Below are 243793 nucleotides of genomic sequence, written 5' to 3'. Positions count from 1 at the left end.
GATTTTGGGTGAGTGAGACTCCCTGTATATTTTTTTGAAAATTTGATCTAAATCGGTGTAATATTAAACTTTCGTAAAGAATTTGACTTGAGTGTCATTATTTTTGAGTCGCTTTTGACATCCGTTCAAGCCAAACGTCAAAACTCCGCAGCCGCCTCGATGTTAATTCCGTTTGCCATAAATCAGCTTTGCAAATCCAGTCTGGCGGATTATCTCGACTAATTTGACCATCAGCGCGTCAGGAAGATTAATTCACGTCATAATTCATCGCCGCCGTCGATGAATAATTCTTCGATGGCAAATTCCGAGAAAAATCAGAAAAATCAGAAAAAAAAGTCGGCTCGTTTCGGCAACAGTAATTGGACGTTTAAACGGAGTTTAATCGAGGTCGGGGCACGCCACTGGCGCGCGTTTACGAGTTAATCCAATGGGCGTAGTGCAACGAAGGCGAGTCGTAATTATCGGCGAGACAATAAATAATTGCAGTTAGCATCTGATCGTGACGAGTCGCCCTTTGGCCGTTAAGGCGGGCGCGGACGGTCGAGCAGCGTCGAGCATGGTGGATCGGGTGAGAATAAAAGGCGGGAAATATGATAAACTATGTAGTTTATTTTGACTTTCATATACACTCACAAATTGAGAGCGGCTTAAGCCGTAGGATACAAACATTTACCTAGTAATTATTATTATTAATATTCATCATCAGTTTTGTCTGAAAAAATAACGGAATCTTTGCTTATTGTGGGTCATGTGATCGATCGAGACATGGAAATGAGATTTATAAAAGAGGAAACAATCCACATTATTTTGTCAGCTCACAATATGAAACTGTATAAAAAATCAGAGCATTCACAACAATCGAACAAATGGTTTTCTTCGTTTTTCTTCTCTTGAAATAAAAGAATATTTAGTCGGTAGCAGCATAGCGACGAAGCGGCGAGCGCTTCGCGAGCGAGCACTCTCTCACACATACGCAGTCGCAAAAATGTTCGAAATGAGAAAAACTTAAATAAAAAAAATATATATACATCACAAAGTGGGAGAAAAATAAATTAGTTATCTATGCAGAGTTATGTAAAACTTAACCTAAAATCACTGTTTGTCAAGTCTTACGCGGCGAACGTAAATAAAAACATCGTCTAAAATAAAAGCTAACCTTAAAAAATAATTTATACAGCGTCAACACTTACAAACCTACGTCGTCAGCACGGGTAGTATTTACAAAGATGCAACGGATATGTCCTTATGATACATACTGGCTATACAAAAACGTCGGTCGAACACATAGGCGCCGACTGCGGGGGGGCTGGGGCGAGATGTCTGCACGCAGGTGAAAACAATAAACAACAAAATAAAAATAATCGAGGGTCCGGGCAATACATACACATATGTACACACAAAAACAAACAAAACGTGGGACCAGTAAAACAAATTCGTAACGGTGATGGCGGTGGTGGGCGGAGCATGCGTGTTAGTGGGATCTAGGTTAGGATGCATCTTTGTAAACCAGGCGTCATGTATGAGAGCGAGTATCGTAGAGCTCCAGAAGGAAAGAAAAAAAAATGTATAAAAAGTCAACATCTGCTTCACGATATGAAATAGATTAGGAACCACGTTGCGGACCGAGTCCAGCAGTACTCAAACAAATTCAATAAATACACACTGACTGCTCTATACATAGCAATAATAATAATAATAATATAATATGAATAGTAATAATAATCGTGTAATACGTCAGGGTGGGCGGGCCCACGTGTCACATTCACTTAGCATTGCTAGTTGCGGAGCGCGGGCGGCGGCGCGCCCGGCGGGATCGGGGGCGGGGGTCGGAGTTAGTGGGGCAGGCCGGGCGCGGGCCGGCCGAACTTCGCGCTATATCAACAATCACACTTAGTTCCAAAGAAACTCACTATATGCGAGGCAGGTCATACCGAAGTATTTCCCAGTTTTGAGTTATTTTGGATACGTAACCTAGAATATATTTAAAATTTTAAATATATATCTACTACTATATATACGTACAATGCCGGTGAAAACCAACTTCTTTTAAAACATAATAACTATTATTACTTAAACACCGTATCGATTATTAGTAATTAGTAGGAACCAATTTCACTGCTGGCACGAGGGTGGATTTTGGGTGAGACCATGAAAGCGGGCGTCCGTGTTCTCTTACCAGCTGATATAGTTACATATACATATATATGATAAATACAGCATTTGCCTTATCAACTTCTTTTTTTAATAATTAGTGTCAATAATAATAAAAGTTTTTTTTTTGTAATAATTTATCGTTTTAATAATAATAATGAATAAAAAAGCGGCCAGGTCCGTTGCGAGTCGTTTTGAGGAACTGTCGGACCGTGGCCGATAGGAACTTGTTTTACTGGGCTCCAGGAGCCCGTGGACCCTCCTGGGCGCCGCATGCAGTTATCTACATCTCGATAGGAACATTGTATGTCGCAGTTTGATATACACAGAAAGTGAGGAACTCTGGCCCCGCTGAGGCCGCGTCTGGCGAGGCCTCGAAACCTAACCTCAAAGCGTCAGACACGTGACCGCAGCTGGGATCGCGCGCACAACTCATAGTAACTATACGTTGCAATAGGAATCATCGGACCTACTCGACTATACAACATATACACAACTACACTGACACATCTACGATAACATAACATATCCAGATAACGTTCAAAAATATAGAATCAGCTGTAAATATATCAGATCTCGAAAATTGCTTATTACGTTAGGTTGTAGTTGGAGTTCTGGTTTCATTGTCGAGTTCCTGTTAGTGGCCGGCGCTGGTGAGGGGCTGCGCGACGTCCGGGGGCGGCAGGAACCTCCCCTTGCGCTCGGCGAAGGTGTTGGAGTTGGAGTCGAGGCCGCGGTCCGGCGCCGCCTCCTGCGCCGCCCGCGCCGCCAGCAGCGTGATCTGGTTCACCACGTCCTCCATCTCGTGGCTGAGCGGCGACTCGGCCGGCGGCGGCAGCTTGGCGCTCCCGGCGTGCCCGTCGCAGTGGCGGCGCAGCTCCGGCAGGCTCTTGAAACGGTCGCCGGTGTTGCACGACTTGCACTCGTACCCGGTCTGGACGATGCGGAACGCCCCCCGGTTCTCCTGGTTGCCCCCGTAGCACTGCCGCTGGTGGACGAGGAGCGGCGACTCGCCCGGGAACGCTAAGCGGCACTTTTTACACACGAAGCAGACCTCCACGTCCGTCTCGCGGATCGACGGGTCCGACGGCTTCTGGTGCGAGTCGGGCAGTTTCAGTGAGGTCACGCCGGGCTCGGAGTTGCCCGCCGCCACCTGCTCCAGCACCGGGGCCGGCAGCGGCAGGAAGGACGGACCCGAGCCCGTGTCTAGAAGCAGTCCTCCGGCTCCCCCTGCAACAAACAAAATACATCACTCCAACAAACGTCTCCATCGCCGACAACCAAAAACGTACGAATCAATCTACGCGTCTAAATTACTCATTCACCGGTTGAAAAAAAGAAAGCGTGGCGCAATCACCGACTCGCCTTTTGTCCGGCGAGTAATATCTTTCAACACTGCACAAAAAATTAATTAAAAATTGCGCCTGCACGTGCTGACTAATCTAGGCTCGGCTACCAAGTCTAGTTGGCAGTCCAGATAATGTATTGGCTATCTCTGGACTTTCTTAATTAATCGCGCATGGTTTGATTATTTATGGCGATTTTAACATTCGCCTCACGGTCTTAAACTCCAATTAAATAATAACATAATTTCTAATTGAAAAAGCAACAGGGAGTTCCCCGACATTGACGACGCGCGTTAATTAAAACCCCACCGTATCGATTATCGTCGGCCGGTCCTAGCAGCGACTTGACTTTGGGCGAACCCCTTGTCGCTCTAATTCGCGCGTCGAGACTGTGAGGCTGCGGTGTCGTACCGCGTTGTCGGAGGTTCCGGCCCGCCGGTCGACGCGCAGTCTGACCCGTCGCGACCAGTTTATCAGCGCAACCTGATTAGGCCGTATTTAAAATCCATAAAGTCCTAACGGCCCCCCATTAAAAATGCTCCACACGTTCCGAAATAAATAAAGAACGCCATTAGAATCGTATACAGGAGATAACACACTTGTCAATACATTAAACTGAACATTCAAAGCGGTCGCTCAGCGGAGTCGAGACCGGGGGGACTCCCGGCGGCACACCGGCCACTCCTCTGGACGAGTGGAATTGAGGCAAGCCCAATGTAACGTGGTCTTGTATAAATTTGTATCACAGTTGTGTCTTAGATTGAGTCTGATTAAAATGTAGTTAAGACTCGGCCCACTCAATCACAACAACATTTATTTTCAGACGAGGACTCGGATCAATGACTGCGAACGGAGCACTACTCGCATAAATTACGGGGCTAATTGCTTATCGCGGGATGGGACAGGAAGCGGGACCCGGACCGTGAAGGGTGCCCAGGGGGCGGCCATCACCCAAAAAAAAAATTGAAACCGGGAGGAATGAATGAATTTTATTTGGGTTGGGTATTGAGGTGAGATCTGGAAAGTGTTAAAATGTTCTAAACTGGTATCCTCCCACGCACTAGATTACAGTTCCAACAGTAATTGAGAAGATCCACCAACTTGAAAAACGAAGTAATTCCAAAAATAATTAATTCATTTGAAACAACATTAATGTGTGCAATGAGACGATTTGTTGCCAAAACTGAAATTATATCCTCCTCCACTGACATTACTTTCAATGTAATTTATTGGAAACTAAATACCATTCAACTAACAAATTGTTGTTGGATTAAGAAAATTCTCGCTTGCTTAATTTAATTTTTAGAACAGAAATAAATCTAGGTAGTTACAAATGTAATAATAATAATTAAAAAAAAATGAAACCGGGAGGAATGAATGATTTATTTATTTGTCATTACAGATAGTTCCATTAATTTATTTTAATACGCCCACATTTTACCACACCGGAGAGTGTTCACACGACGTTACCGATTACAAGACAAGACTCAAATAATGAAGTTGTGAAGTAGTGAAGTTGCAGCTGAACGCGGTTTACCTCCTGTCACCCGGCGAAGTACCGACTGCGACCCAGGCTGCTTAACTTCCTTCATCTAATGACAATAGTGCTTTGATACTAGTCATCCAGTGACTTATTCTATTACTGCTGTATGATTATTTTGTTATTATTATTGTCACATTGTTGTTGACACTGGAGAATCGGGGTGAAATTAATTTTGAAGCTTGAAAAATCAAAAATATTTTGTATGAATCAATCTACGCATTCACTTAAGTTTTACGAACTCGTGGTTCACAATTCCTTGTACATCTTAATAGGAAATCATTCAAATATGTCTTTTAAAAAATCAAGGGGACGCAAAGCAAAGTACAGTCGTAGATTAATTCGCACAGCTGTGAGTGTTGAATGACATCAAACGAATCAATTCCAGACAACGTTTTTTTCTAGTTTTATAATTGTGTCTGCTGCAGATCTCCAGGTTTTGTATTTTTCGCCACAGTGTCTAAATATTCTTGTCGTAGATTATTTCATACAGACATTATTGACAAACAGAGCAAAACAATTTCAAAACGTGAAAAAATGAACAAAACAAATTTGTCTTAACTAGGTCAAAACAATATTCAGTTGTTAGTGAAAACATGCATGAATCAATCTAAGAACTGAAATTGGTTTCTCAGAGGTCGGTGCATTCTTCTTTTATTACTTAAGAAATGAATGTTTTAGGCCCCAAGCTAGGAAAATTCTTCAGATAGTTATTGAAGTTATTTTAAATCACCAAAACGAGACAAAAGTACAATCGTAGATTAATTCACACAGCTGTGTCGAAAAATATCAAACAAATCTATTTTATAATCATGCCTGTTGCGTATCTCGAAGTTTCACATTTTTCGTCAGAGACTGTCTAAATATTGTCGTAAATTAATTCGTAGGGACATTATTGAGAACGTGAAAAACAGAAACACAGTAATACAATTTCAAAACATGGAAAAACTTAATTTCTCTTAAGTAGTTTAAAACAATGAATTAATGAAAACCTGCATGAATCAATCTACGAATCGAAATTGGTTTTTCAAAGATCGGTGAGTCAAGAAATTAATGTTTTAGGCCTCAACTAGAAGTTTTAATTGAAAATTCTTGAGATAACTATTGAAGTGAAATCACCAAAACGAGACAAAAGTACTGTCGTGGATTAATTCCCACGAATAATACACATTACATAACCAGGGTGATAGTAAAATGTGAAAACGTAAAAAAACTTGTTTGATAAATAGAAATGCACGAAAACCGGTATGAAACAATCTACGAACCGGAATTCGTTTTTCACAAATCAGTGAGTCATAACTGCAGCGTTTTTGTCGGAAGATTCTTCAAATAAGTTACAAAAACCTACGAGAATTTAAATTACCAAAGCCAGGTGAAAGTAGAGTCGCAGATTAATTCACACCGAGATTGTCAATAACTGTCATAACATCAATCCCAAACAACTTTCTTTGATTCTTGGAGTTCTCTATCTTATAAATCTATCACAGCCTGTATGAATCAATCTACGGATATAAATTGGTTTTTCACGGTCCAGTGAGTCACAACTGTATCATCGGAATATCTTTAACACAATTCTACATTAGTAGAAAAATAAAACTGTCAAAAACCGACCCTCCAGAATCGTACAATTTATTTTTTATTTTTTGAAAATATCAGTTTTGAAATACAAATAAAATACAATTAATTTGAATTGGAATTAAAATTTGCGCTGGAAAATTAGAGCAACGCATCACTAATTTGACAAAACCAAGATTTCCAGAGCAATTTCGTTCAAACAATTTTAAACGGTTTTATTTTGACAGTTGTGTAGCACGGCCAGTACGAACCAATCTACGCGTCGAGATTAGTTTTTCATGGACCATTGACTCAGTATTGTGTCAGTGAAGTGTTTTCTAATGTAGTTTTGCACCAATAGAGGACCCTCAGAGTGAATTTATTCATAACGGCATAAATTTGAATTTTTGAAAATAACAACTAAAAGAAAGATTTTGTCAATTGCGTGAACACTCTGTAGAGCTGTAACGGTTGATGAAAGTTGTCGGTGCTTCTTCCGTGGAGCTTTATGATTATTAGGAGGTCGATCCGGATTATTCCCGAATAAATTAGTTATCGATCGCGATCCGGTCCCCGTATTTTTTATGGGGACCATAAACAATAGTGAGCATCGTGGAAATTGCGTTCGAGCCACTTTTTAATTATATCGCGGTTTTGATTAAAAAATCCCGGAGTCACATAAAAAATAAATTGCCTATTTAATTGCACCCGTCCAAGTCGGTTCCGGCCCCCGGTCGATTGAAATCGCCCCCAGTGCGCACTTGGTCGACTGTAAAGCGAGGGCGAGGGTTTCTTAAAATTTACTTTTTCGCTCCGCGAGTTATAATAGCGAAGGGAGGGTTGCCTTGGGGTGAGATATGGATTTTTGCTTCCGACGCGCAGTTTTTCTGAATTATAAAATATCTCCGTTCGCTCTGCTACATCGTTATATTGAAAATTTCCAAGTTTTTTTCGGGGGGGCGCGTCGAGCAGGAAGACCGGGCGGACGTGACGTCGCGACTAATTATAGTGTGAACCGCTCTTAACAAATTGTAATTAGTACCTTAATAGGGATACAGTAGTTAAACTAATTACCTAAACAATTTACACCATAATTGTGACGGAGCGGAGGCGGACCGATCTGTCACGCGTTATATAAACAAACTACGAAGCGTCAATATTAATTGTGAACGGGGCCTAAGACATTCGGAATTAAACCGATGACAGTGACAGATAACCAATTTACGAAGATTACACTGCACAAATGTTTGTGTTGTCGATCGAATTGCTTTCCTGCGAGATGATCATGCTCGGATTAAAAAATAATACGGTCGCGGCCAAAGTCACGTCTTTGCTAGATTCGGTCGCGGCGCGCTTTTAATTGCCTGAAAATTCCACGTCCGGACGTAAAGCTCGCCCACGTATTGAATTTCCTCGGGGTTGAATATGTGAAAACGAAATTAGCGAAGCGTCCCTTGCTTATCGGAAATTGGTAAGTTTGTCGGGTGGATGTGATCCCGCGCCAGATCAATAATTTAAAAGTCGTGACTCATTTTTTCTCCGGCGAGGGTGAAAGCGCCCTTAATATCGTCACATAAAAAATCGGAACGACCCTCGCGCGATAATCTCCCCCGGATCGTGTCCTTGACGAATTAAGGCGAGCTTAATTGAGGGTTTTAATTAGGTGGCGGGGAATTAACGTGGCACCCTTTAGCGGCCACTTGTTGCGCGGCAAGGGTTCGCGTAATTAGCGATCGTTCGCGGGACGGGCTGGTGGTGGTGGTGTGGGGGTGGTGGGTGAAGACTTGTTATAAATATTTCGGGGGGTGAATCGCTCAGTGCACAGTGAGGTTTATATTTATAACAAGCGTGACCCTGCGTGCTTAAAGTTGTAAGAAGTTCACTACTGACCTTTGCCATTGAGGCCAGTATCGGTCCATAGTCGCATTGAGATGCATCGTACGCTGAAATATTGAAAAAAACAACCATAAGAAACAAAAAAAAATCGACACTGAAATAATATGATTTCGTTTTAAGCACGTCAGGGTCGCTATATAACCTCAGACTACTTAGTGGGTGACGAAAAAAGGCACAACAACCAACAACATGCTTAAAAATCGGGGGGTGGGTGAAGCGTGGCATGCGACTCTCCCCCCGTCGAGGGCCGCACTCGATCTGGTATCGGGGTGGCCGCGCTCGGGGGTGGTTTATTTAAAACACGTACCACCGCGTACGGGGCATTTTATATTTAAATGTTGCATGATTAGCCGGTATTAAATAAACGTAAGGTACTCTCAAAGGTTCGGTTATAATTTATTTTTTATTGTCTATTGTCTACGAACATCTCACGCCATTACAAACCCGATTTCTTCGATTATCATAAATCTCGCCAGCCACGCCACCGCCGGGACCAGACATTTTTCCACGACGTGTGTATTCGCGATGATAACGATTTATCAAAGGGCCCATTCTAATTCAGGACCGGTGCAGGGGGCCGGATGTCGCTGTTTGTTCAGGACGCGCCTAATTTCCAACACCGACAGGTAGAAACTCGCCGCCCCCGAACCGATCATTTCAATCCATAAAAAGCCGTATCATTGTTCTGCGCCCATAAATTCCAACTTTTCACATTAAATCCTTCTCTTCGCTTGGTCTTTTTGTGGGGCCCAGATTCTACATTTTAAACGGCTGCATTTCTTTATATTCAAATGAGAGACCCGGCTGGCCACTTAAACAATCGGGAAGGCCGGCGATTATCATTAATTCGCTTAATCCGACTCGCGAGGGGAAGCCTCTCCGACGGCGAGGCGCTAAATAGCGCGCGGGACGCTCCGCGGGCGCAATTAGCCGACACTGTCGACATCTCTGGTCAACGCGCGAAGCGTGCCGCGCAACTACGCCCTTGTTACAAATGTTTCTCGCATCGCAGATGGCTGGGATTTATCATATACTCTTCAATTTTTCAATCGAACTGTTCTGAGTCAGTCGAGGAAGCAAAAGAACTGTTTCAAGAATGTCTCGTACAAGACATTAGTTGCTCTACTAAGTACAAACATTTTATCGAAACATCAACACTTTCGAACAACTACAATGAAAATGGTTTATTCCCCAAAATGGAATCCATTTGTGGTAATGTCTTATTATGGAAATGCTCAACAACAAGTGGACTTAATTTCTCAATGTTCCAAACCAGGAACTGTAAATAAAAGAAAATCCAGGATTTGTGAAAGTTGTCAAAAAATTTGCATAGTCTAAATAAAAAAGTTTTTAATGACAGTTTAAAAACTAGAGGAAGAAACTAGACGTTACTGCCGCCATATTGGTATTTTTTTTGTTTTTGTCATGTTTCAATAAAATTTCAGTCGAGTGATTTGATGATTTGATTTAGATAATTTGTCAGTTGTAATCTTCAAACCCCTTGTTCTTAGGCAACCATTTCCGGTGTAAATTTGCCAGCCAACTAGGATGTAAGTAATATTTATAATAATGTTAGAGTAGGCGAGGCACACGTGCGTCGCCAACCTTCGGGACAATATTGAATTCCGTGGCCAGGTAAGTGGACAAAAGGCGGATTTGGCGGCTTTGTTGCCGGGTGCATTGTGGGTGCCCAGGTAGCGACGGTGGAATGCCACGTTGCAACAGAAATTATGACGTGACGATTCATCAATCGGGGCCCGATACGCTTTTGTCGCTCATCTGTGCGTCTTTGTGCGAAAAAATAGTTTCCATGCAAAATCCCCTAACTACGCATTGTACCCCCGAATGATTAATGGCGCAGAAGCGTGGTTTATTTGGTATTAAAACGCGTCCCCTCGGGCACCCTCCGCGTTTCTGATATTGTGGCAAGAAAAACTATATCGGGCTTTTTTTAAAATGGAGATTTATCGGTGACATTAATTTTAAAATTGTCGATGGTGCAGGGGTTGTTCTGGGGTGGCTTTCCAGCAACCACCCCAAATCGCTCCGAAACATTTACCCTTGGAACGGTCGCAACAACAATGGTTTATTGGTATTGTTTGTGCCCCGGTCTAATCCTGCGCGTCTTGGATTTGTAAATAACGAAATTTCGGCGGTACCTTTGATACTTTGCCCATTTTTACGGGCCCGGGAGAGAGCGGACACGTTTATTGTGGGGCAATTGGCAGTAAACGACGGTCACAACGCACGAAAAACCGAAAACCGGCAACGTTACAAATTGGGGAACAGTTATGTAGCGGAGACGTAGCGCCGCGCGATGTTACATCTGGGTAACAGCGAGAGAACAAGGCCAGATTTCAGGTATTTAGAAATGTTTGGGTGCCTTTCGGGGCCACCTGTGCGAGCGGGTGTCGCCGCCCCCGATTGCGGCATGTCCAGCAAGCCGTGTAACGCGCATTCTCGACATCTCCGGCAATAAAGTCCCAAGAATGCCAAATATCCCCGGAATCACCATCGAGCATACCCAAACAGAATTATGACTTGTTATATGGCCCCTCGATCATCCGGGAGTCGTTACGACACCATTTAGCCGAATAACGACCGCTCGTAATTAAAGGATTCTTCCGGGAGTCCGGGCGCGTCCGGGCGAATGGGAATATTCAAAATGGGCGTCGGTGTCCGGAATTTAAGCGTTGCATGTGTGATCCGGGCTCCGGCAACTCCTGCGTTAATCAATCAATATCTCCAATAACATCGCATGCCCACGGCTGCTGCCTAACTAACCGGATGATTTAATCAGCATCGGGGCGGAAATTCTGTCTTAACAATTTGGCTACCGGATTAAAAAAACATCGTCTGGCGGCGGCTAATTGGGCCGCTCCGGCGGCAATACCGCGGATATTAAAATTTTAACATCCCCTCGGAGCGCTTCTCGTATGTCAATGCGGCGGGATCAGGGTGGCACCGGAGCGGAGCTCGCGCCGCCGACGGGTTAGACGCCGCCACCCGACGAAATCCCGCACAGGATAAAAAGAAGCCGAAATTCATTACATGCTTGGCTTCATAGGGAGATTGTATTTTTTTCGTTTTCGGGACGCCCTAGGGTGGCTGTGCTTAGATTACGGAAAGCGGAGAAATTCAGACGGCTATATAGAGCGCAAACACCGCGGAATTTCAAATAAGCCACCGTTTAATTTCGGAGAGGAATTGACAGCAACTCGCGTTTCGATATTTCATTTCGGGGGGCGGGGGTTGCGACCCGACGAGGCGAACGTCACGACTCGGGGATGCTCCAACGGTCGGTCAATTCCGGATGAACTAAAGTAGATTAGCCAGACGTAATCCTGAATTAATGTTTTTTTCTTTTTGTTAGAAGCTACATAAATCTCATCGACTACGCGATCAAGACAAACTCGTTTTATGAAATTCTGTCGAAACAATCTGCTAGACAAAACTTTGGCTTTGGCGACTGAAGACTTCGACAAACACCTTTTCCAACCCTTCCTGACAAGACGAGCATAAAAGTATGCCGGAACAATGGCGCTATTGAACCCGAGGGCTTGAATACAATTTGGGTGAAAGCTCAAAACGAACACTTTATTTGTCGAGCTTGAAGAACAATTTTTAACCTAATTTTGAAACTCGAACAATCCAAATTACTCTTTTCAAACAATACTGGACATTTAAAGTCACAACGGGAATCGCTATCTACGTGAAGAAACTGAAGAAAATCAAATGAAACACTGAAAACATTAAACTGAAATATTTTCTCCTATCTTTGCATTAAGTCTTCTTCTTTCCAGTAAAATATTCTTCAAAATTGTGCTTTCAAAAATTCTTCTCTTAGCAAATTTGCATCTCTGTGTGATGAAGAATGCTCGACTGGAACCAAAATCTTCAGTTTCTGCATCTCAAGACCAAAACTATGTCTTGAAGTCTTGATATCCTAATAAATATCTATTATTTGCCCAATTTACTTTCACTGTCTCTTGAATTATCTTCAGAATCTTCATTTTGCAAGTAAGAGTCAATTTTTTCTAGTTTTTAGCAATTTTATCTTTGTCAAGAATTGTTCAATCTTTCTTTATCAAATTAGTGTCTTGGCGTTGTTTACGACAAAAAGGCAAGATTTATCTTGAAGAAAAGTAAGAAGTAGAATCAGTAGAATGAAGATTAACAGGTTTACTGCAAGATTCGAACCTGCTAAATTAGCATTTTGGGAATCTGTCAAGAGAAATAATAATCTAGATCTTCATAAAAATTGTTTTCCTAGTAAGTTGCTTCAATTTTTTTAGTATTGTGCAATTCCAAAAAAGAATCTGTATCTTCTCTGGATAATGGACAAACCATTTGGGAATAATTTCAGCCACTTTCATTCAAAATCTTCATTCTCAAGCAAAAACTCAGTAGCAAGTTTTCCAACTAGAACATATTTGTAGTCTTGTTTCTTCTTGTTTTTCACTTTTAAAAATCACCAAGATCTTCGTTTGCAAAGAAGAACCAAACTTCAGCAGCAAATATTTCATCTTTTTCTTCACCAATTTATGTTAAAAAAAACTAATTTCTTCGTTAATTAAAGTTGTAGATTTTGTGTTCTACTTTCGTAGATAATCACAGTCGTAGTTATTTTCTTGGGTATTTCTTCAACAATTGAATCAGATCTTTTGAATCGTCATTTCTTCAAAAAGCGATCTACACAGACTAGATCTTCTAGTTTCTTTGTTGGAAACAATCTCAAATCTTCAAAATCTTAATTTTTTACATTTGCTTGTCATATAGAAGATCTCAGTCAAAACTGAAGAAGACCACTTGTCAAATCTTTTCCAAAGTTTGTAAAGAATTTTCAGAATAAAATCTGCATTCACAGTTTTAGTTTCAGATTTCTGGTTGTTTGGTGAATATCTTCAACAGTGCTTTCTTCAAGTGGTAATTCTTCTCCGTCTTCGTTTTATCATCAATGATGCTTGTTCTAGCACCCTGAATACCTCTTTTATCTCTGCGGAGTATTTTTTGTTTGATGCAGCATCTGTTGCCCATTTTGTAATAGATCTTCGCGAATTCCTTTTCTCATAAAAACTGATTGAAGATCAGGTTTATCTTTATTACAAGTTAAGAAAACACAGTGAAGAAGAGCAGTTATCACACAATGAACATCTGTTAGCGTCGACGTGACCTTTGCCGAGAGAAAGGTCAAACTTTCATTCTCTATTTCTCCCTTTGTTGCGGACTCTGTTAAAATTTTTCGGAAAGAGCGTCCGAGCCGGCGTTTCACTTTCGTCCGACCTTGTCTCCGGCCTAGCCGGCGAAAATGCGCGTTCGAGTGATACGGTCGCGATCATTTCGGCGGTACCATATTGTCCGATAGCGCGGCGGGGAACCTTGAGCCGCCGTCTAGATTGTTATTTCGTGTTGTTTACAAATGTTTTAATTAGAAACCGGTGACGCCAACGGCCACGTCAAATTCGCGAACCGTACCTCGCCGGAAAAAACCCAAAGCAGTCCGGGCGATATTTTTAATTAGTCTCGGCGTATGTCTAATGTCCGAGATGTGTCGAATTTTCCGGGTCGCAATCCGTGAAGGTTAAACGACAGAACGTATTCCGAAAGGCTGATGAGGTTTTAATGGTGGCCAAGGTCCCCGCAACAATTAACTAATCAAGCTGGATTATGTAATTAAATCCAGCGGCGGTATCCGAGCGCGGTGGGCGGCGGATTGTTGCTAAATAAGTGATCGCAAGGGGCAGATGGGTTCGCGGTCCGGGGTTGGTTTGTATGGCGCAGGCCTTAATCGACGCCGCCTCCGATGTACACGTAGAACATCCGCCAATTAGCCGCCGTCGGAGCCGACTGGATTGGAGCAACGCGTCTCTGCCCGGAACAAGGATAATTAGGAACCACCTCGGATCGGCTCCGGACTAGTCCGGGCAACGCCTGCGGGATCTTCGTTATTTACGAGCGGTTTCGCGTGCATCACGTCTCCGTAAACGATATGAATTGTTAATGGGGGCCGAGGAACGCAGCAATCGACAGAATCCGTCACACGGGGGAAAACGACCAGACGGGATAATAAAAGACGGATGCATCTCGCAATCGATAACCGCCGATATTTACGCGATACGACACAAAATGGCCGACACGGCGAAATCGACGGCGACATCGACGAACAACGATTCTTGCACTTTCTTGCGAAGGCGTCGCGAACTGGTCGTGCCGACTCACTAGGTCGATACTTTATGGACAGACTCTTCACGCCCAGCTTATCGTGATAAGAACTGCACTCCCGTTATCTTAATGCGGTTGCGGACGTACAAGTTTACCAACTGTCGAGGCAAATTAAAGGTGAAGTGCGGATTTCAAATTTATTTATCTGGGACATTTACGAAAAATTTGTTTGTTTGAAAGACGTTAGCAGTGATTAATTATTGAATCTGACTAACACATTTTGATAACGGAGCTTTGGCAAAGACTTGGACTGCATGAAAAAAACAATCAGAAAGTTGGGAAGTGAGAGGATCAATAAAAAAGTTGATTCCTTTGCAAGAGTCGGAGGAACGATGAAAAACTGTTTGCTTTCGATTTTCGTCGGTCCAAATTTGACACAAGTGTCAAAAAGGAAACTGTAAAAAGCTCTGAATAATAAATCAGAACAGTCAAAAACGAAACAAAGATCTTCCTTTGGGAGAGCTTTCTGGCTCTTTGACCAAGTCTGTGGTGTTCAATAAACATTTTTTTTTAATTATTAAAAGTAACAAAAAATCTGCTCTATGAAAGGAACACAAAATATCTGCATTCTTGGTACAATTTTTTTTTAAGAAGTCATGAATCTTAATGAAAAAAAGTAATCAACGCGTGAGAAGCTAAATTATGCATTTTTTTTCCATTCTACACAAACACATAGAAATCGAAGTACCTACTAAATATGTATCATTAAATTCCTCACAGAAGAATCACGACGTTCTTACGATAGAAAGAGTAGATTTCTCTTAAAGAGAAGAAAGAAGAAGGACGAACAGAGGCGGCACAAATAAATGAAAACTGTCTCAAAATTGAGTCTTGCAATTTTCTTCTAGATTTTTGAAAAAGGGGAAAAAATAAAACAAAAATGGGAGTATTGCTTCGTGGGAATAAAGGAAGAATACAAAGAAAACACATTTTTATAAATTTTGTGGAATTCAGATACCTACGAGTATATTCAAAATCTTCCTTTTTCGCCAGTAGAATATATTTGTAGCATTTATGAATCTTCACCAAATCTTCCGCAACAGGCGCATGTTTTTTATTCTCTTCTGTTCTGCTCACTTTCTTCATTTTAATTTCAAATTCTAATCACCACCAAAACTGCAACAACAAGCATTTCAAGGATTTCTTCAATCAATTCTTTGCTGAAGAGGTCTTCTTGTCGAGAAGAATCATTCATTTTGAAGCAATTTTATTTGATTTCGTAATTTCGAAGAATTGTATAATTTTCGTTGTTTGTTCTTTGCAGTCGTCAGTTGTAGTTCTTCTTAGTATTTGTACTTTACTTCCAAAATGAAGAAACTTTCGGTTTCTTTGATTTTTCAAAATGTGATCTGCTTTCTAGATTTTCTATTTGCTTTAGTGAAGACAATCTGAGGTAACTCACAATGTGTCAAATGAGGTACTAAAAGTAGATGATAACCTGTTTCAACATTTTGTCCCTTCCAAAAAATCTTCTTTTTTTTTACTACATCCAAAGCTGTCATTTACGTTTTGCGATGTATCCAAAAATGTATCTCTTCTGCAACAGGTTGTTAGATAAAGATCTTCGAGTGGATATCAACATTCTCTTCCTCAAAATGTATTTCCAAGTATTCCAACATCTTCAAAAACTGTTTTCATTTTCAACAGTTATTTTTTATTTTCTCTGATAACATCTGCATCCTAGTTAAATTCAAAACTGAAGAATATCCGTTAAATTTAATTTTTTTTCTTCAACAATCATTCATTCATTTCTGTAGCTCTTGTTGTCAAGATAATTAAGTTGTTTCGAAACAATTTTGTCTTGTTTCTTAATTCTTGCGTTTTGGATGTCACCCCAGAGTTACTCCTCAAGGTTTTGCTTTATATTCCAATTTTTTTCGAAATTTTTAATTTCACAGTGTCAGGGGGAAATTTTTCAAAATCAAAATATCCAACTGTGAAAATTTCTCGGTGGATTTTCAGCTGTGTCGGCGCCTCCAGCTCGCTGACAAATGTGAACTTCCAAGCAAAAATATTTCCTCGACGGTGCCGGACCATTTGTCACCGGGACACACTAATTTTTATCGTATCGTGAAAAGTCAAAAACTGAAAAATAACCGTACGTGTTGCCGAAATCCGATCCGTCCCTGTAACGGTACAAATCGTCGATGATCTCCGTGGACAGTCGCATTAATCCCGCGGAGAAAGTCGTCGTCGCCTTGGGCAGCATCGCCGAGACAAAGCCCGCGCACCGGGTCGTAACTAATCCCCGAATGCAAAATCATCCGATCGGCCTCATTGTCTCTGCCATTGTTCCACCAGGTCCCTTTTCCGAACCCGTCCAATGGGAGATGTGTGCGGCGACAAAACGATGACTCCGACTCGTCAATTTGAATATTTAAATGTGTCAAGCCGGCCTTTTGTCCGCTTCCAGCCATAAGCAAATGAATAACCTTAGAATTGCTAATTATCCAAGATGGCCGACCGCATTCGGAAAAAATCCCGGCGCTCGTTAATTTCGTCGTGGAGGAGTCAGTTTTGAGGACGGCGGCGGAGGGGTCCCGGAGCGAACCGCGCGGGGGCCGATCAATATTTTCTTCCGTTCGATGGTTATTGATGGCTGACAGGTCGCATCGAGATAGACGTCTTCTCTTGACGACTCTAAATCTTCGCCTTTTGGCAGGGATGGCTTTTTTGGGCGGCGGCGAGTGGCGGGGCCCGTCAGCTCGGCATTCCGCGTTTTTGCCGGGGGCCGGCCCAAAGGCCACAGACAACTCTTGCCAATTAGGATCCCGAGGTCTTGCAAAAAATTACCCATTTCAAAAAATTCACAAAATCAGACTTAACTCTGAATACTCGCAATGTGTTGAAAAAATGGATCATTTTGAATGACGAGTTGCAAAAAAAAAATAGAAGAAAGAAAGAAAAGAAGTAAAAAACAACGAACTTCAAAATGAGAAAGAAGAAATCGACAAAGAAACTTGTCTAGGAGAATAAAGATTTCGTCTGATGGAAAGTCAAAATCAACGAAGGAAAAATAACTAGGAAAGTGTCAAAGAAATTTGATAACAATAATAATAATAATTGTGTTTTCAAAAGGATTACTAGGTGGAAATAACCGTAGTAATAAATAAATCCGGTCACGATGCTGTGCCCACTTTTTTTAACAATATACAGGGTGTAACAAAAACAAGTGCATTTATTTTAACTGGTAATAGTACTCATCAATTGCAACAACTTTTCTAAATAAAATTTCTTTGAATTTGCAAAAATGTATTGCCATTTGTCCATTTTTTATTTTGACGTGCAATTTTATAAATCTGAACATTTTCTTAAACAGGAATCGCAAAAACTGAATGTTTTTTATTCCCTTCGTGTTATTTGATGAATAAAAAGGTCTCACTTTCGTTTGTTTTTTGTTACCACCTTGTTTTATTTCTTTATTAAATGTAGCTATTTAGATTAAAATAGGCTGGAAAGCAGTGTTTTAATAAATTTAAATAAATTTTGAAAACCCTTTAAAATTTGTTTTCAAAAAAAATTATTTAGAAAAGTTGTTGTAATTGATGAGTACTATTACCAGTTAAAATTAATGCACTTATTTTTGTTACACCCTGTATATATTTTTTTTACTAAAATCACAATTACAAGAAAACCAAACTGCTGTTTTTCTGTTTTTGTCAAAATGTAGAAACAAAAGTAACAAAATTCCATATCTGTGCAGGCTTTTAGAAACAAAAAACAAATTTTTTGTAATCCCTGAATTCCAAGAAAATCAGATCCAAAATTTAAAAAATATAAATATTTTGGAACAAAAAGGAAACACAAGGGATGAATCGAAATGAAGATTATTGAAGTTAAAGTCTTAATTATGAGCAAGGTTCTAGAATCAGAATTAGACAGATTACACAATCAACATTTTGACAGAGATCTTTATTAGAAGAGAAATTGAAATAGATTGTTTAGAATCTTTAAAATAGATTGTTTCAATGAATCAAAATAAAAAATGACCTTGCCCCAGCATGCTTATTGTGTAACTATTTGTTTTGTAAAGTAAATCAAAGTGTCCACTGCTTATCGTTTTCTTGTAGTTTTTGCGAAAAATCACAAAGAAGTTTCTCCTGGTTTTTTTGTTGTAAAAGTCCGAGCAAATTGAGTTTATTACAAATGATTTGAACGTTTTGTGTCCAGTCTTGTAACAGAGCTGCATCCTATTACTTTCTTTTGGTCTTTTCGCAAAAAATAAAAATTATACAAAAACAATTAGTATTTTAATAATTCGTGTAAATCTACCAAGTCATAAAAATTGTGCAGACAAATTTGACGCAGATCTGTGTCCCATTGCTTTCTCCTGGTCATTTGATAAAAACCGTTTTGATATGTACTTGTTAAACAAATTTCTAGAGCTCTGCTTGTATGTTTTACGTTTTTCAAAATTTCTCTCCGCGTTTGTACCCGATTTGAGTCCCATTGCTTTTTCGTAGTGTTTCCGTGAATTCGCGCGTCAGAATCTGGACCACCTCGCGTAATCTCTCAGCTCCCGAAGATTTTCACTCGACTTTCCTGTCCTGCGGCCCTCGACCCCATCGTGATTTACGGCCCCGATTGATTGTTATTTATCGTCGAAAAACTCTCCGAGTGGGCTGACCTGGATCGCGACAGTTTGCAGAAAAATTTCTTGAGCACACCGAAACAATCGTCCTCGCGTGGGCGTCCTCCGTCTCTCTCACCTCACCTCTTTGTTTAAACAAATCGAAATGAATAGTTGTAATATAGTTGCGTTCTCCAGCCATTAACCGGTATTAAAGCGACGACTTTAGAGTTATTATTATTTATATTAACATCTCGAGTAACGCGTTGGTTTTAAGTATTATAAGTTCTTGCGGTCGGACAGCGGGTTCGCGCGCGCGGTCCGCGCCGAAGGACGAAGAGGACCGTCCAAGAATTGCCTGGACCGCTCCGACCGAGATCCTCGGTAAATAACTATACTATAATTTATAGTCCGGTTTGAGTTTAATTCACGCCGTCGTCCTCTTCTAGCCCGGCCAGATGGTCTAACTGCGTCCTGTTCTAGGCCTCGGGGTCGTAAATTACCGGCTGATCGCGGATGGTTCGGTATCGGCAGGACTTGGCCAAACAGATGGTCTAGATGCTCCGAAAATTACGGCCGCGAAAAAAACAAACCCGCGCTAAATCCGCGAAACGGACCAGATCTGACGCCGGTCGAAAATTGGGCACAATCGAGGTAAAAATGTCAATAGTGACCAGCTTGCCGTCCCGATTGAGCATATCTGGAACCAATTAGACCGACGAATTACAAAAGTGTTGTTCCAGGTAAACGCGAGCAGATGCGGAAGATGTTTTCGAGTGATTCTTGGGATTTTTTCTTTGTGTTAATTCGTCGTTTAAGTGTGATGTTTTTGTGGTGGTGGGTTAAGCAACCCCTGCTTCGCCCCTTGAAAACAAACAAACCCTCGGTAAAACGTGTCCCAAATAAAACAAAGCCATTTCGGATAGTGTCGCCGGTCCAGGTACCTCGGTGCCGTGTTGGCGTAAGCCGGCACACCTGGCGGCCCTCGGGGCGTCAAACAAAGGCGTCCTACCTGATCCGGCCCTGTTTGCCTAATGAAAATGATACTCTCACACGGCCGCTCATGACGGACCTTAATCGACCGCCGCACCGAGACCAAGACAAGAATCCGGCCAATGGAGGAGCGTAATGTGGTAGCTATAGAAACGGACCTACTTGTTTGTCTTATTGTAAAAGTAGAATGAATCTTTAAACCCCGCCCATAATCCGCACGTCTCCCACCTCCGGCTCCGGGCAATTAGCCGCCCGAATCCGGGGCCCGCGACGACGGCCCCGGCGCCCAGACGTGCGTCATGCATTATTGACGGGGCGCGTACGGGGCCACCCCGCCCGCATTACGAATTCATATGAGAAACACAAGGGGGACGTGAAATATTTATATCCATTTCTCATTTCCGAGACGGACGGTTCATACGCCCGAAAACACACGAATTCAATAATGCACGTCAGAGAGGAGCACCGCAAGGCTCCGCTCGCGGACCGTTCCTTCACCGGTATATTAAATATTCTAGCGCTCGATCAAGTAGTCACGTCTTTACCCGCATTCGAGACCATAATTAAATCCCCGGCCATTATATATTCGAGAATCTCAGATTCCATCGCCGTCATAAATCAGATATGAGACGAAATAAATCAGCGGGAAGAAAAAATTTATTGGGAAAAATTTCGAGCCAGGAAACAACCTCCGACTAATTAAGACATCAGCAGAGACACCGCGGAGGAAGTGTCGAGAGCAAACACTGGTGGCGCCCCTCGCGCGTCATAATAAGAAGTGTCCACAAAGTGACCAGTTATGTAAAACGCTCGTTACTCTTGTACTACTCGACAAATAGATGATAAACGTGGTGAATATCGTGTGATGAAGAGTGTTGTGCTTTCTCTTTAGCTCGCGGTGGCTAATTGGAGTCGCGGCGGGAAAAATTTGGATGGACCCAGCATGCAAGCGGCAAATCAAACGCAAACTCCACACCTACTACAGCGAGTACTCACCGTTGGCGCCGAACATCGAGTGGTGCACGTACTGGTTCTGGACCCCGTAGTTGGCGTTGTTGCCGAGGGCGTAGAGCTGCTGGAACAGCGTCTCCGAGTTCTCCTCCTGGTCCCCCTTGGTCGGGGCCGGCATCCCGGCCATCTGCAGCAGCTGGAGGTGCGTGTTGTTGTTGAGGTTCTGCGGCGGGTTGGTGGTGGAGTCGGCGGTGACCGAGGAGGCCCCCGGGAGCGGCGGCACCGTGAACTCGCTCTCGCCCGCCTCCTTGCTGGCGTTCTCTAGGTGCATGCGCACGTTGGCGATGTGGCTCTTGGTGAAGATGTGGTCTTGGATGGAGTACTTGTGCGAGTATTTGAAATTGCAGAACTTGCAGTCTTCGGGCAGGACCGGAGTGTCGGATTCCGGGGCGCCCAGCACCTTCTGCAGCGCGATCTTGCTCTTCTTCTCTTTGGCCCGCGCGTTCTGGAACCACACTTGCACCACGCGTTTCGGCAGGCCGATCTCGCGGCCCAGCATCTCGCACTCGGCCATCGTGGGGGTCTTGTAGTCGCCGAAGAGCGACTTCATCACTTTCACTTGTACGGAGGACATTTGGGTGCGAAATCGCTTGGTGCCGCTGGAGCTGCCGGTGTTGGACAGGCGGTGGGTGTTGCTTTGGGTGCTGCTGGCTGGAGACGTCGGGTTGCTCTCGTCGTCGAAGATCTCGGTGGTTTCCGACATGGAGTCGCTGCGCTCGTCGCACAGCGACCTCTCGCTCAGGTCCGTCAAGGGGCCGGGGTCGCAGATGGTGCGCTCGTGGTCCATGGACACTTTCATGGGTCTGGATAGGTCGACGGGTTTCGACAAATCGAGCGGGATCTCGCCTTCTTCCTTGCCTGATTTGATCTCGCTCTTGTCGCCGTTGGAGGAGGACGCGTGCGCTTGCAACTCACTAATATATCTCTTCATGCTCTCTTCGTAGTACTTTTTTATCGAGTTCTCCATTTCTGGATGCAGCGTCGGAAATAAAGGAGGCATCATATTCGGGTTCTGCTGGAACTTGTTGTCCCCTCCAGAACTCAAACTAGGAGAAGATTCCAAACTGACTTCTTCGTCTGGGAGCGCGTCGATATTGACCTCACCCCTGGCAGCATGCTTCGTCGTCAGATGAGACTCCAGCGCAGATTTCACTTTGAAAAGAGCCGGACAAAAGGGACACCTCTTGTTGATCACTTGCGCGTGGGCTCTGAACTGCCCTTTGCGCTCCCTAGCCCTCGTGTTCTGAAACCACACCTGCACCACTCGTTTCTTCAACCCCACTTCTCTCGCGATGTTCTCCAACATCTTCCTAGAAGGGTTGCTCTCGATCTGGTACTTCTGGTACAGATAGTCCAACTGTTCGGGCAAGATCGTGGTCCTCAACCTTTTGTCTTTGGGTTGATCGGAGGTGTCGCTCTCCACCTCGAACTCCTCCAGTTTCCTCTTTTGCCCCCCCACGTTGTTCAACATGTTGACCAAAGGGTGTTGTATGTTTTGCGAGTTGGTCTTGGTGATGTCCCCCAGATTCGCGTTCAGCTGTTGGAGCTGCGCGTGCTGTTGCAAAATCCCGAAGGGCGAGTCTGGGGGGTAGGTTGGAAACAAATTGGGGTTCATGATGTGGACCAGCTGGTGCTCCCGCCACAGATCGAATCTGGGAAAAACTAGGTTGCATTTGTCGCACTGAAACGTCCCTTCTTTATTATCACCAGCGGACGGCGACGGCGGGTAGTTGCCGCTGGTGGGGGTGGGCGTCGTCGGCGGGTTCGGCTGGATGGGGCTCTGCGCCGCGTTCTGCAGCTGCGGACTGTGCTGGATGCTGTTCTGGGGCTGTTGCTGTTGCTGCTGCGACTGCTCCACGGTGGTACTAGAGTTCGAGTCTTCGGAGCTCAACACCGCCGCGATCTGCGCGGCTGCCGCCTGCGCCTGAGCGCTCCTCTTGGCATCCTCCTCTTTGAAGCAATGCGTCTTCTGGTGGCGGATCAACTCGTAGTATCTTTGAAAAACCAGGAGGCATTTCTTGCACTGGTAGTTGAGCCCCGGGGTCCTCTGAAACCTGTTGGCCCCGCTCTCGTCGCCTATCCCAGGCGCTGGTTCCACTGCTGGTTGGTTCTCGTACACTTTCCTGGCCTTTTGCCGCGCGTTTTGAAACCAAACCACGATCACTCGTGGACTGAGATTCAACAGTTTGGAGAGATACTCGAGATCGTCGTCTTTGGGGTAGGCGTTGTTCTCGAAAAACTCCTGCAGGACTTTGATCTGGTAGTCGGTGAAGCGGGTGCGGTTCGCTCGTTTCCCCGTGGAGCCGCAGGAGCTTTGACTGCTGGGGTTGCTGTACTCTCGACTAGGACTGAGGCAGCGGTTTGGGGTCAGGGGCAGCATGGCTTGGAGGTTGTTGGGGTTGGGAAAATTCTGTTGGTTGAGCTTGGGGGGCGGCAGCATGGGGCTGGCGAGTCCGTGGTGGGAGGACGACGTGGACATGTTGAGAGCTGGAGTGCTGGTGGTGAGGGTGTCGCCGAGTTGCGAGGCGATGATGGAGGTGAGGGTGAGGTTGTTGGGGGTGGTGGGGGCGGAGGCTTGCGACATGTTGATGTTGTCCGAGCTGGCGACTGAAGTGGCGGGACTTTGCGGGGGTTGCAGGTTTGGGGGCAGGTTAAAAAGGTTGGGTTTCTCGTCGATGGGTTCTTGCATCTTCTCGTCGAATTTGTGTTCGTCAACTGGTTCCTCTTTCATCTCGGTCTTGATCTCGGGCTGGATCGGGGGCGGCGTGCCCTTCTTCACGTCTTCGGTGCTGCTGCCCGAGCTGTTGAGCGGCATCACCTTGGCCTCGCCCGTCTTCTCGTACTCCTCCAAATTGAGCGTCGTCGAGGGTGGGTTGTTGAAATTATAAGGACTGTCTTTGTTTCGTTGTCTTTCTTTGAACAGCGTGTTCCTGAACCAATGCTTTATGACTTTGGGCGGAAGGCCGCTTTGCGATGCCATCTCGTGGATCTGCTCCTCCGACGGTGAGTTGTTTATGTCGAAGTGGGCTCGCAGGATCTTCAGTTGGTCGTCGGTGATGCGAGTTCTTGCGCGCTTCTGGTTCGCAGCAGCGTTAACGGCCTGCGGGACAGAGACGAAAGACGACAATGCATAAGCTCGCATTATTCCACTGTCGATATTATACAGATTTATACGTTCTCAATACCCGATCGGTAAATACGCGAGCCTTAATAAATTGTAACAAATTGGCAATAAATCAATTACGATAATTATCACAATGCAAGGCTACATCGTACAAACAGCAATTAAAATAATCAACAGTCGGATCGAAACAGACGCTAATAATTGTCAGATCTCGAAATCTATAATTATTGTACTCTATGCGTGTAATTTAAAATGCCAAACAAAAAACCACCGATGTACTAAAACGTGGACGGTGCAACCACTCGTTAACGGAATTCTAATCGGTTTTCCGAACGCTCGGTAGGTTTAATTAGTAGGACGGAGGTCGGACGGTTAATTAAGAAAATTTTTCAGGTACAGAGCGGCCCAACACAACTGTTTTACACGGAGATTCAAGATGGCCGGTTGACATTAAACGCCGCCATAAAGTGTAATTAATGGGGCAAAAAACTAAAAAAAATCCTGTTTGACACAACGCAATAAAATTAATAATGGCGATAACTAGAAGGATTTTACCACCGTACATATACAGGGTGTAATCGAAATACTCGGAAAAAATATTTAAAAAATTCTGTCAAAAAATAAATTGACATTTAATTTTTGAGGTACAATTTTTTATTGTTGCTTTTAGTCTTCTACGTTGTCCCACAACCTCGTAGGTAAAATTTCACCACATTTTTAAAATACACCCTGTATATTTTATAAAATGTACACCAATGCGGTTTCCTTGTTTTAGAGCATATTTCCTAGAGGTGTATTTTAAAAATGTGTTGTGGGACAATGTAGAAGACTAAAAGCAACTATAAAAAATTGTACCTCAAAAATTAAATGTCAAATTTTTTTTGACATAGAATTTTTAAAATATTTTTTCCGAGTTCTACATGAAGCCAGTACCTCGTGGTTAAAATTATTCCGTGCATTTCGATTACACCCTGTATTACAGCGGAAAAAATCCATATGGATTTTTAACGTACCAGGAGGAAGGAAAACAATCAAGATCTAAAGTTCAAAAATTTCCAAAAAAGTGGCTTTTGGATTCATTTCTTCAATTAAGAAAATAGTTGGGCCAAAATCTTCAAATTAAATCTTTTGCACTTAATTGTATTTCTAATTAGCAGTACTTTTCTCTGTAAAAAAAAATATTTGATTTCCATTGGTACTAGTTCTGGGGAGTTCTTGATCTTTTGATTTCACTTTTAGAACTCAGGTAGCTCTTTACCAAGTACTGTCAGGTAAAATTTTAAATCTTCTATTATTATAACTGTACTGTATTGTTCTTAAGTACTATGAGGTACCGTTTGGTGCGTAATTCGTAATAAAAGGGTTTAGAAAAAAATCGGATTTTTATGAAATTGTTAACTACTTCTAAATTTACCCGAAGTAGATTTATTTGTATTTAACACACGTCATAAGTATACATAATTCATATTTCTGTGTAGTACTAATTGGTACTGACAACACTTCCAGAAAATTTTCTATCACAACTACTTTTTTACCATCTTAAACACGTATAACAATAATAATTGCTACTAAACTATATTTCCGTTAAAAAAATAAATTATCGTCACGGTACTTCTTTATGAGCTACCACAAACATTTTCTCCCAAATTGTGAAAAAACAACGTGTTTATTTAATTTATGCCGCATTTGTAACGAGATCAATTTCTATATACGCGGTGGGTACTAATTGGTACTAAGAATGTTTCTTGAAAATTTTCCTCCCCATTTATTTTTTGCATTAATTACTTAAATTAAAACTGCGCAGAAAATACGTGTCTAAATATTTCTCTGCGTACTGAATATTCAAAGATCAATTGGTACCATCTAACAGGTACGGTATTTTCTTCTTAAAACTTTCAGATCCATCTCATTTGATATTTAATAATCGACCAAGCAAGTACTTTAAACTTTGACATTTATTAACATTTAGACCTTTACTTTCAATCACGATGATTTCGTACAAGTACTGATCAGTACTGCAATATTTTCATGATTCCAAAATTGAAATCGAAAATAGTTTGACTGACTAAAATTGAACTCAATAATTTTCATACAAATTCAACATGTGCAGTGGTACCAAATCGGTACTAAAGTACTTTCAATTTTTTTTATTTCAAAAAAACAAAATCTTAAGTATCCCGTGTCCATATTTGATTTCTAATTTTTAATTTTACTTTGAGATTTTTGTTTGCAAGACCTATTTCTAGTGGTACTACTAAGAATGCAATTTCTTTTTGAATACCTGCACAGGTAAATGGCTTATCACTTACATTTATCAATTCATTAGGTGTAATTCTGCTATCATTTAATTATTCCAAGTATCTAATTTCCAGGTATAATTAGTGTTAAGTGATAACAAATGAAAATGATACGTTTGGTGGAAAAACTGTAGAATATAACAGACAATTTGTTTTCTTAATAAAATTTTTGACAATTAATTTCTTCACAATTGTTAATTTCTCAAGGATTATTTTTATTTGTTCCGTGATTGTTTCGATGCCAATCGCCAACAATAAACGTATCCTTCGATAAATGCCTTGCGATAATTAAACGTGAAAGGCAATAATCCAACAAATTGAGATGTTTTCTAATTAAACGAACAGCGAAAATTGGAAATTAATTAACGGTTTCCGACTAATTCCTGCAGGAAAATTTGTAGATAATTTTGGGCAATAACGGACCCAGCGTGTGGTGAATTGCGGCTAATGAGGATTTATCAAACGGCAACCGCCATCACCGGACCAGCTGGTGGTATAATCACCGGATCCGTGTTAATTAATTAAATTATAATAATCCACAAATAAAGTGAAATGCGTTGGGGAGTACAAAAATAGCCCAAGAGAATTGGGTAAAATAGTGAAGGGGTATTCTAGCGTAGACATTTGAATAAAAAGAATTTTTTTGTGATAGTTTAGTCTTTAACAGTGGTATTTTGAAAATGTGTTTTTTCGCGGCCACCACATTATCTCAAGGTCTGTTTAATCTCAAAGGATAAAATACCCAATTCCTCATTAGAATTGGAGTTTTTTCGTTTGCGAAAATTTGCAGTGACTGGGACGCTCTGTACGGAGGAAGAACAAGAAAAAGTGGAAAGTGAAAAATGAATGGGGTACTCACCGCTTGTTGCTGCATCATGGCTTGTTGTTTGGCCATCATGGCCTGCTGGTCTTGGGGGCCGAATTGCGAGATGGGGTCGTATGGAGGCGGCGGCATCATGAGCGGCACCAGAGGCGGCTGTAAGTTCATCGCTGCCAGAGCGTTTAGCCCGAGGGGCAGGCCCATGCCCATCATTTGCATCATGGGATTGAAGTTGAGCTGTTGCAATTGCATGACATTGAACGCGGCCTGCATTTCTGACATTTGTTGCGCCAAGGCCATCGGGTTCTGCGCCATGCTCTGCGCAATCATCGCCTGGATGTTGGCTGGCAGCGAGTCGGTGCTGCTCGCGGGCGTCGTCGACGACGTCGGCGTCGACGGCGCCGTGGACGCGGCCTCCGGCGGCGTCTGCAGGTTAAGTTGGTTAAGTTTGGCGTGCAACGCGTCTTTGGACTCGTCCTCTTTTTCCGGCGTGGCGTCGGCGCCCGGACTCGACGACGTCGTCGTGGTGGGCGCCCCGGGCGTCGCTACCCGTGGATGGCTGTTAACGGTGGAGGACGTCGCCGCCGTCACGACCACCGATTTCTTTTCGTATTCGTTCTTGAACTGTTGAGCATACTTTTCTAAGAATTCTAGTGGCACTAAATCTTTATGTACTTCTTCACAGTGAGACTTTAACACCCACACGCTAGAGAACTCTTTATTGCAATGTTGGCACGTGGATCTACTTACTTCTGGTAAGGTGCTTTCTGCGTCGTCCTCGGCCTTCGCCTCGGGCTGCTCTGGCGGCGGGGGCGGCGTCCTCGCCTTCTCCTCGGCCTGGCGCTGGCGCCGCTGGTGGCTCTCATTATATTGCATCACCAGGTCGAAGCCGAAGCTCTCCAGCAGGTGTTTGTACATGTGCGAGCCCGTCTTCTTGGGCATTGACAGTCGGACGACGGCGTCGTCGTCGGGGGGCGGACTCTTCGCCTGGCCGGGCTCTTGCGCCGCTTGGAAGATGGCCATCGGCGCCGCGAACATGCAGTACAGCTGCTGGTGTGCGCTCAACTGATCTTGCGAACCGAAAAGGGCGCCGCATTTGGGACAGCTCGTCATCCCCTGGCTACCTGTGCCGAGGCCGGGCGACGGAGGGGTGGGAGACGTCTTCTCCCCACCGCCCGGCAAGGGGCTGCTCTGTTTCGGAGACTGCAACGACTCCGGTTGCTCTATCAGCGGCTTCGACAGGTCTATCTGCCCGGTCATCGCCAAGTCCTGCAGCTTGCTGGCCCGCGTCTGGTGCAGCACGCTGCGCATATGAATATCCAAAGTGCTGCCCTGCGTGTACGCCACCTTGCAGATGTTGCACCGGTACCGCTTCTTGTCGTCCTCTTCGCTGGAGGTGCTCTTCGGCGTCAGCGTCAAGTTCTGCGCTTGGCTCCCGATCACCGGCGACACCGCCGGATTGTTGTTGTTGTTCTGCTGTTGTTCTTGCATGGCGCGCTTCAACTTGTGCAGGTGACTGACCGAGTTGTAGTGGACTAGGAGGATGTTTTTTTGGGTGAAGCTCTCTTTGCACACGTCGCATTTGTAAGGCCTATTTGGGTCCAGGTACTTTTCCATTGGGTAGCTCAGCTTCTCGCCTTTTCGATGCAAAAGAGTTTTGTTGTGAGCCGTCAAGTAGCTCTGTCTGGTGAAGGCGACTTTGCACCGGTGACACTTGTACTTCCTGTTGGGATCGTTGTAGCTGTCCTCCGCGATCGCTTGACTGTTCAGGTAATCTTCTAGGAACTGTTGGTCTTTGTAGATGATGCTGTCGTCCGAGTTCTCTCCGTCGTTTTGATTGCTGTCGTCGTGACTGGTGTTGATCTCTTTGCTGTCGTCGCACTCTGTCGCCTCTTCCTCCCCGGCCAGAGACTCCTTCTTTAAAATATCGTTGGTGGAACTGTCCAGCACTTGTCCTTGCAGCCCCGCCAGAAGCAGGGGATTGCTCATCAAGCTCTGCTTGTACACCGTCAGTTCTTCGTCTGTCAAGTCCGAGTGGACGCTCTCCACGTGCTTGTGCAGCGCCACCAGCGACCGGAAACTCCTCCCGCACAGTACGCACTTGGTGGCGTCCCTGATCATGTGGTACTGCGAGTGCAGTTGCAGCTTCTCCAGCGTCTTGAACGCCAGCGAGCACTGATTGCACCTGTACTTGTAGACGTGCTTTTCCGAGACCGACATGTTGCTGATGGAGTTCTTGGCGTGGACGTCCTTGAAGTGCATCTGGAGGGAGTGCGCCGTCGGAAAAAACTGATTGCACCCCTTCTTCCAGCACACGTACCCCGGCCCGCTCGGCGTCTGTTTGATCTCCAGGTGCCCCGTTTCGTTCTGGTGGAAACACAGCTCGTCGATGTTCTTGAAGGTCTTGAAGCAGGTCCCGCAGCGCTCCGCTTCCAGCTCGTTATTGTCCTCGCTGGCGGGCGACATCATCTCGACATCCTCGCCCTTCTCCTGCTTGGCCGAGTCCTTGGAAGACACGGAGGTGGGCGACACGATCTGGCTGGGGGCGGCGGCCGAGTTGTTGGGCGTGGGGGTGCGCGACGCCCGGTTCAGCCAGTGGCTCTGGTCCACCAGCATCAGCAGCCGCTGCAGACCCTCGCTGTTCACCGAGTGGATCTGCATCACGTGCCGCTCCAGGCTGGAGCGCTCCTTGAACGAGTCCTGGCAGAGGGGGCACTGGAACACCGGCCCGTCGGTGGAAGCGCTGCTGGTGCCGTGCTGGGCGAGGACGTGCGCCTGGATGCGCATCTCGCTCTCGCTGCTGTACTCGCAGTAGGGGCACACGTGCTGGGGGCCGCTCTCGGGGTTGGCGCCGTCTTCGTTGTCTTCGCGGGGTTCCGTTTTCACGGGGTCGCGGCTCGACTCCAGCTGGCTCAGCTCGGAGTTGACGCTGTCCCGCCGCTCTGGGGGCAGACACACAATTATCAGCCGCCGACAGACCGACCGAAACCGAACGATTCCTACTTTTGACATAACTTCTGTTCTGGCCGCGCTTCTTGAGCCATTGTTTCACGGGGGCCTCTACCTGCACCGATTTGCATATCCAGTTCGGGCGGACTGACATCAAATTTATTTTTACAATTGCGACCGTCATAAAGCCAAAATGGTAATGTCGCCATATTGTCCGTGGGGCACGTTCGATCAATTTTTTAATGGTGGGCACACCAACGCTGCCTTTATTTGCTTCAAACAAAATAAAATAAAAGCACTGTAATTGCTGTTTCCTTTATTGGCCAATGAGTCCACAGCACAGGCGTCATCATAAAAATTTATTTTACCACCAGGTAGATCAAGGGAGAATTCTACTCTAGAAAGCTGAAAATATCACTCTCTTTGCTTTTTCTTAGAGAAAAATGTTCTCGAAAAACTGGATCTGGAGTTTCTAAGATTTGTGACGTTTAAAAAAATAGACACAAAAAAATTTAAACGCGTTTTTCTCGCAACTAGGCTTTTCAAAATGGCTTCTTGATCTAGTTTTATAATTTTTTGGCCCGACTGTAAAACATATTATACCAAAAATCTCCAAAAAGGATAAAACAACCAATTTTAGACAAGAATGTCTCCTCAAGGAGGTAATTCCACCCACCGCACCCTCTAGGGGGTGGAAAAATCAAGAGAAAAATTTTAACCAAATAACACCGATTTGTGTCAATCCTACGTGAAAATTACACTAATATTTTTTGTAAATTATTAAATTTTGAACAAATTTGGTCACGTGGAAAATTCCTGTAGAACTAATACTTTTCACGATAATGCCGTTCGAGCGGCGTGATAAGCGAGTAAAGGATTCAAGCGTCGCTGCAGATTTGAAGCTTCCTATTGCTGAGCTGATGATTAGATTTTCAATTTCTAACCTACGGCCCTGTAGTGAATGAAATTGTCTTTAAAATGATGGGAGAAAATTTGGAATTGCTCGATAAGTAAAAAAGTTATAGACGTTGAAAATTGATGCAATATATCATGTCTGCTGAAATTACGTCTACAAAGTTTTTGACTCGCAATTTTTTGTTATCGGTACAAATTTAACAAAACTTGATGCAATTTATTGAGAATCGAATTGTTAGTAAAACGATGCCTAGATGAGTGTGATACAAAATTACAGTAAAATAATATTGATGGAAATGACAATGCTAATCCATCGAACGTATCAAAATGCAGAAAAATTCCTCGCATCCACAATATTGAAAGTAAATATGTAAAATCAATTGTGTGATTTCAATTTTCATTAATAAAAGTCGTGTAATACTTAATAGTTTCAAACTTGCCTGCAATAATTTTTAAAAGATTTTTTTTACAGCACTGATTTAAAAATTTTTTCTGACTTTGAAAGCTCATAACTTGCGCAACGTTCCAGATAATTTAATTATTGAGATATCGTTTAAACTAGAATTTAGCTCGTAATAGATTCCACAGGGTCCTTTAGAGTTTGTAGTAATAATAAAGAATTTTTGCGCAAAAACCTCGCAGGAGTAATTTCGACAGACGTGTCACAAGTACAAACTTTGAACATCCATAACTTTCGCAATTATTGACAGATTCCAATTTTTCTGCCACCATTTTGAAGCCAATTTTATTCGCTACAAAACCACGTAAGAAAATTAAAAATCTAACGATCAGGTGAGCAACAGGGAGTTTGAGCTGAGCGGCGAGATTTGCATCGCTCGGGTCTCGCGAGCAAACTTTCTAACGGAATTATCTCGAAAACTGTTAGTCGCAGCGAAATTTTGAATACGAGTGAATTTGTTGAGAATTTGATAACGTACAAAAAAGATTCGGGTCATTTTCCCGTAGGACTGACAGATCCGGTGTTGATGGGGTTTTTGGCATTCCGACTCTTGGAAAGATCTCTACGTCTTCGAACTGGTAATTTTTTTTGAGGGGGCCATATTTTGTGAAAATGTTTGTGTCCGTAACGAGTGCCCCGGAGCAGCGTTTCGGAGAAAGCGTCGAAGGCGGAATCCGGCGTGCATTGTTCCGGTAATGACGGGGATTAACGGCGTAAGATGTAACTAAAACACCGGGCCCCAGTGACAATAAGAACAATCGGTTTAGAGGGTCCATTGTGTGCGACGGCTCGGGGGCCGGCCCCGCCTCGCACCGCTCGCAACAGATCAAAAATATTCCTAATTACAGACGGTCCGATATATTTTATTAAAAATCCCCACAATTACGGCAACACCAGGCACACGGGTGGGGCCCGTCGGGGACGCCAGGGGTGCCAACGCATGCACGAACAGGATAATTAAACTGATCCTTAAATGTACAATGTGATATTTCATCACGATACGCGGCTAACTGTTAAGGCATTGTTCGGAAAACACAACGTTGCGACGGGCCGACGTCGACAAACGTCCAATTATTTACACGAAAATTCCGTTAAAATTATCCCATTCTGTTAAAGTCACAAATTACACGCCGAAAATTACATCGTAACGTAATTTGATTTGGATTTTGGTGAAATGTGCTACGACCAGCTAAGTAGACGTTATTAATGGCAATTTTCTCGGCCGACACGCGGGTCGGGGGCTGCGCCGCCCCCCACAAAAATCCACCACCTTATCTCCACTCTACATACACGGTGATCCACTCGGATTATCTCGAGCATCTCGCAAAACAAACTCGAGTGGCTCTCCACGCCATGTACACAGTGATCCAGTTTATCTCGAGTGCCGCGACATCCACTCCAATTCGACAACGCTCAAATCATAAATTCTCGCCACGATTGGATTTCTTCAGGTAAATGCCATCGCGGCCTTGAAAGACGATTGTCCTGTCGCAGTTCTTGGTTTGTTTCGCAGCAGAAAAATTTCGACAGAGACGCTTCAATTAAAAAAACTACAAAAAGTCTCCGAGACTTGCGATGGCGTAAGCGAATGAAAAATTTCGAATTTATACGGATTCGTTTTGGTAGTGACAGTTATTAAATTTAATCCTGAAAAATTGGTCGCGTCTGAGTTATGTAAATGTTTTATAAATGGTCTACTCTGTATATAAAGACAATGCGAGATTTATCGAGCGACACCAACACAACATTCAAATTTGTGAGTTTCGTAACGTAATGCCACCACAATCTACATCTAAATTGCCCCAATGTCCTATAAATTTGTTCACATCGACACCAGATGGATTTTAGTTTTGGTGCTTAGTTAATTTAATATTTTGGTTCGGCCATAACAGAAGTCACGTCAAAAAGTAGCTCGTAATGAAATACATAAGTTTGATGCGACGCTGAAGACAATTAATAATTAATGGATTTGATTTGTTTCGATAGTGATTGGGCGCGTGCGGAGTATTCGAAGGAATGACAATTAAAGAAATGAAATAAATAAATAAAGCCAACGTAATATTAATAATAGTAGAATTTATTGGATGACAAACCATGTAGTACGTAAAAAACCAGAACAATAGAAATAATGTAATCGGTGCGCAATTTCATTTACTATTCATTCCGGTCGGTAATCATTCACGTTTGCAGTACCTGGCGTTGTCCGATCAAACAGGTCGAAACGTCGCGATTCACTTACAAAATTTTGCATGTAGATCGAGTCGAGCCGAGAGTGCGTGCAATAATTCGTGTCACAATTCGTCATAGCGGCCGCGACACGCATGACTGCGTGCGAAATCGACTCGCTCGGATGGTGCACAAGCGTAAAGGAAAAAGTCAAAATTGCGATTGAAGTGAACGCGAAAAAACACAAAAATAATACACGCGAGGGGAAATAATAAATGCCGACTGGAATGACAAATGATCAGTGGGGAAATGCACGGTGGTAAAAAATGCTCCGGCGGGGAATAAATGTCCGGGCAGCGTGATAAATGCCCACTAAAATAATTGCAATTGCTATGGAAAATAATAATCGTTGGATGAAACGGTGACAAACGCCAATTGTATTCCCCGAGACGGTATTTGAGATTTTATTTTAATTATGTTTTACAAAAAAGCCCCTGGTTTTTAGGCAACCAAGCAATCACGTCAATTTACATTTAGTGCGGTGCAGTGGGTGGTAAATTTCACAGCGAGCTACGATGTAAGAAACATTTATAATAATAACCGTGTACAATAAAATAGTGTGGGAATTTTTTACTTGTAGCAAATGCAATATCTTACTGATCATTTGGCATTTTCCGTGAATAAAATAGAATCAGCAGTAGATTTTTGTTGCTCACCGGGCGTCTGCTGCTGGTCCACGGGTCCTGGTACGACGTGGAACACTTCGGTGACGTCGGTGGTAGTATCTTTGCCTTCTGCCCGCCTCTGGAGGTGGTGTAGTTGCTCCATGTGTAGGTGCTTGAGAGATCGCACGTGCTGCAGTAGAGGCAGCCTGTTGGTCGCCGAGAACCCGCACAAGGAACAGTGGAACACTCGTGGTTGGTCCTGTCTGAGCGCGGAGCACCGCTCCACCAGGTGCTTCAGCAGGAGGACGCCGGCGTCGTGACGGCCCGTGGCCGCGTGCAATTGGAGCTTGTGCGCCGAATTCGTGTAGTAGTCGCACGCGTTACACCGGATCTGCACGCCACCGGGAGCCGACGCGTACTTCAGCTTCCACTCGTTCCGCGGCCCTCCCTCCTTGACGTGGTTGACGTGTTGCAGTCTCTGCAGGTGCTTGTCAGTCTTGCAGTGTAGTTGGAAGTTGGCCTTCAGGTTGGTCTTGTAGGTGCACAGCTTGCAGACGTAGTGGCCGGCGACGACGGCGAGGATCTCCTGTTCGCGGAGCCGCGTCCGGTCCTGGCCCAGGTGGCGGATCAGCTCCTCGAGGCTGTCGCTGGAGAAGACGTTGCAGACGCAGCACTGGTAGTTGCGGTCGGGGTCGGGGTCGGCGGGCTCGGGCGGCGGCTCCATCGTGTCGGGGTTGAGGCCCATGTCGGAGTGGGCGGACATGTCGGGGCCGGGGAGCTGGCCCCCGGTCATCATCTGGATCAGGAGGGCCTGGTTGTAGGCCATGTCGGCGAGGGCGGCCTCGGGCTTGTCGCCGAGGCCGGGGTACATGCCGTAGAGGCTCTCCATGTGCTGCTGGGGCGGGTGCTGGTGGTGGAGCGCCGAGAGGGTCTGCATGTGCTTGACGTTCTGCTGGAGGACGAGCATGTTGTGGGTGTGCTTCTCGGAGGTCATGTGGATGCGGAGGTTTCTCGCCACGTTTGTTTCGTAGTTGCAGACGTCGCATCGAAAGCTGGGTTTCGGTTTGTGGCCGCTGCTGACGGGGGAGTGGTGGAGCGGGGGCGCCTTGGGGGAGGACTGGCGAGATTCGGTGTTGGGGGCGCCCCCGTTCTGGAGTTCTTGCATGTTGTTGAGGTGTTTGTCGGACTGCATGTGTATGCTGAGGTTTCCTTTGGTCGTGGTCGAGTAGTTGCACACTTCGCATCTGTAGGGTTTGTAGCCGCAGGTGTAGGTCTCCCCCCGCGCTAACCGGGGGTGGGGTTGGCCGGCTATGCAGTAGATGCAGCTGGTCTCCGCCTCCGGGTGCTTCTCCTTCATGTGTATCTCGAGGGTCTCTTGGTACTTGTAGTGCCAGTTGCATTTGGGACACTTGAGGGTCTTGCAGGAGTTCCTGCTGTGGACGTTGGCCAGGCCGGCCGGTCCCAGTCTTCCGGAGGCGAGGATCATCTCGCACCTGGCGCACTCGACCCCCGAGGGCCTCCCCTGGAGGTGCTCCGGACAGACGCCTATCGTGGTGCCCGTCATGAAGGCCGGCGGCGGCGCGAAGGGCGGCGAGGGCGACTTCCCGGGGGTGTTCCGCGAGGACGAGCACGGCGGCGTGTCCGAGTGCGGCGAGGGCCCGTCCTGTCTGACGTGCGACGCCGGCATCGGCGTCGGCTGCGCCCCGTGGCCGTCCGGGGGCGGCCCCAGCGGCTCCAGCAGCGACACCACGGGCCTCTTGTCGGCCCCCACGCACTGCAAGATGGCGGAACAGTCTGCGGCTAGCACTTCCCTCTCGTTCTCCTTGAGGGCGACCCCGTGCTCCGCTTGGGCATGATTGGCGAAGGAGCGCGCGAAGCCGAAGCTCAGCTTGCAGACGAAGCACATCAGGATGGGCTTGACGGGCACGGAGGCGGGCCGCGGGGGGCGGGCGTCCCGCAGCGCCACCACGCGGTAGCTGTGGACGGCGGGCAGCTCGGCGGGTCTGGCGGCCTGCCGCAGCAGCCGCGACACGTACACCGCCTGCAGGGGCGGCACGATCTCCGGCACCGACGCGTTGGCGGCTTCGCCGTCGCTCTCCGAGTCCTCGATGATGTACGCGGACCCGTCCGGGTTGTACACGATCTTCCCCGAGAACTGCTCCACGTCCGACGTCTCCTGGTGCGACATCGCGGGCGACGGCAGGCGGGTCGGGGGCGGCGGAGGCGGCGACGCTCCCGGCGCTGCTGGCGGCGGGCTGGCCTCCTGCTCCGGGCTCATGGCTTCTTCGTGCTGTTTCTGCCGCGAAGTGCGGCCGCCGGGACTCAGCTCAGTCGCCGCGGACACTGTGGGCATCGCGGCGCATCACATGTTCGCCGACCGGACGCCCTGCAACAAAACATCCCCAAATCAACCCTCCGTTCATCCCTAACCTCAATTCCGACTCTCACCGCTCCACAAACACAAGAACAACGGATGCGTACGATGCGGACCGGTGAGCGCCTACCTTAACAAACTACAGCCCTACGATTACCGCGCCGAGTCTCTCGTACAATTTTCCGCCCTACTACACTAAACTAATTTCTGAGCCAGCGTTTACTCTGAGTCAATAACTAAAAATATTTCCCCTCTAAGAAATGAATGCAAGTCTTATCATTGGTCGATTGATACCGACGACTGTGTTTTTTCAGAGTCGTGAGAATTTAAATAATGAGATATTCGCACGTTATCGCGAATTAAATAGATAATAAGAAAATAAATACGAAGAGATAGGATTAAGGAAAGAGCGCTCCTTCGAACAAATCAAATCGATAAACAAGTCGGTGAGACGTCGAAAAACTAACTAAAATTAAATCGCTCGCTCGAAAAGGTTAAAGAGAATTGTTAATTAGAACCGTCGAAAATAAAGAACTTTGGAATAATTAATCGAGTTGAAAAGCAGACTTAAAACAAACCGGGATTGTTTGAAAACTCTTTGACTATTTTCACCGAAACTGAAATATTCATGACGAAAATAATATCTGGAAAGCTCGGTGGCTTGTTAGAGAGTGCAACCGGTGTGGAGTGCAAAAACAAACTGAAGAATTTCATCGGAGAACACATGTACAAGGACATTATATGCCAATTGGCTTTGATTCAATTCATTTACGTTGTTTGATTCGACGTTGATGCGGTAAGTGGTGGTGGTGGTTCGGCTGGAATTGGATCGAGGTGGTACCGCAGGTGGTGCCCCCTCCGGAAAAGCGAGTTTTCCGGCGATGCCGGGTCGCACGTCTCTTCGGAAAAGCGAATTTTCCGATGGCGCCGGTCCGATGTCGTGTCTGAATCGTGAGAAAGCGAGAAAAATCTAGCGAGGCGAATAAAAAGTGGTAATTATTGGCGTGATCAGAGTCTGGTGTGGGAATCGGTAATTACAAGAGTTGCACTCGTCCAGAAGACTCATCCTTGGGTCGTTCCCGATGGTATCTCGAGTGGCGCGCTGGCCCATCCGGCCGACCCATCTCGTCGGCTTTTAATCAAAATTACACATAATTTCTAGATTTTCAGCGGAATGCTCCGAATAATTGGTACTTGTTGGTTTTCGAGGGGGAGCCTTTTTGCGCCCGATCGGGCACTAATCTCCGCATTCCTTTGTTCAGTCCGAACGAGAGCATTAAATATTCCGTTTTTAGTCGAGAATAACGATCTATATAATTGATATCTCCGGGCAATGCAATCAGGAACGATCTAGCGGTTAAATATTCAAGCTGTTGCTCGTACAACACGACCAACTTTTCCGTACAATATTGGGAGATGAATATTAAAGGCCGAAATTACACCGAACGCGCACGCAAATAATCTGGAATTAATCCGCGACGGTTCTCCACGTCTAGAGAACTCCCCGGGCCAATCCGCACCGATAACTATCGACAATTTGTGCCCATTAAATTTTTTTCCGTGCCGTCATTTATTTGCCGTAAAGCTATTATGGACGGCGTGGAGGTAAAACGGTGCTGGGTCCAAGGAAAATTCACCACCCGAGGCTCGGGCCAGATATTGTTATTAACTTGTCAATTAGGACGTGTTTTATTGCGCGCATTTGTTGAAATTAATTACCGTCTCACTTCGGACAATCCACCGACAAGAATTCGAACAAGCGCTCCAAAAGACAACTGCCGAGGAATAAACTAAACTTTTATCAGCACAAGAGTCCAACATAACTAGTGGCATAGATATTTTACAAAAAAAAACCAGTAATGAAAACGGTAATTTTACGTACACAAAAGCGGACGAAAAGTAACTCGGACGTACTTTTTCGGACGCTGACCATGGCGCCATCTGTTTAGTAAGTTAGCAACGAAAGCGACAAAACCGATATTGTCTCACCATAAATTACGTAAATAAGTAATTTTATTGCAAGTAGTAAATTTCTAGTTTTGTTGGGAAGCTGATAACAAATATCTACTATAAAAAAATATTAATAAAAACATGTTAACAAAATAAATTTGTAATTTTTCCAATGCAGGCTTTTGCTTAATGTGCCAAAAAGAGCATTTTGTCCTCGCCTGTACAGCCTCGGCTGCGCCTCGGCTTATAATATTTTTGTCAACAACAAAACACACAACATAAAATATGCCAAATTGTTGGAAAAACGTGGAAATAGAATGCAAAAATATTTTGCTAAAAAGAACACTTTTCTTTGAGGAAAAATGTGAAAATTTGTGTGAATTGGTTTCAAGAATAATGTTAAGAAAGAGTTTCCAGGAGAGATAAGAAGCAAAAGATGACAAAATTACTGATGATGATAATACAACATAATTAAATACAGAGTAGCATCGGTATGAGAAGAAAGAAGAAACAGAAAAGTGGAAGAGATAGTAAATGGAAAGAAGCAACTAAGAGATATTGAAAGAAAAGGGTAAAAAAAGTGGAAGAAAAAATACTAAAGTAAAAAAATTGTTTAGGTAGATGTTAAAAACAAAAAAAGTGAAAGAATGACGAGAAAATAAAAACGAACACTAATTATTAAAAATAAAAAAAAAAGGGTTGCTGGATGAAAATATTGTAAAAAAAGTAGGAAAAACAAATGCAACGAGGGAGACAATACAACCACTGTATCAAAAGGAGATAAAGAATATAACAAATATAAAACAGAGATTATGAAAATATAGTAGAAACACATAAAACAGTAAATAAAAAAATTAAAATATACGAGGACAGGCTCAGAGCAAGAAGAATTAAAAAAAAAAAGAAAAATGAAAAATGAATATAATTATGGATATGTATAATAAAAAGAATGTAAAACACGAAGAAGAGTTTTTATGGAATATTACAAAAAATAAAGAAACAAAGAAGAGCAGCATAGAAAGAAAAAGCAAATGAAATGAAAAAAAAATAGATGAATGCTGAAAGTAGACAAAAAAGAAAATATTATATGCAGAAAAAATTAAAATTTGGATGTGACGAGAATAAAAAAAAAGAAGATTGGTGATGATGGGATGGAAGGAGAGAAATAAAAAAGGAATACATTTTACAGCAAGAACAGGAAGATACAACAATATAGAAACAAAAAACGCAAAAACCAGAACCCGTGGATAGAAAGAACGAGAAAAAAAATTGATTTATACAGCATAGAAAAGAAAAAGAAGCAGAAAATGAAAAACAAACAGGAATTGCAAATGTTCTGGCAAATGTACAAAAGAAGAAAATTCTAATCCAAAATAAGAAGACAGAAAAACAAAAGGATTTATTAAAGTAAACATAATTAATAGAAAAAATATAAGAACTGTGGAAGAAAAAAGTATAAAGATAAAAAAGAAAAGGAATAAAATTAATTGCAGCAACAATTAATTCTACAGAAAGAGTAAAATATAGCAAGAATGTTGAAAAATGCAAAAAATAGTAGAGACAACTGAGAGAAACGCTGAAAAACAGGAGTAGGTGAAAAAAGTGTAGAAAAGATAAAAATGCTGCAAGACCAATGCAAAGGAAATCGCAAATGATTTGGTAAACGTACCTACCAAAGGAAAATGCATAAATTAATTAATTAAATATTTGATTTAAAATGAAAACAGAACGTTGAGAATAAGTAAGGAATTGGAAGAAGAGGAGTGAAGAGATGCACAAAAAAGAAGAAAAAGAAAAAGAAATGGATGATATTCAGATGAAAAAGTAACAAAGTGAAAGAGTTGTTGATTTAATAATAATAAAAAAAAGAAAATAACTTTCAAAGAGGAGATGAAAATAAATTAATAAATTAAACAAATAAGCTATAATCAATAAAATAATAACAATCTTACAAAAGATCAAGGAGAGGTCGAGTTTAACAACTAAAAAATTTACAGCGAGCATTTATTGTTTCTATTAGAAATTAATTATTATAATTAATTGTGAAATTTGATTCGTAGAATATTTCTGTGATGAAACGAGGGGTATTAAAATAATTAAAAATCATAATCGAGATAATCGGAATGCGCAATTAAAAAGTTCTATATTTGTACAAAAAACAATGTTATCTAACAATAAATTAATTATTTAGCGTTAGTTGAAAATCCAATTTGAAGAAATGAAAAAGTCGTAGGAAATAGAAATACACGAAAGGGCCTTGCAAGCCTCGCCCCAATTAAATTCCAGAACCCATCTCGCTCCCCCTCCCCACCCTCTCGCCCCGTCGGCATATGAGAAAATACCCGGTTTGGAATTTTTTATCAGCATCTAAATAAAAGAATGAAGGATCCGTAAGACAATATCCGTTATAACTCGGCCCGGCTGTATTATGATGAAACACGAAAGCGCGCTGCTGGGGTGGATCTAACTTCATTTGAAGCCCATATGTGAGTCCCATGCATAACTTATGTGCACCCGCTACAATGTATATACGTCTTCGTGCGCCGCCACCCCAGCCGAACCCTGCACGGCCCCCTCGTCTCGCTACGCGACGCCTCCGCTGGCCGACTGGAGGCCCGCTTTAATATGTTTTTCTCATAAAGTGAAATTTTCGCTGCGAACACGCCAACCGGCCCTTTAAAAAGGGCGAGAGTGCGCCGGGCGGCGAGGGCGGCATGAATGGACGCTGCTCAATGGGGTTGTAAACCGCACGGTCAGTCGAGGGCGAGACCTAAAACAACACCGGACAGGTGCCCTCCGACGGACGGCAGGCCCCGAGGGGCGGCGAGGGTGGCCCTGTTTCGAAAGCGGTGGCACCTGACGGGCTCAAGGACGCCCGAGAACTGGGCTTTATGATTCCAGGGGACCTTCCGAGAAAACACCTAAACGCCTAAGGGTAAAAATTGCTAAAATGGCCTTCAAAATTTGCCGCTTGCAATACGCAGCGTAACGGTACTATACTAAAGGTACATTTATGTGATTATTTGGTTGCCTAAAAATAAGGGGCTTGGTAGAAAAAATGTCTGCGTTGAAGTGTCATCAGTCGGAGAAGGTTCAATTCCGTCGCCGCCTTTGTCTGCGTCGGGTCAAGGCCCCGCCAAATCCGAAATGGCATCCATCCGAATCGGTGCATCGCTGCACTTTCGCGGCCCTGCCCCGTCCTTGACCCTCGCCCCGGCCCTGCGAGCGTCCGGCGTCACATTGGAAAGTAGATCCGCGTGCCGTCACTTGTGCAAGAGCAGCGCGAATAGTTTCGGGGGGCGGCGCGCCGGCCCCCGTGCTCCGTTGCACAACGCTGTCGAAAGTCTTATGTGTCCGCGGATTGTGTAACAATGCAAATTGAAATTAGTTTCATGACGTGATGAATTATCAAAATTATATCGTTGTTATTTTAATTAATTTTAATGGGCTAAATGCGTCGTTAAATTAATTGATCCCCATTCTTTCCTCTGCATCCGCCCGTTCCGTGGATAATTATTTAAATCGAAATTGTCACGAAAAAACGTAGGGGGAGAGTGTGCATACATAAATTATGGAGAATCGACCACCGGAACACGACAGAAATTACTACTGACATCCGACTTGTAACTAATGTATTATTTTAACTTCCATATTGATGAAAAAGTTTCTTTGAGGACGACACACGTTTGACGGCCCTTCGACGGAATCTTCGACGTAATTACGACGCCGCACGCTACTTCGACGTGGCAATAATGAATATTGGACGACGGGGGCCAGGTCGGGGCGGCGCGCCGGCCGCACCAGGACGAGCTACTCGATTTTTAATCGGGTGGAAGCGACTGACCGAAACCGAACTAATTGTGTTTTTTTAATTGAACTGTGCCCACCTATACGCTGTTCTATTGTTAATTAAATCTATTGTCGATCGGACTTATTACTGATTGTTCGAAATGTTGTTCGGATGACGAATGGCGGAAGGAGGCGACAATTCGGACGAAGCGACCCGAGACGTTTACGAATACTTCGAATAACACGAGAGACAAAAATTTAGACGATTCTGGTGACGACGATTATTTATATGCCACGAGATTGATAACGACAACAGCTACACAAAAATTCGAAATTCCTGACGACGCATAAAATCGAAACTTTTTTCACATTTCTTCCGTCGCATTCCTCATTTTATATGTTTTTGTTGTTATATTCGGACTCGTGTTAATTCATTTGTCACGCAGGAAGCAAATCATTTCATTTGTCCCAACTTGGTAATACGTAATGATTATAAACATGATGGTGTAAACCGCCACATGCATTTCCATATTTTAGTCCCATCGAGTTTACATGGCACACACTCCTATGTTGTTTTCCTTGTGTGTTTCTATTACGCTCAGATACAGTTTTGCATTCTTTATTCAAAATGTTGTTTTTTGCGCGTGAGCGCATTATTTGAGACACGAGCGACGAAAGAGCGAGTGCTTCATTTGCGCGAATGTGCACCGAAATTCGTACAATATTTTTTGAAACGAACATTATGTCTGATTTTTCGTATACCCTTTGTGAATAGGATGGCGCTTGACCATGCGCTTGCCAAAGTGTCAATCGAATTGCGAGTAATAAGGATTTATTTTCGCTCTTTCGAAATTTTCATTTTAGTGCTTCAAATTGTGTATTTTTTCGATCGTTCAAACTTGGAATAAAAGTGGTGGTAAAAGCCGTCAAACTACCCAGATTTAAACCTTGTTGAAACTGCCTATGATACACTAAAAGACATCTTAATTTTTATATGCACTCTGTCAGTCGATAACAAAATTTGGAAAATCTTTTGTTAATTTTGAAGACGTAGGTACTACACTGGTTAATTTTCTGGTTGGTGTGAGATTTTTTTTATCACTAAAATAAATTAATAAAAATGATTTCACAGTAAGTCAGTGTTGTTATCATTTTCACCCACATAAAAGTATTTCCTTGGCTCGTTTCGAGCTCATCACTGCATAGAATAATTATAAGCCATCAGATTTCACAGATCTTAATCTACTTGAACTTGTAGAGATGCTACCGAAATAAAGATAAGAACTTTTATCAAGATGCAACTGATAAATTGTAGAAAACTGCTGAAAAACAAAACTTTATTAGAAAACATTTCGTAAAATGCTAAAATACTTAGAAAATTTTATTTTCTATTTTGTTACAATTGTTTTGTTATACTGCAAAAAAATAAAAGCCGCCAAACTTTCCGGATTTTAGCTCACTGGAAATTGAGTGGAAATATGTTTAAAAAAATTCACCACATTCGCCACATTCTAGCTTCACATGGAAATAAAAAATATATTTTCTAATCTGTGAGAAATTATAGAAAGCTGAAAAAAGAATCTTTATAAAAAATGGTAAATTTTGAAGATTTCTGCACCAAGCGAGTATTGATTATTTCATAAATCTGTGAAATTTTTGTCATCTTGTAATAAATTTGACAAGAAACAAATAAAAACCGGGAAACTTCCCAGATCTTAATCCACATGAAGTTCCATGGACATACTGTAGAGACGTTATAGTTTTAATTTTTTCATTAAAAACCACACAAAAGTGTGCTTTTTAAACTACAGTCGGGGCGGCGACCCAATCAGTATTAAAATGGCGTAATCTTCACGTGTAAATCAGGCTTTTCATGACGTCGCTACAAACTATCATGTGAAAACCTCGTGACTACTCCACTGGTTCGCCGCGCCAACTATAGATGCTGTTGTAGATTAAAATCAAAGTAAAATCTATGTGATCAGTACCAATGCATCCCGGGAGTACCTGTGGTACCGAATAGCAAAGATCACCACAGAAATGTGAAAATTTCACATTTGATACCAAACGATCGAAATGTCTCTTTTTGTAAATATACAGTAGAGTTTAAGGAGTACCAGTACTTTCCGAAAGTACCAAACGTTTAGTTGGAAAATTAGAATAGTTTCTTCTGATCCCGTAGATGGTGGAATAACAGGAATCAAGTGGAACACTTCAAAAATATTCTTGATTGTGTAAATAAGTAAATTGAAACGTGTTTTGAAAATGTTTTTCAAAAAATCGTCACCGACTGAAAACGTGTCACGTTTGAAGAATGTCTAGACCATTTTTGCTCGTTAATGTGTCTAGTTGAATTTTTTGTAAGCCTGCGTTCAGATTTGATTTTCGCTCCTTGTCCAGCACCAGCCCTAGACCTAGTTCACACCGTCGTCAAAACCCGTCCAAACACCAATTTCGCTCAATTTCCACGCCGCTCAACTCGAACCTAACCGCCTCACTTCGCCCCCATTTCGAAAAAAAGCGCGTTCGTTTTACGATCGTGTCGCTTCTGTCTGCGCCGGCCTTAACGTGGCGTTGCGTCGTAATTTTAACGCGAACAGTCGTAAAGCGAGTGCACAGACGATTTGCAGTAATTAACGATTTACTTGTTTACACTCGGCTCCTGTTCCGACCGCGCTACCATTTCGCAAATGGCTTTCCAGGACTGCATTATGTCATTATTGCACAAAAGTGCACTCCGCTCGCTAATTGCCGCGGCTCAAACAGGTGTCGGCGGGATGGGGGCCGAGTCGTTGACTCCGGCCAAATTTTCCGTTTGAATCTGGCGGGTCCAGCGCGCCTCGACTGGACTCAGCTCCGGCGGAAATCGGGGCGACCGCGACAAGGGAGCGGTTGGAGCGTGATAGATGGCCGTACAGGTGGCCGGCGATTATTTTTTAAGCTGTGAAAATAGTGTCGGGTTACAGCAAGATGGAGCACCTGCCCAAACGCGGCTGTCGATCGTATTTTAATGTGCCGATCGGTCACTAGATGATCTTCTGGGCAATTTGTTTAATCCAATTATGTAAACGCATTTTTTTTGGGGCCACCGAATGCTTGTCGACAATGAATTTTAATCGTTTACTGAAGCGGGAGAAAATTTGTTGGAAGAAAGTTATTAAAGAAATTAGATTGTGGTTGATTATGTTGGAGAGAACCACAAAATCAACAAAACAGAAACCGGTACATTTTAATTAGATTACGAACTAATAAATGGAAAGAAAAAAAATCATTATCGAAAATTGGTTCGCTCGAAATGAAGGATAACTTGCAAGTTGTGCGAAAAAAAGAGAAAGTGGAGAAATTCTAAGAGGAAAATAAAAAGGGGTACAGGTGTCATAAAAGAACCAAATTGTTGTACAATAAAAATTTAAATGATATTAGTGTGGTCATAATTAACGGATTTACAACGACAAACATATTTTCCAAACTGGATGAATCGTTAGTTTTGTTATTTTTTGTCACAAATATCAAATTACAAATTAGATTTTGATGTTAAACCTCCCACAAAGTAGAAAGCTACGTTTTCTTATCAAGATAAATTATTAAAATGACGTCTTTGTAACGTGTCACGTCTTTTTCAAGTGGGTTAAGGTCTGGGAAGTTTGATGGATCCTACAATTTTTTAAGGTTATTAAGTTTACAACCGTTTAAAGTCAAGCATTCAAATCTTCACAAATCATATTTTGGCATTTCCAAAATTGTACTAAATAAATGAAGACAGTTAGAATCTTAGTTTGCATAAAATCTTCTATTTCTTATTTTTCATACAAAAGATACAAAATACAAATATGAAGCGAATAAAAATGTATGTGTGTTGGTAAATGTTATTTTAAAAAGGAGCTTACCAGAAGGAAAACCTTCCAAGTATTGTTTTTACAAATGATATATTTAGCACAATAAAAAAGGCGATATTTGCGCCACTTAACACTAAACATTAAATCTGAACCAAGACATTTTTACGTTTATATATTGATTTTTGCTATTCAGTACCGTAGGTACGCATTGCTACTGAATACAGAGATTTAATTTCGGAAAAGATGAGGCTTCGACACACTTGACACTAAATGACAAAGCCGAACCGAGACAGTTTCACATTTTTGTATTGATTCTTGATATTCGATACAGCAAGTACTCTCCGAGCATATTGGTACTGATTAAATAGATTTGATTTTGGGAAAGGCGTCATTTAGATCACTTGACACTAATCATTAAATTTGAACAGAACCATTTTTGTATTAATTTTTGCTATTCAGTACCGTAGGTACTTTGGGAACGCATTGACATTGAATACAGAGATCGATTTTGGAAAAATCATCATATCGATCACTGGACACTAAATATTAAATCTGAAGCGAGACAGTTTTTCATTTTTGTATTGCCATTTGCCATTCAGTACCTCAGGTACTTTGAGAACACATTGATACTGATTAAAGATATTGAATTTTGGAAAAGGTGACGACAAATCTGAACCGAGACAGTTTCACATTTTTGTATAGGTTCTTGATATTCGGTACAGCAGGTACTCTCGGAACATACTGGTACTAATTAAATAGATTTGATGTTGGGAAAGGCGTCATTTCGATCACTTGACACTAAACATTAACATTTTTATATTTTTATATTGATATTTGCTATTATTCAGTACCGTAGGTACTTTGGGGATTTAATTTTGGAAAATATGACGGTTAGACACACTTGACACTAAATGGCAAACCTGAACCTCGACAGTTTCACATTTTGTATTGATTCTTGATATTCCGTAGAGCAGGTACTCTCGGAACATGTTGGTACTGATTAAATATATTTAATTTTGAAAAATGTGATGCTTAAACCACTTGAGACTAAACACGAAGTCTGAACCGAGTCAGTTTCTCATTTTTGTATTGACATATGCTATTCAGTACTTTAGGTACTTTTTTTAATTTTGGAAAAGGTGGCTACGCCACACTTTACACTAACTGGGAAATCTGAACCGAGACGGTTTCACATTTTTGAACTGATTCTTGATATATGGTACCGCAGGTGCTCTCGGAACATATTGGTACTGATTAAATAGATTTGCTTTTGCAAAAGGCGTCACATCGATCACTTGACACTAAACATCAACTCTGAACCGAGATATTTTTACATTTTCGTATTGTTTTTGCTATTCAGTACTGCAGGTACTTTGGGAACGCATTGATACTGAACAAACGACACTAAACGACAAATTTGAAGCGAGACATTTTCACATTTTCACATTTTTTATTTACTCATGATATTCGGTCTTCAGGTACTCTCGGAACATATTGGTACTAATTAAATAGATTTAATCTTGAAAACGGTGATGCTTAGACCACTTGACACTACAAGGCAAAGCTGAACCGAGACAGTTTCACATTTCTGCATTGATTCTTGATACATATTCGGTACAGCAGGTACTCTCAGAACATATTGGTACTGATTAAATAGATTTCATTTTGGGAAAGGCGTCATTTAGATCACTTGTAAATCTGAACCTAGATGTTTTACCTTTCTATATTGATTTTTGCTATTCAGTACCGTAGGTACTTTGGGAACGCATTGTTACTGAATACAGAGATTTAATTTTGGAAAATATGACCTTTCAACACACTTGACACTAAAGGGCAAATCTGAACCGAGACAGTTTCACAGGTACTCTTGGTACCTACTGATTAAATATATTTAATTTTGATAAATGTGATACTTAAACCACTTGAGACTAACCACGAAGTCTGAATCCAGACAGTTCTGATTTTTGTATTGCCATTTGCTATTCAGTACCTTCGGTACTTTGGGAACTTATTGATCCTGATTAAAGAGATTTAATTTTGGAAATGGTGGCTTCGACACACTTTACACTAAATGAGAAATCTGAGCCGAGACAGTTTCACATTTTTGTATTATTTTTGCTATTCAGTACTGCAGGTACTTTGGAAATGCATTGATACTGAACAAACGACACTAAACGACAAATCTGAAGCGAGACAGTTTCACATTTTTGTATTTACTGTTGATATTTGGTCCGGCAGGTACTCTCGGAACATATTGGTACTAATTACATAGATTTAATCTTGAGAAAGATGATGCTTGGACCACTTGAAACTAAACGCGAAGTCTGAACCGAAACAGTTTCACATTTTTGTATTGTTTTTTGCTATTCAGTACCGCAGGTACTGTGGGATACTGTTTAAATAGATTTAATTTAGAAAAAGTTGACGCTTCAACACACTTGACATTAAACGCCAACTCTGAACGGAGATATTTTCCCATTTTTGCGTTGCTTTTTGCCGTTCAGTACCGTGGGTACTTTGGCAACGCTTGATGCTCGTTAAAATATTTTGTCGGCACTTGCACCATCGGCACTGACCGTCACTTCGCCGCAAAACACTGTGAAATTTTAGCGTCGACCTTGACACGCGGTACCACCCGCGGCAGTTGCAACCCCGACCGGAACCGCTCAGTCCGCCGCCGCTTTAATGAAATTCGGAGTGGTCAAGCTTCCTTGTACGCCTCCTCGAGATAATCTCGGCGGCGAAATCTCCGTCTGTGCACGCCGGAGGAGAGAACACCTGCTTGATGCACGCCAAATCGGCGTTAATAAATCAGCACCGCCAGAGCAAACACACTCACAGTCTCGCAACAAGAACAAGAGAGAGTGTAAAAAGGCGAACCATCAGGTAGAGGAATTCGTGCGGGGGCCAACGGACAATTTTGACGGCCACTGAGCCGTGCCAGAATTCGAGACGGAGCCGTAGCCACAACAGCCGCTCGCCAGACACGCTGACACGCTTTACGAAATTTGGGAGAGGGCGGCGTTGCCGAATCGGGCGGATTCTCCCCGGATCCGGCGCTTTCGCGGTCTTGGTGTTAATTTAGTGGCGTGGAGGTGATCGGATGCTGATATCTCGAGTTCGTGCTCGGCACTCGTGTCGGTTCACACGAGTGCAACAGCCGCCTTCCACACACACGTCGATAAGATCTAGATGGTTTTCGAGATTGGTTTGTTTTGTGAGTGCAAATGAAATCAATGTTTTGTCTTGTCCGGCGAGGATAATTCGGGGCCTTCGGTTATCTGATCGGGCACGATATTCCTTCATTTCGGGGCATTAGTCTAAGTGAAGTTCTGCAATTACGCGCGGCTTTTTAATGACGGGGGATGCCCAGGGAAATCCCCCAGCACAACCGTTATTTTTTTATACGAAATTCCAGCGCCTTGTACTAATAAAAAATTCCAGAAAATGTTCGACAATTTTATAGAATTATGATAATCCGGTGCTTCTTTGTGGCATCTCGAGGCTGAAATGTCGCTTGAGTGTCTCCTTTTCTGTAAAACACTTGTACCACACTGGATATGCTAATTCGACGAATATTTTTCCGGTGACAATGTCTGGTGAAAAAGTTTCAATGAGCGCTCAGGAATTTTTATGGAAAATGAACCCGATCTCGATGGAAAAATCGATTTGAAGCGATGCAGTTTCACGGTAGTTGTGCCAATAGGTTCAATATCCACACTTGTTAAAAGCTCGTTTCTACATCGATCCATAAAGCGACATGCAACATGAGAAGACTAATATCGACAACATCTGTTCGAAGCGAGTGACACCAACTTGTTTATCGAAATTTTAAAAATCACGGAAATAATTGGCCCACGCTAGCGTGCAATAACTCTTCTCATTTATTCCGTTACGGTGAAAATTCATTTTGCCTACAAGGTACAGAGATCGCAAATTTCCGTTTTAAGGAAATTTCGAAAATGTATTTATTGCAGATACTCAATTTATTTTCATGACAAGAAAATAGTGTGTTATGTTATTAGGAGCAAAAGTGCTGAGGCCTAACAAAGTGAGGCAGACACACCAGCCAAAGCACATAAAACCATTTTTGCTCCGAATAACACATTTCTACTATTTTTTCTCCAAAACATTCATAACAAATTACTTAAGAGATGTTAAGAAACCAGGAATTATTTTAAGAAGATTGGGTAGACTGTCGCTCGTTTTGCAAAGCATTACTATGACTCTAGTAGGGACAACGCTGTTTACTTTATCTCCCGCTCGTCAGGGGAGATAACAACTTTATCTGCCGCTCGTCAGATCTCATGGCAATGAAGTGACACTTTAGTATTATCAATCTAGGCAGTATAATGTCATATTTTACCGACGTGTCAAGAAAAATAAAATTATCTACGGGAAATACAAAGCATTTATTTTTTTATCAAATTTAAAACACTAGATATTTAAACAATTTTTAAATTTTGATATAAAACACTTCTTGGTTGTCATAATTGGAGATTTTTAATGATCAGAGATTGTTATTTTACTGAAGGTTTTTTGAAGAAATTTCGCAAAGCACAATAAGCATTGATTTTTTGCTAAAACAAATCTCCGCTTTATCAACATTGTACAAAGCTCTTGATTTTTTTTTATCCCGTTAAAGCACCCTGTATAGTAGACATCTTCAAATGAAAACTGACAAAACTGAGGACACTAATTTCTTAAAAAAAAAAAATTGAAAATGAAGAGTCAAAAAACGTTATAAAATTAGTGTCACGCTAGCGTGTGACAAAAATAGCGCACCCTCTTCGGTAACTGTCAGAGAGCTTTCATTTACGTGATTATTTTGAAGGTATGAAATGGTGTAGAGAAATTAGAAAACTAGTCGTCATTTTGCTACAATTTTGATTTATTTTTCCAAATTTTTATTTCGCTTACAACCCTGTATACAGGAGACATACTTAAATATTTTTACATTCATACTTTAAACAAGTAATAGTGATTTACATAAATTGTTTAAAAATAAAAAATAGCAGTCTTAATTTTTACATCTGTTATTAAATTTTGAAAACGTTTATTACGTCTAATGTCACGGGAACACTCTGTATGTTTTTATATTGACATATTTGAAAAATTGTGAATTTAAACTAACCAGAACAATTGACAGAAAAAACATTTATCAAAAGTAATAAAACTGGTTTCACGCTAGCGTGTGATAGTTGCAACGCCACCTACCAGATATCTTAGCAAACTATTTTCACTATTTTTAATTTTTATTTAGCACCCTAGAAATGATGTACATACAAAGTTTACAAACATAATTCTTCGTCTTAAGAAAAATTTTGAAAAATGTCCCTATTTTCAGTTTCCTTCTGTATATTTACACATTTAGACATTTTTAAAAATTCTTAAAGATGTCTAAATTTCACAAATATTCTATTTTAATTGTTTAACATTTTCCACCTAAAATATAACGTCTAAAGAGGGCGCATAGAATGATAATAACAACAATAATAATCGTATTATAGTAATAATAACAAAACAAAACTTATGATTGGTGTTTCATCATACATAAAATGCATCCGCCTTGTTTTGTTTTGGTAATAAAGCTGTCTGTTGAATTGGGTTATGTTTTTCTAAATTTGAGGTTATCAATAGCGCCAATGTCTAGCGCATTGTTGTCAGTTTTCCTAGTTTGTAATAGAAGAATACTCAGACATGGCGGGAAATTCGGCAACATGTTATGTTCGTTTTGATAGGTCAGGCACTTTGTGACGGAAATCAAACAGTGTTTCCAACGTTAAAAAAATAAAACATGGCTTCCCATTATTCCAAAACAACGTAAACGGTGTTTATTTATATTTTTATGTGGAAAGAAACAAATTTAAGTATATTTCTAAGTACACTTCAAATTTTCTGTTTGTTGGTGCTAATTTGAAGAAATCATTTCCGTTTTCACCAAAAATCGAAAATTTTGGAATGCTTCTAGAAGAAGAATTACTCACAAAGAATTGTGGCATTAAATGAAAAACAAAAATAAATGCATAAGCTTCAGAATAATTTATTTCATAACTTGTAACAACAATTCCATTTTTGTTTTGATTTTGCACCGATGGTACTGTGCAGAACCACGCCAATTACATCAGCAGGTTCAACAGCCCCAGTAAACATTTCGGATGAGTAATTTTGGCGAACCTTTGTTCAATCTGGCCCGCTAGCGTGAAAACACCGATCTCGCATCAATTTGGGAAATGTCATCCCCTCGACACCGTTGCCGGCTCGTTCTTGGAAAAAATAGTTTGGGTCGGAGGCGTTGGCCGAAATGTCGCCGGTCCTGTTACGGCTGACGTCACACCTTAACATAACAAATTGGCGCAATAAAAATGGGAACGACACCTCGTCAAGCCATTAAACATCAAAAATCAGACGTTTACAGACTGGCCCATAAATCGTCGTCCACTTAAACGCCGGATCAATCCTTGCTAATCGGCGGATTTTTCGATAACAATCGCGCCACTCCAGTCCCGCGGAATTCCCGCGACGCGGCAACACCGCAACGACTGTCAAGCGTAATTGGCCCCGCGCACGCAACCAGCCGGTCCTGATATTGTGATTTATCGCGATTACGGCCCTTACGCGTGTTTCGGACACCTCGGACAGGTGGCGGCCGGCTCGCCGTGCTCGCAACTGTACCCTGCGAAAATTTTCGGGCCCGAATCTCGTTTCGGGTCAACGGTTTTTCGAACTCGTGAAAGTTTCGTGTTTTATTGACGCGGATAAAGTAACTGTAGTGTGGACATTTATAAATTGCGTCGTAAATTAGCCGCCTTCGATTTTTATAAGCGAATAATTTAAACGGAGCCACTTAGAGGTGGTCCGCGGAGAAATTCGTTGGGGTCACTTCCGCCGGACCCACAGCCGACGGTGGAAACCGCCGGTTTTTTACCGAAAAAACCAATCTCTTTGTTTACTCGCTCGGAATGCGATTATTACTAACAAGAAAAGTGTGGACGTAATGTGTCGACTTTTTAAAAGTGTTTCGAAATATTCGTATGTTTCTTTGTCGCAGCTGGTGCATATCAGAAATGTTAATTGTTCGGAACTACTGTCCGGGTATGATATAACGCGGCCATTGTTGCACGTTGCGCAACAAAACTTTGCCCCAAAGCTCCCCAAATTGCCATCGCAGACTTTTAATTGTTACAGCTTACGGTTCACGCATTCCGAAGCTCCAATAAAACTAAATTTAATTTCACAAGTGCTCGAGCAAGTTCATTTCTACTCTCGATAAATCCATTACAAAGAGATTTAACGCGGGACATTACAATCGAAAAAATTCATTAACCTCCATAAAACGACTAACGGGTCCTTTCCAAAAATTCCAACAGGATTATTCAGATTTTAGAAGAGTGGAGCGGATTCTTTCACAACAAAACGGGGCTCAATTGGGCTAAAAAAATTTGAATTTTTAGCAATTTACAAAGCGACTAGATGAAGATCAAAATGCGTCAGAGAGGGAAGAAAAGAAGGTTTGCGCAGCCTTCACACTCTCCTGATTTGAACCCGATAGAGAACAAGTGGTTTAATTAATAACTAGAATTACGACAATTGAGATCAACTGTGAGGAAAGTGCTGTCAATATTTTTCCCACACCAAATGGACCACAAGAAGCGCGTTTTAATTGTTGAAATGTCCAAAATATATTAAAACACTAATTTTACACTTTCTTCGCTTTGAAAAAATACCCATTTTGTTAGTTAAAATTTGGTACAATTAATAAGGTGCGAAATTGACGTTGCTAATCTAACGTGACCGCTAAACTCTCCAAATCTTGGCCTAATTGAGCAGTAGTGGATAAAAATGTGAGGAATCTTGTTCCGCGTAATACAAATTTTGTGACATGAATTTTGTATTCGCGGAATTAAAAAATGTATGATTAGGGAAGTCGCAGAAAACTGGGGTTTTCTGTACAAAGAAATTGGTCAATTCAGAAGGAACTTGGTCAGCAACAAGTCTGAATTATTGCAGAGGTTTAAGGTTGACTAAAAATAGAAAGAAGAGAAGTTTTGCCTTCACAGTTTCCTGATTTAAGCTCTACAGAAAACATGTGGTTTGGTTAAAATCTATAATTATGACAGCACTTAGAGTGTTAGTGATTTTTATTTTACGCGTTGTGAAGTAAAAAAGAGAAGAATCTTTGTTTTATTTATCAATCAAGAAAATGCAATTTAAACACTGACATAAATAATGCCAGATTCTTGTGCTCTCAAAAAATATTTACTTTGTTGGGTAAAATTCCTGAATAACGTATCAAGTGAAATTGATATTGCTAGCTCGTTGCGACCTCTAAACTCTCCAAATCTTGGCCCAATTGAACAGCAATGGACAAAAACGTATCGAGTCTTGTGACGAGAATTTTATCTTTCTCGGAAGCGAAAAATAATTCACGTTAACGATTTTTTACAAGACAATAACAAAACCGAAGGTACTCTAGATTCTTTACTAAGAGGAAGAAGAGAAGTTATGGTTAGCCTTCACAGTTTCCTGATTTAAACGCGATTGAACTCAATTAAAGACTAGAATTATGACAATTATTATGAGAGTGTTGTCGATTTTTTCCTTGTGTATTCTTGAGTGAACGAAGCAGCTACTAGAGAGAGGTTGTTGTTTTTCTTTCTAGACCGTGGGAAGCTTCAAATTGCAATTCCAGAATTTTAAAAAATATTTTTTATTTTGTGACCGCTAAGCTCTCCAAAACTTGAATCGTTTGAACAAGAATGGACAAAAATGCATCGAATTTATTAGTCAGAAACAAGAACACAAGGTGTTGATTCTTAATTCACCAATGGAAAAACGCAAAGAGCTCTTGTCAGCAAGTCTGCTTCATTTCTAATTACAAAGAGACGAGGGAGAGAAGAGTTTGGCCGTCACAGCGCCCTGATTTAAACCCGATAGAAAACAAGTGGTTGAATGAAAGACTAGAATTACACCGAGATCGACTCTTTAAAGTGAAGAATGCTTAATGAATATTTGAAGAAGTAGCTCGAAGGCTTGTTTAACAAATACTAACAACATAAACATTCATAAATTTGTTGCTACTTTTTTATTCTTGCTCTTATCGTCGATGTTTTCTCTCTCTTGTACTGTCGATCCAAAATAAACTTTACACAACTGATACAGCAACATCACAACAAACACGGTGCCAGATTTTGGCGCTTTAAAAAATCTTCCTTCCTCTTTTGAAATGTTTTCGCCTCGCAGCAAAATACAAATGAACGCGTAATGATTTATTTTGATTCGGCTGAATTAATTTAACCGTTAAGTCCTGGAAAATCTTAAATTGAATCGTCAGTCGCCAGGCCCCAACAGAATACCGTCCCGTCGCGTTTTTATTTATTATTTCAGTTAGCAATAAATATTTTTAAAGCGCAATTTTTATCAGGCGTTCAACAACCGAACCTATTAAGATTACATAACTGCAAACTGCTAGAATTCCTTGGATTTCGTTCGCTTTTCGAATTCCGCTTGATTATCAACAATTACCGAACTATGCGACAAAATCGTATTTTTCAACCTACAAACAATTCACGCGAGCGGAGTTTTTGTAACGCTAACCTCGATCCAACAATGAGAAGAAGACGAAGAAGAAGAAAGAAAAGTTGCCCTGTGACCCGGCCCGCTTAAATTTTATGGTGTTTGATTACAATTTACGACAATGGCTTCATGTGTTAATAATTACCAATATATTGTTGTGTTTATTAAAATAAATTGGCGGTCGAAAGTGTCTTCTTATCGGGTTTCACACATCCGACGTTCCGGGCCACACTCGCGTTTTTTGCCACCAGCTCCAATTTGTTTAATTTTATGCAACAACACACGCCGATCAATTACACTAACAAATCGGTTTTTTCGCGTTCCGTTATTATTGTCGAGGCATCGATCACAGAACGAGTTTGTGATAGCGATCTCGCGCGCCGCGAATTTGTGAGTTATCGCGAAGATGCAGATTTGGTCGGGGCGGGAAGAGACGCCGGAAAATCTGGACACGTGCAGGAATTAATCGATTCCCGGTCGGGTAAAAAAGCTGCGGGGAATCCACGTCCGCGACATAAAATCCAGCGCCGTCGTAAAAGCCCTGAAAGCTCCATTATTTAAGATTTCATCCCCGTTCCGATGAAATTTTCACGAAGCTCGTCGCTTATTCGAGCGTTGCTCTCACCGGCTTGTATCAGTGAATCACCGCTTAGCTAATGAATGGGTGAAGCACCCCAGTTTTGCCCCCGCGCCAGAAACAATAGGGTTGCGATTTAGACGCAACAAGGGGCCCGGCAGCGAGGTCGGGGGCGGCGGTTCGCGGCCGTCGCTGGATCGCGATCGATAATCCGGTAATTAGCGGATCGGGGGCGTCGGGGGCGGCACGTGCCGCAGCGTACCTGTGAGCATTCCTGTACGTTAATATCCTCAACACCTGAGTCACTACAAAAGCAGAAACGAACCACACGCTCACAGACACTTGAACAGAACGAGTCAACACAACAACACATGAAAATCCATCGGCGGCGGCTGTGGACAACACAAACAACCGAACTCCGGCGCAAAACAATGGGTGTTCATAAATAATAATAATGGTAATTGTGTAACGTGCGATCGGGCCACGCGGACAACATGACCGCTCGGGGTTTGAGCTTCAACTGTTTTGTGCATAATGTTGACAGCCAATGAGGGGCGGGCCTTAGAGGGGATAACACCCCCACCCCGAGACACCTGAACGAGTGGGGATGGGAGTGGGGACGGCGCGCGGTTGAACGATCGCGAAATAAGTTTCGAGTTGCTTTTGCTTTTGAACAATTTCATTTTTTGCCGGACCGATTGAAGGAACTTGAGCGGCGAAAGTTTTTTCATTTTGCGAATATGGCGACCGGGATTTTCGCACTAATTGCGCCGCCGCCGCCGCCGCCGCACAGGTGGATCCATTTTTATTCATAAGGATCGAGATAAAAACGCTTTACGACGGACGCTGGGGCTGCACCTATTAAAAACGAAAATATTGCCCAATAAAATAAACTATAAAATTAGGCGATCGCTATCTTAGAATTTACATCACTCTCTACATGCACATTCCCGGTTTACACGCGCTCGCTGTTGTGACACAAACGCGCCACATCACTAATTACCGGGCGCGTTTGTGACACTTTCCAACCATTTTCTTTTTCTACACTGGAAAAATTAGCTGATAACGCGCGACCGACACTTGTTTACCATGATTTCGTGCTACCCGACAAATTGTAACACTGTACACAACTCGCGCCGTATTAATTATTTAGTGACATTTGAGTGATGTTTGTGACGCATCTGTTGTCAGAATAATAACAGAACCCACAAAAACGACAGAGAAAAGGCGGAATCGCGCTGAAAAAATTGTGACTTGCACTTTACAAAGATAATTATTGTTACACCGTATTTAAAGATAACTAATTAGCGTTAAATTTTGCATAAATGTAACCAAGTTATTAACTACTGTCACAATTATTAATTAGGTGTAATCATAATTTAGTTGAAGGTTTTTCTGACGATTACATCCACAACACTGATCCAAAGTTTACATTTGTTCGACAAAAAGTACATTATTTGCTAACGAACAGTTAGTTAACGTTAAATTTTACATTAACCGGACTGTGTTGTTTTTCTTTTACTGTTACCACACTTGAAACGATTATTTTCAGATTATGAAATTCTTGAAAATCAGAGTTTCAGGAACAAATTTAAAGTGCCAGAAATACTTTGAAACTCTTACGAAGTTCCAAAAGGCTTCAATTTTCAAGCAAAGCAAAAAGGTTCAGAAATGAAACTTGACCTGCATTTATACATGATTTATTTTAATTCTTGTTGTCTTTTTGACATTTTTGACAAGCAAATGCAACACTTTGTTTACGTAATTATTATCTGTAATAGAATCAGGTTTACTAGACTAACACTTCCATAAAAGACCTGAAAAAAAAAATTATTTAGAAGAGATTTTAGCTAATTTCCGTTGTATTTATTATAAATAGTGTGCAGGCAAATATACAGCGTGCGAAATTTTTTTTTTAAGTTTATAAAATCTGAAATAACATTTTTATGAGAAAATGATCCAGAAAAGTATTCCCCTTTTTACATCCTTAAATACAGGATGTTTAAATATGAGTAACAATTTATACCTTCGAATTTTTTAGATTTTGTAGTTTTCGTTCCAAAACAATTACGAATTTAATCCAAGACTATTTTTAGAAGTAAATTAATTTACTAAAAAATTAATAAAAAAGCGAAAGACATCAAGTGGAAATTATTACAGGTGGGGCATTTCTGGCGATCCATCGATCGGCTGGTTCTCCAGATCTAACACCTCTTACATTTGTTTGGACAAAATAAATCATTTATGTATATCTGCGGCTTGCTTCAAATCCATCAACTTAGATCCTTTATTCGGACTTCTTCAGGCGAAAAAAAATGCAAGTTACTGATTGAAAACAAAAATATTTTTTAAGGCTTCAATTTTCAAGCAAAGCAAAGAGGTTCAGAAATGAAACTTGACCTGCATTTATTTATGATTTATTCTAATTCTTGTCTTTTTGACAGTTTTGACAAGCAAATGCAACACTTTTTTTTATTTCATTGTTATCTTTAACAGAATCAGCTTTACTAGACTAACACTTCCATAGAAGGCCTGAAAAAAAATATTTAGAAGAGATTTTAGCTAATTTCCGTTGCATTTATTATAAATAATGTCCAGGCAAATATACAGAGTGCGAAAAAAAATTTTTTAAAGTTTATAAAATCTGAAATAACATTTTTATGAGAAAATGATCCAGAAAAAGTATTGCTCTTTTTACATCCTTAAATACAGGATGTTCAAATGTCAGTAACAATTTAAACCTTCGAATTTTTTAGATTTTGTAGTTTTCGTTCCAAAACAATTAGGAATTTAATCCAAGATTCTTTTTAGAAGTAAATTAATTTACAAAAAAATTAATAAAAAAGCGAAAGACATCAAGTGGAAGTTATTACAGGTGGGGCATTTCCGGCGATTCATTGATCGGCTAGTTCTCCAGATCTAACACCTCTTACGTTTGTTTGGATAAAATAACTCATCTATATCTGCGGCTTGCTTCAAATCAATCAACTTCGATCCTTTCGGACTTCTTCAGCCGATAAAAAAATGTAAGTTACCGATTGAAAAATTCAAATTGGTTGACATGTCGGAGAAACGGAAAAAAATATTTTTTAAGGCTTCAATTTTAAAGCAAAGCAAAGAGGTTCAGAAATGAAACTTGACCTGCATTTATTTATTATTTATTCTAATTCTTGTTGTCTTTTTGACAGTTTTGACAAGCAAATGCAACACTTTATTAATTTAAGTCTTATCTGTAACAGAATATGGTTTACTAGACCAACACTTCCAAAGACCTGAAGAAATATTTATTTAGAAGAGATTTTAGCTAATTTCCGTTGCATTAATTATAAATAGTGTCCAGGCAAATATACAGCGTGCGAAATTTTTTTTTTTTTTAATTTATAAAATCTGAAATAACATTTTTATGAGAACATGATCCAGAAAAACTATTCCTCTTTTTACATCCTTAAATACAGGATGTTTAAATGTCAGTAACAATTTAAACCTTCAAATTTTTTAGACTTGGTGGTTTTCGTTCCAAAACAATTAGGAATTTAATCCAAGACTATTTTTAGAAGTAAATTAATTCACTAAGAAATGAATAAAAAAGCGAAAGACATCAAGTGGAAATTATTACAGGTGGGGCATTTCCGGCGATTCATCGATCGGCTAGTTCTCCAGATCTAACACCTCTTACATTTGTTTGGATAAAATAACTCATTTATATCTGCGACTTCTCTTCAAATCAATCAACTTCAGCCGAAAAAAAAAATGTAAGTTACTGATTGAAAAATTCAAACTGGTTGACATGTCAGAGACACGAAAACAAAAATATTTTTTCACGCATTATTACTTCATCAAAACATTACACAACATGCAAACATTTTCTTCGTGTTTATTTGCCCAATTACTTAGATTACAGATAGAAACTCATCTCTACACGTTTCGTCATTGCACACTTCCTACTTTTATCTCAAACCAGAATCTCTCCTTTTTTAACAGAATTGCAAATGAAATTTAATTTTTATAGTCACAGATTTTGAATTTAAATTGCCTAAAATTACCTAACAGGTGGGTCTGAAGCAATGGGCATTTTACATTTTAATAAAACATTATCTCACTAAAAGACGCCAGAAAAACTTTTTCTATTTTTTTTTCTATTAATTTTGCTGGAATATTTCCCTCAAAGTATTTTTCCAATAATTCTCATTACTTAAATAATTTCCCCTCATAATCGCAGTTCGTGTATCTCGAGCGCTATATTATTGAGAACATATCCTTCAGAACCAGAATGGTGTTGTTAATAAATTGTCACTTGGACAAAAACAACTGTCTGGCACTGCGTGTAGCTATGAATTTCTTGCACTTTTCGAGCTGTCGTGTACAACAGATAATAATAGATCATAATTATTAAATTATACAAGAAAGTAACGTTCTGAGTGACATTCAAATTGACACATAATGTAGCAGGAATAAATTACAATACAATATCTATTCCGAACAAGAGCGACCGCAGATTCCTTCCAAACAATGTAAATTTGTGCGCTTTCTCCGCGCCAAAAAAATCTTCCAACACATTTGAAAAAAATTTGTCAGAGAACAGCTCTTGTCCGAACACCAGCCACCAAGTCCTGAAACAAGCTCGGCAGCGTAGCGGAATTCAAAGCGAGCAAGCTGTATATCTTTACGAGTGTATGGAAAATGCAAAGAATTCTGTATTCCGTAAATAATAGCATTGTGGACTCGTGTACTGGCGGAGTGGCAATAACTAACAGCCCAGATACCCGATGGTAAAATATTTATATGGCCGTGGATGAGTTACATATCCGAGATTCGTTCGATATGGCCGTGCACGCGGACGCCCATTAAAAACCTTAATAATTATTTAATCAGGCCTGCGCTGACTACGACACTGTGAACTTTGCGGGCTCATTTGCGGCGCCCCCATGTGGAAAAGTCCGCTAGGTAATCCGGGTAATCCGCGACCGCTGCAGCTAATGCCCCGCAAATGTCAGCTGGGGCAGTATTTTCCGGTTTTTCGGAACAAGATGGGACCCCGAGCGGCCCCCTGCGGCACTCAGGCTTCGACTTCAAGATTTTGGATGGCACGGCATCCAGGCCGGATTGATTGTTGTGCAGGTGCAGGACGCAGATATTAGTATTTTTGTGAATTAATGTAATCAAATCAGCAGCAGGAAAATAAATTTGTACCGGCATCGCAGGAAATGGCTTCATTATCCAGGTGCGATAATGGTACCACTAGGTCGGCGATTAATCAAAAATGGTAAATAAAAATCGCGTGGATCGTCGACCACGTGCGTGGACACACGTGGCCGGCAAAAAATCCTGCTGCGAGCGACGCCGCTAGGAGGTGACGCCGCGCGACGGAGACGTCTCGAACTATGGCTTGTGTTTTTTTCCAGCTGGACATCTAGTGTGTAGTAGTGGAGGTAGTTTGCGAGTGTGGATGTAAGGAGGGCGTCGCGACGCCGATCCCTTCGCCTCGGCGATGTTGTTCCCTGCTCGGCGAGCGCCAAAACTGACCGACCGAACCTTACGTAAATAATTGCTTTCCTAACGATCAATTGTGTTCCTGTAATTTATTATAGATTAAAAATCATAAAACGACGAGCGTAATTTGCCTTCGTGTGTGTGCGGAACATTGATTAATGTCGGTGAGTGTGTGTGTGTCGAGCTGATTTCTATTTGCCTACAATCAAATCGCCCGTTTAGTGGGAAATCGATCGGGTAGGCTTCGACAAACAACCGAACGCCGAGTTGATTCGACTAATTACGCTTAATTAAGGAGAGGGGGGCGAAAGCTCGACCCACCTCACCAGACGTCGCGGACTAATTACTAATCTACACCTTCAATTCCAACAGAATTGACACGAATTTGCTAATTATTACTAATTACGAGGAATTGCAAGCGATTGCGATAATTACACTTGATTATGGTGTCGACTTTCTGCTACATTTAACTAATTACGCCTAATTAAAAACGACCAGGTCTCAGGAAGGAATAAAAACGTGACTAATCGAAATATAATTAGTAGAAAGGCTACGACAGAATTTCAAGAAATTAGTACAATTGCTTGAATTAATTAAATTATCATCCGCCACCCCGTGAAATGATTAATCACTCCTAGAAGTAATTAGAATTGGAATTAGAGGTACTAATTAATTGCAATTTTCTAATTTGGAAAGAGCTGCTGTTTGAAGTTGAATTATTTGAATTAATCGTAAATTGTGACTAATCAGGGTCGAGTACGGTTCGTCGTTAATTAATTTAGGCGGCGGCGCACCCTCGCGGTAATTAGCCCCCGCCGCCCCATTAGAGGACCTCGCCCACGCCGCCATCCATCTTGTCTTTTTAAAAATGAACAAAGTGAGCCGGAGAGGAGGCGGCGAGAGACCAACGAATGTAAATTACCGGTGTAATTGCCGGAACAAGTATTAATTAATTAAACAAAGAACTGTAAACACGCTGTGAAATTATGACAAAACACCGGCATTAAGTCTAATCCAATTAGAATTGTTTGGTCGAGGCGTCGTCATCAGCTTTTTAATTCTGTGTGGATGTGGTATCTGATTCGAAACGGCGACGGACCGTGCCATCTTTACACACCCAAGGTGTTCATTACAGATTTATTTATTTATGGTAATGAGGAGGTAATTAGCCGTGCTGGTACAAAAGCGACGATTTGTTCCGCCGCCTGGAACTTCCTCACACGAATTAATTCCGGATGCAAGATTTCGACTAACAAAATGGAGCAGACGAGAGAACTGGGGACTTTCGCAGCGTTGGCGGCACTGGAGAGCTGTCACAAATCGAGGAAACGCAGGTGCGCTGAAAGACACTGGAGATTTTTGGGCCGGACTTGACACCAGGTTGGCAACACTTGACAGATGAAAACTAGAAGAGATTTTTCATTAATCATAGATAGCTTTGATTATTCTTGTAATTGATCGGGATGCACCGAATTAGCTTCTCCTCTGGTGCCAACTGATTAGCATAAACTCCCCAACAATATTTTCCAGTGCATGATTTATCACTGACAGGTTAATCTATTCAAAGTTTCAACTTGGCGCAAATCCACCCCGCTGGAATTTTTCTAATCGCGTTTTTGACCTCAAGTCCAGAAATAATTTGCCAATCTAATTCTTCCCAACATATCTCCCCGAGATCCTCGAGCGTTTTCGGGGTTGAACAGCGTAGACATATGGAGTGCTCTTGCCCCTTCCGGTGCGGCCGGAACTGCAAGTTCATCGACCTAAACGTCCCCAAACAAACGAGCTTTCCCCCGCCGACAAAAATTTGACTTTTCGACACCTCCACTGTCACACTTGTACTGGGAGGCGGGAGTGTCTCCCTCGAAATTGTTTAAACAGCGGTGCGCTTTTAATTAAAAGCTCCGAAAGCGTCTAATCACCCGCCGCCCCCGAAGCTCGCTTTTAATCAAATCCGAGGTAACCCGACGCTTAAGCCGCGTGTCCACCGGAGGCGACGACGGTCGCACCTTCCACCGACTGTCAAAGCTTCTCGGGGAAGAGCTTTCGAGCGACAGTTGACAGAGAAGCTAATAATAATGATGATGATGACGATGTGGCAAAAGCTTGACAGTAAAGCTCTTGTGAATTTGCGTTTGTGTCCGATCGCCGTTGTGGAGGCGGTTTTGGGCGGCGGGGCGGGAGAAATGCGAAAAGGAGGCCACGGGCGCGTTCTTAAAATTCATCTTAACAACAAAGCGCGCCCGTATGCAAATCAAGGCGGCGGCGGCTATGTAAAAAATCTATCACCGAATACTTCCGACCGGGTGTTCCCCACACACCGAATCCCACCGAACTGCACACTTACAGACAAGAAATGGAATACTTATTGATTTTGAATTCTACTTAGCAAGTCTTAGGTGGTGACACTTTCCGATGCCATCTACGACGGAACGAGGGAACAACGGGGGCACTGTTTTACATCGTCGAGACGTGTGTGCGTTGCCATGGCGATTGCATTAATCCAGCGCGGCCTCCTGCGACACGAGTCGTGTGTGCTGCCTAGGCGCTGATCGCCTAGGTTTAATTAGGCGCGGCCGCCTAATTCCGACGGCCTAATTAGCGGGTCGGCGAAATTCGGCCAATGGAAGGGGGGCGAGGCGAGGCGAGCCAGTCCAGGGCGTGTCAGGTGGCCGGAGAGGGATGCTGTAATTTCCCAGTTTGCATGTTAAGAGCTTAATTTGCATGTAAAGCTCGCCTCAAACAATGTCTCCATTAATTCGGTAATGAGACGCCTCTCGGTGCTTCCCCCGCTAATTGGGACTTAAGTGAAATGAAGACCTTGGGAGGGGGCGATCGATCAGCGGGGTGCAATATTCTAAGCAGGGGAGTGCACGACGGAGACGGTTTATGGCCGCACACTCGACCTTTACGATTTTTCTTAATTTCTCTCCGTCTGAAAGCTGGGTCCCCCCTTTTCAAAAAAATACAATAATCTACCAAATCAATTTATATTTGTTTTGAAAGCTGACCAAGACAATTTTAACCGTATTACAAAGCTGCAAATATCTGACAGGGTGCTGAATTAAAAAACATAGAGCTTTGCAAAGAAATTTTCATTTTTTCAAAATTGCAAAAGAATCTCATTTTATTTTAGATTATTGCCGAGCCATTTAAAAACTGTTGACTCTAGGTTTTTTTTTTGCATTTGTTAATTCTCCCCCGCCTCAAGAAACCAACCCCGCTGATCGATCGCCGCCCCCCAAAACCCGAACTTTAATTCGTCCGTGGTGAAAAGACAATAGCACCATTTTGTTTGTCTTTCGTTCTTTATTATGATGTAATTGATAAATAATACATCAAGTGGATGGCCTGGCCGGCCATCCGTGACACAGCGATGCGAAAAACTGCTTTTTTCCCCGGCCTGCTATTTTGTTATTCGCCATTGTTGAGAGACGCTGTATGAAATATTGCTCTTACGCGCTCGCTTTTTCCATAACCGGTATTTAACTCGCCGACACGCTGTATACGCATATACAGTGCGGACGCACTTTCGATTTTTCATAAACATTTATATCTTCATTGTTGCGGCGATTCGCAGGTTAAAAACAGTCGAAGAGAAATCAGATAAGTCATAAAGTGATGGTTTATAGATGTTGTGCCGGTTTCGGTTGACGAAAATTTCCTCCCCCTTCACGCCCTCGGTGTTGCCGAAGATGAAATTAAGTGTTGGGCCGTAAATTCGTCGAGGAGGACAGGTGGAATTTATGACAGTTGAGAAAGAAGGGTAAAACTTGTGGAGCGTGTATACAGGGGGTCGAAAAGTGTGTGGTGGTTCTGGACGAGGGACTGCATCCGTGTTGTTGGGAGTCTTATTTAAAGTTTAAAGGATGATACTGTCTAATCTAGAATAACATTGATAAGGGGACCTTGGGGGAAGTGTCAATGGCACAGCGAGGACACCCAATATATTTTTTATTTAGTTATTGATTAAAAACTGTCAAATCAATTACTTACTCCTGTATTTATTTAATTTTGTTTAGTCTTAGGTACAGTGAATTCAGTGTTGGTTAGTTTTGAAAAAAACACCTCAAAATTAGTGCCTTTGCGAGAAAATGTCGTTTGGGGTTCTTGAAGCTTGTAAAAATTAGAATAGATAAATTCTGTCGAAATATTTGTATTTCGACGTAGTAAAAATTTTACTACCTCATGTAAGTTTTTGTAAATAATAATTGCAAATATTTTATCTAAGCAAATGGTTGAAGAAAATCGAGAAATGAATGACCTTTACAAAGTGTGTTTAGAGCTACTTAAATCAACAAGAATATATGTATTTGAAAATTGTTGATTAGCATTTGCTACTTGAAAAAAATTTGTTTGATGATAAATCTGACACGGTGAGTGATTTGTGTTTAGAAAAGTATGGAGATGCATTTGCAGGTAATAAAATTTCCGTTTTGCTTGAATTTTGTGTCCTGAAACATTTGGAAAGCTCAAGAAATATCTATGTATATAAAACTGAATGTCTGTTTGTATATTTTGTATGCAAATCTACAGTTTTACTCCGATCTTGATGAAATTTTGTACACTTGATCTTCAAAACAAGAAGAGAATTACTGTCTACTTTAATTTTACAAAAACCAACCCCTACTACCATTTTCAACCCTCTTAAGCAAAAAAGACAGTTTTTTCGAGTTGGAAATACGTTAATTTTGCGACACCCTGTATCATTAAGAGTAGAAGTGAGTCTTTTTGTGGGAAAACCGAGACGCAGTTGAGGTCGCCACTGTGCGAATCATGACCTAGCTACAATTCGTATTTGTTGCAGATTAAACAAGAAGATTTCATTTAAATTAAAATAATTTGGATGAAAGATTATTTTTCCAAATATGAATTGCCACGGCCAAAACTGTTTAGACGTGACAAATATTCTTTCGTGTTCTCAAGATCTCAACCTGATCCAAACGCAAATTTTGACCTTCCATCTTGAAACTAGTTGGTGCGTCAAGATTCGAGATAAACAACCGAATCTGTTGAAACTCTTTCACACACCGCTCCCCTTTTTGTCTTTCCAGCTAGTCCAGATCGATCTAAATCTTCGTCTTTTTAATCGTCGCGTTTCTGCAGAACGGTCGATACCATAAATTGGTAAGTAGAGTCGGTACATCGATATTGTTAAATTGGGTCGTCTGATAAGTGTAATACCTTATATGGCAACGTACGTATGTATTCTTCGTCGAGTGACAATCCGACTCCGTGCCAGCTTCAACACAACAACACATTCTCCTACCTGGAACAAAGAAACGAATTAAAAATGGAAGAAGTCGTCGCTCTCAGCTCCTAATTTATTATTTATTATAATTCGATAATTAGCGCTGACAATTTCCTTTCAGATAAACACGGTGTAGCTTATTCAAATGAGGCCGATTAGACAATGCCTCGAAATAAATTAATTACCATTTTAACGGTTGTTGAAAGTGTAATTGATGAATGAGCCAATAAATTAATGAATAAATAATTTTATCAATACGGAGACGGCGTAGATAGAGCACGGTGGCCGTCGACACGTCCCGGGCCTAATTAGTAACACTGTTTAAAAAATGAAAAACCACCCCCGACGTCAGTGTAGTCAATTACAATTAAATCTGTGTCGCCACCAACCCCTTTCAATTAATCAGAGAGTTTAAGCGTCGCCGCTTTAAAATTCTCCAAGAAAACACCCCCGAGCGCATAAAAAGCCAACAGGGCCGTGATTATCTCGTCGAACGTTTTAAATCTTTCATTAACACCCCTTTTCGTAATAAACGTCAATTAGAGCTGAGTAATTATATATTTAACGGGGCTTCTCGCGAGGGTCGGACCCAGTTTGCATAATGGACCAGCGAAAGGGGTAATTAAGGGGATGCTCGCTATTAATTAACGACGACCTGTTGCGTCGAATGCCTCCGGTTGTTTTAGCGGGGTGTCATAAACCGCGAGGGGGCCCGCCGCCGCCAACGGGACGGTTTAATTAATGAAGCGAGGGCGGTTCGCAGCCGCTGGAAATTGGCGGGTTTTAAGCGGAATCTGGCATCTGGAGGGTGGGAGGATATTATGGTAATTAGGGGAGACGGGACGGACAAGCGAACAGGTGTTTGACGAGAAAATTAACTAATTTTGGAAATATTTTGACGGGGGAAAAATATTAAGGAAAAAAAAAGGGATGATTGAAAGAAAATGGTGAGAAATTGCACAAAAATTTGATAAAAAAGATGTGTGGATCAGTGAAAAAAAGAGAAAAGGAGAAGATGAAAAAGAAGTTAAAAAATATTTTCAGAACAAAAAATAAAAGGAAAAATAGACATTTGGGACAACGAAAGAAGGCAAGAAAGGAAAATTGTAGAAAAAATATTCAGGTGAAAGTTGACAATAAATTATGTAACTTTTGAATTTGGAGAAAAATCAGAATAAAAATATTTAAAAAGGTAAAGAAAACAAAATACATAAATAAATTTGAAGAACAAACTTGATAAAAATGAAGAGCAAAAAAAAATTGAGTATAATTCTAAGAGAGAAATGTTAAATATGAAGTAAAAATAAAGGGAAAAAAGTCATTATAGAAATGAACAAAAAAATTTAAAAATATTACTTAATAAAAAAAAATAAATTATAAAAGAAAAAAAAAAATTTAGGAAAAAAAGTCCAATGAAGGCCTAATTGATTGGAAGTGAAGAATTCTGAAGGAAAGAAAAATAATAATAAAATAAATGGAAATGAAAGGAAAACAACAGCAAACAAATTTGCTTATTTGTAATATTTATGACGAAGAGTGGAAAAGCGTTATTAGGAAAAATATTAAAGCAACGGAAAAAATATATCGTTGGACAAAATATCAAAAAGATGAAAAGTTATCAGGATGCTTTTTTGCAGAAATGACAAAGAATAAAATGGAATAAGAGAGAAAGGAAAGTTGAAAAGAAGTTGAAATGTAAGAAAAAATTGAGAAAATATGTAAATTAAAGTATGTAAATCCATCTGTAGATATTTAAAAATTGATTAGAATAGAAGAAAAGAGTTGGTGGAACAGAAAACATTCAAAATAATAATGCAAAAAAGATGAGAAAAAAAAGAACTTGCAAAAGGAGCAATAATAATTTGGAGTGAATTATGAAATGGAAGAATCAAAAAGCTACTACGAAAATATGGGATTTTGAAAATAAAGAACTGAATAAGAAAACTGAAAAAATGAAAAAAACTCGAGAAAAATAAAAACGAACATTAAGAGAATAAGATAAAAAAGTTTATCGACGCAAAAGCAGGAAAAAAGAAGCATCAAGCAGAGAATAGAGAAATCATTTAGAAGATAATCGACCAATGAAGACTAACTATAAAAATTTTTGAAAGAAAAAAAATTGAAGAATCTTGAGAAATGTTACAAATGCGCTGTGGAGGTATTGTATTTTCTCATGGGCTATGAGTCATATCATAATATGAGTCATTTTCATTTACTAATTTTTCATTGCCTTCGCGCAGATATTTCGAAGGTCACAGCCCATGAGAGAATCCAACACCTCTACCTATGCTAAAGAAGCAAAACTGGAAATGGATACCAAAAAGTATGTAAAAAAATATTAAACGTTAATAGGAAAATCTCTTCAATAGGAGTAAATGAAAGCAGAATGGAAAATGACTATTCGAAAATTTTTAAAAATGCTGAAAATTTTCAAAAAAGCACGAAAACAATCGAGAAGTGGAACAAAAAGTGTCGAGAGAGAGAAAATGGGAATGAATGACAACTAACAAGTAGATTGAGAAATAAAAACAAAAAAGAAAAGAAAAGAAACTTTGAGGGATCTGCAATATTGAAAGAAGGAGCAAAAAGGAAGTAAACACCGAAATAGATAAAAACAGAATCAAATAACAAACAGGACAAGCAGATGGTAATGTAAAATACACTGTAAAATAAGGAAGTTTGATAACAAATGTGCCGCTAAATTATGTAAATAAGAGGGGAAGAGAAAAATACAAAACCAAGAAAAGTATGGAAAAAAGACTATTGAGATGTAAAAGACGAACAAAGGAAAGGAGGATGATCAAAAAGGAGAGGCCGAAAATGATGGAGCAGATCGAAGAGAAAAGTGTAAGGAATAAATAAACAGATGAAGGAATAAATCTGCGAATTTGGTATAATTTCCGAATCCCTTGCGCATGTCATTTCCACATTTCAGGCGAAACCTTCCTAGTAAAAATTCCTGGAGCCCTTACCTCATCCGCCCCCCGGTCCCATCAGCGTTTAATTAATTCCCTTCCAATTTTCCGATCGGATTAATTCCGGGCGTATGTGTGTAATGTTTTTCCGTGAGCGAATCGCCGGTGTAAAACGGGCATTTAGACGAGCACAATACCCGGAGTGCTGATAACGCCTTAGGTTGACCGCTCTTTCGCCGTACAAGGATCAATTTCAGTCGCTTCGCTCCACTAAAACTGAGCCTTTTAATTCGTCGCTTAACTTAATCACACATTCAATCCGCACTTTCTCTCGAAATTTCGTCATTGTCACGGGGAATGGCCCATATTTTACCGGAAGGAGGCGGCGAACCCGGAGCGCGAGGATATCCACGCCGCCGACGATGCCGTCATTTGCATGCGGCGTTCCGCGAACGCGCTAATTAACAGCGACGACCAGATGCATTAATGCAAACGACGTGCTGACGATCCAAATCACGATGTGTCATAATGACTTTCGAATTAATGACACATGCTTGCGAGCGAGCTTTTTATTAAAAAAAATTACGGTTACAGACTAAAGTTATTTTTGTCGGTGCGCTCACAGATAATAATAATGGGCGACAGTGCAGTTTGCAGGTTTTACACCGATTTTCACTTCGTCGCCTCGAACTATTAATAATTGTCAGATTTACAACAGTTTTTCAAAACCTGTCACTCTGTTTTGACGTGTTTGATGCTAATGTGGCGATGACAGTGTGTTGTTTCACATGTGTTACACTTAATGATTTTTTTTTCAACTAAACATCGGTCTCCTTGTTTTGGTATAATGGGAGGCCATGATTTATTTTTTTAACGTTGCACACACTGTTTGATTTCCGTCACTAAAACTAATAAAACTGAAAACAATGTACTAGACATTGACGCTATTTATAACCTCAAACTTAGAAAAATAACCTAGTTCAGCTTTACTACCAAATTAAATGCAAAATTTCCATGGCCTCCCATTAAGCCAAAACATCGTGAATGCGTTTTAGGCAATACTTTCTTCCTTTAACTGTTAAAGAGGAATTGTAAAAACGTCAGGTTCACTCTGACTCATTTTTAATAAGATTTAGAACATTATTGAAACTGATTCGAGATATGTATTTTCCTTCTCGATTTTGTTTGAAAAGTAAACCAAAACAACAATTTGTGAGGAAATAAATTGTTTTTGAACTCGCTCCCTTCAAAATGACATTTCGCGACTGCAACAGTCAACCGCGAACATAGTTTTCGCGCACTAGTGCTTGAAAATCATTCAAAAAGCATTCGCCTTTTTGAGCATTCCGAAAATAATTTGACTTAATAATAATAAAATCTGGTTTACAAAACGCAAATTTCTCCAATTTGGATGTTGAAAATTTCGAAAGAGTGAAAATAATTCGATTGACAGTTTGACACTTCGATGCGAGAAGACGTATTTGGCACATTCGCTTAGATGAAGCACTCGCTCCTTCGTCGCTCGTGCCTCAAATAATGCGCTCATGTGCGAAAAATGTCTTCCCGCACTCGTTTCGTAAATAACTATTATACAGCGCAACCTGAGAATGGCTTGGTGTTTTCAAACAGTTTAATAATGTTAAGGGATTTGTATAAAATTAAAAAGGAACTCGGAAATTATGTACCTGTAGAGTAAAGTGTCAGTTCCTCTCTTGTTATGTAAATCATTATTTTTGTAAATATGTATATTAATTTCGGTATTGGGAAATACAGTAATAATTCAGGCGTTTAATAATTTTAAACATATTAGGTATAAGAGTTTTATGACTGAGGATTTATCGAGTCGTGTGGGGAAACTAATATCTTGTTGAAATATACCAACTGTGGAGAAAAAGTCAAAAATGAATTATCATTCAATAATTGACTTGGAAGTGAATATTTTAACTTGAAGAATATTTTATAACTTCATTTCGAGATTTTTAGAGCTTTCATATTTAGAAGTTCCTTTTGGCAAAATCTATAATCTTCCAAATTCTCTTATTTTCTTCTGGTTCATTTTTTTACCAGAAATCAAGTCAAGAGAAAAATCTAGTTTACCTTTTTTTAATTTCTCGTTGAAAAACATTCTGTGGAGATGCTATTCTTGATTTTTCATAAGATTCCAATCTAGGAATATTTTGTTGGCAAACAGTTCTCAGACATCACACTCCAATTAGTAACTTATTTATGTTTTAATCTTTGACGGAAATCATTCAAAATTCTTTTGTTGTCTATTAATCCATTCTTCAATCCTGTTTGCCAAATATTAAATAATAACAACTCTTCTGGAACAAATTGCTCAACAAGATGTTATCTACTCTTGATCATCTTCCAGATTTGCACATTGCAATTCTTTCCCTTTCCTGAAGAAATCTTTGTTGTTTATTTTCTACATTTTATATATTTTATACATTCTGATATATTAAACAGTTCTTTGATGTAGGATTTAAAATTTGAAACATTTCTGCCCAAATAAAAATGTTGTGATTTTGTGATTAACTCTTGGATTTTTTACAGAATCTAGTCAATTTTTTCTGGAGAAAACATAATGAAAAATTAGACTCGACCTTTTATTAAAAATCCTGAAATAGTCAAGCTTTTATACTCTAACATAATCAATATAATATTTCTATTCTTCTTAGTTCTTTCTTTTCGAAATCTTTCTTGCTTAGTATTTTCCTTCTGCATCCAGTAAAAAATCCTTGAAAAGGGGCATTTTTAAATTCATCATCGTTACAGGTTTTGCTCTTTATTATGATTTATTCCAATTCCAAAAAAAAAATAATAACATTTTCCCCCCTTTCTTTTTCTATTCTGTCCCTCTTTTTCCACATCTCTTTCATCCATCCTATCTCCCTTCCGTCCTCATTCAGTTTTTCTCCCCGTTCCTTTCTCTCCCTCTCTCTCATTTCGCTACATTCATTCCACACGTGCTCTATTGTCTCTCTGTCCTCATAGCACATTCTGCACTTCTTTCTCTCTCCTCGTTTTTGATTCTCTCCCTTCTTTCTTTCTTGTCTGTGTTTTTGTCCCTCGAAATCTTTCTTACTGAGTATTTTCCTTCTGCATCCAGTAAAAAATCCTTGAAAAGGGGCATTTTTTAAATTCATCATCGTTACAGGTTTTGCTCTTTATTATGATTTATTCCAATTCCAAAAAAAAAAAATAACATTTTCCCCCCTTTCTTTTTCTATTCTGTCCCTCTTTTTCCACATCTCTTTCATCCATCCTACCTCCCTTCCGTCTTCATTCAGTTTTTCTCCCCGTTCCTTCCTCTCCCTCTCTCTCATTTCGCTACATCCATTCCACATGTGCTCTATTGTCTCTCTCTCCTCATAGCACATTCTGCATTTCTTTCTCTCTCCTCGTTTTTGATTCTTTCCCTTCTTTCTTTTTTGTCTGTGTTTTTGTCGCTTTCACTCATGCATCTTCCTTTTGTTCTTAATCTTTCCATTTTTTCACTGGCATATCCTTTTCTCTGGTAGTTTTTTTTCTCTCTCCTTCTTCTCCATGTTCTTTTTCTTTTCTCTCCAGCATTTCGCTAGTATCCTGCACTCTTTCTTCCCTTCCATCCATTTTGTCTTCAAACTTTGCTCCTCTCCTTCCCGCTTTCACTCTAAGCCTATTCCTCTTACACTCTTCCGTCTTTTACATCATTGTACTCTTTATCATTCCTCTATCTGGTTCTGCTCTTAATTTAATTTATTAATTAATTTATTTTAATTCACCCAGTTTCATTTTCATTCAGTAAAGTAAAATATTCTGATTACACAAGCAAAAAAGTGAAATTCGCAAAATTTCTTAAAAAAAAAAATTCTTTGGTGTTTTCCCGATTTTTGTCTTAATACTTTGTCAACTAATTTTTGACACTTTATTTAGAATTAGCAAAATTTTTAATAAAACGCGTCGGTCAGCATCTTCAGAAATTCTAATGTGTTTTTGTAGGCAAGGTGTGCCAGTTCTGGAGATACAGCTGGTCACATTCTGGGTCCACTTAAGGAGAACCTTCACACCTAAATATTTTTCATTAGCACCATCTTGTTTATGAGCTATTGTCGATTCTATCATTTTTATTCTCGAGAGACGAAAATTTCTCTTAATAAAAAAAAATCAAAATGACCTGACCCGACTTTAAAAAAAGTCAAATAATTTAACTACGCTTTTTGCATCCAATGGAGAGATCTTTAGGACCTTGATCTCTTTAATACTCCATCGAAATAAAAATTTTACTCATCTGAAGCCGCCATTTTGCTATTTAAATCTTGACAGGCAACTTTTCAAAAAAATTCCTACTTCATTTCTGCACTTTCCACTTTCCCCAAAAACTATTTTGTCACCTTTCCACCTCCACTCCCCTTTCCATTTTCTTCAAAAATGTCCCCCCAGCCCGTCTCCATCAATCTGTCCACTCCCCTCGCCCCGCGCCTCGCAATTAAACGAAATAATCGTTTAATTGCTTTGTTTACATCTCCTGGAGCATCCGTCGTCCATGTCAGATGCAAATGCTATAATTAACGAAATACCAGCACCATCACGCCCAGATGCGAGGCTAGATTAGATCCCACGTCGTCCCTGCTTGCGCTTTATTAATTCCGATCGTCTGTCTCGAATTAATTGTTAATCGAGTTGTGCGAGTCTCCGGTGCTTATCGTCGATTCTTTTTGGCGATTTGGAAGTACGTGCTGTGGTGATCAAGCAGCGAAATTTGGCGCCAAAACGCGCCTCACTCCCAACATTTTTCCTTTTGCCGCGTCCGTCAAGAGCGTTTCCTTTGCGCAACGATTTTAAATAATTGATTGATTACGGCGTAATCGCTTTATAATGAATCTCATCGCGGAGGACGTCCGTGCGGCGCAATTAATTATTCATCGATTTTGAAAGACGACAAATTTCAATATTTAATCGTAGTCGGGGACGGTATGCCGGTGTGCCGCACCGATCGATCGCGACCGGCACTAGCAATCAGCGTAATGAATGATCGGGGCTTAATTAATGAATCTGTCTTGCTAATCTCTTAGATGGAACAGTCGTGCAGACCGGATTGGCCCACGAAACGTTCAGATTGATAATGTGATTAATTTTTATATGGGAGGAAGTGTATGGGATTTCGATTTTTTAATAAATTGGATTGTTATGAGGTTTCGTAACGACATCGAGGTATTATTATTGGCCGGGTTTATGTAAGTGTAATCCGTGTGATGTGTAATTAGTGCTTCGGCTATTTGTCATTGGTTTATATTTATCTCACTAATTAGCTTAGCGCGTAATAATTAGACGCTCGAGGAAAAGATGCGGTCATATTTTTTTAAATAGTTGTGAATTCGCTCAGAGATTTATGAGAGGACGCTCGAGGTGCGCTTAATTAGTGACAAAAAAAATTTCGGAGTATTTTTGGACCGGCTATATAAAGCAAAAAGGAAAAGAAACACCAACCGGCATGACACGCTCGCGTAAACAGCCAAAAAGGCTCCTCTGAGGCCTATTTTGTAAAATATTTTTTGAAAACTCTTCAAGAACTCTTCCACAACAAATTGCCAAAGTGTTCGAGAAATGAAAACGAATCAGATCTGGTGGCGCGTTCTATAAATGCGTCACAAGATCCAGCGTCCACAACGTAGAATTAAATTTAAATCTAACGCTAAAATTAATGTAATTAAGTTTAAGTGTGTTTGCATAAGAACGCAATAAAACCGAGTTAAATATAGTTCTGGTCTTGGGCAAAAAATATGCGAAAATATTGAGTGGTTAGTCATCGCGCGAGCGAGCGAGATCTGGTCTCATTGTTAACAATGTTGGAATGAAGTAGGAAAATCGATGGCGCCAGCTCCAGTGCCTAGCAGTGAGAAACGAGCGCAAGAAAGGTGGAATGAAGTGAAGACGTTGATGACTTGAGCGAGTCGTCGCGAATCAAGTCATTATAACGGGCGATGTGTTTTTTGGGTCGCTTTGTGTGAGTCTAGTGATTTTTTGTTGTCTGACTTCAGGGTCTAAATGTTTTCGCGCAGACGATAGCACGCTCTGGTGGTTGGCAAGTCTTGCAGTGCACGTGTAATTAGTGGAAATTAATCGTAATTAAATATTAAATACACTTGGACTCTGCTCGGTCCGTAATAATCGTTTTCCTCTTCAAATTACATTGTTTATTTTTTCAAAAGTTTGTATTACAGTTAGGCAAGTACGTTGACAGGAGGAGCTCGACTCGCCGTCCATATTATTAAAAAGTAATTTCAGTACTTTCATGTTTTATTAAATTTCTTGTTGAATAATCGCCGTTCCGTTTCTTTCTCCGTCCCGGACAATAAACCGCGGCGTAATGCGCGCCCATTGTGCCCCACACATTAACTGTCGTTAATATAATTTATTAAACAATCCGATGTGTCGTGTGGGCGCTGCACTCCATCGTGGAGATCTTGGGGCGCGATAGAGGGCGCCTCGCCCGACGGATAACCAGATCAATCTGTGCCGCTGCTTTGTATAAGTGTCACCGAAATTGAAAAACCATTAATTCTTTACATTCGTGACTAAATTCGGCGCAGGCGTAAACCACCCTTTTGTGTCGGGGCTAAAAAACCCAATCGATACCCTAATGATTACTTCACGTTGGCATACGTAATGAGGCGTGACGTCATTCTTAAATTAGTGTGCCGATCAGAGACGGCCGGGAGCGGCAACGCGCGCCACCACCGCATTGTGGCACCGACTAGACGCCGCAAAAATGTCACGGCACTGACCTGCCGCACAGCTCCATATCGACATGACAAACTTTCCACGATTTTTCACACCTCGCCGCCTCCAACATCAAAAATGTTACGGGGGTGGCGCACAACCGCCGACGACCGACCAGATTTGTTTATGTTTACCTATCTACACTTATCGATTTTTTTTCTAACGCGACGCACCAATATTTCCACGAATGCTAAGTAGGCTATCGAAAGCGTAACGTAACAAAGTGACAGTTTACTTGTGCTGACCAGGTTCATTAACTCGACTTTGCTCCACAATCCACGTACTTAACGCAACGGAAACATCTACAAACAGATGGGCACGGCAACGTCACGAGAAACGTCAAGTTGGTGGCACTTCCGCATAAACTACCGAGAAAGATAACATAACATGATTGTATATCAGAAGATACCGAGAACAGTGGAGTGAGGCTCTAAAAATACATTTTTCCGAATTCAGAAAGATATCGTTGAAACTGAGAAAGATATCATTTTTACTAATTGAACAAATCCGTTACAGTGAGTCTGTTTCTCTTTTTTCAATTACTTCTCACTCGAAGATCATCTAGAAAGTATTACAATAAATATACTACAGCATCTTGCTCAAGGACGGAGTAGAAAGATACCATTTGATTTACTAAAACAAATCTGTCACATTTCTTATCCTTTTAATGACTTCCAAATGAGATTAGGAGTACTTCTGTGCAAGAAAATAACTGAGAAAGATATGCTTCCTAAGCGTACAAGCAAGATACTTGTCAATCAACATTATTCTCGTGGATCAAATAGAAAGAATTACGACAAATATATAGGTATACTCTGTATCTTGCAAGAGAATGGAGGAGAAAGATAAAAACCTCTATATTGAGGAATTGTCAGTAGATACTGAGAATAGTTGAATAAATCTCTAAAAATGCATTTTTCCAGAGTAATTCTGTGGAAAGAGAATAACTGAGAAAGATATTTTTTTATTAAATTATTGTTTTTTTTTGTGTTGTGTGAGTGTTGGGATCGGCCGAAGCGTCAATATCTTGGGAGCATCTTTTCCGTCGAAATTCGATGCACTTCCCCACCCCCAGCCGCCTTGATCAATTAAAATGCGACGCGTTGTTGCCGCACTTGGTGTTTTCCCCCGCTTCGGGCCGGTGTACCGAGGAAAAAATGATGGATTAAGACTCGTCCTCTCCTTAAAGGGGATGTGATCCAGGTCCGTATTAATGGGGGAGACCGTTTAATTGTCCGCGGGCTGTCTGTGCGGCTTTATGTTTTAAAAACACGAGAACGTCGCTTATCGATCGGCGGCGGCGGTGAAAAAAGCGAGCGTCGCGGTGCTAAGTGCGAGTGTGGCATGCACGCCATCTTAGCAAACCGCAATTAAAACCGTCCCCGCCGCCCCCACCGCCTGGCGGCTCACCGCACACTCCGAAGACTGCGGCAAATGCACACAACCGGCGGCGGCGATGCACCGGGCACGGGGGCGACGTCGATTGCCGGACTGTTGTCTAAATAAATTGTAATCTATTTCGCGTTAAAAACTTCGAGGAGGGAGACGGACGGCGGCGATCAATGGGGCAGAAAAGGAAAGTGGCGGTTTGGCAGTCTTCTCGCAGGTTCGACTGCACAAACGGTACAACGGAACTTCACAGGTTTTACATAAGGTGGAGAACAGTTGCCCGTGGGAATTAATTGCGATTTATTTCAAATTACAAGTGGAACGGGAGGAAGATACGGTGAGAAAGAGAGAGATGGAGATGTTGTGACTCGACGCTGACACAGGCTTCGGCAAATAAGAAAGTTATATAAACAGGTCCATGAATGAGAAGGAAGAGAGTGATGGAGTTTGTCTTTCTCAGTTTTGTGACATGCATGACGTAATATGACAAATATTGATTACGTTCTATGTCTCAGGTCCATGAAGCTGAAAAGTACAGAACACAGAATGTCAGCTCTAATCTGCATAAACACACAAATCTTTCTCACTTATACTACCGGTAATGTTTCAAGTAAAGAATATTTAATTTTATCTTCGTTATTAAGACAACTGAAGATAGTTCGGGTCAAGATGAGGAAAATATAGATAGAGTTGTTGTCTCGACGCAGATGCAAGCTTGACCAAATAAGAACGGCATGCAGGGGTCCATGAATGAGAAATAAGAATGATGGAATTTTTATATCTTTCTCAGTTTTTTCCCCAAAAAAGAAATATTACAATTTTAATTATATTATGCATTTCAGATGTGAGAAGATGAGAAGTAAATAAAGTATCAAGGGAATACAGATAGATCTTTCTCACATTTATATTCGATACAGGGATAATGAAAGATACGTGCAAAAAAAAAAAGAAAAAGGCAGATGTTGGACTCGACCGTGACATAAAGAAACAAATAAAAAGTGAGATAAAATTAGGAGTTTATCTTTCTCACATGGACAGTGTGATGTGACAAATATCGATTGCGCTGTCTCACATCTGTCAAACTGAGAGAGAGTAAATAGATAAAACGAACGTATTCATTTGTCTACGAGAAGAGAAAGATCTTTCCCAGTTATCAAATAATTTAATTGTGTTTTAAAATGTTTCTGGTTTTACAAAATTATGTTGTGCAAGATACTCCTAGAAAGATATTTGTGACTTAATTATCGTTGATTTTCCCAATTTTATAACATCATTAAGAGTTTCAAGCAGATAAAGCATTTCTTAAGAAAGATTCAAATCATGTTTTATATCTTTCTCAAGTCTATAGTATAAAAATCTTATGTGCTTCTTCTCAGTTTCTTTAGAGAATTACGATTCTATGTAAAGTAATATTTTGTAAAAGAAGCTGTTCCTTAGCTGTTCTATGGTAAGATATCATGTCAGAGCTAGAGGATATCTATTTTATTTCTCACTTTCCTCTTCTATTTCTAAATCGTCACGATTGCTTATTATTAAAATTAAACTGAAATAACTGAATGAAATGAAAGAGTACAAGAAAAAAAGACAAAACGAAGCCAATGGAAAAATTGCGCTTCATTGATTTATTCATTCATAGGAGTTTCCATCAATCTGGTGCTCATGCATGAAAATAAAGTTAAAAGGTTAACGACAAGCTCTACATTTATTAGTTGGGAACCACTTTGATTGTTTTAACCGCGAATATAGACATTTGCTTTTAGATCGAATCTTAACAATTCCCAACACGAAAGGTCCCCATCCTGAGAGTGTGTACACATAAAAACCCACCAAAGCTCGCTCCCAGCAGGAAAATTCCTGGTCGGCGAGGGTCGAAAGCGGTTAAGTCGCGTTTCGTCGATTCGGCGCTTTGCATAAGAATTAATCGGAAAGCTCCCCCATTCGGTGGAAGTCTTTCCTTGTCTCAACCGGCACTATTGACATTTCGTTGTACGATCTAATCTGAGCCGTTCCGCTCACGAAAGCTCCGAGCTTCGAACGCACCTTTCGAAAATCGGTCGACGAATCGATCCGGATCGCGGCAGGAATCGTCTCCGGTTTGCTTTCACTAACCGAGTTAATGGTCGAGCTTGACCACGTGCCGAAGCTCGCCGTCGATTGTCTTGTTTTCAAACACCGTCCTCTCATTACACGGTCGGACTTCCGGTCAGATTTCCAATGTTTTATGCCCGGAGAGCCATCAGACCGGCACCGGAAACGAGAACGGTTCCCGTTTTGTCGCACACGTGAACTTTTCATCGGCGCTGATTTTTTTCCGGGCGATCCTTCTCAAATCGCTCCGGAGCTGTTATTAGAAGGCTTATGCGGCCATTAGCGGTCACGAACCCTAATTAAACTGTCTTATCTATTTTTAAATGAATGGACGATTGCAAATTAGAGGTTTGTTTAAACATTCCCGCTCCGTTTCTATTGATGAACTTTCATTATGAATGCTTATCCGGCGTTGCAGCGTCGCAATTATTATTTCTAATTATACACGGCACAGTTTACAGCGTGCCCGATAATTATAAAGCTATTTGCTTACCCACGACAATCGAGCTGCGGCGAATTACCTCCACAAAAACATCCAACTCCTCAAACACGGAAAAATCACACCGAAACGACACACACAACCTATTTATTTACACACGTCAATTACAACAAAGTACGCTCCACGCGAACTCGACTGGACACAAATCGGCCGCACCAGGGGGACGTAAAAGACATACACAACACAGACACCCGGGATAGTCGTCGTGTCTGCTTTGCAAGGAAGAATCAAAGAAAGAGAAAGCGTCAAAAATCAAAAATTATTTTTTAATTAATATGAAGAAAGAAATTCCGGTAGTTAATTCAGTTAAAGTTCGTTAAATTGTCAATATGTGACAGATCTTGAGATAAACAACTTTAAACTATTTGTCTACAGATATGGCAAGAAATAAGAAGTGTTTGTTAAAAAAAAGGAAAGATCTTTTAGAACAATTTTTGAAATCTGTAGGAGTTGGGGTTTAAAAATCAATAATCAAATATTTAAAAGCGTTGAAAACCAAACAGATACAATTGTGATGAGCAATTTCAGCCAAAACAAGATACCGAGTTGGGGAATTTGAAAAGGAAGTGATTAGGGGGGAGACTGATACGCAACGGTTGACTCCAAATGCAATACATTTTTTTTATTTATTTAATTCAGATTAAATGAGATGGAAGAGGAGAAAACAGGAAGCAAAAGAATAAAAAAAAAGATTTCAAAAGATTATAATTACTAAAAGGACTAAATAGTTATTTGTACAACTAGTTATGAAAGTCATACTTTTTTCACAAATTTGCACATTGATTAACGAGGGCGTAGCCCGAGTTAATCAAGCAAATAAGTGAAAAAAAGATACTTTCATAACATGTTGTACACAGTATTTTTTTGCATATCGAAAAAAGTTGAGAAATTCTAAAAGGATTTATGAAAAATTACAAAAAAAAGATATGCTTTGACAATCATCTCCAAGGATATGGCATAAAATGATGCAAAAAAGTACTACTTTCACTACGATTTTTCGTGTGCAAAAGTGCTACTTTCACTATAATTTTGCGTGTAAAAAAGTGCCACTTTCATTACGATATGCAAAAAAGAGATTTTTTAGGCGACCTCAATGGAAACGGTAATTTTCCGTTCTCAAAAGCGGACGAAAAGTAATTCTTTTTCGGACGCACTTTTTCGGACGCACTTTTTCGTATGCACTTGGTATGTATAGTACAGAATTTTTTTTTATTTGTTGCCAGTTGGTGACATGATGACGTTACGATCGGACCAGTTTGTTGATTTAGTTCTTTAATTAATTGAGAAAGGGAAAAGGGAAAGGGATCAAACATTAATTAGGCACTTGCGCCTTTGAAAAACTGTAAACTGGAGTCCACCGAGTAAAAAGTGTTTATTAATGGTCCCGACAAAAAATTATCAATCTCCCCTCGCTTGCCACGTCTCCGCCTCAGAAAAACAGTTTTGTGAATAGGTTCCGGAGCGGCCCACCCTGGTTCGCGCCCCCCAAATGTCGGCGCGCCGCTGAAAATATCGATGAATAAATTAGAAGCGTCTCATTAAACCCATATCGATTATCCATTAGAAGAATTACTTTTGTCACTTCGGGGCGATTCGAATAAATCATCGTTAATTGTCCCCCATCGATCGCGGCGGTGAAAAAGACGCGGCCGCGGAAACGTCACGTCCGAAATAAAGAACTCATTGAGGCCGGGAATATTATTATCTGTCAACAAATAGTCAAAATCTTAGACACATTAAGGCTGATTGTGGTTTGTTGCCTAAACCAATATTTGACATCAATATCGTGGCAGACGTGAGATCCAACAGCTGCAACAGGATTTGAATATAAGGAATTAATAATAAACACAGGTAATCTCGGAATCGTTAGTAAGTAAACTAATAACGGACGGAGATAAGGCCAAAGGATCAATAAATAAAACGTTCTTGTAATGTGCAACGAATTTCTTATCAACAAACAAAGACGCCATTGAGATCGATCAAATCTGACGGTTTGAAGACCGAGGAGGACGAGGAGGAGGTCCTGGGGGCAGCGTCTTCCAGGGCGCCGCAAAGAACCAGATTGTCCAGAAACGTCGAGAAAAATTGGAGCATCTTGCAACCTCGCACATTTCCGAAAAGACGCCAAAAGCTGAGTCATCGACATCACAAATATTTGGGGATCTATCTCCCACAATAAAATAAGTGTTTACAGATGGAAAAGTGACAGTCACTTGGTAAATGTTGACCGACGCCTAATTTCCCGCCAAAAATTTTTTAAGTGAATTCGACAAATTTTCAACGATAAAGATTGATGGGCGAAAAGATTTGTCTAAATTTTCATTAACTAATTTTCCCGCCAAAAATAATTAATTTTGGGTGTTGTTTAAAGCGGATAAGAGGAGGTAGGGGCCTTCAATAAAAAATAAAAAAATGTAAAAAAACAATCAAAGTGAATGATTATTTTCCAGCCAAAAATTATCACTCGTGGTTAATTTCCTGTCGAGGTTGAGGAAACTTGTTTGGGAGTTTCCTTGACGTATCAGTGTTAAGTAATAAATTGAAGAAATGAAAGAGGCGATGTAAATGAAAAATATGAAAGCACAAGAATAATGAAAAGATTTAAAAAATTCAGTTGAAATATGAAACGCGTAATAATGTTTATTTGATAAGAAATTAATCTAGAGCGACCGTTAAAGTATCAACGCGTGATAAAACATTTTTAAAATTTAAAGTCGAGATAATCATGATTTCAAATAAAATCCTAAGTGAGTGTTGGATTCGTAACGGTTGGTTTTACAAACTTCTTTCAATTTTGTAAAAGGCTTTAAAGTATGAATGTGTGATCGATTTTGGAGATATCCATACAAAGGTGAACTATTTGTCCAACATCAATAGAAATGTTCGTACACAAATAAATCTAGATGTGTACGCAGTGGTTGTGAAAAAATATTTTTGCAAATTTTGAAAATGCGTCGCACGCTAAACTAGACAATCAATCAAATATTTGGAAATGACACCGTTGGAAAGTAAACAGATTAGAGTTGTGCATATTTAAAGAAGAATTGGATGAAAAGAAGAGAAAGAAAGAGACAGAGAAAGAGATGTATTACTGGCCTAATTGATAAAGCAATTTTTAAAATGGTGAAATCCTGGGCTGGGAAGGCGCTGGAAACAGTTGTTGTGCTTTTTTAAAGCGTAGATTAACTGGAGCATGTTGACAGCTAACCTAAAATTTAGAGCCAAAAAATTTTTTCCTTTTTTCTTTCTTGCAATGTTTTACATTAAAAATAGAATAATTTAACGATTCCTATTCTCCAAGTAAGTATCTAAGGGCTGAAAACAAACATGTTCAATTATGTCCTGATTAAACATAAACAAATGTCATTTGTGTCAAACGGCGGGAAATTCAAACTTTACACTGTTCTAAACGGTTTAATTTTTTCAACGCCTACTCAGCCCAGGATTTCATTTGAACCCGCGATAGTTCCGTTCTAAATGAAGAAGACGTCAAAGTGAAGAAACAGAGTTTAAAATGAGAAATAGAAAATAGTAAAATGAAGACTATTCAAAGAAAGAGAAAACAGTAAAACAAGAGTCTTGCGCGCAACGGTTGGTTTCAGAAATGTAATACAATTTTGAAAAATAATTCTGAACTCCAATGTATGAATTGTTATATTATTTTTCTGATTGAATTAAAAAATAAAAAAAAAATGCAATAAAGAAGCTTAAAGAAAAATAATTAAAAAATAAAAATATAATGCTGCCGAAAGATTACTAAGAATATTTTCATTAATTGCGGTTGAAAAGGTTCTGTTATAGCGCCTTTGCTAAGTGATATTAGTTACTCTTGTTAAATTATAGGTATTGTCTTGTAATAGTGTTTCAATGAGGAGCTTTAAAAAATGTGAGCACGGCATCTAGGCCAGATGTCTTTATCATTATGAATATTTCTTTGAAGTAATAATAATTCTTTTGGAAGCAGTATTTTGTATATAACAAGCGTTCAATTGAAAAGTTCATCGAATTGTCTTTGACTGTATTTTTTAAGAGACAACAACATCGTAAATTAAATTGGCTAGACAAAGATAGCGACAAAAATTAAAGCCAATTCGACGAACTTTTCAACTGAACACATCTTACATATTGTCATTTATGTATTTTATCTATGATTATTATTATTAATCAATAAGATGTTTTTTTTAACTCTCGAAAGCTTCTGGAATTTAATAAAACAAATTTTTATCTCAAAAAATATTATTATTTTTATTTTAAGTATTCACGTTGCCGCAATGCACCCTCTCATCAAAACAAAAATTCTTTCCTTCTTGAATTACTCCAGAAACACGTCTTTCTATATTTTAAATGGATTGATCGAGATTTGAAGGCAATAATTTTAATCCAAAGATTTCCAAAAGTCATCGCATAAAACCGTTCAAGGATTAAAACGTCTCATCACCCGAACACGATCCTCAAAGGTACTTTCGTAATGTTTTCTTCATAGACACTTCGTTGCCTTTGTTAAATCATGGCGCACCCAACTACAACAAATTTTCCAAGTAATCATGGATATGGTTAATGGCACTCACTTCAGTACCCAAGGTACTACTTATAATTCTATAGGTGAGTCGTTATCACCTCTTATCATTCTTTGAACAGCGGATGTGTTGTCTTCGGTAACAACAGTGATCTTCATTGACGCAAATCTTCGTTAAATGACAAAAATAAATTCACAGTACTAGTCGTAAACAGAAGGTACTTCATTGCCAACAGAATGGAGCCCTTTGATGCGTCAGCTCATAAATAGTTATTTTCATATGAGTAGTGCTGTCAGATTACTTTTCAGGTATGAGGCCGAAATTTGAAGCACGAGGCGTGAGCCGAGTGATGAAACAGGCCGGCAATTTTTTTTTTTTTACATTTTTAGTTGGTCAACAGGATGTCCCCTACTAAGCCCAGAACTCGGAATACGATAATTTTAAAACACCCTGTATATCTCAAAAAACGAATATGAAAACAACAATTTTGAATTTTTTTTCGTTTCCAGATGAGTCAGTGGCTCCAGAAACATAATTTTTTCAGTCATCCCTGTATCTGGAGAATTTTTGTGGTATTTCTGAAGAATTTGAAAGGCCACGTCTCGAGACTTTTAAAACCGGAAACGCGATCACCTCCGATTTGTGAATCCGACAAACTCCATTGTCCGACCACCCCATTGAGTGGGAAAATTTGTTCATGGATCGTCTTGAGCGTTGTCACGTTTGGAATCGAAGCGTCCCGCTTCAGCTTTCAGCCCCATTGTCTTGGCCTCCAAAAACCGGTAGCGCTGCTTAACCTCGAAACATTATTACGAATTTTTTCCTTTCAGACCAATACCCGAACGTCGGCCTCCCAAAGCCTTATACCTGGCTAGAATAATAGCGGCTTTATTTTACCCTACACCCACTAAATAGCATCGCCGTAACCTTGACAAACACCTGGCTAATTGTCACCAGTCCAACGGCCGCGCCGAATAATTAACGAAAAAATCCCAAATGAATTCGATCGCGTCGCACCCCTCGGGACGTCTTGACTGCCAACTTTATGTGTACATTGTTTGGGTACACCCCATGATTCTGTCATTAGAAAAGAGGGCCCCGATACAGTCCCCCAGCTGAGTCGCTACCCCCCGAACAAGGCCCCGCCGGTCCTTATCGGCCACGCAGCAGGGCCAAAACGCATTTCGCAAATCGGAATGACAACGTATCGAATTTTTGTATCGGCCGAAGGGGTTGTTTTAATCGGTTTCTCTGCTCCGGGGGGTGACGGGATCGCTCCCTTTTTTTCTTGTGTGCGACCGATGTCGTTAAGGGGTCGCGGAGACGCCCACCGCAACAAATAAGTCCATGCAAATTGCAGAAACGTTGCTTTTCGGCGGTTCGACCGCAAAGTGCGGACGCTAATTGCGGGACGCGGAACAGGTACGTAAATACGGGGTTGGAGAAACGGCACAATTGGTACGTTTTTTTTAAGGGAAAATGAAAGGTGCGGTGTAGAGGTTTGTCATTAGATGGTCGTTTGGTTTACACATTTTTTGCTAGGAATTTTTCAAACCTTTTACATTTCATAAAATGCCACCATATTGTCCAGAACTGAGGCTTCGCATCACGCAGAGCACTCGACATTGAAGCTTTCTGATTGCTCTCTCTTTTTTATTGATTTAAGAAGAACCACATCAAGTACCAAAAACCTTTTTCATTTCCTCAAAAGCACAATAAAGTATCTGGATATAACAAAAATGACGAAACTTCACTGAAATCTTCCAGAATGTGTCCATTCACTTGAGATTTCTTCACTTTTTTCTTCTCCCCTCAGTTTTATTGTTTTCGATGCATTTTACGATATAGCTCTTAATGAAGATTATAAACCAAATTTTTCCAATACAAGTTTTTAATTATATTTAATTTTGATATTTTTTATTTTGTTATATAATTTGAGATTTGAAAGACGACAGTTCGTTCTACAAAACGGGTTTCTGACACACTTAAAATTGTTCCTACGCTAAAAACTGTTCAGACCAATCTTGTAGCTTACTAAATTTTGGACAAAATCTCTTCTGCAAAATTTTTTGTACGACTAACAGTTTTTGATTTACGGCCGTTAATATGTTGGTCTGTTTACGACATCTGGCGTAACTCGCCTTTTGTCACAGTGTCCGTTCAATTCACACTACCACTACATTTATTAATTAATTTTGAAGGAAATGTAGATTTCCGCATCTAAATCGAATGCTCTTTATGGTGGTACTTGTAAAATTGCAATCACTTAAAAACTGCAAAAATTGTGACCGTTTGAATTTAACCGACAAACTGAATTTCAGTAAAATTCACATTTTTTTGGGCAATTTGTTCTAAAATTCTTCTAATTGAAATCAAACAAATTCCGTCGAGGAATTTGTAGAGTATGATGCGTCATCGACAAATTTCTTTGAAATTCTTTTTTATCTCAATTTCTTTCCGGATTCTAAAGAACCAAAGATAAAACTGTCAAATACACAAATACACAATAAATTATCTCCGGATGTTGATAATGAGAAGAATAATTTAGTTATTCATTTTCCCCCAAATTTAAAATATGTGGACTTTAAAAATAAAATTGAATTTTCTTAAGGAAAACAAAAAGCTTTTTTTACATTTTTTCTTATTTTCCTTTCAAATCCATTTATTGTGCACTAAAGGAACGTATATTTACTTTTCTGTTCTCAAAACTTATTTCCACACTAACAACGAAGTTGTCTCAATTCAGAATTCACTCTTCTTTTTGTTATTCGTGACATCTTCAACAATAGTATCACTCTCGAAGTCTTCATCTTTCCAAGAAATAATATTTTCCAAGCTCGCAATTCAATTTTCGTCTTATTTCTTCCTCGCTTGACACGAAGATTAAATTGACGTTTCCTTATTTGTTTTTTTTTTTTTGAAAAAACTAGGGCCGTTTTGAACATTTTCAATGTCAAGAACCCTCAACCTAAACTAGTTTTATGTCATATATTTTTTTCGGGAAAATTTATTGATTATTTTGGGCACAATTTTTGACAAAAATCATCAAACCTAAAGCAAATAATTTGACGTTTCCCTTTTTTTTGGAAAAACTAAGGCCGTTTTAAGTATTTTCAATGTCAAGAACCCTCAATCTAAACTGGTTTTATGGCATATATTTTTTTCAGAAAAATGTATTGATTATTTTGGGCACAATTTGTTGCAAAAATTACCAAACCTAAAGCAAATTAATTGACGTTTCCCTTTTTTTTTTTGAAAAACTAAGGCCGTTTTGAATATTCTCAATGTCAAGAACCCTTAATCGAAACTAGTTTTATGGCATATATTTTTTTCGGGAAAATTGATTGATTATTTTGGGCACAATTTGTTGACAAAAATCACCAAACCTAAAGCAAATTATTTGACGTTTCCCTTTTTTTTTGGAAAAACTAAGGCCGTTTTGAACATTTTCAATGTCAAGAACCCTCAATCTAAACTGGTTTTATGGCAAATTTTTTTTTCGGGAAAATTTATTTATTATTTTGGGCACAATTTATCGATAAAAATCGCCTAAAACCGCCTGAATTTGGCTCTCGTCGCTGACGTATTTTTCCTCTTAATAGAACCTTTTGTTATTAACAATTGAGCGACTAACATGATGCTATTTGTTAAATTGTGACATCGTTTGACATCATAGATACATTTTTCATCCTTATTTTTCGAAAATTAATCATCCAGGAATATTTAATTTTGTAGAGAACTTTTTTCGAAAATTCTTTTTCGATCTTTCTTTTATCATCTTTTATTCTTTATAAATTTTGCTATGGGTTCCTTAACGGATTTTTCTCTACAAGTCACACTTTGTAACGACTGAACCAATAAATAAAAAAGTGCAAATAAAATTATTGAAATTTGAGCAATTTGATTCTCTTGGTTGTTAGGTTTTGTTCACTTTTTACCAATAGATATCGCATTACTATTTTTTAATAGATTCGCGTCATCACAACACCTGTACCTATCATCACTCATCGATAACAGTAAATAATGTTTATTAGAATTTTTGTGCTCATCCACATGGACGAGTGTTAATATTTTAATTACGCCGCATAATTAATAAATTGCTTATAAATAAATTCCTGAGGAGAATAAATGGGTGAAAAAAATGGTAAACGACGTGGGCGATAAATCTTGTCCGAAAAGCACATAAAAACATCGTAATTTATTAATTCAGTGTTAATTCAAAAATAAAAACGGTCGATTTTGTGCAATTTTGAGTCGCTTATTGCCCACGGGCTGTAATAAATCGCGTTCGTTTCATAATTAAAGCGGGTCCAGTTATTTATGCCTGCGTACACTTGTCTCACCACGATCTGTGTCACTTGAAAAATGCCATTTAATTAATTAGGAGGCGGCAAAATCTCGACCTTGAACGAACCGGTCAGAAATAATCCGAGCGAAGCCCACCCGTGCCCGCTTTTTCCCGTGGAACACAATAGCGCCGGTTGGTTACTCTTCATTATAAAGACACCGAGTTTGGAAGAGTCTCGCAAGAGCGCCTCCGAATGCGCGATTACTTCCAGGGGTGGGCACCCCGGCGCTGTTTTACCAAATATTCCGAAACGAGGGCACAAATGGCCCGCATCGGGCAAAAATCGCGCCGGCTCCCAATTACGACGGTTGAGAATCCTGCCCGAAATAGGTCACACATCCCTCATTTAATTCCGACAACGACGACACAACCCTTAATTTAAAACTGATTCCGATGATATTTTCTCACCGGGGCTGCGACCGTAACTCGACACCCCGGCGGTGCAAGGGTTGCGGGGCGAGCCGACCGGGCCACGTGAGTGCGTGAATGAAATGCACCCCCGAGTGCAGCGTGTCCGGCTTGACCAGGGCCGCTCAACAAGTAGACCACTGGCCCAGTCGATATATCGATTGCAACCGACTTGTGGAAAAATGCACAAACAACCCCCGCCGGAGAGGGTTGCGCTCGGACACGCTTCGGACACGTGCGGACGCCCAGGTGGAGGCGCCGAACCACCACACCATTATCATTGAAATCGCGGCCCGTGCAAAAACACCCCGGATATGCAAATCGCCGGGGCGCGAAGGATGCGATCCAACCGACGTTTGCAGAGATCTTTCCAAAAAAAAAAAATTCTTAGCTCGTCGGAGAAGGAGCAGAATGACGGAAGGAAAAGTAAAAGCATAACAATATCAAAAATGAAACTCTTCAGAATGTCCTGTTGGGAAGAAGATAATAATAATAATAAGAATGATAGTAATGAGATTGTGAATAAGAAAGTAATTGAGGGACAGCAAGATTATTAAAATTTAAAAAAATATTAGGAATGAAAAATGAAAAAAAGAAAATGTTTCTGAGCTTCAGTAACAGAATAAAGGAACTGAATTTGGGGTAGAAAGTTGAGCTTCTAAAATAGTTTTCATGGACACACTGTATGGTAGAAATTTGATAAATTACTTATAATAAAGATTTTAATAATTTGCAAATCTGTAAATAAAATGTGTATTTATAGTTTTTTTATCAGCGCTTTCTCCGAAAATGCTAACAACTTTGACATTGATTCTAAAGAAGATAATAATAAATTAAACAAAAAATAGATAATACAGTTTCCGCATGAAATATTATCTTTGTAACTGCCAAATTAGAGTTTTATTTAAAAATCACTGACACTTAAACTGCTTCACTTTAAATCTTGTAAGAAAAAATGAAGGGAACTGTTTTGAAAAATGTCTACTATACTAAACATGGTAAAGTAATGGTCCAAAAGCGGAGCCGTGAGGAACTCCCGGTTTAAACCTTGTAAGAAAAAATGAAGGGAACTATTTTGAAAAATATCTACTACATTAAATATGTAACGTAATGGTCCAAAAGCGAAACCGTGAGGAACTCCAGCGCGATAACATAAAGAAATAAAAATTCGTGAAATTTTGGAAGAAATCAAAGTTATGGAAAAATAGCAAAAATGACAAATTGCTCTGTAAAAGAGTTCCAGCAAGCGTCAAACGAGACCTTGACGAAACTGTGTTGGTCCCAGACCGTCGCCTTGAGGAATACCAGATTTCCAGTAGATTTTGGAAAATGCAGATCAAATTAGAATAACTGTTTTTGAACAGAATTGAGACGGAATAGTCTTTGCTTAGATGTTTTTATAAGATAGACTTGTCCAAATTATTGGCAGAAGGGTAGGTCGGGTCGTGGTGGATGTGGAACCTCCCAGATAAAATATTCCTTGCATTAGAATAATCTTGTCGCGAGGCAAAAATTATACAGGGTGTAGCACGTTCCGTCCACGTGCTGCTCGTCACCAGGTGAAGACACCTCCGTATGCAAAACCACCCCGGACATGTTTAAAATATCAATGACCACGCGCCTCTTCGATTATTATTATAATCCGTGGCGAACCACCCCGCCGCCGATTTTTCCATATCCTCAACCTATGCAAATGCAACCCTGTCGGGGTATGCAAATCGTTCCAGACCTGACCAGACCAACACTCCACTCCGTCACCACCACCGAGTCCACCACCACCCAGCTGAGTGACTGGACGTGTGTGTGGATGTTTTTTGTGAAATCTCGCACACGCCTCCGGACGTGAAAAACACTTATGCTAATTGGCCCGGTGGGTACTACACCTTAATGAGGGGGTCGTGGAGAATCCGGGGGTAGCGATCGCAATCCTCCGACCAACACAGACTGACATAAAAATATTGTTAAGGGTAGTAGAACTAATTGTTTAGTCAATACTTTACACCCTGCGTGAGTCATTTTTTTAACCCTAAAGCAACCAATCAGGGGTGGCCGCACTAATCACCCCTCCTCATAGAACATAATTATGTATTGGACACAATCAATAATTTACTTCCACATATTATAATGCCGCAACAATCCGGGCTAATAACGATCAGACAATTAAATAAAAACGCATTAGACGGGGGCGGCGAGGACGGGGACGGCGGGGTCACGAAACCGAGTTTGCTCAAGCGGTCGCGCCGGAAGTTTCAAGGTCGGGACGATTTGTTAAAAAAGGAAAAAAGCGATACGTGGAGTATTTTGTTTGATTATTTCGCGCTGCATACAATGCACTGGATAGAGTCATTTGTTTCAAGTACCACATTAGTGCGTAATTAAGGGAAAATAATTTTACAAGGTAATAACAATGATGCATTTAACTAAAATGCACCGCATTCAAATGTTAATGATGGTCAGTTGAGGTCGCTTCAAAGTTAATGACGCCATATTGAATTTAATTGTCCAATTGGAAAAATGCTTTGCAGTTTTTGTATTTGCTTCAAATAATTACAAATTTATTTATTTATACGTCATGAAGTGTCAAAATTTGTTAAAAATATTTCAGAATTTGGTACCCACTGGTTTCGCTGCCGCTCGTCAACGGAGATAATATCTTTATCTGCCGCTCGTCAGCTCGTCATATGAAGTTTCACTGATATTTTTTTTGTCACAGAAAAACTTCTTTCCTTATCAGTGATTCGCCCGGAAATGATCACGGAAGTTTGATTTTGATATTAAAGATAACACAAATAAACGTAATCTAAACAAAAAATAGATAAACAGTTCGGGTACAAAAACCACGACGATAAAAATAAAAAAAAAAAATGTAATTTAGATAAGGAACTAGGAAGTACTCTTTGAAATTATCATCAAAATACAACAAACCAACACTCTGTATGTGTAATAATCAGTTTGTGGAATATTTTGTGATTTTTAAGTACATTCAGATCTCGATTTTTTTAGACACCCTGTATATTTCCCGCGAAAAAAAATTTTTTGTTTAAAAAGTTCAATAACGTATCTTGGTGCATCCAATTGATATTCTGGTTCTGTTGCAATTTTTTTGCATCTGGAATAAATTTCAGCTTGGCAGAACCAGTTTTTTTCACTTTTTGTCGTAGATCAGCGATAAGACATCCCCTCTTGGAAGCACTCTGCTCCCTCTCCACCCTTATCTCGTCGCCGTTTTATTAGTCGTGGAAACACGAATCCTTCAGTATCAGATCCACCGTGTATATCGTTAATTTGGCAACCCCGGCGGCGAATTCACAGCTGAAGTGATCTAATAACGCCGATTAAATTTCATCATACCTGCCCCAGATCAGTTCGTTACGTCCGCATTGTTCAAGACTTATCCTAAATATGTCCACAAAAGGACAATTTCTTATCAAAACGTGGTTGGCCCAGCTGTGCGGTCGTCGCGGGGGAATGGTGGCAGCGTCGTCGACTCCGCCGGTCGATTGGCCTCCACCTTTTTTCCATTCGAGAGCCGGGATGAACCCTCGGGATATTTTAACCATTTTAACCATCCTTATTGTGGAGAGATTTAACATTTTCACCCTTTCGTCGGGCGCAGGTAGAGCGCATTGTCAGGGCCGGCGCTGGCCCAGGGCCGGGTTCATGCCCGTTAATTCCCGAGTGTTATTAAAGCGTAATATTTGTAGCGTTTAAAATATTTCCTTTTGTTCGTCCGATGTAAATGTTCACAGTTCGGTAAACAATAATAAAATAACTCCACCATGTCGAATTCCGAAACGCGAAATAATAACGATGTTTTTAGGCCTCGCAACTTATTTTCCAAACACGATATGATGATCATAATTAGTTTCCGCCCAGGCGCACATTTAAGTACTTTTTCATGGCGGTGCCGCCGGTGGGCCATGCACCGGCGGAGGTCGACTCGCCGCCTCCGATTTCTTTCATAATGCATCCAAACTGGATTTCAACCCCTATAAGCAAAAATATTCTTTCTGTGCCGTATTGATTTTCATCCCCATCCGTGTAGCCAGCCAGCGGGTGTTTGTATGAAATTAACCATCTGCATTTACAATAAACATCAGGTCCGCTCCTTTATATACTAGACACTGTATAATGAATTTGTGTTGTTAGCGTCCGCCCTTATCTCAAACACCGCCGCCGTCTTCTTCTGCTTCTTCGGAACGACCAATTGCCAGACGACTGTTTTACGCTTAATCTCGGAATTTTCGCCGACGAACAGATGAAAATTCGAGATCCTTTTGATTTAATTGCGTCTGCAATCAGAGACGAGATGACGCCGAATCCATTTTTAAAAAACTACGCTTCTTATCGGAGATTGGACAAAGATCTGGACCATTCCAGCTGGCGCAAACAAACCTAACCAATACTAAACCTGCCACGTAACAGGTCTCTGCTCTCTTTTTCCCGAGATTGTGCAATTAAATCAAAAACTAAGCGTTTTTCACCCCATGTATATTAAGAGTTTTATGCTTATTTTTGGTCATAGAATCACCCCCGAACGTTTGCCGACAAAATTCTGACACACCCTGTATGTTGACCTTGAGAATTTCCAGCTCTGCATTTTCGGAATTCTTGTTTTAATTGAGCCAACGACAAGATTTTTGCAATTTGTAATTGCGCATTTTACAAGTGGCGACACAAAACGGGTCCCATATTTGGCACGTCCAGTAAAAAATTTAACCAATTCCAAGTGTTGCACCGATAAATCTCGCGATAAAAACAATATTATCGGGTCGAGTGGGAGCAGTTTAAACGGCAAACGTGGTACCATAAATATGTAATTAACAGATTATCGATCCGGCACAATTAATACACAGGTTTAAATTAAAAATAAACGGGAAATTAATCGAGAAAAATGGAAAATCCGAGGCAGCAGCCTCCGCGACTCCCAAACCTGACCCAATTGAATTCCAATCGCACCACACTCAAGAGTCGTTCAATATTGACATTTCCAGTCGGCAACGGCTTTCACTGGCAACTCTCAGAGATATGGAAAACTCTCGGAGAGTTTTTGTGGCGAGAGTCGCGGGATTGTGTGGCAAGAGTTGCTCAATTGGGCTCTTGGCGAGCACGGCTTGTGTTCGGTGTTGGGTAATTAGACGAACAATCGGATCTTCGACAATAAAAACTCAATAATCATTTAGCGACAATGGAGATCACAGATCTGACACCACCTACTTTCGTTTTATTTGGACGTCGCCGGATTGCGCAACTTATAATTTAAGACTTTCAATTACGTGATTGAAAATGCTGATAAATTATGTGGTGGAATATCAGGAAAGAGTGGTTTCTTTCGGTTAAAATGCCATTGTACGCACGATTGTTTTGTTAATAATGTAATAGGGGAATTGTTGGAAAGTTGGATCAATATGCAAGGGACTGGCGCTGGCCCGAGACACGAGTGCGACTGATAACGGGGACGGAGATAAGGGGACTGACCTAAGCACCAGAATTGCCAAAAAAAAAAAATACAAAAATGTGGTTCTGGAAGTCAAAAAAAAAAAAATTCGAGAATTTTTGAATATAAGAATAATTTCCTTAATCAAAACAACACGTTTTATTAAAAATTTCGTCACGAAAATGTGAAAAATGTTGACATCATTACTGACAATGAAGTTAAAAGTACATATTGTAAAGACGTTTTAGATGTGGATTGTCAAACTCAAGGTCGCCTAAAACTTATGATTGAACTGTACGGTAGTGAGAAATCTGTCATAAATTCCAAATACGTTATAAGCGCGCCTAGTTACTTTTCCTGGTAGTGCCAACTTAACGACAAGTCCCCAATCCACATCTATAACGTTCCGACTATAGACAAAAATTCAAAATTATGATCGCTGTATGTTATTTGTTGAGAACTTTACTAATAATTCCTGTGAAAGCTCACGTCTAAGAAAAGATTAAATGTGATTTTATGACAAAATATAAGTGACAACATTTTACAAAATAATATAATGTACTAAACAGTGAAAGCTCGATTACACTCGCTCCAAATATAGCTTTTAATTTTTTCTAAGCTCTTGTGTGACAGCAAAGAACAAATTTTCTCTTGAATTTAGTGAAAATAGAATAACTTTTAAAGAGTCGGTGAAGTTAGAATAAGCTCTCAATTCTCCCTGAAGCTCAGTTAAAATATTTCAGCAAAACTTTTCCGTTTGAAATGACACATTTATGACACTTTCACAAATATTATGAAGAGGTATAATAACTGCGTAATAACTATTTTTTAAATTATCGCTTTGAAAGAAGACAGAATGGTGCACTTTAAAAAATATAATAATAGCTAGCTCGTTACAAAAATTATTAATTATTATTAATCATAAATAGAATTTTTTTAAAGACTTTTAAACAAAAAGGGAGAGTTTTTAAAAGTTTAATAAATTACAGACACACACGGAAAGAGAGGGGGGAGTGCAGTCAGTTGAATAAATTAGTTTTTTTTTAATAAAATATGAAAAAACCATTTTGCAATATTATAAAAAACGATTTGGATATTTTCAAGTGATTCTACAAGAATCTGGAAAATATCGTGTATCGAGTGTTCATTTAAATTTCCGGTCAAAGTTGGCGTTGAAGAGTCGATTGTGAACGCACCACGCGTGTAAAAACGTAAGATTTAAACAGCTGATCTGTGGTCTTTAATCCGTAGTGCGTTCACAATCGACTCTCTAACCTCAACTGTGACCGGAAATTTAAATGAACACCCGATACATATCTAATAAAAATAAAAATAGTTTTGAGCTTGGATGTTGCTTCTTTTTCAGAAATGTTCATTAAATAACTGAAAAACTATTTCAATTAAAAAAATTAATTTAACAATTGCCTATTATTTTTTGAGCTCAAGAAAATTTACGTTTCGGAGATTTTACAAAGCAACTGCGGCGCTTTTGACACAGAAACATTATTCTAGAGAAAAAACACTTTTTAAGAATTTTATTTTTATCGAGCTCACATTTTTTTCCGATTTGCAATTTGACAATAAACGTTCTCCGAACACACTGTACATGTGAATCGTGAAACAGTAAAATCTAGTTTCACGTCACTCTTCGTTTTGTCGAGAGTGACAGCAATTTCTTTATTAAACCTGAAGAAAATAATCAACAGCTTGTTCGTAAAGTGTTTGGATCATTCTTATTTTTTTTTAGTTATAATAAATCGGTGTTTTCAAACTAGCAAACAAATATTTATCTTTCAAACTATACTTATTCATTTAACAGCCAAAAATCGATATTATTGCGCTTTTGCATCCCGAATTAAAACAAGCTTTTCCATTTCTTATTATAATTTAATACATTTTCTTCAGAAATTGAAGGGATTAATTAAAAAAAATAGCTTCAGAGAAAGTTAAAACTGGACATTGGAGGATTTAATGTATTCTAATTCTATCTGAAGGAATTTTGCCAGAAACACGAACTTGTTCAGAGAAAAAAATAAAATCGATCAACTATTATCTTTTCTATTGCAAATTTTTTTTTGTGCTGTAGTACACGATAAAATCAAAACAATCGTATCTATTATTGTCTTTTTTTTAACATCTTTTTTACATTATCCTTTATATTGTTTCCAAATTCTCACAAAATCACTTGAAAATATCCGAAGCGTTTTTTAGAAATTTGTAAATTATTTATTATTAATATTTGATTATCAAAATTCAAACTTTACGCAACTGAGAGAGATGATAAGTCTCTTTCTCTATCTCTCTCATGTGCGTGCGTAACGGATGAACCTTTATAAACTTCCACTGTTAGTTTGAAAAATCTACGAAAATTGTTAAGAGCAATAGCTCAAGAGCAACAATCAGAAATAAATTTTTTTAAAAGTCTCATCGATATAATACGAACAAAAAATAACAAGTGTTCAATTGAATTGTTCATCAAGTAGGCTATGACTGTATTTTTTAGGAGACAACAACATCGTAAATTAAGTTGGTTAGACTAAGATAGCGACAAAAATCAAAGCCAATTTGATGAACTTTTCAATTGAACACATGTTATATTCATTGGTAAGATTTTGAAAATCGTGACAAAGTAAAATGACATCTAGAGTTGCAGCCGCGATTATTTTTTTTTTGTTTTGGTTTATTTTTGATCAGCTGACGCACGTCAGTGCGACGGACAGCAAAAGTAAACAGTCGAGCAGGACGACGAAATAAATAAATAAATTAATTATCGATCATCGGTTATGCAAAGCTCGAGACCTGGGACGCGTCGCGACTCGACGACGGCGACGGTGTCGTGCAGTGAGTACTACCGCAGGATCGTACCGGATCGTAGTTTCCGGTCGGACCAGGGCCACTTGTTATTATTTACTCGAGATGATCGTGTCAAGGACCTCGCAGTCCTGCGAAGGATAGAGAGAACCAAGCGGAGAAGCGTGATCATGCTTTTGGATTACCTTTTCGTTTCCATCGGTCGGCAATTCCATGTATTCGGCGGCGACACTCGACTCGAAATCCTGGAAAAGTTGACCGTGGAGGAGCCGCGCGCGGTTCGCTCCTCGCCGAGTGGTTACTTTCATTTGCGTGTATTTTCGGAAAAGGATAAGAAGGATCTGATGCAAATCGACTCACCCACGAGCGGAGTTAATCGAGTCGAAAAGTGTGATAGCGCGCGCGATTCGATTCCTCCGGCAATAAAGACTATTTCATAGCGTGTCACTACAGAGTTTCCCGGTAGGTGTCAATCCAGCCGGACAGGCGGCTCGTCGGCGGTCAGCTGCGGTCCCGCCTCCAGGACTCGTCTGGACGGCTGGGAGAGCGCGGCATGATCCCGTCCAGATATATGTAGAATGCAGTTAAAACCAACGTGGCGTATTTCAGCTGTTCGGGCTGGCTGGTCTTTTTGTGCGGTCACACCTGGAGCGCGGTCTCGGGGGCGGCGGTCACGTGCTCACACAAATGGAAGTAACCAACAACAATTAAACCGCGTAATTACTAGTAGCGTTCCAGAGCGACGCCGACGCTGTTCTGGCGCCGGTTCAGAGCGCCGGTCGGTAGTTAGCACGCCTGCCACATTTGCATGGCGCTACCGTCCACCCCCGCTCGGGGGCGGTTTTGGAAAATCGGCCGCCGGGCCCCGGCGAGGAGCCCCCGGCCAGACGGAGACGGGCCGGGCGGCGGCGGCGGCCAGACGGAGCGCGCCACACGCAACTTAATTAATCGGTAAAGTAATGAGGGGAGGGCGCGTGCGCGCCCCGGGGGCGGAGGCGGACGGGGTGGTCATCAACGCCAGCGCAGATTACGGACGGAAGAGCGAATTTTTAATGAGGGACGACCTTGACGCCCCCACCCACGTCACGTGACCCATACTTACTGAGCAGCAAGTACCGCCGCGGTACGGTCCGTTCAGGATGCACAAAGTACCACGCACAAAACACTCGAGTACTGTCCTGGCGAGCACATGTGCACTTATGTAGACGGTCACGTGTCCGTTTGTTTTCAGGATGGTCGGTCGGTCGCGTTGTCCTACCGCGCGTCTTTCAGCCGTCCTGTTTCCACGGCTAGCCGAGATGCTCTGACCACTGCATCGACGTCGGGGAGGAGGGGGCGGCGTAATTACGACAGAGAGGGGACCATGTGCGCTAACAATGTAGTTAACATATCGGCTAATGAGGACGCTGCTGCAGGGGCGACAAGATCGCGGGGTGCTTTATTGCACCATTGTCCTTCGTACATTCATTCCTCCAAATCCTAAAATCACTAATCGATTCCTTCTTCCCGTTACGACACGATCGAAAAATTTCACACCGCCTACAAACTTTCACGCTGTTGATACGATTTTTTTTTACATGCGAGTCCTGAGCTTTCAACGCGAATCTACTTTCGCACACGTGAATTTTTTTAAATTCTTACCTGTTAAGGAATATATTCAAGAAATGTAAATGTGATAATGTGAAAGTGTCGAAAGCTCAAAAAACAGTAAATTGCCTATTTTATCTCATTTAATACAAAAACACAAAAATTTCCTTCTAAATCTAAACATAAATAATCTAAAATTAGATTATTTTGTTTTTAATCTTGGTAGACTTAATTTGGACATGCCGCAAGGGCCTGCCTTAAAACCACAGATTTTTTGCTACATATGTATGTAGAATAGGTACCTATTGGATTTTCTCATGGGCTATGAGTCATATCTGTGCAAACCACGAATATCGGTCTCAAGTAGGCGCTACAAACCGACCGGAAAACATCGTCATTCGTACTCTCAGATATTTCCAAGGTCATAGCCCATGAGAGAATCCAACACCTCTACCAATGTACATATTTTTGAGAGTCAAACACTACAACTTGTACAAATTTATTTTATTTTTTTTATTTCCTGACAACTTTATTATCGGTGACAATTATGGTCATTTAAATACACATCCTTTAATTAAAATGTAAATTGAAATTCTCTGTGATGGACAAGGTAAAGACGTTGCAAACGTTAAGATCTTAAATATTTTCTTAAAATAATTCTACTGAGCTGTAAGAAAAACATCACAGGTTGGGAATTTCGCAGGGGTGTATATTAGGATTATCGATTTTCAATATATGCAATATCCCCACTGCAAACAATCCATGCACATTTGAAAATAAAAAAAGCAGAAACAGATGCTGAAAAAAACTTGGATGATCACGAGATTATAAATCGTGCAGAGTTGCCATGTAGGTCTTGAGATGCCACGTTGGTCATCTTATAAACATGTTACGGGAAATCCACATGGTCTATTTTGGGACCATTGATGGCAAATGAGAGTGGGGAGCTGCTGATTTTATTCAAATTATTCGATTATTACTATCACCGAGTGCAATGGACCTTTCAGACTTTATAAAACTACTATGGAAACACCACAGGGGTCTGTCTTGAGACCACTTATTTTCATCACATATACCTATTTATTTTCCATATTTAGATGCAATTTAGATATTTTTTATGATATTATTTTATTCTTCAATTCGTTTGTCGTAACATTCCTAATCTTATTATCTTGTTTTTAATAAAATTGTTAATTCCGAAAGACTCCCAAGGACTACCTTAATAAGCAAATAATTTTCATTTAATAAGATCAAATGTCACAGATTACGATATTATCGATCAGCAAATGTCGGAATCTCGCTATTGCTTTAGATTCTATCTACTATCCCTTCTCTGGTCTTTGTAAAAATATTCAAGCATGCCGCAAGGGTTCTTCATGACAACAAAACTATTTACATTTGGAAAACATAAACAACTCTAGTAAATTTACATTTATTAGCTAGGAAAACAACAATTATGTATGCAACTTGCGCACATTTTACTCGCTACGCTCGTGTGCATAAACTTCCCACTTGTAAAAATAAATAGTGTTCATACACATGTTGCATAAGTAACGATTCACGTCAACAAATAAATAGATTTTAATTTAATTTTAATTTAACGAAACTAGTGTTGTAATCGTTGCCGTTACGATACTTGTTAGTTTATTGTTGTAATTGTTGTTGTTGTTGGTCACCTTCTTCGGAAAGTCTCTTTTGCTGGTACCACCTGTTCGGCCAGCGAACAATGCCTCCGCCAAAAGCGGCGGCGTTGCCCGTCCGTATCGTCGGTGGCGGCGCGTTTCCTCAGACCCGACCGAAAGTAAAAGCTCCGATTTTAGGTCATAGCCAGACATAAAAGCGTAACGTGAATGCGTATTTCCACTACTACTACGGCTCCCATCCGATCGATTCATGGTGGCCACCACCACAGGTGCGTTCCTCCAGAGGGAGGCCCGCCGTCCAGGCCGTATTTACATATATTTGTATAATAATACAATGGGTATGGGTATTTTTAACTCGGCTGAGCGTTGAACCCGCTGCATATTTCATGGCAAGGTCAAGCGCTCTTCAAGTACGACGCGGCCTTCTGGGGACTTCCTGGAGGTCTTCGGCGCCCCCGCCGCATCGATTTCTCCGAGCGTCGAAGAATTCTTCTCGGGTCTGGTTGCCGGAATTGGATTTTGTTTGTTTTAATTTTGTCACATTTTCAAGGCCAACACGTGGGTTAGGAGATCCGACCCAATGGAGATCATAATTGGTCATTCGAAAAAAATTAAATTTTAATTTTTCCTTCTTAGTTTTGCGTTTTGGTGACCTCTAAATCTATTCTCCGGTACAATTCCACCAATACATTTTTTTCCAATACACTTCTTAAATAACACTAGTTTCTTTCCGGCGCTTCATAATGTGACCATCGATCGGTTTTTAGCGGTCACACCGACATATTCTAACAGCTGCTTGAACTGTCTGCTTTTGCCTACCTTTCAATTTATGTAACTTACACCAGACATGGTTACAAATTTAAACTTGGATTAAATATTAATACACCGTACACAATTTAACTGTCACTGTGTGACTTGTTTGCAAATTATTTTTAACCAACAAACTAAATTAACTTATGGATTAGTCGCTTAATCTTTAATCTAAATTTATTTGCGTTTCAACCGTTGCTCCAAAAAATTACGTTTAATTTTAAACCAAGATTAAACCGAGACAAAAATAAAGTTTAGATAAAATAAAAACTATTTTTTCATTCCACGTAACATTTAATTAACGTTTAACGTTCACTCGGTTTAATCTAACGTTTTAGTGCGTTTAATTATCAACTAAAGGTTAACGTTGCCTTAAATTATCAGTTTAGAATTTTAATTGACCAATAAAATATTAGAAAATTTGTTTGATACATTGTGAAGGTCTCTAATAAAAATATTTACATAGTTGATAGTTAACAGTATGTTAAAGAATTTATAAAGTATTTAGTTAATACATTATCTTGTAATTTGCATTTTACAATTTTAAGCTTAACTTAATTTTAATTAACTCATCACGATCGATTCATACGAAGCTTTTATCTAAGGTTAATCTAAGATTAAATTTTTAAATCAAATATGGGTGACATTAGCAGATTAATAAATCAACACAAGGATTAAACCGAGGATTAACTATCGTTTAAATTTAATCTCGATTTGTGATTGATCGATTTTAACCTAATCTAACGTAAAATTAAATTAACTGGCATTTAATTTTCGATTAGGCTTTAATCGCTAAGTTAATTCTTTTACGCAAGAATTGATTTACTATTGCAAAACTTGATGTATTTATTTAATGAGACTGTACCTACTCCCTTACGACCGAAACGGATACTGTCACATTATAAGTTGTTGCAACAAATCTTCACTTAGAGGCGTAAGTATTTTGTAATTTAGCATTTAATTAAAAAACCGTAATCTGATGGAGATTTAGTAATCTGTGACGTTTTCAGAGTGTGAAAACCTGACGTAAATTAATTTAATTCGTTATTGCAGTGGAATATTTTAATTAATTTTTTAAGCATCGCAGAGGCAATTTAAAAAATTTAATTTAAAAAAAATCAATACAAATCACAATAATTAGACTGTTCTCTTTCAAATATGTAATTACAAAATACATATAAATATGTAATTACATAATTTTTTACTTGATTAATTAATTTACACCTTGGTTTAATTAAGCTCCACTAACAGATTTAGTAACAACTCTAAGAACTAAATATGTTCTAAATTTCATTTTTTATACAAAGATATCCTTTTAGTGGCGGTTGCGTTATGTTGCGTGCGTCATGCAACTAATAATTTAAAGATCAATGCTAATCGAAGTTTTAATCCTTGTTAAACCACGATTAGGATTAAAACTTGCACGCTGTTGCTACAATGTATCTATTAATCTTCAATTAATTTTCGATTAACGTTAAAAAATTAACTAAGCCTCGACATACTTCACAATATCCGAAATTTAAGGATTTGTTAAACCTAACTTGGACTTTTGATATTTGATCGAAGATTTGTGATCGTGCTTCGCAGTTTAAATCAACTCTATTCACATTAATTGTTAACTACAATCGTGTCAACGCACGTAACAACGTACAATTTTTTAAAAATAAACTTTAGATTAAAAATGATTTAATTCGCTGTTAGAGTGTGCCGTTGTTGATAACGCGAACAAACAAACAATTATGGATTAAAATTTTATTCTAGATTAAATTTCTGATTGTTTTAATACTAGATTAAAAATGCTGCCACAGCGATAAGAACTTGATTTCGTAATTAGGGTTTAATGTGGAATTAAATTTTATCTCCAATTAACAGATTTAATCAGCGTTTTATAACAAAATTTTAATGTTTTATGCAGAGCAGACATTTTTAGAATCTGTTGCGTGTATCATGCAACTAACAATTAAAAAATCGATTTTAATCGAAGGTTTTAACGCCGATTAAAAACTACCAGGCGGAAAATGCGAAATGCAATTTAAGTTTGAAGCGATAGAATTTGGAAAAAAATCCTTAGTAGAGGGTATCGATCTCCTAAAGCTTCAAAACACTGTCACATTATAAGTGGTTGTATTGTTACGTCAAGTTAGAAATCGATAAACGCAGTTTAATTAAACTCAGTTCAATTCGGGGGTCGGGTGGGGTAGTTTGTGAAATTATTTTTGAGTGAAAAATTAAGAGGAAAATGTTTTCCAAGACATCCGAACGCTGAAATTTATTTAATGGAGATAAATTAAGCTCCAATTTGGCTTTCAGGAATTCGTTAAATGTTGACTTATCTCAAATCTGAGTAAACAAAATTTTAAGCTCTCGACTTGAAAGCTCCATCAGAAAAATTCACTGATGACGTTAACAATTCGGATTGAGGAATAAATTGGAGAAAATTCCAAGGAGTCGTCGCCTTCTAGATCTGTGAAGTCGAGAGGTCTCGCATCTACTCTCCGGGGTGTCTCCGCTCCGATCGATAAACAGTATTATGAGAGGCGATAAATACCGCCGCCCCCAGTCGATACCATTCATTATTCATGAAAATGCCATTACGGCTATCATACTTGTTGCCGTCACCTGAAATTCGGGCGGCGGAGCGGTCGCAGCCGCCCGCGACCCTGTCGGGATGCTGAATGCCAATAGTGGCTTTCGAGGCCCGCTGTGATGCGTTGCGGGTTGAGGTCCTCCGGGGAGGGGGCCATTTGCATACCGGTAGGTGACAAGTCGCGGTGGGCGTGGCCTCCCCGTCCAATGGCAGCGCCTTCTCGCGGGCATTGTCAGTGTAGGAGAATGAACCTGCATGGTTCCGAACCAGGGGTACCACCGACACCCACCCACCACCTCCCGGCCGGGGTTAATGCCGAATCCATATTCTCGCGCTCGCGGCTCATTCATGGTGTCCAGGACTGTGCCATGGTAGCGGCGTCGGCGCCCATTCATGGTTCACGGTGGGTGCTGTCCGGGCTGTGGAACGCACCTGTTACTTTTCTTGCACATGTTTCGCGGCGGATGAGGTGTCAACAGCAACGGCTTTGATGGCTTTTTAATTGGAGAGCGGGAAAAAATTAACGAGGAAAGGAATTATTGATGTGGCCGACGGCGCCACGAAAATCTTATTTCTAACAACAATCATTACCGAACCTAATTATCGGCCTCTACACATTCCACTTAAAACAACTGTACACATAATTAAAAAAAAAAAAAAATACCTCGTGGTACACTTCACGAAATCTACCTCCACGATTTTAAAAAGAGTCAAGGTTTTCCACCGTTCTTTCATTTTCAATCAAAATTAAAAGCTGTCTACATATTTGTTAATAATTTTTTAAGTTGAAACGCAATGACAGTTAATGCTACTTAAGTCATATTTTTTAAGTACGTAGTACAATTTAATTTTACAGAGACAATAATGTTGCAAATAACGCATCGCTTTGTACACAAGTTGCGTAAATGCCAATTTAGTTTGTTTATTTTTCTTCGGTTGTAGAATTTCGTGTTTGACCCCCGAGCGAAGGGTGTGCTGTAAAAAATCTGCAAAAATCCGTCACTTATTTCCCATGGGTCCTTGGTGCATAATTATTCATCCCATTATAATTACCGAACAGCATGTCCTAATCCAGTGACACAAACTGACCCCGCAGGCGCCCAGCTCGCCCTTGGAAGCGCCCTGGAGAGGGTGTAACGGCGAAGAGCGAGCTGGTCGACTGGGCTTCGTGAGCAACCATTATAATGCAAATAAGGCAGAGACCACTGCCAAACCAGGTGTTATTCCAAATGGACAGCTATTCTCTAAAGGCAAGACGCGCTAACGACTGCAGATTTCAGTTACTACTAATATTTGCATTTGCATGCAATTATAGACCAAGTACCATGTGAACCCATAAACGGTCCAGCGGCGCTCAGGTGCGAGGCCGTCATGGTCTTAAAGCGCACAAATGCACCGATTATAGAAATATTGAGATTTGTTCAGGCATGCAACGGATTTCAATGGTTCTTGGAGGTTTCGGAGATTAAAAAGAATCGTATCAGTGTATACATCTTGTCGACCCATTGGAAACAAATTTCAGAATTGTTTGAAAAATTGACACATTTGCTATTTGTCTGGATTATTCATGTCGTCTGTGACGAACGACTCGAAGTTTTTTTGTAAAGGTTGTAATAAAAAGATCTTCAAGATTTTCTGATGATTTGGTACGGCAGGAAACAGAAAACAACTTGCTTAGTGGATAAAAATGATAAATAAACAAGATTAAAAAAAATAAGAGAGAAAAAAGCAATACATAGATTGATTGACATAATTGGAAATGAGAAATTAATAAATTATAAACAGGGTTGGAGAGGTGCAAAAAGTGTAAAAAAGAAATAGAAAGAAAAAGCAAGAAACAAAAATAATGAAAAAGGAGCTTTAAAATAGGACAAATAATTAAATATTTAGATTGAAATTAGGATTAAAAAAAACTACCTAATAGAGAGGCTAAAAGAGAGAATAAAAACTAAATTTATGCTTAGAGAGACGCAAAAAGTGTAAGAAAAACAAGAAACAGAAATAATGAAAAAGAAGCTTTAAAATAAGACAAAAAAAATAAATATTTAGATTAAAAACGGAACGAAATTATTGAATTTGTAGCAAAAATGTGGAGATTTTGATTAGGGAGCAATAGGGTGAGAGAGGGAGAGAGAGAGAGAGAGGAGTATACAAACAGGTAGAGTGTTGGATTTTCTCATGGGCTATGAGTGATATCTGCGCAAACGACAAACGTTAGTGTCGTCTCTCTCTCGTCTATTTGCATTTAAAGATTTTTCACTGGTTTATCAGTCTGCCTTCGCACAGATATTTCCAAGGTCACAGTCCATGAGAGAATCCAATACCTCTAAGAAACGGTACGAAGACGTGAACAATCGAAGAAGATGATAGAAAATGGAATAATAAATGAACTAAATTTAGGACAAATGTTATTTACTGCCGTTGCAATAAGAAAAGTTAGAGAATTGAGATATTTAAAAAAGAGCAAAATATAGAATGCAAATAAAACTAAGTGAAAATGAGAAGAAAAAAAATTGTATAAATAGCGTCAATGAAATATAGAATTTTAAGAGAAAAAAGACTACATTGTACAATAAAAATATAATTGCTAACAGAATCACGAAAAAATGTAAAATGGGAGAACTTTGTTTGGAATAGAGAGAGGTACAGAAGAAAAAAAGGAGAAGGGTAAAAGGGAAGATCAATAAATGTAGAAATCCTTCTCAGCTTGTTATTTATTCTTACTGTAGAACTGAAATATGTTTTTTTTTAATGATGATAAAAGATGATTAAATTTTTGCTGGTAATTAATTCTAATAATTTTTTTACTTAATTATATGGAATAAAGAGCGATCAAAGAAGTTTGTGGTTAAGCGGGCTGCTGTTTGCTTTTGTTTCCGTTTGACGTAACCTCATCAGCTGTCAAATCATAGATTTTTATTCAGGGAACAAGGATTGGAGAGAATGATTTCTTTTACAAAAAACAGCTCTTTTTAGAACTAAAGAATGCCAGTTTTTCGGGTTTTCCTATTGCTATGTGATAGTTCTCACGTTATATTAAATCAAATTATAATGAAAGTTGGGTTATGTATTAAGGATCTGAAGGAAATGTCAAAGCAGATGCTATTTTTGAAGAATAAAGCACAGACAAACGGACAAGCAGCAAAGTAAAAGAAGGGAAACGTAAACGTGAAATACAAAAAAAATAAATTAACAAGCAGGAAAAGGAAAATATTGAAAGTTATTTTAAAAAAGTGAAAGATGTGAAAATATTAAAAGAGGAAGAGGATAAATTGTGACTGGAGTATGTACCTAAGTAAAAAAAAAGAGAGCAACTGTAAAGATGGAAAAAAGAAAGGAAATCATGTGAGAATAAAATAACAATGAAGGAAATATTTAAAGAAAAAAAGTTCAGTGGGAATTTGTTAAGGTAATCAAACGAATGGAAAAATACGTTTCGTATTTAAATTAAGACGAATAAAATGAATCCTATAATGGGAAAGAATTTACTCATATTTCAAAAATGTAAAAATATGTAAATACATCTGTCACATAAAACTATAAATTACTTTCGACAAAAATAATATCCAGTGTTTTTACCTGGTTTTTACCATACGAATGTATAAAAAGTACAAAACGCATTCATTTAGTCTAACAATAAGCGATAAATTAAAAACATTCACTACTGTTGCGAATCCTCCAAAGATTTGTGAATTTCTTGGCGAGAGCATCGCAAATAATTTCTTCGCTTTCCCAAATTGACCGCTAACCGCCAATGACTGCCACATTTTTTTTGGTAAATTTTCTTTGTTAATTGACATGCTTTGTCCGCGATTTATTATAAATCGCCTCTCCGAAATCCACCGCTTATGATGTAGATTTTCCCACACGTCGTGTCCCTCATCTACCTGGCCTCCTCAATGAGCGGCCGCACAACACATTAGTTACTTTTTTGGACAGTTGGTAGCCTGGAATATCCATCATTTGACCAAAACAGCAGTAGCCCTGTCGAGAACACCGCTACATGGCAGGTGGTCTAGCGTAGCCTCCATCTGGTCCACTGTGACCTACCCCAACTGTGTCAACCGAGAACAATGACATCGCATGATTTACCTGCGAGGGTCTCTAGGTGTGTGGAATTTGGGTTTTGTGCCCCAAAAACGGATTACGATGGGATAATTTGTGATTTCCGTTGTCGAGCCACCGTACGCGACCGATTTGCGTCCGATTAATATTCATTGGGCGGTGTTTGGCGATTCTCCGGTGCGAATCGTTCGGCCGGAAGTGACATATCCAACTTGGATTTTGCCGAAATATTCGAATTTGTTGGTCGATCGGTGCCACGTCAAGCCTTCCAGAAGTCGATGAATAAACAACGAGCTTAATAAAATTATTTCAGTTAGTTGAGCTGTAACTAGCAAACTAATTACAAACTTGGGGGATTACCGAGCAATTACATTAAAAAAGCTCCTCGTTATCCACTCGATAGCTTGTTCAATAATTAGTGAACAGTACTTATCGGGAAAAATGGAAAATTGCTACACATTTCACGTCTAATCGGCTCACCGCGATTAGCTAACTAGCTAACTAATACGGCAAACGCACTCATTATCGACTAGCTATTGTTCAAATTTAGAAAAATGCCACGTGGGTGACTGTCGATTGAAAGTTGAACTATAAATCAGCGCTTATTGGAGGTGACCGGCACGGTTTGCACAGTGCCGGTTTCCACTAAAAATGGACTAATTCGAGACGCCACTCGATTGATTTGTAAATGGTGTCTACAGGAATCCCGGATTTATTTATTGATTCTCAGCCCCCGCAGAGTGGACCATTCAAAAATAAACCGAGCTCGCTAAACTTCACTTAGAGAAAGAGATAAGGAAGTGATGAAAAATGGGAGCTGGTCAAGGTGGTAAAAATAGAATTCTCAATAGAGTCAAAATTCTCAAGTTGTTAAAATTGGATTTGCAGCAAATCGATGAAAATTGTACATTTTTTTTGACGAAAGGGGCAGAAATATAAATCTAAAGGAGAGTTTTCGAAATGCGATCATTATTGTTATTCTTTTTCTTTGTATTTTTTTTTTGAGGAGAAAGATGTTGGGGGAGTAAAGAAGGCAATGGAAAAGAATAAAGAACAAAACTGTTTCTAATATTATTTAGTGTTTTTAAAAAAATAAAAACAAAAAAGACAGACCTATAATTTTTTTTATTATTTATATATGTAATTGTTACTTATTAACTTCTTTTATAATTTTTTTGAGCAAGAAGACGATGGGAAATAAAAATATTAACTAGAGAAGAGAATAAAAAGAATAAAGAACAAAATTGTTTGGAATTTTATTTAGAGCTCCTAAGGAGGTAAAAATAACAAAGAGGGAAATCTATTACATATTATTATCTATAATCATTTATTATTATTTATCGCTATTTATTATTCTTTTTAAGTTCTCTTGTCAATTTTTGACGAGACACATTGTGAGAAATCTAAAGAAGAATTTTGGGAATAATCAAAATATCAAAAGCTTCTTAATGAAAATAAAGTAAAGAATGAAAAGAATAAAAAGCAAAATTATTTCTAACTTTGTTAACGCTCTTAAAAATAAAAATAAAAAGGAGAGACCTTTATTTTTTTATTATTTATATTATTGTTATAATTAAGTTCTCGTGTAATTTTTTTTGAGGAACAAGAATTTGATGGGAAATAAAGATCTAAAGTTTTTCGGAAATATAATCAAAATCCAAAAAATTGCTTAGTAGAAGTAGAGAAAAGAATGAAAAGAATAATAAACAAAATTGTTTCTGACATTATTTAGTTCTCTTAAGGAGATAAGAACAAAAAAAAAGAAGTTTATAATTTTTTTTTATTTATCTATTATTATTACCTTCTCTTGTAAATTTTTTGGGGAAAGAGGCATTTGGTAACAAATATAAATCTATAGTAGAGTGTTGGAAATGTAATTAAAATAAAAAAAGCTTCTCGATGATGGAAGTAAGAAAGAGAATCAAGAGAATAAAGAACAAAATAATTTCTAAATCAAGTGTTCTTCAAGAAATAAACAAAAATCATCTTTTTTTTTATTTTTTTTTAAATTATTTATCATTGCTATTCAATGCATATTATTTTATGGAAGAATGTGGAGGAAGGAAAAACCCTCATTTTTGCTTCTCCACAATTTTTGATGACTTTTCTTCACATTAATTTTTTCCTTACCGAAAATCTCCCCAAACGGACCCATTGTGAGGCCCCCCACAACAAAAAACCAATTTGTTTGCTTAATTTCCCCCACTGAACCCCGTAAATGACGACCACGTCTTCAAAGTCCTGCATCTGTCCACCGCGTCGGTCCGATTCGAACCACCGGAATTCGGCTGGGAGAGCTTTTCTGGGGAAACTACCACACTTGTCAAATCGAACGACCCAATTTCGGTTCGTTGAACTTCACCCCACACGAGGATTTCTTCAGTTTTGCATAATTAAAAAAAGTGACACAGGGGTTGGCGAGTATCTGCGGAACGGATCTCAATGGTCCAGTGAACAGATTTTTGTTCTTCTGGTGGATGGGACAGAGGTCCACAATTTTCCCACCCTTTGCGTCCGTTGACCCGGATGGAGGGAAACCGGAAGATTACATTTTTTAATTGACATTACCAAATAACTCATATACAGGGTGATGCTCAAAATCTGATTTAAAGCGGCAAAAATTGTCAATAATCCAGACGATAAAATAAAATCAAGGGAAATTCTAATACAAAGTGAGCCAGAAATGATTCATGCTGTCCCAAAAATTATTTTGGAAATTTTGGATGAGAAGTTTTTTTTTTTGAAAAACGTAAACCTTAAATTTTATTCACACAAAGTGTTTTGAGTAGAAATCAAAATAGGGCGAGCGTCACTGCTGGTCGTCTAAGGTAGGCAACCAAATATTTCACACATATACAGGGTGAACCTGCAAAAACATTTTTTTGTGGCCTAATTTGCATGAGTTTGGTCTTTTGGACGTGATTGTTTGTACTTTTTCGGCTTGAAAAGGCCATCTGGAAGTCAGCAGTGAAATATTTTTTCTTGTTTTGGTCTGAAAAAGCGTAATCGAATGTGGCCCCGTTAGCCCCGCTCCCTTGGCCTCAAATTAATGACGCCGCGAATTTCGGTGCCAACTCTAATGGATGTTGCGGTCGCATTATGATCATCATAATTGGAGGCGTCGCGACGCCGCTCTCATCCCGAAGGGCCCATCGTAGCCACCACGACGACCGCACACAAAACCAAAGATGGCGGTCGGCGTGACTCACCGTGGTCCGATCGAAATCGCGCCTTTTTATTTCGAGCAAAACGAATTAATAAAATATTACCGGCACGAAAATTTGCTCACTTACTAAAAATAAAGAAGTAAAAATTTTACAGCGCGCGCTAGTAAAAATAAAAATACTTTAAAGCAGTAAATAAGCAATTTGGCACAAATGCAAATATTCTAATGAGCATATTTCTTAATTATTTTGCGTGCACGTCGGCCGGCGTCGATTTAATTTACACGATTTAACAAGTTTTCAATTAACGGACCACCAAAATAAACGCACTAATGACTTCTGGCGGCTCCGCCATTCATAAACAATCTTATTTTTAAATCGATCCAAAACCATAACAATAACTTTATTCCAAATTATAACCGACGGCTGTTGCACTAATAATAATGAGGAATCCGAGGTCTGACACTAATTGTAACAAACCGCGAATTCCACAAAAGACGGTTCGCACTTTGACAACGAGCAAATTTCTAAAGAAGGCGCTTGTCATCAAGAACAATACAGGATCATGCGGACGTGACAAATTAACAAATCTCATTTAAAAATGACGAGGCCGGATTAAATATTTAATTAAGGACGACGAAATCTCATTAGTTAATGAAACTAGTCCAAACGCGCGAGCGCTTGTACAGGCTGGCCCTAAAACATCACACAAATTTACTCTGATATTTTTGTTTTCAAGTATACACTCAAAAACATCTCAAAAGAGTTAAATCACATTTATTATATTTGTAGTTGGAGAGTTTTGAAATTTTTGGAAACTGTCCAAGTTGCAAATTTTCAAAATTTGGCCAAAATTATTATTTACAATGTTTGCATCAAGTGTGCCAAGATACCATTTTTTAGTTTCTGCGTGCATACATAATTGTAAATTTGCAGAAACGTGTTCGTCAAAAGACTTTTTTGAAAAATCGTACACAAAAAAAATATCAAAATATGATTAATTTTGAGTACTGTAGTCGTTGAAGAGTTTTCAAACGAAAAAAATTAATTTGAATCAGGATTAATTCGTATTATTTTCTAAAAACGCGTCCAAAACGCACTCGAGCTTCTACAGGGTGGCGCCAAAATACCAGACAGATCTACTCAGAATTTTTTGTTTTCAAGTTTACAATCAAAAACGTCTCCAAAGAATCAGATCGGACTTATTACATTTCAAATTGGACAGTTTTGAAATTCTTGGTACTCGTCCAATTTGCAAATTTTCAAAATTTTATCAATATTATTATTTACAACGTTTGCATCAAGTATTTCAAGATACAATTTTTTTAGTCTCTGAGTACATACATAATTGTAAATTTACAGAAACGTGTTCGTCAAAAGAGTTTTTTGAAAAATAGGACTCTATTATGCTGCAGTCGTTTAAGAGTTTTCCAAGGAAAAAAATTAATTTGAATCAAGATTAATTCGTATTATTTTCTAAAAGCGCGTCCAAAACGCGCTCACGCTTTTACAGGGTGGCGCCAAAATACTAGACAGATCTACTCAGATTTTTTTGTTTTCAAGTTTACAATCAAAAACGTCTCAAAAGAATCAGACCGGATTTATTACATTTAATTTTGGACAGTTTTGAAATATTTGGTACTCGTCCAATTTGCAAATTTTCAAAATTTTATCAATATTATTATTTACAACGTTTGCATCAAGTGCACCAAGATACAACTTTTTCAATCTCTGAGTACATACATAATTGTAAATTTGCAGAAATGTGTTCGTTAAGAGAATTTTCTGAAAAATAGGAATATTTTGAAAAATCGTACCCAAAAAAAAATTTTAATTGGCTTAATTTTGAGTACTGTGGTCGTTGAAGAGTTTTTCAAAGAAAAAAATTAATTTGAATCAAGATTAATTCGTATTATTTTCTAAAAACGGGTCCAAAACGCACTCGCGTTTTTACAGGGTGGCCCTAAAATATCAGACAGATCTACTCAGATTTTTTTGTTTTCAAGTTTACAATCAAAAACGTCTCCAAAGAATCAGACCGGATTTATTAGGTACACTTAAATTTGGACAGTTTTGAAATATTTGCAAATTTTCAAAATTTTTTCCAAAATTATTATTACATATTTATAACGTTTGGCTCAAGTGTTCCAAGATACAATTTATTGGTTTCTAGGTACATACATAATTGTAAATGTGCAGAAACGTATTCGTAAAGAGTTTTTTGAAAAATAGGAATAGGTACATATTTTGAAAAATCGGACCCAAAAAAAATCAAAATTGACTCTATTTTGCTGCAGTCGTTGGAAGAGTTTTCCAAAGAAAAAAATTAATTTGAATCAAGATTAATTCGTATTATTTTCTAAAAGCGTGTCCAAAACGCGCCGCGCTTTTACAGGGTGGCGCTAAAATACCAGACAGATCTTCTCACATTTTTTTTTGTTTTCAAGTTTACAATCAAAAACGTCTCAAAAGAATCAGACCGAACTTATTACATTTAAATTTGGACAGTTTTGAAATACTTGGTACTCGTCCAATTTTTGCAAATTTTCAAAATTTTATCAATATTATTATTTGCAACGTTACCATCAAGTGTGCCAAGATACAATTTTTTCAGTCTTTAAGGACACACATATTTGTAAATTTTCAGAAAGATGTTCGTTTTAAGAGGATTTTCAAAAAATAATAATATTTTGTAAAATCGTACCCAAAAAAAATCACAATTAGTGTAAATTTGAGAATTATAGTCGAAGACATTTCCAAATAAAGAAATTTGAATCAATTAAATTTGTATTACCTACATACATATTTTGAAAAAAATTCAAAAAGCTTTAAAATTGGTGACAAGGTTTTCCTTTTTATTCTTTTCTGATCGATGTTTTGACATTCATTGAATTAATTAATAATGAAATCTGTTTCCTCTGTTTTTGTTTTATTCTTTTATGCAACTAGTAATAATTTTAACATGAAAACGATTAGTTAAATAATTTTGTAAAATAATTAGGTTGAGTAACTTGGCCAATTATGCACAGCTAATCCATACTGAATCATAATGCAAGCACTGCGAGTGACGTAACGCGCCGCATAACGTTAATAACGAAAATGCATTTAGACTGTTGAGAAAAATGAAAACTTGCCATTGCTGTTTCCCTCCCGAAACTGTAAACCATCCCTCGTACGCAACGTGACGCAACGTGACGCAACGCAACGCAAACAAAACCTGAAACCATGATCCGCACATGTCGACCGCATTAATTATCGATGCATTCAACTAATGAACAATCCGTCTAATTGCCGGACGTGACGCAACGTACACACACACATACACGCATCCAGTGTGAATAATGAAACATTCGGGTTTTGTGTTTTCGGGCAAATTGCCATCGCCGTTGATTCACGCTACGGAATTAGTGATAAGTAGTGCAGCAGTCGATTAATATTCGCATAAACGTTACGGTTTTCAATCTACGACAAAAGACCGGTGGGGTTTTCACTTTTTCGTCTATCAACCCCGAGGCGAACACGTCAAAAATAATTTCCTCCCGCTAGTAATTTATGTTTTAATCAGTTGGTGGTCACGCAACGCTAATTACCCCTACGTGGGCTGTTAGTGTTTGCCGCACGTCTGGACGGACCTTTTGTTTAGCCTAACCCCAAATAAACGGAAAGCGGACTGTGTTTGTGTGGATGTGTGTGGAGACGAGGTCACGTGCTGCGATTCAGAAATCTTCAGGGGAAGGGGAAACCCCAACGAAAACGACACGTTTACTGCAACGATTTGTTGCAACAGACCACTTTATGCAAAATTTTCAAAAAATTATTCTTTCAAGATCTTTACAGAAGCTTTTTTAAGAAAAATCTTGACTCTTCGCTGCCTCTTTTGACTCTTGATAAGTTTCACGGGAACTTGCAAGATCTGTGTAAAGCTTTAGTTTTTCTTTACAAGTGGGAAGTTTACACGCACGACCGCAGCAACTCTCGTTGTCCTCGACACATATTTTCTTCTGAACCGAAATCCTGTTTGCATTTTTTTACGTTAACCCCTGAACGTATTTTCCTTATTTCGGCGGTAAATTTTCCGAAAAGCTCTAATTTGTATTTAATTTCCCGCCTATAATATTCCTTCGTGCGTATTCTCCTGAAACAACGGTAATAAAGTTGCGGAACAAAAAACACTATAACTTTGACACGACCATCGACGAGCTTATTAGAAAAAAGCTCCGGTCCAACCCTGCGTTGGTCGCGTTCCGATTGGACCGATTCGCAGGACCGGACTGGGCCGCTGCTCCGATATTCCATGTAGATCGTTATCGCGACTAATATATGGCATTTTTCGTTATTATTCATGCAAATTAAGCTTTTATATGTGTGATTGTGTACAGTGTGATTTTATTTAATAACACCTACGACTCTCTCTTCATAATTACAGAGATAAGGAGAGCCGTTAGGCCGAATTTAATTGCCGGTTGCTTTAATAACACCGAAAAGCGAGGAAATATTAGTGGGGCGCCTGCAAGATCTCGCAGATTATCGAGATCACGGCGAGGGGAGGAATCGAAAATTCGACTTAAGGGCTCGTCGATAAGGGCACTTTTTATTTACCCACGGTTTACCATTTTTTATTAAGTCGCGGCTATGCAAATCGCTAGTTCCGACACGATAAAGGCTAAAGCTGTCCATTTGTTGTTGCGTGAGCTCACCTGAGACACTGATTTACGAAAGCTGCACTCTAGAAGCTTCAGTTTGTGACGTTTCTTGTTTAGGTACTCGGCCCCGCCTCGTGCCTCAAACCTAGTTTTCGCGCAGTAAAATACCCCTACCGTACTCTAATGTAATATAATCCAAATTTCATTTATTTATTTGTTTGTTGACTTTTTGAAAGTTGCCCGCCACCCGCCGCCCCTTCCGTATCGATTTTCCGTTTTTCTGGAGATCGGGTTCGAGGGCGACATGCAAGAAGTAAATTTAGTTAGTTATTTAATTACGGCGGCGGTGGCGTGTACATTTATTAATTTCACACGTGACCCGGACCGTGGTAGCGACAGTTTCCGGGATGGTTCTTTGTCCGGGGGATGTGACGATCGATGTGCCGGAGCCAGGTACCGCCATTGTCTTAAAAAGAGCTCGCGAAAGACGTGCAAATTAATTCGTCGGCAAGAAAAATACGCTTAATTAAAACCGAGGCGGCGACACCAAACGGAGATTAAACGCCGCTCCCAAACCGCCGCCGTGTGTGCCAAGATGTGAACGAAAAGCTGGGGTCAAGCCCGCACAAACTCTCCCATGTTCTGTTCCGTTTGCGGTGCACCGTTCTCCGTGCGCTAATTTCTCGCAAGAATGAGTGTAATTACGCAGAATCTAATTAGCATATATGGTTCTGTGGTTCTCTTCATGTACCGGTAGAGAAAAACTGTGACCGACATGGCGTGCCCTAACGGCGAAATAAATGCTTTTTACATAACGAAAGTGCTCATTAAGTTCCTGACAAATCCATCAACCTGGTTTAATTGTAGTGATAGAACAAAAGAATATAATAGCAATGTAATTATCGAATTTTTATTGTACCACTAGAAATAACCACCGGCTTTTGTACTATGTTTGACGTGGCGTGTATGCCTGATGATAGATTCGAGACGTTACTTCACACTTCGGTACACACAGACGTGCAGACGCAAAATTACCAAACCCCATTTACTCTTTTACCACCGAGGGATTAATTGGAAGCGATCGCGGGCACAGTTTGCGCCGAAAATTTCACGGGGGCGGTCGCACTTCCGCCGCAAACACGGTAGTCTGTGTAAACTGGCGACAGACTGTTTACATGAGTCGGACGCAAGTGTAAATTTACTAATTAGAAAATGACAGATGCGGTAGCTGTCGACAGGTCCAGTGTAAACTGGGAAGGAAAACGTGGAACTTGTTTGGAAAGTATCAGATCAAGAGAAAACTTGTATTTGAAAATGACAGGCAGTTCTAATCGAGGGGAAAATGACTGGTCGGTTGACAGGATGAATGGAAATTGAGCAAAAAAAAATTCAGTGGGCAAAGTGATATTAAAGAGAGATGCTCGAGGTTACAAAAAAATTAGAAAATGACAAGTCCAGAAGATGATCTGTATGATGTTGTTTACAAAGCAAAATGACAGATAATATGGTCGACTGAAAACTGGGAAAGACAAGATGGAACTTGTTAGGAAAATATCGGATCAAGAGGAAATCTATAAATTTGAAAATGACAGAGAGTTGTAATCGATGCAAAATTTTACAAATTAGCAAATGACAGATGCGGTAGCTGTCGAAGGTCGAGTGTAAACTGGGAAGGAGAAGATGGAACTTATTTGGAAAGTATCAGAGCAAGAGAAAACTTGTAAATTAGAAAATGACAGGCAGTTCTAATCGATGGGAAAATGACTGGTCGGTTGACAGGATGAACGAAAATTGAGCAAAAAAAATATTCAGTGAGCAAAGTGACATTAAACAAAGACAGATACTCGAGGCTACAAAAAATTAGAAAATGACAACTCTGTGTAAAGTAAAATACTCTAGAAGATCATCTGTATGATGTTGTTTACAAAGCAAAATCACAGATAATATGGTAGACTGAAAACTGGGAAAAACAAGATGGAGCTTGTTAGGAAAATATGGGATCAAGAGTAAATCCTTAAATTTAAAAATGACAGAGAGTTCTAATCGATGCGAAATTGACTGGTTGGTTGACAGGATGATGATTGAGCAACAATTTTTTATTCAATTGACAAAGAGAAGCGAAACGAGGAGACATTCTCGAGGTTACGAAAAATTAGAAAATGACAAGTCTGTGTAAAGTAAAAGTCTCTAGAAGATCATCTGTGTGGCGTTGTTTACAAAGAAAGACTTCTACTTTCATTTTGGACTACATTCAATAATTCTGTGTACGTTCTGCACCGATATAAATGGAAAATGACAACATTCTGTGGCGATTTGTATTTGATTGATAAAATGACAGTTTTTATCTTCAATGCATCTGTGTTCATCATTTCCTAGAATCTATATAAAAACTGTGTGAAATGTGTAAATTCACGATAACTGAAAACTGACAGGTAATTCTAATCGATGACGAAACAAAATAAAATGACAGAATGAATGGAAATACATAGAGTATAAGGAATCCGCAGGGAAATGTCTAATGACACAAAAAAAAATAGAAAATGACAGGTCCCTTCTAAAAAGTGTTTTACATGATTGACATTGTTTGCAAAAAGGAAGACTTACGATCTGTGAAAAAAAATTGTAAAATGGTCATTTACGATATCTATTAGAAAATGACAGGTTCAGATCGTCATGTGCAATACCTATTGGAAAATGACAGATTTAGATATATACATTTAATTCTTATTTTGTAAACAATAATAAGTAGTGAGTTAGCAATTTTCGAAAACATTCACTCCTCTTGATGAGAAGATTAGAAAATGACAGATTTGTTGTTGCAATTGGTACAGATTTTAAAGGATTTGTTTTTGAATGAGAATTAGAAATTGTGATCGTTGTGCAAGAAGTCTTTTTTGGCTCCAACATCACCGTTCTCATTTCGGGTCAAGTCCACGGTGCCAATAACTCTCCCACAGCACTGCCAACACCTCGCCACATTTCGAAAATCCGTCCATACGACCAGATTTCCTCGTCGCTCCTCACAATAAAATATTCCGGTTGAAGTTTCTATTACTGACGGCATTTACATGGTATGCCCCTGTCTCGTTACACATAGTAATGAGTGTAATTATCCTGTTTTAGGTACAATTATTTTTACATTAATTTCACAGAGCGGTGAATTAAATATATCGTCATGTCACGCTAAGGCATCATGACGGCAATTAAGATCATCTCGGATAGTTCCAAATGGACAAACTTAACTGCCTTCTTATTTAAACGGATTAACTCCGCGTACATAATTTAACATAACGTGCTAATTGCGCCACAAATTGCCCCTGGGAAGGAGGCAGAACATGAGAACTGACCGTATCTAGAACACCGCCGGAGTTGAGAGAGAATTTGCACGAAGAAGAGTTTCACCTGGTCCCTGCTGTTAAATTGCACCAAAAGGTACATTGTTGCAAATTTGAGCGAATTTTGGGTGAAACGAGTCTGGGGAGATGCTTTCGGACTCAGATGGAGCAGAAATTATTTGCAGATGGGTTCACAATGTCAAGGGAAAGATGTAAAATTGTAAAATTCCAAAGTAAAATTGCACCAACTTGCAAATTAAAATTGAACCACACAAATTACTTTTTTGTCGTCAATTTACATTTTTCTTAGTTATTTAAATATCATATACAAATTGCAAACTAAAATTTCATTAATTTGCAAACTAAAATAGAACCACACAAATTTATTTTTTGATGTAAATTTACATTTTTAAAATTACATAAATGTTAAATTTATATCTAATTTATGTAAGTACTTTGTGTTACTGAAACTTTTACAAACATGTTAAATGGACCTACATGCTGCAGTTTTTGTGTAAAACTGTCATTTGTCATTTTACATTTTACATTAAAAATCAGTTTTAATTATAATGATGATTAACTTTTAGTCACATGCTCTTTTTAGACTAAATACGTATTCATAAAAAAATGTAAATTTACACCAATAGCTTGTCGAATATTACTTCGTAATTTACACTACTGGATGACTTTTCTTGTAAGTTTCCACTAAACTTACATTAGTTGCAAATTGAAGCTTTTGTCATAAATTCAGTCCACATTGTTAATGTATTTCAAATGAGATGGTCGATTTTCAGTCACGTGTTCTCGTGTAAATTTACACTAAAATTATCTAGTGCCACCTAAAAAATGTAAATTGCCACTAACGGTCTCGAGATTGTGGGACTGGGTCTAAATTTACACTACCGCAAATTATGCCATTTTCCGGAAAAATTGCATTAGGCACGTGTAAATTGACACAGTCGTCGTAAACTTTCCAGTGTAGCGGTCTGGAATCTTGTGCGTCAACACAAATTCCCGATTTAATTAATCCCGACCCGCAAACAAATTAATAAGCGTTAATGAAAGTGGAACTTAATTAAATTAGACCTATCAGAAATGTTTGTTTTCTTCGTTCACTCAACGTATTGGACTATTTGTGAGCAAACACCACCGTCGATGTTAATTATTTGTATTTTCTTCCAGCGCTGACCGTTCACTCCTTTATCCCGGTGCCAATTAACCCTCGGCGTGGTTCTTTTGTTTTCGGTTGGCCTCGATGATTGGCGGTCGAGTGCAGGGCCGTCTCCGCTACATTCTCCCAGATAATATTTAAAAAATCGAAATCAGAGTAGCAGTGTAGGGCGGATCCGGTCTTGTGTCAGCGACAAGCTAGGGCGTTAATTCGACACAGGTGTGAAAGTTTCGTGTGTGCGAGGGACGTCTTCGGTGTTGCGGCCCTGCGGATGTGACGTCACGCCCGTCGCAATTACGTCACACACAAATACACATAGATATCTATTAGGCGGGTAAATATGTGACCGCGGTGGATCGTGAAAACTTGTGATTGAGTTAGCTCTCTCTCCTCTCTTCGGAGGTGGTGATCAGCCATTGATTAAAGTCACATCAATTCCCACAACGCCGCCTTCATCAGCCCAAACAAATTATGCCGCCGCTAAAATGATTCCGGCGAATTGCGGACGAGGGGCAATTACTTTTTCCATGGGTTTTTGCATACGCGATCCCGCTAATCGCCTAATTAAATCGGACAATTTCGCCAACAATGCGCTCAATTCGACGTCGCTGCTTAACTAGTGCTTAATTCTTTCGCAGTGGGTAGCAGTTGTTTGAGCAAATAAACCTAATTACATTTATTAGACGGAGCTGGCTGCGCCAGCCAAATTAGTTTAATTAAGTTGATGTTTGCTTAGTAATCACAAAATGCTTCCACTTTTAGGCACGCAGGGCCGCGGCTGGCTCCGGGAGCTTAATAAGTCGAAAAGGCAAATTGGAAAGGGCGGGAAAGTGCACCGGGGCACGATTTACTCCGGGATGCAACCGGGTTCCGAAGCACGAAATTTTTTCGAGCTTCCAAAAGCTCTCCTGCGAGGGGCAGTCCGTTAATAATTAAAAGTCACGGAAAAAATGGAAAAGACGAAGAAATTAAAAGTGTAAAAAAAAGTGGCAAGAATTAGAGCAAGAATGGAAGAATAATGCAAAAAAAAAACAAACAGTAAAATATGAATATCAGCTTTCAATAAGTCAGATTCAGAAACGAATTTGTGAAAATTTGAGTTAGGAATTTCAAATGATTTTAGCTACTTTATTTTATCTGCCGCTCGTCAGCGGAGATAATCACTTTATCTGCCGCTCGTCAGCTCGTCAGATGGTAAATAAGTGACACTTTAGCATTATCAATCCAGAAAGAAGAAAAACATATTTCATTATAAAATGCGTTTCTTCAGTTACTTCTTCAGTATTATTAAAAAAAAAAGCTGTTTTTATTAGACATTCCCAAATTTTTTTTGTCCAGATTTGACATTTTGTGTTGAAACGACAGATTAAAGCGACAATCTCAATAATGTTTTATTAATCCATTTGCTTAAAAGGAAGACTCAATAGTTTAAAGTACCATATGCTTAAAAAAATGTATGCCCAAGAGTGACCTTGAAAAACAAAAGATTTGCAAACTTGTGCTTCGGGTCATCCACCGTGAACTATCGTTCAAAAGATCAAAAATTATTTTGGTTTGAGATCGGTTCCTATGTGAATGAGTTACCGTTGATCCATCCAACACAGGCAAATTCACTGTTATTTGAATCTTAGTGTGTGGTTATGCGTAATTATGTAAAGCAGCGTTTTGTTTTTCACAGACGCTCTTGACCATACTTTTTTGAAACGCGCGGTGTTTCTCAAAGCAGTATTGTTTCTAGTGGAGTTGTTAACATCGCAGTAGATTATTGACATTTATTTCTCTTCAGTCTCAGTTAGTGAACATCATAATGACAGAGAATCTGAACCGTCCTGTGAAGATTTTTATTTAATAACACTGTGAACAACTGTAACAGTTGTGACCAAAAGTTGGCCAGTGACAGCTCCGGGCTCTCAGGGGGTTTTCGGGGCATAGGGCGTGGGTTCGGATTATAAAAAAAATGGGCGCCAGGCAGCTATTGTCTTGAGCTGGTTGTTAAGCTTGTCCAGCTGCCGGGACAAGTGCTCAGTTTCTCGGATGCTTCGGAGTCAATACGAAAGAACTTAATTCCTTGCGAATTAAATAATTGGTTTATTCAATTTTTGTCCAACAGTCCAGGAAATTCGAAATGCTTACTTAAGTGTGCACTGGTCCGTGGAATTGGCAACGTTACTCTACGTAATTTTGTTAATTGAAATTTCGAACCAGTTCACATTAATGATCTTATTCAATACCTTATTCTGGTCTTATCAAGAAAGCTTTCCTTTACAGGTGACCTTGTAACTTATTTGTGAATAAACTTAAAATTAATACAACTCCGATGAAAAAAAAACGAAAGGAAAATCTGTTGCATGCGTGAAACAAGAATGAAGCGCAGTCTTCTGCTTTCATAAATTTACAACGTTAATTTAACATCGATTCTATAATTGAAAAAATTGCAAATTTACTGGAAGTAGAAGAACTGCTACTAATAATTGAAATGTGAAATTTGAAAACTTGAGCTTTGTGAAGTCTTTCTAAAAATTTGAAATTATTGAAATGCGAGATTTTTACAAATTGAAACGGTTCTAAATATTGAGAAGCGGGATATTTGAGGCGTTCTTTGATTTTTCGCAAATCCGCAATTAAATTGTGCGACTTATCTTACGCCGGTAACGTGGTGTGACCTTGACGATTTTCTTTAGTCCTTGGTGAAACGGTACGTGGTCCGATGACCTTAATGGACGGTTTGCGGTCTGGCGACGACCACTCTGACGAACGATGTGGCGACGATCACCCCATATAACGATAGTCCTGGTGAACAATCACCCTAAAAGCGACGCGGCGACGAATGACCCTAAAGAACAACGTTCCTGGCTCGAACTATCGCCCCAAATGACGATGACTGGTCCGGCTGACCCTAAAGAACAACCCCTAACGAATTGTCGTTAGTGTTGCGAAACTCAATCGATTCGGTAATTACCTTTCCGCTGAAAGGGGTTGCTTCTCGATAATTCGAAGGAGGACTTTCCGGTTCTCCTTCGCGGTACGGTAACGGTAATCTGGCTCGAACCACCCCTAACGGACGAAAATTAGTGAAGTGAATTCGCTAATGAAGGATAATTACCTCTATCTCGCTAGATGACGAGGGGTTTCTCGACCACGGCAAAACGGTAAACGGTAAAACGGTAAATCTTCGGGCTCCTCGACGGCCCCGAAGGCTGGCAGCGCCGGACGATAAGCGCCATGGCGTTCGGCAATCCACCCACAGGGATGATTGCGGATCCCGAACGCCACGCACGTGATTCGCAGCTCGCGACTTGCGGCACCTGCCGCCCGCTCGGCGGTCGCCGACCGAGTTCCTCTTTAATTTCCGCTCGCGATCGGTTTTTTTTTTTGGCTACCCCCTGCTCTAGGAGATCAACCCGAAAGATCTGGACCTTATTCCGTTGGGCGATAAGGCGTCCCGGTTATTGTACTGACCGCGCATCTTGATGACAACTTCCGGCGATCCTACACTTGCACGCTAAATGACAGATGGTCGAACATGGCGCCGGTTTGTTTACGTTGGACTTCACCGATCGAAAAATCCGGATGTCGAAGCGGTAATGTGTCGGTGAGTCCACGCGTAACACACGATAGATGTTGACGGCAATTTCCCGCAGGATCTCAAAAGGTTGGACACCACAAGGATGAAGGAAGAAGGTTAGGGAAAAGAAGAGAAGAAGATAACTTTCCGGCAAGTCACGGGAACAAAAGGGAATCGGAATTAACTTTGCCGTACGGTTACCCGAGCTGAGAAGAAGAAGAGGAAGGATTGAAGGAAAAGGAAAGGAGAAAGAAGAAAAAAGCGAACGATGAATAGATAGGCCGCAGCTAGACAGCCTAGAGGCGTGAGGCCACCTCAGCCTAAAATTTAGGGGCTAACATGTGTGATTCCAGCCGCCCCAAAACTGGCTGGCACAAAGACTCTACAATGAAAACTCTAAAGAAACCGCGAAAGAAACAAACGAAAACCGAAAGTGAAACTGAAAGCGAAACCGAAATAAAACTGAAAGTGATCCGATAAACAAAAATGAACCCTGAACCGATAAACTCAAAATGAATTGACTGACGGCACAAACAAACTGAATTATTTCGAAATGAGCGTCCCCAAAAAAGGTTACGGCAGGGTGGGCGCGTCGCGACGTCATATGCCGTGCGTTGTGTTGCTTGTTCCTGATCTTCGAACAGCGATCTTATTGTCCCGCGAGCATAAGTAGGACCTCTTGGCCTCCTACCCCGGCCAAAACGAATAGTGGCACTTTGACCTGCTACACAGTCTAAAAAACTGAGGAGAGGTGATTTTTTCCATCAACTTGCTGCACATAGTCGACTTAATTGATATGACGGAAATATTTATAAATCTTGATTTTTGGAGCATTACATTCGAGCAAAAGAAAAATATTCACTCATAAAAATTTAAATGAGAAATTACGACACTTGTATCGTAAATGACTACTATTTCACTTTTTTTCGCTTAAATTAAATACTTTGATAAGACTCCTTTTTTAAATTGGAAGCGTCAGAAGCTTATTCCATTTCCATATTTTTTTTATATGAAGAAACTAAAGCAAATTCATTGAGAAACTTCTTTATTTCGAATGTTTTGTTCCAAGTTTACAATAAAATTTTTAGTTTTGGTTTATTTATACATATCTATGTTCCCACCTTTCAAAATTTTACGTAAACTGCTCTTGTAAGAACTCAGCGGCAATCGTACCATGTGACTTTGTTTTGGGGCGATGACTCGTCTCGATGAACGGACTATAGTTCGTTTGTATTTTACGCTTAGAAACCTTGAAAAAATATTAATTTTGGAAGAAGGTCCTACGTTAGCAGAATAACAGCGGTGAAAAGGAGAATTAAAATAAATGTAGGCAATAAACACATTGAAAAAATGAAAAAAATTAAAAACCTGGTAGGACTAAACTGACAAAACTAGTGTCAGTTTTCATATATCAGAGCCATCTCTTTTTTAAAGATTATGGACAGAGATTCATGTGAAAGAGTTTGCTCTGTGAGTGGAAAGAGCAAAAGCTCCGTTGCGAAGATGCACCTGAACCCACCCTCCCGAAGCTGTGGGTATAATAGATCTTTTGATTTTTTGAGTAGATCATGTAGCTTCCTGCCTTTGTAAATCTCTTTTGTTTGTCCCCTCCCCTGAAGCAACGTTGGCAATTAAGCATCGGCCAGCTGTCCTTTCGTCCAGTGTCCGTTGGCCTCTGATTGTCCTCCAATTTGAATAAAACAAAAAAGCGTCCCGGAATATCTAAGGCGACGTGTTCCCATGTCGCCGTCTGTTGCAAAAACCGGCTGTTCTTTTGTTTTGGGTGCAGCTCACTTGATCCCTTCGACACGGCGGCCGGTGCGTTAACAAGCCCCTAAGCCTTACGGTCTTAAGGCGCATCAATCAACGCCGGCTTCCTCTAAATCGCAGCTGACCCTCGGACATATGTTAATTAATGCCGGTCGAGGGGGTCGTTCGCATATTAAATACCCCCGGACCAACCCCTTCTGGGCCGGTTACACTAATACACATGTCAGACTGGTTTCGTTGTCTTATCGGGTCATACCGGACCCCGCGCGCAAAACGCGACGCGGACGCGACGTTAATTTGTTGCGTTGCGTCCGAGACGACAGTGTTTAATTAGCGAAACCTCTGCAGAGCGCAAGCAATCGCTCTTCTCCGGTGACTAATGAACTCCTTGATTACCGCCGCCAGCGCCCTCTCCTGTGACGTCACGCTGCCCCCTGGACGCGACAATGGGAATTAATTCATTATACGTCCGCGTTCCTCCGTAAGTTATGTGTCGAGGCTTCCGAACACACTCCTCCACGCCATAAATACTCCAACGCCAACAATTAAAAACAACAAGAGTTACGGCGGCGGTTCCACCGACGACCGAATTAATCTGCCGTGCCGAACGGATTTTTCTTGCTTTCGGCGGGGGCGGCGGACGATGCAAATGGCCCCTGAAAGATCCAACAGATAAGCGCAGAGGAAATGGTTTTAAAAGGACGACATTCCGCAGAGCAACAACAGACTTATTACGCAAGGGGGCACGGCATCGAGGCCGGAAAAAAAAACTCTTTTAAAAATTCGTGGCGATGAGCAACACGACAACAATTACCGAGAACCTAGAAGAAACTAAAATTATCTTATGACCTGCACAATTCAGGGATTTATGAACCAGTTAATTCTCCAATCTCGACTGAATTGTGTCTAAAACAAGAATTAATGGTACTTTTTAATCACTTCTAGGTATTTATGTCTCATGTGAGCCGACGAAGAAAGAGAAACTATGAAAGTAACAATAGGTTTCCGGATTTAACACCGTTTGATTTTTATTGGTGGCGCGTCTAAGACGTCATCTCTCGACGTTTTCAGCGACGAATTAGATCAGAAATTGGAAAAATACTGACCTGGTGCAAATTCGATTTTTTTGAGTAGTACCTAGGTTTCTAGGAAAGCAGGAATTCAATAGAAAGGTCGGAAATATTTCATGTCGGCGTTGACCAATAATGACGCTACTAACGCAAATCAATAGAGTTGATGAAATAATAAGACAATGATGTAATTGGTGTAATAATGAAATCCTGCATTATTTATAGTACCATCTATTAGATATTGGATTTAAAACGTATTAAGAGGAAACTGTTGATAGGTATATCATCGATTTTGTAATTATTTGTAAAATGCGATGTCACAGGTTAATTGTTCATTATGGTTGTCATTCCGTAAAATAAAATTTTCATAAAAACGTAATGGCGCCTTCGTGTTGGTAATTCCAGGCGATAAATGTACACAAGTACAAATTACAACTGCAGCAGACCAACACAATTGCAATTTTTTCACTGGACAGTTTTATTTCTCACCGTAATCACCTGAAAGCTGCTGCAATTGGTGCAACGAAGCTGCGGTACTTCACTGCTCTTGGGAAAAATTTGTAACGCAGTACCAGGAAGGTGATTTTTAAGCTTTCTGACCAAATCTGGCAAATAAGTTTGTCAGGTACTATGAAGCATGAAGCTGCGGTACTTTGCTGCTCTTGCGAAAAAATTGGTAAATCAGTACCACCAAGGTGGTTTTTAAGTTCTCTGAAGACCAAATCTGGTAGATAAGTCTGTCCAATGCATATTACAAGGCGTACTAAACGAAATACTCTTGGTGCTTCAAAAGTACTAGAGCAGAATCTTGAGGGGCCTTTGCATTAGTCCAATAAATTTTAATTTAAGAAGGTTTCACTTTGTGACGATTAATTTCTGTTACTACAGCAGCTCTTTGAAGAATGACAGAAGAAGTACTCTTCACACTCGTACTTGGTCCTTCAAAAGTACTACATCAGAATATTGAGAGACATTTGCACCAGTCCAATAAGTTTTAATTTAAGAAGGTTTCACTTGGTGATGATTCATTTCTGTTAAGGAACCACAGCAGCTCTTTGAAGAATTGCAGCAGCTTTATGAAGAATTGTAATAAGTACCGTGGGCTTTGGAGTGAGTTGTTAATAATATCTTGCATCATCTCTTGAGCATCAGGTAAGTTTGTTGTGATTGTGATGCCCAAAAGTATAGAGACTCTTTACAAAAATAAAAAAGGGTACTTTTGAACAGTCTACGAGATTCTAAGGCCCAGTACAGGGTGTTTCCAAACACATTAATTCAGTCAAAGGTTGGCAATTTAGAAGGGCAGGGAAAAAGACGATTGAGGCTTCTTTGGAGCCTTTCCAGTTGATGTTTTGGGGAACCAATGCAAAGATAGTCTAGAATGGTACCAGAAACTTAACACTTCATTATTTCTCCACACCACAGACTTTTTGAAAACAGTTTCTAGGTGTGTTTGGTCTCAGAGAAATAGTTAATTGTTACGAGAGTACCAGAAGCTGCTTTTCAAAAGCTTTGCAAGTTGTAGTACTAGATTTAAAAATACATTTTTGGAAATACGTCTTTCAGGGTACTCAGAAAGAATGGAATTTTTCTTGGACGCACCAGTTCCATCGAATACAAAACAGATTGAAGTGGATGGTGAGTATTTTGAAAAACCAAAATGGAAATGTTTTTTGAAAAATAAGATTTGTTCGAAAAATGACTAGGACAAGATTTGCAAAAAGATTTCCAGAGGTGGTTGATTGGCGCCGAAATTTTTGGAGCAGTTGAAAAAAGTTAATAAGCCTCTTTTGCCAGTCATGCGTCGCCCTGCGCCGTTGCCAAGTCGTGGGCGTTTTCCACTGATTGGACGTAAACGAATGTAGAAAATAATTAATAGTAAAACGGCTGTAGCGTTTTGGGCAGTAAACCTCGAAAAATCGAATGAGAGTCGACGGGCGATAAAACAGTAGGTTTTGACACGTTGCCAAGCCGCGCGATTTTCGAAAAATCGGGTGATAAATCCCGAATTCGTCGAACCATCCCAATTAGCAATGGGTTGTTTATGGAGGCCCTCCCGAAGAAAAGAGAGTGCGTCGGGATAATTGCACTTCAGCTGGTCGCAATTTATCTGCATTCAATTATGCGCGACAGTGGAATATTCTGCGTTCTAATTCGAAATCATTCGGTATAAATAATGTATACTACGAAGCGGGCCTTGGCTGTAAGTTACGTCACCAGTATAATTAAAGAGTGTTGTAGAGAAAAATCAAATTTAGAAGCGGTAACTAAAATTAAAATAATCTCAGCATAGTTACGGCTAAGTGTAGGGTGTTCTAAAAATAGCTCGGCAATAACGTGAGACTGTTGGGCGGGCGCAGAGTCCTGAGGGACGCCATCCCCGACGTCACTCCCGAAGATCGTGCCGTTTTGTACTAGCGCCGCCGCCGCGTTGCCTTTTTTGGCCGCCCTGCCCCCGAGAGCGGGCGAAAAATTTTTCAGCGCGGGTTCAACAAACCTCTCCGTAAACACGGCCTAAAAATACTTGGCGGTTTTGACCCCCGAGACGACTTACCTGAAGTATGCGGCGTCCACGCTGCGCACAGATCAACAGGTACAAACCTCTGGGGCGGATTCTTCAGGAGACGCCACTGAAACGCGCCGCACGTTCACATGTTTACCGAACACTGAAAACTGAAAACGAGCCGGTAACTTGATCCTCGCCGGTGGATCTGTTTGTTTTGGTTACGTTTCTAATGAAACGACTTAAAATAATGCGAAATTACATTAAATATTTCAGTAACTGTGGCGAGTTAATCTTAGTCTAAATTTACGTCTTCCCACCCTCACTCGTTTCAGGCCAGTGCGAGTTTTCAGTCGGCTTTCACTCGCGCCGACGGCGGCACGGCGGAATTTTCGGCCGGAGGCGGTGGAAGGCGGTGAGTGCGACGCCGCCGACAGAGTCGCGCTAGGCCTCCAGGCCAAGGCGGTTTTCGGAAATTGGGAGCGGACATCTGCCTCGAATTGTGCCAAATTTATAATTCTGTAGAATGTTGTGACGTTTCGACCAGACTGCACGAGCTTTCCTTTCTAGTTCGCGAAACGACAAAGCTCCTTTTACACCTTTTGCCGTCCTGGGGCCCTTTTCGCTCTACGCCACTTCTCTACCATACAAATAGAACACCTATATTTCCAGCGGAAACCTTTTCTAAATATTTCTCTTCTTTAGAGTGTCATAAAACACGTAATTAGCTTCCGATAGAATCATCTGTCGCTATAAAAATAAAATTTTGTCATAAATATTGGTATTAGAGGTGCCTAATCGAAAATCTCAAAATGAAACTCCGAAGAAAAGCACAAATTAATTTCTTGACCTGTTCAAAATCAATGTGAAATGAAATAAACAATTGGAGTCATTTCCTGAGAAACTGAAAAAATAAAAATATAAAAAATACTGCAGGAAAATAATTTGTGATTAGATTCCTTTGTCAATTTCTCACTTTTATTATGATTTATAAAAATACCAATTGACGAAATTATCACATAGTAATAATTCTACCTAATTATAATCAGTTGTGACTAAAAATAATCTTCAAGGTAATTACTTTATAATTTGTATCGTCTTGTAATGTAGAATCTTTGTACTAACTCAGTGTGATGCACCTAATTTGAGTAATTAGTAAAATTAACTAATTTTAAATAAATTACTTATCTGATTTGCCAATTAATAAATTAGCTAATTCCGCCCAGTTAAGGAAGTAACTTTACTAATTATGTAACGTATATTCTCCAAATTATTTTATTTGCTATTTTTACTATAATGCAAAATTTGGAAGTCATTAGTAAAAATTATAATTAGGTAAATTTAATTTGACTAAAAATGGCCATCAAGTGAAAAATTGTACAATTTGTAATCCATACATTAATTTTAGAGTCCTTTTGTCCTTTAATGAGAACTAGTATTACTAATTACCTTTATTTTGTCATTAATTTACAATAACTAATTAAGTAACTAACTAATTTCGAAGAAAATGCTAATCTGATACAAATTTCCTAATTTTGATTTAACAAATCGTCATTTCACAAATCAATTTTATTTTATCTCTTATTCTAATTACTTACCTAATTAGAAAATTAATTATTTACAAAAGTGATTATTTTTATATCAGTTTCATTTCTTTATCATGTTAACTGCGACTTATAAAAGTATAAAATGTGAAAATTATCAACAATAACCAAAATTATCATTAATTACTATGTAATACGAAAAATAATTTTTAAAAGTTAATAATTGTCTAATTGTCATTAAAACATTAATTCAAAATGAATTTAAAAATCTTTATACTAATTAATTGGGACATACTCGTAAGTAATTTAATAATCCTTTCATCTTATAAATTTTTTATTATACATATTTTATATTTTATTATAATTTACGATAATTAAATTTACTAATTTCGATTGGATACCTCAAGGTGATTATTATTTATTAATAAAGTAATTTCGTTAATCTCAGTATTTTTTGCAAATTTCTTTATTTATCGCATTTATTGTGGTTTATAAAAAATATAAAATGTGGAAATTATCAGTAAGAATTGTATTTATCATTAATTAAGTATGACAAATTAATAATTTTGTAATTATTATCTAAACATGAATTGTAAATTAATTGAAAAGTATTTATACTAATTTAATAAGACATAATTTTCATTTTCATTTCATTTTGTAATCTAATAAAAACAGACTTACTGCAACATTCTTCCATCGATATTTTCGTTTCGTATTTTTTACAGATTTCTTTATTCATTAATTTTTTTTTCTAGTCTAATAATTGCAATTACCATCAATTAAAAATTAATTACCAAGTTATTGATAATTTCATAAGTTGTAATCAACATTAAAAACGAATCTTTTAGATTTTAGAATCTTCATAATCTACTAGTTACTAAACCTTATTTTACTAATTAATTTAATTTTGTAGTTTATTAAAAGATTACCAATTAGACAAAAATTTTCTGGTCGTGACTTGACAAGTTTCTCTTTGTTTTGCATTCTAATTAGTAAATTAATTAATTGTGAAAGTAATTATACTATTTTTAGTTTTTTTTTGCACGCCGTTCTCGCCGCGCTCCCCCCCTCCTCCTCAATCAATACCCAATTGGCTTCCTCGAATTTCACACTCTCCGACCTGGTGTATGACGTTCGTGCGGTGCACCCCGTCATTACCGCTTACATTATTAACACCACCCCGATCCTCTCGCCGCCGCCGCCGCCGGAAAATCAAGCACCAGGTCCTTAATTCCCGAGTGACGAGCCAAGTCCCTCTCTTCCTTAATATAAAGAACAAAAGCTCCCGGACAATGGCCAATCGACTTAGACGTGACATAATGGCCGCTCCAGCGGCACATATTGTATCAACTATGATATTGTTTAATGACAATGAGACCGGGAGCAAGACGGGGGCTCATTGTGGCGCGCTTATCGCATTGTCCACCAGAGGACGCTTTGTTCGTTATTAGTTCCGCGATTGATTACCGGAGAATTCATTCCATAATTAATCCCCGGACTGTTCCGGGAAGCGCATCGCGGGGGCGACCTATCGGGCCGATGCATTACGCATGGAGTGCACCGGCGGCGGCTGGTTTATTCAGCGAATCCGAAAATGCGAATGTCAGAGCGGTCACTCTGACAGGAGAGGGACCCGAGCGGAGCCCTGAGGGGCGCCGCTACCACCCAGGAAAAAGTTGAATTATCGCATCCATCGCGCCGGACCACTCTCGCCGTCTCCCGGTGCGCCTTAATTGCTCGCCTATTATTAGCGAGACAATCTCCGCCGGGGCCTCCACCGGCGAATTTTTCGTCCTGGCCAGGACGACACAGGACAAGCCGGCGGATTAGTGTGTCGGTTCATTGCGCCTCCGAGCTTATACGGCTTACACGGTGTTAGTGGACGGGGAGGACCGAAGATGGTCCATTCACTTCCTCCGCTTGTTCATTCATGCCGCTTCCAAAACATCACTGTTATTGTTTCGGGGGCCGAAGACGGAAGAGTCTGATCGCTGATAAGGCTGGATAATAAAGAAGGACTAATTATGCGCAGGCCTGGTCGCAGACGGTCGGATATGATAAAAGTGACGTTAATTTGCATGGATGGCATGCAAATGGCGATCGCACAAGCGGTCATGAGACACGGTATGGGACAAAACTAAATCACAACCGTTTCCAGACCAGATTGGCGGTTTGTTAAAGTGTATAAGGATTGCAGGCGAGCTGCATCTCTAACTAGGCGGGCTGTTGAGGCAGCGGCGGCGCACAGAGGAAATTCTTAGATTCTTCAAAACTTATCTCTGAACTCAGGAGATGACCTGCAGAGAAAAAATGCAAAGCAAGCAAATAAAGCATCTGATACTGCTTTACTAACTGATCTCAAAAAAAATCAAATATGTAGTATAATAAATGAAAAAAAAATCCACCTTCTCTGTTTCCTATTTTTCTTATTAGAGAAACACTTATTTTAATTATTAATGGTATAGAAGTGTTTCGAATTTTTTTCTTAATTAGTCATTTCCAACTAAGTCCAGTAGACATGGAACGGAGAGAAAAAATCCAAACGAAAAGTGTTTCCTCGCCAATTTGTAATTTGACGCGTCACATCATCTAGGAGGTCAACAGCAGCGTATTGATGAGATAACCCCGATTTGTGTTAATACTACGCCAAAATGACCCGAATCTTTCTTGTAGACTATTAAATTCTGAACAAATTTGGTCATTTACAAAATTTCGATAGGACCACTACTTTTCAAGATATTGTCGTTGGAATGTTTGCTCGCGCGACGCGACTAGCGACTAAGTCACGTAAAACTCGCCGTACAGTTGAAGCTTTGTTGACAAACTGAGAGTTAGATTTTGCAATTTCCTTTATAGCATTTTGTAGTGAATAAAAGTAGCTTTAAAATGATGCGAGAAAGATTGCAATTGTTCAATAATTGCAAAAGTTGTAGACTTCCAAAGTTGACACTTAAATGTCTCATGTGTGAAAATGATCCTGCTGGATTTTTTTTTTAAATCCAAAAAAAACTCATGGATTCGATTAACAATTGAATGATGTCTCAATAATTAAATTGTCACAAATATGTGGCTGGTTATGAGTGCTCAACTGAGCGGCGGCATTTGGACAGATTAGTCGCTAGTCGCGTCGTGCGAGCAAACATTCTAACGGAATTATCCTGGAAAATACTAGTCCTAGCAAAATTTTGCACTTGACTAAATTTGTTCAGAAGCTAATAATCTACAAAAAACATTCGAGTCATTTTCACGTGGGACCACCACAAATCAGTGTAATTTGATTGCAACTTTGTTTTGATTTTTCCACCTCCAATTAGAGTGAGATCTTCATTTCTTTTTTTTTTCATTTATAACTGTCGTATTTTGCGTATGTTGGTAGCCCTTCTCCGGCGCCACTGCCGCCTCCCTCTGCGCCTAATGTCATACCCAGAAGGAAATGGGCAATCTTTTCGACCAACTAATGGTACGACATTACCCCGAGCATGCATTAACCAAAAGATCGGAAAAATACACGTCGACCTTTCCTTCGCAACCATCCATCGACGGTTTAATTATACCAATCGTCGTTGGAAGCTCACGACACGTGACGCGTCGCGTCCACAACGCGACCAACAGAGAAGAAGAAGAGCGAAGATCGGATACGTTAATCGCCCACCGAAGCGGCCGTTTCTTGTAAATCCGTGGTGTTTTTTGTTTGTCGCTGGGTGATATGTGGCCGAAGTATTATAATATTTCGGTGATTACGTCGGATTGTAAATCTTGAATTTTGATGTGCAGCCACCCACGGCGGGAACCTGTTCCTTTAAATGTTATTGTTCGTGGTACAACAGGAAGCTATTACCGAATGAATAATTGAGATTGTTGGCTGCAACACGTTCCCGGAATCCTGATATAATTGTTCAAAAATTACCCCTAATTAAGACAATTACACAGTCTAACGGGCTTCGCTGCTCAATAATTAAAGCGGCGGCAATCAGATGATCGATAATCGAGGGGTAATTGAGTCATTAAGTGGACGGGATGTCTTGATTGGTTTTTTACTTCTTCCGTTTCGGATTTTGACAACTTGGGAAAAGTAGATCGGGGCTAAATTCAACCGTTAGGAAGGAACAAACTCCACACAAAAAAAATTACTAATTTAGCCACAATTAAAACCACGTGGCTACACTAATGTTTTTTTTCCGGTGAAGGTGCAAAAGAGGTGAAGGTTTCATTGTATTAATAATCTAAAGAAATAGTCTTTTTCGCTTCCTTTACATGTTTCGTCTCTATTTCCGACGCGTGCAACGCTTCCTTCAGCCTCTTCGCACAACTTGACAACAATGAAATTTTCAAAAATCATGAGGGCAATTTGAGGCTTCCTCATAGTCGAACCAGCAGGACTAGATGAAAACCAGAACTAGAGATGGATTCTTCATTCCCTTCTGTATAAGTGTGAATTTTTTCAAAATTTTCATGAGTTTCTAGTGACCGATCAAAGATGGCGGTGTCTGGAAAAGAATGAAAAAAGTAAAAACTGATCAACAAAAAATATTTGCCTCTGTACTTCAAATCGGTCTTCACTTTTGTCTTTTTCAAAGTGATGTACGTCAGTGTACCAAATTTCACCGCAAAATCGTAGTAAATAAAGGATTTCTTCATTTTGGGAAAAAAATTATTTTTCTGCCCCCCCAAAAAATCTCAAAAAAAATTAAGTTCCCCGATCGGTATGATTTGTCGATTTCAGGGTAATGGGGCCATTTTGAGTCCACTGATGCAATCAGTTTTCCCATATTTGGGTCGGGAGAGTAGGAATCAACCATGAGGGAAATTTTCAAAAAACAGGAGGCAATTTGAAGCTTCATCGTGGACTGACTAGTAGGACTGGATGAAAATTTGTACAAGAGGCGAATTTACAGTTCCTTTTTCTATGTGTGTGAATTTTTCTGGAATTTTTGGAGCTCCGATAAGTCAGTGAGCAGTGTCCAAAAGAGGTGGTGCGAGGTTAGCAGCGAAGAGTGAAAAATCGCCCTAAAAAACTTATTTGTCCCCCTACTTTAAATCTGACTTTATTTTTGGCTTTGTCAGTTCACAATACCTCAGCGTACCAAATTTCGCTAAAAAATGTCCACACATAAAAGATTTCTCCTTTTTGGGAGTAAACAAATTTTTTGAGGTCTTTCCAAATTTTCATTAAAAAAATTAAAATTCTCCGATCGAAATGGGGCGTCGTTTTCTGGGTATTGAGACCATTGTGAATCGATTGGTACACTTAGTTTTTCCATATTCCGTCTCGTAAAGCAGGAATCGATTTCTAGTCGAATTTGCAGAAATCGTGAAGGCAAATTGGGGCTTCGTCACGGTCGAACCAGCAAGTCCACGTAAAAACCAGTAGCGGAGATGGATTGCTTGTCCTTTTTTGTACATGTGTGGATTTTTTGGTAATTTTTCCAGTGAGTATAAGTTTGTCATGAGCTGTCAAAGGATGTGGCGCCTGGAAACAGGTAAAAAGTCTAAAGTCGATCGAAAAAAAATGTATTTGTGCTTCTGCTTCAAATCTGATTTCATTTTCGTCTTCTTAATGTTCAAATACGTCAGTGAGCCAAATTTTACCGGAAAATCTTCACAAATAACGAATTTCGTCATTTTGGGCAAAATTTTATTTTTGTCTCCCCGAAAAATCTCAAAAAAAATTGAAGTTCCCCAATCGAAATGATTAGTCGGTTTCAGGGTAATGGGGCCATTTTGAGTCGACTGATGCAGTCAGTTTTTCCATATTCTCTCCGGAAAAGTACGAATGAACCATGAGGGAAATTTTGAGACACCAGGAGGCAATTTGAGGCTTCACCATAGGCTGACCACTAGGACTAGATGAAAATGAGTAGAAGAAGCGAATTTATAGTTCTTTTTTCTATAGGTGTGAATTTTTCTGGAATTTTTGGAGTTCCGATAAGTCAATGGGGAGTGGCCCAAAGAGGTGATATCAGGTTAGCAGCCAAGAGTGAAAAATCGCTCTAAAAAATTTATTTGTCCCCCTACTTTAAATCTGACTTTATTTTTGGCTTTTTCAGCTCACAATACCTCAGTGTACCAAATTTCACTAAAAAATGTCCACACATAAAAGATTTCTCCTTTTTGGGAGTAAACAGATTTTTGGGGTTTTTCCAAATTTTTATTAAAAAAATAAAAATTCTCCAATCGAAATTGGGCGTCGTTTTCTGGGTATTGTGGCCATTCTGAGTCGATTGGTGCACTCAGTTTTTCCATATTCCGTTTCGTAAAGCAGGAATCGACTGCGAGTCAAATTTGCAGAAATCATGAAGGCAAATTGGGGCTTCGTCACGGTCGAACCAGCAAGTCCACGTAAAAACCAGTAGCGGAGATGGATTGCTTGTCCTTTTTTGTACATGTGTGGATTTTTTGGTAATTTTTCCAGTGAGTATAAGTTTGTCATGAGCTGTCAAAGGATGTGGCGCCTGGAAACAGGTAAAAAGTCTAAAGTCGATCGAAAAAAAATGTATTTGTGCTTCTGCTTCAAATCTGATTTCATTTTCGTCTTCTTAATGTTCAAATACGTCAGTGAGCCAAATTTTACCGGAAAATCTTCACAAATAACGAATTTCGTCATTTTGGGCAAAATTTTATTTTTGTCTCCCCGAAAAATCTCAAAAAAAATTAAAGTTCCCCAATCGAAGTGATTAGTCGGTTTCAGGGTAATGGAGCCATTTTGAATGTACGGACGCAGTCAGTTTTTCCATATTCTCTCCGGAAAAGTACGAATGAACCATGAGGGAAATTTTGAGACACCAGGAGGCAATTTGAGGCTTCACCATAGGCTGACCACTAGGACTAGATGAAAATGAGTAGAAGAAGCGAATTTATAGTTCTTTTTTCTATAGGTGTGAATTTTTCTGGAATTTTTGGAGTTCCGATAAGTCAATGGGGAGTGGCCCAAAGAGGTGATATCAGGTTAGCAGCCAAGAGTGAAAAATCGCTCTAAAAAATTTATTTGTCCCCCTACTTTAAATCTGACTTTATTTTTGGCTTTTTCAGCTCACAATACCTCAGTGTACCAAATTTCACTAAAAAATGTCCTCACATAAAAGACTTCTCCTTTTTGGGAGTAAACAGATTTTTTGAGGTCTCCAAATTTTCATTAAAAAAATAAAAATTCTCCAATCGAAATGGGGCGTCGTTTTCTGGGTATTGAGGCCATTGTGAGTCGATTGGTGCACTCAGTTTTTCCATATTCCGTCTCGTAAAGCAGGAATCGACTGCGAGTCAAATTTGCAGAAATCATGAAGGCAAATTGGGGTTTCGTCACGGTCGAACCAGCAAGTCCACGTAAAAACCAGTAGCGGAGGTGGATTGCTTGTCTTTTTTTGTACATGTGTGAATTTTTTGGGAATTTTTCCAGCGAGTATAGGTTCGTGGTGGGCTGTCAAAAGAAGTGGCGCCTGGAAACAGGTAAAAAGTCTAAAATCGATCAAAAAAAAAATGTATTCGTGCTTCTGCTTCAAATCTAACTTCATTTTCGTCTTCTTAATGCTCAAATACGTCAGTGTGCCAAATTTTACTGGAAAATCTCCACAAATAACGGATTTCGTGATTTTATGTGAAAATTGGTAAATTGATATTCCCCCGGATTATTTCATAAAAAAATAAAAGTGCTCGTATCAAAATAATTCGTCGGTTTGTGGGTAACAGGGCCATTCTGAATCGACTGATGTGGTTAGTTTTTCGATTTTCCAAATGGTAGAGTCGGAATTGAGGGTGGAACGAAATTCCAGAAAGGAAGGAAACACTTTGAGGCTTCGTATTGGTCGAACCCGCAGGCCTACGTGGAAACTAGTTACAGGTATGGATTGCTTGTCTTTTTTTGTATACGTGTGAATTTTTTGGTAATTTTTCGGCCACCCACAAGTCCTCGGGGACCGTTCGAAGAAGTGGTGTCCAAATAGGGGTGAAAAATCAAATCATGACTCCAGATGTTTGTAAATTTTTAATCGTTCCCTCTTCTTTTTTGCATACGCAAAACCACACGCACCACTCTTCGAATCGTCCAAAAATGAAATTGGGCAGCGACCGCAACACCGGCGCGCCTCCGCAGCAAAAACCAAAAGAACCGCGAAGAACTATTTTAATAGCCAACAAAAACGCATTTCCATGTTCGAATATTCCCGCACAGTACACGGATTCGTAAAGTTATATTATAACATTACGCTAATAAAGTACATGATCCCGTGAGAAACTGCAACGTGACTGAAACAATAACACGTATTTTAATAAGTATGGCGTTCTCTTTTGCACCGGTGGTGGGGCCATGTCGCCGTCCTCGTCCACCGGAATATCCTGACCAGCCTACCATAACTTACCGTAATTGTTGACCACAATATGCCACAACAAATTGTATCAGAATAAATTAAGTCGAGGAATCTCGCGGCGAAGAACTCGCTTCTGGGGAAAAATTTTGGCGTTCGTTGACAGAAGAATTAGACGGCAATTGACAGGAAATGTATTTTTAATAACGACAGCAGGATTAGAATTCTCGGCTTGTCCACCACTGAAAAACACATGTAACATACGCAATTATTTCCTAATTTATTATTCACAACGCAGTCACACAAATCAGTGACGTCCGTCGCGCGGGGCCATTAGGCCAGTCCTACACTTGGTCCACTTCGTACATCGCGGGAATATTAAACGGATTTATTTTTATTACGCCCAGGTAGGACCCAGCATATTGATGGGTTTACGAGAAATGCCTTTTTCCCGGCACAATCTTAGTCAAAATTGTGTTCCCCTTGGACGTGTTAATTGGAATAATCAGTTTAATTAGTGTGGAAGTGTCATACATCAATTAACAGCTGTGGCTTTCGTCATTACTTTAAGTTTCTTTTAATTTTGTGTAAACACCAGAGGTATTTGGAACAGTGAAGAATTCATAAGCTGTTTGCATTTCATTATTACTTTAATTATCGCATAAATTAAAATTCAGTTTACCCACATAGGTCAATATGTGTCCAAAGAATTATACTTTATTTCTGTTTTTCCAACAACAACACACAAACACTTTCATAATGCTGACGCCTCGGATGGAAAGCGACGACGCCCAAACACCACGGGCGTCAAGGTTGCCGGAACGCGAAGGACCAAGCACGGACCCCTGAGCCAAAATACCGACTTCCTCCTCGTTTTGGAATTTGCACACTTTTTGATATAAATATTTATTGTTATCATTATTATCATAACAGTATCGAACAGTAAAAGTGTTAAACAGTTGGCTCACCTGTGCTACTTAGATAAGAGGAGCAAAAATTCAAAAATTTGCTGTAGCGATCTCAAAAACTCTTTAAATATTTGTTGTGACATTTTTATTCTTCTATCTATTACCCCATTTGCAAAATACCTTTCTAAACTTGATTTGTAAAATATTATTTTGAAGATAAGAAGTTTTTTGTGCCAAAGTGTGTCTAGAAGACCAGAAGTTAGAACTCTTTGCAAAAAAGCCTTGAGAAGTAGATGATTTAAGAATTATTGTAAGCAATGTCTTTTGTACCTTTCACTGCTCTTCAATGCCTTAAAAAATATCTTGAAGTTTTTTTGGTAATAGATAAGTGGAAACCAGAAGGAAGCCAAACAGAATGTGAGACATAAGGAACAAGCATAAAAGTTGTCTCAAAGATGAGTTTCTTTGCTCTTTTAGATAATAGATAACTTGAAATCAGGAAAGGGCCATAGAAGACGCCAAAAGGAATTGCGGTAAGGTTCTAAACTCCAAGAATAGAAGTAAATCTTCTTGGAAAGAAGAAATTGAAAAATCTAGAAAAGAGTTGCTCCACCAATTTCTGTTCTAAATTGTCAAAAGGAACAGAATTGTTCAATAAATTATACCAAGAAGTCTAAAGAACTTCTCATTTTGTTCTTCTTTCTCTTCTGATTTGTCTTTTGTATCTTTCTTTAATTAAATTTCTACTCTATGGCAATTCTTTTCTATCAGCGCAACAGTTAGCAATGAAGATGATTTGAGGAACTCCATTTTTTCCTCTTTTCTTCTCTTGAGCGAGTTACAAGCCATGAAAAAGTTTCAGCTAGAGAAACTACAAAGATTAAGTTGTATAGTCATTGCCCTTAGTAGTGGCCAAACTAGCTAAAAGGTCTTTTAGGGTTCCATCCAGTTCATAGTTATACAAAAATTTCTGTAGAAAATACTTTTTCAACAGATGAGTTAAATCAGATGATTGTTGAAGAATTTAGAGTAAATTAAGACAGCATAGGGGAAAAAATGTTATAATAAGGTTCCAATCAAGCCTAGATCTGAAGTGACCAACAGACCACAAGAATGGTACTTCTTGCACTTTTTGTGTAGTACCTACAAATAAATTATTTTTTTTTGGTTTGGTTTGGTTTGGTTGTTCTTGTTCGCTCTTTCAACTCCTTTATCTTTCTTTCTACACTTTACGTTGTTTCTGTTTTTTCTTCCTTAAAAGCAGAATTTTAAGTTTTGGTTTCTTCCAAAACACTAGACTCGAGAGAAAAGGAAGAAACATGAAGACAAACGGTTTTTTTTTTGTGGAGGCACTCGAACAGCCACTGCACCCACACCTACTCAACCGGAAGCCTTCGACCTCTTCAACCGCAGAACAATAGCCTCGACCCGAGTGGTCTCTTTCACCACCTCGCGCCCAAATTTCCCCAACATCCTCTTATCCGTCATCCTGTCCCGGCGCGAACCGTTAATTGTGATTTATTAAAACATTTGTCCCAATTTCACAACGTGGGCTCCGACCGAGCTTAATTAAAAAACTCCGTTATTCTCGTACTGTGAGCAGGATTTTTGAGTGGAAAACACCTCCACTCCGGTGATTTATCAGCGGACTTAATTCCATTCGGACGAATTAAGAAATTAAACTCGGACAAGTCCACCTTAAACATCACAAATGAGTTATTGCGACCCATTGTTTAAGCGACCGTCTGGTGATTGAACAGTTTTTATAAAAGCTCACGTATTTGGTAAAACCCGAATTGCGTTGTCCGTTAGGCGTATTATTCATTTAGGTGTGTCCCGACGTGTTTTTATCGCCGGCCGATATAATTACAACGACGATAATTAACCATCCGTACACGGCAATTAACGAAGAATTGCAATTAGACATGCTACGCTCGATTTTAATTATAGCCAGTCGCTCATTCAGAAAATAATAAAATAACAACGACGAAAAAATTGACGCTGTATAAAAGGAAACGAGTGTTTGGACAGTTGGCGACGAGATCGACTCCACCAATTAAACAAAGTGACATTTTTTTTCTACATACACTAAATAGGAATGGTCCCAACAAGGCTCCTTGCGGAACGCTCAATCCACAACGAAAAGCTTCACTCTATCTATTTTTATTTCTAGCTCACCAAGGAGAGCCACTGATAAAATACCTAATTTGACTGAGAACAAAGTGAATGTTTTGCGGGTTTGTCGATAGAGGGCGCCAAATATGGTGTACTGAAAAAAAAATTTAATCTGTTTTTAAAATACTTCCTGAACATTAATATGTAATTAAAGCTGTTATGTATTTTATGATTATGAAAAAATCAGATTCAACACGCATGGGCAAATGTGTCCGGTTGGGGCCCTCGCCTACGGCTCGGACGCCCAACTTCCGTCCTCGTGATTAAATGCACTACTTTGCCCACTCGTATTGAAAATAGCTATTTACTCTCTGCAAATATTATTAGAGTTGCGTTCTTGAACTTATCGATGATGGAGCAAAAATAAGTGTAATTGCTAGATTGGCTTGAGATTACTTTATTTTTGAAACAAATAATGACACTAGAGACAATCGATGAAGAGAGATGTTGGGTTGTCTATTTTTAAAGCCAATCAATACAAGGAGCATCAAATTGAGTGTACTGTTACCAAAATAATAACAAAAGCTCAAGGTTAAGTTTGGTTTTGATACAAAAAATGGAATCAGGAAGAGCAAACTGAAACAATTAAGTTTCTAGGTTGAGCTGTTGATTTTTTAAAATGAATCGTTAGTTCTTTTGGAAATTTCGATTATTTTAAAATATAAGTTTCTGTATTTGCAACCCTTCTCTTCCAGCGCCCTTTCAATTTACATAAGTCTCTGCCCCTCATTTAACCTCATCGTCATTCATCTCGCCTAGCCAATTGACAGTCACCACAAATCATATTTCTTTTAACTTCCCTCATTCTCCTCTCTCCCTACACCTTCAGACAGCTTGTCACGTGACTGTCCGCATTCCGCGTCCGAAAATCGTCCCGCCGGTCCATCTCGAGTGCGCCGAAAACAACTGGGTCGCGCTAATTCCGCCAAGGCCATATAAATATATCGGCGAATTAAGATTCGGCCTAATGAGCGAAGACACTGTCAAGATTCAATGAGTTCTGACGTCAAACACTCGCCCAGAGCTGCACTCGACGTTTTAATTGAGGTTAAGATAGGCCCGGAGCGCGCGCGCGGCGCGCCGTTTCCTGATTTCGCCTTACACAGTGTTTGATTAAAATTTCCGTCGCGTCCAATCGAAATCAAAACTAACATTTACCAATTAATGAGCGAGAGCGTCGTGATTATTTGTCACTTAAGATGATAACGCAGGCGGGCAGCTCCTCCTTCGGAACGAGGTGACGAGGAAAGGCCCCACGAGTCCTTTGGCCGACTGCGTACCCTTATCAAAACCAATTATACAATGTATTCGGTTAAGTGACACTGTATTATTATTATTAAAATTACAGCAGCCCAATGACGGATTACATTTGAATTCTTAATTGATAAATTGGGTGACATTATAACGTGGACGTTTCTTGGTCTTCCTCTCGGCTACTGGAATCAGGATTTGCATAATCTGGACGATCGATCGCCCATCAAAACTTACTTCCGATAGGTGTTTACCAGGTGGCCAATTAATGCTGCAATTTGTTATTCAATTCTAATTAAACAGCTCATGTGATTTATTAGAAATCTCTGTTTGTTATTGGGTTAATGCAATTAGCGCGTTTTCGCTATTTTAAAATCACTATAAAGATGACATCACCATCAGATTACCAACTGTAAATATAATTTAATTAAAAATCACAACAGTGCAAGGAGTGGCCGCAAATGGTGCGCTCGTGCATTCCAACTTGCCCAACAGAGTCATTGTACCAAAAAACGGACGCGACCACGAGGGTCCCGCAAGAGTCTGTCGGGGCGCCCTGGTTATCGACAACTAATTTATAGAACGCGTCGTAAATCTTAGTCACACTTTCACTCCCTCAAGGAAATTTTTCTTCTTTCGTAGAAATGTGACTGGACGTAAAATTAAAATGCTACCACGGATAAAGCTTTAAAGGTACAAAAGAGGCAAAGAAAAAGAAAGAAAAATCGTGTTTCGTCACCGGTCATGTATTTTAAAAGTGAAAAATAAAACGGGATATTTGAAAAGAATTTTCACAACAAAGCTAAAATGAATAGGAGAAAATAATCTTCTATTCAAATTGTTTGATAGAAAAAATGAACATGAAAAGAGAACATTGACAAAAAAATCGAAGAAAAATATTTACTCTACTTTTGGCAAGTGGATTCTGTTAGACCCCTTTACTGATATAAAATTACTTTTTTCTATGAAAATAGTGAGCAAAGATGGCACTAGTGAGGAAAAAATATTTTCTCACTAGTGAGCAAAGTGAATGTTTTGCGAGTTTGTCAATAGAGGGCGCCAAATATGTTGTGCTGAAAGTTTTTTTAATCTGTTTTTAAAATACTTTCTGAATATGAATAATAGAAGAATTAAAAAAATAAAATGCAAGAAGAAGAGACAAACGAAATAAATTAAAACCAAGCAGAAAGGTTGAGAGGTTGGGTGAAAAAGAAAAAAGAACATTTGACAATATGTTGACGTTGACATTGAGGGAATAAAAGACGATAAAGAGTATAAATTCAAAGAAGAAGAACTTTTGTGGCTGAGAGAGAAAGCGGGAAAGAGAGCGAAATCTGAAGACAAAATGGATGGAAGGGAAGAGTGCAGGATACTACGGGAATCCTGGAGGGAAAAGAAAAAGAACACGGAGAATAGGGGAGACAGAAGCACTACCAGAGGAACGGGTATGCCAGTGAAGATGTGGAAAGATTAAGAGCAAAAGGAAAATGGATGAATGTAGAGCTGACTGAAAGGGACAAAGATACAGACAACCAAGAAAGAAGGAAGAGAATCAAAGAATCTAGATACAACAGGAATGACAGAGGAAATTCCGTAGTACCTGGGCAGAGAGAGTGCAAGAGAAAGAAAAAAGATGGCGAGATATAGATGTGGAAACGAGGACAGAGAAAACAGGTATTGGACGGAAGGAGAGGAAAGAAGGTGCAGAATGTGCTTTGAGGAGGAGAAAGACAATTAAGCACATCTGGAATGGATGCAGAGAAATGAAAGAAAGGGAGAGAAAGGAACGGGGAGAAATACTGAAGGGAAAAGGAAGGATGAAAGAGATATGGAAAAGGAGGCACATAATGGAAAAAGAGACGGTTGGAGGATAGAAACAAAAAAGTTTTTTTTGGGAATTGTTATTTTTAGTACTTATTAGATAAAACTGTAAGCAGGAATACGAAAGCCAGTAAGGCAAAGAAACTATTGTTATTACTACTTTCTATGACAGGATTCTCTTAGGCTCCTCTAACTGGCAACAAATTTATTTTTTCCCTCTATGGTGTCTTCTTCAAGAACTTGAGAAAAGCAAGTGCTACTATTTTTGCAGCTGATCAGATTTCATTGAGCTACAGATAGCCCTTCTATGGTGTCCCAAGATTTACTCTAAAACCCTCAACAATCTCTTATTTTGTATTTCATTATTGTTAGAGAAAACTTCAAATGAATTTTTGAATCGAGGATTACATGAAGACCTTCTATTGTTCTATTTTGCTTAATAAAAATTATAGGTAAGTAAAAAATACGTGAATAATTTGTCTAGAAATGTATTTATTAAAAAATAAAGAAACCGATAAGTATAAAGACACATAACTGTTAAAAATATCTTCCGACAGTTTATCATCATTTGTAAGTTGTGGTTGTTAAATTTCCTTTTATTTGTTGGGATCATTTATTTCCATCTTTACTCGTCCACACTGTAGGCGTCAAAAACCGTCCGCTCCATAAATTCGTCACGCATTTCACCACACTCGTTATGCAACCGTCGCATTGTCCCGCCCGTGATGAAACGAACTGTACCACCATTCGGCATGTACATTTCCTAATTATTTTTTTTTGTTAATTGACCAGTCGTCACCCGAGTCCGCTCACCTTGGCCACAAATTTATTTCGCACCTTTCATTCCCACCTGAACGCTCCGACACAATTAATTAATTATAAGACGAAATAACACCGTCGAACCCGCGCCACCCCCCTTCCCCCTTGATTATCGAACCGTCACCGTATCGAAACCGTCGTAAATTATCCTTTTAATTATTGTAAATGAAATGAATGAATTTGAGGTGACGCAATACTGGGTGGTCCTCGCGCATCCAGCCAGTTTATGCGGTGAAGAGTGGCTCTTCTGTTTTCGATTGTGATTCCGTCTGTGTTACAGTTAATAGATGTCATTACTACAATTATCTCTCTCCGGGTAATTATCCTGTATTGTACCGTACAGGAAATGAATTTTTTTAAATGAACTCGCCCACATGTATAATCAAAGTTAAATGTCTAACAATGGCCTATTAGATATCAGATACGATTTCAGCTTTCACATTGTCGATGCTCTCAATAAATACCATTTTTTAACAGGCGGGCGCGATTGTTCACGGTTTTGTTTGCTTAAACTTTACTATTTGGACGGCTTAAGTGGCGGTTCGGCCGCAACGGTCCATCCGCGTAATTGACATTTGGGTCACATTTTCCGGCTTGATTTGTTCGACGCTCCTGATTTCGCACTTCTTAATTACGTCTGGTGAGGCAGTCGCTACTCTGGCCTCCGGCGCTGAGGTGTTGTGGCATTTACAGCTTTCTGTACATTCGCAGCCCCACGTCTGTCTAGTTCCGGCCCAAATTTCAATTACCCCGATCGCGGCCCCATAAATCAGTGGCGTCCGCGGCTCCAGCGGAAATTTAATTTGCCCCCGACACGTTCGTTTTCCATACGAACGTTGATATGCAATAATTGGCAATTTATATTCGCGCAGTGCCTCTATCCGGGAACCAAGTTGGCCAAAGCGGCTCCCATAAGTGTGCTTACATTATAACTTTATGCAGGGCATTAGCGTAACGAGCCATAAAAAGGCATGATTAGCGCCGGTGCAGCATCGCAACGGTGCGGAATGCGCCACCTGACGCCATCTATCGCTCGCCGTCCGACACTCGCTTCTGCCGTATCTAAGTAAGTTCGAGGGGTCGTCGGCCGAATTGTCAGTCAGTCTGTGTGACTCTACCATGAGAACTTGTCTACTTTTACACAACCGTTTTGTTACGTGAGCTTCAATTTTATAATCACGTCGACGGTTTTTTCTCAAATTATTTTATTAATGCGTACGCGGACCCGCCGTTTATCCACCTCTCACCGCAAAACCGCAACGTCCGGGTCGGGGAGGCACATTTTTAATTAAAACCAAAGATCATTTGCACCAGTCGTGACAGATGCACCCGACTGGACACGCCCAACAAATCATCACTCCCCTCAGAGTACTCGTCGTACCGGACATTTTTCGCCCAGAAACACTCATAAAAAGCTGTCTAACACATGAGCAATCACCCAACCAGAACCCGACCAAGCAATTGTCTCAGTACCCTTCACAAGAGTGAAGTACTGATTGGTACCAAGGTGTTTATTTGTTGTTGGAATGAAGGGTTTTGCCACATAGTGCGATGAGTACCCAGATCGAATGAGATCGGCCCAGTTTCCTCGTTGGTACTTTGGTGGTACCGAGTGTCCAAATCCGACTAGGATGACGGCGATAAATTTGTGCGTTGATCGGATCAGTTCCCGGTCATCGAGCCCATGCCCAACCCTTGCTCAAACAATGCGCCCTTCAGACGTGACCCGCCGCCCTCCAAGCGACAGCATAATCCCCGTCCCAATTTAAAGAGTCCGTCACACGGTCGGCTTACTCGCGATCATAAATAATAAACAAACAAGAGCGTTTAAATAAGTCGAGTACGTCTTCGGATGGCAGTTGAACATTAAAGGCTGGTACTCCAACAACGCCTCGATCGTTCTTTTTTGTTCGTGTCGAGATCGGGCGATCATTAGTCAATATGTCCATTTGGTTGGCTACAATTATGATTTAGTTATGCAAACAAGCGGGGGTCAGAACGGGCAAACCCGGTAATGATTGATAGACAACTCTGCGGAGGATTCAACATCACACTTGGGGCGCCTTGCCTCACTTTCTCAGATCGGATCGGATCGACATTCTTGATTTTTTTCGAGACGCTTAATTGAATGTGTGGCACGATTGGTTCCCAGAAGGGTTCCGCTAGGGCGGAGGTCGCAAAAAGCAAAAATTTTAACGGACCCGCCTAGAGGAGAGGAAGCATTCCAAAGGACTAGATTTTTCTTGCACTCAGACGAAATCTTGGCAACTGTTACCAAACGCAATTCTGCTCTTGGTGGTCTTCTCCAACTGCGTCCCAAGACCTAGTTCTCATCTTGACAATAAAGTACCATCAGAGAGAATCGTTAGCAAGTTTTGCATCTGCTACGAAGCACAATTCTCCTGTTGGCGGTCTTTTCGAATTAGCATCACACTTGTTATTGGTGATACATCGACGCAACATCATTCTGACAAGACCGAGTGACGTTACTGCGCTGTTACGTCAACGTTTCTTCACCCGAGTCACTGTTACAGTCAGTGTAACGTCAATCCCACAAAGGCGAGTGACGTTTCTGCGCTGCAATACATATTAATGCGACATTTCTGTTGTGATGTCTCTGGGACGTAACTGTAATGTTTCACGCATGTTACATGTAACATCTTTGTAACGTCAGTGTAACCTGATGTGATTTTGCTTTTGGGTTGAATTTCCAACGTGGATTATTTTGTTTGTTTTCAAACACAATGAAGCCAATTAAAAACTTTAAGAGACATTGTGATGGCAGGGCGATTTTCTTCTCGTAGAAGATTTCTGCAGCAGGTACTACCTTTCCAGACCTTTCCCAAATTAAGAATATCAAGCAGTGATAGGCAACTAAAATGGAAGAATTTCCATTTGGGTTGGTTGGTTACTTGTCCAATGGCGTACTTTCTGTTGCTAGATGTGGTACTGTACTTTAAGACGCCAAATAAGAAAATCTTGTGAACTAAACAGTTTTGGTAATGTAGTACCGTCACATAGCATAAGTAAAATTACTCAACTATTTTTTTAATTTTCATTTTGAAAGCTGTGGTGTGGAGTGTTTTGCTGCTGGTACAACTAGACAGGTATTTGATCCGGGTAGTACTTTTTCGGGAGATCTGGGCCTAGACAAAGAGAAGTCATTCCAAAGAACTAGATTTTCCTTGGACTCAGACGAAACTGAACAAAATCTTTGCAACTGTTCCCAAACGCAATTCTGCTCTTGGTGGTCTTCTCCAACTGCGTCCCAAGACCTAGTTCTCATCTTGACAATAAAGTACCATCAGAGAGAATCGTTAGCAAGTTTTGCATCTGCTACGAAGCAAAATTCTCCTATTGGTGGCCTTCTCGAATTAGCATCACACTTGTTACTGGGGATACATCGACGCAACATCCTTCTGAGAAGACCGAGTGACGTTACTGCGCTGTTACGTCAGCGTTTCTTCACCTGAGTCACCGTTACAGTCAGGGCGAGTGACGTTTCTGCGCTACAATACATATTAATGCGACATTTCTGTTGCGATGTCTCTGCGACGTAACTGTAATGTTTCACGCATGTTACATGTAACGTCTTTGTAACGTCAGTGTAACCTGATGTGATTTTGCTTTTGGGTTGAATTTCCACTGTGTATTCTTTTGTTTTGGTTGCCGAGCCAGCGCCTCCCCAGTCGATAAATCAGCGATGATCCTCAGCTTGGCAATTTAATTTCCGAAAGCCGTGTCCCATAATTAACAAATATATATCACGAATTCAAATTAGCAGTGTTTAATCGGACCGGCGGTAACACTTCCGGCCCTCGCCGATGTTTTAACTTGTCCGTGTTAATTTCCGAGCCGACTGATAGTCGTACTTTGCATAATTGAGTTGTAATTGTTAAATGGACTGTACATTTTCAATGTTGTACCATTTACATATATACCGGTCCTCCGCCATTCGCCCGCTCAAATTGCCTTCCCATTTAAGATCATAATTAATGTTTTAGCGCTGGATGGATCGGTTTGCTGATCGCGTTCATTTCCTCCGGTTATGGCTCTTCGGGAGATTTAACACCTCCGCCTAACTAAAACGGTTTAATTACGGCCCCCTGAACCGACAGACGTTAACACAACCGCCGGTAAGAACACACCTGCGAGGTAATTAGCGTTTTTGCGAGGGGCTGGGACGGTAACGTCCAGCGAGAGCCATATTTGCTAGCGCGAAACGAAAATCACCGACATAAATCCCCATCGGGAGATGGTGGCAGTACTGTTTTATTAATAAAACATAAGATGCGGCTTATCAGGCTGAAATATTGCCCCCATTATCGGTACGCCGCGCGGATACGGTTTTTCCAAAAGGAAGCAAACGCGCACAATTAAAATTCTGCCAGGTAGGCAACCAGCAATACGGCCAATAAATTAGATTTCTGTTTATCTAATCGCGATTTTCGCCGCAAACGTGTGATCAGATGACCAATGACTGTCAAGAAGTGTCAGTTGTTGGCAGATGCTTTTCAGTTGAGTGGAAATTTCCGGTTTTGTACCCCAGATGGTAATTTCCAAGTTGTCGTTTTTGGTGCGGTGGCACTAAAAATCGAAGTATGAGTTGTGGAGTGAGTTGGTCCCCAATTATTGATGATCGTAGTGTTCCAAGAAGCTCGGCTTTGATCTATAAAAATGGCCGTCCAGGGCACGCTTGATCTTACATTACGAATGCATCACAAAGCTAATTCCTCAATTACAGTTGGGTGTATTATTCAGAATTATCGACGATGAATGCTATGTAGAAAAAAATAATTCCGTAATAACACGCTCCAGTTGGGCAAACAAAGCGCTTTCGATCGCCGAGCCGGCAATAATCGTCCGCAAACTGGAAAGTGGTACACACACACACGCCAAATAAATCACGGACATATCTGGCCGACGTAATGAACCCTTTATCTGGGCGCGTTAATGATCGTCCATTTTCTAAACACCTTTCAAAAAGCTTTTAATCTCCGATCGGAACTCCTCTCGGCACTCGAAAAATGTACACCGGCATTGTCCGCGATGGTTTCTTTTTGTGTTGTTGTGCGCGACCGGCGAGATCGTTTCTAATAGAATGATTAAACAAAATATAAAAACACAATTAATTATAACCGATTGATGTTATCGGAGATGCCCCAGGTGTCCGGGCTGGTTAGAGTCGCCCCCCTGTATCGATACAGACAAACCTGTCAGTCATCCGAGGCGCGCTTCGATCCTCGATTTGCTCTCTTATCTCTTCAGCACGGGCCCGCATTAATACCCAGATCTGTTTGCTCGGCTCTTGCAGGTGGAACGTTTATTAACTTACAAATGCGAGCCAGTCGATGAACGTGCGCCAAATATGGTCCACATGCGATTTATCAATCACGGGTTTGATGGATGGGCGGGAGGAGCGCGCCGCAGGGACCGGCTTTGGGACACTCTCTTCGCGCTATATTGGAAATGGCTCTTGTGGCTCTTCTACCGGAACTATAAAATACACAAAAAGATGCACATTTGGAGACCTAAATACTCCCGGAACTACGGCGTACATTGCCTCGATAGAGTACCACAGTCATCCGGTACTTCTACGATTGTCAAACGCAATTACGCCAATTAAAAACTTCGAGACATTGCATTGTGATGGGAGGGCGATTTTCTTCTGGTAGAAGGTTTCTGCAGCAGGTACTACCTTTCCAGATCTTTTCCAAGTTAAGAATTATCATGCAGTGATAGGCAGAACGGCAACTAAAATGGAAGAATTTCCATTTGGGCTGCTTGGACGTACTTTCCTTTTGCCAAATGTAGTACTGTACTTTAAGACGCTAAAGAAGGAAAAAAGGATAGGTACATCTTGTCAACAAAACAGGCTTCTAAGTAAAATCAACCCAACCCAAATATTTTTTAAATTTTCATTTCTAAAGCTGTGGTGTGGAGCGTTTTGCTGCTGGTACAACTAGATAGGTACTACTTTTTCAATTTTAGAACTTGTCTAAAATAATAAGTGACGATTCAGGGATAAGGCACATATCAGAGAGATAGTGAGGAAAGCAAATAAGGTAGTACCCTACTAGTACCACTAGCATGATACAGAGTATATTGATGTACGGGGCAGAGATCTGAGGATGGAAGAAGAGGAGAGAGAGAAAGCGGGAAAGAGAGCGGCAAAGTTTGAAGACAAATTTGATGGAAGGGAAGAATGCAGGATACTGACGGATGCTGGAGAGGAAAGAAAAAGAACACGGAGAAGTACCACCAGAGGAACGGGTGTGCCAGTGAAGAAGTGGAAAGAAGTTGCAATGTAGAGCCGAGCGAAAGGGACAAAGACACAGACAAGCAAGAAAGAAGGGAGAGAATCAAAGAATCCAGATACAACACGGAGAATGAGAGGTATATTACAGAGGAAATTCCGGAGTCCCTGAGGAGAGAGAATGCAAGAGAGCGAAAAATGATGGCGAGATTCAGATGTGGGAACGAGGAGAGAGAAAATAGGTACTAGACGGAAGGAGAGGAAAGAAGGTGCAGAATGAGCTATGAAGAGAGAGACAATAGAGCATATGTGGAATGGATGTAGCGAAATGAGAAAGAGGGAGAGAAGGGAACTGGGAGAAGTACTGAATGAAGACGGAAGGAGATAAGGTGGGTGAAAGACAATGGAAGAGGAAGGAAAGAATAGAAAAAGAAAGGGATGGGGATTAGAAAAAAAAATGCAAATTTTTGTAATTATTATTTTTATGTTTGTAATAAGGAATCCGAAAGCCCGGAGGGCAAATAAAGCAAGTGATGATTCGAAACTGACATTTCTGCAAGTAAGAAAAAATAAAATTGCAATACTTAGTGGAAAATTTTTGAAATTTACATTCCTGGCGTTCTGCTAGTTGTGCATTTTTGTATTAAATTTTTGCAAAAGACACTGTCCTTAAGTAAGTCACGCTGAAAAAGTACACAATTTAGGGAACCAAACAGTTTTAAAATCAGCAGTACCAAATGGTACTTGCACAGATTTGAGGCTAAATGTGTGGTAGAAATTTTCTGGGGCAGGTACTCCGTTTCGCCAAGTGCCAAAAGCGCGAGTTTGAATTCGTGCGGTGAATTCCGTCGTCTTGGTGAAGTACCTTGTTGACTTAGCCTTCGGTCTGGCCCCACCGGGCTGTTGTCACGGCACCTCGAACCCATTACAACTCTATCTGTACCGGGCAAGGAGTGGCGGATTATTTCATTACAAAGGTGGGCGTCCGGTGGGGAATCAGCTCCGGCTCCGACAATTGTAAGGTGTAAATTCCCGACAAGACGGTGGGACTCATTATAACTTACACCGGAGCAGGCTATACGTTACGTCGAACACTTACAGCGCCAATGAGTGGGATTATAGTACATGTTCCACAGATACTATCATCAATAATAACAAATATGATCTTCATTAGCATATTAAGTGCCGCGTATGCGTCGCACCTGTCCAAATATTAATGGAGCCGCATTTTTTTCCACACCAAGACACGTCGACGGGACGCGGATCGGGTCGACTCGCCGGCGAATTACTATCAATTAGACAATTCAAGCCTCCTAATCTCACTTGTAAATGACCCACAACTTACTCGAGATATGGGACACCCCTGCCGGCTTAATTTATCACGTCTTTATCGCCGCGTGACCGCCATTCTTTATTAAGAACAATTATCGGGGGGGCCGGAATTTACGTTAACAAGAGGAATGCCCTGCGGGACCCGAATTTTCCCAAATCCACCGAAGATATGCTAATCCATAGATTTGCATAAAAATTCATGTGGGTACGCAAGTAGCGCCTCCATCATAAATTCATTTAATTAATTTTGTATTTTTGGAAATTTTGTCCTCCCAGGTGATTTGTTCCGTCCGGGCGCTCTCCTTTCTCACCGCCTCATTACTTAGATTAATGAATCATAATTTAACAATTATAAGGAGCATGTATGGCATAACTCCACACATCAAAGACTACCCACACGAAGGAGGTCTACACGTGTTTTCCTCGGAACAGATTTATATTACGGATGGAAATTAAGAGGGGCCATTCGTTAAACCGATTTTGCAACAGCTCGCCGACCAGGTGATCCAGAAACTGACTTCCCCTATTAATTCATCTACGGAAGTTGCAGGCTCTGCCGGCAGAACAAAACTTTTGGTTCGTTGAAATCGGGATAACATCGCAATCGCGTCTCGTCGATCACGTTGACATCATCAGTGTTTAAATTAGTTTTCATTAATTTTTTAATTAAGATATAATCGACCTCTTGATGATGTCATCCATTTTACGTATCGGCGCCGGCGATCTGGTCAAGACTCAATTTAAATAAATTTTTTCAAGTTTCATTTACTGGAATATCTAGATCCTACACCAGGTGGGTTTGTTAAAATCTTAATTTTCTCTGCACCAGTGGGCCCACCTCTAGTCTCAATTAAAATGTAAATTGTCCTTAATTTAATTAGTAAATTACAACAATTTTAACAGTTTTGCACATCATACTTTTTGCTTAAAAAAATCTACTGTCTAAATTTATTTCTTTTTTATTTTGTATTGAAACATATTTTTTCTTCAAACGTCAGTACAATATGACATTATCCTGCTGGACTGATAATGCTAAAATGCGGCAGATAAAGTAAATTAGCTGATCAAATTCCTAATTCAAATTTTAACAAATTCGTTTCTGAATCTGACATACGTGCAGCCAAATTACCAGCCTCAGCACATAAAACTACATCTTTGGAAAGAAAGGATACATCTTTTGTTCCCCCCCGAAGTGGGCCGGGCTGCTGAGGCTTCCCAGAGCCTTTTCAGCCACACTGACGGGATGGGTACCGTGAGGATGGGTGCGGAAGGAAGGTGGTAGGTAGGTACTGACCCAGCATTCGCCTTATCTGTGATATGAGACATACCACGATGTGATGGTGTGGAGAAACCTCTGAAAAAAACCCACACCTGGTCAGGCGGCACCGGGGTTAGAACCCGGGACCTCCCGAATGTAAAGTGGCGCGCTAGGCGCTTGGCCACAGTACTCGGTGGTTCATGTTTGCTCCTAATAACATTTATATTTAACCCGAAATATTCATTAGCCCTCCAAAATGTTTTCCCAACTTTCCTCAATCCCCATCTGTCAGTATTATTAATGCAAACCACTCAACACCACGCATCACAGCTCGACATACATTTTAATTGGCACATTTTCAGCGTCGCAAAAATCTGGAGAGTACGGTGGCGGCTTGCCTCGTCAAACGCGATCGATCACAATTTTGACGTTTGTGACATTAAATAACTCTTTGTTTATTCCAGTATACGGCGAAACAATCCATTTAACCTAGAATAAATATGGCGTTTTTTCCTTGGCCGGAATGAGTGTGTAACAGGCGGAGGAATACAGAAGTCACGTCGCAATTTGTGTCTTCATTTTTTCGATCGGCGGCCGTTTGGCGGCCGGTGGTGGCCGATTTACGATTTTCAATTAGTCGTCCATAATCATTTCATACACGGTGTCTGTAAAAAAGCGCGTTTGTCGGCCGTTTTTCCACCGTATACAGAGTGTTCGCGTGGGCAGCGACGTCGAATTGGATCGGTCGGGGCGTCAATCCGGCCCCCCGGAATAATGAATATTAATTAAAACTTATGCAAATGGTGCGGCACTCCGGCGGATACGCCGACTCCGGATAAAATGACTTTCTTTAAACCAATTTGGTGTATCTAAGAAATAAAAATGACATCGTTAGTGGGCCACGCCTATAAAATACCTCCCACATTTAGTGGACACTATTCACTTGTGCCATTGTAGTCCACAATCTTACATTATTAACAATGGCCCGACGGGGTATCTTATACAAAATACATAAATACATTGAATTCATTATATATACATATATCTCGTCCAGCCGGACAGCCGAACAGCAACGGTCCCATTGTGGAGCGCTGCGTCGCCCGTCCAGTACCCCGCTGGACGATTGGGACGTACCTTAACGAGCTAATCAATAGATCACGGCTGGTCCTCGATCATTTATCATCTCTCTTAAAGAGATTTGTAATAAGTATCTTTGGATCGTTTGATTTTTTTAAAAAGTGTCACAGATGACTGGTGGATCTACGGCGTGGTGACGTACCAGGCCATTAACCCACATATTTCGACCACCTGAATATGGGACACCCAGCTCCGAGGAAATGACACCAGCTGGTGCGAAACACGCGAATCCACGACGACACCAAAGTGGTACCGCGTATCAGTACCAGATACGATTTTTTACTTTTTTCGGGTTAAATTTGGCAACAACGTGAAGGAGAAGAGTATTTCTTTTATTAGAAATTTTTATAGAAATTAAAAAAAAATGTATTTTGTTGCATTCCTGATCGCTTTTGGAAAAATGTGTTTCCCCATGGGCAGCCCCGGATTAATTATTTGGGCTCTCGTCACGTCCCGTGACGCAATTAATCCGATTAAAGTCCGGGCCCGGATCGTCTTCAGCCAGGTCGCGTACGGACTTCGATTATCTCGTTTCCGATATCCGCGAGTGCGACAGAGCCGCAATTAGCGGCCTAATGGGCCCTCTCGTCGACACACTTTCGCCTATTGGCGGGACGTGCCCGGAGAATTTGTACCTTTCAGGCGACCCTCTTGTTTGATGTCCTGCCTTCGATCCCGCTGTCCGCACCATTTAACTCGACTAGGTGTCTTTGACGACAGATAAACACGACCGGGAAGCGGTTCGATGGCCCAAGAAGTGCCTTTTCAAAGCGCCGTTGTCTTTTATAATCGCCGATTTCGCGTGGGCCTCCGTCATCTCTCCCGACCGCGTCAACGCTAAAAGGAATTGACGGCGTTTCTGGAGAAACTGAGAATTACGCGCAGGAGGCGGCTTCTTGCACCCAACTGGTTTCGCCATCATCCACACCTTGTAACACATTTTTTATTTGGGACACTCGGTACACTAGCTTTCGAGATAAAACTTGTTCTAGGCACCGGAGCGCTTGCCCCATCTTTGCAAATAAATCGAAGATAAAGATCTTGTGTCAAAAAACACAAAATTGGAATTACGTAATTTGGAAAACATTTTGATAGAGATGTCCTCGTCGTAGGTGACGAAACAGGTCCAATCTAAATAATGATGGGCACGGCTCTGATAAATCTAACACTAATCGACCTTGTCCATTTGTCTTCTTTAATCTTCTTAGTGATATTTTGACTCGGTATCTTTGTAACGTTTATTCTTTGGGTTGGATAAAATGTTGCACAAAAGTGTTCTCAAGGTACTTAATGACACCTTGAAAAAAATAGTTATTTGTGTATCAAGACCAAAAAGTGCATCTTTTTCGTCCGAGTCTGAGTTTTCTGGCCGAGGCTTCAAAACAGGCGAGGACAAAAGGCACTTAAAAAATTACAAATTTATTTTGTATCTATCTTTTTGAAATATGTAGATAAATTTATTAACAAGTATTTTCTTTATTGTATTTTTATCAGCTTGCCAAAAAAACGAGAAATTTACTATTTAGATAATTTATGGTGACAGGACAGTTTTATCGGTTTCGTTGCTAACTTACTAGACAGACCAGCAGATGCCGCCACGGTCAGCGTCCGAAAAAGTGCGTCCGAAAAAGAGTTACTTTTCGTCCGCTTGCGCGTACGTAAAATTACTGTGCCTAAAATGTATTCAAAAGGATTTTTTTTTCGATGTGTCTCGCATCCCCCTTTGCATCATAATTTCGAAGGCACCCACCCCTAAGCCTGGGACAAAAGCACCCCACCCGTATAGACCGGTACACGTGTGTATCCTGATTTTTTTGTTTGTAGATTTTTATTAATGGTTTTGTCGCGCGGTAGGCGAATGTTCGGAGCTGGATCTCTGACGGCAACCATTGTGTCCGCTCCGCTTTGGAATTCCTTGAGGTGTGACAGCAATATCGCCCCCCCGGCTCCGATGCATTCCACCACATAATCAGTTATGCATATTAAGTTTGTTAAGCTCATTATTATACCTGCAGGGTCTCGTTATTTATACGCGCTCAGGACGACACAATTTGCCGGACCAAATGGGGGATTAGGGAAAAAATCCGCCGTGATTGCGACGATGGCCAGAGCTAATGGACGCCGACGCGGTTGTCTTCGCTTGGTCCGCGCCCAGTTACCGGGGGTTTTCAAGTGGACCCAGTCCCGGCGAGTACGGATGACTTGTTTTCGACTAGGTCTGGTGCAAATGTGCGATTCGGTAGTTAAAGTCCCGTCTGGGTCGTGAGTGGTGGTCGTTTTATTCAATAAAATAAAATATAATTTAGAGCTGGTCTGAGCATATGCGCGCTGTAAAAAAAGTGGCTCACAGTCCAGTAGTCGTATTATAGTTTTATGAATATTATTTTCGTTTTCAGTAATTTATTAACAAAAATATGAGCCGAGCCGACACTAAGTGTCGTAAACATCCTCTTAATGACGACTAGTTTATTTGTAATTTATTCGAATTTTATTTTAATGTGTGAAATTTTATTACAATGTTTTATAATCATGGTTTAATAAGGCTCTTAATGCCCGCTGCCTCACCACAAATTACTCGGATGCTCCTCTCGGAACGGCTTTTACACCGGTCCGGTTAATGCCTGCTCGCACGTCCAGGCCTTGACTGACCGCTCTCCACTCTTTGCTTGATGCGTACACAGATCGTAATCGGCGGTAATTAACGAATCCGTGCGGGCCCGGAGATTCTTTTAATGTTTTACAAACCAACAGTCATCATTCATCATTAACTCCCAACGATTAATTATCGCTCACAATGGATTTATCGCAACGGAAAAATTATTTACCTCGCGATTATTCAATCGGACACCGCGGGTCCTCGATTTCCTGCCAAAATCGATTCGCTAATCACAGACACCTAATGGGCTCACCCATAAACACTTTTGTTCGGGAAATTGGCTTAGGCGAGGCGATAATCGAATCCGCACTCGTACTTCTGATCACATGGGGCGATTTTTTCGCAACATGGTAATAATATTCATGAGTTTGTTTTTCTACAGATTCACACTTACGGAAAAATTTACTTCGTAACCAACTAAATTTCCATACCTCTACAAATAAAATTTAACCTTCCACAAATACAGTGCGTACTGGACAAAATGGCGGCACAATATAAGATGGCACCCTTTTACAAACCCGCCATCTTACGTTTGTTTCCGGAGCATTAGAGATATTTTTGTGACATGATTCTCCATTCGGTACCATGTTGGGTACTTCCAAAATTTAGAGCTTTTGAAAAGATGTCAAGAGTTGTCAAAAATAATGACTCCAAGCTTACCTTTGACGTTTGGAGCTTAAAACAAAATTTGAAAATATTTAATTTTTTCAAAAAATTCCAAATTAGGAATTTGTTCCACACAGGAGTTTCTCCTCATTCCATTTTGATAAGCTAAGTAGGCTCACTCTGTACATGTTTCATTTTAAATTAACTTTATTTATTTTTAGCAATCTCTCTCTGTACCTCTCTTAATACTCATATTAAATTAACCGATGAATGGGTGCTCATGGAGCTATTCGATGGCCCGCTAGATCCCCAAATTTGAATCCATTGGATTTCTTTATATTCATTGGAAATTTTCGAGACAATATTTATTTGACCACACCAGGTACCCAAAAAGAGCTAAAAAAAGGGTAATGCGAGTATGTCAGGAAAAACCCCGAAATTTTTTACTGAATGCATAAGTGGGCATTTCTAGAAGGTATCGACAGTGTCTGTAACAGCATTGAGGATATTTTGAGCAATCAGAATAGATTTTGTATTGTTTACAAATTTGATCACTTGATTTTTGATTTTCAATTTTTTTCAATTAAAATACATTTTTGTTTTTTCTTTTAATTTACGAATATTCAGAAGAAGATTCTTTATAAGAACGAATAAAAAAATATATCGAGTTTATTTGAAAAAAAAAGTTGGCTATCGTCTGTCAAAAAATAGATGTCGAAAAAAATATCGAATAGGATAATAATGAAGTATTTTTCAAACTATTTCGTTTTTCGTCAGTCACCCTGTATATAACACAAAATTTCAAAATATTTTATTCCTTCAAAGAAATCTAAAATAGTAATATGTTCCACACAGGAATTTCTTCGCATTCCATTTTGATAAGCTAAGTTTCTGTAGTTACAAATGAAATTTAAATTTCTTAGATTTTGTAGGGTCACTCTGTAGATTTTTATTTATTTTTAGCAATCTCTCTCTGTACCCCTTTTAATGCTTGTATTAAATTAACCCGAAATAATTTTTCAAAATACTCATTTTCATTTGTCTTTACCTTTTGACATCCAGAAATGTTGCCCAAATGGCATTTTCTCCATTTCTATTCCTTTCTAATTCCTTTCTACTTAATAACGAACTACAACGCTCCCATACGTCCATAAATAAAATTTGACATCCTTGTGGCACTCAAATGTCATTTTGACATGATTTTTCATTCGGTGCCTTTTTAGGTACTTCCAAAATTAAATGTTTTTGAAATGATGTGAAGAGTTTTTGTCAAAAACAATGACCCTAAGCTCACGTTTGATCCTTGAACGCTCTGTCAAGCTAAGAAATATATAACACAAATATGAAAATATTTATAAAAAAAAGTTTCCATAGTATCAAAAGAAATTTGATTTTCTTGGATTTTGCAGGCACACTCTGTATATGTTTTCTTTTAAATTGATTTTATTTATCTTTAGCAATGTTTCTCTGTACGTTTGCTTGTTGTCATATTAAATTAACCTGAAATAATTTTCAAAATACTTATTCCCATTTCCAAAAATTTTTACTTAACTGCGCTTTCTCCAACTCGGCTCCGTTCTAATAGCTCTACTAGCATCTATCAGAAAAAATAACTGAAACCATTCCAACACCGCACGTTAGATGGGGACATATTTTTAATCGGTACCATCTGTCAACGCTACAAAATCTGGATAGTACTCTGGCGGCTTTCCTCGTCAAACGCGATCAATCACAATTGTGACCTTTGTGACATTTATCTTAGAATGAATGTGGCGTTTTTAGCTTGTCCGGAGTCATTGTATAACAGTACCTTGTTGGGTACTTCCAAAATGTAGTGTTTTTGAACTGATGCGAAGAGCTCTTGTCATCAATTACACTTCCCAAGCGTACCTTTGATGTTTGGTGGGACATATTTTTAATCGGTACGTCGTCAACGCTACAAAATCTGGACAGTACGGTGGCGCCAGGGATTGTCAAAAGCGATCGATCCCAGTTTTGACCTTTGTGACATTTATCTTAGAATGAATATGCCATTTTTAGCTTGTCAGGAATCATTGTATAACAGTACCTTGTTGGGTACTTCCAAAATGTAGTGTTTTTGAATTGATGCGAAGAGCTTTTCTCATCAACAACACCTCCAAAGCATACCTTTGATGGGACATATTTTTAGTCGGTACGTCCTCAACGCTACAAAATCTGGACAGTACGGTGGCGACAGGGATTGTCAAAAACTATCAATCCCAATTTTGACCTTTGTGACATTTATCTTAGAATGAATGTGGTGTTTTTAGCTTGTCCGGAATCACTGTATAACAAGTACCTTATTGGGTACTTCCCCAAAATGTAGTGTTTTTGAATTGGTGCGAAGAGCTTTTCTCATCAACAACACCTCCAAAGCATACCTTTGATGGGACATATTTTTAGTCGGTACGTCGTCAAAGCTACAAAATCTGGACAGTACGGTGGCGGCAGGGACTGTCAAAATCGATCCCAATTTTGACCTTTGTGACATTTATCTTAGAATGAATGTGGCGTTTTGTGAGGTTTGACCAAGGTCCAACCAAAATAGAAATATGCTCCAAAAAGTGTTAACTCTCTCTCCGTTTTGATTTCTTTTTTCGTTTTTGACGTGATCGCGGACCGAGGTCGCCATGGGCGTGATCGGTCCCCGGATCGGTCAAAATCGCATCAGCGCTATATTTACGACTCACCTACCATGACAAACCCTAATTTTTATGGAACACTTTGAGTTCCGGGTGGGCCGCGAGTCCATTTTTCTCCGTTAATCAGTGTAATTTTCGCGTAAATCACGGAAAACATCGCGAACGTAGGTTTTCCAAGAGTGGAGGATCTCGCCCACACAGCTTCCATAAAATTCAAATCGGCATTAAAAAATCGTTCGGTTTATGTCTTAATTAAATTACGAGGATCAAAAATAAAGTGTGTCGACCATAAAGCCCTCGCCCGCCATAAAATTAGCATAAATGATGTAATTAGGCGTGCTGACATTTTGCAATATGATTTAGCTGGGCGACCTCCTATCTTAATGTATCTCGCCCGGAGTCGTGGGCCCGGATCCTGGAAATTTTCTGTAGGTATATGCGCGGCGACAATTATCCGCGACGCAGGACTAATCCTCGGTGTTAACCGATATTAGCCATTGTCCGGACCTGGCGATAAATAAATTAGCCTAGCGGAGTCGGTCCGTGTGAAATCTGGGCCATAAATTTCATTAAGTGCGTTACTGGTATGGTAGCGCAGCTACGCCGGCCCAGACGAGTCGCAGCCGGCCGCAGGAAGTCGTCGCCTCTGCAGGAATCATCTGTGCAATTATTTCGGCGGAAATTTATTTTATTCGACGAGGCCGATCTGATAAACGGACACCGTGTATTGATCTGGATCGCGGCGAGATACTTTATTATGCACATTGTTGCGTCCAGAGATGCATTATTTACGCCATTGTTGCGCCACGACGAATCCGACGGTCATTACTCGGGGGCGAAGGATCCCGAATTAAATATCCCATAATGCCTTTCAATATAATATTCGGGCCGATGCGTTGCGGTGACCGTTTCAAAATTGCAATTTCGTTTCGAGATCAAAGTTGCTTCCGGACCAGTGAGCCTTTTGTCGAGGAGGCGGCCAGCATCGCCGCCTCCTCCGCCACTGCATTCCATCGGACTGGACTCTCACAGGATAGCCACTCTGTGTGAATAGTTCACTCCGGAAATTTTAATGGGAAAACGCCGACGAATTTCTAATTGGACCCGATTGTCAGCGCAAAAATCCCCTTTGATCCCCCGGGACACTCCACATACTTCCAGAAACTTCCACCAGCTACAAATTAATTACAAAATGTTCTCTCCCAAAAAATCGGTAAGTTTTCTTTGTCGAAGCAACTCATTGGGCAAAAATTTAAAAAAATTTGCACAATCAGCATTATTATTTTGAAAAATCGGTTTGACGGACTCTCTTGTCACACAAGGAGGCCAGAACTTGCCTAAACACACTCCACACTAGCTCCAGGAATTAATTAGAAAATATTTTCTTCTCATTACTGGTCTGAGAAGAATGAAGAACCACGAAAAAAATAAGAAGAAAAGTGCTGGTTTCTCTTTGTAACTGTGTTCCAAACGACCCCAGTAAAAGATCGAGTATAAATTTTGGAAGAAATTTGTACATTTTTGACACTTATTACAATCAGCATTATTATTATTATTTTGGAAAAACGGTTCGATGGACTCGCGTAGCTCACAGGAATTTCAGGACGGTTCTACAAACACGTCTAGTGTTTAGGAATAATTACAAAATATTTTCTTCCAAGTTTTATTTCTCTGACAAGAATCACACAAAAAAAAAAACAAAAAAAATCTGTAGTTTTTCTTTGTAACTGAGCTCCAAACGACCTCAGTAACTGATCTAGTGCAAAATTTTGGAAAAAATTTGTACGTTGTGGGCATTTATCACAATCACTATTATTATTATTATTTTGGAAAATCGGTTCGACGGACTCTCTTGTCACCCAGGAAGACCATAACTTGCCTAAAAACACTTGTAGTTCTTTAACTCTAGCTCCAGGAATTAATTAGAAAATATTTTCTTCTCATTACTAATCTGAGAAGAATGAAGAACCACGGAAAAAATAAGAAGAAAAGTGCTGGTTTCTCTTTGTAACTGAGTTCCAAACGACCCCAGTAAAAGAGCGAGTATAAATTTTGGAAGAAATTTGTACATTTTTGGCACTTATTACAATCAGCAATATGTATTATTATTATTTTGGAAAATCGGTTCGACGGACTCTCTTCTCACCCAGGGAGGCCAGAACCTGCCTAAAAACACTTGTAGTGCTGTAACTCTAGCTCCAGGAATTAATTAGAAAATATTTTCTTCTCATTACTAGTCTGAGAAGAATGAAGAACCACGGAAAAAATAAGAAGAAAAGTGCTGGTTTCTCTTTGTAACTGAGTTCCAAACGACCCCAGTAAAAGATCGAGTATAAATTTTGGAAGAAATTTGTACATATTTGGCACTTATTACAATCAGCATTATTATTATTATTTTGGAAAATCGGTTCGACGGACTCTCTTGTCACACAGGGAGGCCAGAACTTGCCTAAAAACACTTGTAGTGTTGTAATTCTAGCTCCAGGAATTAATTAGAAAATATTTTCTTCTCATTACTAGTCTGAGAAGAATGAAGAACCACGAAAAAAATAAGAAGAAAAGTGCTGGTTTTTCTTTGTAACTGAGTTCCAAACGACCCCAGTAAATGATCGAGTATAAATTTTGAAAGAAATTTGTACATTTTTGGCACTTATTACAATTAGCATTATTATTATTTTGGAAAATCGGTTCGACGGACTCTCTTGTCACACAGGGAGGCCAGAACTTGCCTAAAAACACTTGTAGTGCTTTAACTCTAGCTCCAGGAATTAATTAGAAAATATTTTCTTCTCATTACTAGTCTGAGAAGAATGAAGAACCACGAAAAAAATAAGAAGAAAAGTGCTGGTTTCTCTTTGTAACTTAGTTCCAAACGACCCCAGTAAAAGATCGAGTATAAATTTTTGAAGAAATTTGTACATATTTGGCACTTATTACAATCAGCATTATTATTATTATTTTGGAAAATCGGTTCGACGGACTCTCTTGTCACACAGGGAGGCCAGAACTTGTCTAAAAATACTTGTAGTGCTGTAACTTTAGCTCCGGGAATTAATTAGAAAATATTTTCTTCTCATTACTAGTCTGAGAAGAATGAAGAACCACGGAAAAAATAAGAAGAAAAGTGCTGGTTTCTCTTTGGAACTGAGTTCCAAACGACCCCAGTAAAAGATCGAGTATAAATTTTAGAAGAAATTTGTACATTTTTGACACTTATTACAATCAGCATTATTATTATTATTATTATGGAAAAACGGTTCGACGGACTCGCGTAGCACACAGGAAGATCAGGACTGTTCTACAAACACGTCTGATGTTTAGGAATAATTACAAAATATTTTCCTCCAAGTTTTATTTCTCCGACAAGAATCACAAAAAAAAAACAAAAAAAATATCTGTAGTTTTTCTTTGTAACTGAGCTCCAAACGACCTCAGTAACTGATCTAGTGCAAATTTTGGAAGAAATTTGTACGTTGTGGGCATTTATCACAATCATCATTATTATTATTATTTTGGAAAATCGGTTCGACGGACTCTCTTGTCACCCAGGGAGGCCAGAACTTGTAGTGCTGTAACTCTAGCTCCAGGAATTAATTAGAAAATATTTTCTTCTCATTACTAGTCTGAGAAGAATGAAGAACCACGAAAAAAATAAGAAGAAAAGTGCTGGTTTCTTTTTGTAACTGAGTTCCAAACGACCCCAGTAAAAGATCGAGTATATTATTACAATCAGCATTATTATTATTATTTTGGAAAAACGGCTTGATGAACTAGCGTAGCACACAGGAAGATCAGGACTGTTCTACAAACACGTCTAGTGTTAAGGAATTAATTACAAAATGTTTTCTTCCAATTTTTACATCTCCGACAAGAATCTTTGTAAGCGCGTTTCAAACGACCCCAGTAACTGATCGGGTGTAAATTTTGGAAGGAATTAGGTCGTTTGTGGTATTTATCACAATCATCATTATTATTATTATTTTGTAAAAGTGTCCGGGTGTCTTCGCGGATGGTGCCAGGGGGAGCAGGACGGTAAGGTAAACAGACGCAGCGCCTCGACCCGTCGCCGCCCCCCGCCCGCCTTGGTTGGGCACCCACCAAACACAATGGTCTGAAGATCGCGGGCTAAAGTACTAAATTAATATCAAACCCACAGTCGGCGATAGCATCTCAAGCTAATGTCCTCACACAATGAGGATCAGCACGAAATAAAAAATATCGGATTTGAATTCAAGCAAGACTATTTACTACACCTACGGGCCCAGATCTCGACTGAAACGCACCTGTGTACACGACGTACGACCGCCGAACCTCGTGGGTGTCTATTGTTTTATGCTACAGTTCCGATCGTTCCTGTTCGTTTTTCTCTTGTTGAAATAAAATCAATTGCGGTGGAATTTCGGCCATCGGAATTCACACCCGCGCATTTCTCGACCGGGGGTCGGCCATTGTCTGCGGCCACCTCCAAAAACGGAAAGTAGAGGGTCAGGGATGGAGCCTTGGGGTGCCCCGGAAAAGACGCGTCAGGTGTTGTTGTACGGACGAGCCGCTCTGCAGCGATGCCGCCCCCGACGCTAAATCTAATATTTCCAAGATACAAGTATAACTACTTTGCCAATTTTCTTAACTACCCTATTTTCTTAATATATATGTGGCATCCTCGTCGGGAGCGGCGCTCCCCCATCTGCCCTCACCCTCTCAACTGCACTAATATCTTATACTTATAACATCCTTAATAAGTGAAGTTTTTCGCATTTCTCTTCTCGGCTCCGGCCCTTTCCTTCTCCGCCGGTTCACTCCGGGAAACACGAGTACCAACTTCGTTAAAACTAATTGTATTGGCGGAGATGTAATTTTGTTTTTTGCAGGGTTTAAAGGGTAATTAGCGGGCACTCGCTTTGACTCCGGAGAGTCCTCGTCCTTGATTAGCGCTCTCCCCGCGTTTCGAAAATTCCTGTCGATTAATTATTCCGGGGCGGCTCCGGTCGCTCTTTCCGATTGTAAGGACCTCCTCTGCCTCGATATGGTGTATTAATGCCAAGTGTTTATTTTAGTGGTAATAACGGGGCTTTATTTCAATGAATGTCAACTTCAGAGGATCCTTCCTCCATTCCTCCGCGTTCGTCGAGTTTCCCTAACGATCCCATCACAAATCCGAATGGTGTGTTCACGACAAAAACAAGTGGGCATTTATTTTATTCCTCCACTTATATAAGTCAAACATTATGACTGTTTACCATAACCCACATCGCCTCCTTTAAATTGTGGCACCATTACTGGATGTAGATGCGCTCGTCTTTTTTCCTCGTCGTGTGGAGGCGATCGATTGTTGTCTTCCTCGATGGGATCCCAAGATTGGACCACGTCGAGCTCTGTAATTAAAAGTTTCGATAAGACGGCTGTCATAGACCGATAATCTCTGATTAAAACGAATCAAATCGCGCCCGTCGCTCTACAAGGGTTGCGCAAGAAGCGCAACACTACCAAAACCGAACCGGACCAACCGGCACTTTCCACACGATGGGAGGAAGAAGGCGCGGACGATTTACGACGCCGTTAACGACACCAACAAGGGTCTTTATTAATTTGACATTTTAATAGAGTCCAAAATCGATATGCACAAATCCGGTCGTGATTTGGACCGTCTAGTTTTGGACCGGTCCCGGTATGGTCCGCGAGGATGACTAGACACCAATTGCGATTGCCAGGAGATGGTATCGCGACCCCCCAACTGGCGGCCGCGTCTGTCACTTACCTGGGCACCTCTTGTCAAATTATACAACTACAATTACTCTTCTTCATCTGCACTCGAGCCACGATGACTGGACTCGGATTAGGCTTAGAAGGTCCAGATCTGCGGCCGGACCCGAGTCCCACAGAATTCTCGTGGATCGCGAAGAAATAAATATTAATGCGATCTGTGACACGCATCGAAATAAATTATGCCCCTCATATGACTCCACAACTCCTTAGATAAATACGAGACGTCTTCACCGAGAACGCCCCGTGTTGTTTCCTTTTTTATTAATGATGTCTGTTGTAGTGTTAAAATATTCAAAAATATTCAGGTTATTAATTAAACAGTGCCTCTCCTTGAATACTCATAAGTCATCCACGGCGCAGACGGAGGAATTAAACAGGTAAGAATCGTTTTATACACACACGGTGCCAATCAAGGTGGCCGTGTGGCTATCTGTGGTGTTTTAGTGAGGTCCTCGCTGACTCAGCATTCAATTAATTATAAAACTAGCCTTAGACAGCCAGTCACTGATAAACAAGGGTGTGTATTCTTAATGATTTCCATTCAAATGCCAAGACGCTGCACTGGAGGCATCGGCGAGGTGGTGAGACCGCAGGTTCTTCGTCCCAAGCAAAAAAGAGCGGGGACCGATGTGGTGCCCTGCGGGACCAAAGACAAATCGCCCGACCAATTAATGCAAACCGCACGGTGGAATTTTCAATTAGAAGTCATTGTTAGTACAAATGCTGGCTGTCCCCCAGTGCACTACTTGTGGCCCATTCTTGTCAAAAAAAAATCTTTCTTTGAGAGTTGAGATGTCAGAAAAATGCTGTAGGTGTTGAGGAAAAGAAACGAAGGAGGAGATTTGCGTGGAGGCCCTGATGATGCGTCCGTAATTGTCGAAACGTTGACCACGCGATATCCTTGGATCGCGATTTGCCGTAATTCACGTCAGCCCCAGGTATCCGTCTCCCCCAGCGAAACAAATACAAATAGCGTGTAGATTTACGAGTGGCGGCGGCGCCGCCTCTCGCTGCGAACACCCTGTATGTTCGATGCGATGATTATCTCAGCTGGTTTCGATCCGGGATTAATTACAAGCTGTTAATATCTCTTTTTTGGCTTGTTCCAGTCCGGTCGTTCGTGTCAACGGTTAGTTATACCGAGTGGTCACACCACGATGCCGAAACGTCGGCACGTGTATTTACCTTGAGAAGGCGATGGATGTTTGCCATCGCGACCTAATCCTCTCCGCATCGCGGGAATAATCAACGGCTATTTATCAGGGTATTAACATCAATTTAGAGGCAGACATCAGTCTTACTCGGCCATAATTGATATTAATTCAAGCAGTCATTACAATCAACCGAATTATGCACAGTGATTGTCAGCTGACTGACTCCTCTACGCCGTGATTAAGCTGACTCAGACGTGATTAAGCTAATTACGGGGACAATTACGTCTAATTACACCCCACACCATCCTAATTTGAGGCGCAATTAGGCACCGACGGGGTTGCGCCACCACAAAAAACCCAAACCGGAAAAATAACCAACTACAAACTTAATTTCAACCAATCGCGTCATTTTGTGTCCCTCAAGAGTTGGTTCTAGTGTCTCCGACTTTTAAATATGCGCGTGATGCGAACGCGAACGATTTTAGCGTGATGCGAACGCGAACGCGAACGATTTTAGCGTGACGCATGAAGCTAATTCCCTGCCCGGGAATAAAAATGTCATTTTGAAGTATTTTATTTTTTTTTAATGGTAATTTTTGCCAATAAGTCACTATTTTGTCTGAAATAAATGAAACAACTTGAATGGAATGGTTGCATTTTCACGCAAACGATTTAGCGTGATGCGAACGCGAACGATTTTAGCGTGTCGCATGAAACTAATTCACTGCCCGGAATGCCTAAAGAGGTTTTCACTCCAAAAAATAAAAATGACATCTTGAGTTTTTTTGATTTTTTTTTAATGGTAATTTTTGCTAATAAGTCACTATTTTGTTTGAAATAAATGACTGGAATGGTTGCATTTTTGGTCGGATGATTTAGCAGCCGTGTCGGAGTATCCGTTTGGTAACGACATTTTCAAATGGGTCGAATGTACCAGCGATGTAAACGCGAGATTCCTTAGCGCCCAATAATTGCTATCTACACTTTTATTGGTTTATTTGGAACCGTAAAAGTCACACGGTTAACAAGTTTGCTGACTTGTTCGCTCTTATTTATTGTTATTGGCGCTTTTTTATTTGTTCTTGGGCATTAAGCTGCCAAACAGCATCGCCGTTTTCTCAAAATTACAGTAATTATACATCTGATTAAAATTAACGACGAGTCGACCGACCGGCCCGCAGTTTCGACAATTAGCCGGGCGTCCAGGAAAAGTCGATGTCGCCAGATCGGGCTTGGAAAGTGGCTTTTCGCTCGCTACCCTGGGTGGCATTGCAATAAAAACGTGTCGTAAAGAGTGCGAGTTAATTTATATTGTAATTGAGTGGGTTAGTTGTGCCACACGCCGTTTTTCTCGGCGAGTTTTAGCCTAGGTCCGAGTCGGCCGCGACCACACCTCGCCTACTTAACCTATCACCTCGGCCGGCTAAGTCAATTTATAAATATTAATATTTAAACACTCGACTGTAACGCATATAATGGCGGCCTCTCGCGCACCACACAACCAGTTCTTTTCCGACGAGAACATCTCGCATAATTAATGCGGTTGCATTTAATAAGAGTGCGAACGGTTCTTTTTCTCCTCGCATTCCTCAAACCTTATAAGACCATGACTTATGGACCGTCCTCGACTCCCCCGTTGCCCATTTTTAACCCGAACCGGTCCACGAACGCGGAAACCAATCGCGACGCGCCTAACCCTCACGTGACGACGCCGCACCGTGCCACGTGACGGCGTCGCGCCAATCCAGACGCAGGAATCCGGCCCGGCGGGCCAATTGCGCCGCGGTCCGCGGTATTGTTGATATTTTTTTGGTTCTTATTGATGGTAAAATTTTTTGTGGCCGTATTGTTGGCGGAACCGCCGGCGGGCCGGAGTTCCTGGCGCGTTTGTATGTTAATCGAGTGTTTGGGCACCGAGTGTGTCGTGGGTGTCTTGGAGCGCGTAAAAATTTGTAGAATTTATCTGGAGGCGGGAATGCGATCTGCTTGTGGGGCAGAGTCATGAGTGCACGCTTGACACCTATCAGTCAGGCCCTTAGCAATGCAAATGCCGTGAAGAAAACAATTAAGGCCAGATGGAATGGTAGACGGTGTGGCGAGATTCATCACGTTTATGCTCGGCCGTAATTAAACGGTGGGTGCAGCGACCAGGTGGCCGTGGGGGCGGCGAGGGAACGGTGGCGCGGTCTACCCGTGAGCGCGTTTCTTCATCTGGACAAGCAATCTCCGGAGCGGCTAACAAGCTGTCAGCGGGTTCGCGCGGGGCCGGCGGCGGTGCCTCTCACGGGGAAGGAAAACGAGGAAACTGGAACCGTTTCTGGTCTTCAGTTTCTTCGACTGGACTCGTTTTGGGCAAGGTTTCTTCCGCCCCCCACCCCAAACCGTCTGCCTCTTAAGCGATCGGATAAGCGTCCCGTCGTAACTCTTTCGCAAAAGGAAGACCAAGACTCGTCTCTCGCGGTTCATCACGTGCACTAAACAAGGGGATTACATTGGGCTACAAGCAACGGCAATTAGCTCCGGTGTCAGTTTGGGTTTTTTTTAATTAGATAGCCTATCGTCTATATTACCCGTTGGTACATGGGGCCTCGGCGAGCCGATTTATGACGCGTTAATGTCTCGTATTTCACGACGGTTTATTAGCAGCTAAATTTTAACTGTTGGAGAATTAAATTTGATTTACGGGCCAAAAGGAGCAAATTTCGCATCACCGACCGGAATCTCGTTATCGGAAGGGTTGTCTCTTAAAAAAAAACTCCCCCCCGTGTAATTACAACAGTCATAACTGCGATTAAATCCGACAAAAAACCACCCTCATGGATTCTAATCCGTAACATTGTTTTTGGTGCAGCAGATGCGGTAGCGAGCCACCCTGATGGGGTTAAAAGCTGTGAAATAATGAGTCCAGATTAATACTTAACCAAACCGATGAACACATTTGCATATGAATTCACAATTAGCGCGTCCCGCTGAATTAAGCACTCGCAACCCCTCTAACTGCACCCCTACAGCCGGACTAATGATCATCGAGACCAGGTACTGTTTATTAACCCCCGAATATGCAAATATCAAGAGCAAAACAGTTTTTTTCCACCCAATTTCGATCGAAATTGGGGAAACGCAACTTGCCCCAAAATCGCTCCTTGGGACTGCATCTGTGGGGGGAACCTCTGACCCACTTGACCGATTTCGTGCTTATGAATACCAACGCGCAATTAAACGGGTTTGCACGAACAAAGAGGTCGGATAATAACGTGACAGATGTGTTCTCTGATCGGACTATTAAATTTTTTGTCTAGGACCATCTTTTTTTTTGTTTCTAATCTGCTACGTCTTTGTTGCTTGCGGGTGTATAAAAAATGTTTGCCGGCATTAATTTCGGGTTCCGAACACAAAAGGGGCATTTTTTATCGACGATTCGCGTTGTTCGGGGAAAAGTGCCATTTGGCCGGAACGGTTTATTCTAATTAATTTTTTGATCGAGTCGGGACCAAAACAACTTGCCACAGATGAAACAGGAAGCAAAATGGGATTTGAAAAAGTGGCACCAGATCATTACATCTCAAGTTTTTAGCACTTAGGTTCTAACGAAAATTAAATATTTGAAAGCGTTAGTTGAGACAAATGGTAATAGTAGCAGTTGTTAATTGAGTTTTAAAAGGAGTGTTCTTCGAAACAAACAGAAACTGTTTCGTGGAAGTGATTTTTTCGAATTTTTTTTTACAAAAGTTCTAGGACGGTTTCCATTTTTCAAAAATAAAGAACCATTCCGGTTGGAATCTGTGGCACGTGGAGGTTCCCGAATTGTAGTGTTTTCATGTTTGAAAAATAATTTTGATACGGAGTGCTCCAAATGGATTGAAAAAATCAAAAATTTTCAAAATTTGCTAGATGGGGTTAAAATGAAAATGCGTTTTTTGGGGAAGGTACCAGGTGGGGGTTAGGGTCCTGGTGCTGAGTGAATGTTGGAGGAATGTGTTACGAGTTGAGGAGTTAGAGTTAGCCAAAGTGTTAAGTTAGCTTGGGCGGGTGTTGGCATCTCCGTCGCCTAATTAATGCAATCGAGGTCGTTCGTTTTTAGTTTTAATTTGCATGTGCACAATTGGCCGTTGACGTCAAATGCTGATTGTTAATAACGCGTAAGTGTGGTTAGTTAGCGGCGTGTTAGTGACCTCTTCGCCACTTAGCACTGATTGCTTATTTAAATGATTGGATAATAAGTCGAAGATGCGACTCTCCTAGCCATTAATGCAATTTAGACTGTCACTTAACCTATTGTCACATTAACGCCCGTCCGTAGAAAAATCCGGCGGCGGCCAACCCGCCATCAGATACCAGTAACGAGCTTTCGCAGGCGGCCATTCAAAGCTCTCCGCGCTTATAATTGTTGATTATTTTAACGACGTCCCGGCCGCTTAGAATCACACAATGCCCACACAAAGGTACAATTGTGTCGTCCATTTGCATTTATATTCTATTCAAGTGCACAAGCCAGATAAACATCGCTAAAAGACAGTACTCGCTCCAAGAATTAACAAACTCCGAGGCCTAGTCCGGTGCAAGGTCCGAGCGGAGCGCCGAATTAGCACCTGGACATTTTTTTAGCCGCCGCTCGGAACGCCTCGCTCGCATTGTGACAGGCACGGATTAAACCAGATCTGAATGGATGTTTCTTGTTTTATGGGCGAACACGTGTCCTCTCTGGTACACTCCCGATGTCCCTCACTCGTTATGTTTTATTACGGCGGTGATTATTTCACGAATTATCTCTAGAAGGATTTCGAAATTAGCGTCGTGGCCGCTTTATGTCATCGTGCCTCTTGAGAAATGCATTGTTAAGTGTGTAATTCAGACACTTATCGCGACCACGGATCACGATGACTACCATAGAGGAATTTTCGGCGCGTTCGGCTCCACCGGTTCGCGACTGACACCAAACCGACGAAATAGGCATCAGATCTGGACCCACAAAGGCTCACTCGCCCAAATCACAAGCTACAATCTCCAAAACCACACCGCGAAACAAAAAAAAAATTTCAAAAAATTTCCAAAATTTGTCAAAATGGCGCCATTCCAGTTAATTCACCTTCAATTGTCTCGATTAACACACTTCAAGTGAGTCGTGTCGAGTTTTGACGAGGTATCGCAGAAGGCTCCAATCCAGGCGTAGAAATCCGTCACGTGACGGCGCGTCGGCCAATCGCGTCGCGGTCCGCAAACCTTGACCGGTAGACTCCCAAAAACTGTTGATATTGTTAATATTTTTTAGTTCTTATTGTGGACCGTCGATTTTTGTGTGTGTCGTGTCGAGTTTTGACAAGTAGGATCGTGTAAGGCGAAAAAAATTTTCAAAAAAATGTCAAAAAATTTCCAAAACTTCAAATAGGTGGTTTTTGAAAGCTCTTTGACGTCTGCAATGATTGTATTTTTTTAAAAAGGCTTCTCATTTCATGGTGACAATCCGGGACTCGGATCTCTCTCCGGATTGCCCCTCTCCGCCCCCGGATGAAGCCGCCGCCGTGGAGCTTCCTCCACCGCGCCATCAATATTCATGGGGCGGTGGTGGGGCCCCGCACTCGCATGCATGTGTGCCGGAGATAATTTATGCGATTTTAACAGACTCGCTGCAACAATGGCGCATTATCCGGTCGGCAGTAATTAGTGATCAAGTAGGTGGAAATGTAGGGCACACGAGGCTTTCAACTAGACAAAAGAAAGAGAAAAAAGGGCGCAATGGGCACATCTGCCCGTTTGATTGCCCTCCCGGCGTGCCTCGATAATTATTTTTGCAACGCAGAGGGTCACGGTCGGGTCTAGGTGAGCTGCGGGCGGACGCGGAATGCCCCCGGGGGGCTCCCGTGGACCAAGGTGACAGTACATTCTTTAAAAGTCTCCGAGCCAGATGGGGAAACTCGCAGCTCTGAGAGGGTCAAAAATGAGAAGAAAAGAAGAAATTGGTGAAACGAAAATTTTTCAAAAAGAAGAGTTCTAATTGTGGTTCTGGCTTGGATAAGAATTTTTTTAGCAGAAGAGAAGTAGGTTTTGTGAGTGACCGGATGTGTGTTTTTCTTGTGCGAGCGAGCACCATCGTGGAGATTCCTCAAGCCTGACACGTCCCGGGTTCACGTGCATGACAAAGAACCGCCTGCACCGCGTTATTAGAAAATGAATGCAAAATTCGCCATTAGGAGAGTTCGAAACCGGTAGGATGTGCATAATAACGTCATAACGCAGCAAGTGCATTGAATAATACATGCATTATAGCATGCAAGGAACATCGCATTGTTACAATAATTTAAATTAGTGTGATTGAATGTACCGTACGACTAGTTAGTGTGGTCGCGGAGAGACACACGCATATGCAAAACTATCATTATCTACGATGGAATTAAGTCGTTACGATATCAGCTCTGCCACCATCAAGCGGTTCAACCACCATAGCGCTCGCAAACCGAGTAACGACCTCCGCTGCAGAAAAATCGCGCACCACCCTACATTCTACTCCGACACCTGAAGCTGCGAAGCGGCGGTCCGCGCGCTCGCCTCGAATGGCGACAGGTGTGCGAGATCCCGTTTTTCCATCTGGTTCCCGGTAGAGGCGTACGTGTCCCATTACGAGCGAGTTGGTACGTCACGTCGCCTCTTCTGGGAAGGTCCCGTTTTATCTCAGTGATCTCCGTCTGCACCCTGTACTATGTAGTGCATCTGAATATGAATTGGGCTTTAATTAAAGGCGAGGGACGTGCTCGACGGGGCGCAATTATCGAAACAAAAAAATATGTCCCCGATGATAAGAGCGATAAAGCGGATTGTATTAATTCGAGCTTGGGCGCATTTGCAATTCCAATAACGCATGTAACATGTTTATAGCGTTCGTGTGTGTCATTTAAATAATAGCTCGGCAAACAGACCAAAACACCGATCAATTACATAAGTGGCGTTACTTAACTCGGTAATTTGGGAGTTTTTTGCACGCAATGTGGCATCGAGTGTCGGTACGGATTTTGCGTTTTTTCGAAATGGCGATCGAAGAGCTGCGGGTGATTAACATTCATTATTAATATGCTAATGGGGCTGCAACGGCCGAGGAGGAATCCGGGGGTAATTAACGACGAACAAATAACTGTTACGTTAGTTTAATTTACAATTAGTATTCTGTTATGTGGCGTATTGCGAAACTATTCGCTAAGTAAAAAATTCGAAACGTCGCAAACAGTTACGTTCACCTTTTTTTAAACACTACATTTTTTCACAAATTCGACTTGTTCCAAATTACAAATTTTCAAAAAGAAATATTAATGCATATACAGGGTGTCTCAGCTCAGTTATTTTCCAGCGGATTTTTGTGAAATTTAAAATGCAGATATTTTAGACGGTAAAGAATAAAATCCTATTAATGCAATCACCCAAGTCTTAAAAACGTAATTTTTACATGCCTTGTTAAAATGTTGAATCAATTAAAAAAATCAATAAAAAATGCTGTAGGGAAAAACTCGTCCTTGAAAGACGTCTGGTTTGCAAAAAACTGTGTTAAACGTGGCTGCAAATGCAAAAACGTAGACGCGTTTGAAACAAATGCACAATTTTGCAGAATTTTGGTCATCCCTTTTCGCAGAAGCGCAGGTGACATATTTGACGTTTATCTTGCTAACCTTACAAACACTTACAAAGTTAAAGACAACATTTGGACGTAATTTATTATACTGGATGCTTTAATTCTTCCATAAAGGACTAAAACACGATCGGGATATTTTAGCAAGGTAATTTAGTTCACGTTCGCTTCCTGCGTCTTCAAATAAATTGAAGACTCTCTTAACCTTACATTTTGTAAAACCTACATTTGGATAGTGTTCCACGAGAAAACGAACTGTGCCATTGAAGTTCTTACGACACTCTCCATAGGCAAATTTTTTTCCTTTTTCATCAATATTGACATTTCTGCCGCTGTAGTCTGTTTTTAGAGTATTTTTAATAAATTTTCACAATTTGACGTTTCTAATAAAGGCTGTACAAAATGCTGCTTGGCAATTAATCATCAATTGTTTCAAAAGGTAACTGCTCAAATACCTTCAAATTTTACATTAAATTTTTAACGACAAAATCTAATCTTTTCGTTGAATCAGACAAGTGATTTGCTTAATTGTTTGTGTAGACCCCTATTTTTTAATGTTTAACAATCTAATAATAATCGCGCATAATTTTCGATAAAGGAAACATGTGTTAAAATTACATTTTTTAACTTGAGGTAATTTTATTATTACTAATTGAACCTTCACGGTCTAAAACTTCTGCATTTTAAATTTAACAAAAATCCGTTGGCAAATAACCGAGATATTAGGCTCGAAAATTTTAGCTGAGACATAACTGCATAATTTGCTTAAGTGAAAATTCATTTTTACATCTTCGCTAAAATGTGGTTGTTTTTCATCCTCATAATGCGTCAAAAGTGGACATTTCTTTTATACTGTGAAATAAAATAGCTTATCTACTATCAATACGTAATGTCAAACTTTACGACATTCATTTGAGTGTCGTAATGTCGCACTTTACCGACTAGGTGTGATAATGTGACACTTACTTGCACTATTGCAACGTTACGATACTTATATCGTAAGTAACGATTATTTTACAGTTTGGGAAATTTCATTTTACACTGTACTATATGGACTTGTATTTGTTTATAATTTTCCACAGAAAGAAAGAATATAAAAAATTAATTTCTGCTGGAATGTTTGCCACTTCTATTCACTAATTTCGTGGAAATATTTATTAAAAAAATATATATTTTTATTAATAATTTTTTTCCTTATTATTTTATTTTGTAGATACAATGATGCCACAAAAAATTATGAATGCAACGTGTGTATAAAGCGTTTTTTTACATGTGCTATTACAACATCTGCTGCGCTCGTGCGTGTAAACTTTTCTATTTTTTCCCAGCTCCATTCCTCAAATTGTCTCACGTAGTCTCAAATTCTTCTTATTTTTTTCTTAAACCCGCTAATATAATACCCTCACTTTTGCCGTTTTTGTTATCTTTTTTGCTTGTGCCCTCCCCTACGTATCTTCTCCATTGCGCTCCCTTTGCGCTTCTTTTCCGGAATCCATTTTCTTTGCCAATCTACCTTTTTCTTTGTCCTTTTTCCATTTCCGTTGTCTCCGTTTTCTCCATGCCCTATTCCTCCTACTGAAAAATCTCTAGTCTCCCCCTTTCTTCATTCCATCTCCACTGTACTCCCTGTATTGTTATTTTCTTCTATCCTACTTTTACTTCTTTCCCTTCCCTTTTTTCTTCTTTCGCAATGGTTCTTAGTTTCTTCCCCTTTCTTCATTCCATCTCCACTGTGCCCCCTCTATTGTAATGTTCCTATATCCCACTTTTACTTCTTTCCCTTCCCTTTTTTCTTCTTTCGCGATGGTTCTTAGTTTCTTCTGTATCTTTCGTTTTTGTTTTCTACGGTCGTTGTCTATGAATATCTTCTCTGTTTCTTCTCTCAGTTTTCCTTTCTGTTTCATCACTTTCTTTCCCACTCCACTCTTCCATCCTTGTTTATGCTGTAGCAATCTTTGACTTTAGCTTCCCCTCTGTTTTCTTTTATAAAATTTTCTATGTCCTCTTTGATCTACTCTTTCTTTCACCTGTTTCCATCCTGTTATCACTATATTATTTTTTCTTCTCCTCCTTTCCAGCTGTGCTACTCTCCCAATCAAGCTGTTTTTCTCTTCCTCCCTTTCCTTTTTTTTATTCTTAAATTCTTCCCTTAGTCTTTCGATTTCTCTCGAGACTTCTTGATTCTCTTTTCGCATCTCCTTTAGTTCCTCTGTTATTTCCACTTTCATTTCCTCCAGCTTTTCTACTTTCTTTTCCACTTCCCTGCTTGTTTTCTTCTCTACTTCAGGTGATCTTGCTGTTTTCTTGCTTACTTTAAATACTTCCTCTTCCTCCTCTTCTTGTCTTCCTGTTCTTTTCCTTTTTTCAATTTCTTCCAGGAACTCCTCAAAACTTCCTTGGCTAAAAGATCGGTTTCTACCTTCTTTGCTCAAAGGCTTGCTCTTTATCTCTAGATATCGCTGTTTTTCTGTTTATTTAATTCTTCTCTTCTTTTGGGTGTTTTCTTCCTCCCCACCCCCTTTACCCTCTTCCTAACTTATTTTGCTATTTCTCCTCTCCTCCTTTGGTGGTCTCTCTAATTTTCCCTGCCTTTTTCTCCCCTTCCGCTTCACTTTCTTTAGACCACTTTCCACCACGTATTTCTAAATCCGTTGTTAAAAAAGTTCTGCTATTCTCCGTCTTTTTTTTGTTTTTTTTTTTTTGGTGAGGGGGACAGTTTACTGTTTTTCAAAAAATTTATATCTAAAACCTTTGTAAATCTTGTAATTCAGAGAATTTTGAAAATGCTTAAAAAATAGAAATTGTCAAAACCGCAATCTGTAAATCTTACAAAAATTAGAAAATTTAAACATTGTGGGAATTTCAAAAATCATTAAGAACGGTTGGTCATAATGTTACTTTTTCATCTTATCTTTTAATTTCTTCATCTACTTATTTTAATAATTCTCATATTCTTACATATCTACGTAGAAAGTGGATCGAATTACATAAAAGCAAATTGAGAAGTTAATTTTCCAGTTCCCTGGATAAATATATCATATCCGTAATGATAAATGAATCCGGCCTGAATGCCACGTGACCAAGTGTGTGTTGTGATGACCTATATGCAATATTTTGTTATCTTCGCCATTAGCAAGAGATTTATGTGAAACTTTGGAGCAAAACAATAAAACAGACTATCAGCTGTTCACCTATCCGAATGCAAAAAGTTGTTTAGTAATTTGAGCGTAGGACAGAGAAAAACTCGCCCACACTTATTAGCCTAAGCTCTTATGATTCTAATATCTCATCCAGTGCTAACATTTTTTCGAGAACGCTGACATTTCCAGAGATCGACTGGTTCGTACCACACAAACGGATCTCAGCGTCGATAGCCCAAAGGGTACCATTTTCGCCATTCTGGAAATGTTCCACCATCTCCATTTCAATTATCTCGAGTGGAGTCGTGACCCCAACAGGTTCACTCGAATTACAGATATGTAAAACTGGAAAAATTGTAAAGAGCCGCGCTCAAATATTCTCTTGTTTGCGGTTTACTTCCTTTTTTATTGCTCATAAATGTTTGATAGTGTCTCGGCTCCCTAGACCGTCAAACGGTCCAGCCCGGTTCGAATCCGCGCCGGTCCCGCCTAATTGGTGACGTCACTGGGCGCCAAATTCAAATTGCGCCGCTTTTAATGGATATCGCGAGACACGTGCGTTCCGAGATGAACAACGGTTAAAATAATGCCGATGCAGTCAGCATTGTGGAGTCATTTAAAATTTAAATTCAACAGCTTTGACCTACGATATCGATCTCTAATGTCACGACACCACATAAACCCAGTCCTATAAAAATTCCTCGAAATACGTAGGTAATGAAATTAATGTCGACAAATTCATTCATGTATGCAAATAGTTCTGTTGTCATCAACCGGTCAGAGACGCGCACCGGAGCGCTTTCCGGGGAAACTCCGGGCCCCGATTAATTTTCGGGAATGATATCTGTCTTTTACGAGTTTTTTACAAGCAGGTACCTCATATAAATGACGTTATTAAATCGTGACCGTCGTTAACTCGTTCCACATGTATATCATTTTTTCCGGAGGCCCTCGACGCTTGTTTATTATGAAAGCGAGCAGCTCCGAGACACAAAGAGCAGAGGTACGTGTTTTACATATGATCATTTTTAATTGTACCAGGATGATGGGACGACTGGTAGTCGAGGTGGGACGTTTTTATGTGATTTATGGATCCTCGGCGGGAACGCGGAGCTTTGATGAAACGTTCACCTGTTATGGTCTAGCTTCCACACGCCTATGACCGTAGGTAAATCACACGCCTGATGGATGGAGGGACGTGTGACATACAAATGGGACGTTGGCGGTCCATTTCACAACCCAATACACACAGATCGATTAGAAACAAAAAGGACGACCCAATCAAATCGTGATGAAGTGAAAGTTTGAATATATTTTAGCCGGGGACGTCATAAATCTTGAGACATCAATGAAATTCTAAAACAAACATCTAGAATTAATTCCTGACTCCAGGAGAAACAACAAAATTGAACCAATCCGGATCTAGGTTTTTTTTTCTGCAAAATTAGTTCTAATTGATCTGTTCGTTGGTGTCGACATTTTTCTCAAATATAATTTATCGATACACTTTTTGACCATGTCGCTACCCACATCACCAATAATGTAATCGAGCAGATCTCCAGATAGATTTTGAATAAAAGTTATTAATGTTCTGAGTCGTTTTTATTATTGTTTTCCAATATTGACAATCATCCTTCTATTATGTCAACGCCGACTCACTCAGATCTAAATTATGTTGTCACCGATTTTCGTCTTGTAATCGGTTTGTTTCGAAACACTTTCATTTTGTTCGTTTTATCAAAAAAATTTATTTAAATGTGTTTACTTTGTTGAGTCTAAGAGTGGGACGGTTGAATTGTACACTTTTCGTCTACAAATTGTCGACAATTATGATAATTGCGATAAAAATAATTTGCCACGAGAGTAGTAACAAATAGATTTGTTTAAACTAATTTAAAAAAATTAAATGTGATTATTATAATGGCGGAAAACATGCGTGTTTTGTGGATTCAGCCTTCCATGTGAATTGTTAACTGTTAAGAGTTTAATAAGGGGGGAAAAGAAAGAAATAATAATAGTACTAATCTGGTAATAATAATAGTAGTAAATCATGCGGGAATAAGGTAAGAAAAGAATTTGTTAAATTTAGTATGATAATTTGAAATCATAAAAAAAATAAAACGCAGTAGAAAAAAAATACTGTTAAAAAACAAAAAGAAAACTAAAACTGAGCTGAGTAGAGAATAAAATTATGATAGGTCTTGTGAAAACCATTCTAAGAACTACGTTTGCAAAAAGATAACGGGTGTTTAATAACTTGTTCGTTTGGAGTTGGGCGTGGTTTGGAAAATGCTTGTCGTAGCTTAACAGACATACGCTTAAAAATGCACGAGCTAGGTACTCCAAATTGGTTAGCTTCTGAACGCAGATTAAGCAAGGGAAATGAAAAAATATACACGTTATTGCAGGTGTTGGATTCTCTCATAGGCTGTGACCTTGGCAATATCTGCGCAAAAGTAAAACAGTGAAAAATCTGTAAATCAAAACGTCGGTTTGTAGCATCTACTTGAGAACGATATTCGTCATTTGCGCAGATATGACTCATAGCCCATCAGAAAATCCAAGACATATACTAAACTAAAGCTGAGCGACGGTGTCAGCTTGGCTGTCCAAATGCGCGTTAGCTTTAGTTTAGTAATAAATTATATCGAGTGTTCAATTAAATTTATCCTTAAAGCTGGCATTGAAGAGTTGATTGTGAACGCACCCCTTGTCAGTCTGCAGAGTAAAAGCACGAATAACGCAAAAACTGAGGTTAGATTTAAACAGCTGATCCGTGATCTGTAATCCGTGGGGCGTTCACAATCGACTCGTCAACGCCTACTTTGAGAATTAATTTAAATGAACACCCGATATTTGGTGCAAGGGAATTAATAAAGTGGTATTGTAGTGAATGAAGTGGTTCGTAATATCGTGCGATCGAATAGAAAAAAATCGAATTGCCTGGATTGTGCTGTTCTGATGCTTTGATTGGTTCAAACCACCATTTTCGCCTACTATGATTTTTTTTTATTCGATCGCACGGTATTTCGTTCTCTGTGTGTAGCAAAAATAAATTTTTAGGGGAACATCAGATACAAAAATAAAACAATAAAAATTCTTTATAAATATGCGACTATTATTTCTTTTTTAGTTTCTTTTCCATTTTCTTCTCTAAAACAGTCTTTTTCTGCATACACTGCCTCTTAGTGGTGGCGTCTTTATTCTAAAATGTTTAGATCTTCGAAATGTGATCTTTTAATTGTGCTGATTTCTTAAATCCTTCTTTGGCAAAATAAGAAATTCTGCTTGTTTTAAATGTATTTTTTACCGCAATTTTAAATACCTAAGAGTCACAAAACGGAAAAAAACAATAATAATTATTTCGAGTACTTCAAAAAATCTGGAAAATTGTTTTTAAATTGCCGAAAAATGTGAAGGACAGTTTAGTTATTTTATCATTTAGGAAACAGTCTTTGGATCCGAAATATGTTTTAACATTTTTTTTTAATTCTTTTTTATATACTTTTATGCATCTAACTGCAAAACTGTACTTTAGCAAGAAGAGATAAACTGTAAAACATCAACTAGAGAAACGAAAAGTTGTCACAACATTAATGGACAATAATATTAAGGTTTACAGCAATTCTGAAGGATTTTATGGAGCGTCCATTACACTCCAGAAAAAAATCCCTTGAAAGTTGTTGTCCCAACGGGTAAAGCTACTTTCAATGTTTGTTTTGCTAATGATTTTAATTCGAATCATTTATGATAACCAACTCTTTGGCAATTCGTCAAATTTATCAGTTTCAGTCCTTAGTGACGCTGTAAAGGGACGAAAAGAAAAATACAAAGTGATCAAGGTCTGTTTGAGTTAGCAATACAATTGTTTTTGGCTGTTGGCAACACTGCCACCGTATATGTTTTATTTGACAGATATCTGACGTAACATTAACAGCAACAAAATGGTAGGTTATGAGAGTAAAAATTAACGGTAAAAGAAAGTAAACTTGAAAGACAGGACAATTATCTAAAAATGAAATAAAAGAAATGCTTGAAGTGTCCCCCATTTTGCCCCAAACATAAATTAACTCTTCTTTTTAGCAGCATGTTTAATTTAATTTGAACTGTCAAATGTCACTTGTCAATGATGCGGCTGTCAACGACCGGAAGTTGGTCCAGTTGTACCATTTAAAAATAAAATCCAGTATTACCAACGGAAACAGTCCTTGTTGATCACCTTGCGTCCGTACTTTAAATCGGACTTAATTTTTTTGTTGAGTGAGTTTATTTCCGTTTCAGTTGTATTAAGCTCTCTCGAAATTCGTAAAAAATGCTTTAATCCGCATCGAAAGCTCGTGGAAACGTCGCACCGTTTAAAAAATTCAGCAGTCCCTCGACGCCCCGTCCGAAAAAATCATCCCCTCGCTCACCTGTTTGTCACAGTTTGTAACGACAACTCGCGGACATGCAGATAAGCTTTTAATTTATCATGTCCTGTCTTTCGTCGCACGCAATTACCGAGTAAATGCGGCGCAATTAGGTCCCAATTCGAGACCGGCTCGCCATTTATTCAAAGCGTAATCACACTGCCTATCCGGAATCGATACACAACCCTCTGTAATAACCGATCGTGGCACAATTTAAATGAAAGGTTAAAACCTGGCGACTCTTTCCCAGAAGTGGTTCGTTATAGCGTGGCCGTTCAATTTTTAATCCGCCTCCGGTCGGCGGTCAGCGGTATCGTCGCGACATCTGCAAGTCAAGGGCCCAACCTCGCCGCCGGAACACCGCCCGACCGGCGGCCATGGCGGAGCGGGAAAACCGCGCGCCCGGACCGGCCCGGAACGCGTTTAGGCATTTTCGGGGATTTAATTGCGCCGGCACGCGCTAAGGTCGCAGGTCGACGACGCTCCGGAGCCAATAAACTCGGACGGAGGCTGCGTTCCGGTGAAATGAGCCATATGTTGCGCAGGTTTTATGTAATCATCGGACCGAGATGGACGTTTGAGATAAGGCGCCGCTGCTTTATTGAACTTCGACGCGGTTTACTCGCAGACGGAGGTGGCACAGGGTAGGGACGAGGCGGACAAGGGACAACGCGACGAAAGGCATGCAACAGAAGGGAGGTGGGGAATTTTGCAAATGATGAGAGATGGCAAGCGACTAAAAAGAATCTGTGACAATAACAATTGGAATGAAGATAACCGGGAAGAAGAAGAAAAGTGAGGAACGATTTCTGATTCTGGATACGAAGAAACGGATCGGATCGAACTGTTGGGAACTGACAAATTTTCAAGAACAAAATGTGGAATGGTCTAGATTAATTCCAGAAACAGTCACGATTAAAACCATCTGGTCACACAAATGTGAAAATGAAGGTGCAAAAAAGCTCAAACTTCCATTGTATTACATAATTATGTACAGGGTTATTCTAAATCTAAATGATTGTAGTCGAAGTAGGCCATGCCCATGTTATTACGTTTTTGCCGCTTTCATGTGAACTGTCAGTTGTGTCGCTGTCACTGTCATTTTTTAGGTGAAAAGTGCGGTGATGAGGATTTTATTTATTTTTGTTAAATTAACGATTGAATCCAGAAATAGTGAGTTGTTCTAGAATCAATTTTAAAAATATTGAGTTGTTTTGCACCCAATTTAACACATCATTTTGATGATTTTTTTTATGTGGAGCGGCAACCATAAATTTTACATTCAGTTTTCACGCCTACTTCGACTACAATCATTTAGAATAACCCTGTATTATTATGCTTTATTTTTGCCCTACGGGCTTTCAGATTCCTTACATTTTTAAAAATATGTGCATCAATCTATTTAAACACAAAACACAATTCCAAAATTTCCAAACATAACATTTTCAATTCCTATCCCCACCCTGTTCCCCTTGGTGCTTCTTTTCCGGTTTCCGGTTTCTTTGTCCATCTATGTTTTTATTCACCTTCTCTTTGTACCTTTTCTCGCCAGTTCGTCTTTTCTTCTTCTAAAAGTGTTTCTTCCGTTTCTCCTCTCTCTCAGTCCATACAAACCGTTCCCCGTTTATCTGTATCTTCCTGTATCCTATTTTCACCCTTTTTCCTCTATTTCTCTCTTCTCTAGTCACCTCTTTTAACTTCTTTTGTGTTTTCTTTTCTTCGTTTGTCAAATCGTCATCTATATACATCCTTTCACCTTTTCTTTCCTTCAACTTATTCTTATTTAGGATAATGTTCTTCTTCTGGTTCCAACTTTCTATTTTTACAAGCATCATCTTATCTTTATTTATTTTAAATGCTTCCTTTACGTTCACTTTCACTCCTATCTCCCTTTCTAACCATTCTTTCATCCCTTTCTATATTTCTTCTTATTCCCCCTATTCCGGTTATTATAACATTATTCTTTCTTTCCTTCTTTTCTCTTTCTTCCATCTTTTCCTCTACCATTTTCATCCTTTTCATCCAGTCCTGCCTTCTCCGTCTGCCATTTTTCTTCTCTTCCTCTCATTTCCTCTCTCACTGCCGCTAATTCTTTCCTTAGCCCCCCTCACCGTCACTAATTCCTTTCTTAGTAATTTGTTCTCCTCTCTTATTTCCGCCGTATCCTCTCTTATCTCTCTAATCATGGTTTTCATTTCCTTATCCATTTCTTTGCTTCTATTTCCTTCTTCACTTCTACTTCCCGCTGTGAAACTCTTTCTGAATGGGTTCGTGTCTTCTTCAGACGTCTTACCCTCTTCTCTTTCTCTCCTGCTCCTTTCTTTCCTTACTTTCGGCGATTTCGGTATGACCTCTCTTTCTTCCCCGCTGTTTTCTGCTCATCATCTCTCACTCGCTCGTCTTTGTTTACGTTAGTTCTCTGCACTCTTCATTTGTCTCTTCTTCTTGTTCGCCCTTTCTTCTTCCAGAAGATATTAATAATCTTTGCTTCAAAATATTTTCGCTACGTTAGGATCATGTGTACCTAATCATAATCATAATGTAGAAAATACAACCTATCGGGTTGGCAGCCCTGTAATCTGTAAAAATTCAAAATAAAACATTTGATCAGCCGAAAAGTCTAATACACATGTCGTAAGGTAGGTATTTTCCAGCGCTCCAACTAATCAGGCACTCGGCTTCGCCTCGAACCTGAAACCTACGCTGGCAAATCCTCCTATCGTACCTACTCTAATGTAAATAACAAGTGATTTTAGAGTACCTAATTAAGCCGTTTTGAGTCGATTCCAATAGTAAGTTTTTCCACATTCCTGCCAGTAGAGTAGGAATCAACCATCAGACATTTTGAGGCTTCATCATAAACAAACTAGTAGAGCTAGGTAAAAACTGGTGGCAGAAACGGATTTTTCGTTCTTTTTCGCATGAGTGTGAATTTTTTTGGGAGTCTAGGAGCTCAGATGCATCCGTGATGACCGGTCTAAAGAGGCAGTGTCAAGAAAGGAGCGAAAAGTGAAAAAGCAGTTGAAAAAATGTATTTGTCCTCGTACTTCCAATCTGACTTCATTTTTGCCTTCTGTATGTCAAAATACGCCAATGTACCAAATTTCACCGGAAAATTTTCAACAATAACAGATCACTAGAAGAAATCAATTATTTCGCGAATTTAAAAAAAAGTTCTCCGATCGAAATGGTTTGTCGGTTTCTCAGTAATGGGACCATTTTGAAGCTTCTGGTGTGGGCGATTTTCCCATATTCCAGATGGTAGAGTATGATGGTTCAAAATTTCCTGAAACCAAGAGGACAATTTGAGTGTTCGTCATGGTCAAACCAGCAGAGCTAAGTGGAATGTAGTGACAGGGATGAATTCCTTGTGATTTTTCTTATAATTGTGAATTTTCTTGGAATTTTTCGAGATTCGATACGTTCGTGGAGAACTGTTTAAAGTGGTGATGAAAGAGAGAGGTGGAAAAGTGACAAGACAAGAAAAAAAAGACAAAAAATAAGGTCAGAGCAGAATAAAAAAAGAACAAAAGAAGTGATACCAAGGCACAAGTACATCGCTGAAGAATAAAGAAAATTCGCCAAAAGATGGAAATATTGTAAATGAAATACAGTAAAATCTCTCAATAGCGGCCACAAAAATTCATTGTAAAAATTACCGCTATAGGGAGGTGTCCGTTATTGAGAGTGAAGAATAAATAACATACGTCGATTATTTTTATGCTTGCTTTATTAGCACTAAATATTTTAAATATTGCCTGGCATAGTACATCATGTGATTACATTTTTTTGAAATACGTTTCAATAGAGGTTTGTTTGAAGTTCTTAATTTTTGTTTGTAAAACCTGATTTTCAAAATTAGCTAAAATGTTAACAACTTCTTTAGCTAGTTCACTTTTGTTATGACAGAATAGAAAACTTTATACGTCTTAGTTTTCAACACTTATATCTTTGATACTTTACATATAAATTTCAGATTCTTCCACATCACTTTCACAATCTCACAATCAAAGAAGGATTTTAGGATTTTTTTTTGAAAACAATTTATGACCGTTATTGAGAGGTAAAAGATGCAGGTCATTTTCCAATAATACCTTTGTCGGAGAGGTCGTGACCGTTTTATTGGGGTGCCCGCTATTAGGAGGGTTTTCAGTATAATCTGTTCTGGGAACTTCAAAACTGGCCGTTTTTAGAGGTGGCCGAAAATAGAGGGTTTGGTACATATTTGAATGTAAAATGGAAACATGACAAATGAAAAAAAAAAATGAAAAAGTTTAATTTTAACAAATAACTTGTTCGCGGAAAACCGCAAAGAATACATTTTTCAAAATATGAAGGATTGTAAAAGAAAAGGTGTAGAAAAGAAACAAAGGAGGAAGTTAGACGGGATGTAGCATCGTTGAAAATGATTTGAAAGGAGATAAAAACAAACGATTTTGATAACGAGGTAGAGGAGGAAGTCTCAAGACTATTTTTGACTTAAAAGTTATTTAGTGAATTTCGATCGTGGTGATGAACCAGACCTACCACTTCTCACGTAACAATCTACAAGATGTCTCTATTACCAGAACATTCTGTAAAATCTGCCACATTTCCACCCCGTTGCAAGAACCGAAAGCTCGAATTCCCTAAAAGTGCACATACGCGCCTGCACAAAGCCCAGCCCCGGGCCCCGTCCTAATCAGCAAAGCTCGTTCCGGAGATAGCATTTCGGTCCGCAATTGTTCAAAGTTTCGATGCAAATCGGCATTTGCATAGATAATTAGGGTTCTCGCGCATCAAAGAGCGCCAACAACAGCGACATGCTTTCACTTCGCATCCGATTTTTCCCACCGCGGACGGATCTCTGCATATTCATAAAGACAGATGAGGCGGCGGCGGCGGCCTCTCGGTTAGTTAGCGGGTTAATTTCCCTCGTGATACATATTACCGGTGGTCGATTACGCCGCCCCCTCGACGAGGCCACGTACTCGATCCTAATTACATCTCGCACCAGGCTTTAAACTTGGAACGACACTCCGGTGCACACATCACTTCGATTACTGCACCGAATTTAGGGGGCGGCGGCGTGAGGGGATGCAAAATCATCGTTAACAACAAAACCGAAGACAGGGTTTGGCGCCCTAGAAGACAACGAGACGGAATTGAATAAGTAATGAAAATTGTGCGCGGTGCTGTCGCCTCTTTGATGAAGATGACCGTTCAGCACCTCCAGCTCCTCGTCCATCGCTAACAACAGTCGTTAGCTAACAATCGTACGGGCAAAAAAATCCCGATTCTCCCTTGTGAATTAAAGTAATTTCAAATTCGATTCCGTCGCTAGAGGGACAGATAGATGAGTGGTCCACTCGAACAATCCGTTTTGTAGTTTATCAGCCGTCCGAAGACGGCAGAATTTATCTGTCCCACCACACAACAACCTTAGCTCGGCTTAGCTATTCAAATCGCGCTTCGATTGCAGTCGCGCAAACTATTCCTCTTCCTGACGCCGCCGCCCGGAGACGGCCCGCGCGGCACAACCCTCGCCTGGACCGTTCACTCATATATATATAGACGTATAGCTATTCCAATTGTAAAATCTAAATTCTACTTTGCATTCCCTCCCGGAGCCGCGGTCGCACTCTCTGATTGTGTGCCACGTGAAATACTAACTCGCCCCCGGTTCTCATTACCCGACCGGGGGCGGCTCCGGACCGACACCGATCCCCCATAAAAAATGGGCAATACACAAAATTTTAAATCTTCGCAACGAGATGACGCCTTTGACGTACCCTCCCCTCTGGCAGATACCATCGCGACCAGGACCTCCCTGTTTTAGGGTATCGATTGCTACAGTAATATCTTGTTTAGAAGTTTACCCTTAAAAAGGGGGTGAATGAGTCCAGATATTTACAGCGAGGCGAAAGTAGCGCCGGAGCTGATGAGAGAACGGGGTGGTGTCGCGCCAGGAAGCTCCCTCAAACCTACGCTCTTCCAGTATACTAAACTGTGCTTGCTGAAAATGAATGTAATGGTCCTGCAAGAAAAAAAAAATTTTTTTCCGCATATTTAATTTTTGTCTGTTTGCAAAAACGCATTGAACGTCGAGACAAACGCGAATCATCAACCCACCCCCACCCCCAGAAAAACCGTTTCGTTAACGACCAATTACAAACATCCAGCATTTGAATGCGGCGTCGGGTCCGGCGCTGCGATAAATTAGGAGTGGAGAGCGGCGTCGAGGGCGTCCCGGCGGCAATCAGCGGGTGGCGGGTTAGTGTCGCGGTTTGCATACACCCCCACCCACCCCACGGTGGACACACGAACGAGGTTAAAAAGAAGAAGTCGTCTCATCACATCTCCATGGTAACGAGCTGGCCTGTGGTTCCGCAGCACACCCTGCTTTGCATCGATCTTTAAAACTGTATATGTGTATAAGGGTGTGTGTGTAACCTTACCCCCGACAGGGCGCGCCGCTCGACGCAATTAACCCCAATTAGCCGACGAATTAAGAAAAATTCCTCAAAACTGTAATTTCCCGATTTTGCAATTAGGGTTGTCGAGGGGGCGCTCCGGACAATTAGCGCCATTGAGGCCGCAATTACGCGGGCAGGATCGCTTTAATTGCGCGGTTTAATTGTCGGGGGTGGGATTCAACAAGTTGTTCGACGAAAATGGTTAATTTTTGGGTGAAGTTGGCCGAAAGGCGACACTCTTGCGTCAAATAGTTTGTTGGTGAAGTTTATGAACTTGTAGCTCACCACTGACACGAATTCAGCTCGGGACAAATAGTGGGATCGCGTGTTGGGCAATAATGCAACAAACTAAAGATTAATAAAGTATATTGAATCAAGTTTACGATAACTGTGGGATGAAGAGAGCAAATATTTTACGACGCTCGAAGAATCTACATCGATAAATTGTAATTACTTTTCAACTGGGTCTAGCGAAACGGGGGTGTGGAAGTAATTGCATTTTTCATTTCGACGGCTTTTTTGTCTTTTTCTAGCAATTTATTAGCTGCAGCGTTTTACAAACTCTAGCTCCCGTCTATTTGAAAAAGCGAAAAGGAACAATGCTTGGTAAAAAAAAATGTTGTACGCGAAACGAGCATTTCGCGCCCGCGAATTCCAATTTCGCGTCCGCGAATTCCAATTTCGCGGGCGTTTCTTTTAACTACGGCCCTTAAAGTAAATGTCATTTTAATATTTGATACAAATCAAGGTTTCCATGTAAGACTGGCGTTTAGACACAGTACAAAATCGAAAAATAAAAAAAAAGTTTTTGGTTTTTTCTTTTGAACCAAATCTAGACTCAATTTGGTTATAGTTTTTAAACGTTCAAAGTCAACCAAGTGACATTCTAAATTCCTGCCGCGATATCAGGTGTCCGTACGATTTGTTTTTAGTTTAGTGTGAGTTCATAAAGTAATATTTGATGTGCCGCTCCGTACCGGTGTGACCAGAACTGTTTCAGAAACTGCAATAATCAATAAGCAAATACTTTGGAGATAATATCAATAAAGAGGAATTACTGTGGACATTTTTCTCGTTGTTCCTGATCAGAATTTAAATTCGCGTCGCTGCTCCCGTAATAATTTCCATGATGGTAATCCTGTTGTAAAAAATGTCGGTCAGTTCGTCGTCATGGCCAGGTGATGCTTCCTGTCTCGATTCCATAAAACATTCCACCTACATAATTTTAATTCCCACAAGACTGTAAATTATCGCTTTTAATGTGCTCCAGTGACACATGTCACCCGACCCGCTTAGCAACTGCTAACCAGATGTAATTTTTTCCCATCCAACAATACAAAAGAGCAATAAATAATTACGCTCGATTTACGGTCTGGTCCGCTTTCACGCCGAAAACCGCACACACTCACGCATTTTAATCCGGTTATAATTGCAGGACGTCTTCCTGCGTGCACGTGACCCGTTTTCGTGCAGCCATCCCAGGAATCCCGTGCCGACGTAATTGACTATTAGGCGGCTATCTGGAGGACGGCATCTGCGAAGGCGAGGCCGTTCTCGCCGAAAAAGGAAGAGGTCCTGGTTCGGGAAAGCTCTACAGCGGCCATCTGTTCCCTGGAAGCCGAAAAGCGTAATTAATCGTGGACAAGCGACCGTATCCAGATGGGATGATAAGAAGTGACGAGTGTTAATCGGCGTTTAGGCAATGATGGTAACCGTTTAGCATCGCTAATGAGCCTGACGGGGACAGGACACGTTGCGTTTCCGGTCGACATAAATTGGGGCGATTAGCATAAGTGCGGCTGTTACGGGGCCGCTCCGGTGGAATCTAATTAAAGGCGGTTCCGGTTTTTCTCTCCATTCCTACAAAGTATTCTTACTTTCGTATTGACTAAACATCTGCAAGGAATGTTTCCTAGAACGTATAAGGTCCGCACTGTCGTCCAAGAGTTGATCCCATCACAGAGAATCTTTTGGAATATTATCAAAGAAAAAGTAACATTTGAAACAGAAAGAGCAGCACTTGGAGCAACACTTTTCTTCCATTCTTGCTCTTCATCGAAACCTTTGCAACTTCGCAACTGTCTTTTGGTTACAACATATAAAGAATTTGAGTCGAGATAAGGGAGGAATCATCGCTACTTTCTTCAATCCCCCAAGACTAGCTCTTGGGAACTTTTTAAATTTGGATTTTGGAATTTCTTCATTGCTTTCCCACCATGTATTTAGTACAAAAGAGGATTCTTCTTAAAATGAAAACCTTCACAGAAGATTGTTCATCTGGACTTCAGCAAGATAGGATTGGACAATTGGAGCAGCACTTTTCTTCCATTCGTGCTCTTCATCGAAAGCTTTGCAACTGCGCTTGCAGAAGTCTTTTGGTTCCAACATATGTAAAAAGAATTTGAGTCGAGACAAGGGAAGAATCATCGCTACTTTTTTCAATCATGCATGATTATTGCTTAGGAAAATACAAACTTTTTGAATTTGGATTTTGGAAGTTTTTTTTTGCCATGCAAAGTAGTACAAAAAAGGATTCTTCTTAAAATGAAAGCCTTCACAGAAGATTGTTCATCTGAACCTCAACAAGATAGAATTGGACCATTGCAGCAGCACTTTTCTTCCATTCGTGCTCTTCATCCAAACCTTTGCAACTGCGCTTGCAGAAGTCTTCTGGTTACAACATACAAAGAATTTGAGACGAGATAAGGGAAGAATCATCGCTACTTTCTTCAATACTGCAAGACTAGTCCTTAGGAATTTTTTGAATTTGGATTTTGGAAGTTCTTCATTGCTTTCCCACCATGCAGAGTCGTCCAAAAGAGGATTCTTCTTAAAATGAAAACCTTCACAGAAGATTGTTCATCTGGACTTGAACAAGATAGGACTGGACAATTGGAGCAGCACTTTTCTTCCATTCGTGCTCTTCATAACATACAAAGAATTTGAGTTCAGAGAAGGGAAGAATTATCGCTATTTTCTTCAATCCCGCAAGACTAGTCCTTTGGAAATTTTTGAATTTGGATTTTGGAAGTTCTTCATTGCTTTCCCACCATGCAAAGTCGTCCAAAAGTAGATTCTTCTTAAAATGAAAACCTTCACAGAAGATTGTTCATCTGAATCTCAACAAGATAGAATTGGACCATTGCAGCAGCACTTTTCTTCATAACATACAAATAATTTGAGTCGACACAAGGGAACAATCATCGCTACTTTCTTCAATCCCGCAAGACTAGTCCTTTGGAACTTTTTGAATTTGGATTTTGGAATTTCTTCATTGCTTTTCCACCATGCAAAGTAGTACAAAAGAGGATTCTGCTTAAAATGAAAACCTTCACAGAAGATTGTTCATCTGGACCTTAACAACATAGCACTTTTCTTCCATTCGTGCTCTCGAAACCTTTGCAACTGTGCTTGTAGAAGTCTTCTGGTTACAACATACAAAGAATTTGAGTCGAGATAAGGGAAGAATCATCGCTACTTTCTTCAATTCCGCAAGACTGGTGCTTAGGAAAATACAAACTTTTTGAATTTGGATTTTGAAAGTTCTTCCTTGCTTTTCCACCATGCAAAGTAGTCCAAAAGAAGATTGTTCTTAAAATGAAAACCTTCACAGAAGATACTAACTGTACTAAATATTTTTCAAACCAATATATGTACCAGAAATAATATAAATCGAAATAATAATAATATTGTAAACGATTTTATTACTTGGCTAATAATCATATTTTATTATGAAGATCTTGGCTTTTGTTTGCACCAAAAATGTTATGCTGATTATAACAACGTCTTTGGTAAATATTTACAAATCCTTCTATCAAATAAAAATGTATGATTACGGTAGTAATAAATTATGTCTCCATCCCCGTCCATTAATTTGTATTTGCTCATGTTCTCAATTTAGCTTATTACTTTTTTTACTCATTACCGTTTTATTTTATTAGTCCTTCTCGATTCTTCTCCTCCCTTTTCTGCGACGAAAGCCCGACCTCTGTCCAAATCTAGAGCATCATTAATATTAAATCAGCAATATGCCGCTCCGCTGACAAGGCGTCCGGTTTTATGTAGATATAACTGGCGAAGCCCTCGGGTATATGGACGTCTTAGCGTTTTATTCTTTTTGCAGAAAAAATCTAATTTCAAGGTGTCAAAGAAAAGCCATTTTCCATTTTCCGTACCGTCCAGTCTATATGCATATAGATATGGTTCGAGTTGACCATCTGAATATTTGCCGACCGTTTCAAACTCTAATTTGGTGAGACCCGTCCGTGCGGGGTTTCCCTCGTCGGTCGCTTCCTCATCTCGCACCCCCGACCCGCCTCCTCTTACCCGCGGTGTTAATTAGATCGACACCATCTCGCGGCCGCCGCGGTACTAATCAGCGTCCGTCACTCACACGTCAAATGACTGTCAGAGGAGGATCCAGTTGGGCGAGTGTGGCCTTCATCACGCGCTATATGTATGGAAATAAGAAATTGATGAAAGACCACGAGGATTTATCCGAGCCGAAGGCGCTCGCCTTCAACGCCGCTAATCAAAAGCGAGATTAGCGGTCACGTGCCGACGACCGGCCAATCGAGCCGCGCATTTCGGGAAATGGACCAATCCAGGACCCATTTTGGGACATTTCGGTGCGAAAATTTCGCCTTTTGTCGATCATTAATGGCGATCGCGGCTCTGGCTGTCTCGGAATTTATATTCGCCCAAGCGAGTATGTAATCTCTTCGGCCCAAGATGGTGAATATAAATTATGGTACATAAATATCGGGGAAGGCATTTTCGATATCGAAGCGAACTTTTCAATGTCGCCGGGCCAGAGGGACCGCCATCGATATTGTATTCCGATCGTGCTGGGGAATATCTCAAACATTTTGTCCGAAATTTCATAAACCGCTTATCTTGTATCAATATTTGTAATTTAAAAGATGTATTGGGCGAGAAGTGATGAAAAGGACCAAATTCGTTATCGGCTCTGTCAATGTTTGTGCCGACTTATTATCATTTAGACGGATCCTTTCGATTTGTTATGTAAACCGAACGACGCCCGAAATGCACTCTTTCGTTGCACCATTCCATCATGCAGATACTTTTTCCACACTACTCTGTCTCAGCACTTCTGGAATTTATTTCCCGTCTTGCCGGCTCCAGGTGATGCCGAAACACACAAATAAATATAAACAAAGAAAACACTGAATAAGCACTAAGATGAATTTAATTCCGAAGAAAAAAAAAAGAGTGTGTGCTTAACTCGATTCCCGAGATTTTAGCTTGCTGCGAACGATTTTAGCGTGTTGCGAACGATTTTAGCGTGTTGCGAACGATTTTAGCGTGTCGCATGAAACGAATCATGTGGTGCGCCTAAAGAAGTCGTTTACGGAAGATAAAAAAACCATTAGAATTTGCTTTCTAAATGTGTAACGGAGAGTAATAGACCGTGTCTTGTAAAAATGTCTTTTGTCTTTGCGGAGGGGTCATTATGTTAAAAGTTGGACTGTAAATAGTGGTTATTGTGGCCGCGTCAATTAATGTTTGATTTACAGCGAACCGGTCAAAGATATGACATAAAATAAATTTGTAAATATAAACGTCACGCATGGTGGACAGGTCGTACGGCGAGTGCATAAATCTAACCGTTGCCGTCACGTTGATTCATCATATTACCGAGGCATGATGATGGTGGAGAGGACATCGAGGGATGGTGAAGAAGTCGTTTTGGTCTAATTCTTGCGATGGCAGTGGCGGGATTCCAGGTCGCCGTAATCCGAATTACCGCGTCCACATAAATAAATAATGGCATTCCGGCAACGACAGCTTACAGAATAGCAGAAAAATTTGATTAAGGATCTATGCGCATCGCAGAACGAAACCAAAAAGGCGTCCAGTCTGTAGTGTGTCTAAGAGCAGCGGTCCATCTGGGTTTCTGGGAGCGGAGCGTGGCGACTCCCTCGAGGCCTCCGCTGGGCCACCGTCCAGAGGTTAGCTATAACTTGCGAGGTTACCTTTCAGCATATCGGGACTTATCTCGCCTTTGTTTTCTTGTCAACATAATTTTTGTTGTGAATGCATAAACAAAATATTTATATTGTCCCTTCGATTGGTTTTTTTCACGAGGCCGGGACCGGACTTTTTTTCCTCTCGTTGTTCCTTCCGAGAATTTAATTTTTGTTCCATGACCGCATAAAACTTGAATCGTGATTGAGTTATTGTGACCATAATTTACGGTTTTGACGGCACCAGCGGCCCCCGCTCGCGGGACGTGTGTGGAACGCGATTTCATTTTTTAATTCGGAGCTGGAACGTTTCGCAACTGGTGCAAAAGCGGACGTAATTTATGAACGTGCACGACTAACTAAACGTTAGACCTTTTTCAGGTTTTTCACGGACGCAACACGCATTTATCAAAACAATCGCTACACAAAAACGAAACAAAACGCAGCGCCAGATAAGACGAGAGATAACGAAATTCAAAGCGAGACAATTTATTCAGACTTCTTAAGATGTTAAATTCCTTTCCGATCCCCTTTTCCTTTTCTTTTTTCATTCCTTACCACCTTCGTTTCTTTATTTTTACATTCTACGTCCGTTCTGACACTCACCTTCCTTTTACATTTTTCTAATCTATCGAAAAACACTATTCCGACACTAATTTTGTCACCAGATCCATCAAGACAAAGAAAACTGTTTGAAGAGCGATCAAACCAAGAGAAATAATTATTTACGAACCAAGTGCGGGAAGACGATGTTCCCGCATGAGCGCATTTTTTAAAACACGAGCGACGAAGGAGCGAGTGCCTTTAATTAATGCGCCAATGAACGGAAGATGTCTTCACGCAAGTGGTTCGTACAATATTTTTTGTAAGAAAATTAAATTAAACTTTTTTGTTTTAATAAATAAAACGTAAACGAACATAAAACCAAGTAGGCAGTGATCTTTGGTTATTGGAAACAATTGCTTCACTTGATATTTCAATTTTTGCAATAATTTGTGAATTTTGTAGGAACAATTTTCAACGATTATAAGTCTTTCCGTAATTTTTTAATGGAGGAAAACCCAGGGAAGTTGTATTTTATGAACTAAATTTTATTATTATCAAGACAGATTTTTTTTTGAATGCCTCAAAGGGCCAGTGTTTTTTGTGCAATTTTTACATTCGAGTCGACCGGGAAGCACTCGTTTCGGAGCGAGCGTTGGATGTTGGAAGCGTTGCTTTCAAGGCTATGAGTACAAAAAATATCTTAAATTCCTATTCCATCCCATTTTCCTTTTCTGACTTCGTCCCTTCCAATCTTCCTTCTTTTATTTTTGCATTTGACATCCATTCTGTCATTCCCTTTAATTTTACATTTTTCTGATCTCTCCTTTTCCTTGTCTATCAAAAATATGATTCCAACACTGATTTTGTCACCAAATCCATCAAGACAAAGAAAACTTTTTGAAGAGCGATCCAACCAAGAGAAAAATACGCTAAGTTCCTATTCCATCCCATTTTCCTTTTCTGACTTCGTTCCTTCCAATGTTCCTTCTTTTATTTTTTCATTCTATTCTTCCTATGGCCATTTATCGAAAAACACTATTTCGACGCAAATTGTGTCACCGGATTCATCAAGACAAAGAAAACTTTTTGAAAAGCGATCCAACCAAGAAAAAGATAATACGTTAAATTCCTTTTCTATCGCATTGTCTTCTTCTTTTTTCGTTCCTTCCTATCCGCCTTCTTTTATTTTTACACTCTACATCCATTCTGCCACTCATTTTCATTTTTCATTTTTCTAATCTCTTCCTTTCCCAATCTATGAAGAAATGCTATTCCAACATTAATTTTGTCACCAAATCAATGAAGACGGAAAACTTTTTGAAGAGCGATCTACCTAAGAGAACGATAATACGTTAAATTCCTTTTCTATCTCATTTTTTCTTTTTCTTCTTTTGTTCCTTCCTATCTTTCCTTCTTTTATTTTTGCATTATACATCCTTTTTACCACTTACTTTTATTTTACATTTTCCTGATCTCTTGCTTTCCCAGTCTATGAAGAAACACCACTCCAACACTAATTTTGTCACCAAATCAATGAAGACAAAGAAAACTTTTTGAAAAGCGATCCAACCAAGAGAAAGATAATAGTTAAATTCCTTTTCTATCTCATTTTCTTCTCTTTCTTTTTCGTTCCTTCCTATCTTTCTTCTTTTATTTTTGCAATCTACATCCATTCTGCCATTTACTTTCATTTTACATTTTTCTGATCTCTTCTTTTTGCAATCTATGAAGAAATACTATTCCAACACTAATTTTGTCACCAGATCAAAGAAAACTTTTTGAATAGCGATCCAACCAAGAGAAAAATAATATGTTAACTTCTTATTTCATCCCCTTTTCCTCTTCTTACATCATTCCTTCCCATCTTTCCTGTTTTGTTTTTCCAAAAATCATCCATTCTGCCACTCACTTTCATTTTACATTTTTCTAATCTCTTCTTTTCCCAATCTGTCGAAAAACACTATTCCGACACCTTTTGTAGAGCGTAACAACCAAGAAAAAATAAGACGTCCTTTCCCGTTTTCTCTTCTCTTTTCAATCCTTCCTACCTTCCTTCTTTTATTTTTCATTCTATCTTCATTCTGTTACTCACTTTCATTTTTCTAATCTGTTTTGTGCTTTCTTCCAAATATGTATTTCTTTTCCTTGTATACCCAAAAATACTGTTCCGACACTAATTTTGAAACCAAATCAATGAAGACAAAGCAAACATTCTATAAACGAAAAAAATTTTTTTGGCAATTTGTTCAGACCTAAGACGTTAAATTCGTGGCCGTTCTCCTTTTCTTCTTCTTCATTGCTTCCCACCTTTCTCCTTTTCCACCACTACCACTAACTTTTGTTTTTAATATTTCTAATCTCTTTTCCCTTTCCTTCCAGATTCTCCTTTTTCCTACTTTTTCCAAAAGTACTATTCCAACATGGATTTTTTTACCAAATCAATTAAGACAAAGCAAACTCTTCGTAGAGTGATCCAACCAAGAGAAACCTTTCTGGTTTTCTGTTGCCTCTTGCTATTAAGGGTAATGCAAAAGCAGATGTTATTTATGAATGATGTTAAATTCCTTTTAGATTTCCCTTTGCTCTTTTTCTTTCATTCCTTCCCATCTTCCGTATTATTTTTCCATTCTCCATGCTATTCATTTTCATTTTCCATTTTATAACCTGTCTTGAATTTCTCCCCGGATTTTTCTTTTCCTTAATCTACCCAGAAATACTATTCCAACACCAATTTTGTTCCCAAATCAGTCAAAACAAAACAAAGGTTTTTTAGAGTGATCCAACCAAGAGAAAAAATTTTGACACTATGTTGCCTCTTGGTATTTATTATAGGTAATGTAAAAATTTATTCAGACACCTTAAAACGTTAACTTCCTTTGCAATCCGCTTTTCCTCTGCTCTTTTTATCCTTCCTTTTATAATTCTCCCATTCTATATCCTTTCTAGCATGTTCTATTTTTCAAATCTCCTTTTTTTTCCAGATTTTTTATTTTCTTATCTACCCAAAAGTAATATTCTAACACTAATTCGCCAGACAAAGCAACTATTCTTTATAAATATTCTTGGTTAATTTTAACAGCATTTTGTTGACTTTTTTTATTAAAATTATTTCAACTCGATGGAGCTGAAATCTGGGTGTCTCGCCGTCCGCGCTATTTGTATATGCTCCAGAATGCAGCTTTGGTCTTGTGCAAACCACCTGTGCCAAGAATAGCTAGAATAATTTGTGAAAAAATCCTGAAAGGGCGAGCGATCGATCCAGATCTCGAATTAGCCCCCCCCAAGGAAACAAACAGGCCGGAGTAGCCCCCGACCGCATCGAAATTAACAGCGCCCCATGCTGTTTTTGTTATTTTAGATCACAGTTCTTGGTCGAGGCAGCAGCGGGGGGCGGCGTGCCCGCTCCCACGTCGATCGGGATTAATCACCGCCATCGGCGCCCCGAAACGTGGCGGCGCCACCAATTACCCACCGATCTTAATGACCCCTCGGCGCTGCAAACAATGTAAAATCCGCCGCCTCCGTCCCTGCGAAATTTAACGATAAAGAACTCCGGATTGACGTTTTATACGTCATAAAAATCACTTGTAACAAAACACTTTGTAGAGAAATCCCGTATAAATCACGTCACGGTTCTCTCTTCTCGCTTTTTTTTTCGCCGATCGGGGACGAATTATATTTTTGTAGTTTTTGCGATGGAAAAACGCCGTTTGCGGCGGCGGGCGGGGGCGAGACGGCGGGGGTGAAATATAAAACGAGTTCTAGATTGAAACAAGTGATATATAGTCACTGACGTGGGCCATTAGTGTGTCCGAAAATATTAATCTCTCGGAAAAATGAAAAAACTCCACGAGATATATACGGGATGTTTACGCTAGGGGTCGGCTCTAATCCTGGACGGATGTCCGTGGGGATGGATGGTATTTGCACGAAACAATTGAAGAAGTGCCGCCCCCGCACGGCTCGGCGGCGGCGGTCTTTTCACGATCGCGTTCCGACGAAAATTTCGCCGATTAGCTGGACGAGGGGGCGCGATGCGCTGCACTGGTGCAATCTCCTAAAAGGGGCCAAAATCGCACCAATAACCAGATCAATGCGGAAAAAAATCAACCCTCTTGGGAGGGTTGAAACAACATTTTTATAATTTTTTCTCGCGTTGTGTTTTTGTTTTGCGAGTCGGAGGTGGCGCTGCGCCGCCATTTCGGTATCCTTTGTCACTAATCACAATCAGAGCTCGTCTGTTTTGTAACAAAATCCGCTCCGTAAACAGACCATTAAGCTCTAATGGCCCGGACTGAAATCAAGGAAAATAAAAAAGATTTATAATTATTAAATAAACTGGGAGTCCTTGGGAGGAGAGTGTCTGGCGGCGGGGCGGCCGCCTCGCTCTCCCCACCACCAATCGATAAATTAATTTTTGGCGGTGACTAAAATAACGGCGTTATCCTCCGGAGCAGTGCCCCATCCAACATTAGAAAGGACGTTAAGGGCGTCGTACGTAGATGCGCATTCCTATCAACGCAAGCGCTGGAACCCACGTCGATAACATTTCTCTGCATGTATTATATTTTTAAATGTGACCGGAATAACTTAACATTAACCAAACAAAGAACCCATCAAGCCGCGAGGTCCGCGGGCCCGGATTTCTCCGGGGGCGGAGGTGCATCCGCGAACGGCTGCATCGCAGGTGGCATCGCGACAATTAACCGGAGTCCTGTCCTGGATGGATTGCCCCGTATCAATCATAATAATTTTACCAGCGATGGGTTTTCGTTCGTCGCGAGTAATTTATATTCATTATCTCTAATTGAAGAGGTGGAATTGAATATCGGAAATTTATTAGGGGATATCAGAACCGGATAAAGAAATTTGTATTTTGCTTTTTGTAAGCGATACCTGGCTCTAATGATCCAAAGGTGGGTTTTAATTTTCGAGATCGATGCCGCCAAGGTCTCCACCTTCTTGTCACTTATTTGTTCTTTTACAACGAACAAATCTTAATGCAAAATCTTCAAAGGAGCCTAATCTTTTCATCCTCCTCGTCAATAATTTTTATCAATTATCAATGACTTTAGAAATATTGTCTAATGTCTAATAAAGAATGACAGGTTGGCCAAATTCTTTGGAAATTTTTTATCTCAACTATTTTCCTAATTATAAAGAAGTAAAGACGCATCAGTCAAAGCAAATAAATTAAATCTTGCCTTTGGATGTTCATTACTCGATAAAAAAATTCTTTTAGCAAAATCAATTCTCCACAAAATATACCTAGATGATAATTTTCTAAAAATAAGAATGAAAAATGTTTCAATAATGTCAGACAATCTTTTGTTACAAAAATATATTTTATTTGTATGAAACGTTTATTAGCCGAAAGGTTCTGAAGCTACCACAATTTTAACGATATCGTCCTATATATTAGTCACTCAATTGTCAATAAAAAAAGTTCATTAATGATCCACCGATGAATAGCGTAGTTGCTGCGGCTTTTAGAAGCAGACCGTGCGCTTGAAGTTTGAAAGACTAAAATTTTGTTCTTCTTTTTATTTCTTGGAAAATAGAAACATCGAAAGATAATGCTGAAGCGACTCCACTGATCAGAAATGAGTATAAAATCCATGATAATTTAAGTATAGTGCGAAAAGACCTATTTCTCACTCGTGAGAAATTGCCACTTTTCCGCACTTATCAGGCAGTATACTATTTCGCAATAAAAGATCGTCTGACAATTAAAATTTTTTAGAAAGTTATTGACCCGGGAACGTACAGTTCCGTCGTGAATTTTGTATTTTGCTAAAAGAATATTTTTTCCAACAAATTATTTTTCCAGTTGTGAATATCCAGAGATAACATATTGTTTATTGGCCTTGACGGATTCATCTTTGATGCTTTATAAGGAAAATAATTGAGGTATAGTGCGAAAAGACCTATTTCTCACTCGTGAGAAATTGCCACTTTTCCGCACTTATCAGGCAGTATACTATTTCGCAATAAAAGATCGTCTGACAATTAAAATTTTTTAGAAAATTATTGACCCGGGAACGTACAGTTTCGTCGAGAATTTTGTATTTTGCTAAAAGAATATTTTTTGCAACAAATTATTTTTCCAGTTGTGAACATCCAGAGATAACATATTGTTTATTGGCCTTGATAGATTCATCTTTGATGCTTTATAAGGAAAATAATTGAAGTATAGTGCGAAAAGACCTATTTCTCACTCGTGAGTAATTGCCACTTTTCCGCACTTATCAGGCAGTATACTATTTCGCAATAAAAGATCGTCTGACAATTAAAATTTTTTAGAAAATTATTGACCCGGGAACGTACAGTTTCGTCGAGAATTTTGTATTTTGCTAAAAGAATATTTTTTGCAACAAATTATTTTTCCAGTTGTGAACATATTGTTTATTGGCCTTGGCAGATTCATCTTTGGTGCTTTATAGGGAAAATAATTGAGGTAAAAAAAGTCCAAAGAAACTCCACCAAGAAGCAATCATCTTTTCCTTACACCTCCAGATTGCGTAACTTTGGAGTGAAGTTTGTGGTTGCATCATCGAAGCTTCACTCAATTAAATTTGTGTGATTATTTGTAAGTGACAAAATGATATTTCCCTTGACGATTTAAAATTTGTCCGGACTAGATCCGTCTAGACGAGCCTCCTATCTTATCGCGGGGCTCGCACCGTCGGTGGTTAACAAACAGGAAGGTGGCGACCCCGTCCCCTTCGTCGAACCGTCGGGACATTCCTGGGCCCCTCTTCTTTTTTCGCTGTCAATAAGCGTATTTATTTCCGGCCCAGTTTCGGCTCCTTTTGGAATTAACATGAACCGCCGCTGTCATTGCAAAATTAATCGCCATCCGAAGAGTCGAGTCGGACGCGACCGGAATACGCGATGAACCGCCGCTCCGTCCTCCGGTGTTGATCGCGCGCCGAAGAGAATACCAAGGGCCAGTAATTAAAGCAGGAAAGTCCCGCCCCGGAGCCGGCAAAGACGCCAATCACCGTCCTTGATTGCGTAATTAGAACAAGTCTCCAGCTCGGCTCGGAGCACCTCGTCCAATCCAAGAGGAGGAACCGCTACTGGTCTTGAACAAGAGGCGACACTGTTTTATTGGTCCGCGTTGAAACAATCGACCGTTCGCTAATTAGTCCGGAATTTGCCCGGATTCGTCCGGGCCGGGACGACGATTACGAGCTCCGGGTGAGCGAGCCGCGAGATTGATGACGGCGAGACCTGATGTAAAAGCGAGTGGGGATTAATTTTTCAATTATTGGACGGGGCATGCATTATGATGATAATTGGAAAATGGGGTCGTTGTCGTAAAGTGGATTTTATGTGGCGAGTGATGTCGGCGACATGATTTATGTCGCTAAGGCCGTGGGCAAATTGTATGAAAGCCCACCATTACACCTCGACATGTGTTCACACACACAACGACGAATCTCTTAGCGAAGCTTTATGGCCACTGTTATATAAATATATTCAAAAACTACGACCCGACATTTTTCTTCTCGAGCTTCAACGAAGATCTTGTTCAAAAAGTTCGATTGAAAATTATTTGCAACCACTCTTCAAAGCCACTCTAATTTATTAAACCTTTCACTCTAAAATATGAGAATTCTCTGGTTTTTGTACACCTGACAGCTGCAAGAAAATTAAAGCAAAATTTAAAAATCCTCTTACTGTGAAGAACTGAAGAATCTTCTGTAAGAACTGTACACACCTGGAACAAGAATTTACGTTACAGAGGATTTAACTAGGCGACCATTTACGTGAAGAAACACCAATTTCTGTTGCTGCTGAAGAAGCATAATTCTGTCCAAAGAATAATAGATGATTAAAGATTTATAATTCGATATTTTTGAAATATTTTTCTTGAACCTCGTACTTACACAGAGTATTTTTTCCCGAATACATAGATTTGACATAGATTTTACATAGATTATTTGACATAGATTTTAGGTACATAGATTATTTGACAGATTTTACATGGATTCTTCAGAAAATTGTAGAATTTGTTATGAACCACAGTTAAAATATTTTCACAGTGACATTTTAATGTTACTCCTATATTGTCAAAAATTGCAATAAACAAAGCGATAGGATGATAAACTCTTGTTGTTTCGCCAAAGTCTATTTTTGATTCAGAATACAAATTCAGTGTTGACATAAACTTCTCCGAATGTGTCAGATGAAATTAACATAGGGAATTATTTTTCTACTCTTGTTAAACATTTCTATGGACAAAAAATGTCAATAAAATTCATCGACAATAAAAACTTAACAACACCAATGTTATTAAAAAACACTAAAAGAGTTTTATTGTTGTACTTTGTTCTATTAGAGATTATTGAATTGTTAAAGATGTCAGTAAAAAGTAAAGGATGTAAGAATTACAAATATGTCATGAAATCTCTTTTTTGACAACTAATAAAAGTAAAAAGAAGTTTGTAAATTGTTAAAAAGTTCAATAAAAACATTCTTTAAAATTTCGTTATGTAAGGGTTTTTCTTAGCAACGAATTACATTAGGTACATTTTTTCTATACACATCTGCAACTGTTCTGTTTTTATCATAACTTTGTTCTGTTTTTGTATCCGGTGTTCATTTAAATTGATCATCAAAGTAGCCGTTGGAGAGTCGATTGTGAACGCACCACGGAGGACGGATCAGCTGTCTAAATCTAACCTCACTTTTTGCGTTATTTGAGTTTTTACTCTGTAGACGCAAGAGCTTGCGTTCACAATAGACTCTTCAACGCCTACTTTGAGGAGAAATTTAATTGAACATCCGATACATTAATTATAGTTAAAATTATTTTAAACTTTTCTTGTTATCGTTGTCAAATCGTAATGTAGGTATGGTTTAACTGGTTCAACCAGTTAAAACACTTAACATAGTTAATCTGCCGACGGTTAAATCTGTTAAAAAGACCAAGTACGCAAAGAACCAAACCGCATAATGAAAAATTATCAAATTAACTTATTTGGCTGGTTAAATTAATTTATTAATAAAAAAATAAGAGAATATGTTTAACAAATTAACCAAGTTAACTACTTATTATAAGATAACGGGCTTAACCATCAGCAATTAATTAAGTTAAACCCGGTTAAAGTAGTTAAATTGTACATTTAAACGGTCGAATGGGCCTGGTTAATTTTTTTCGCCGGGTTAACCATCAGCTAGCACCGCTTTAACTGGTTAAAACAGCTAATCCACTGTGTAACTGTAAGAAATTTAAAAAATGTAAGCATGAATGAAACAAATAAAAAGAAGAAAATATAAAAAACTGACGGTTATAAGAAATAACAAAATAAAGTAAAAATGTCTTGGAACCTTCTCTAGTTTTTCCATTCGACAAAAATTAAGTGTCTTGATTCTTTTCTGTTTTGAAGAAAACTGCCAGAAAAAAAAATCAAAAAGCCAAATCTTCTTGAGATTTGAGACATGTAACGTCTTCAGGCTTTCTTCTTAGACTTGAACTAAATTAGTGTGGAATAGCTATTTATGTAACCAGTTAGGAAATGCGTTATTTTGTGTAACGAGTGGAATATTTGCGGGACGAGCGCAGCGAGTTCCCGCAAAATCACACGAGTTACACAAAATTGCATTTCCTAAAGTGTTACATACAGGATTTTTTCTAATTTAAAAAAAAAAAGTTTCTTCAAACGTTAAACGAAGTAATGAATTTCATTAATAATAAATTATTATTGTGTTAAAATATCAAGTAGGTAAGTAGGCACGGTTATTTTGCTTAAAAACAAAAAATATGACAGTGTCAAATTGATGATACAATAAATTTTTCCTAACCAGTTAGGAAAGATTTTACTTTTCGTAACCAGTTACGAAAAGTGTGACGTTTCCCAACGTCAATTAATTTTGAAAAGTGTCACTTTATATGTCAAAATTAGAAAAAAGAAGTTATCATAAAAAAATACTAACTTGTACTAAAGTTAAAAACACAATAATAGTTATTTGTACAACTAGTTATGAAAGTCATACTTTTTTTCACGAATTTGCAGATTGATTAACGAGGGCGTAGCCCGAGTTAGTCAAGCAAATAAGTTAAAAAAGAGACTTTCATAACGTGTTGTAGGTACACACTATTTTTTTTGCATTTCGAAAAAAGTTGAGAAATTTGGTCTACAAGGATTTATGAAAAATTACAAAAAAAAAATAGGTATGCTTTGACAATCATCTCCAAGGAGGTGGAATAAAATGAGATGCAAAGAAGTACCACTTCCACTACGATTTTTCGTGTAAAAAAGTGCTACTTTCACTACGATTTTGGGTGTAAAATAGTACCACTTTCATTACGATATGCAAAAAATAAATTTTAAGCAGATTAAGTATGTATTATTATTTAATGCCCTTTCTCTCCGTCCCAACAACTGCAATTTTATCAGCGAACATTCTTCATAAGAGCAAGAAGAGCACAACAGTTGTGTCTCCGAAAACACAACGAAATTTCTGGTCAAATCGTAATTTTTTATTTTGTTGCTAAATATTTTTCTTCATGTTTGTACAGTAGAACCGTAAAGTATGTAGCTTTGTAAGTCGGAAAGAACTAATTTTAATTAAAGAATTAATTGCTTCTTTGGTGAGGCAAGCTTTCAAATAAATAAAATCAAGATTTAAATTTTCCTAAAAAACTCTACATAAGTAGCAAAGCAACATTTCATTTCTCTCTAGTTGTCCATTTCTTTTTTTTTTTTAATTCAATTTTCTTTACCTTTCCAGTTTACATTTTTTCTTCGTCTGCAACTTTATTTTAAATTAGTTAATTTTATTAGCGCCATTTTGAATTTCCTTCCTTTTCGGACAGTTAATGAACGTGCAAGAATTCCAAATTTAAATACGCAAATTGGCGAAAATAAGAAACGAATCGTGTTCGTTCTGGTTTTTTCTTGGCAGCTTATGCAATACGTTATACACGTGCGTATTGGCAGTCACGTGACCCGATTGGTGGAATTATTAAAATAGGGTATCCGTTTCCGGTCGAGCCTCCCTTATTTGCCCCGCGCGTAGATTAGCGCGAATCCTGTCAAGTCCTCCTCGGAGGAGATAAGACCGTTCCAGGACGAGATCGTCCTGCGTCCCGCCGTAAATCCCTTGATATATCGCGCGAGTTAAGCAAATGTCCGCTCGGCCGGTCACTCTACATATGTTATACATACAAATACACACCGCCCGGGCGCACGCCCCATTACCCCCATGTTTGCTCGGCGTCCTCTCCAAACAGCCCGTGATTAATTCGCGCCTTCGGCCCCCATTAATTACCGCCGCCCCCGACTCGGACATCCGTCATCTCGTCCTCGCTGAATAAATTCGAACATATGAGGCCGATCGGGAAGACGATATCCTTTGAAGTCGCACGGAGAGGAGGCGGCCCTCTCACAATCTGACTGTGCAAACGTCAACGAATCCACTTTTAATATATTCCTGTGTCCACAATGCGAACGGCGATGCGATCGGAATATCAGATCAGCGGGGTCGAAACGCCGCCGACGCCACCCCCGACCCCGCCGCGTCTCCGACGACGCCCGCGGAGCTATGTGCTAAATTAAACTCTTCGGAATATATTAACATTCGGAGAGGACACGGAATGCCGGTGAGGCGGTGTGATCGATCCGGGGGCCGATAGATGGCGCGAGGATGTGGACGTCACGTGGCGGGGGAGGGCAGGTGCCCGATATTGCCCCGACAAGATAAAAACGGAAACGGGAGACAAAGACGAGACCGGCACGCCAGAGGAAATTAACGAAGAAAATATTGCTTTCGCACATTTTTCGAAAATTGTCCAAAAAGTTCTTTCTACACAATATTACTTCTTACAATTGCACAATTTAGAAAATTCCAGTTATCTAAATTTGTTAAAACGCAGTACCTGTGACACTGTATGCGTTTTTGGATGTAATTGGGTCCTTCACATTTGAAACTTTTTGGAAAAAAAAATCAAAAAAAAATCTTCCCAGTAGAATTATTTATTTGAAACTAGATGATTTATAAAAGTTTAGTGATCTAAATCTGTCAAAATGGTGTAGCCGTGAAACTTTCTGCCTTTTTGGATTTAATTGGAACTTTTGGTTTTGGAAATTTTTGGGAAAAATTTCAAGACAGTGTTATTGATTTGTGTGTTGGAATTTGATAATTTGGAAAAGTTAAATGGGTTAGAGCGAGGTAGCCATGAAACTTTCTGTTTTTTCTTGGGGGTTAATTGGGTCTTGTGGGACCGTGGTCCATCGTGCCGGCCCCCGAAGTGGGGTCGTTTGCGCGTGTTGCGTGGAATCCTCGCCGGAATGATAAACAAATGTAAAATGGATGCGTTATGGAAACACATCCGATAAAACGTCCGCCTCAATACATGGCAATCTATACGGCATCTCTCCTTCAGTTTTATGCAAATCGTTATACGATCGCGGCCACCAGACCAGAATTGGCTTATACGGTGGCCGGCAGGAACGTGTCCGTCGTAAGGCCGTAATACGGGCGGCGGTCGACAGATGGCCCTGGCGAGGGGGCTTAAGCTTAGGTAAACGAGCACCGGCCAAGAGCTTTGATTTCCGCGGATTTATGTATTGTAAACGATTGCTTTATGCGATATGAGACACCATTTACATGAAAAATGTATCTGGGAAAACGTCCTTATACGAGCTTTTGTTTTCGATACCAGGAAATATTGCCCGGCCGCCGAACGTGACTGCCTCCGGAGTAATTGATGACGCCTTCTGTGCACCTATGCCTGGCGGCGGCGTGGCCGATTCCGAAATTTTATAACTCGCAACACGACCAAAACGATTTTAATGCGCCCCCAACTCGCAAAGCTCACCTGGCTAGCCAAGAGTATGCAACCAATTATACACTCATTACACCTTGAAATCAGCTTTAAAAAAGCTCCACAAGAAAAAACATTAACAATAAAATCTGAATTTTTAATATTTTTTGATAAAGTGATAAAGTGGATAGAGTGAAAACAAAGACAATAAAAAAAGTCACATTTAAAAGCTCAAAAATCAATTTTTGTTTTGACGATGGAAGTATCTAATGTACGTTTTGGATTTTGATGTTTCTGAAAATCTTGGATTATTTTAGATTGAATAATTTTGAAATTGTTGAACCGACAGGGATAGATAAATACCTTGATAATAAATTTGAAAATAAAAATGAAAGAACTCTAATTCCAAAATTTCCAAAAGTTCTTAAAATTGAAAAACGGAAAAATTCTCTTTCAAGAACAAAACTTCGGGTTCATTAACTAAAATAATATGTTAATATGTCTAGGCAGGGGGTAAATATTTTCTAAAATATGTTTTTGAAATACCTATGTATTTCTAAAAAAGAAAATTTTGGCGATCACAGAGATAAAACACTAGGTATGTAAAAACTGCATTTATAAAAGTAAATCCCGAAAAAAATAAATAAAAATCGATCACACATGTATTTTTTATTAGTCCCTCCGTTATGTAGATACAAAAGGTCCAGATATTTTCGAAAAATGAATTAAATTATTTCTGTGTAAGTATATGTCGATGCAGATGCTTTAATCAAAACAATAAGGGATAAAATTTGTTTCATTTATGACAAACACACTGTACATGACACAATTAAGACAAAATTTATCTCGAATTACAAAAATTCTTATTTTCAAAACTATCTTAATGCGAATTTAAAAAAAAATCTTGGAATAATCTAAGATCATACAAGATTAAAGATAAAAATTTGTTAAACAACACTACAGTGTTTTCAGATGACTCTGACGGCTCGATTAATAACACTGTAACATTCACTAAATTAATAAAGCGGCATTTTGCATTTTTGGAGGTTACTGTACTACTGTACAGCTTAATTTAAATTTTGCTAGCACTGCTTGTAGTGTTTTACGTTTCCAGTAACGTAAGAATATACAGACTGATTCACATAACTTTCCGACACTAACGAAATTTAAATGCAACCAGTAATACATTATTCAGTGATAACTTGTTACTATGAAATCTGAACAGTGGACACTCCTGACATTATTGACAATTACTTGACACTTCCTTCTTGTACAATTCTGAAATAATATGCTCCAATGATGAAAGGATCTACAATCGCGGACAGAAAAAAAGTAGGACAAGTCTTATTAAAAAATTTAGCTAAAATTGAGTTGAGTAACCCGGGCTTACTGTAATAAATAAATAAATATTTTAATAGTACTTAACTATAGAAAGAGGAAACAGACTTACATTAGCGAAAAAACATTTTCCTTTTGTTAGGGATGTCCAAACCATACAAAACTTTAATTAATTCATGATTTTGGATCAAGTTATGAATGAAAAACGTATTGCTGGCTGCATTTAAATTTCGTTAGGGTCGGAAAGTTATGTGAATCAGTCTAGATTCAAAAAATTCTAAGATATTTTTCGGATAAATTTACAAAGCAATACTTAGTAGGTAAAGTATAATACCCTTTGCTGATAATTTGATTTTTATAGTTTTATCGGTCGAGCCATCAGAGTCAAATGAAAATACTATAGATATACTTTTCTTTTAAGTCGGAAGACTCGTTAAAAATATCAAAGCGCCAGACCGTTACTAGATTTGTAATAGTTGTTCTATTCTGAACGATTTAATTTTGGTAGTTTCTAATTTTCAAAAACAATTTTTTTCGAAACGTCAAAAATTTCTTAATTTTAAAAACACCTCAACACTACCACAAAATGCTAAATTTATCTTGTGGCGGAGTAGAATGAGAAAGTCATACTGTATTACTTTCACTAGAAAAACCTTATTTAGAATATTACTGAATTTCAAAATTTTTGAAATTCTGCCAGTCCCATTTTTCAAAAAATTTTCAAACTGTAACAAAACTAATAAGCAAAGCAACAGATTTTAAATCGCCACCTTTACATTTATAAATAAATAATACGTACAAGAAACACAACAAAACAGTGCCTGTACGATATAAATTGCTTTTTTAAAAATTTCCAGTTTTTCAAAACATCATTTAACGTCCAAATTTCGGCACAAATCAAACCAATTAAACAGGTTCACATTCTGATTCCTTTCACGACGCCAAATCGTTTTGGTCGGACGATTTCCTCGTTTCTTGTCATAATCGCGGCGACACAGAAACCAGGTTCGTCTCTTTCGTGCAACGAACTGTACATAAACGTGTCTAATTTCGCAAGAGCGGCAATTACGCCGTGATTTCATTAATAGACGATCGTCCGAAATTGTTCCGGCGTTAATAGCCCTCGGGCAATTTAACCCGGAATAATGCTAACGAAGTCCCAGTTTGAAAATCCGGATCTCGGTAAATTATTCGTATCGTTCCCATTCTAATTGTGTTTAATTGGTTGTGACCGAGACGGGGCAATTACGTAACGAAATGAAATGTTTATAATATGTAAAAAGTTTAATTGCTTCCTTCCGTCCGGCCCTGGATCGGCGCGCATCTCTTTGTGTCCGCCGTCGGTAATTTATGTCCCGGAGGACAAAGGCCCTTTCACCAGTTTAGCACGACAATAAATAACCGTAATTAGATGATAATTAATACAATATCTCGGCTCTGACCGGAGTCCTCTCGAGGGCCGGACCGGCCCGATCCGGTGAGTTATGGCTCCTGCGGTCCTTCTCTCATATACACACGCGTACATATTATATGCAATTATAATTCTTAGTGCATGATGCCGGGAGGCTGGAGGGGTACGAGTGGGGGATGTATCCGCCATATTGTATCCGCCCCCGCGCCGTGGCCCCGCCCGCCATCCGTCCTCGTCGCACCGCCGCCTAGGCCATCCGCCCTCTCGCTCCCTCTATGTACATCATATATAGCATAGTGTGCTCAAATAATTTTAATGGATCGCGAGAAAGAATCAGTTTTGTGCGCCGTCGAAGGGAAATTCGGACGCTTTTCCGACGATTCGACGCTCTCCTTTCGCTCCTTTTCTCTGGTGACGTTCACCTTGCGACGTTGCCGTCTCCCGGAGTTTTTCCTTTAATTAAGCGGGGGCGGTAAACAAATCATGAGTTATGCCGGCCGGGGACGGCCGACGAGATTTATGCGCCGGGACGGGACGACGTCCTGAGAGGGCCTGTTGCATTTTTCAAATTAGCGCTGCTAAGGACGGCACTGCCAACTGGTATTATTGCCGATATTGACGGGCATAAATATTTATGAAGTTTTGTCGAGTACATTTAGTAATATAGGATTTTTATAGGACGTTTTAGATGCCATCGGACGCTTATATACAGAGTATTATAACCACAGGACTGTTATGAAATCCGGACGGAGATTTACAGGACGCCGACGACTGAAAGAGGAAAAATAACAAAAAGGGATATCGACTCTTTCAACGATTCACGATAAATGAAAAGCTCTCCACGATCTCACATCACATTTCACTGTTGACAAGAAAATTTTCCAAAATGCCACGACGCTATTGTCACACTGTAATGACAGTATAATGCAGAAAGAAAATCTCTTCGGTCTCTCTCAAATAACACCAATTCACATGCACCTAATATACTGGATGGCCCAAAAATCAGATTAATTATGTGTATTTATTTTTGATACTTTGAGAATTGTGATAATTTGTTATAGCAAACTGCAGCAATAACTCAAACTTTTGTTTCTTTTCATTTTCGAAATTTGACAAAAATCATTTCAATGTTTTCAAAATACATAATGTAATTTCGTTCCGATTTTTTTAAATTGTCAAAAAGGAATAAATGGTAGAAGATTAATTTGACTGTTTTTAATCATCGTTTGTGATTTCTAGAATGTCATTCTATTTGAATTTCAATTTTGTTCTTCATAAAAAAGATCTCTACCGTTCTAATTATGTACAGTTGGTTGCGAAAAAAACGGGAAAGAAAAATTTTCCTAATGTAAATTTGGTTTTGTGTATTTGTCAATTAATTGTCTAGTTGACAATACCTAGCAAATAATTTTTTAAAATGTCATTGAATTTTGACCATAATTCTAACCTATCTCTCCAAAGAAGGTTTTACACTATGAAAAAATTGTAAAAATGTGTTAATTTGATTCTGACAGTTCCCGTTTTGTTTGCAACCAACTGTATGTACTTTCGTGAAATTGATTTGATCAAAAAATTTGCAGCTGCTGTTCAGATTTATCAAAATAATTACAAGAGCTCTAAATTATATGAAATTTTTCGAATTAATCTAATTTTCTAAGATTTTCAAATCGAATCCCAAAAAACTTCGTACTTTAGTTATTTTACTAATTGACCAGATTATGCTATAATGTTAAAGAAAACAAAGCAAATAAAATGTTTGGCTCACCCAGTTTATAAATAAATACCTAACTCAAGTTTTTATTATACAGAGTATTTCGCGAATGATAATAAGTCCGGTGGAGTTGAAAATGCAACCCACAATACATTTCCAAAGTTAACGTGGATATTTTAAATATCGTATTGTTTTAAAACAAAATTATTAGTCCATGATGGCTTGCTTTGCTTCTGATTTTATAATAATTTTATTTGTCACAACTGACATTTACGAAAAAGTTAAAATACGACGATTAAAATGTATTTGAACGATGAGAAAACGGACATGATCCTGATTATGACGAATGTAATAAAAATGCTTCTGCCGCTGCGCGTTTATGCAAACATTTTCCCAAAAACTCTTCGTTTTTTCACAATTTCATTTAACCAAGCGAATGACGTTTATGTCAAAATTTACGAAACTGCGAAACTATGTCTTATGTTTTTTAAATAAAAAAACAAAAATCCACGTTAACTTTGCAAATGTATTGTGGGTTGCATTTTCAATTCCGTCGGGCTCATTATCAGCCTGTAGTGACTAAACATTTTATGGCTCTGTGTTAATTATCTTAGAATTAAATATTAACAAGTACAAAATAAATTTTGAATTGCTCCAGATTATTCAAATAAATACAAACAAATTTAAATGATTTACCCAGTGTATACAATACTTATCTACTCATTCAAGATTTTATTGTGTTAACAAAATGTAGAGTAATACTTTTTTTATTGTTTTATAAAATAACTGCATTTTGATAATAAATGTTTCGTAATTTTTGTATTAAATTTACATTTATTATTTGTATATGTATGTACTGAGTGATTCACTAATAATTATTATAATTCACTAAATATCTCTTGATATTTTCTTGCGAAGAAGAATTTAGGTTTTGAATTGTTCAAGCAGATAAACAAATTGTACACGAGTTTATTAAGAACAATAGTCTTTAGTTCTTATTCTCAACTTATTTTTTATGTACAGAGTAATTTAAAAAAAAATACGAATTGTTTCTTCTTTGTTAACTGAAAGCAGCGGAAAAAATAAAACGTGATCTCAGTACAGAAGAAATTTTCACAATTTTTTTTTTGTGACAAAATACAGGGGGTTTCTGAAATAAGTGCGTTAATTTTAACTGGTAATAGAACTCATCAAAAGGAACAACTTTTCTCTCTGCCATTTTGGCGAAAAACGTTGCGTAACTAGGAAAGATTTTCCCAAAACCGTTCATATCTCAAAAAGTAAGCTACCTAAAAACGTGAAACAACCAGATTCTTAGAAAGTGGATTTTTTGCTATACGGGTAGATTTATTTGAATTTCGATTTCGGCGTTAAAACACGTTTTCTGGATGAAAATGGAAGTTTTTTTCATATTAGCGCTGATCTCAATTAGCCATTGCAGTATTTAGTGGCGTAGGGCTATTTTAGTGAAAAATCTCTCCAATTTTTTTTGGAATTAAACATCGTTTTTCGGCAAAATGGTAGATAGAAAAGTTGTTCCTTTTGACGAGTTCTATTACCAGTTAAAATTAACATACGTATTTCAGAAACACCCTGTAGAAAACAAATTTTTATTTTTAATTTCACCTGACCTGACCTGACCTGACCTGATTTGGCCTGACCTGACAGATACCTATCTTGTACCTATTTTAAATCTTAGGTATCTAAAATACATAATTTCCTAATTTAATTATATTTCATTTTCACCCTGTATAATATGTACCTTGTGAGAAATTATGTTTAAAACTTTGCTGTTTCGCAAATGAATAAGTTAATAAGTATCTAGGTACTTTAACTTCACCTAAATTTAATGTTATTGTGATTTCTGTTGTCCAATTTTGATAAGAACCATTTATGCAATTGTTTTGAAAATGTTTGAAAAATCTGGATATGTAACTGACATTTGCTTCAATGAATCCACTTTCGAACTCTTACATAAGATCCTCCAACAATGACGATATTACCTTCTTAACCTTCTATTTAAAATTTTACGTTGTGTTTTATTTCCTTTATTCTCTTTCTGTTTGTTATTTGACAATTACGACAATTAAATTCTCAATAAAGTTGTAAACATTTTCCAAAATTTAATTTCTTGATGTCCAAATTTAAATAACTTAGTAGAAATCTACAAAACAAGAACGCATTCTAATAAATTTCGGTATAAATCAATGTAATTATTTAATTCGAATTTTTCAAATTATAGTGTGTCAATTTTGAAAAATTTTATCTAACTGCGACGCCCACAAAATCTTATATTTAGATTCCTCAGCAATGACACTAATAAAATAAATTGAAATTTTGATTTATCTGACACTTTTATTGGCCCTTTCAAATCTCCCAGTTAGAATTCTGCATTATCGTCCGCATTACTGGTTGCCTACCACGACACAAACTTAGTCACTTTTCGCAATCGCCGAAAAACCAGCTCAAGTCGGAATTTCAAAGCCGAAATAAAAACAAATTTCAATTTTTCCTGGATATTTATTTCATAACTCTATAATATCCAAGCACTTCGTAATAACGAAATTGAAGAATCCCGCGATTCTTTCACATATGTTGACTCTTTGTGTTGCGATCTGTATCTGCGAACGAGGAAAAGGTAAAGTGTAAATAAGTAACGAAATTACGGATAATTTGTCGGTCTTGGAGGATACTGAACAGTGTCGGTTAATTTTTAAAGTGGGGGCGGCGTAATTTGTTGTACTCGTTAAGGATTCGGGTGGAATTAAATTTGTGGTGGCCAGGTCGGTTTCCGTTTGGTTCATCTGATGCATTTATTTTGATAGTTTGTGCTGACGCCGCAGCCGCCCCCGTTCGATGCAAAGAAACGCATTAAGCGCTCTAAATTACCTTCTCCCTGTTTATTCTCGCTCGACGGAGGAACGAGGAGGCTATCTGCAGAGATATTACAATTCCTTTGTCTATTTCATCATATATGCAAGACTTGTCCAGGAAGCCGTCCTCTCTCTCTCGCTCCCCCGAGCAATTAGATTCTCCATCCTGCACCGTCCCCGGGGATTCATATTCCTTTACTTCTCTTCGCTCCCTCCCAGAGACACGTTTACTTCTTTTTCCGTTTCCACTCGAGAATTATAAATATTTTTTCTCTTTCCCTCTTCAGTTAAAATTAGTTCTTTTTGTTCTCGGCCGCGGCGCGCACATATTCGAACGCGATGGCGTTTTATTCTTTCTCACCTCTTGTTATTCCCTTTTTCCTTATATTTGATTGGAACGCATACGTAAATTGATATTGTTTTGCTTTCGTCTGAGGAATTCAACAAATTGAAAGGAAAAACAATTATCGTGTCGTCCCTTTGGGCGCACCTTCTAACTAGACAACGCCGATATTATCCTCCTCATAACGAAAAAGCACAACTCCGGGTAATTACCGGAATACGGTCGATCCGTGGATCCGTTTAAAATTGCAAATGGGACTTCGAGATTCGAGTGTTATGGATGACGGAGCAAAGGACTCCGACGTCTAATGCGACCTCCATGTAATAAACTTTCTCCGATACAGTGGAGGAGAGAGCCTCGGGCTGTTTAAAAAAAATACTCTGCATCCGCTAATATGGGGAAGCCAAAAATAAACTTGTGGATACCGGCTCGATCCAGAGATTCGGCGCCGTTCAATAGAAATGAAAAATAAATAACGGCGCCTTTAAGGGACCTTATTTAGCCAGCTTTCCACGACCAAAATCGCGATTTGGGGACGTTTCAGATAACCAACCCGACACCCAGACTTACGTTAATCTACATAAATTATAAATCACCCCTGTACCTCTCCAGTTAATACAATCATTCTGTACGACTGCTCTATTAAATGCTACTGGGCTGGCAGACGTAAAAACTTGTCCTATAGTTACCAGAGGGTGAAGATTTCTCTTTCGTTCACTTCACTTTCGCTCACTGGTTTTCATTCCAATTCTTTTTTATTTTGATTTTTTAGGCAACATATGGTACCTCGCGGTCCAAGACATCATCAGGAACTTACAACTCTTCATCATCCATTTCCACAACGGTCTAATATCCTTTTTAATTTTTTAATCACATAACAAGTAGCACAATAATATCTTTCTAAACTTTTTGCCGCGTTGAAAAGCCAGATTAGAATATTGTGCAATGGTATGGAATTCCTTGTATAAACTGCCTCAAACGAGTTCAACAAAAGTTTCTTAAACATTCGACATCAAAATGCAACGATTCCGATTGTCACCAAGGTCTCAGATAGGTTTAAATTGCATTCTTTAAACCTTCTACGGAAGTTAAATGGATTTGATTTTATTTCTGGCCCAATCAACGAATGTATTGATTCAAACAGCTAGATTTTACACTCTTTGGTGTCACAAATCATTTTTCCGCGGTCATTTAATCAGCTTCGCGGCTCTCATTACGCATGCAATAGGCAACCAGTAATTCTGCCGGTAAGGTAAGTTTCTAATTTGAGCGAGTCGCAATGCAGAAACTGCAGTGAAATATTTAATTTCTCGATAAAAAAATTCGAAATGTTGGCTTCTATGCGGTGCTTCGTTTAATTTGTTGAGTTTTTAATTGGGGCCGCGCGTTGGGTTGTCTACATTCCGGGGGCCGAATTCAAATTAAATCTCCGGGCTAGTTGGGAGCGCGATGCCTGGAAGAAAAGCTGCTTGTAGAGCATCAATTGGTATTCACCACTCCATCTCTTCAAATTCGATTCCCACACACACGAAAATGAGATGCAGAGAAAATCATCAAAGGCACAAAGCTTAATAGTGCCTGTCGCGCTGTTCCAAGAGCGGCACTCCGCTCCCGATAATTCCCCCGCGGAATTCTAATCGATTCGAGCGCTCCCTTCCGATGCCCCCCCGCACTAAAATAAACACAGGGTGTAGAGTGAACAAGACGAAATTTAAAAATCAATTTCAATACGTCGACCAATATTCGGGCTAATTATTCCGGCGTTCCTTACGCAGGTACCTGCTGCCTCCTTTCTTTCTCGCGTTACATCCCCGACGATATTTATTTCATGCGAGGCATTTGGGGTAATTCGTTTTTCAATTTTCGAAATTGAGCGACGGCGTGCATGAGACATCAATGCCCCGAGTGGGGCGGGGGGCGGCTACGTACACATATATTTGTATGTAAATACGCTTAGGCTGAGAGGCACAGGTGCGAGATATGTCAACCGCAAGATATAGGACCCGTTTTATAGGAGCACATTAGACAACACAGGGATATTAACCGCGGATCCTGGGGGCGGCTGCCTTAACGCCGCATTAACTCGCGGCCGTTACGCCAACGGCTCACTTTATAATTGCGACATCAAAGTGGCGAGATGGATTTATTAACTAGACCCGACCAAAACCCCGAAAATTCGTCGATTAGCTGCGAGGCGAGCGGCACACTCTTGCCCGCACACCTCAAACCGGGCTCGCACTATGTACGTCTAATTATTTTCGCGGAAAATGTGACGAATCTTCGCTGGCTTTGTTTACAGCGGCGGTGTTTTTACAGCGCCGTCTTCTTATCGACGGCCGGCGTCATAACAAACGACCTGCTTTTATTACGTTCAAGGTCCTGCTGCGAAATTATTTTTAGTGCCTAAAGCGGCCCCGTCACCTCGACATCATATCTCATCACACAACGTTCTCTAATCGAAAACTTTACCCGGCTCGATTCAGACGGATGAAAATTTAATTTTTCAACCGCTTTCGTGGCATCTTAAACAAGAGAGACGCTGGTCCTCGAGCGACGCCGCCAGATTCCTGCGAAGGATACAGATTTCATTTTTGTCCGTTAGGATAATGGAAAAACGCCGAAAATGTATCCCGATTTACCGAACGATTATTAGGCGGCCACCCGTCCAACTATAGACCGCACGCGGCGTTGCTTAGCTCCGCTGACCGCCGCGACAATTAGAGTTTCGGCCGGCGGTTTTTGCACAGCCTGATGATCCGTTTGCCGCCATCTCTGGGCGAGTATCAGTTATTGAAGTTTTTGTGGGCGGCGGCCCGAGGGAGCAGGAAGCGTCTAATAACGTGGAGCAAAAACCATTCAAGGAATTTTGATTAATTTGACAGTCCGTCGGCCGGATCCACGGAGAGTTTTAAAGATCCCGTATATAGTTTTACATCATACATCAAAAACTAGTCGGCGGCGGCGGGGCGTCGTGTAAAAAACAAAGATGGCCGCTCACCACTTAATAACGTAGCTGACACACCGAAAATATAATTTAATTTTTGTATTTTTTGTTCCGCTTGCGTGGCAGTGCCACCATTTCAGCAAAGCCGTTTGGGATAGACGGGGCGTTTATGGAGGGGCCCCACGCCGAACGCTCCCAACTTATTGTCGAACGGGGTATATTTCGCGGGACGTGGATTGAATCCTAGTGCGATCTTTTTTCAGTGCCGGTCCACTTCAATTTATCAGAGACGGTGTCGCCCCTTTCGGCACCTGTCACAACTGAACAAGCGGACGCCCATATTTCATGCGGGGACGGCAGTGGACGTACCTGGGACTTGATGGGCGCCCCGGGCCGTCGCCGCACACGCATCCTCTTACCATTTGCATTTTTGCCGCCCGAGGAGCCGCCCCCAACACCAGTTGCGCAAATTGACTAACAATTACACAAAAATTATGCAAATGGAAAAAAAATTAAAAAAATTAAAAACGATAAAGACCAATCAGCGTTTGCATTCTTCGAAGACAATAATGAATAAATTGATTAATTTAACTGTTTGGTAAAATTGTGATGTATTACCTCTGTGATCTATACGGTGGTGTACCACAAGGATCTGTCTTGAAACCACTGCTGTTTCTAATGGGTATATTCTAAAATTTGAAATTTAGTCAAGTACTGCAAATTGCAAAATTATACTATTATAAAAGAAAAAACAAAGATATATTAGATGAGAAATAAAGGAAATAAGACAAAAAAAATTATGAAAAAGTCGACTTTTTTGAACGAGTTCATTGTCCATTTTTCTTTGCGAATGAGGCAAAAAATTCGAATTAATTTGTGCGGAGGGTGCCAAGTTCCCCCCCGCGCCTGTCCGAACCTCGGCAGAAGAAAAATTCCACGGTTGACATTTTCCACATGAGCATCTCCCGCACGGCTCTCTTTTTATTTGCGGAAAATTAAAATCGATGACGTGAGCTTTGGCAAAGCTCGTCCGAGGAAAAAAGTTAACAATGTCATTAAGACGGCAATCCCCCCGGATGCGGGTAATATAAATAATGCACGTGACAACCACTATATATTATATCTACACACGCTTTCCTTTCGGGGAAACGCTCGTATATATAACGGCATAATCTCAGGGAGGAATGTATCTACCGCGGCTTTGTTTTCCGGAATTAAGCTCCGGCTAATGCGGGAGCTGGGCGACCGCACTCACCGGAAAAACCCACCCCCGGCCGGCGTGGACATTATCGCAATTATTTCAGGGGCCGGATCGATCGGCATTAGCATGTTTTCGGGATTCCGGAGCGTCCTGCTGATGCAGGACTGCAGGACGGAGACAACAAAAAGCGGCCATTTAATAAGGCCATAACTCAAATCCCTCATTACATTATCCGGAGACCAAAACACATCCCGCTCTCCGTATTACTAAAAAAGGCCGGCGTCGGGGCGCCCCCTTGTCCCCCCACGCCGCCGCCTCCACACCCCCCGAAAACTAACTACCCCGTGCTCGCCCCGAGATTATTATAAGAAACGCCGGAGACTAAATGGGTGTCTGAACGTTGGCCGGCGCGAGGGGCGGCGGGGACGGTCAACTGGCGGAGGACCGTTTTTTCGACGAGTTCACGCCGTTACGCGTGATTATCGGACGGTGCGGCCTAATTAAGGGGCGGGGGCGGCGAGGTGACCGGCGGGGCCGGGGCGAAAAAACTTTATCCCGGGTTCGCGCTTCATTGACTCCGGTGAATGGCTTTTCATACGCGATTTTCCATTCTCGACATTCAAAATTTGCCTTTAATGGAAAACTTTCGACTATTCTCTTCATATTATTGCGCGTCTAACTAGAAAACTTTCGCACCATCTCGGAGGACTTTGAATTTGTGATGGAATTTCCTGCTGGCGGGAGAAGTAATAATTGGGGGATTCGGCAGGTCGGCCAGATCGAAGCAAAATGGAAAAATGGATTAGTTTGGCGTAAATATTTAAGCGGGGAGCGGCGGCAAATATGACGCCGAAAAAACACACCGGAGATGTATTACCCTATTTAAACATATATTACATTTTTTCCCGCTACATTCTTGCTCGACTACGAGGCCGGTTTATATTTCATTTAAAAGAGGATTTAGAATTTTACGATTTGGTTCGAACAGATTTTTTCCGGCCCTACGAAAATTGCGACCTGCCAAGATTTAATTTCACTTTTTCAGGTTATGTACACTTTTTACCCTAACAAAAAGGAAAAGGTAACAAAATATGCGGGAATAATTTTTTTCCAACATCGATTATTAAAATGATTCTTTCATCACTCAATTTAGTGAGGAAAATAGGCGTTTGCATCACTAGTGCGGAAAATAGAGAAAGTAAACTCACTAGTGAGGAAAATTTATTTAACAATCTACTTCATTAACAATCTACTACCTACTTATTAATATAAAAATTTAAAACACTGTTAATTGCATTAATTGAAACTTCAAAAAATTAAAAAAATTGGGGGTAAAATAATTATAAAGAAATTTAAAATTGAGACTCATTTTCATAAGCGATGTTGGAAAAAATAGTCATCACTTATAGTGTAATATACTAATTCACCACTAGTGACGAATTTGCTATAGAAATGAATACAAAATAAGTAGAATTATCTTCGCAGAAAAAAAAAACATTTATTACTCGCGAAGAAATACGTTTTTTTTTAGTTGGTGAAATTGCAAATTTTTACCTCACGAGAAAAACAGTAGTTTCATCTCTTGTCGTATCATATATCGGGTGTTCATTAAAATGTCCCATCAAAAAGTTGGCCTTAAAGAGTCGATTGTGAACCCACCATGGATTTCAACTCTGAGAAAGCTGTTTAAATCTAACTCACTTTTCGCGTTGTTAGTGTTTTTAATTTGGTGGTGCGAGTGGTGCGTTCACAATCGACTCTTCAACGCCAACTTTCAAGAAATTTGAAAAAACAACATTCTTGTTTCTAACAACCTTTTTCTTAAAGAACAGTTTTCCGAAAATGTCCCTAAAACACTATCCGGAAATTTCAAAAAGTGACGACTTTGAAGGTGTTGGATTCTCTCATGGGCTGTGACCTTGAAAACTGAAAACGTCGACTACTTTACATGCAAACAGACGAAAGAGAGACGGTGTTTTCCGGTCGGTTTGTAGCGCCTACTTGAGACCGATATTCGTCGTTTGCGTAGATATGACTCATAGCCCAGGAGAAAATCCAAGACGTCTACAACGGTTTGAAAAAATGTCCCAAACTATAATTTCGTTCTTTCTTTAAGCATATTATCTATACAAGTAAGAAATTAATCGAGGAAAAGTTTTATTTTGAAAATCAATATCTTATTATTTCTATCCCGGTGTGGTCTTTGAGCCGCCATTTTTGCGTCAGACCTGCCCCCTTCAAAACAATGATTCGCCGCTTGATTAAACGTTTCCAGTAACAGCAGTCCATAAGTGATTTATCCTGGGGCTTTACTTCTTTGAAGATGACGGTATTATTGCAAGAGCAATATGGCGCCATGATTAAAAACTTTCTACGTTTTGGGGTGGAAGACAGAAAAGAAAGGTGATTTCAGCAGGAAGGCAACACAGTTGGAGCCACAATACATCAGTACATCACCTTGGATGCATTCCTCGCGAAGATTTGAAATCAATTGACCAGCACGTTCTGCAGATCTGAAGCGTGCTGATTTTTCTGGTGGAATTATTTCGACGAACATGTAAACAAGATCGAGACAAAGAATTTAAATTTGTGTGTGACTTGTAGGCCAGCCTGTACCCAAAACAACGAAATAAAAAAAACAAGCAAATGTGAAGATAAATAAACAAAAATCCTTCAAAAACTTTGAGCAGACAAAAGAAAAATATGTTTATATTTTCGCTTTATACACCCACGCGAACTTTAAGCTCGTTTCCTTTAGCATCTTTTTGTCGCAGCTTGAACCAGACAAAAAAGAAATTAAGCCAAGCTCGGGCCGAGTAATTTAACCTTGACGGTTTAAAGCTCTCGGTCGGTGCAAACTCCCCGACCCTAATGCCCTAGTTAGCGGCTAATTAAAACCCCAGTCTCGCCTCTTTCGCCAATTAATGGCTTCCCATTGTCTGCCCCCGAGAAAAATAATGCATTCCCGCCTTCCACAAAGACCTCGAAGAAAGCTCGCGTCGACCTTTTAATTGGCGATGAAAGCGCTAATCACGTTGTTTTCCGTTGCGAAGCTCGTGATTTAGCTTTTGTTATTCGATCCGTGGCGGGCGGAGGCGGCGCGGGGCGCGGGAACCGTCCGAAATGAAACGAGCTTTTTTTAACGGCGGCGTTTAAAGGGGAGTCGATGCCGGAAACTGGCGGTGGGGATTAATTTAGATTGATCAGAGTCGGCTCGGACACAAGGAATTGATTAGGCAATCTGTTTTAGCGTGTCCGGTCGAGTGGCCCGTGTCCGGTACATTCCGGACAAACGGTCGATTCCGGTTGATGAATGACTTGCAAGGTGGCCCGATCTAATTAAACCGGATCCGGACGGGGGATAATTACGATTTTTCGGTGAAAGGACGAGTCCGGGACGTGCAGGTAGTCCGGGACTGAGACCGGAATCGAATTAACTTCGAATAGAGAACAATTTGTAGCAACCGGAAACGAATCAATACCGGACCACGCGACGATCATCGCTCTTAATTGCCATTCTGTGCATAGTTGCCACATTCATTAGGCAACTTTCGCTTTGCCAGGTTGGCAACGAATAGTTGTGCAACAAAGTTTACAAAGGAACCGGCGTGGCGGAGGCGCCGGGATCTGCATCCCGCTCTAATTACACTCGCGGATTGGACCGCGGGGTCACGTGACCGCGCGGTCTAATCAAAGACACCACTCCAGCCAGCGTCCGCTACATGTGGCGTTTTTTCCGAGGGAATAAATCAGCACGAGTCCACGCCATCTCATTAAACCGAAAGGCGATATCTGCCGCCATAACGATAATCCAAAAAACCATTACTTCCATATTTAATGGTTTTTTGGGACGGCTGGAGCATTCGGCTCCCCTTATTATTAGAATACGTGGACATCGAGAAGGTGCACATATTATATCCGACCCTCGTGCGGGAGGGAGAGGAGAGAGACAAAAAAAAAGAAAAAACTAAGCAGAAATGGCCAAGCAATTCGTAGTCTATCCCTACAGCGCTTCATTCATCCCCGCGGGCCTCGGCTGCCGTAAACTCCGACCCTCCTCCACCCTAAACATCACACCCGTGTGTATGTTTTTTTACGACTGCTTGTCCCGAACAGAATTACCCCGGGCTTGGAGCCGGCTTTAATTGGAACGCAACGTAATTAACACCTGGCGGCGGTCGGGGGCGGCGCCGAATTAAAACCCAATCAAGGCGGGAATTGCCGCCAGATTGTTTCCAAATTAAATTCGATCCAATTAATTTTGCTGAAGCTGCCACAGATTCGCCGGTGGGGGAGGCTGAGCCACGCTGTGTACTTCTTCAAAAAAAAAGTTCTTTGCTTCCGATGAGACAAAATTCGGCCACAAAAGATTTTTGAAGAGCTGAAGATGACATTTCTCCGATGCAACATCCCTTACGGTCAGATATGTATCCCAAAAATTCTCAAAATTTCAAAAACATGCAAACAAAATTTGGAAATTAAAACTTTTCCTTTTTCTTTTTATTCATTCATTAAATAATTTTGCAAACCATTGGAAATTTTTACTTGATTCAGTAACTCTTCTAATCATTCTCATTGTAATTATTAATAATTACAAATTATTTGACGAACGGTCAAATCTTTGGAGTTCCACAAGGTCCCAGTTTGAGACCTGTGTTATTTACTTTTTGTTATAATTTAAAACACAAAGAAAGCATCATCGATTCATGCCCTTAATGATAATGACAATAAGAATAAAACGAATATCTTCGAAAATTATTATTATTATTTTCAAAGAGAAGTATTGTGTTGAGTAAAAAATGTCAAAAATTATGTTTTCGAAAAACTTAGCATTTGTTGCTTGTGTGAATAAATAATAATAGTGATAATAATTTGTAGTTTCTTGGAGATGCTAATTCTTGGGTAAGTTTCGGTGCGCCGCCTTCCCGGATCTGTCCGGAATGCGAGGAGCTTCGGAGACGGTAAGCTGCGCCATTATTCTGTCCGAAAAGACATTACATAAGTATCTGTCTCTAGTTTCGATGTCACATATTAATGGCGGTAGATTCTCGCATGTCATTGAGCCGGATGCGCCGGTAGCCCATACATCTAGGAGAGTTTTAATAACGTTTAAGAGAAGGACCCGGGTCCGGGGGCGGCGGCGGCAGCGGCACGGCATAACAGTCCCTCATTAGACATGTCTCCACACTCTCACAGTGGCGCAGTAACCATTTTGTGCCTGCGGCGGCCGGCGGCGGGGCGCGTGACGTCACGACGTCGGCGCGCCGCGACCGCCCCGCCCCCACAGCCGCCGCTAATCAGCTCCTCCACGCGACACTTTGCGTTATCGATCTCATCTCGGCCAGTCGAGGACTGCCGCCAACTGCGTTCACGCACACCCGAAACATTAATTCATTATTAATTGGGGGGCGGTTAATTATTTATGACTAATTGCGAGAAGAGGCGCTGTTTTATTGTCGTGGAGGCGACCGCGCAATTCGCGATCGTGCAATATTCAACGCGGCCGTGGGGAGGGTCGGCGACGGGGGCCCCATGCAAATGGAAGGGGGCCCGGTGGAGGCTCCAGGACCGATCAATCGGGAGGACGGGAGGGATCAGGGCGACCGACGGAATTAAGGAGCCTGATTGGGACCCAAACGCACCACTATAAAAAAAAATAAACCTGGGGGATGTTTGTTGGGAATTTTACAAAAATTACAATTCCCTGAAAACTTTTCAGATTTCCCAAAGTGGAGACCCCACAAGGGGCACTACATATCTTTACTTCAAATTTGTTCAAAGTATGCATTGAAGAGCTGATTGTGAACGCACCACGGATTACAGATCACGGATTTAAACAAATCTAACCTTACTTTTTGCGTTGTTTGTGTTTTTAATGTGCATACTGACGAGTGGTGTGTCCACAATCGACTCTTCAAAAAGATAAATGTTTTTGAGCCATTCAGTATATAAAAAATATAGTAATGTAGATAATAGCGTTAATAATACTTATGAGCAGCTTGTTGAGAAACAAAAAATACAATTCCTTAATAAAGACCATTTGGCTGCTTTATATTTGTGATAATTTTAAAGAAAATCTTCACTGTTTTGAAAATATTCTGATAAAAATAAAAACTTATTTTTGTAAAACTAGAAAACGATAAAAATCTGGAAAATTGAAAATACGACCTTATACAGAGTGTGTTGCTATTATGAATATTATGAAACCTAAAAAAAAAATCTATCATCACAAATTTTTCTGTAATTAGGTTTTTCCTGTTGAAAAATTATTATTATTAAATTGGTACAAAGAAACAATAATAATGATAATTTCTTGTTAAAAGTGGGCGTAATGTAAAATAAATAACAACATAAAATAAATTTTAAAAAAGGAATTCTCATTGCTTGATCGACAAATGATAAATAAATCCGGCCTTGAAGCCGTGTCCCCTTTTTTTATAATAATTATTACGAATAAACTTTGAAATGGATGTCGTGTCAAATGTACTCATAGAAAAATAAATCATAATATAAATAGGAATTCTTTCAATATTTTCATTATTATCATTATTTTCAAAATACATACATGAAGCTTTTTATTTTTATTTTTAATTATTTTTTGCCACACTATTTTTTTGTTTTGTTACAACGAACATAATCAACAATAAAACATATCTACCAACGAAACTAGAAGAGCTAACGTCTGTTCCAATTTTACTCTTTTTAAATGTAACTAATTTCATAAAATAACTTTATTTTAATTAAAGCATCTTTTGTCTGTCATTTTGTTATTGATATGTTTAAAACAAGACATTGTGAATAGTTATTAGATTTGAAACGAATACACAAATGACACAAATACATAGCATGACCACTGTTGCATAGACAATAGAGCGGCACGAAACACACTAATTAAGCGAGTCGTCGTCGGCGTGAAACGTTACACTACGCTTACCAGTTATTGCGACAAGAATTATTGTTTCAATCAAGCCGGAAAAACGAACGGAACGGTTATTTTGCCGATGCGGCTAAAAATGTTTGGTGAAATGTATGACTAAGAGGGCAAAACTCTCACCTAGAATGCACCGTGTGTGCAGCAAACCTTCACTTTACAAAGGTAAAAAACGTACTAGTCCTAACCTAGGGCAAGCCGTCGTCGATGCATCAAAAATCGAATATATCGATTGATTCCCCTCTGTCGTGGCGGCCGATCGAAAAAAGCTGCACAATGGAATTGAACATTCATAAAAAATATCACCCCACGTTTTTTTGCACCCTTCAAGTAGCGCGCAACCCCTGTTTTTTTCACCCTCGTGTGTGCGGCGTAGAATCGGTTGGCCGAGACGTACGAATTCTCAACGACACGACACACGAAACATACATAAAAAAAATAAAGAAGGCAGCAATCCTCTCACAAACGCAATAAAACTAACGACTTCTAACGAGAGAAATGTTCCTTTTAATGCAAACGAAGATCTCGTTACGTTTATTTGCGTATCATTATGTCAGCAGTTTTCTCGAACCCGCCCGGGGCATGTCCTAATTCCAAATTAAGGAAAAACAACGATAATTGGAGCGATAGGTCCCGGGAAAGCGCGCAATAATTGACAGATGACGGGCGGGAGGCTAAAAAAATTCTACAACAACTACCGCCGAATTCCGAAGGTTCGAGAATGCAAATATAGTATTTTTTTACCCTAACGAAGCCACCCTCGCTTTTTTCACCCTCAAGTCAATGTGGAGCGGGCCAGGAGAGTCGTCGAAGCCGTTTTAAATTTCGACGGGGTCGGGAGCGCGCATGGCCCAACTGGGCGACTCCAATCTTCCCTAACTTGAAAAAAAATCTATAATGGTGTATATGTGTATATAAGATATGCTAGTTAGAAGGAAGGAAAAGAAGTTTTGATTGCTTCATTCGCATGGAAAATCTGGACGGAGTTGAACGGGAGACGGGGTGGGACACTCCAAACGTTCGTTAAGGGTAGATGATGATTACAAAATGTTCATTAATTACGACTTTCTACAGTGCCACCCCTGCTCGAGGAAATTATCAAATTTTCTTGTGCTGCTGCCCACGGACAATTTACGCACTAATGTAAGGAAGTGTTTCACCCTCCACGGACCTGGAGGGTGGAAAAGCAAGTTTCACAATTTAATAAAAGTCTTTTGTATTATCTAGACGGTTTTCGACTTTTTGCAAACGTTATCCCTTTATTTCTACGAGATTATGAAGTTTTCATATTTGCACGAACAAATATAAGACAAAGCTTCATCTTGCAGGATTGAACGCAAAACATGGAAACTTTATAATAATTTCAAATATGTGTAACAAAATTCTAGTTAAAATCTACCAATTTTATTTGCGTCAACTAGATGGTCCCGTATTTTTGGAAAAGTCACTTTTTCGAACAACATCCTTTTAAGTCTCTATAAATTCCAAAAAACCAATTACAAAAGTTATAAAACATTCATAGTACGCGAAACGAGCACTTCGCGTACCTAATACAGGCCGCGAAAGCCAATTTCGCGGCCGTTGCTTTTAACGACGGCCGTTAAAGTAAACGTCATTTTAATATTTGATACAATTAAGAGTTTCCATGTAAAAGTGGCGTTTGGACTTTTCGGTTAAAGTTCAAAAATTCGTCAAATTTGACTTGATTTAGATTTTTTTTGAAAAAAAAAATGTTGTCTAAAACTTTTTATAGCACTGGAAGATAAGCAATACCCGCAGTAATCAGACTTGTACAACTTTCAAAAGTTCTGAGGACCTTTGAAACTGTCAAAATTGACAATTTTTGTATTTTTGATTTTGAAATTTTGTTGTTTTCACTTTATATAATTTACAATTAAAAATAAATCTATCTAAATCGGAAGTGGAGTAATTTGTAGTGAAGTTCCAATTAAAGTTTCACCGTAATTTTTGAAAATTTTGAAAATCCGATTTTTTTTTTGAAAATATGGCTGCTATTTAAATATTTGTCTACCGCTTGTCTTGTCCAAATCCTTGCCGAAGTGTAAGTTGCTATATTTTTGTGAAAAGCCCAAATGACAAAACGTCTGCGCCATCAAACTCTTCTTCGTAAATACCAAAAGACTTGGCAAATAATAATTTCGGGGGTTATTCCGACATTTTAGCACTTACTGAACGCTCGCAAATGGTCAATAATCCAACCCCATTCCTGCAAGATCCAGGATAATGCTATTTCGAGTATAAATATGGCTTTGTATGATAAAACTAGAGGATGGGATGAGTCTGACTGTCGGTGGATGACGCCGTGTTATTCTGACGGGACAGGACCTGTTCATGCGTGAACTTTAAAAGCTCGCTGTATGAGCTTTTTATACTTGAAAGCTCATGACAGTTACAGCTATGTTGAATTTCAGCGAACTGATTTCGTTTTAATGCGACGCAGTCTCGATATCTGAACCGTTCGGCCACACAGAAAATAATCGCACTGATAATAATAGTGACGACGGAAAAAATAAAGCGAGTTTTGTTGCTCCGAGCAGGAGCAATTCGCGACGTTAATGGAAACCGAGAATGCAACAATGGCTCATCTTCTGTTTCAAATACCGGATTTATGGCTACTTCCGACTAGTTTTTAAAATCACTTTTCATTTTATGGTCAAATAAAGCCGAATAAAGCTCGTTGGCGGTGATCGTGTGGGCATCGGCGCGAGGGGCGGTGGCGACATCTGGACGGCGAGGTGAAAAGGCGGAGTGGGTGGTGCCTGTGGGCAGGTTACCAACACAAAATTAATACAGGTTCCTCTAACTGGCGACAGTCCTTTGTTAAAAGAAGCACAAAACTCTCATCAAGTGTGCTTTCCAGTATAAAACAAAAGATTTACTACATTCTGTGACAGTCAGTCTTGATAAAACCGTTACAGAGAACTGTAAAACGATTACAGGAATCTGTACTCTCTATTTTATCGACGCTTCCCAACACCACAGACCCAACACTTGAGCTTTGATTTTCTTTTTGTCAATTTCTTTTTTGTTGCGCGATTAGAAATCTGTCCGTTTCTGTGGAATGTTCGTTCTTGTCAAGTCCCTTGAACGTGGAAATAAGAACGGTGAAAGTGTCTAATGTATTTTTGAAATATGGTACAAGACTGGCGTACGAATTTCGAAACCAGATCGTTATCCATCACCACATCAACATTCACGTCTGGTGCGCCCCGTAGAGCTGTCAGTCAGTTTTAAGTTGGGGCAGGTTGCCACATGCAGGCAACAGGAAGTGGAAAAGCTGAGGGACACGCTGACAAAGATAAAGAACAGAAATTTGGAAACATATCAGCTCCAGATATCTAATAATTTTTTGAAAATATTTTCATTTCATTTGTATTAAAACGTTTTCGTTTATTCAGGGGGTATTAAAAATGGCGCATAATATTTATTCACGCGAATCTACGTTGAATACCAAACAAAACATTCTAATTTGAATTTGGTTAATGATAATTATAATAATAAAAATAATGGAATAGTAATGGCAGTCCTTGTTATTTTCAGACTTAACACAAGTTCGCAAAATCACTTTAGGGTAGTTGCGCAATTGCTTCAAAATCTTTGCGTTTTTAAAAATGAAATTACAAATAAACCAATAATAATCAAAATGGTAAAATTAGTCCAAGTTTGACTGTTAATAACTCGATAAGCGGAGGGTTAACAGTAAATTGGTACTAGAGTTTTTTGCTTCCATTTCATCAGAGTCACGTGATGTAAATATTACGCGTCATTTTTAATACACCCTGTATATAACATTTCAAATTTTATTTAATTTTACGTTCAGTCGCTGAAATTATCAGTGTTAAATAAACGATCTTACTTGTTACTTTTGAAATTTTACTCTTCTGTCTCAAATTATTGGACTTTGACACATCAAAGAATGTATCGTTATTTGTTGTATTCTTTACATTTTGTTTTTTTTTTCTCATTTGTAAAACGTTTCTTTCTCCTCGTCTTTAGACCTATCGCTCGCAGTTACCTGTATGGTAATCCTGTGCGGCACACCACAGAACAAGACTAATTTATTCCTTTCTAAAAAATATATATGTATTCTGAAATCGGTTTCGGAATCCTTTTTTTGCGCCGGCCTTGGACTGCCGGGTCACCTCGTCCCGGATAAAATATTCACAGTTTTAAGTGAAATTTCGTGATTTACAGTGTTTGTCGTTAAATCCGTAAAATGTCTTTCTTTGGTCGGCTTAAAAATAAATCTGTCAACGTTGTGTACGGTCAGGGACTGACTTATCACAGCCCTAACAAAAGATAATTTTGCTTTGTGGATATTTCGAAATAAGTCAGCTTAGAATAAATATTGAGGGTTTACTCCAAAAATCTCAAAAAGCACAACGTGTCGAATCTGAGAAAATATAACAATGAAAACATTTTTTCTAGACATTTTTAATCAAATTAAAATAAAATATAAGGCCATTCGGGAAAAAACTAGTGAAAACTTTTGGTCTAACATTTAGTAAAATAGTTGTGACTTTAATTATAAAGCTGCTTGGATAAAAAACATAAATCAGATAAGGTAGAGTATCAGTAATGCAGAGATAACGTAAATACCATAAACATAAATCCTGAGTTATCGTTACATCTTTTTAATAAAATAGATAACTGGAAAACTCCTGAGAACGGTAAAATCGACAACTCTTGGATTAAAAAAATTAATTGTATATAATCCAAATCACTTGAATAGATTTATAACAACACCTTCAGAGTTTCCGGAACAAGATGTATTTTAATTTTTTCATAGTTCACTAATTTTGGGAAATAATTCATACACAAGTGAGATTATAAATGGTAATTTCGACGAGCCTGAAAATATACATATTTTGTCATTTTTATTATTTATTTTTCCAAAAAAAAAAAAAATTAATGACTCGTACTAATTAAAGTTGTATAAATGACAATTTGACAACCGTGCGACATAATTATCGTCACAACTCCCACCATCTCCAAAACACTCGCGCTTCGAATTTTTCCAAAACTTTTGATTTACACCAAGCACATTTCTCTTTTATTCGCCCCGCGATAAATCAGTCCCTGACCGTGCGCAACGTTATCAGATTTATTTTTTAAGTCGACCAAAGAAAGAAATTTTATAACTCCGACACGGACTTAACGACAGACACTGTAAATCACGAAATTTCACTTAAAAGAAACGTAACTATAATATAAAAGTCAACTTTTATTTATATTCTTCTCATTTCACGAACGTCCTCGTAAAATCAGATCGTAAATCAAAACGTTGGGGCATTTGGAAGTCATCTACTCAAACAAATAGACAGCTAAAGCCAGGTAAAACTTACCGCCATAAATGCCTCCTTTATATCCAAAATTCGAACCGTGAATATTTCATCCGGGACTAGGACTAGGTAACCATGGGCGGCGCGGAAAGAGGATCGCGAAACCGAAACATAAATTAATTACGTAAAGGAACTACGAGCGATGCATAAAGAAACGAAAATAGAAAAACTTTACAGATAAAAACACAAAATGAAAACAAGGTTTTTGATAAACCTCTTACCTTGTTGATCACAGGAGAAGACCTAGATCTTTTCTTCTTTCAAGTTGTGTTATTTGGAATATTAAAAAAATATATTAGTGCAGGTTGAGCTTCATACTCGTTAAGTTTAATTTTATTCGTCCGGCCAATAAACCGAATATAAAAAATCCTAAAAAAGCTTTGGAGCTCCGTGGATGGGGACACCCCTGGCGCCGCCCCTGCTAACGAGCCCCGCTCCATGTAACCTGTCAGTTGACCCCCCGCAGACTGACAAGAAACGAAAAAGGCACCAAGTGGTCCCCGATTCATTCCCGTTCCACCCTCGGCGTGGTGAGCAGCGCGTTCCCTCTACCATGTTCTTCTAGTGCCATGTGCTCGTGCAAAAAACGATTACACGGAATGCTCTCCGCCTGGATATTTTTAGTCTTCGCATACGGTAAGAACCCTCATTAAGCGACTCCTCGACACGACTCCCGATTTTCCGCTTTGAACGTTTTACGGCGGAATAACGAGCAAAGAGCGTTTCTGTTTTGTGCGTTCGGCAATAACGGGCGACATTCGAGACCGCAGGAAGTTGACGGTGTTTAGCGGTGATTTATGGCGGGGGTGGCGGGCCCGCCAGATGTGTCTCCTCTAATGAATTATTAATTACGAGCCCCGGCGATTGACACCTCGGGACTGACCCACCGGGAGTGGGCCCCCTTATCTCGACCCGTTAAAAAAATGAAAAATCGTGTGTTCTTTCAAAAAATAGTTACCTGGGGTACGCTTCAATACACAAGACGCGAATCTCCTTCTCAAATACTTTTCACCCCTTTCTTCTACATAACCTGCAACCACACAAATCATTTTTTCTTAATTGGCATTACTGCCTCAAGCTGACTCTTAATTTATTTGTTTTTTAGCTTCAAACCGACGTTACCCTCTTAACAACCCCAAAACTTACGTAATTTTGGAAATTGCAAACATAACTTCGCACTACAAATATTAATTATTAATAAATGTCAAATTATTGTGCCAACAAATCGTACAGTTGAAACCATTCTGGAACCACCCATGATGCACCCGGACCCAACAATTATTCTAAAATTGCATCAATTTCGTATATTTCGCGGAACTTCCATTAAAATTTCTATTTGCGCTTGATTTGATGCGTGTGTTTATTTTTTCCGCTTTGATTAATCTTCTGTTGATGGTTAAACAAACCGTTTCCAGACCGGTTAAACTGTGTCAATTATCTTTTACCAGCGGGCGGTTTGAAGTTTGTTATTGTACTTTTGTAGGTTAGATTAAGATTTTTGTTGATACGAGTGTTAATTCCCGCTCATCTGCCTGAAAAGCCTTTTCCACTAATGAACACACAACCCCCGTCACTCCCGTCAGTTTGTGTTTGTTTAGTCGTGTGACGTGTTTGTTTTGGGGCCCCCCGATTTGCCAAATTCGCGTCCATGTCAATCATCCCCGGGGCCACATGTGACAGCGTAAACACCGAATCCAGTAGTGCTAACGTCGAACAAGAATAAAAACAAACTTTGTGTATTTAAAGTTCCAATTTTAAACAGAGTGTAACTTCTTGCACCATCGCAACACAAGCAATTAACTCCAAACAGATAAACTTCCCCTTGTCCCCATCCTGGAAATGTTTAAACAAACACGCAGCCGAATTCTGGCCTCGAATAAATCAATGCAGGCACAATGCAACCGAGAGTCGGGACAAAATAAATAACGGGCTTAAGTGGCATGAATAATCAAGCGGGGGCCCAAGTCGACGTGAAATGCATCGCAGCGTGGTGGATATTAATATTTATGCGCAGGGACGGACGCGATGGGAGAGCTGACCAAGTGCGAGAAGGTGGCGGCGGTGGCGGCCTGGCGCGACCACAACACCGTGGTGGAGACCAGTTTGAAGACGCTGGCGGGGACCTGGATCTCGGAAGGGTAAGACAGTCTCACTCCGCTCCTCGGAACCATCAATGCGTCGTTGGTGCGACTGGTTCTGGACAAATAAACTTGTCAGCAGATCCTGGCTTCCTTCTTGTTTGTTTAGGAAGAGAACCTCATTGATAAGTCGTTTAGCAGCCCATAAATCGAGCGATCATTCCACTATCTGTGTGGTACTCTCGGATAAATTCCGGTACTTTCGAGAAATACCCCAATTAGCACCGGTACGCGACCAAAAACTTAAACTGATCCGGCCTGGATGCGGTGCCGTACAATAACAATCGTTACATATTTTCACATTACTATTTACATTTCCTCATATTCCCAGCAATTAATCGCGCGTTATTTCCGTCTGTTTACATATCTGGTTAGAAATAGGTTATGTTGCTTTTAACGAGGCGTAAAACAGATCATAAAAGTTATAGTTAGTTTATTTGAAAAAAATCTGTCCCGATTGGAGTCCAATCGATCCCCGCAGGTGTCCCCGAGACCCCAACGACTTCACTTTGTTTGTACAGCCACCCGCTGGTTTAAAATATTATCCGGCAGTACCTGTCGTGCCCGTTGTTCCATTCTGACAGTTATTTATGACGCCACCCTCCGTCATCCCTTATCACAACAGAAATCACAAAGCTTCCCAGAACCAAGATAAACATGTTGGCAGATGCGAGACAAGGCCGGGGCCCGAGTACGTCCTCCGCTCCTACAGCTTCACCGTCGAGGGGGGCTACACCCTGATCCAGCACCGCTACTGGGACGACTCGTGCTCGTCCCCCAAGATGACGGTGGTGGCGCGGGGGCGCATCCAGTTGCGGAACTCGCTGGTCCAGCCGGAGGCGTCCAACGGGGTGGTCAAGCCCACCAACATAACGGTCACCCCCCAGGACAGCGCCGCCGCCGACGAGCTCAACAAGCAAGTGTCGAGGGAGTGTCCAGGTGAGTGTCCACGAGTTACGAAGACTTGGGGTTATCGGAATGCGGACAGGTCAGTACTGGAGGGCGTGGAGGCGCAACGAGGAGCACCTGGTCTTCGACAATCGACAGGAGCGCAGAGGGACGTTCAATCTGTGGTCGCATTCGTACCAACCCATCAACAACCACCACCCGGTCAACAACCCCGACGCGCCCCAGCTCGCGGGGGACATCTCCTGTCTGGGCTCGCTCAAGTGGGCCTTCAACGAACTGAAACTCCTCAAGATCCAGTTCCGGCCGATCCTCCACAAGCACTCCAAACAAGTCGAAATGGAGTTGCTCTTGGGGGACATCCACTCCAACAAAAAGCGCCGCGAGTTCTACTCCCCCACGAGCTTCCAGGTCCCGCTGTTGAGACAAACCAAAGGGGAGAACATCACAGTGCAGAAGCACCAGTTCTTGGTCAAGACCTCCAACACCCTCCCGACCAACTTCATGACGAATATCAAGTCGCCGCCGCACTTGATCGAGAAGCCGCACCTCCCCCCGTACATCTACGGCGAGTGGGTCTCCACCAGGTGCGAGATCCGCCCCCTCGACGTCTACCTCCTCCGCCACTTCTCGTTCTACGAGGACGACTCCACCTGGGTGGGCGAGCACAAGTTCTTCTCGGACCCCTTCTGCACCTACCCCAAGTTCATAGTGACAGCCGCCGGACACTTCAGTCTCGTGGGGCCCAGCGAAGTCATGACGGGGGTCTCGAACATTGATTTCCAGATCGAAACCGCGAGTCTGACTGCTTTGGACGCCAGAGTCATCACCGAGATGCGCTTGCCGGGGTTTTGCGGGGTCGGCCAGTGGAAGGTCAACGTTCCCAAGGAGTTGGCCACCACCAACGGCTGCATCTACTTGGGGATCTTCATACCGTCGGTCAGGTTCGACGTGGTCAAGGTGGAGATGGACTACCAGGGGTCGTGGTTGTTGTTCTTGGGGCAAGCCGATACTAATAATTTGCCGACGACGATGAGCGACAGGCCCACCGCGTTTCAGTTGCCGCTAGTTAAGTGTGGAGAGGGGATTTCGTTCTCGGAAAGTCTCAAGGACAAGCTCGAGAGGAGTTTTTATTACGGAAGCGGGAGTCAACGGAGAATCGGCAAGGTCATGGCGGTTTTGTACTGTTTGCTGGTTTTCTGCGTTTTCAGATGACCGTAAGCCGCTGATAGACAAATGTAAATATTAGGGTAGTCTGTATATTTGTATATTGTGCCACAATAAAGTCTGAATATTTTTAAAATTGGGAACTTCATGGAATTTGAGGTTATGTAAAACGTATACGCGTCAGATTATTAATAATTTGAGATTATGTGAAATATTGACACTTCAGATAATTTGAGGTTATGTAAAAATTTTTCTTCTACTTTAAGACTCCTGCATTAAAGAACTTTTATGTAGATATTATTGAAGAGGGACTAATTACCAGTGATACAATAAACGTTCAATTCGGCGGCTTTACCCCAAGTGTCAGAGTACTATCGTTAATGTTATTTATTTAAATTATATTTCAACAGTTATGTATCCAGATATTTTATTACAATAAAATTATACAAAAGAGTGAGTCCTGTTTTGTGTTTTCTTTCGATAAATTCAAAAGCAGAGTGATCGATTACCTCAGCCATTTTTACTTTTTGCTTGTCCCCTCAAGATAAAAATCGTGTCCGCTTCTTGTTTTTTCGTCTCTGGCAATACTCTAATATTCGACGAAATCTCTTCTATTTTTGTTTCCCACCAGTATTTGCTTTGCTGCATTGCATCACTTTTCGCCGCACGTTGCAATCCATAAAACTGACGTCACGACTAAAATTATTTGATTTACATCTTTACTCTGATCCAGTTCTTATAACAATACACCGTAAATCATCTGTTTCTTTACGGTAAAACCCAAACTCCCTTACTCAAATAATACGCGAGTTATGCAAGACTCGCACCAACACGTTTGATGAACTGCCTTTCCAGAAACAACGAAAACAAAACAAACAATATTTACTCTTCTGCGAGAAGACTCATACCTACTCATAAACACTCGGTACTTCTTGGAATCCTGCAAGCAAGTCCAAAACGCAGGAGTACGCCGAGCTGCAGACAATTTGTCTTATCTGCACGCTTATTTAAACTGGAATTACCGCGTTCAGTGGAATCAGACAAGAGTAAATTATCGCCTTGAGGAAAATAGTACTTATACCTAATCCCAGTTCTGTGATTATCAGTTAATGAACCTCAGGGTTCAGGTTTGCTAATTATTGAAGAGATGACCAACTCGACAGCCGCAACGTTAATCCGGACGGTCGCGAGACTGTCAAAAGTCAGCTTTTCCTGGTACGACTACATCCTCTTCAGCGTGATGTTGGTGTTCAGTGCTCTGATCGGAATCTATTTTGGTTGCTTCGGAAGCAAGCAGTCCACAGCAAACGAGTACCTGATGGGCGGAAAAACCATGAAGGTGATCCCCATTGCAATCTCTCTAGTCGCGAGGTACAACTGGTACTGTCCAATTGTTTCCACTTTGACAAGTTTGGTCGTAGCCACACTTCCGGAATCACTCTTCTGGCTCTACCCGCCGACATCTACCGCTACGGAGCTGGCTACTGGTTGGGAGGCTTCTCCATGGCGATTCTCTGCGTCATAACCGTCTACGTGTACTTACCCGTGTTCTACAACCTGCAAATAGTCAGCACCTATGAGTACCTGGAGAGGAGATTCGACAACAGGACTAGACTGTTTGCGTCGTTTCTCTACGCCATTTCTGTTCTGCTCTATCTCCCGATCGTTGTCTACATCCCGGCTCTGGCCTTCTCCGCAGCCACTGGAATCAACGTCCATTTCATAACTCCCGTGGTTTGCGGCATCTGCATCTTCTACACCACGATTGGAGGCTTGAAAGCTGTGGTCTGGACCGATACTCTTCAGTTTACCGTGACAGTCGGTGCTATTGCAACTGTTTCCGTTCTGGGAGTCAAATCTGCTGGAGGGTTTATGGAAGTGTGGAACAAAGCGCTGGAAGGGGAGAGATTAGATATCTTTGAGTAAGTTAGATTCTGGGTCAAAGATCTTCCATTCTGTTTTTTGAAGTTTTGATCTTGATCCGACCAAACGCGAGACCTTTTGGATTATTGTTGTGGGGTTGACGGTCCACTGGTTGGGACACACTAGCATTAACCAAAGCTGCGTCCAGAAGTTCTTAGCTGTGCCCACCTTCAAAGCTTCAGTTATGTAAGTACCACCTTGCTGCAAAAATTTAAACTAAAGCTTTGGACACAGGACTGTCATATACTACTCTGCTGGAATGACTATTATGAAGACGGCAAGTGTTTTGACTGGTTTTATAATGTACGCCAAGTACTCAGATTGTGACCCATTCACAACCAAACAAGTTACAAGAAACGACCAATTGCTTCCGTACTATGTTATGGACGTTGCCAAAAATATTCCAGGACTGTCTGGTCTCTTCATTGCTGGAATTACATGTGCTGCTCTAAGGTACTACGCCCTCAGCAACAATACATATAAGTTTCAAAGTTTGTTTTTAGTACTCTTTCGGCTACTTTAAATTGCCTAGCTGGGACTCTCTATGAGGATTTTATCAGCAAATTGGTATCCAAAGAAACTAGTCAAAAAACTGTCAGCAACATTTTGAAATTGATCGTGATAGCAACTGGAGCGGTTTGTACCAGTTTGGTACTGATAATCGAACATTTGGGTGGTCTCCTGAAGTTAGCAATCAGTCTAGGAGGTATAACTAATGGACCTTTATTAGCAATGTTCACCATGGGGATGCTGTTCCCTAAAGCCAACAGCAAGGTAGAAAGTGGTACCTACATTGCTAAATCGAAAAATTGTGATTTTTTCGTTTAAAGGGAGCATTTTATGGAGCTATTGGAGGATTAATTTTTATCTCGGCATTGGTGATCCCTGCAAAGTACTACGAGTCCCAAGGACTGTTCAAATATCCACCCAAACCGCTCTCCACAAACAGTTGCGATTTTTTGAATCATTCGGTACTTCCAAACTCTTCATTTTTTGAAAGTAGTAATCCAGTTTTTGAAAGTACTACTCCTGTGTACGCTTGGAACGAAACTGTGACGTAAGTACTACAGACTTGTTGCGTCAGAAATCTCAGTATCTTTTTCAGGAACAAATCGGTACCATTCCAGCCTCACGTTATTTTCAGGATCTCGTACTACTACTATACACTTATTGGTACCATCGTGAGCATGATTTTAGGTTTAGTTATCAGTTACATGACAAATAAGGACGATCCTCCGGTGGATAAGGCGCTTATAAGTCCTGTCAGTTACTTCTTGCTGCCCAAGGACTCGAAGAGCAATGGTTTTACTCAGTACAATACTGTTACAAAAGCGCTGCATCTAGTTACCACCGATTCAGACATCGACAACAATTATGTTAAAAGTTAAAACGTCAGAACCTGCGAAGTTATTGTAAAAAATATTGTTTATTTAGTAAATATATATTTATCATATTTCGGACACTGAGTGGGTCCCAAGCAATCCGCCATCTTTCTTGAACCTTCCTTTCTGTAATATCAAATATTAATTTTTAATTTGTGGACGATTAAAGACCTGAAAGACGAAAAAAAACCGCACGACAGAAGTGAAAACTTCTGATTCGAAATGATTGTGCATAAGGATGGCAACTATGTACGAAAATTTATGTGGCAACTGTGTGGCTGCGGTCCCGTGATTGTAGCTTGCTGCGAACGATTTTAGCGTGATGCGAACGATTTTAGCGTGTCGTATGAAACTAATTCACTGGCGGGGAATAAAATGCATGTGGTCCGCCTAAAGAAGTCTTCACTCCAAAAATATGTCAACGTTTGCATAACTTCGTAGTCACTATCTACTGAGTACTACAAAAAGTGGACATTAGTACGACTTGTTACTCTACAAAACATACTAGTATATTTTATCAAGGGTTTCATAAAGGGGACATCATAAAAAAACAGTCACGATAATGGTAAAAATGAAATAGGTAAAAATATATTTGTGTTTCGTTTATTATCTTTATTTTGCATTTTGAATAGATACCTTAGAATCCTTAGATAATTCTCTAATTTATGTACAAAAGCTTTTTAACCATATATAAAGACGTCAGTATGATAATTGTTCTACCATTAATGTCAAATATTCGACAGACACTCAAAACAAAGTTTCTTTAAAAATCCAGTAATAATATAAGCTGTCCAATGATTCCAAAAGATGGTACTCACATGTTCCAGTGGTACGACTATATAATTTTTCTTGCTATGCTCCTAATCAGTGCTGCAATTGGGGTGTATTATGGATGTTTCGGAACCAAACAAGCCACCCCAAGTGAATACTTGATGGGGAACAGAAAAATGCGAAAGTTTCCGATTGCCGTATCTGTCGCTGTC

General features: G+C 39.9%; 4 protein-coding genes and 4 long non-coding RNA genes across 18 annotated transcripts in view; 4 read left to right on the top strand and 4 right to left on the bottom strand.

Annotated features, from left to right (window-relative positions):
* Positions 1 to 589: 589 nt before the first annotated feature.
* On the bottom strand, positions 590 to 130820 carry zfh2 (Zn finger homeodomain 2). Of its 8 annotated transcripts, none has more exons than XM_069059173.1 (6): positions 99802 to 99987; positions 98885 to 98944; positions 34731 to 37065; positions 27564 to 30466; positions 21269 to 24383; positions 590 to 3381 (listed from the first exon to the last, which is right to left on the bottom strand). In XM_069059173.1, the coding sequence occupies exons 3-6, from the start codon at positions 37030 to 37032 to the stop codon at positions 2789 to 2791; spliced, it is 8913 nt and encodes a 2970-aa protein (XP_068915274.1). In that variant the 5' UTR covers positions 37033 to 37065; positions 98885 to 98944; positions 99802 to 99987; the 3' UTR covers positions 590 to 2788. The 8 variants fall into 8 exon arrangements, with proteins under 8 accessions (XP_068915274.1, XP_068915251.1, XP_068915260.1 ...); XM_069059150.1 differs by lacking the exon at positions 98885 to 98944 and adding an exon at positions 67456 to 67540; XM_069059159.1 differs by lacking the exon at positions 98885 to 98944 and adding an exon at positions 67473 to 67540.
* LOC138138931 (uncharacterized) lies at positions 123769 to 125045 on the bottom strand. Of its 2 annotated transcripts, XR_011162160.1 has the most exons (3): positions 124808 to 125045; positions 124664 to 124758; positions 123769 to 124614 (listed from the first exon to the last, which is right to left on the bottom strand). It is a non-coding gene; the product is annotated as an uncharacterized lncRNA (long non-coding RNA). The 2 variants fall into 2 exon arrangements; XR_011162159.1 differs by having other exon boundaries at positions 123769 to 124758.
* Positions 125083 to 125553, top strand: LOC138138940 (uncharacterized). The gene is made up of 2 exons (XR_011162163.1): positions 125083 to 125292; positions 125346 to 125553. It is a non-coding gene; the product is annotated as an uncharacterized lncRNA (long non-coding RNA).
* A 37681-nt stretch (positions 130821 to 168501) lies between the features above and the next one.
* Positions 168502 to 236520, bottom strand: LOC138138880 (uncharacterized). Of its 3 annotated transcripts, XR_011162141.1 has the most exons (4): positions 236441 to 236520; positions 236253 to 236324; positions 193278 to 193479; positions 168502 to 168707 (listed from the first exon to the last, which is right to left on the bottom strand). It is a non-coding gene; the product is annotated as an uncharacterized lncRNA (long non-coding RNA). The 3 variants fall into 3 exon arrangements; XR_011162139.1 differs by lacking the exon at positions 193278 to 193479; XR_011162140.1 differs by lacking the exons at positions 168502 to 168707; positions 193278 to 193479 and adding an exon at positions 227748 to 227979.
* LOC138138874 (protein APCDD1-like) lies at positions 235778 to 239962 on the top strand. The gene is made up of 4 exons (XM_069058974.1): positions 235778 to 235930; positions 237309 to 237432; positions 238100 to 238371; positions 238421 to 239962. Exons 1-4 carry the CDS (start codon positions 235864 to 235866, stop codon positions 239551 to 239553), a joined length of 1596 nt encoding a protein of 531 aa, XP_068915075.1. The 5' UTR covers positions 235778 to 235863; the 3' UTR covers positions 239554 to 239962.
* Positions 239916 to 240710, bottom strand: LOC138138889 (uncharacterized). Its single transcript, XR_011162142.1, has 2 exons — positions 240587 to 240710; positions 239916 to 240517 (listed from the first exon to the last, which is right to left on the bottom strand). It is a non-coding gene; the product is annotated as an uncharacterized lncRNA (long non-coding RNA).
* On the top strand, positions 240590 to 242909 carry LOC138138862 (sodium-coupled monocarboxylate transporter 1-like). The gene is made up of 7 exons (XM_069058965.1): positions 240590 to 240876; positions 240927 to 241427; positions 241474 to 241614; positions 241663 to 241881; positions 241932 to 242202; positions 242259 to 242485; positions 242534 to 242909. Exons 1-7 carry the CDS (start codon positions 240653 to 240655, stop codon positions 242814 to 242816), a joined length of 1866 nt encoding a protein of 621 aa, XP_068915066.1. The 5' UTR covers positions 240590 to 240652; the 3' UTR covers positions 242817 to 242909.
* Positions 242910 to 242991: 82 nt separating this feature from the next.
* The window catches only part of LOC138132865 (sodium-coupled monocarboxylate transporter 2-like), a 2885-nt gene continuing 2083 nt past the window's right edge, over positions 242992 to 243793 (top strand). Inside the window, exon 1 of the mRNA XM_069050592.1 lies at positions 242992 to 243793. This exon is cut by the window's right edge and continues 2 nt beyond it. Within this exon, the coding sequence (XP_068906693.1) occupies positions 243605 to 243793 (189 nt within the window). The 5' untranslated portion in view covers positions 242992 to 243604.

The sequence above is a fragment of the Tenebrio molitor genome, chromosome 1 (assembly GCF_963966145.1).
Source record: "Tenebrio molitor chromosome 1, icTenMoli1.1, whole genome shotgun sequence".
In the NCBI taxonomy this organism is placed as follows: domain Eukaryota; kingdom Metazoa; phylum Arthropoda; class Insecta; order Coleoptera; family Tenebrionidae; genus Tenebrio; species Tenebrio molitor.
This window is presented reverse-complemented; position numbering and strand designations above follow the sequence as displayed.

Bases quoted from the DNA above. Each gene is read 5' to 3' on its own strand.
- LOC138138862 (XM_069058965.1), top strand. From the start codon at position 240,653: ATGACCAACTCGACAGCCGCAACGTTAATCCGGACGGTCGCGAGACTG. The intron at 240,877-240,926 runs GTACAACTGGTA...GTTTGGTCGTAG, and splicing joins GCAATCTCTCTAGTCGCGAG to CCACACTTCCGGAATCACTC. The intron at 242,486-242,533 runs GTAAGTACTACA...TATCTTTTTCAG, and splicing joins GCTTGGAACGAAACTGTGAC to GAACAAATCGGTACCATTCC.
- zfh2 (XM_069059167.1), bottom strand. From the start codon at position 37,032: ATGCCCACAGTGTCCGCGGCGACTGAGCTGAGTCCCGGCGGCCGCACT. The intron at 24,384-27,563 runs GTGAGTACCCCA...TCTGTCCCGCAG, and splicing joins CCATGATGCAGCAACAAGCG to GCCGTTAACGCTGCTGCGAA. The intron at 3,382-21,268 runs GTGAGTACTCGC...TGTTTGTTGCAG, and splicing joins CTCGATGTTCGGCGCCAACG to GGGGAGCCGGAGGACTGCTT.
- LOC138138874 (XM_069058974.1), top strand. From the start codon at position 235,864: ATGTGCTCGTGCAAAAAACGATTACACGGAATGCTCTCCGCCTGGATA. The intron at 237,433-238,099 runs GTAAGACAGTCT...ACATGTTGGCAG, and splicing joins GGGACCTGGATCTCGGAAGG to ATGCGAGACAAGGCCGGGGC. The intron at 238,372-238,420 runs GTGAGTGTCCAC...GAATGCGGACAG, and splicing joins AGTGTCGAGGGAGTGTCCAG to GTCAGTACTGGAGGGCGTGG.